The 288,358-nt window shown below is 40.1% G+C and overlaps 12 protein-coding genes, 1 long non-coding RNA gene and 2 other non-coding genes across 50 annotated transcripts; 5 read left to right on the top strand and 10 right to left on the bottom strand.

Annotated features, from left to right (window-relative positions):
- The first annotated feature begins 50,868 nt into the window (after positions 1 to 50,868).
- lim2.1 (lens intrinsic membrane protein 2.1) lies at positions 50,869 to 55,744 on the top strand. Its single transcript, XM_072446880.1, has 5 exons — positions 50,869 to 51,022; positions 51,884 to 52,065; positions 52,637 to 52,786; positions 53,157 to 53,291; positions 55,542 to 55,744. Exons 2-5 carry the CDS (start codon positions 51,891 to 51,893, stop codon positions 55,601 to 55,603), a joined length of 522 nt encoding a protein of 173 aa, XP_072302981.1. The 5' UTR covers positions 50,869 to 51,022; positions 51,884 to 51,890; the 3' UTR covers positions 55,604 to 55,744.
- A 2,959-nt stretch (positions 55,745 to 58,703) lies between these two features.
- Positions 58,704 to 60,545, top strand: bsx (brain-specific homeobox). Its single transcript, XM_072446879.1, has 3 exons — positions 58,704 to 59,043; positions 59,336 to 59,526; positions 60,140 to 60,545. Exons 1-3 carry the CDS (start codon positions 58,800 to 58,802, stop codon positions 60,389 to 60,391), a joined length of 687 nt encoding a protein of 228 aa, XP_072302980.1. The 5' UTR covers positions 58,704 to 58,799; the 3' UTR covers positions 60,392 to 60,545.
- Positions 60,546 to 62,859: 2,314 nt separating this feature from the next.
- Positions 62,860 to 76,640, bottom strand: jhy (junctional cadherin complex regulator). Its single transcript, XM_072445609.1, has 8 exons — positions 76,241 to 76,640; positions 73,383 to 73,959; positions 69,450 to 69,527; positions 68,331 to 68,722; positions 67,973 to 68,252; positions 64,262 to 64,347; positions 63,584 to 63,713; positions 62,860 to 63,069 (listed from the first exon to the last, which is right to left on the bottom strand). The coding sequence occupies exons 1-8, from the start codon at positions 76,597 to 76,599 to the stop codon at positions 62,860 to 62,862; spliced, it is 2,112 nt and encodes a 703-aa protein (XP_072301710.1). The 5' UTR covers positions 76,600 to 76,640.
- A 1,829-nt stretch (positions 76,641 to 78,469) lies between these two features.
- LOC140361171 (heat shock cognate 70 kDa protein) lies at positions 78,470 to 81,900 on the bottom strand. The gene is made up of 9 exons (XM_072446882.1): positions 81,755 to 81,900; positions 80,988 to 81,197; positions 80,668 to 80,873; positions 80,443 to 80,595; positions 79,808 to 80,363; positions 79,532 to 79,734; positions 79,138 to 79,336; positions 78,831 to 79,063; positions 78,470 to 78,760 (listed from the first exon to the last, which is right to left on the bottom strand). The coding sequence occupies exons 2-9, from the start codon at positions 81,190 to 81,192 to the stop codon at positions 78,563 to 78,565; spliced, it is 1,953 nt and encodes a 650-aa protein (XP_072302983.1). The 5' UTR covers positions 81,193 to 81,197; positions 81,755 to 81,900; the 3' UTR covers positions 78,470 to 78,562.
- On the bottom strand, positions 79,405 to 79,497 carry LOC140361287 (small nucleolar RNA SNORD14). The gene has a single exon (XR_011926966.1). It is a non-coding gene; the product is annotated as a small nucleolar RNA SNORD14 (small nucleolar RNA).
- A 267-nt stretch (positions 81,901 to 82,167) lies between the features above and the next one.
- Positions 82,168 to 87,863, bottom strand: LOC140360373 (uncharacterized). Its single transcript, XM_072445588.1, has 13 exons — positions 87,800 to 87,863; positions 86,026 to 86,139; positions 85,766 to 85,918; positions 85,571 to 85,693; positions 85,215 to 85,376; positions 84,779 to 84,892; positions 84,146 to 84,307; positions 83,984 to 84,034; positions 83,601 to 83,657; positions 83,456 to 83,512; positions 83,231 to 83,383; positions 83,057 to 83,137; positions 82,168 to 82,464 (listed from the first exon to the last, which is right to left on the bottom strand). The coding sequence occupies exons 1-13, from the start codon at positions 87,843 to 87,845 to the stop codon at positions 82,292 to 82,294; spliced, it is 1,446 nt and encodes a 481-aa protein (XP_072301689.1). The 5' UTR covers positions 87,846 to 87,863; the 3' UTR covers positions 82,168 to 82,291.
- A 3,966-nt stretch (positions 87,864 to 91,829) lies between these two features.
- On the top strand, positions 91,830 to 94,786 carry LOC140361172 (heat shock cognate 71 kDa protein). Its single transcript, XM_072446883.1, has 8 exons — positions 91,830 to 92,041; positions 92,160 to 92,365; positions 92,455 to 92,607; positions 92,687 to 93,242; positions 93,316 to 93,518; positions 93,714 to 93,912; positions 94,128 to 94,360; positions 94,443 to 94,786. Exons 1-8 carry the CDS (start codon positions 91,837 to 91,839, stop codon positions 94,638 to 94,640), a joined length of 1,953 nt encoding a protein of 650 aa, XP_072302984.1. The 5' UTR covers positions 91,830 to 91,836; the 3' UTR covers positions 94,641 to 94,786.
- On the top strand, positions 93,553 to 93,645 carry LOC140361286 (small nucleolar RNA SNORD14). Its single transcript, XR_011926965.1, has one exon. It is a non-coding gene; the product is annotated as a small nucleolar RNA SNORD14 (small nucleolar RNA).
- A 2,626-nt stretch (positions 94,787 to 97,412) lies between the features above and the next one.
- h2ax1 (H2A.X variant histone family member 1) lies at positions 97,413 to 98,174 on the bottom strand. The gene has a single exon (XM_072446878.1). The coding sequence runs from the start codon at positions 98,085 to 98,087 to the stop codon at positions 97,701 to 97,703; it is 387 nt and encodes a 128-aa protein (XP_072302979.1). The 5' UTR covers positions 98,088 to 98,174; the 3' UTR covers positions 97,413 to 97,700.
- A 4,667-nt stretch (positions 98,175 to 102,841) lies between these two features.
- LOC140360372 (zona pellucida-like domain-containing protein 1) lies at positions 102,842 to 106,522 on the top strand. Its single transcript, XM_072445587.1, has 11 exons — positions 102,842 to 102,899; positions 103,160 to 103,266; positions 103,557 to 103,783; positions 103,924 to 104,108; positions 104,483 to 104,555; positions 104,683 to 104,771; positions 104,841 to 104,921; positions 105,000 to 105,171; positions 105,298 to 105,397; positions 105,472 to 105,492; positions 106,009 to 106,522. The coding sequence occupies exons 1-11, from the start codon at positions 102,883 to 102,885 to the stop codon at positions 106,170 to 106,172; spliced, it is 1,236 nt and encodes a 411-aa protein (XP_072301688.1). The 5' UTR covers positions 102,842 to 102,882; the 3' UTR covers positions 106,173 to 106,522.
- A 371-nt stretch (positions 106,523 to 106,893) lies between these two features.
- Positions 106,894 to 117,831, bottom strand: hyou1 (hypoxia up-regulated 1). The gene is made up of 24 exons (XM_072446881.1): positions 117,659 to 117,831; positions 116,865 to 116,940; positions 116,654 to 116,747; positions 116,004 to 116,082; positions 115,764 to 115,918; positions 115,618 to 115,694; positions 115,350 to 115,531; positions 115,148 to 115,263; positions 113,384 to 113,570; positions 113,160 to 113,294; positions 113,004 to 113,086; positions 112,795 to 112,927; positions 112,529 to 112,713; positions 112,306 to 112,444; positions 112,168 to 112,225; positions 112,014 to 112,090; positions 111,760 to 111,921; positions 109,838 to 110,004; positions 109,670 to 109,757; positions 109,307 to 109,563; positions 109,150 to 109,234; positions 108,815 to 109,076; positions 108,638 to 108,736; positions 106,894 to 107,973 (listed from the first exon to the last, which is right to left on the bottom strand). Exons 2-24 carry the CDS (start codon positions 116,935 to 116,937, stop codon positions 107,921 to 107,923), a joined length of 2,946 nt encoding a protein of 981 aa, XP_072302982.1. The 5' UTR covers positions 116,938 to 116,940; positions 117,659 to 117,831; the 3' UTR covers positions 106,894 to 107,920.
- A 2,668-nt stretch (positions 117,832 to 120,499) lies between these two features.
- vps11 (VPS11 core subunit of CORVET and HOPS complexes) lies at positions 120,500 to 127,361 on the bottom strand. Its single transcript, XM_072446877.1, has 16 exons — positions 127,168 to 127,361; positions 125,962 to 126,110; positions 125,725 to 125,860; positions 124,893 to 125,056; positions 124,570 to 124,817; positions 124,300 to 124,516; positions 123,990 to 124,141; positions 123,728 to 123,914; positions 123,508 to 123,651; positions 122,614 to 122,811; positions 122,371 to 122,532; positions 122,169 to 122,302; positions 121,693 to 121,895; positions 121,434 to 121,605; positions 121,147 to 121,369; positions 120,500 to 120,939 (listed from the first exon to the last, which is right to left on the bottom strand). Exons 1-16 carry the CDS (start codon positions 127,307 to 127,309, stop codon positions 120,775 to 120,777), a joined length of 2,796 nt encoding a protein of 931 aa, XP_072302978.1. The 5' UTR covers positions 127,310 to 127,361; the 3' UTR covers positions 120,500 to 120,774.
- An 846-nt stretch (positions 127,362 to 128,207) lies between these two features.
- Positions 128,208 to 138,811, bottom strand: bbx (BBX high mobility group box domain containing). 8 transcript variants are annotated; one of them, XM_072446868.1, is made up of 16 exons: positions 138,684 to 138,811; positions 137,356 to 137,433; positions 136,424 to 136,595; positions 136,059 to 136,292; positions 135,233 to 135,434; positions 135,095 to 135,162; positions 134,875 to 134,949; positions 134,643 to 134,720; positions 134,505 to 134,564; positions 133,571 to 134,366; positions 133,360 to 133,492; positions 133,146 to 133,294; positions 132,888 to 132,977; positions 132,596 to 132,793; positions 131,898 to 132,090; positions 128,208 to 131,808 (listed from the first exon to the last, which is right to left on the bottom strand). In XM_072446868.1, the coding sequence occupies exons 3-16, from the start codon at positions 136,580 to 136,582 to the stop codon at positions 131,730 to 131,732; spliced, it is 2,514 nt and encodes an 837-aa protein (XP_072302969.1). In that variant the 5' UTR covers positions 136,583 to 136,595; positions 137,356 to 137,433; positions 138,684 to 138,811; the 3' UTR covers positions 128,208 to 131,729. The 8 variants fall into 8 exon arrangements, with proteins under 8 accessions (XP_072302969.1, XP_072302971.1, XP_072302972.1 ...); XM_072446870.1 differs by having other exon boundaries at positions 132,596 to 132,790; XM_072446871.1 differs by having other exon boundaries at positions 133,152 to 133,294.
- A 5,596-nt stretch (positions 138,812 to 144,407) lies between these two features.
- On the bottom strand, positions 144,408 to 286,024 carry dlg2 (discs, large homolog 2 (Drosophila)). Of its 29 annotated transcripts, XM_072446836.1 has the most exons (30): positions 285,100 to 286,024; positions 284,868 to 284,981; positions 284,089 to 284,220; positions 260,603 to 260,751; positions 254,108 to 254,176; positions 221,735 to 221,818; positions 220,731 to 220,895; positions 170,833 to 170,886; positions 169,745 to 169,795; positions 168,009 to 168,133; positions 164,436 to 164,605; positions 164,206 to 164,342; positions 163,402 to 163,546; positions 163,077 to 163,242; positions 160,325 to 160,381; positions 159,228 to 159,383; positions 156,638 to 156,794; positions 155,025 to 155,127; positions 154,250 to 154,294; positions 152,545 to 152,659; positions 151,635 to 151,811; positions 151,437 to 151,512; positions 150,547 to 150,643; positions 149,624 to 149,674; positions 149,166 to 149,267; positions 148,909 to 148,932; positions 148,466 to 148,638; positions 148,268 to 148,377; positions 147,826 to 147,917; positions 144,408 to 147,437 (listed from the first exon to the last, which is right to left on the bottom strand). In XM_072446836.1, the coding sequence occupies exons 2-30, from the start codon at positions 284,884 to 284,886 to the stop codon at positions 147,331 to 147,333; spliced, it is 3,108 nt and encodes a 1,035-aa protein (XP_072302937.1). In that variant the 5' UTR covers positions 284,887 to 284,981; positions 285,100 to 286,024; the 3' UTR covers positions 144,408 to 147,330. The 29 variants fall into 29 exon arrangements, with proteins under 29 accessions (XP_072302937.1, XP_072302936.1, XP_072302939.1 ...); XM_072446835.1 differs by having other exon boundaries at positions 284,868 to 286,024; XM_072446838.1 differs by having other exon boundaries at positions 163,101 to 163,242; positions 284,868 to 286,024.
- LOC140361163 (uncharacterized) lies at positions 205,217 to 206,879 on the bottom strand. Its single transcript, XR_011926954.1, has 3 exons — positions 206,806 to 206,879; positions 205,948 to 206,082; positions 205,217 to 205,654 (listed from the first exon to the last, which is right to left on the bottom strand). It is a non-coding gene; the product is annotated as an uncharacterized lncRNA (long non-coding RNA).
- Positions 286,025 to 288,358: the final 2,334 nt, after the last annotated feature.

The raw sequence follows: 288,358 nt of genomic DNA, 5'->3' as shown, positions 1-288,358 counted from the left end.
AGAAGAGTAAGCTTCTACACACTGTAGAAGAAGACGTCAGTAGTGGACAGAGGTAAATGTCCAAGGGACATGTCGTGTTTTCTGTATTTTAAGCTTCAATTTCAAAACACTGTGTGTTTTATTACAATCAGACTCATATTCACAGAGAACCTTAGAACCGGCCGCATTGAAATTAAACTTTCTTAACCCGACTTGACTGCAGAAAACCCATGGATCACTACCATGGAACATAGTCAAGCTTCGAAATAACGGGTCGGACATGGTCAATGACCGACGGAAAAATCAGTTTTGAAAGACTCAAAAATAAAGTCTCCGGACATACTGACTGACGCAAATTTTTCGGCGCGTGTGACCCCATTTTGATTTTTACAATGGCCCATTCATTCCGCAGCGTCAAAGCGTCCAGTTTACATTCAAAGTCTATGTGGACCCGTGTTTTTGCGGCGTGAATCCTGCGTTTTGAGCATCGGACACCGCTGACGGCGCTGGAGCGCAAAGCACTCGCTCAGTGCGGCTCGCAAAGTGGTGCCCTGGAACGCACAAGCTCAAAGGAGGAGAGGGAGGGAAAGAGAGAAGAGGAGACAGGTAGTTCCAGAGCGTAATCTTACCTGTAAATGCTTTTTTCTTCTTCACAAATCTGTTTGTTCTTGGCGTTAGCCAAACGAAAGTTTCAAGCCCCTTCCCCGAGCGTTACCGTGGAGCTTATCTCACTAATAAATTATATAATGCTTAAAAGAGCTACAATGAGGGGCCAATAAGCATATTTTTATATTATTTAATCAATTTGTGGCCATTTAATTTTTAAATGAACACGCTGTATTAAAGAGTAGGGAAGTTAATTGTTTAAAAAAGAAAATACAATATAAATGTTTCCTTACTTTTTTCTGATATTTCTCTTCATGATAATTGTGAATAAAATGAATATTTTGACATCCCTAATAACGAAACAAACAAAAGTTACCCAAAAGCTAATAAGACGAGGAAATATGATGAAGCGTATGTAGCACTTGTCTTCACTGTGACTGAGGTGGAGACGAAGAAAGACCACGTGTCTACAGTGTCTTACAATGTTGGCAGCGACAGCATGAAGCCAAATAAATTACACATCAATAATACACAGACTTGTGACTGATTCAGAATTAGCCATGACAGGTAACAAATGATTGGTACCTGTCATGTTGACAGGGATGTAAAAAATATTATTTCAAGGTTTGATAGTTCTGTGTAAATATCTCCTGTTACAACGTAACACTCACTGGCTAAGCACAAGCTCAGGAGCAGATGAACCAGATGTGAAGACACAGACACAGATAAAACAGCTCACACAGAGTCATCAAGGACAGAGGGGACAGTAGGGACAGTTGTGATGTGTTTTCTGTTTGTTAAGCTCCAAAATGCTGTGAGTTTTATTAAATCCAACTCATATTCACTGAGAAATTAGTCTAATTATGTCCGTTGTGCAGCGGGTTGAGGATGCGTCACGAAGCCCCCGGTTCAAAAGACAACTAGCGCATCACTACCGGGTTTATTTATGTGCATACATCTCATGTTACAACGTGGGCAACTGCGGCTTATTGACAGGTGCGGACCAAATATGTGCAATTTTTTTTCTTTGTAAATTTCTTTGACACAGCTTTTATTCAGGAGCGCTGTATAGCCCGATAAGTACAGTATGTTAAAAAACGTAAGATTTATGATGTAAGCAATACTCTGTAAGCAATGACTGTAGCAATACTCTTCTCACATATATGTTCTTATATTATCATAATTGAAACCAACCAAAAACAACACCATGGGTCCATTCAGAGCCACCACAGACAGCAGAGTTCTGACACATCTGGGAGTGAACTTTAGTTTGGTATGATCAGCTGTAGCCTCTGTTTGACCCTGGTGCACATCCTGCAAATCCTGAAATTGGCTACATTGATTCTGTGGGTCTCACTGAGCTGGAGGTGGCTGCTGTGAACTCACAGCTCCACTGGTGCTAACAAGCTCCAAAAGTCACAGCAGAAAGCAGCAGCATTGTACTCTCTCAGACAGAGGACAAGTATTGACAATAACTTTGGATCAGCAAATGTTAATCCCCTAATTGTTCTCTTGTAAATGGGTTATGCTAGATTTATTCTTAATACAATTTATACTTAATACTTAATACAGATATACTTAATCGGGTGACGTTCGAGACCAAGAAATCCAAAGTCATTAAATTGGATGAGTCCTGTCACACTAACCTCAGAGCAATGCAGGTGCAGGTCTGAGGGAGGAGCAGGGCAGCAGAAAGAATCCACAAGGATTAACTTTTTATAAGGCACTGCATCAGGTCTGGAGTGGGTTATAGGTAGGGTATCGATACTCCGAAATATCGTCACGGACTGGTCACAGTATAGATTTTTTATTTATTTTTTTGTAAGATTTTTGTGGCCCTTAGGCTTTACTAGACAAGAGAGGCCAGGGTGAAGTGGGAGATGAGAGAGAGGGGAGGACACGCAGCAAACAGCCAGAGTAGGGATCCGAACCCACGACACTACCACTCGACCACCGGGCAGCACACAGTATCATCAATACTTTTAAACAGCATTAATTCATTATTAATTGTCCAGGCGGCCATTTAGAAGCGAACTCTTAAAGAAGGGCGCGCTGTTACCGTCCTGCAGGAAAAGCAGAAGCTGCTCAATCTGCCGGAACACAAGCTAATGACTGACGTGCAAACGAGGTGGAATCGTTCTTTTGATCTGCTGTTTGTGCCGCGCTCCTCTCGGAGCTGTGGACCTGATCAGAAGCTCCTCTGTGCAGAAGATGCTGCTGCAGCATGTTCAGACCAGGCCAATTGTTTGGCAAGAAACATGCAATACTTTACTAGAATGTGTTCCATATATTTAGATCAGTTGGTTGGATGTATGAAGTTATTAGAGCATAATGGATTTATAAATAAGTGCTTTGTGGATAAATATGAAATTTCATACATTTTCTTATCCAGAACAAAAACATAAGACCCTTTTTTCAAAAACTTAGGGAATTGTATCGGAATATACATGTATCGGGAAACGTATCGTATCGTTAGGGTCTTAGTTATAGGTATTATCTATAACTGTTATGGGGTGAATCCATGTGAACCAGTACTCCTGTACTCAGATTTACCCCACAGTACTGTAGATGGTGTGACATGAAGTCACCTGCTCTAAATACAAGCCGAACCACAGTGTAAACCCAGCGTTGCATTCCTGTGCTACTTCATGCTTGCTTGCTATGGCGTCACAGCTAACTCCAGACAATTCTAGGCAAACTTTCACCAAATAAGATGAAATGTTGTAAAATGACGCAAATTCATGGAAAGCGTAATAGCTTTTTGATTATTACTTAACTGTGTCTGCTGCTCAAACTCTGATGCATTTAGTGTGTTGCTAAATGTCTCTTGGCTAAGGACTTTCCCAATAAGTCTTAACAGTGCATACTAAGAATAGTATTCTTCACTTAAGAATTAAAAGAAAAAGCCCAGCTAGAAGGTAGTGAAATTAGAAAATCAGAAAATAGACGAAGGTGCTCTAATGAGAAGTAAAGAGTGCGGCCTCCCTGTCATTACCTGACTGTGCTCTATTGCTCTGACCTGGAGTTCTTAATGATGTGCTGCCTTTAACTGAGGGAAAGGTCAAACATGTGCAGTCCAGGCCTTATAATAAACCTGTCTGAGAGCTCTTCAAGCACCAGGACAGTCTCCTCAGGCCAAGGGCACTCATCATTTTCATAATCGCTGAAACAAGTTCAAGAGCTGCAGGCGGTTTGGAGGGAGAAATTTGACACAATCTGTGCGTTAAATGGCAATGAAAAAATCTGTATTGCTTAAATTCAATAAATTAATATTGAAAGAAATTCTTCTTTGTACAAATTAAAATCAAATTAAAACATTATTATTTTATGTAGGTATCACTTTAAAATAAGGCGTTGATACAAAGCAAGAGTTAGGGTTATTGTTTGGGCTATTATGATCAGTTATTTTTTGTTAATTATAAGATAAGATATTCCTTTATTGTCCCACATGGGGAATTGTCATTGATGCAACGCAGGTAGATACAGAAGAAAAGAACAGATCACTTATAGGAAGTTTGAAAAACAATTATTACTTAACTTCTATAAATGCTCTATAGCAGACAAGGGCAAACTATGGCCCGTTTGTCTTTATAATCACTGAGCGCAAGTTAGAGAGGTTTCAATAAATATTTTAGTACCCCAGCCTTAATGCCCTAATATAAGGGCCGTATTCCTGTATTTTGGACAGGGTATTTTGAAATATGCCTTTTTGAGTGCAGGGACAGCCATTTTATTAATACATATTAATAAATATTACAGTGTTCTCGCTGAGGGGTTTTGGCCGGCGGGCCCCCGCCATGCTGAAAAGATACCGCCAGGGCGCATCGTGTTTTTTATTCAAGTAACATACAACTCTATCATATAGTTAAGAACGCTACAATCAATAACGTAGACGACTTCCATTCTGGTCCCAAATGTTTATTTGGCACCTGTTCACCAGATCACCGTCCGTGCTTGCTTCGTAGTGTAACTTTTCTGCTCGCGCCGTCCACGGCGCTCGATAATATGGGAAGCCAATATGATCACACTCCGCCATTTAGGAGCGCTGTCTGGCGTAAATTACGGCGCTCGTTTACAGCGCATGGCATAACGTCAGACGGCGCACAGCGTTAAAAGCGTCGCTTTATTTTGTAAAAGCATCAGAAAATAGGCCGCAATACGCCGCTCCTAAGTGGCGGAGTATGATCATATTGGCTTTCCATAACACATTGTTTAAGTACTTTTTATTAGTCCGGAGAATGCCGAAGCTCCTACTATTTCACCTAGTCGGCCCCCGTACAAGGGGTGTTTTCAAATCCTATCCAAAAGCCTGGCACTGGCTCCTGTGGCTCAGAGAATAGACTTTAAAGCAGCTCTGCTTGTGTACAAGTCTCCATGGCCTAGGACCAAAGTACATCTCGTACCATATGAACCATCTCGGTATCTGAGGACCTCAGGGACCGGCCTCCGGTGCAGAGCCAAGAGCAGACACGGAGAATCTGCATTCCAGTTCTATGGGGCAAAGGTCTGACATAGCCTTTCCGAGGTTCCAAGACAGAACTCCACCCCGACCGTATTTAAGTTTAGGCTATTTGGACATGCGTATGACTGAAATACTTTTATCTTTTAAATACCATGTCCATGTGTTTTTATTTATTTATTGCGTAAGTTTAAGATAAAAATTATCAACGCATTACAAGCTGGCCTCTCACTTCCGGGTCTCAGCACACAGTTGTGATAAGACGGGAGACATTCTCAGAAAAAGTCTGGCGACGAGTTATGGGCTTAAAAAACAGCAGAGAATATTCTTAGAGCCACGTCACCGATCGAGAAGATTTGGAGTGTTTTTGGCGCTTAGAGGGAGAGGACTTTCTAACTAGGATTCATCAAACTAGTGTGAATGAAGCGAAATGCTACTCCAGGTATGTTTTTGATGAGGGAACAATGTTAAAAGCTCCAAAAATATATGTATATATTTTGCGTATGAGTCTTTTAACACAGATCACTCGACACCAAACCTGAATTGTGCTCGAACTACAGCCAATTGTTTGAAATCAGGATTAAAATAAATCATATTTTTGAATATTTGGGATCTGAGAGGTGTATCTGGGCAATATGGCCAAAAGGTTTTATCTGATTTATACATTTTTGCACATTTCTGAACATAACTCCTAGCAGTATAACACACCTACCATTTATAAAGCCTGTATGCCTAGGGCTTAGTTTATTTTATTTCATTGTAAATTGGTTTGTTTGGCTATAAACCTTCCACTTTGCCATTTATGTAATTTAGCATTCATCTGTATTATTTTCATCTTAATTCAATAGTCGCTGTCTTTCTGCACATCCTTATATATAATAGGCCTAACTGTCGTCTCAATCCACTTTATTTCCTCCTCTGTCCACTGCACTCTGCACAATAATTATCCGCTCAGTCAGAAGAAAACTTGTTTCATAGCATAAAGTTTTTTAAAGTTTGCGTGGGTCCACCACTCACAGACAGCGCAGCGTTACCATGGATACTAACACAGAAGGGCTAGGCTGAGCAGGGCTGCTGGTTTCTGTCCTCAGAGGAGAAGCAAACTGTTATAGCGGAGAAAACTTGATTTAAAATGATTTAAAGTGCCACTTGCTGTACAATATTCTACACTACACCTCTGTAGCTAGTATATATAGTAGCTTCCCTCAACATACTCTCACGGTGATGTAGTTAGCTCTAATCAACCTATTTATGTCACTCAAACTTACTTATCCGTATGACTTATTACTGATGTACTGTACAGCACATTTGTTATTTTGTTTCTGTAACTTGACAGGGCATCAGGATATATTTTTAATAATAGTAAAGTATTTTCAAGTATACTTTTCCCACTGGGCTAGAAGCAAACACTTTCATTTGCCTGACAATCTAACCCTAAAAACATACTTTGCACATTAGAATTTAATTTAATTAAGTATATACAAATGTATTTAAGTTTTTAGTCTTTTTTGTTTTGTTTTTATCTGGATACGAACATAACACACATTAAAATAAAATAATACATGGGCACATGACTAAATTATAAACTTTTTTTAATGAATGTATAGTTTGTTAAACTTTTGAACTAAAGACAACCTCTTCACTGTTCATTGGCTCATCTTTGTCCTCCAAAATGCCATGTTCACTGAAGCCTAGAAGTGAAGAAGATTTAACGAGCAGACTATACACCAAGTTGTATACAGCAAATTAGTCATTATAATTGGAACATTCTGTTGCTATAGCACTTGGCCAGACAGATTTTAATTGCGGACAAGCTTTGAAGTCCAGTCCAGTCAAACCTTCCACATCAATAGCTCTTTTCTCTCAGCAATTCCCAAAGACAAAGCACAGCACAGTTCACCGCCAGTATTTACTCTCACTGCACATGCAACAACAGATGTTCCTCTAACTTTTCTCTGCTCTTTGGTAGGACGACATGGAAGTGAGATCATTTTGGGTAATTAATAATTCAACTTTTGAATTCAAGCTGCTCAGTCTGGGGTGTCTGCTCATGCAATAACAACGCCTCATTACCACTGTTTATGTAAAGCTGGAGCAATACTTGTGTTCGACGGTGAAACTACATTCTCCGTTTTACAATAAGAGCATGTTGTATGTCTAGTTTACAGCCATGTCTCCCATGCTTGATGCAGGTATTGGTGACTGAGAAGTATCTGATTTATTTAGAAGTATAGAATACATTTGCGCTTTCAAAAATCAATACTTTGTGTTTACAACAGTATTGACTCAATCCCTGCGGCGTGAGATTAGGTATAACTGTGCTGCCCGGTGGTCCAGTGGTTAAGGCATCACACGTACGCCAGGCTCCAAGTGCAGCCGGTGTCATCTCTCATCCCCATTTCACGCTTAAACTTTCCTGTCTAATAAAGCCTTCGGGATCAAAAAATCTAAATAAAATGAATAGATAAAGATTTGGAATAACTGTAGTATAATTGCTTCACGTAAAGTCTGTGTTATCCTCTTTCAAGCCCGAGTCAGTCACATGTTCACCCAGACCTGAACCGTTCGAGCTTCTGTGGAGCTAATCGAGCTCCATGTGAGTCATGGGAATTAAAGGGTTTTATTTTGAATTTATCCATTATTAGCACAATTAACTATTACATTAGGCTGCAAACATTTCTGTGCCAAACCTAAACCATTCTAAGCTGTATTTAATATGTTTTCCAGCTGTGTGGATCATACAATCACTATAAACCAGCCGTTATGTGTGATACACGCATGAATTCAATTAGTCTGATTTAATACAACTGTCAAAGCAGAGAGACACAAGAAAGTCACACATTCAATCAGTATGCACCTGTCACACTGACCTTGACACTTCACAAGCTTCTCCATGACAACAGGGGACACATTAATATTGCAATCATCAGCTACAAAGACCATTAAAACCATCATGTTGCTGGACAAGATGTCAGCTCGAACCATGAGCGCAGCTATGGGTGCGCATCACAGGGTTTTGGTGACGTTGACGGTCCCACACATCGCCTCAAAGTCACTACTGACTTGCACAACAAACGGGGTGAAGGTGGTGCTGGCACAGACTGAGGAGCAGAAGGCTGAAGTCATTATCATTTTGGACAAGGGCTTCGTTCACCCCTTGTGAGCTGACGCAGGCCCACAGCAATCTCTGCCTGCGGTTCATCTCCTGGAGCTGGAGCGACCAATGCTGAAGCATTTCTTTGAGTGGACTGCCATCTTCAGGTGCTCTGCCACCTGCTGCAGCCGCAGAGAGCAGCAGCAGCAGAGGAAAACTATAGTAGCTCTCGGATTATTATGTGCTCTGGTCTTATCTCAACATGCACTGTATATTCGGAAACGCCTCATCTAAATAATAGAGAACTGAGATCTACACGCAGTCCTGATTAAAGACACCCTTTCATGTAAAATAAGTATAGAATCTATAATCCACTGGAACATGACATAACTGTGGTTAGCATATTGATGTGGCATAGATGTTTCCCTTTCTAATGTAAGCTCTCATGCATTTTGCATTTCCAATTCACAAATAAAATCCTGTTTGCAGGCTTTACATGAATATATGTCACGATCAGGGTCACAAAGTGAGGCTACAGTACGCGTTAGGACTCTGGATAAGAGGGAAACCATTGCATTTAGAGGAGTACTTCACATCAGAAAGTCAAGCTCAAGACCAGAAACAAGGGAGAGAGTGACTTTATACCTAAACAAATACAACACAGTGTAAAACGTGTATACAATGGGCATTTTGTTAGTTCTTATTGAACTCTTTAAAGTGAAACTTACTTGTGTGTAAAATGCAGGCTGGTACAGGGCAAAGACATAAAATACCCAAATCCCTGGTCTTCCCAATTATCCTGCACTCACGATGTTCCTTACAGTAACGACTGAACGTGCTTTTGTGGTAGTTTACCGCCTCCCTGTGGCTGGTTAGTACTGTGATATTGACATTAGAGTACACAAGGTCAGCAACACCTGACACCAGATCCTTAAGATGTCTCTGCAGAATGCGTGGTTGGACTTGGCCGATCTCTGCACAAAGTTCATGAGGATAAAGCAGTAACACTTGGTCAACTTAGTGGCAGCAGAGATGTTCCTGCGCATAAAGGCACAGCAGGTGCTTTGGGAGCCCGCACTGGGACCCCGCTCACCACTGGCAAACTGCACCTAATCCTTTCACTCACACCTTTATGAACACATTTATATCACTTGGTTCTACTCGTAAACTTTCAAACTAAACGACAAAAAAGCTGAGGAAATACAACATGTTCCTGATTCCAAACTGCGCTGGTACTTAAGGAGTCTGGTCACTGGCGCAGCTGAAGTGCACGCTCTTTTTAACCCACGTCAGTTCCAAATGCTGCTGTCAGATGTGGACAACAGGAGCCGGACGTGCAAAAGTGTCTTGCTCTCGGGCAAAACAAAGTAAACAGCCAGTGAAGCCCGAACAAGTGCGCGCGGAGTCAGAGCCATCGTTTACCTTGCTCCATCAGCAGGACGCTCATCCCGATCAGCAGAGCCCAGTACACGGGGTTGTTCATCCTTTTCTGTCTCTTGTTCCTCTTCTGTCGGCTGGAATTGTAGAAAATGGCTTGTGACTCTTTGAAAATCCCGGAAGGTGTTTTTCTTCAAGTCTCCACCGGTCGGCTCTGACTGTAAAGCATCCGCCAACACACGCTCCACAAAGTCCTTTCCTTCAGCTGAGAGGTTATTGGCAGCGCGGTGGCGTCAAGCGCGCGGGCGGAGCAGCGGCCACTTCCGGGAAAGGTTTCAGCAATAAGAGAGAACGAGCTGTCATCGGAAGGAATAGAATGTAAAAAACTCCGGGCTTTTAGTTTGAAGGGAAGCCCGTTTCCATTTCCTCACGTGCGCTGTCCGATTATAGTCAACAAGCTCTCACTCTCTCAGAGCACCTTTTATGTGCTGCGGCGTATGACGAACATGTCACCCACATATATGTCGTGTTTTCTCAATGTTTGCCACATCTGTGGTATTTCGGGGTTATAAGTACAGTTTGTAGTTGATTTCCACATTTTAAAAGAGTTTCAGCATTGTTCATAATCAGTGACTTTTTGCATAATGTTGTTACTTCCCTCATTATTGCAATGATAAAGTCTCTATTCAAATAATAATTATCCAAAGCTCATAGTGAAATTGTTAGTGCTGTATTGGAGAGCCTTCTTATTTTGTGGAATCGCTTTTATCCATTAAATGAGACTTCACTATTTCCAAGAGTTAGTCCAGAGTTCTCCAAACTATGGCCCATGAGCCACATAACAAACTAATTATTATAACTATAATTATAATTATTAACCTAATTAAAGATATGGTGGCTCAGTCAACTGCTCGGTGGTCCTCCACTTCAAATGTGTCGATATGCCAAAGTTTGGACACCCTGGGTCAGAGTGTTGATGATTTCGGTGGCTCACAGAAGGAAAGCGACTGAATGCAGTGTTCTTGGTCACATTTCTCACAAATGCTTTTTTACAGCGATGACTTTATGCCACAAAACAACGTCACAATTTGAAACTTTATGACATACTATTCAATTATAAGTTAGAACACTCAATCAATTTCATGAGACTAGAAGTCCAATTCAACAATATTTTTCAAACAAGTTTGATTTCAAATGGCGTCTTCGTTTGAGCTCGAGCCCATGTGGGACAGTGATTGGACCAATCACAGAGCAGCATTGTGGTTCGGGCAGAAGCCAATTGTGAAGTCCACATAACGATGTACTTAAGCTTACTTTTACTGTAATATTTTGTTTTGGGGAAATGTGCCGCTCTGTGAATTTGTAAAGTGAAAATGTCTGTTTTTTGCCTGCTTTAAAGGTGAATGCAAAGTTCAAGGCCCGCTTAGAGCACATATTATTTTCAAAAACAGAATCTAATACATTTTTGACATGAGCATGATTCACATTCAAATACATAGAAAGCATGCAGTCGACATATTTGAGCGTTTATCATCAACGCATTCCTGGCTTCAGAAAGATGTAACTGTGCTTGCAAATGCACTTCTGAAAACCTGGCATTTGTCACGGTCAGTCAGCACAGGCAGGAAATATAAGCCTATTCAGTAAGTTCTACTGTCGACCTGTATCAAGTGTATAAACATGTACATTCAGGTTTGAAATGCTTTCCCATGAACATAACATTCTGTGCTGTGGTTGTGCAGGACGGGTGCTGTGTGTTAAGTATTTGCCAGAACATGCTCAACAGCAGATAGATACTGTGTAGAAATATGATTATTTATTTATTTAAGAAAAATATTAAAATGTTAACGAGAGTTTAAACAGCTGTAAATATCAGTGCTAAACACGCATCAATCTGGCTTCTTCCAGGTTGTATTATCACATAACGTAAAAGCTGGTCTGGCATATTTGTCCAAGTGAAATGCTTCTGTAATTACACATCTTACAGTGAGACTTGTTTTGTGTTTAAGGTCAGCAGCATTTGATCATATTGTGTTCAAGTGCACAGTGGAGGATGTGCAGTGGCACACAGTTCAACTCTTTATCTGATCTTCTAAAGCTTTACAGGAAGTTCAATACACTTTACATTTGCAACTCCAGGACAGAAACTCATAAAAGCATTAACTAGTTTTAAGTTTAACTATAAAGACCATCACTTCGTGAATTGAAAAACACTTATGATTTTCCTGCGTGTTGAATATGAAAAAGTGAATAAAAGGCTGAATATAAGTCTTGTGAAGACACTATGCATGTCTGAAACAGAGTTCAAGTATGATTTAATCATGTATTATAATAACATTGCTAAAAGTCCTGCCAAACTCCCAGTTCCAAATTCTTTAAAAACAAATATGTTAAATGTTGCTTATTTATTAAAACAATTAAGTTTTAACATGGTTAATAATTAAAAAAAAAAGTCAACTTTATGAGCATGTCCCTTAATAATGATATAAAACACAAAATGAGGTCATATTTTGTATAGCCCATGCCAGCTGCATCTGAAAGCCAACACTTCCCAGACTCTCATCATAACAGATTTAACTCCTGACTCACGGCCTTGGCGATGGCTGTAGATATTAATAGTTAGTGGTTATTAAACAATTCCTTCAGGGTATTTTGTACATGGACTGACCCATCTGGTCTGGAGGTCTTTAAAGTTTTGACACGAATGAGCTGGTGTAACTTTCTTAAGGACGAACATCTGCCATTTAACACACTTGACATAGAAGCGTTTAACTCCCTTTACCTTCAAAGCGCTTTACATCAGGAAGCGCTCACCCTTTCACCCAGACATGCATAGAGCCGTGTGCGCTGAGCTACTGTCACCCACTCAGGGCGCTTCTTTCTCAGACATCCCTGTTTGAACATCTTAACAGCTTCGTCAAGGCTCCTTGAGGTCACTCGGGGCACTTCCATAGAGACTGAACCGCACCATGAAGATGCTCGTGAGCCCACACAAAGCATTTAGTACAAGTGTAGATATACAGGAATGATTTAGTTTGACATCTGCACTCTGTTTGCTGCAGGTGGGTAGGTGTTCTTTTTTTTTTTATCAAAGTGAAGTACATGTCTTAAGAGTCTCCAAAGAGATAAATAACTTCAAAGATCTTTTCATGAAATACGCTGGAGGGATTCTCAACATGAGGACATCAGATGTTGTGGCTACAATTACTCCAGTTGCAGAATGAGGTCGATTAAATGTAGGCTTCTTTAATAAGTACTTTCTATGTTCTGAGGTTCATCCAGCCAGTGTTAACAACTAGTTCTGGCTCAGGAATTCAATATAGTGCAGCAGCATGCGTGTATTTCCCAATAAGAGTCAACAGACAAATGTGGCTTCAGCAAAAGTCAGATAAAACCAAATGTGTTCTTTTTAATTGCAAAAGTCTGTGAGCTCTGTAATTAGTAATTAGTCATACCCTGCAAATTCATTCCTCACCAAATCCTGAAATTTTGCCAAAAAAAGCAAACGGCATTAATTTGAACAGCAAAAGCCAATCCCTAAACACAGGCATACATAGTGAAAGCCCAGTCTAAGCTCATTGACATTCTGACGGCGCAGAGCTAATGAGAAAGTTGCTGCCGAGAGAACACAGTGAGCTTGTGGTTAATACAAAAGAATTAATGTGGCTTTATGAACATAGACATAGTCATTGTGCCTTTAGGAAATACACTGCGACTGTGATTCTTTGTAATAGTAGCCATTAAACATATTTCAACAAACTGAGCACAAAACATAATCGACATCACCTGTCTCTGTACTTTTTGACAGTTTTTTAAGTTGATGTTAAGTATGAATTGCAGTATATAAAGTGATTTCCGAGCCGTCTTTTCAGCAGCTCAGAATATATTGTTTGTCGTGTACCGTTTTGTTCACTTATACAACCCTTAAAAGGTGCTGTACTTGATCTTTACTGTCATAAAAACTTAATTACAGATCTAGTTCTTTTTGGTAAGAGTTCACATGTATTACTCACATTTCGAGCTAGTTATTCAAGCACTTTTCATAACTATGAACTACTACAACTATCATGTTAACAGTGCACTTCCTCCTTTGCGGAGAATAAAACACTTTTTAATAAGATGCAGATCCAATTGACAAATTTTCACTCAAATAGATGCTTTTACAAAATATCTGTACTGAGGCAAAACAGATTTTACTTTATTACCTGGGTAGAAAAAAAGATAACGCCCCTTTAAGTACAATTTACCATTTACATTTTATTTGAATTGTTAAAAATCTGCTCATTCTTTACTATAATGTAAATATATTGAGAGTTACTTCTATGTTTGCGGTGGTTTGAGTGGTTAAAGCAGCAGAAATCGACAATTTGCTGAATGTCCTCCCTGTTCTCACCCCCATTACACGCTACATTGTCCTGTCTAATAAAGCTCATGGACTCTGGCTTCTGCAGACTTTTAATGGATGTGTGAAATGTCAGTAGTAAGAGCGTTATACCCTTTGGGAGATCAATGATATCTCTCCTATGCAATTTTCAGAATCATTATATGCAGATCATATCATGTTGTTTTTTTACTCCTGTCAATACAAAATTGTCATCTCATCTGTGTTTGTGTCAAGTATGCTGCAGGTTACGTAATGATTGCATGAACGAGGAATGACAAGAAAATAACATGTCCCAAGTTCTCTTTGTGTGGAAGTGTCTAAGTTGACGTGTTCACTCTGAGCAAATAAGGCCGGTCTGAAAGTGTCTCCATTGTCATAAATGTGCCGCCTGTTTAAAGCCTGCCAAAGCCACGAGGCAGTCGGAGGCAGACTTGAAAAAATGTCTTACAAGAATTTACAATGACACCGGTTGTGACTGTAAAATAACTTAATTACAACATAAACTGTTCACCTTGCTAAGCAGAAAATAAGTAACCAAAGCAAACATAATAACCACATGCACAGAACTGCACTGAAGTCTCCCTCAGACGCTGCAGGTGAAGAAGAAGCACTGGAACATTCAAATTAAACTATGAACACAAACCAATGTCATCAAATACACATGGTCTTATGAATAACTTTTAATTAGACAATTTAGACAAATAAACTATATCTATATGTTTAGAATGAACTGTGTGTTGTGTGATAAGTAACTGAAGATAACTAAACAAAGACTCAATAAACCCAGGATAGTTTAGCTGTGTAGCATATGAAAAAAATAATAATATGAAAAATGAAAAGAAAAAGCGGCAAACAAACTAATGGGAAAAAGTAAATGTGCAGACCCACTTTGTCACTCAGCGGTAATAATTATGTCGAGCTAGTGCACATTAGCATCAGCTGTTTCCTGCTAATCAATGCAAGGCACTCGCGTCAAGAGCTAAAATATATTGTCAAACCATAATGCATCTAACATCAGTCAAACCCAGTGCATTACACAACGAGGTGTTAAATAAGACGTGAAATAAGAGCAGAGAAATACCTCATCCACGATCATCAGGGACGATAAGGACACGCCCAGATCTGTAAATCATAGGGTGAAATGTGCTGCTGTGCCAGTTTAATCTGCTCGGATAAAAGTTCATTTATTTATTTATCTATTTATTTATTTATTCAAAACATATAATATTAGTGACATACAGTTACACAAATAATGAATGAAAAGGAGCCAAAAGAATAGCAATCTGACTATTATCTGTCTCTTTTTCAACTTGTACTTCACACTGTAATTTTAAAACACATTACAATAAACATTTGCTATAAAATAACATACAAAAATACATTGAAAACAAATTTCCCCTTTCTCTCAATAACCTATTTTTCTTTTTTTAGTCACTTATTATGATATTATGTGTCATGTCTTTCGTAAATGCAATGTTTGTTCTTGATTATTTAATTACTTTGTCAAGATCGTTCCATAAACTCCTTTCACAGAAACGCTTTGTTCTTTTACTTTGGTTCTGAATCTGGGCCTTTTGAAAATGTCTGTTACTTTTAGAAAATCCTTGACCGTTTACAGGTATATTTTTGTAATTTGCTTTATACATTAATTTGAGAATACTTAGGTCAGCAATATTAGTGCTTTAAGTTGAACAAATAATGCGTTTGATGGATCTCTATAACGACTGTAAATGACATTCTCAGGGCCCTTATCTGTCAAATAAATATTGGTTGGACCCCCATATTTCTACAAAGTAGGTCAAATATGGGACAATTATTGAGTTGTTTAACTTTAATAATGCTGTGCTATTTATTGAAAACTGTACTTCATGCAATGGATATTTTTCCTTTTGTGTATTTTATGTTAGATCTCCAACTCAGCTCTTCATTAATATAACTTTTTTTGTTTATCATTGAACAAAATAAAATGTAAATATAACTTCTCTCTGTGTACACTGCACAACTGTAGTGGAGCTACAAACGTCCAATATGCAGAGGTTTATGAGATTTCTGTGACAGTTCCCAAAGGTCCATAGTAACAGGATCGCCATGCAGTCAAACGTTTTCCAACAGTGGGATACGCTCCTCTGATACAGCTCAGATTTCTGTGTAGACTTAATATAATAATCCAAATACTGCTCGTGTTCATAGACTGTATGTCCTCGAATTAGCTCTGTCAGCTCTAACTCTAACATCTGGAATTCTCTTTTTACCATTTTCCTTTCACAATATGCACTATATATCAATATTGTGTATTTCTTAGGGATCATATGTTTGTATTCTGTGTCCTTAAGAAAGAGAGAAATTGTGTGTTTTTGTGGTTGTCTTCTCTTGATGTGGATGTTTTCTGACCTTTACTGCTGCAATGAAACAATGCATTTTAATCCATTTCCTAAACACTGGCAAAAATAGAAAAATAAATGATACCCTGATCCTAACAGTATCCATATATGTATCTGTAGTCCGGCTGTTACATCTTTACCATAAAACTAGTGCCCTTTGTATTGTAAAAGGAGGATGCTGCCTCAAAGTCATGCTCATTTAAAGAATAACAACAAAGGAAAAAAAATAATCAATATTAGCTTTGTTTGAGGACAAGTATTGTGGGTAAAAAGTGGGCTAAACATTTAGAAAATTGGTGCCATGATGAAAATGATGGTATTAATTGGGTTATTGCATTCCCTGTACACACTTCCACTAGCTGTGTGCTGCTGTCTATCAACACTCCCTTTGAGAGTCCACCAAATACATTATTGATGCCCCATTAGAACCACTTTGCTTTGAAAAACACATCAGCATGGAAGGACAAATGCTCAAAAACCAGAACCAATGGCCCCAACTGCTGTGAATATCGGCAGTGCTACAACAGTCGATCCCTGTGTGTGTCTATAAAGATGCCTGAATCAATGCTCAAAAGCACCGACCAATCTAAGGCCAAGAAGGACAGTTTTTCCAAAGATAAAATCACTAGGGAATAAATAATTGACTTTGAGAATCCTGCATAACCTCACATAAAGTCCGACCTGATCATTACAAGTGGGGATGATCACTCAAGAACAATATGAGCCTCGTGTAACAGCCGAGACTAGCACAGCAGATAATCTCAGTCAATGGACCAATTAATCACCTGCGACTTTCTTCGTTGTGTGCAATGTCAGACTCTTTTTGGCACGGCACACATTCCACTGCTGTCTGAACAACTATATCTCCATTTGTGTTGCATATTGTTCCCCGTGGCTTTCTCCAATCTGGTTCACAGTTCTCCAGAGAATGTTCTGGGTGTTTGGTGGGCTTTGTCAAAAAACCTCCAGAGCACTTTTTATGACAGCAAACATTAGATAAAAGGGGGGAAATACAGTCAAATAGTCCCAACAAAATCGAGCAACAAACGATAATAAAACAATAATAAAATACTAATCCAGACTGTTAAAGGAAGACCATTTGATAAAAGTGAGTTTCAAGAAGTGACGTAAATGGTGATGTCGATGGTGAAAGCCTCGTCTCCTCAGGCAGGATGTTCTCTCTTCATCTGGAGCCTCCACAGTGACTGGAAACTAAAAAATCATTATTATGCCGGTCATGCCACCACTTTTAGATCAGCCGAGATACACGTACGTTACAATGTTAATGTTACGATATTTCTGATGCGTTTACCATCTGATGTCTGGAAAGCAATGTTTTTGATTGATTTGTTTAAATATGTGTAATGCAGATTCATACTTTGACCAGTGGATTAATTTCCAAACAATCTCGTAACATGTAATCAATGCTGTGTATGGCCTTTAGATGGTCGAGACCAGTTAACACTTATTACCGGTGCTAAAACACTTGTGAGTAATTGATGAACTTGTTTTAGCCTATAGCATGTAGTATTTCAATTAAACAGGGACAAGTAGCACAAAGCAGACAGCAGTACACTGTCCAACTGCCCAGAGCAGGCCAAGCTTTTGTGATGCAGGCTCCACAAGTGAAATGTGTCAAGCTGTGTGTTCAATCAGCCAATGCTTATTTAACACTTGGCTCGCTCTTTCAGTCACAGTGGCCTTCAGCACTATGTATTAGGCTGAACAACTTTGGACAAATATCTAATTGCAAAGTGTTTGTCATAAGAATAATACAAGAATAACATTATGTCAGGGCCTAACTTGTGGAGCTTTTACAGCGTTTGCAGACAGGATATGAAGTTGTTTGCAGAAGAAGTTTTGTTACTTTAAGGCAAGGCAAGTTTATTTGTAGAGCACATTTCATACACAAGGCAATTCAAAGTGCTTCACACAGCAGGAAAAAATGCATTAAACTCACAAAGAAATTGCAGAAACAGAAATATAATAAAATTAACTTTAATTAGATAAAAATAATTAAAAACACAGAGAGTAACGTGTTTTCGGAGTCCTACTCCTTTTTAAAGGACAGATGTTTTGAGCTTGAGCTTTTAACCATGTTATATCATGTTTTCCTCATCAAAACAAAGCGGCAGTTGTATTTGGCGTCATTCACACTCTGATGAATTCTGTTTAGTTCGTCCTCTCACGTGGAGGCTCAGAAAACACTTGTTTCTAAATTTCCCATTTTTGTGATGTCATAACCCGACTGTACTGAAGTCCACTGTTCAGGCCCCATTGTTGTCATGTGAGATGATTGTTTTGTGCGAGGGTGGAGTTTGGTGTGGCTGGTGGCACGCTTTAAAAGCTTCAAAATCTTTAAAAGCTTTAAAATCTTTAAAAGCTTTAAAATCTTTAAAAGCTTTAAAATCTTTAAAAGCTTTAAAAGCTGTAAAAGCTTCAAAAGCTTTAAAAGCTTTTACACATGACTTGCATGGCCCTGTCCACGCCCTGCGCTCCCTTCTCCTCTTTTACTTATTTTCAAAACTTATCTTAAAACACTGCTTATACGCACATTATTCTGATCACACATAAACCCCTGACGTTTGACAACATCACTGAGATGTCTAGAGAACCGGGCATGTTAGCTTTAGCCTCTGAGCCAGGTCATGACATCCACAAATCAGACTCATTCTGAGCATTTCTGAACATTAAGATGTCAGTGAAAAGCATTTACTTCTTTATGATAATTCCCTCTGCTGCCAGTTGATGGAGTGTATATGTTTTCAATGTATACATTATTTGGTGTTCCAAAAGGTAAAATGCCCAAACAAAAGTACTCAAGAACATATTTGAAGGCAAATACAAATATTTCACCTTGGTCAAGTGAGAAAACAAGTAAAATGCTAATCATGTGCTTAACAATTACAATAGGATTGCACAGGAAAAAAGCACAGCACAGTAAAAAGTCTTGCTTCTCAGACCAGCTACTTTCAGATGGAATAAAAACATTGTCCAGAAGAAAACCTTTAAGTTACATTTTTTGACAGCAAAAACAAATAATGCACAATATGTGTGGTTTCAGTTTGATTGTGATAAATCTTGCAGCTCTTCATGCATATTTCATCCTCTGCTCCTGCACTGTGTCTCACCTGTCACCGACCACACGGAGACAGATATGAGGCTCTATGCTCCAACAACTGAAAAATAAAGTTGCCCCCACATTTCTTATGATTCATAGGCCACCAAGAAAGAAAATTGCCCTGTATTGCTTTATTTGCTTGCATGCTTGAAAATAGAACCCAGTATGGTGGATATCTCCAATCCCTCCAACAGCAGATGCAAGGATTTTTTTTAACTTTTCCTCATTCTGGTGCTGAAATCTAGCAAGAGAAAGAAGAGCCAGGACATTTCCAGCAGACTGACTTTTCTTGTGAATTGCAAAAGACGACTGCCAGAGGCTCCACTGGAGACATGGAGGGAAACGTATGTAATCATGTGTATGTCATCATTGACGTGTATTTCTATTCCACACCTACCATCTTGTGTTGCCGTACTCTGCAAGAACATTTCTTTCAATTATTTGGTCGCACGATTTGCAATAGACAGGAACAGGAAGCGAAAAAGAGTATTTATATACCAGAGATTGATAAAAGTTTGTACTATTTGAGAGCTGAAGTTTGGGATTGCAGCGCGATTATCCTGAGATGGAAGCTTGGGCTGGAGAAGAGAACAAAGGAAGCCCACGGCCTGCTAATGAAGCTCGCGGTTGTGCCTGATGGGCTGACAGCTGCTGCGGCCGCTCACTGGAACCATCCCAGTCAGAGCCAATCTTCCTCATGCTAAATGATGCCTCCGCCAGAGAAAGGCAGATGAATGGCCTGACTTTTTCTGACATTTATTTGCGCTGCTGTTCAGCATGATAATCAGAGCGGGCCATCTTATGGGCTTACCATCAAATCAGTAAGGTCACGTAAGGAGAAGTTTCATTCATCACGTCATTCAGTGCGTCCGTTTCCTGTCTAACTAGCTGTGGGTGAATAAGTGTTGATGAAAGCCCTTATGTCTAGACCTTAAAAGGGATGTGATTGCAGGGGACGGCAAATTAACTGCAGATGTAAGTCTATGATAGGGCACATACTGCAGGTAATAATATCCTAAAAAGTGCCAGGCAGAGCTGTTAGCAATCATTTTACAGCCGCCATGTGGTGCTTAAAGAGCCAAAAAGATTCCGGCGATGTTGCTAAAAGGTTTTAACCATGCTTATGAAACACCTTCACCTTATTCCAGAAGCCCATATACATAGGGCCGCTGACCTCGAGACAAAATAAGTTCTGCACAGACTAAAAAGTATTTTCAGGCCGCCCAGGGAATCGGTGCATTGTTGACTTGTTGGTCACATCAACATTGGACTTTTTACACAAATCGATCTACTTTATTGCATATTTTAGTGGCAAGACTTGTCCCTCGTTCTCCATTTAAACGTGGGAAAAGAGGGAAAAGTGGGCGGGGCGGAGACTAAAGCTGCAACAGACAGTTATTTTCTAACCCTAACCCACATTTTTTTTTATTTAATTAGTCCATTAGTCATTATATCATGAAATAATAATAACATTTCTTGACATTTTTGCTTGATTTCACTCCGATGAATCTGAAGTAAAGGGGTATATATATATTTAGAAACAAACACTAAATATACATGTTTCCTGTGTCATTTTGATGCACTGTAAACCAGATTTCAACCAGTCAATCGGCAGAAAAAATGTTTTGCCCACAATAATGAGCAAAAGTATATTTTCAGGCAATACATGAATAATTTTGCTTTCACGCTGGCAAAGCTATAAAGGGGATAATTGAACTCCAGTCTCCTCTTGTCCAGTACAGATTGAAAAGCGACGATTTGACAGACACTGGAAAACGGGAGGATAATTGGAAGGATCTAAACATTGGATAGAAATAAGACGCTCAGATGATTAACTATACTCTGAATACTGTAATTAACGGCTTTCTGAGAACTGTTTAGACCGAGAGAACAGGAACGACGGAGGTCTAATTAAAACCGATGGCGCCGCGTGATGGACAAGTGAGTTTTCAAACCTCGGTGAATCTATGTGAAGTCGTAAAAGAAAAGCAGTCAATTTGAAAAGTTGCTCCGAAATCCTAAACTTCTCAACTACCACCACTTATACTGTATAAATAATTAAGTTGTCCCAGTAAGTCACATTCAGCAGCTCTCAATGAAGCCATTAACTGAGGCTTTTGTGTTCGGAGCATCAGAGCACAGCATTACCATAGTCAGTCCTGTGGAATCCTAATGCGGGCGGCACAATCAGATCCACATGCGTTGAATAAAAAAAGAGCCATTACGGCAAACTCCATCGGCACGAGGAATGGAGAGAAGGCTTAGGTAAATGAACTGGTAACCTTTATGTTACTATGCAGGGAAATACAAAGACTACACGATCCATTAGGTACAGTCCATTCAGTGGGACACTTTAGTTCGGTAAAGTGGGACCAAAATGTACTCCAACTGAATCTCTATTATGTTTTATTATGTGGGAAGTGAACAGCAATTAGGTGCTAAATACTACTAATCAAGTTAGTCCTCCTCTACCCCACTGTCTACACTTCTACCCCCTGTTATATCCCCATCATTTTCTTTGTACTTCTTCTGTCTTGTTTATTTTATCTGTTCTGTTTTCGGACTGTGTATATTACTTTTTGTATAATGTCAAAGCGTCTTTATAAGCGCTATATAAATAAAAGGTATTATTAGGCCCGAGCGCCACAAGCTGGCGAGAGGCCTATTAATCTCGTAAGGCCGTGCGAAGCACGGCTGCGAAAGTGCGCACGTAGTGCGCACGAAATCGAGCGCGAAGCGCTCGCCCACTTCCAAACACTCACTAACGCACTCCTCCACTCATGCACGCCCCGTGCATACTAATTAGTTGTAGGAAAATGGAACATTACCGTTGTAAACGGGCGAAGCCCGTGCAAAAGTTCGCACTAAACGAGCACTTTACATTGGGATGACGACGAAGCGGTCGTCATCCCCATATAAAGCACTCATTTGCGCTAAGTAGCTCACGAATACGTTCCCCATCTCTTGCATGTTCCGTGCATATAAGCATGTAATGCAAAAATTGAACATTATTACTGTATAGAGGGCCAAAAACACAAAGTGGGCGGAGCCCACTCAAAATTATCGAAAGTACCCGTCAGTGACCAGGGACCCACACCATGAGGTAGGAAAGCGCGAGCGCTTTCCGAAAATGTATAGTTTATGATATTTGAAAAATGGGAAACATTGTTTTCGCATCGGAATATTATTCTTTCTTTCTTTCTTTCTTTCTTTCTTTCTTCTTCTCGGGACCAACCCCCCTATTTTTCACCCAGTGAACATTGACGAAAAGTCACAAAAATTTGCACACCTCTAAAAATCGTGCCTCTCTACATTCTGGCTATTTCCCTTTTCTAAAATAAAAAAATTGGCGCGTCAGCGCCACCAAATGTACCAAAAATGCATTGAGAGATGGGAAATGACCCAAAAAAAATCTGATCGTAGAATCATGAAATTTGGCGCAGAGGTAGATGGTGACAAGAGAAGTAAAAAATATTATTACGGCAATGCCGTCCGCCCAACCAAATGTCGGCCATATTGCTTCAAAAATGGCTAAACATGACTTCGGAGTTTTTCCAAACGTCGTACTTTTACGAACTCCTCCCAGGGCGTTGGCCCTAAAAAGCTGAAATTTGGTGAAAATGCTACTGAGGAGTGGGACATCAAAAGTTATCCAAATTACATTGATACCTCTCACGGTCTCTGAGCGGCGAAGCCGCAAACTGTAGCTAGAATTTCAGAAATCTCCCATATTTAAAATTTCTGCCGTTTGCGCAGATAAAGTCCGAATTGCGTCAAATTAGAATCAGTTGTTAAACTCTTTGCCCTAAACCTACTTGAAGTGAAATAAATTCATTTGGCGCCACAGCGCCCCCTACAGATTTTATATGGAGGTTAAATGTTTAGTTTTGCGAAATTATATGAAATTTGACACACAACTCAATTTTAGCATCCCCATCAAAAAAGTCAATGACTCATGTCATAATTGTTATGGCGTTGCCGTAACGATGACCGAAACCTTTCATGTTTACACTTTAGACTTTCACAAACTCCTCCCAGGGCGTCAGCCCTATTAACCTGAAATTTGGTGAGACTCATCTTCAAGACCATCAAAAGTTATCCACATTTTCATTCAAAGAGTCACGGTGTCTGTGCGGCAAAGCCGCACATTTTGCCAAGAATTCAAAATAAAATAGCTTTTTGATGGTAAAACAAAGGGGAGAAGATGTGACAGCGTCACAGATTCAGCAGTAGGCGTAATAAAAGGACAATTGGGGCTCCTCTTGCGGCGTGGCGGCGGCGTGGCGGCGGCGTGGCGGCGGCGTGGCGAGGGCCGATCATTGCCGCTTGCGGCTATATTTATTTATTATTATTATTAAGTTAGTGTAGGTCATGGTTCCCTCATTAAAAACGTACCTGGACTTGTATTTTTGCTCCATTCACGCTTGTTTTGTCTCCCTTTGAGCCTAAAAAAACACCTTCCAAATTTCCAAGATTTGTGTTGTCAAAGGTAGAGATCCTGAGACATCACCAAAGTCGTTCCGAGCGTGTCTGCCATCAATGCGCATTGACAACAACAAATGCTTACGTTACGTGTCAGGGCAAGCTAGCTTTTGTTTAATTCCCCATTGTGTATCCCTTTGTAGGAATAATGTGGGATTTTCTATGTATACTTTAGGTTCCAAAACATAAAATGCCAAAGTAAAGGTACTCAACAACGTGTTAAATGGCCAAGAACAATACAAACAATGAAGAATATGTGTCGTTTAAAGAGTAATCTACTGCACTTTTTCTTCATTCTACTAAAAAAGTTAATGCCTGATCTGCCTGATTTGGATGAACTCTGAATTATTGTCACTAAACTATCAAATAAGGCTCGGTAAGCTACTTTGTTCTACGCTCACGTTTAAAGTTTCACCATTTGACTAGACACAAAGTACTTGACAAATTGTTTTCACTTTGATTCGAACAGCAGAAGCATGCGTGAGCTCCATCTGCTCCATCTGCCTGTAAATAGGTCCACTCTGGAAAGGGTCTTGATTAAATTACGTAGCCACAGACAGAAGCAGTGGGACCACACTAACTGCCGCACAGACTGATTTGTATAGTGTGTGATGAAGGTGAAGGACGAGCAGCCACATCTCCATCATACAGACAGAGATAACAGTCTATTTCAATCTATAGCGTGCACAAGACAATTGAGCGACTCGACTTCCCAAAAGAGAAGACGCTGTTCAAGGACAGGAGTGTTTTGAGCAATTCCTATGGCAATCTAGAGTTTCTGACTAGGCAAGGCAAGGCAAGGCAAGTTTATTTGTAGAGCACATTTCATACACAAGGCAATTCAAAGTGCTTCACAGCAGGAAAAATGCATTCAAATCACAAAGAAATTACAGAAACAGAAATACAATAAAATTAACTAAATTAAAAATTATCAATCCAACTGATTTTCTAAACTAATAAAATCACAAACAAAAGAGAAGAGTGCAAAGAAAAAATCCTTTCAGTCATATGCGCAGCTAAACAAAACTGTTTTTAGCTTAGATTTGAACATTGTCAGAGTAGAAGCCTGTCTCATATCTTCAGGAAGACTGTTCCAGATTTTAGCTGCATAAAACTGAAACGCAGATTCCCCATGTTTTGTCCTGACTCTGGGCACCAGCAGGAGGCCGGTCCCTGAGGTCCTCAGAGTCCGAGATGGTTCATATGGCACTAACATATCCAAGATGTACTTTGGTGCTAGGCCATGGAGAGACTTGTACACAAGCAGAGCTGCTTTAAAGTCTATTCTCTGAGCCACAGGAGCCAGTGCAGAGACCTGAGAACAGGACTAATGTGATCATACTTCCTGGTTCTAGTCAGGACCCGAGCAGCAGCGTTCTGGATGTACTGCAGCTGTTTTACAACTCGTTTGGAGAGACCAGTGAGCAGGCCGTTACAGTAGTCTAATCTACTGGAGACAAACGCGTGGATAAGTCTCTCTAAATCTGGTTTTGACAGTATATTTTTGATTTTGGCAATGTTTTTTAGATGGTAAAAAGCTGCTGATGTTATTGATTTGACGTGGCTATTAAAGTTCAAGTCTGAGTCCATTATTACCCCCAGATTTCTAATTTGGTTTGTAGGTTTTAGAGCGAGACTCTGGAGGTGACCGCTAACACTTTCTCTTTGTTTCTGTGGGCCAAAAACGATTATTTCAGTCTTGTCTGAGTTCAGCTGGAGAAAGTTGTTTTGCATCCACAAACTGATCTGTTGGATGCAGTGACAGAGTGAATCTACTGGTCCATATTCACCTGCCGATAGTGAAACATAGATCTGAGTGTCGTCTGCATAATTGTGATAGGACACATTTTCACTGCGTATCAACTGACCCAACGGCAGCATGTAGAGGTTGAACAGAAGGGGACCCAGGACTGACCCTTGGGGCACTCCACAGGTCAGGGTCATGTGGTCTGAGACACAGCTACCAATTTCAACAAAGTACTTCCTGTCTTCCAGATAGGACCTTAACCAGTTTAGGGCAGTGCCAGTGATGCCCACCCAGTCCTCTAGTCTCTGTAAGAGGATCCCATGATCGACAGTGTCAAAAGCAGCACTCAGATCTAACAGAATTAAGACTGAGGCTTTGCCCGTGTCAGTGTTCAGGCGGATGTCATTTGTCACCTTGACAAGAGCAGTCTCAGTGCTGTGATGAGGTCTAAAACCTGACTGAAAAACATCAAATGAGTTGTTTATTAAGAGGAAATCTGTGAGCTGTTGGTAAACAACCTTTTCAAGGACTTTGCCCAAAAATGGCAGATTAGAGATGGGCCGGTAATGACTCAGTACTGCGGCATCAAGACTGCTCTTCTTTAGGAGAGGCTTTATGACCGCAGTTTTCAAAGACATTGGGAATGTTCCAGATTGAAGCGACATGTTAACTATGTGAGTGAATGGTGCTAACAAACTGTTCAGCACAGACTTTAGAAATCTGGTGGGTAACACATCAAGGCAGCATGTAGATGAACTCAGACTGGTGATGATCTCATGGACAGTTTTGTCAGTTACTGGTGCAAAGTGAGTTAGCTCTAAGTGTCTTGGTGGTTTTAGGGTAATTTTTTGCATTGTGGGATTTATAGCATTTTTAATGCCCTGAACTTTGTCATTAAAGAATAATGCAAACTCATTACACTTGGATGTGGAAATGAGTTCTAACGGCAGCTGAGCTGGAGGGTTTGTTAATCTGTTTACTGTGGCAAACAGGACACGCGAGTTGTTACTGCAGCTTCCAATTATTTCAGAAAAATATCTTTCCCTAGTTCTACATAAGATTAGGTTGTACATATTCAGCTTTTCTTTGTAAATCTCTTTTTGAACCTGGAGCTTTGACTTGCGCCATTTCCGTTCGGCCCTGCGGCACTCCCTTTTCTGTGCCCTGACCGAATCATCATTTCTCCACGGCGCCTTCTGCTTATTTTTAACCATTTTAGCCTTTATAGGGGCGATGGTGTCCAGAACATTCAAAACACTAGATGTAACAGAGTTCAACAAATCATTTACATTAGAACATGAGACATTTTCAAAGTGTATCATTTCCATAAACAGTGCACCTGTGCCATCACTTATGTGTCTCCTCTGAACAACTGCAGGACCAACCGGAGGTTTGGGAGAAACAGACAGGTCAAAGAAGACACAGAAATGATCAGACAGAGCAACATCGATCACATTAACATTTGAAATATTTACCCCCTTTGTAATTATGAGATCTAGAGTGTGTCCTTTGCTGTGGGTGGGGCCTCTCACATGCTGAGTAAGACTGAAGGTTTGAAGGACAGCATCAAGCTCTTTAGCGTTTCTGTCACAAACATTATCAACATGCACAATGAAATCACCTGTAATGACCAAACCATCAAAGTCTGTGCATATGACTGAAAGCATCTCAGTAAAATCATCAATAAAACTTTGGCAGTGCTGGGGAGGCTTGTATAAAACAATGAAGAGAATGGATGGAGACCGTTTTAGCTCCATTTTAAAGGATACATACTCAAATGATGAAAACACCCCAAAAGACAACCTGCGGGTAATTATTTCATCTCTAAAGACAGCACAGACTCCACCCCCTTTTTTGTTTTCTCGTGTTTCAGATTCAAACTTAAAGTTGGGTGGAGCAGATTCTATCAGAACTACATTTCCTGTGTTTTTGTCAAGCCATGTTTCAGTTAAAAACATAAAATCAAGATTATAAGAAGAAATACAATTATTAATTAAGAGAGATTTGTTACATAAGGATCTGACATTTAGCACAGCAAGTTTCAGACTAGTTTCAGTGGGACTGGGCTTTATCTTTTCACAGGGAATATGAATCACATTTCTCAGATTGGGCCTGACTCGCATTTTGTTTTTCCATCTGTGTGATGATGTGACTACAGAAATAGCACTGGGGGGGCTCTTTTTACATAGGGCCCCGGGTTGGTTTGATTTTTAATGTGACAATAAGTTCCGGCAATGCTGAGACCCAGTGCATCCTAGCTATGGGAGATACCAGGTAAAAGGCGAGGTTGGATGGGTGGTGGGGCTTTTGTAGCCAAGGAAAGTTTGGGACCAGGTGAGAGGCGAGGGGGGATGGGTGGTGGGGCTTTTGTTGGTGTAGTCGGCATAGCCCTTGCTATATTGGGCGTGAGTGGAGCCATCTTAATGCCTGATTTGATCAGACTTTCAAAATGGCTGGGAAGGCCCATGGGTGAGAGTGGAGATGAGAAGGAGAATGATGAATCTTTAGTGGGAGTAGATGTTGCAGGGGGAACCCAGGGCTGGTGTGAAGGCAGGGATGTTGTTGGGCTTGTCACAGATGGGTCCAAAGCCTTTGAAGATTGTTCCTTTGCTGGAGGCGGTGGAGGTGAATGTGGAGCAGCTGGAGCTGAATCCTTTGCTGGTGGTGGTGGAGCAGCTGCTGATGAATCCTTTGGTGGAGGCTGAGGTTGTGGTGCTTTCGATGTTGAAACATTGGCTCGGTCTCTGGCTGAGGGAGCAGGAATTCTTCTCTCATTCCTCTCTTCTCTAACTATCTGCTCAGGACCCTGTCCAGGCCTAGTCCAATGCCTCAGAGCGTGGAGCAGGTTCTCTGTCAGCACCCTCACTCCACCTCTGCATAGGTGGGGGCCATTTCTCTTAAACAGGTCCTCTCGTTTCCAGAATAGATAGAAGTTCTCAATGTAGTGTAGTCCTCTCGGGGAGCACTCTTTGGACAGCCATGTATTCAGCTGAAGAAGCCGGCTAAACTTGTTTATCCTCTTGTCGATGTTTGGAAGAGGTCCACTTATGAAAGTTTTGATTTCCATTTTATCAAGCACGTCGAATAACTTCAAGAAGTCTTTTTTCAAAACTTCAGTCTGTTCCCGCCGCATGTCCACTGCACCCACGTGCACAATCAGCTGTTTAGCTCCTCCATGCTTAGCCATAATATTTGGAAGGAGTGACGTTAACTCAGAAACAGTGGCGCTTGGAAAAGAATGTGTTTATCTTTTCATGCGTCATGTGACTTATCGCGCCGTCCCCAACTAAAACAATCTGCGTGACCTTGGCAGATCCTCCTCGCTGTATTTTGGCCACGTCATCTTTCCTTTTTTCATTTAATTCCATCTCTGAAAGTGGTAAAAATCTGTTGGTGAGCTGTATTTTAGGTGACTTCACGTTATCTTTGTATCGTTTGTTCCAAGAAACAGCCTGGTCTTTCTGGTTTTTAGACAGTTTTGGAAACGACACAGAGTCACTGCGGTTTAGGTTGAAAGTAGCATTTTTTCTTGTAAAAAGTGTGCTCTTCTTACCATCGGTTGACACAGGAATGGTATCGTGAAGAACTTTTTCAGATTCCAAAACAAATATCCGTGTTTTCAGCTCATTAATTTCTTGTTGATATTTCCGATAGCGTTCACAGTCTTTCTCACTTCTTCTCCCGGACATGTCGCTGGCGTCAGATATGTCGTTAAAACTGGAAAAATGTTCTTAAAATCCTTGGTTTACTTGAAAAAGTCTAAAGCAAAAATGTTTGGAAGACAAAAACTGATTAAAAAGCAAAATAAATAAGGAAAGCAGCGATAGCAAGCGGAGCGAGCGTGTACACTCTTCGGAAGCAGGAAGCAGAACTGATAAACAAGTGAGTCAAAAGGTGATTTACTTTACAGCACACATCTGCAATCAGACGCCACATGAACATTCTCAATTAGTTTGGATGACGACATTTTTAAAAACTTTTGTTAAGTCCTTTCACGTCTTCTTGAAAAAACACTTTTAGCCTTTGTCTTTCTTCCGTCTCAAGATGGTTTGGACAGTCCAAATTGTTGACATCTTGATGAACAGCCAGCAAGACAAAAGCGGATTTTTGAATTCAGGAACCACACAATTTGAGAAATGTGATTTCTCTCGCCATTAACGTACTGTAAAAGAGTTCCAAGAGCGCATATGTTTTCTTATAGATTGAATGCTTGTCTGAATTTGAGCTAATGAAGCAGCGATGATATAAAGAGTAAAGTACCTTTCGTCTGGAACGACTGCTCTAATATGTAAATATCTCCTTCTGTCCAGAGACCAGCTTATCTTTTGCCCTTGTACTGAGAATAATGAGAAGAATTACAATAATGGCACCGGTTAATGTGAATTACAAAGCAGTGCTTATCATGTGCAATATTTTTTTGTCACAAACAATATTGGGCTATGAGCATAGAAAACGTGAAATACTTATTTTGAAGTCACAAAGAGTAAAAGTAATGATTATATCACACATTCTCATGACAAAAATATACAAATAAACTGCAACTGAAATGGAGGCTGTCTGTTGTCAAAGCAACACAACAAATGGCCTTTACTGTACCATAAGTGTAGAATCGAAGCAGCTGTTTGGGCTAATGAACTGTCATTTTAAAGTCTGCTCATTCTGAGCAATTGTTTATTGAACCCACAGTCGAGGCAGCAGACAGCAGGTTTTCAGTATTCTGAAACCATCATGTATTCCTGACGTGAATGTACTCGAGCAGGTTGTTCATCGGAAATAAAACTCAAGTGTGAGGACAAGTTCACCCTGAGCTGAAGATGGACGAGTCTGAGATGTTGAGAATTGGTGCTAGATCAGGCTCCATCATTGGCTTTACTCTCTTACCGCAGGATGGATTCTTTATTAGGTTGTATTGATTGAACTGGTAAAGTTTTCATTTAAAGCTAGAGTCAGTTTGTACAAGCCTGACTTTAAGCAATAAACTGAAGTCAAATCTATGTTACACATCCTCACACATGGACACATTTGGTTACATCCACTTGCTCGCGATTTTCAGATGCCACTTTATAGTAACTTCACTTAATTGGCCAAAGCATTGACAAAACTTTATTCCCCTCCTTGAACCACCACCTTGGTGGTGGTGGTTTCAATGCCTGAATGATCGTAGGAGCAGTGTTTTCGGGGCCCCTATGCCCCTAGAAGTATCACCCAAGGCCAACAGGTCCTAGGTGAAGGGTCAGACCGAGAGCGGTTCTGAAACAACTATGCCAGTTCCTTTGCCCAGATTGGCGTTACCGGGGCCCCACCCTGGAGCCAGACCTGGGGTTGGCTCTCAAGCATCTGGTGTCTTTTCCCATGAGGCCCGGCCGGACACAGCAACATGGGGCTGTCCTCCCGTGGACCTGCCACCTGAGGGAGGATAAGGTAAGGGGCCAGTGCAGAGAGCAGCAGTCAAAGGGCGGGGACCTTTGGGTAATGACCAAAAGGACAAGAACGCTGATACAAGCGGTCGAAATGAGTTTCCTACACAGGGTGGCTGGGCGCTCCCTTAGAGATAGGATGAGGAGCTTGGTCACACGGGAGGAGCTCGGAGTAGAGCTGCTGCTCCTCCACGTCTAGAGGAGCCAGTTGAGGTGGCTCAGGCAGCTGTTCCGGATGCCTCCTGGACACCTCCCTCATTATGTCTCTCGGCTGGCCTGGGAACGCCTCGGGATCCCCCCGCACGAGTTGGAGGAAGTGTCTGGGGAGAGGGAAGTCTGAGAGTCCCTACTTCGAATGCTGCCCCTGCGACCTGGCCCCCGATTCATTAATATATATATATTTTTTTTGTTTTGTATAAATAACAACTCAGCCTTAGTAACTACTTAATTAAAGGTTTGGAGAGAGGTATTAATCATTCTTAATAAAAAAAATGTTGTAAGTTTTTCTTCATGCTTTATTAAGGCTATTAAAAGTACAATTATTATATAAAAGTCTTACTGATTTTCATCATGGTAGAATGTCTAAAATGTAGATTAGCACTTCAAACACAGACTTCAGACTCTTGAGTGAAGTGCTGGTTCAGATGATGAGGAACACTTTCTACTGAACGTCCTTGGAGACGCACTGAGCCGTGGGGATTACAGAGACACAGCAGTTTACTCATCTATCAGCAAACTGCTCCATTACTCAGGTATGTTTGACTTAATCCATGACTTTATGACGTATTTTCCGGACTATAAATCGCACCAGCCAAAAAATACATAATAGAGAAGAAATAATATCACATATAAGTTGCTCCGGAGTAAAAGTATATAAGTATAAATTATATATATATATATACTAAAAACTATGAAAAAGTTTGTGGTCTTTCGTTTGCCGTTAAATGTATTTATTTCATTTGATTTTCCGTTTCCTGCATTCTCGTCCGAACTAGGTTTTACCTGTTTGTTTGTTTTTTGAATAGTTTGCCTGAGTCGCAACATGATTAAGGCACACTTTTTGCAAAATAAACACAATATTCACCATAGTTTATTACTGAATTTGTGTGTGCAAGCAAGAAAAAATGCCTAAAAGGAACCCCATCCAGCCCAAGTATCCTACACCTTTATGCTTGGAGGAGCCGCTTTAAAATAACAGCCCCATGCACGTAGAATAGATAATATTACCCTGGGTTATGAGTATGTATATTCTCTATGATGGAGTAGCTCACTGAGTCTGATGACATATTTCAGACAAGGCACATTTTGGAGCATATTGCCATTATTGCACAAAAGTGGAAAGCGTTCCTTGACTTTGGCGCCCTCTGCTGTGCTGTTCCTGAACGTCAGTTGAATTAGAATTGTTTTCAGACAGCAAAATGTCAGCACATCTTCAGCTGTGTATTTATCAGCGTTATTTTTTCTGGAGTTGTGTGACCAGAAACAAAGCTACCTTGAGTGTTTGTAGTCACACAAACAGCACAGTGATTAGCATAGGGATGTATCTAAAGGCTCACTTCTCTCTCTTAACCCGGCCTTTCTTCTGCAAATGTGATTATGTGACTGTTATTTACTGGCAGCAAGTGGCAGTGAGGGTGGAACAGTTGTGCATAATATACATTAGCCTAAGCGTCTCCGGGGTATTTCTAATGCACTTAGAAGCAGCGCAGAGTTAACGGGGGCTTTGAGGTAGGCATTACAGAGAATAATGACTCGTAAATGACTCAATTAGTAAACAGTATATCAAATGAAAGCAGGCTGGGCCACAGGGCGAGATGAGCTAAAAGCTTTCGAACAATACAATGAACACCTCAGATGATAGAGGGACGTTGTGAATCCTCAATGTGTCTCAATTGTTGCAGTTTAGTGCATCCGAAGATGGGATTTTATTTATTATTTGTATATCTTCTTCTCTCATCTTCCATCGAGCTGGGCAATTAATAGAAAGATTGACAGATCGAGATCGAGTCACGTTAAATTGGCAATTATTTGGAGGTTTTGAATTGAGAGTTCACAGTCGATCCTGTGTCAGTAAAACATGTGGTTTTGAGCAGAGGTCAGACTTTGGAGGAAGAAATTTGAGTGTTTGTGTTAAATGGCACAGATCTGTGTAGTTAGATGAGGGACAGTTCTATGGCCCATTACAGGGCTGTTGGGGTAAACTAAGAAGAGTGAATCTCACAGTGTAAACAAGCAGAAACAGGACAGACTATTATCAGGAGGTTCCACTCTGTGAGCAGGATCTACACAGAGTAAGATAAGTATCCGAGTTCTCTAACTAGATCCGCAGATTAAGAATGACTCTTGGATGAGAGTCAAAACGTTTTTCTAAAGTGTCCAGATGACGACAGGATTATAATACAATTGTCGTTTTGGAGATTTTCAAAAATGTTATTAAAGATGCACTATGTAACTTTCTCAATCGGGTCCACCACCTACTTGCCTGCTTGGAGATATTATTGCTTTGCTCGTATTGTTCCACAATATGGTATAAAAGGTATTTATCATGCCTATACTGTGAGAGCAAAGTCCTCGTGTTTTTCACTCCTTATGCCAGGCTCTCTGGGGCCGGCCTCGGCTCCGTGAGATACGTAGATTACTGGGTTTGACAATTTGCTTCCTGCTGTCGTCCTATTTCACGCTTCACTGTGTGTTTCTCAATTCTCAGGATCCTTTCTCCAAAGACCACTTGTAGCACCAGAGTCAGCTCCTCTGAAGCAGAGCCGAATGTCCTGGGACAGACTCTGGAGGGAGCGAGTGTGTCACGTGAGCAGACCAAATGTGATCAAATGTGTTTTTAATTTAAAAAAAACAATGCTTTTATCAATGGAAAGAAGTCAGAAGTGTCCATGTGATTCAACCTATTAAATTGTGTAAAATAAAGGATTTGTGAAAAATGTGCCATTCACTTGTTTCGGTTGGGAACAATTTTATATAAAAGCGACAACTAACTGGGCTTGCTGCCATTTTTATTTGCAACATGTGGCCTGATTTGAAATATAATTAATCTGGTTGATGTCACCTGCAATTATTAACTATTTAGTTACTTGATTTACTTACTTAAAGTTTTGTTTTTGTATTAAAACATATTACATATACCACTTAGATAAAGTTAACAAAGTGCAGTGCATTGTGGGTCAATCACACTGAAGTGGCCAAGAATCCACAGGTGCATCCTAAATGTGAAACTTCAGAAGTCATGGATCCTGGCAACCGGAAACACAACACTGTCCTGTCTAATAAACCTCATTCTACTGGGGGCATGCTGACCCCTAGTGGTAACAGAGCATATGGCAATGGACATGTGGCATTTTTCTTTTTTTTTTTACATTCAATGAAAAAAGCCTTGATAGTCTAACTGAATATTTTCATTTGACATTATAAGAGCATGCAATAATTTGCAAGTTGAATGGCTCACTCTGTGCTTGAAGTGAAGGGACATAGAAGGGCCATGGTTTCTGCTGCTGCATTATAAGAGATAAAACATGCATTTACTCATCTGAAGGATTATGATGTAGTTACCTGTTCTTGCTCAGGGACTGACACTCATCAGATAAACTTACTTCAGTTATAGAAAAATGTGTTGGCATTAATAACATTTCATTTTACAGGGGAACAAAGCAAAATCACTGGCTTTTAACTGTTAAAAGGCATAAGACTGTCCAACATTAAGTCATCTCTGTGTCTTTTTCCACATATAAGGTCAGCTTTCTCACAGTTATTCAAATGTGAACTTTGAACTGTATTAGTGTAGTTTTTGTATTATTGATGCTTAAAATGTTGGTTTGGCTGGGTGCAATATGCCGTAATATAGTCTGCAGAAAATCCCACAAAATTATACAATTAACAAATATTGTAAGAAATGTATCAAACATAAGAATGTCTTTGCAGAGTGCTATAAATCCACTGAGTTCAAGTAAGTAATAATGGTTATGATGATACAGAATAAAATAGATAATGAATTGTATTAGTCCTAATTCCAGTTGTTGTATATCTGTTATTCTTGCCACGATTACAGTGCATCCGGAAAGGATTCAAAATTCTGGGAAGAATTTTGGGGCAAATGATTAACTTGATCAATTTTGAAATAGGACTGTAACATCACAAAATGTAGAAAAAGTGAATACTTTCCTGATGCTCAGTACGTGTAATGCGTTGAAGAACCAAGAATAAAACTGCCTGCATTAAACCTAAGATACCACTAGAGGGCACTATAGCCAAAGCGTTGAAAACGTCTTGGCTGTTTAATTGTTTTGGCCACGTTTTGGGGGCAGCTATTTCACAATATACATGTAATTTATGTTTGGTTGGATATTTTTGAAGTTGCTCCAAAAATGTAATACACTCTAAATAATTATACCCAGATAGAAAATCTCCTGCTTTTACCTGTAGATCAGATTACATTTTATGTGAGCAAAACAAGCAAATGTGTTTTAAACACTGAGTGCACCTTGCTCAGTAATGCCTCTTTGAATTTGGACTGAAAAAATCTAACCAGGTCAAGTAGTTCTCTCATATATTCATTATATTCAGTATTATGTGTATCTCCCAAAACCCATTCACAAGTGCAACAATGTCCTCTAATCTGGCATCATCTCATTCGCAATAAACAATGCACCAACGTGTCTAATTATCTGAAGCTGCTGCAGTTCATTGTGAGTCCATTGTCAGTTTGACCATGACTCCCGTTGTACCACAGGGCCAAGCAACAATAGCAGTAGTTTTACATTTTTTATTGACATACCACTTGATTGAAAGCATCTAAAATCTGGAGAGGGCTTTTTGTCTGAGAGGGAGTGAATTGTCTGCATATCACTATCACTTTATTACAGGGTTTATTGTCAAAGTACCATAGCAACCAGTATCCAGGGAAAGAGCCAGAAACAATTGATGCAAAAAGAGGCTGCGTTGGGCTCAGTTGTGCCGGGGAGCAGACAGGGTCATGGTGGTGGAAGTGGGTTTGGTACAGTTTTGGTGTTGAGCTCCAGGTGCATTAAGGTGGTCTAAGAGAGCACTTTACAGACTGAAGAATGCTGAGAGGGGCTGCCAAGAAGTGGCATTTTAGGCCATTGTACACTACACTGCGAGTAATAGTGCTTTCTTCAATAAGGTAGATGACATTAAAATTAATTGTGCCCACCTAGACCCATATGGTCTTGTCTGGGGATATTTAAAGTGGAGAGTCAGACACGCGGTTAGTGGTGCTGATATAACCTAAGGCCAGTGAAATAACTTTTTTTAGTAAGTTAATGTAATGGTGACAAATTCTATAAAAAGTTTTCCAATCTAATCTCACTCTTTTCCTTACTCCAACACTAATGATGATGTTACAACTTTTGTTTTAAACTGAGTTGAGTTACACTTGAATATTCTGTGGTCTGTTGTTTCTTTGATGAATTACACACATTTTAGTGAGTTTCTATATACGAAAACACCTCACAATTAAAAGTTGGTTGTCACACATAACAGGAGGCCCAGGCTTACACAGCACAGTCCATGGAGAAGCCTCTTCAGGCTGGACCTGACAGCTCTTCTTATCCCCATGTGACAGTGTGCTGCTGTATTGACTCCCCTCTAACGCGTAATTCCATTAATCAGTCCAATTTCCCCATGGGCAGTGGTTTATTTCCGTCATCAAATGCCTGATGAAATCTTTAGACGCTGCGTATTAGGGAACAATCCCTACAAATAGCTGATAGTGTTAACCAGTCACAAGCTGCGCCGAGGCATCGCTCAGCTCTAATTTGAAAGGGACTGAGGTGATAATGCGATGTGTCATCCTTTTGTGGGCGTGCATTAATGGAGCCAGCCAAGATGGCAATTGATGGCAAATCAACTTCTTCCAGCAGGAAGAGAGCAGAGGAAGGAGGGGCCATGGAGCAGGAGAGACACAACATTGACTGGCAAACTGCAGAGCCACAGCGGCCTTTTATCCATTACTCCTCCTGATGGGCAGGCTTTAATGCATCTCCGCCCGAGATGGCATGTGCATTTGAGTCGCCCTCTGTCCTGTGTCTCCGGCTGAGCTCCTGCTAATAAGAGCGCTTAAGGGTTTGACGTGCACTACACTGACTGAATTCATACATCCTTGTCTTCTTCATTTGCTTCTCTTAGAGGAGAACTCTCAGAAGTCTGCATTATGCTTTATGTTCTGATCATACACATTTGAAATCTCAAAAACGAAATGTCACTCAAGGAACAGTGAAATGTGTTGAGGTCAGAACTGCACATAAACAGCTGTTACTATTGTTACGAAATGAGTCCAATGTGCTTCAAACTACCTTTTGATCAAACATAATTTTGGAAAAAGTGTGTAATTATGTGTAGCTTTTTAGCAGGATAATATACAGAAATCATGACTCTTTTGGATAAGTTATCACAATAATGTGTTTAGCCATGACATTTGACAGGTGATAAAATACATATGAATAACATTTCAGTTTATAAAACAAAATGCATGTTTTTTTTAAAATACATAAAATATATTTACATACATTACAAAAAATATACCATACATTGAAGTTGAAACAAAATATTTCAAATTATTGTCGATTAGAAAATGCTCAGCTTTCATCTAGAAAACTCTTTTATTTTTTAAACAATTGCTGGTAGTACGCTGAACATGGACTACAATAAACTGACTACTTCAGACTTCTGACTTATGTATATTGTTGGCTCTATAAGATGATGGAGAAACAGTGAGTGTGTTTCTCACTCCCCAGAGCTCCACATGAGGCTGTTTCCCAAAAACCCTCAGTGTTGAATCTGGAGCAGCCGCTACCTGCTGATTAGACCCTCAGTCCACTGTTAACAATGAAGATCATTATTTAAATAGGACCTTAAAAGGTTTTTGATAGAGAGAAGTGCATAAGGAAAAACAAAATATGTATGTGCAGCTGTGTTTATAAAAATGCAAACACTAGACAACAACAACAACAACCATTTTTAGAATGATATTACTATGACAATGTAGCAGAATGGCTGTACTCTCTGTTCTAATCAGCTGCTTGGATAGGGTGAGGAGCTCAGTCACCCAGGCGCAGCTCAGAGTAGAGCCGCTGCTCCTCCACACAGAGGAGTCAGCTGAGGTGTCCCGGGTGCCTCCACGGGTGCCTCCACCACCTGTGGAGGTGTTCCAGGCCTGTCTTTCGAAGAGGAAGTCCTGCTTGAGAAGGACCTGGGAACCAAAGGAGAAGTTTGTGCATTTACATGTGTGTGTGCGACTTCAGAGAGCACAAGTTAAAAGGTCTATAAAACACTGACACCAGATGAAAAGCAAATTGTTAGTTCATATTCCAAGATTTAATTCCTAATGTGAAGTTGTGTTTTATACCGACATGATTGTGACATATACGGTAACCATTAATCAAGCATCATTGAGTGAAGTGTATACGTTGTGCGTTTATGTAGATATGGTTCAAACAGTATATATTTCACTGTTGCCGGGCAATGTGTTTTACATAAAGGCTTGTCATCAAGAACAAATGAAGTCTGTTCTCATCTGTGATTAGAATGTGACAGGTCCAATCACACCAAACTGGAATGAGAATTTCTACATTAATACATACACGGCTTCTTATCAACAAAGACACGCACTTCATCCAGCCACCCAATGTACACCAGCACCTTATTTCCCTACAAGAGGTGTCCTTATAATAACCAATTGTTTCTCTATCACAACAAGCCCAGGGAATGAAGGAATCTATGAGCAACGCTCTGCGCCTTTCATCAAGAAGCACCACTATTCTATAGGCTTTTGAAAATAAACAATACAAGTAATATGCACAGGTCTTGCCCTTAATTTGTCCATACATTCTTTTGCATTTACACAAAAGAAAGTGCTGGGGGAGGTGGGAGATCGTCCTTGGAAGAATGGCAACAGCTGTTCATTTGGTGGCGCCGGCACCTTTTGTTGACCCCATTTCCGTCTGCGCGCTGGCTGAGACAGTGGAGAAATTAGTTGTATTATCTGCTCGGGTCTAGCTGTGATTCTGCCCACATTCTGTCCATTACAGTGGCCCCTCTGTCTGATTAGCTCCCGACACACTTGCTAACATGCCAAATCACTGCTTCGCCACCGCACCAAGAGCTTTTCTATGTCAGCCTGTCCCTCCCAGGTGGACGGAAAATGACAAAACATGAAAAAAAACAAGGCATGGATTACAAATGTGGCTGCTTAAATGCACAGCGACAAATGAAGGCAGTTCCAGGTATTTTCAGAGGAACAAAATAAGGCTTAATTTGTCACAACATCTGAAAGCAAAAAAACATTTTAACATATTGTTCTATACAGAATGTGAAATCGCAGGGTTTATTTTTCCAAGATGGTAGTGTGCTCTAACAACAAATGATCATATAATTACAATTTTGAAACATCTGTTCTTTTAAGACACAACAGCCAAGAAAAATTAAGGCAGTAGTTTTGAACTTTTTGTTATTGCTGCATGCAACAAGTGGCTTTGTTAGGCATGCAAAATAAATATTTGTTGCTAAAGGTTTTTTTAGAAATTCAAAGATAACTCGAAATGATGTGTTTAAATGTTATGTTTTCAGCAAATAACATGTTCAGAAGAACATCAACCAGCTTTCTTCTCTGGAACTGTCCGTGGTGCTGATCCTGGATGCATTCAACATGCATTCCTTATTTCTACATGATCTAACATGAGTATTCCACTTCACTCTGCGCTTAGCTTACAGTGCCGATCAATATGCTCTATGGGATCTTTGAGTTAGCACTGTACAATTGATCTGAATTAGAGTTGGTGGCAGATGTTAATAGGGGTGTTTCTCGTGTAGTTTGTATCACACTGAGAGCTCACTTTTTACTTCAAAGTTAATACAACTCCATCAGTCAATCAATGAATATGTTTGTAAAGGCTTTTCAATTCATGATCATGGATATCCCAGCATTGCTCCGTGTTTTTATCGATATTAAGATTCACTCAAGTCAGGGGATTCGGTTCTAAAATGTTTTAATTGCTATTAAGTTAGAACCATCATCTCAACTTTACAGTGCATATTACACACCTTTCATTATTTGTTTTTATTTTCAATTCCGATTTTAGTAAGTTTCCCCCCCGTTTATTATTTCACTTCCTGTTTGGTCATGGGCAGAAGCTGACATAAGGTAATGCCATAAATGTTACCAAACAGTCAAGGGTCAAAACTAATTCACACAGTAAGTATAATACGACAAATAAAAATACATGACACCAACCTCATTTTTTTTTTAAATGTTTGAACTATCAGGAAAAATGTGTTTGTAAATTCTCCTACAGTTTGAATAGAATGTTGTAGCCGCGTGACGACCATAGACATACATGGCCATTGCAGCACCAACACTTGGGTAGTCAGTAATGACAGGGACTGGCTCCAAAATTCTAAAGACTTCCCTGACTAAATTGATTGCAAGTGATCAATAGAATTTGGTTCAAATGCTGTGTCTCGGTGATGACATTATATTTTAAGAACTCCGTGCACTCAAGTGCATACAAATTATTGGGGCAGTTGCAATATATTATACGTGTACTTATTTATTGCATAGTGTCCTTTTGATCCATCTTACATTTAGTATGTGATTTATCTGAGGACCACTGTGTGGCGGCTTTTTTAAATTCCGTTGTGCAGCTTGTGTAATGACAATAAAAGGTTGCACTCCCCCACAAACTGTCCCCACTTTGTTCTACCATTTGTTGAAAGAGTACTGAATATGTTTTATAGTTAGTTTGGCAGTTTTACAACACATTGTGTGCTCTGCTGAGAAGGTGATCGGCTGCAGACTTCCATCTCTGCAGGACCTGTACGAGGCCACGGTCCATTCGGACCAGAACCTTCCGTCACAAGAACAGTTTCTTTCCCTCTGCTGTTGGACTCAGGAACCCTAACACCTGTTGCTTGAAAATCATGTCCATTTGCACTGCAAGTTTTTGCACTCTATCTGACTAAACTGTAAATTGCGGGGATATATTCAGTCAAAGTATTGGTATACGTTTATTTTATCTTATTTAGCCAACCATTTTTTTATTCATGCCTTATTATTACAAAATATAAATATTTACATTTTGCTATTATATTGTTGTTTCATGTTGCACCTTATCACTGAAGAAAGTTCCTAGTTTGTGAATCTTGTTCTTATTCACTGACAATGGCATTAAACTCAGTTCTGATTCTGATTCAGATACTAAAGTAAAAATACAGTTACATGACTAACAAGTACACAACTACAAGTACACATTTAAAAAATCTACTTAAAAAAGAACAATTACCCCCAAAAAATAACCCCTTCTTAATAACAGTAACGTGAGTATTTGTAATTAGTTACTCTTCAGCCGTGTCCAGCACCAGTATTCTTGCTGCAGAATGATCATTAAGAGTGCTGTGAAGAAAATCCTTGCAGATAGTCCAAATCTCGTGTAGAACTGCGCCTTTCACTTTGCCATACCCCCCATCCTTTTTTATTGACTTTATGCACACGAGACATTTTAACAGAAATACCCTTTTTTAATATTCAGCGGCGACACAACAGCAGCCTAAGTCCCATCGATCTGGGCTGAATTAAAAGTACCTGATGCAGGACGTCTGTAATCCACAGGCTCTTTTAGGAGTCACCTGGTCGGACAAATGGGCCCTTTTAGAGGAATATAATGTGTTCTTAAATTATTTTATTGATGGGAGGGGCAGGGCCACTCCAGGTACCCATACAAACTGACTTAACATGCTGTGAAAGGGTCAATTTGGCCTCCATTTTCCATTTCTTCGTTATCTGCATTTAGATTCACGCTGAGGGGCACGGCGTGAGGTGGGACAGCCTTTGAGGAGTGACGGTGAATTTCGGCATTTGTTCCCATTTAAGAGGTTTCTGCAGCGCTCTGGAAATTTGCTAACAGTTAGTGTGTGCTTTGTTCTGCTGGGGCTATATTATGATTCTTCAACTCCGTATTTCACAATTTTGACATCAATTATACATTTGTAAACACACATTTTCATCACTGATTATTTAGCTTTTCTGCAGCCTATGTAATACATAAATAAATATCTACTTTTATAATAATACTTTCTATTTCATTTCTTCTTTTTTTTCTTAAAATTGAACTTGCCTTAATGTCTGTCATTTGTTTTGCATTTCTGACACAGATTACACATTATTATCCAAAAAAGCTCTGTTGACAATTAAAGAAAAAAACCTTTTATTATTTTCATTTGAGGCGTTTAAACATAAACCTCGTTTCAGCTTAAAGCAAGGCTAAAAGGCAGTTTAACACATGACACAAAGCTTTTCTCCTCACATTTGTCTAATGAATCCACTCGAAGGAGAACGCTCACTCTAGGCACCCGCCAGATTGACATTTTGTCTTTCATAAGCCACTGATTCCACCTGGTAAAGTAACTGATTAGCGCTGAATAGGGCAGAAAAGGTGTGGAACACTTTTCAAATCAGGCCTAGCTCTGGAAAAAGCCGGGGCTGCTAATTGCGCTGCTGTTTGTCTGACCTCTGCTTAAGTGCATGAAAGCCTTCTGCCAAATAACGGATGAAGCTGCACTTTTCAGGAAGATTTTAAAGGTCCGCGTGGGCACTCTGCCTAATAAAGCCATTTGTAAATGATTCCTCTATTTGAATCCATTAGGAGAGACATTTTGTCATAGGATTCTGAGTCAATAAGCGTGTAATTAGGATGTCCCGAGAAGGCAGCGGCTGCTGGAGGGGATAATTAATGAGATTGCCTTATGAACTGCTTAATTACTGACTGTTGGCCTCTTCAATTGTCCCCACAAGTGTTGTATTTGTTCCCCAGTTGCAATTATGCCCTGATTGACACAGGTGGAAAACATGTAAAGAGACATCCAATGGTATTAAGAGGCTATTTACATTTCAAACAGTTATGGCAGTAAAACATGTTATTACAATGGCATTGAATATTTTGGATCCTTGAGCACATTGAAATGTTTTATATCTTAAAGTTAAATAAGGAGTGCTAGACAAAGTGTGATGCTTTTACGTAACACATGAGCAAATGTTGTGCTCATTGTGGCGCAGTGGTTAAGTGTGTTGCACATGTGTGGATTCAGCATTGTGGGTTTTGATTCCTGGCCTTGACCATTTGCCAAATTATTCAACCATCCTGTCAAACAAAAATCTAAATATATATGTTTTGAAGGTAATACTGTGGTCTCAGTTTCTGTGACAAAAGCATCTCCTGACACAGAGGGTGTTGGTTGTTTGTTGTCCCTTACAGCTGTGAGCATTAGGCCCTTCTAACCTAATACCCCCTCTCTGTTACTACTTGAAGTCCATATTATTTAGTCAAAATGACCTCTTAAGAAAAAGAGCCTATAATTGAGTAATATGTGACACAGTGGATCCTTTTACAAAACATAGCAATTCCAGGCTTTACCAAAATGCTGTCATTATGTGCTATTACAGACACAATGACAACCTGCGTGACCTAATACTATTTTCTGTGTGACGTCTTTCTTTCGCCTATTAAAGTAAAAGAGTTTCTGAACAATGAAGTTTACATTCTGTACGTTTTTCATTCCCTTCCAAAGCAGTCAACAAACATTAACTTGACATTAAAATGTGATTTCACTTCCGTTTCAGTTTGTTATTCTCAAACAGTTTAATGGTGGGACCAAATGTCAATCTTTTCCATGCCCTTTATGAGGAAATTTACATTAACAACAGTTTTTGCGACCATTTTATAGAATGAGAAACAACAAAAGAAGATAATGTGCGCCTTTATACGGGCCACTTTTGACAATACAATGACTTAATTATAAACAAACGATTATATCCATGTCAATCGCAAATGAGACCTTGTAGATCTTGTAACTGTGCCTGGTTGTGGGGTTAAAGGGGGTTAATGTGTGAGAGTCGGAGGGACGGACCACTCCCAGCTTTGCACATGCTCATGAGTGTGTCAATGTGTGTGTGTGTGTGTGTGTGTGTCCATGTGCGTGTGTGTGCGCTGCGGGGGGCTTAAGCTTGTCCATAGCCACACACTCTATTCTATGTGTTCAAAAGGGAAAGGGGGGTGCCTGGCCTCCCCTCTCTACACCCCTCTGTCCCACACAACCAGGCTGTGTGTCCACTGACCCATTATGACCCATCCGCTCTGTTTGTAACAAAAGTGTGAGCGGGGAGGCGTGAGATCACACACGTCTCAATGAACGGGCTGAGTGCTCTTGTTCATGTATACCCATCGGGCCAGAGCCGGAGCTGGAGTGGCCACAGTCCTGACACTCGGACCATCAGATTAACTCATTGTTTTGACAGCGCACTCGCTCCAGCTATGTAATTAGTTCAATACCTGTTGTGTTTCCCACTCAAAGCTGCGTTGATTAGATGATTGATTATCTATGTGCAGACTCTGCTGCTGCTCAGCCTGGACACTTGTGCAGATCACACCCAGGCAGTTAGAGCTGTAATGGAGGAGCAATGGCAACAGCAATTGTCTCGTATAGATTATTGATGAGGAATTAGATTCAAGGACTTACTCTTGTTTAAGAGTCTTTTGATACTGCACCATTTGTCAAGGTTTTTTCTGCATTTTTATTTGCATGAGTGACAAAAGATATAAACAGTGTTGGGAACAATACTTTGAGAATGTTTATACTAAAAGGGCTGCATTAAAATGTATTTTGTACCATATTTCATTATCTAGTCACTCCAGAGTCCTGTATTCTGACCATTACTTTTACATTGAGTTACATTATATTAATAAAAGAAGATTTAAAAAAGAAAGAACAAAACATTGGATTATTTTTTATGTTTTTTGCACGGTTTGTTATGCATTTATTTATCACTGATTAAAAAACCAACATCACAAGAGCAGTTTTTCTCACTAATTCAGTGAAGTTTGAAACCAAAATTTCATGATCAAATACCACAGTGTATTTGTTTTATTTTAAGTAACTAAATTCTGAATACCACCAAATGAAAGTGTAACTGTCCTGGTAAACATTTACTCAAAATCAGTATTCATAATATGTATTTTCAGTACGTGTATTTAGTTACTTCACACTGAATACACTGTAAACATGTTACCATAAAGTAATTAAAAACAGATTCAGAATTATTGTTTTGCAAATAAGACTACAGTGTGTGATGTTGAAAATGTTTGTATTATTTTGGATGGAATCTCCATAGACTGTATTTGTCCCTATGGGGATTATAAACAGAGAAGAGGGACGCCTTTCTCTGTTCCCATTCAAGCCAGCACCATATTACACACACCTCAGATAACTTCCTGGATTTAAACCTAATTTGATGCTAAGTAGATTCTAGACACAAATCAGTCAGAATACATTTTATAAGAATGAATACCAGGATTTCCCCACCAGCTTTGTACAATTAAACTGTCTTGGGAAACGCAAATGAAAATCACACTTTTTCTTAGAATCATATCTTGTGCCCGTGAGGTCTGAACAAGGGTTTAGTCATTCACAGCTTATTCCTGAACCGTGCTGTGAGGGGCAGGAAATGCAGACCTCCAGGGGGGGTGTTCTGCTTCAATGGGCCGCTTTGCTCCTCCAGGCCCAGTATCCCTGTGGATTAAATAGCTTACACTGGTCTGGTATCCTTTGCCAACAGGGGCACCATTTCAACATATCTTCCCATCGCCTTTGCAGATGAGGCAGCACTATACCCCTTTCTTGCTCACTTGGAAGAACTCAATTAGCAACATGCTCTTCCCAACTGGGGGTTTGGCGCCCTGCTTGTTTCCCCTGCCCCGAAGATCAAGCCGAAGTAAGTGCAGGACAGTGAGGGCAAGGGGGAGGGGCCAGAGCCAGCATCTGCCCCATACAGATTTGCTTAATTGGGTTTGACTCCTACAATTACAAGCTAATAATGGGCCTTTCAACTCAACCACGTTGAAGTGAAAGGCAGTTGCTGGGCACACCGGCGCGCTGTCAGATGGTGTGTAGCCAGGAGAGAGGGACACAGGGAAGGGAGGGGTACAGAGGATATGGGGGGATTGCCAATGGACTTTGGTTAAGCAGTGGTTATTGAGTCTTTGATAGGACTCCGGGAGGCCAGGGCAGCAACAATGACAGAATTAATGGGCAAGGCACGATGAGAATGTCAGCTCTGCAGGGGGCTGCAGTGGCCTTTGAGCTGGCTCCTGACGCCTGTGTGATTGTTGCTCTCCACTACACTGCAACGCTGAAAAAGCCTTGACCTGTTTGTTGGTGGATCTGCTCTTATAAGGTTTAGCTTCCGGCCATTGTGGTTTAAAGTAGCAATAAGCGAATGAGTGAGTAAAGAGAAGAGGTCATGATCAAGTGCGCAGAATTGTCCTCATATGCATGTAGCGGCGAGGCTGTTCCAGAGGTACATGGACAAACACCAAAGGGCAATCAGTGAATCGTAAATCAAAGACGTTCATTACAATGAGCAGTCTTTTAGAGAGGTATGCACTGTACACTTGTCTTATAGACCCATAGCTTCATTGTGAATGTCATTCCATTTTTTTATCTTAAAATTTAAAGTCACAGCCATGATGTTTGTTTGCTGGTTACCATGTGACCTCTCCAGATCACCCAAACTGTGTCATATCTCAGCAAATGTTTTTTATCCGTTAAATGTGGAAGCAACCAAGCACTCTTAATAATGAACAATGCTGTGCGTATTGGGGAGGGTAAATGTAAAGATGAGGCCTGCTGCTTGTAGCTTAGTATAATCGGTGTTTCTTTCATGCAAGTGTTTCTATGTTAAATTCTTTTTTTTTTTTCTGCATTTGTTTTATATGTAGAGCTCCTTGTTAAATATTTGAATTGTATATAGATCTAACCAGAATGTGGGTTTAAAATCACAAGCTCATGTCCAGGTTTCTACTGAAAGTTATCAACATTATTTACAGTTGTATGAACGTTTTAGGCATTTAAAATGAGAAGTCATTCATCAACTCAAATCATTGTAGTGCAAAGTGTGCCGTGTAGGATGTGTGTGGTCTATTGAGTTCATAATACTAAACCTCACAGTGTGGTACATGTCAAACTACAAATGTTCAGCGGCAGGTTTTCTTTGATTTATTTGTTCTGACTTGGAATATTGTTACAAATCAATCAAGTCCAGCATAGAAATCTGCTGAGGACTTGCAAGCTCACAGAAAGTTTGCTCTGTGTCCGAGCTTTATGGACTTTAAAGAAGGCTGCTGTCAGTCATGATTAGATATAACGACAGGCCCATTTTGACACTTCAGAATCAAGTCTCGGCAAATAGCGGTGGAAAGAGGAGCCATATGCTACAAGATGGCTTTTCCCTGACATAATTTGAGGCTGCAAATTACAAAACAGAGGCCCAAATAATGTTTAAAGTCAAGTTTGGTGAGGGAGAAAATGGAAAAATTTAGGCCTGTGTGCCACTCTAATGGATATCCTTGTGGCTGCGAAAAAATGGGCCTCAATAATGTGTCCTTAATGTGTGTTTCAGGGAACGTATCAGGAGAGATGTCCCCTGCCATTTCTGCAAGCAATCACTTAATGGGATGGGCAAATCTCAACAAAATGGATGTACTGACCTATTTGTGGTTCTGACAGATGGAATGAGTCTGTGCTCTTAGAGACAGAAAATAGACAAAAAGGCGAGAAGGCGAGGAAAAGAGCAAGCTCCAAACAACAGCAGATCAAAACAAGCCTTTCAGTTCTGAGCGAGCTGCAGCGAGCTGCTGGTTCTGTTTGTGAGCGCTAAGTGCAGACGCTGACAGGAATTTCAATTATTTCATTAGGGAGGGAAAATGAAAAGACATAAGTGTTGTGATTTCAGCAGTCTTTCATAGATCAATCTAATGTGTGCTCACATTGGAAATCAACCAAGATGGAAGAGGGGCAAGTGAAGGAGCGTCTTCCTAAATCACGCAATTAAAATGGCAAATTAGTTTCTTGATATATTCATTTAAGTGGTTAAGTGGAAAGGTTTCTCTCCCCATCCTCGCAGCTGTCTCCTGGGTGGGTGTAGAGAGGCAGCGCCTCCACATGCTCTTATGATTAGGAGCCGTTCATTTGCCCAGAAATGCTGAAAGCACTTGCAGCACAAATTAGCCATTTGAAGGCTTGAAAATTCAATTCTGAGGAGTTGATTTAAGCATTTAGGCAAAGCGTGGCTGGAACGTAAAGATTTAGAAGCATTTTGCCCGCTGATGTCAATAACTTTCAGAGGCCATTATAGGTTTTCTGTGTCCTTGTGTCTTGTGCACTGCGCAGCAGGGAAACACTGGCTCATTCTCCTCACCTTTGCACTGTCTACTTACTCTGTATACAGGCCTTTGTATGGGGCTCATCAATGTATTTTACAAGAGATCATCTGTGCTCTTATATAAACTAGGTGACAGAATGATGCAGGCTGTGTGCTCCAGTGTGGGGGCTTGTTTCTGCTCCTATTTATGCTTTATGAAATATTCAAAGAAGTTCATCATGATTCATTTGTACCAGATGTCATTACGTGTATTTTTTCTTTCAAACCCATTCATGATGTTTGTTTAAAACACATTGTACTCTTTTCAACGTACTGGCACACCTACTCATTGCAAACATGTGGCTATGGGCATTTCTGAACAGTAATTACTTACTGTGCCAAACTGTTCTGTAAGGGACACCATCAGCTCCTTACCCAGCTCTGAACATGGACTTTTCAAAACAAAATTGATATGTGAAAAGCCAGATGGATCCTAGAGAAGGTAGATTTGCACTTCTGTCACATAGGCATATTGTCCACTTTGATGGTGCATGGGAAGATATCAAATGCCCTCCTGGCTGCCACACTCCAGATGGAAGAAAATAGGCTGTGGTCTATAAAAATGAAGTTACGTGTAAGTACAGCACTCAAATCTGGGGGAGAAAAAATGCTTTTCCTGGGGCATTTTGTTGTTGTCAATTGGTCTGAGCAACTTGCTGTAATGCAGGTAATGGAGCTACTCTTCTCCTTTCATCTTGGCCGTGGGTGTGCATGTGTGTGCGTGTTTGTGTGTGAGTGTGTATGTGTGTGTGTGTCAACAGCAGAAGGAGAGCCGACTGGAAGTGGCAAAGAGGCAAAACAGCGGGGGACAAAGCCGGGTGATGGTCCCAGTGAGGGGCGCAGCGAGTGGGGCTGATGGGCTGTGTGGACATGCACTGGTCCATTTACCTGCCACTTCTGACTCCAGGTGACCCACATGCACGTGGAGGGGACATGTCAGAAAGAGGACTGATGCCCACCAATGGAGCAGCTAATGTCTTATAAAGGAATTCAGTACTATTCTTTGCATTTCCCTGACTGCCTCGACACAACCTTGTAAAAAGAAAAAGCATGGCATGCTCCATCAGTTAGTCGATTATCGGAATCAAACATTATTCCAGAAACAATGACAGGTGCTGGATGAAGCTAATGCTTATCAGGCCTCATAGTCAAAGTACCAATATACTGATCCATTCATTATTTATAAAAAGCAATAGGTTAATAAAAAAGGAAACAATAACAAGTGCAAAGTACAATGTAGCCACAAACTAAGGCTCTTTTCTCAAACATTCTCTTCTCCTGTACTATACTCTTCCACTCTATCAGTCCGTAAGTTCAAATGTATAACTCTCTACAGACACATACATTCTGAGGGTCCTTCTCCCTTGCCATTAACGTTTCAATCGTCATCCAAAATGTCCACATAAACCTAACAAGATGATTTCATTCAAGTACATATGCTGCTGATGATACTGCTATGAATTGACAAACGTAACTTTTAAACTACAACTCAATTAGTTATTAATTAATCTATATATAAATGGTAATATGCCCCCTTAGAGATGAGTGAGGAGCTTGGTCACATGGGAGGAGCTCGGAGTAGAGCTGCTGCGGTACCTGGACTCCTCCCTGGGGAGGTGTTCTGGACTGGGAGCGGGCCTATGTCTCTCTGTGTCCTGGGAATATCTAGGCCTCCCTGCTCAGGCTGATGCCTCTGCGACCTGGCCCTGCATAAGCACAAGACGTTGACTGATGGATGTTCTATCTTGCATTTAATGAAATGTAGGTATTTTTATGCTCAAAAAATATCTTGGAAAAACATAAGGATGTGGATCCTCAACCAGAAATGTTAAATAATCTTAATTAATAAATTTTATTTTGATGAATGAATGAGCATGTTAAGTAAATGCACAACGTTTAGAATTACATAATGTGTATGTGTACTTCATGGAATACTGGAATGGACGGATTAAAAATACACCATACTACATGTATGTATCCACAGATCAGTGATATCATCCCACTTCTCTCTTAGTGCCAGAGGATGTTGCTGCCTAATATTTCCAAACACATAACACATCCACATTCAAATGCGAAATCATCTTTCCCATTGGTCCCAATTCTGATGAAGACTCAGCCATGCTTGACTTTAGGCTGTATCTTCATTGACAGGGCTAGTCTCGCTGTTTTGGAAGTTGTATGAAGAATAAAGAAAAGTAGAAACTATGGACACTAAAACATTATGTAAATTGGGAATAAGAATAGGGAATTTAGAGATTTTACTTTTTGTAAATTAAAAAACATATATACATATAAGTCAACCTATAGAAAAGATTGTGAGAGTTATGTTAGCATAGATTTTTGAACAATGAGACAAAGGTGATCCGGGAAGCTGCGTACCCTACTTTCCACTAAAGCCTGTTCAGCCCTCTACTTTCAATCAAAACCATGCAGTCATCACTCTCACTTCAGCTTGCCAAGCTCGGCTCATTTCTGTTTTTTCAGCAGATTCCCAAATGACAAAAGTGCTGTGCTGTGATTGGCCAGTAACGGGATGGGCCTTTTGTCCCATGACTGTTTGTTGTAGCACCTCTTTCGTCTTATTCACTCCAACCGCGCTAGTGCTATTAGCCCTCTGGGAAACTGCCTGTCTTGGCATATTCGGATCTACTTGTATTTTGTAACCAGTTTTCATAAATCATCTCCACAGAGGGGTTAAGTGAGGTAAGATTATTTTGTGTATTACATGTTGCTGTTTGTTGTTTTGATCAGCTACTGCTATGACTCGCTTGTGAAATTGAAACTTTGGATTTCTTCTCTCAACTTTTAGTGTCAAGTTGCCGCTGTCACTACAAGAACCACAGAGAAAATAGTAGTACAGATGAGAAATTACATTGTATATGACATTGTGAAACAAAACCTGCAGACAAAACCTCCAGAGAAAGTGCTGACTTGATAAATGCAATAATTGAAGTATAACTCAAAACTAATCCAGTGGGAGCTGAAGGATTTTGAATTGACTGCACAGGAAATAGAATTGTCCTCATCTCTTCGGCTTTCTTTAGATGTTTTAATTTAAACTTGAATTTTTGAAGATCTTCTGCAAACAACAAATCTTTCCGCTTTATATTGTATGAGATATAATGTTTTGTATGCGGGCAGATCAAAAGTGTTTTGCTGTAGGAGAGGATGCTTGGGCCAAAATATCATCCCAAGATAGTACTTCACCAAATATACAAAGCTCTCAGAGAGGCGTCCTGTTCAGGGTTCAGACATATCTATCTATCATCTGAAAAATAACATATGAGACAACTCTCCATGAGGAAGATGTGATGGCTGCAGGATATTGCATCCAGGTGGAACAATGAGCAATAGATGTATCAAGTATCAAAGACAACAAGGGGCGCGACTGATCTCTCCGGAACAAAGTGGAGTGTGCGCACACCTCTGACCTCACGGTTCAATCCACCACCAATAATATGTTCATTACGCCGCAATTACTGACACTTAGATGCTCTCTGACGGAGTGCACTGGGGAGATGAGAGGCGGCTGGGCTCGTGCTAACTGACCTGTGCTGTGTCCAGGTGCAGGATGTACAGCTTCATGGGCGGAGGGCTGTTCTGCGCTGGTGTGGGGAACATCCTTCTCATCGTTTCCACGGCAACCGATTACTGGATGCAGTACCGGCAGTCCAGCAACTACATGCACCAGGGGCTTTGGCGCTACTGCACACCGGGCAAATGTTTCCCGCACAGCGACAGCATTGGTCAGTAAAAGCAACTGAAGGAGGGACAGTGTGGCTGTGGGTTTCACTACATGCGTGTAAAAAGAGTTCAAATCTAACAACTGCATGAATTAAAAATGTCACATATTCAAAAAACATGTTTGAGGTAGAGTAATTTGGGAGATCTAGCATATACAGATAAAAGTTAAAATTTGAATATATTATTAATTGAATGTAATTGTTTAATTTGTATGGAAAGTCCCGTGTCTCAAGAAGCTAACCTGTAAAGGATTGACAAAAAATATAATTAAAAGATGCAACTACTTTTATTACTAATACTAATAATAATCATCATTTTGTTGTATGACGTGTGCGATGTTCAAGCTCCATGTTGCATAAGAATCTAGGGGGAATGTAAAAGCATCCTGCAACTCATTTGCACTTACACAATTAGTACGATCTCCTAATAGGCTGTTTTTCATTCCAAAAGATACCCCAGTATATTTGTGGGCCTCTTGTTTTCACATGTCAGGACAGTCACCTGCGTGGCCTTTAACCCTGCCCCCCTTAACCCACCGCTGTGACCCCTGTTGACCCCTGTCGTTCTCCACAGCCCACTTAGACGCCACACGCGCCCTTATGATTCTTTCTCTGCTGGCCTGCTTCATCGGCATCATCATCGGCATCATGGCCTTCATCCATTACTCCTCCTTCGACCGCTTCGATAAGACCTTCGCTGCAGGCATTTTGTTTTTCATCTCATGTAAGTTGTCTTGCCTGAAGGTTGCCATTCTCTGCTTTTTGAACTCACATTTTTATCAACAGTGGATGGTTATAGACACCAAAGACTAAGGCTGAAGTCATTTGGACTCTTCCATTATCTCCGCAATTTTACAACAAAGACAACATGGCCTTTTAACAATCAAAGGGATTTCACTTGTCATTGTGGCTCTTTCTCGCCAAGCTTTTGTTTTGAAAGAGTGGCAGAACATTTTATATCATAGCCTTGTTTGTCACTGACAGCACACAATTTTAGATTATGGCACTTTGGTGGATAGATGTAGTGCAAATAATAAACGCAATCACATTTATGAAAGATATTGTAAATCAGACTGTGTGCTTTTGTTTCGCAGGCTTTTTCGTGTTTCTGGCTATGGCTGTGTACACTGGTGTGACTATTAACTACTATGGGAAGCGCTATGGAAACTGGAGGTTCTCCTGGTCCTATATCATCGGCTGGGTGTCCATGGTCCTCACCTTCTTTTCAGGTACAACATGTAGCCCAAACTAACACCGAACACAGAATAACCTGAAACAGAATAACATGAAATAAAAAGATGTACCTGTGTATGTACCTGTATTCCTTTTACTTTGCATAAAATAATCATGAAAAATAAGCTATGGTTCTGTTTTACTAGTAACACACTGGAAAATATAATATACCAATCGTAAATAAAATATTAAGTGAATAAGTGCTTGAATTAAGTGGTATTTATCTTGATCTAAGTTTATTTTGATTGTCTTTCAATTAGATTTGCCAATGGAACATTTAAAAAATAAACGACAAAAGGCAAATAAAAACATTTCGGGCTTAAAACTAATGCCATGGATACAATGAATGGATAGTTTTAGCAGCAGGAAAGAAGAAGAAGGCCATTATGAAAACAAGGATGACTCAAACTGTACCAACAATCAAGGAAAAGACCCACATTACAACCAACATTCAGTCATTTGGAACAGAATTACATTTGGGCTTCATTTGAAAATGAACAAATTGAAAAGGCAAAATGGGGCGACTATGCTGGACTATGTACTGGTAATATGTTTGAATACTCTCTCTCCCTCTGTCATGTTTCTGTTCCGTGTTCCTTTCATGTTTCAAAAATATATTCAAATTAAGATAAATATTACTTAATCCAGGCACTTACATTAAGATTATCATCATTTCTTTCTGTACAGCAGAATAAGTTGAAAGAATATCAATAGCAGTATATTTTAAACACTATCAAATATAAAGAACAAAAGAAGAGATTTGTGTGAATTACAAGGTGGATTTATTTTACCAATCCACAGGTAAAAATATCTGTCCCTGACAGTCTTTCTCTAACGGTTAAACACGTCCTTTTAAAGACCAGAGAGAGGGAGTGCCTTGTCTGTCACTGAGACTAGTTTAAATCTGTTGAAAACAGAGAAAAAATACACAGGGTTGACTGGATTAGCATCATCCATACAGTACATGGTCATTGTAGTAATTAAAGCTGTAGTTACATGACATTTCCACAACAACCTACTTTGTAATACTAGAAAGGTCTGACGTTTTCAGAAACAGGAAGAGCATGTAAAATGTATCCCTAATTATCACAAACGTTAACCGCATCGCTAACATCTGTGTAGATGGAGGAAGGCAGACCATTTAAACCATTAAATGCCATCATATCTATAGGGTAATAGCTTTGTATGCTGTGAATGTCAGTCTGTGGACAATACCATGGTTTACCTTAGTAATACAAAACTGTCAAAGCTTCCCTCGGGTTAACCCTTTGCCTCAGCCGTCTAATCAATGACATGACATTATGAGTGAGTGATGCTTTTAGTACGTGTCCATCTCTGGATCCTCATCCCGCTGTGAGTACCTGCCTATCCACGGGGGCCCTACTGTACTCAATATCAAACGGCTTTAGTGGGAAATCACTGCTAGACCCCCCGTTTGACTGGCTTTACACACGAAAAGTAATACAATTATGTTTATTCTGTGCTTCTCTTAAACAGCATGCGGCCTATACAGCGGCATTTAGTGTTTTATCCTGTCCGCTATCAAGGAGAGACTTGTCTGTTAGCAGGACAACTCCAAAGTACAGCAGCAATTTGGTGAAATGTGTGGAATGAGGAGGAAATGGCCAAAGGTTGAAGCTATTTGACTTTGCAGATTCACAAAATTGCCTGGTGTTTGCCCATGTTTTTGTCTATTGGGCAGTGTGATTAGATTACAGGCACTTCTGGGGCCTTGGAAAAATAACCATTCTGAGTGTCCCCTTTGCAGTTATTGTAGAATGTTGTTTGACATTGTTGGTGGATGTATAGTACATATTGAACAGTATAAAAGGACCAAAGAAAAACAGTGATGCACCACTTTCTACTGAATTTGGACATGTTTTATTTTGCAAATTGGCTGGTTTTTAGAACCAAAAAGAAAACAACAGAAACATAGTAGCTTCATGACAGTGTTTCTAATCTAAATCACAGTTCAATTTAAGAATTCTGCTTAAAAATTATATTATTTCATGAACATTTAAACTTTAATATAAAAATACAGTTCTTTATTTGTGATATGATGATGAGCTTCCAACAGTGGTTTACGTTGGAAACATTCAATCTTAATGTTTTAACAAAAGATGATGAAAATTGTGATTATACTATAGACCTAGTTATATATATATAACATGTTTGTTCTCTGGAGGATGTTCCTGAAACGTCTGTTAAGCTCTAAACAAATGTTTTTGTATGTGATTGATCCACAGGAATATTCTATATGTGTGCCTATCGGATGCATGAATGTCCCAGGAGCGGAAACTCTCATTAGACAAGTTAGAGCATCATCCACAAACAAGTCATGGATTCAGCTGTTCACATCCAGGCCCATTTCTATCTCCTGGAGCCAGAGTCCTGCTCTGAACCAGAGTGATCCGAGCTTAAATGTAAGCAATAAAAAGAATGAAAAACTTTGACTTGTTATTTTTTCAACTGAAATGAACTTTATCATATTTTCGTGACTATATATCTTAAACTCTATCTATTGGTCAATAGGCTGTCACTTACGATTATGGCAGTAGTCAACAGTCAGTGATTCTTTTTTATTTTTTTATTACGGCAGTCGACTATAGTCATATGATTATTCCCATTGTACATTGAGACTTTTTAATTATAGGCTTACATTATAAACCAAATTGGAATATGGTGACTGAAGGCTTCAAGAGGGAGACTATTTATGAATAAAGTATATTACTGATGAAAATTTATATCTATCGCCCTTTTACAAAACCTTCCCTAAGTGGGCTGTGCATAGTGCAAATAAAAAAATATGTTTTGTTTTTGTTGCAAGCAATGCTTTCAGGTTGATACGTTTGTGAACTGAATAAATACCAATTCTTTATTCAAGACAACATAAGGTTTTAGATAAATACATTTTTTTTTGATAACCAAGCCCAATTGCTGGGTTTCAAATGACATCACAACCTTCCAGGGGCCAATGATGTTTAATACAAATGGGGAGCAGCTAAAATGGGTAACATGCTGTTGTCTAGTCACTAATAGAAACCATCTTGTAAAGCATTTGTGAATTTACCCTTTAGATATTTCATGGCACAATATTATCAATAGAGAAATCTGCAAACAACCTATAGGCTTGTTCAACAAACACTTTCAGCAGTTAATCTAATCAAACCAGTTACCATGAAATTAAACGGGAAAACAATGAGCACTTACAGCAATCGTGTTTTAACGAATTAATAAACTGTCTCGGAGCTGGTGCCACTGGCCAGAACCAAATGCGGCGATTTAACGCTATGACGCACAGCTTCCCCCGGTGCATTTGAGTTAATGAAATGGCTCCATAAAGCTGCTTAACGTCGCCACAAGAACGAACCCTTAAGACGATTTCATCACCATTTGTTTCATTTACTTTCTGATTTGTCCTCTTAAAGCGCCTTGTTATCCCGGCGCGCTCTGTAAAGGGATTGACCAGGTGCAGCGGGCGCACCTCCATCTGCCAAGTCCTAAAAAGCCCCCTTTCTGTTCCAGCGCACCTCCAAACGCCAAGGTAACAGCTCTCTAATCTGGATCGATCACTCAATGCCTGCCGTAATCTACCATCAAATAAGAATTAGTGCCAAAGTGGTTCCCAGAATGTATTATGTTTAAAAAAACGGAAAAAACGTGTATATACAGTATACATATATATTTTGCATGACGCATATATGACTATTAATCAGAGCTAATTTGTTCTGGAATAAAAAAAAACTGCATGTCCTGGCCCAAGGATTGCAACTTCGGCTCTAACATCTCCCTTAATTGCCTAATAGCATTGCAGCGTGAATTCTGCCTGCATTAAGACACTTTAGCATTAAGCGCTTGATTGGAAATGTGATGACAACACCATATCAACAAATTACAGCGCAGCGCTTTCTTTCGCAAATGGCCACAGGAGCGCCACTTGTACTCTCCCAGATTTGAATACCCACAATTACAGCCAATTTGGGTGGAATTACATGACAGACCTGCAGCGGCCTGATTCTCCTGTGGCGCGTACTACAAGGCGGTGAAATCTGCAGCGCCGGGAAACAGAGCTCGAGTTATCCAAGTGATTTGCACGAGCAATTAAAAAGTCATTTCAATTTTCAAGGCGTCAGGCAATCTAAAGTTTTGAGTCAAACCGTGGTAAATATATTGGGGGATTTGATCTGCTTTAAGTATCGTGGATGTTTTTGAACTTATATCCGCTCGTATGGTTTTGTCAGTACTTTACGCGTGTGAGTTTGGGAGTGAGGAAACAGACACTCGAGCTTTAAATGTAGAAATAGAACAATAGCGGTGTAATAACACGTGACCCTCTAAAATATTCAGAATGTTCAAAATTGGGATGGAAGTAAGTGGAAGCAAAATTAAGTTGTAACACATTTTCCATGATTGATCGAGTTTTTAGAACAAAAAATAAGCCACAATTTTAAATTTTCTGGTAAGAACTGTAAGTTAGTTTGTTTTCTATTGAAATAATAGAACATAAATGCCTTTTGTTTTCTAGCCTTAATTGCATTCAAGTTAATGTACTTTACATGTGCAAATAAAATGAATGACCCCATAAAATGAGACACTATTATGGGGTTTACGTTTCTTTAAGTATTTGTCAACCCCCAAAAACCTGGGAAGTATTTGTCGTCTTCTACTACATGAACATGGATAATGTATATACAATTGTATTTGGCTATAAACTGGGCTCTGCATCATGAGTGGTTTTCATTTGCCAAAACCATCTGGATTTTTCATTTTTTTTAATATTTTATAGTTTCTCCATTTAAATCACAGTATGTTCCACTTCACTTTTGCATTCCGCAAATGTAGAATGTTTTTTGTTTATAAACCTGTAAAGATCTACAGGTTGCTACATATTATTATATCTACATATTATTGTCTATATTGCCAACTTTTAAAAACTGTGTATCAGAGCCTACAGATTGTGCATTTAAATGGGGCAACAACAAAAAAAAATATATATATATATATATATTTATTTATTTATTTATTTATTTATTTATTTATTTTCTAAAAAGTACATGATAAACAAAAACAAACAAAGGAACCGCATGGATGTATATTTTTTAATGATAATTCTAGCCTAAAACCAAAGACGCATTGGTTTTCACAATGACGAAGCCTCATCAAAACTCTAAATTTCAGGATGGGATCTTCAATAGAAATAAAGCAACATTCCCGTCCATCGCCGTTTATTTGCAACATGTTTTATTCCCCATTCGCCCCTCTCAGCCAATAGGAGAACGGAAACAGCCTTTCACAACTCCTTCGTGCCCTGTGCGCTCTCTAATTGGCTGAATCCTAAATCAATTTTCCCAATCCTCTTGTCCACCCGAATAAATACTTGTTGGTAACGCACCCTCCCACTTCTGTAGTGTCATCCACTGATCAAACACGGCACAAGGGTTAAACTCAGACAGGACTACACGCGCTCATGCAAGTATAGGCTGAACAGAAACACGTTTTTAAAAATGAGCCTAAACTACGCTTCGGTGGTGCCTACGCAGAGGTCCACGTCGTTTTTTATAGAGGACATTTTATTGCACAAACCAAAGCCGCTGCGAGAGGTGATCCCTTCTCCGTTTTGTAGCTCGCTGGCTTCCCGCATGCCCATCCTGGAGTACGGGTACCCGCTCATGCCAACGCCGATCCTGGCACCGCATCCGCACCATCCTCTGCACAAGCCCGAGCACCATCAGTACTTCTTCACTTCTGGTGAGTGACGTGGGGCGAAATGGAGTTAAACAACGTGATGCAAAAAAAATGTATGGCACAATGTTTATGTTGTTGGCATTTTTTGTTAGAATGGTGGGGCATTTTGGTGCTAAAACATGTCAAGATTGTGTTTATTTAATTTTTTTCATGGGCATTTAGATATATTTTCCGTGTCTTGAAATAAAAATTAAAACACCTAGACATTTTTACATTGTTTTTTATTTATTTATACTATTTTCTTTCGTTCATTTTTGTTCGTATTGCGCATTCATTTTGTGGCTTTATATCTCAGGGATGCAGATGCCGGCCTTGTTCCAGCATCACGCAGAGCTGCCCGGGAAGCATTGCAGGCGCAGGAAGGCCCGGACCGTCTTCTCCGACTCCCAGTTGTCCGGCCTGGAGAAGAGGTTCGAGATCCAGCGGTATCTGTCCACACCGGAGCGAGTGGAGCTGGCCACGGCGCTCAGCCTGTCAGAGACGCAGGTGAGCGCACTGCAGAGCGGAATACTCATGTTTAAAAAGCATGGTGGAGTAAAGTCAGAGTTAAATTGACTCAGGTCAGTATTATTATAATGTGGGGAAATGTGTTGACCTAAACATCCCAAAATGTGCGTAAAACGTGCACAAAAAGGGACAATTTTAGACATTGTTTTGGCATGTTTTCACTCCCTGTAAATCCATACGAATGTGACTTTATCTAATTGGATGTTTGATAACTAAGCCTAGTTATTTTGAGTTTTAAAGTATATTTCGTTTTTAAGTATAGAAATGTAGGCTAAAAACAGTAATCCAAACACTTTTTTCTTTTTCTTCTAAATTCTTCATTCATTTTCTACCGCCCGTTATGGGTCGTGGGTGACTGAAGCTTATCCCAGTGACTTTGGGCCTTAGGTGGGGGACACCCTGGACAGGGGCCAGCACATTAACACAGAGACGCACAGACAACCATTCACTCTGACATTCTTTCACTAGAGACAATTTACAATTGCCAATTTACCTGACAGACGCTTTTTTTGTTTAAATTTGTGGTCAAACGCGCGAGCTTTGTTCTTAGTGTGGGCCTGCGCTTATTGCATGTTATTGCCTCTGTTACAAGGTGAAGACGTGGTTCCAGAACCGGCGCATGAAGCACAAGAAACAGCTGAGAAAGGCCCAGGACGAGCGGAAAGGACCCGGGGACGTGGATAGATCTGCAGAAAACTCAAGCGAGGGCGAACTGAACGACAAGAGCAGCGAAGAGCTCAAACACACGCTAGAGCCGGACTCGTACCTGCTGGACGAGCACGAGGAGGAGGACGACGACGTGGACATTGAGGATGACATTTGCTCTCCGGAACATCTACTATAGTAGGCTGTTGTTCCTCCTCCACCTGTAACAGACTTACGCACGGTACATGGGACTTTAAACATTCCTCTGTAAATATTGGAAAATCACAAACACTGCCTATATTTATTAAAATGTTGTAAACAATAATTCAAATTGCTCTTGAAATAGCCTAAGCATTTTTTAAACATATTTTAGATCACTAAATTGTATTATTATGATTATGTTATCATTATTATTATTATTATTATTATATTATTATTATTATTATTATTATTATTATTATTATTATTGTTGTTATCATTATTGTTAATAACATATTATTATTATTACATTTGTATACAAATCACGACTGTTGGCTTTGTAATATAAATGCATGTGCCCCATTATTTGCACTTTTACACAGTCTCATGTTACTTGATTTCAGTTTTATGTTAATTCTAATTGTCTATACCGCGACAGACTATAATCATCTTTTCATAATCTGATCATGCTCTGAGCTGTAAATACAATATATAAATATAGTACAGTATTACAAATGTTTGATTACACTTCTATATTTATTTTGCAAGTTCCACTCAGTTAGACTTTATGCGCAATGGCACAAGCTTCTTTTTTCTCCTCCACTGAGTTAAAAAGGCAGTCACGTCTAGTAGCTGCAGTAACAAGTGCATTAGGAGCAGTGTGCGCGTGCAGCCAGGCGCAGAGCCGTGAATGGGACGCGGCGCGCGCGCTGCTGGCGTCCTGCCCGGACTGGAGCCCGCTGTGCGCTGAGCCAACACCGGAGCAACACAAGCCCGACAATGACAGCGCGGAATCCCCGTCAGCTGCGCACTATCCGGCGCGGGACTAAACCTGGGGCTGTTTGCAACACTCTTCTCCAGTGCCATGCTGTGTGTGCTGAGCCACCACGTCCCTGTTGTTAAGGAGACGGCGCGTAAATAAGCAAAAAACATGCTGGTTATTTTCTAATTTTATGACAACAAGTGGCTCAACATGATTGATTCAAAAATAATGAACAAACAGATATTCACAATTGTAGTTATTTTATTTACAAATTCCAAATGATTTAACAACAAATTGTATTATAAGAAAATATTTAAAGGTAATAATAATAATAATAATTCCTGCATTAAACTTTACAAAGTATAAGAATAGAGTCAGAATATAACGTTTCTCTGAACATTAAATGTGTGCCGCAAACTAATAATATCCCCTAATTTATTATGATGGCTTCGTAGAACAAATAAAATAAATACTTAATAGCTCAGGCCCTTTTAAATTCCTCACTCATTTGCACAACAACGCGCCCTCCTGTTTCTTCACTTTGTATTGCGCTCCTGTCTTTTGAAAAGCAATTTATCTCATCTTCAAAATGCGATGCTGATTAGAAGGGAGTGCATGGGGGGAGGGAGGGGGGAAACGTTTGGAGCAGACCATGCAGAAGGTGATCAATTAAAAGATTAAGCGTTTTGCAACACATGGACGCATCTGCATTTGGGCCTAATAGCAGGGCCATCAGCTCATTTTCAGGAAGCCTGCCGCCTACTGAAAGCGTCCTTCTCACATCAAAGCGTCCCTGTCTGTCTGCCTTCGCTTCCCAATGGGCAAAAAGGGATGCTAATTTGTCCCCTTCATGTACAGCCCTGAAAGACCCCTTCAATTAACTGGATTTCAATGGCAAAAACAAGTAGGTGGGAGCAGAGAGAGAGATGCAAAGAGACCGAGTCTGGACAGGCAGAGCGCCTCATTAAATCAGAAAGGGCTCCGTCATTTGTTTCCAATGGCGCATCTGAGGACTTAACACTAAAAACATACAGCTTCAAAGAATCCATGATGGGTTAAATAGAGACTATAATCTAATTAAAATATTGTACAGAGATAAATAGTGCTTTGATAATGATCTGAGGGTTCTATTAGTGAAATGAGCGGCTCGAGAGCATTTTGTGTCAGGGTGGAGTTACCACTTAAAGCGCGGACACATTAAGTAGGACAGGACAGACACATCAGGTGGCCTTCACAGTGTAATTTCCCATCTGAGTACGAGTTCTCTGTCAATAAAACATCCAAATACACAACTCCAATGTCCATTTACAACAAAGACCGAGGAGCAGATACAACAGTCTATACAAATGGCATTAGAAAGAGCCTTCAACAATGTAATGAATATTTGCCTCACATTATTTTTGCAATATTGTCAGCAGTAAATTATATTCATGGTAGAAAAACAATAGGTGAACGGTTCAAGAAGTCAGATTAACAACAGAGAAGACTTTTGCAAAGCGTACAATGTAAGTGCTTTGTGATAAAGATTGGACATTATTCAGTGTGTGGCTTCTCTAACTATTCATTGCACATCCATAAATTAAGTTTTCCACACAAACCGAGCCACACTTGTGAATTAGGTCAGTGTTTTCGGCCTGTGAAATATTGTGATTTCATTTTCACTTGCAAAGACACGTCATGGGATGTACAAAAACGACACCTTTTTGTCAGAGCGCATGTAACATTGCCATGGCCTGTTTCTCTGCTTCGTGTCTCTTCCTGAGGCGTTCCAGAGCGGTCAGCTGGGAAAGGTCCAGTCCCTCCACACGGGGAGCGCGCTCAGTGACGTCTTCAGTCTGATTCACCTCTCGTTTGTCTCTCATTTTGGACTGGACTGGTACAAGGGGTTTGGCAATGGTTTTAGCGTACTCCAAAGCCTGCAAAACACACAATGAATGCTGAATGAATCGCACCATGCGTCATTGGCATACTGCAGTTTTTTTTTAAAGTCATTATGCTATCGATATATTGAGGTCAGTGAGAGTTTAAGTAGTACCCAAGACATCTTATTTATCAAGCAGTTAATTAGTTTCTCTTATTTCCTTATTTATAGTCTGGAAGTAATGGCACAAACGTTTATTGTCATATTTACAATTTCATAGCAAACTAGTTTCTTAAAGTAAAATAAGAAAATGAGGTATTTGCTCTGTCAATTTAGATCAGATGTTCACGATTTTATGAAAAATAAGGGGCTACGTATGTCCAGAATTCAAATAAATCTGATGTATTAGCAAGAATGCATATATAGAGACGTTAAGTAAAGTAAGTAAGTAAAATGCGACAGGTATTCTTTTGTGGCTGTACGTCTTTGACAAATCCACTGCCACTTGCTGATTGTTCTTGCTTAACAACATCTATTATTGTGTTACTTGCAATCTTGTGAACACACACCTTTATTCTGGGAACTTTCTTGTCGTTGGTGTCCGGATCCTTGGCTGGGAGACAGGGAATCCTACTTGTCTTTTTGTTCTGCTCGCGGATCACATTTGAATACAGCTTCTGTCGTCTCATTTTCTCAGCATGTTGATGGTAACAGAGGGAGGGAGGCATGGAAAGAAGAGACAGAAGCCGATTATGAAAGGGGTTTTAATTAACCGAGCCATTTCTCCCTTAAGGCCCTTGCTTATTGTGCGCACGCCCGGCACAACCTCTCAAGTGAGCGCAACAAAAACCAAACACAGCCATCAATTCAAGGGGTTTTCAACATTAACACATATCATTCGCTAATAGGCTTGGCCCTGAAGATGCACAGGGCTCAATTTACTGCAAATTGGCCAAACATGCTCACTTTTTACAAACTGCAGATTAACAAAAGATATATCAAAGCACAAAGAGCACTTAACTTCTTAGGGGGGGCTCTCATTTGCTTTGTAAATGTAATTTTATCTGTGTCGCAGCATGGGAGCCTTTAAATTGTGAACTCAGACAAATGAAAGAGGGTCAGCGCTACACAACACGACACAGTGTTTTAGAAGGTCAGTAAAGCATCCGATTCCATGGCCTAAATATTGTAACATTGGCTAAATTGCATAATGTTATCGATTGTGATGTTACAGATGATTCCTTACTATTTTCTCCACAGCAGAGTAGTCTGGTCCGAGGCCTTGAAGAGTGACATCAGGCTTCAACTGTCTGTAATCTTTCAAGCTGTAGGCCTATAAAGAGGAAATACAAAGACTGTAGTTTGCAGACGTGGGTGAAACTGTATTCGTTAACATAATTCTAACCAGAGTTCATGTTTTTTTTAATTCCAAATGATTCAAAATATTAAGTAGGTTTAGTTTAAACAGCTCCTAAAACTGTTCTGCCCTACAAAGTCAATATGCACTAGCTGCACTCTCTGTTCACTGCAAACATTGGATATGTTGCTTGAAATGACCTAAATTTAGAATATTAATACAATTTAGTTGTTTTGACCAGAAGAGATTTAATGGCTTATGTGATGTAGACTAGTTACAAGAGTTTGAAAAAAAGCCTTGAAATAAGAAAATAATTTGACCCATGAAGTAACTAAATATGTTTAACCCATTGGCAAACTATTTGGTTTGGTATGAAATATGAAGAATTATAATAAGTCAGAAACACTTTTAAACAAGTAAAATCATCTAGGTCCATCCATGCAGCACTTTTTAGTTTTTGTAACTATTTATTTTTTAAACATAAAACAACAAAAACAGACATAAAACAAACTAATATGCTGAATTCAAGTAATTTTAAACTTATATACTGGTACAGTATTAAACAGTGTTAAACTGAGAATATATGGCTTTAAAGTCCTTCATTGGCAAAGGTGCACTAATGATTGTGTATTTATGAACTATTATTTAGCAAATAACAACGTCAGAAACGATCAGACTTTTTCTCCACGTGTCCTTAAAATACGGTCAATAATTTTTAAAGCCAAAACCATTAAGTATTTTAAGAGTGTTAAATTATGATTCTTTTTAACGTTTCAAGTAACATAACACATTTAGCAGTATCTGTGAGTTGTGCAAAACTCTCAGTAAAACAACAGAAAAGTGCAGTATCTGTGTCAGTTAGAACATCTCGAGCTGTAGTTACTGCGCTTTCCCTTTGTATCAACGAAGAACTTGTACCGTAGTTATCATTTTAACTTGAAGATTTCTTGATATTGGTACAGAGTCAAGCCAGAGTTGTGCCATACAACGTTATCAAAAATAATTCATTGACAATAAGTCATTTGAAGCAGGGTTTTGGTTTTACCTCAATTTAGATAAAATACTTAGTTACTGCGTTTTTACTTACAACTTACTGTTGTAGAGAGAATGTACAAAACGCTTGTTTTACTATGTTTTGTCATCTTTCTTGCTGATCTGACTCATAAGAGGGGAACATTTCTGATATTATAGGGTTGAACAGGGTTGAATAGGGTTAGGCTGACCTCAAAGAGCTCTTGACATGAACATTTCACAAAAGGAAAATAATAATTTAAAGAGAGCGCTGAAGACCTGCTGGTTAATGGGTATAGTATACTGTAGTATACATTGTACAGTTAATGAACTCTGAGCAATAAAACAATAAATAGAGGGTAAAATTAGCATAAAGGATACAGTATGTGCTATCAATAAACTGACTGATGTATATGGACTAAAAGACAAAAGAGAATTGATTGATTTTCTTACAGTCATTCACCATGAGCTCTAAAAAATATTTGATTTCGTTGGTGATAATGTGAACACAGGCTGACCCAGGCCAAAATAAGCAACTTACTGCAGAATGCGCCGGTATTGTTTGGTAAAGCAGGATTTGATTGATCCTAAGTTGTTCTCAGAATTAGTGCTTGGACGTAGACGCAACAACAGGGCACCTTTTCTTTTCAAGCCTACGAGTTATCTGCTCTGAGGCCAGCGCGGTGAGCCGACCTTTCAAAGCCGGTCTGTAATCTGGTCAGACATGATGCTGACATGGTGGGAGAGATGGAAGCTAGAGTGGGGGCCTGGTGGGCTCTACAGGAGGACTATGTGAAGGCTCCAGTGGACACAGAGACCTAAGCACATAATCACGGCTTCCGGTTTTCCGCCATTGTTCTGTTAAATCGATCTTCATGTGGCTTACATAGAGAAACATGAAAGCAATTAGTCTCTGTGGTTACACTACATTCACATATACTGTAGCATTCGACACTCGCGCTTCAGTGCTCAAATGCATTGTGGGGCATATCGTATGGACAGAGCCTTTAGCACGTGATCACCACTAACTATCATCACACAGTTGCACTTAGTTGCTTATCATGAGACCAAGCAAACTTCAGGGTAAGAAATTTGGATTGGATTTTGAAAGTTGTCGGCTGTTTCTGGATGCCGGTCTCATTTTTAAAGTTCTAAACGATCTTGCCGCTCCCCCTTAAAGGATTTTATGAGTAAAAAAAGGACTGAGTTGTGGTGGTGTCTATCAGAGGCACAAAATGAAACTGACACGTGCTCAACCTTCAAAACTGTTGGGTTGGAAACAAACTGTAATGTCTTGTAATGTTAAGTTGTGTGAATGTTTTAGTGTGTGTGTGTTTTTTTTTACTTGCCTCAAGACAACGGATGAAATGTAGCTACTGTGCTAACTAAGAAAACATTTATGTTGAAGCTGTTAATGACACATTAATATGCACTGTTTATTTTACCATTATTATTAGTATTATCTAACAATCTGACAACAATGGCTCTGGCGGCAAGCAGAAGCTTCTCCCAGGTCTTCTTCAGGTTAATGATGTATACACCGTCACTTTTCATTTTATTTTATCTTTATTTTTCCCCTCCATTGCTTATTAGGAAATGAGAGGTTTTGTTTATAGGAGTTTTTGTTTATAAGAGTTTTGTTTATATGAGTTCTTCTATTAAGTGTTTTTTAAACTTCCTATAAGTTATCTGTCCTTTTCCTCTGTATCTACCTGCGTTGCAACAATTACATTTCCCCATGTGTGGACAATAAAGGAATATCTTATCTTATCTTAATTCAAATAAATAAAATAAAATACAAATTTACATTCTGTACACAAAATCTTACACATAGTGCAGGTTAAGGTCTCACATCAGTTGTAGAAAGGTTAAAAACGAGCCCATTAAAGCTACAAAAAGCTGCATCTGTGTGTGTCACTTCTCATGTCCAGTCGCTTTACAATTGAACAGAAAGTTGGCAAAACCTCAAAGATGTAAAAACACAATGTACACATTGTGACCACACCTGCGCTGTTGACGCTAACAAGCCAGTGATGAAGGTAAGAAACAACAGCAGGGAAATAAACGAATGCAAATTGCCATCTTTAGTGAGGCCGTTCTGCACATACTCTTGTCTAATCACCTTATCTCTAAACACATCTTCACGTGGCTTTTCAGAGGCCCCAGCTCTGCGCTCCATAGAGTCATCTTATACCAATTAAGTGTATCTTAGTGGAGCGAGACAATTAGGCTGATGTTTTGTGCCCTTAGCCACTAGAACACTCCCCGTGGATTAAGCAGGCCTGTATGGAGACAGCTCAAGGGATTATTTGGGACTTCAAAGGGGCATTTATTTGTGTAACCTCTTGTATGTAAGGATTAATGCGGTATCCCATTCAATTTAGGAATTCACGTGGCACTTTTGTGTGGGGAAACTGCATAATGTGTTTTTCCAACTAACATTTACAAATTGTTAAAAGACTATTGTGCACGTTGAACCCTGCAGAAACAATTTAAAATTCATGAGGATTAGAGAAAACATTTTAGGAGTAATATCCACAATACATTCTGGTTAAAGTGTACAATGCAAAGAGGACAAACGGTCACCAACCTTATAAGCAGGCCTTGTTCTCAAGAGCTTCTTTCTCTCCATCTGCACGAGGTAACCATCAGATACTCTTCTTTGGCCAGCCTGTGTGGGACTTAACTCAGCTTCCCGCTCTGATCCCGGCTGGCCTATAGGGGGCAGCACTTTGTAGGAAGTGGACCTTTGGGGTGTGCTGGAGGGTGTATCTGAGAGCTGAGGTACAATCTGAGCAGTTTGGACTTCAGTAAGACTTTCCCTCTGGTCTACTTCCTCAAAGAGTAACTGTTTTTTCAATGTGGCCAGTCTGAAATCACCAAGAACAGAACTTATTATCAGTTACTTCATTTCAGGAGTCTTTAATGACTCTAGATGAGTGCTTTACCGTTGCCACTGTCCAGGGATGTTCTCCGGGTCCCCTTGGTTTAAGTCTGTATGAAGACCATCCTGATAAACCACGGTGGGATTTTGTTGACGTGTTTGTTGTGTACGTGATGTCCCATGACAGGAGACTTTGATGATGGACTTGTGTCGTTGCTGTGTGGTTAACAGAGAAAGATGTGTTGCAGTGTTCAGGTTGATGTTGAGGTGGATGGCAGGAGACAGAGGCTGGGATGAACTTGGGTTGTTGAGGCTTTTTACAGCTGCCTTTGTTAAATGGGAGCTCAGACTGTCTCCTGGCTCGGCTTTGACCCCTGGGGCAAGGGGCTGCTTCGGTTCAGCTGGATTTAAGTCTTCTTTCCGCTCAGCTTTCTTTCCCTTTTTTATCTGACTGACCTGAGGTTAGAGAACAATTAGGCGGATTATAATCTGCTTCTAAAATAACAATTCTAGCAAGTATTATCCCACTGCTTACACAATTTAGAATTTCCATTTATTGTGCTGTTACCTTGAAAAATCAATTGTGCATGCCATACTGCACACACAAACACCCGCACACATATACTTTTAGAAAAGGTTGCATTTCTAATCTATAATAGCCGGATGATACACCATTTTTGTGATGCTTTAATAGTAATGTAATGTCAAAACAAAGGCTTATTAGTATTTTGATATTTTGCTACATTTCAATTGTACGTAATTGGACAAACAGAAACCAATATTTATGCTATATTAGTAGCTCATACGTGATTAACAAGTTTTCAGAGCACAGACACAAGAATGAACTGTAAGTGAAGCCCAAATCTTTCTCTGGACCAGCAGACCCATCGTCGCCTCTGCATCATCGTACCAAATTATGTGTCAGGAGCTGTGCGAGTGCGCATGCAATGCTGCTGATTTAGCACACATGCTCGGCCCATTCCACAGGGGACATTTACACGACTCTGTGTGGAAGCGTTACGGCGGCTGTTCAAGTGCTTTATACAATAATGTCTTTCTATCGTTGGCTTCCCTCATGTTTTTGTCTTTTATGCCACCCACTGTTGCAACACTTTGATAGAATTAACAGGTCTTTAATACAAACTCAAGCTTTTTATTGAACTCTATTGATTTTGGAACTTACCTGTACCTGCTGTGTGTTTTGCAGCTGAATTTTGCTTTGAATTTCTGAGCTGAGGGTTTCTTTTGGAGCTTGCTGAGCCTATAAAAATAGAAATGTAATTAAAAAAATAAAACACATGCATGCAACACATTTCAAAAACCACCTCCACATATTTTTTCATATTTCAGTATGACAAGTATGTGTCGTATTTCTTTCTACAAACATATTTCACATTGTCGGCTGCAACTCCAGTGGTTTCTAATGCACCAGTTTACAGCAATGAAATACATTGTGTTAATGCTCTAATGAAAATCATTTAGTCAACTTCAAGACCCCCTTCGGTGGAAGAGGACCATCTGAGTGGATCAATGATATTGACTAAATGGAGACTTTTCACTGAATGCCACTAATACTGTGAGCGTGTATGGGTGAAGGTCAGGAATGAGTGTATCCAATTGTTACAAATCTATCAATAAACTGGTTCATAATAGGCGACATACACGTGCATTATTCTCAGGATTCTCAAGTGTCAGGACATTTTTGAAAATGTGTTTTAGACCCTATAGCGGTATGACGATTGTCTAAGTCAGTGTTAACAACAATGAGACACAAGCTGCGAGATCAAGGGCCAGTGTCCGAGTCTGTGATAAGCAGACATCAGCCTTTCACCTCCACCCAATAGCCCACACCGTCGCCCTTTATCACCCATTATAAAAATCCCAATCAGTTGGAGCAAATGATCAAGCCAGATATTGCATTTCAAGCATGATAAGCAGTGTAATATCTTCCCTGGCAAATTGGGGGGCCCGTAATTGCTTCTCAGCAACCATATCACAACAAAGTCTGGCAATTGTGGCTCGCTGTATTACCTCCTGTACCCAGGAAACATCTGCTTTTCCCAGTGAAGACTTCAAAGGGGCTACGGATTCTTGAATTGCATTTAGCTGCTATTGTGGCCAGCCCAGGTAATCTTGATTAGGTGTTTAGACTGAGGCAGGGTATACAGTGGAAGAGAGCTCCCCAGAAGCTTTGGTCTAAAGCTATTAAAAGATTGTACATTATGTTCTCCCTAGCTTTGAAGTGAGGGCCATGCGAGAGAAGAAGGGACTCGGAGGGGCTGAGTGCAATAGCGCAAGATTGATCTGCTACTTCTGTCTTTATCAAAGGAAGACCAAGCCAATCATCGCGACCGCTGCTCTGCGACTTGGCCCAGCTAAACATTTGCTGTATTAAGAAGTTATGTACATTTAATAACAAGTCTAATTACCACAACAAGTCGCTTTCACTTGGCTTCTCTCTTCAAAAGCCCAACATTAGGGAAGGGTAAAAGGGCTCTAACAACTTGATTGTCTGGAGCCCTGCTGATTGAGGAAAAGGATACAATTTATATCTTTGAAAAGGAGATGGATAAGGAGGCAAAACAGGGGCCATCATGACTATAAGGGTTGTCTTTGACTTGGAGAATTTCAGTTTATCCAACCTTGCCTCTGTAAGAAGCTATGACGTGTGTGTTTTATACATAATGCATAATTAGTGAAATAAGAAATGTTACACTTGTGCACAAACAGTAAACATTAAATAAGAATTGTATTGGGGCAATGTTCATAGAATCAATAGGTCACATCAATTCAGTTTAGTTTAAATTCTCATCTTCTCCTATACAACAAACAAATGTTCTGCATACCCCTACATTTTTCTCTAAAACGTTTTTTGTTTGTTTGTGTTTGTTTTTTAGACCATTTTCGCAGCACATGGTAAAGTGCACATTGCAGATTTGTGTCCTTTTCATACTCTCTGTCCCCCATTATGTGTGACACGCCTTCGAGGATACAAGGCAATGGAAAACTAATAAGTGGTCCCAGAAGCAAAATGGGGAAAAAAAACACAATGGCTGAGAGAAGAAACATTGCACAAAGATAACAGCTCTTGACTATGTAAATGGCAATGATACGAGAAATTGTAGCACGCTGGGGCTCAGATGGGTGAACAAGCTAGGAGGTATTATAGCAGCCAACAGCCTGGTGGGCCAACAAATGGGGAATGGGGACCTTTACAACCAATTATGCCACTGTGCCAGGTGCAGGGATATCTGAGAGCCTTTTGGTAACCATGCGTCTCTGATGTTCTTGTTGTACACATCAACTCATAATAAGCGATGCACTGCCAGACATGGCCTTTTCAGATGGTGGAGGAGAAGCAGATGAAAATAGCTAGCCTCCTCAACAAAATTAAATTTCCAGCTTTGGTCAGAAGATACATCATTGAATATTCTTTTTGTAGCTCTGATGATGACAATAAACCACAGAAACATGCCAGATGCCTGATCGGCACAAATAAAAATAAAAAAGGATAACATTTTGCTTGTGTATATAACAGCAGACTGTGCATGTCATGGTGGGACAACCACAAAATATAATATGACATTCAATTTGAAATTCAAACTAAAAAAAAAAAATGTATTGAGATTACAAATCTCTTTTCCAAGGGAGTCCTGGCCAAGAGTCAAATTTTATATTATATTGGTTCTGGAATGGCTTATCAAATCATCAACATTTCAACACAATTCACTCTGTCATAAAAACATCTCTGACTCCGGCGCACTTTCAGTTACAGTAAAATTCAGCGTAGTCAAACATATTCAGAAAATATTCAAAGATACTACAAATATCTCACAGCATTACTAAACACGAAATGCAACTTCACGTCACCCTACATTTCTAACACTAGAGCAGCTCCTGGTGTCTGCTTCTGTTACTGCAACATCTAAATACATGAAAAGTAGAGTGAAGTTGAACTGCAAGTGTTGAATCAAAGACCCGTTTCTAAAAGGTTCTGCATGTAAATCCACCTCCGCTGCAGGCTCCATCAGAGTGCACCTCCACTGACATGTCCCTCACTATTGTTTATTATTTTACAGGATCAAATACTATTCTATCTCTTGTTCAATCACATATAGCAGTAAATAGATTCATATAGGCTGGTGAAGATTAGGAACACTAAACTAAATCTTTTTAGGTTTGGAAATGGTTTTGAGCTAGTTGTTAGTTCCTCCAGTATTTGACCAAGTCTGTGCAATAATGTTAACATCTTTAGTAGGGCTGGGACAATATATGGCTTTGTAATATATCATATCATGGTTTTGATTTGCCAAACACTAGATTATTTGTAAAACTAACTTTCACAGGATTTTATATCATATTATCATATTCTATCAATATGTGTTAGCTGACAAAGTGCTGATTGATTCAAAAAAGCGAGAAATCTTATATTACATTTAGTTACTAACTTCTAGAAACTTGACTTGTGCATTCTATTTAAATTAATTCAGGGCAAATCATTGCAGTTCCTTATAATAGTGAACAATAATGCAAATCAACATTGTTTTTGTTTTTGATTTATATGGATTAAGTCTTTCAATACTTGTTAAAATCAAATTGCAATATAGCTGAATTGCAATACATATTGGATCAGGCCTTATGTATCGTGATCGCATTGTGACAAAAGCATATTGTGTATAGAAACATTACGTAAATAAGAAATTATAAGAAATGGCCCTCTTAGTTGCCGTTTGTTTACTAAACTCATGTAAGGTGCATCTTGGTGGAGCCTGTGGCAGAATTGCATGTGAGCGGAGATCTAATAATATTATACATTTGATTTGCACAGGCTCTTTACAGGACACTATTCACGCCACAGTCGGTGGTGGTAAACTACTACTGCCCTGGGATTGATAGAAGCAAGGCTGCCAATTCGTTCCCCTCCCACCACCACAAATCCCTCACACTCACATGATTACAAGGTGGATGACGTGTCTTGCCCAAGGACGTAACAACAGTTTGCACTAGACTAGAGCCACTGTTGCTCCACTGTATCACCAGCGCTCTCCGACCCAAGTACTAGCCAGGCCCAACCATAAGAGGGGGCATTGATACACATACTTGTAGTAATACATACCTTCACTCTGTTTTGGGGAACCCTTAGTGCATGTGCTCTTGCATAGGACCCATATTTTGTGGTGTTACGTCCCAATGTCATCTTATTCCGTTCCACAATATCCTCCAGTGTTTTTCGTCCTAATACCATTTTGTCCATTTGTTGTCCGTGTCTTACTTCAGTGAGGTTTAGAGTATGTGAAATATGCTCCTCTGGTAATTCTGATGTAGCATTATTATTTGCGTTTTCAGAGATATAGTTTCCCTTGGATGGTCTAAGCTGCCAGGTGTTGCACTGAGGAGGTGGAAGTGTAGATATTGCATTATTCCATCCAAATTGTGGATGCAGAAGATATGGCTGATCATTGCTGAGGTTTTGAGGCGTCATCTCCAGTCGCTGACTTGTGCTGGTTATCAACTTGTATCCTTCTTTTTTAAGCCCTTCTTTTCGGTTTGTGCAAGGTTTCTCTTCCGTGACTCGAAAAGCTTCGTCAACAGAGATAAGTGGACCCTCCTGGGACCATCCAATTCCCTTTGAGATCATCTTTGGGCTGGCACCATAGTGCAGGTGTGAATAGGCATCATCTGGGAACACCTGGCTTCAATGAAAAAAATAGACAACTGCAATTAGGTCATTCAACTCAAAGTGTTCACCGTTTAACTTAATCAAGGCAAATGGGACATATCAAATCCAAATCCACACATAGGTATAATTACATAATTAGTCAAATTACATTTAATTGTTAGTAAACATCCTCATTAATGAGATTTCCATTTCTAAAGGAAACTGTAAACGCATCTTGACACAATATTCTCCTGTGCCGGGAGGTCAACGGGAGCAAGAGGCATGAGAGCATGATTACAACGATGAGGCCTTTAAACAAAGGGAATTGTGCCGTATCATAGACTTTTAAAATTGAAACAGATGAGTGGGATTACGAGGCTGTAGTTACAGATAATTTTCGTATTTTCACCTCAGAGCTTACTAATGAGAGTGTGTTCGAGAGCTACTAGCGGGGGAATGGTTCACAAACGGCAATTTTCAGCTTATGAAATGGCCCGAAAATTGCAGGCTAAAATGCTCTTTCTGATGGTGATGAAAAGATCTCATTAAATAAATAGCAGAGAGCCTCTTTGTTGTGCTTACACAGGAGGACGAGGGGAGCCTAATTCTACTGCCGCTGATGTTGTGTGTTGGGGGAGGGTTGCCTAGGTGTAGGGCCCTTCACTTCTTATGAGGCCAAAAGGGTAAGGGATGTCTCACTAATGACTTACATTCAAACAAGTTGTAGAATGCATTACAGGCTACATGCAGCTGGGCACTGCCAATACAACAGACTCTTTTATTTCTTGCCCGAGATACAAATACAAAGGATAGAAAAACAGTGTTATATTGTGCCAGTGAATGAGTACATGAGAAATACTCTTACAGTCTTTGCTCAAACATCCGTTAGCAATATTTCAAGTTGGATATCTGTAAATTATGGTGCAAAAGGATGAATGGAGCATCCTAAATAGGAATCTTTCACTTGAATGAAGAATGCCCAATGGGTTTGTAAACTATGCAATGACAGCCATTGTGTGAAAGGGCTTACCCGCTTTGAGGAGGCAGTAGAGAGGACTATGAGAACATGATGATGGGAATAGGATTGAGTCCACTGTCTGGCTTTATGAAATAGAGCCTTTTGTGAGAATATGTCATGGTCATTTTCTCATGAAACAATGTACTTTAGAGGCAGACCGACACTTGGTGGGCATCAATTTACACGGGTTAATGACAGGAAAATGGAAAATTTCCCCTCTCTATTTTGAAGGGAAATGACTATCCGTGTCTGAAGGAAGCGAGAGGAAACAACTAAAAGGGTGCAAATAAACAGATGTGACAGAGTTCTCTCCATAGATACCCACCTTTCCCTCCTCAAAAGAGCCTTCACGAGGGACACTTATTGTGAGTTACCTGAGCCAAAACAAAATCTAATTTCCCGTCCATAAAAGCTGACATTTTGAAGAAGGTGAATTTGAACATTACAATAGAACTTCCTTTCAAGTTTTTCCTTTTATTTAGGCCGTGGTATTTGTTCACCTGCTAAACGAGTTTTGGCCATTTCATGTTAAACAGAAAATAGAAAACAGAATGAACTTTTACAAAACACAGCAGCCATTTAAAGGCCTGAATCTAAATGTTTACTTGAAGCTACCATGTTGAAGGTTTATTTTACTCCACGTATAATAATAATAATCTTAAATACGTTTTATATAGCACTTTTCAACAAACTCAAAGAAGCCGACCCATAATATGCCTAAACATTACGATTGCTTATTTCAGTGGTTCTCAATCTGGTCGGGGTTTGCTAAATAATAAATAAAGAGGCGTCCTGTAGATTCTTATTTTTGGCCTCCCACATTATTGTTTCAAGGCCTATGTCCTTAAAATAAAATAAAGTATTAGAAATAAGTCACCTTTGTCATTTTGCGGGAGCCTATTCATGTGTTTGGGTGTTGCAAATGTAAATTATTGTTATTATGGGGCTGAGAAAAGGTTGAGAACCACTGGCTTATTTAATATGCTTTTAGTTGTTACAATGGCCAGACATAAACACAAGCATAAAAATCATTATTTTAGCCTGTATCTAATAAAATTATTCATACATTTGGTTATCCATCTGAAGCCTACATGGTGACCAAAAACTGTTAAGAATGTCCAGTCTGTCACTGCCATCTGCTGGACTAACAGTGTAGTGAGTGAGCTTAGAAAAGTGATTAAACAACGGTAAATTAATAATAGCTAATCTAATCCAATCCAACCCAACATTACATACATTTAAATGTGAATATGACTTCACATGAAGTAAAATGTGACATTTGAATAACTCAACCTACCTGTTTGCATGTCCCTCATTTCCTTGATACTCCGAATCTTGACCCTGTGGCAGGATAGGGCTTTTTATGACATGTTGGGAATTGGACATTTGTAAACTGTCAAAAACCCACAGATCTTCATCATCATCATCTGAATCTTCATCTGTCTTGTGTGAGGTGTTAACGTTCTTGTTCAAACACACAGTTTTTCCTTGAGAGCTGTTGCTTATATTCAATTGCAGCTGCTGTTGATAGACCCTTTCCTGGGCCAGACTCTCGGTGTCTGATTCTGCACAGTCCCACTCAAAACTTTGGCCCGTAGGCTGTTGATGAGGTGCTTTTGTCAAGCATAGCTGGATGTTCCTTTGCCTTTTATCCATGCTGGCATTGGACTATAGCAGGATTTTTCCTGCATCTGTAACTGCTGGAAAAGCAACACACAAGATCACATTAAACTTGAACTTAAGAAGAGATGTATCCATCTTTGGATGAAATCTCATTGTGAAAATAAATCTCAGTTGGTAAAAATCGAGGTATGAAGACAGTTACTTTTTAGTCCACGTTGGTACCCTTTAAAGTGAAAAGATTGAAGGAAATTAATAATAAACCAGATTTTTTTGATAGTGTCGTATTAACTTTGATATCTTAAAACTACCCAACAAATAAACAATAACTAGTAGTAGTAATTGTATGAAACAAAAGACAGATTTCAATCAAACTAGTATGATCACATCTTTGTACCAATGTTCTAGAGCCAAATAGGGAAATCCTCCAATTAAATTAAATTAAATGTTCTCTCAAATGTTTTAAGATAATTTGGGAGGCACTGAAACTAATGTTAAAGTCCTAAAATTAACATTTAAGTGAAACAAATTTAGCAATGGGAGATTTTACAGATTAAAAGTGTGATAGTAAATATTTAACAAATCATGAAATTATGATTATAAAAGAAAAATGTAAAGTACAAAATTATGTACACAACAATAACAACAGTTTCTCAATTCCAACAGATTCACGATAAGACACCGTCACTGATGCCAGCGACTCTCTCTTTAGAGCTGAAAAAAGCTTAAATGAAGATTATAGAAGTTCCACCTCCGAGCTACGTGAGCTAACAATGATTAGCGCTGTCGTAATGTGCTGCTTTCTCCTGACATTTCTGAGTCTCTTAACGTTATTAAGATCATTAAAAGTGGGGGGAAAGCTGCACATGTTGTTAGGCTAGCTTTTGGAGTATGGGTCGAGCGTTATGAAAGCATAATTAATATTCCATTAGAATTTCCCATAGACTGCATATAAACGCATTTCAAGATGTAGTTATTACTATCGATTGATTTGGCTACTTATCAAAACTATAGACACGTTAACAAAAACAGAACCACAGAAAAAAGGAGGATGTGAAACCTACCTTCCGATTCCCAACAATGTAACCATAGAAACTAAGAACGCAGATGTGGCGTTTGCGTGCACCTCGGAGACTTCGCTATTATCACTATCATAATAAATACATTAAGGGCACTCAAATTCCAGGAACTACTAAGTCTTTCCCAATAACGTACATGCATAATGCTGGTAGATGGCCATTTCATTGATTTGTATACTTTGTCTTTGCTTTTGTTGATAGTGTGTTGGACAATGTTTAAAGTTCCTCGAGGAATCTTTCATATTCAGTTTCAATAGAACTTCTCATGCATTTAAACATCCCTTTGCACAGGACTGTTTTTAAACAGATATTAAAAGTTGGAAACTTGTATATTTTCTCTGGGTCAAAAGATTAGTTTTTCAAGGCATTCATCGCGCTTTACTAAGTGAAGTGACTCTTGCCTGACCCCTGGTATTAGTGTCCCACATTAGGACTGACGAGATCTGACATTGGAGAACAAACTGACACCTCAAGACTTCTACCACAATTGCATTTTTTTGAGTTCAAGTGGTCAGTCCCAATTTCACTAAACGGAGTCTTTAGTCTCTTCACTGACCTATGCAATAGATTTATTGCATCATAAAAGCTACACTTCAACCTATACTGTGTGGAGAGGCCACAGGAGGCATCTTAAAATGACACAGCTGTGAATCACTTTTTTGTATATGGAGTCATCATATTTGATCGGTTCTTAAACACTAAACTTGACAGCATAAGAAAACATAATCAAGTTTAAGGGTCAAATGTTTTATTGCTAAAGCAGTAAATTACATCAAGTGAAACAACTTAAGTGCAAATACAAGTTTTGAACAATAAAAGATCCCTGAACCCTTAAAAATACGCTCTTAAAACTGCACTTGAGCCTTAAGAGGGTTAATGTCTTAGGCAGAGTGGAGGTAGTAGCAGAACCATTGGAATGTTTAGTCGACCTCCTCGATGGTTGGGCCAGAGGAGCCACCTCCTGGAGCAGCACCACCAGCTCCAGGGAAACCTCCAGGCATGCCCTCTGGCATCCCACCCGGCATGCCACCAGCACTCTGGTACAACTTTGTGACAATAGGGTTGCACACCTTCTCCAACTCCTTCTGCTGATGTTCATATTCATCCCTCTCAGCAGTCTGTTGGAGGGGGAAAACAATTAAAGAAAGTCCACAGTGCAAAACGTGAAATAGTGACGTTGTTCTTTACCTGGTTCTTGTCCAGCCAGCTGATGACCTCATTACACTTGTCCATAATCTTCTGTTTGTCTTCTTCACTGATCTTGCCGGCCAGTTTCTCATCCTCCACAGTAGATTTCATATTGAATGCATAAGATTCCAGTGCATTCTTTGAAGACACCTTGTCACGTTGAACGTCATCTTCTTGCTTGTATTGCTCAGCCTCCTGCACCATGCGCTCGATGTCTTCCTTGCTTAGACGACCTGTTGAAAACAAAACACTTTAGACACAGCCTCGTCTACGCTGTAGGGTTGATCTTAGTTAAATAGAAACGTACCCTTGTCGTTGGTGATTGTGATTTTATTCTCCTTTCCAGTGCTCTTGTCCGCCGCAGAGACGTTCATGATGCCGTTGGCGTCAATGTCAAACGTCACCTCGATCTGGGGGACGCCTCTGGGAGCAGGTGGGATGCCCGTCAGCTCAAACTTGCCCAACAGATTGTTGTCCTTTGTCATGGCACGCTCACCTTCGTAAACCTGTTGAACAGAATTCAAATAGGTCATGAAATTTGCTAAAATTCTACTTCCGTCATGTGCAGAGCTGTTCGCTCAGACATCCAAGGAAGGTCGTGGCCATCTTTGGTCTTTCAACCTCTGGTGGAAACTACGAATGGCTGGAATAAACGTCATCACAGCGAGACTAAAATACTGGATCTTTCAGGGAGGCCTCACCTGAATGAGCACTCCGGGCTGGTTGTCAGAGTACGTGGTAAACGTCTGGGTCTGCTTGGTAGGAATGGTGGTGTTACGCTTGATCAATACGGTCATGACGCCACCGGCGGTCTCAATACCTAGAGACAGAGGGGTGACATCCAGGAGCAGAAGGTCCTGGACGTTCTCGGACTTGTCCCCACAGAGGATGGCAGCCTGGACAGCTACAAACACAAAGATCACATTAAGTCACTCCCAGGTTAGTCAGTCACAGAATGGAGTCATCTTTAAACTTACCTGCTCCATAAGCTACAGCTTCATCTGGGTTGATGCTTTTGTTGAGTTCCTTCCCGTTGAAGAAGTCCTGAAGCAGTTTCTGGATCTTGGGGATACGAGTAGAGCCTCCGACCAACACAATGTCGTGGATCGCCGCCTTGTCCATCTTGGCGTCACGGAGGGACTTCTCCACTGGGTCCAGGGTTCCGCGGAAGAGGTCAGCGTTGAGCTCCTCGAAACGGGCCCTTGTGATGGAGGTGTAGAAGTCCACGCCTTCGTAGAGGGAGTCGATTTCAATACTGGCTTGGGTGCTGGAAGACAGGGTGCGCTTTGCCCTCTCGCAGGCCGTGCGCAGACGACGCACTGCCCTCTTGTTGTCGCTGATGTCCTTCTTGTACTTGCGCTTGAATTCAGCAATAAAGTGGTTAACCATGCGGTTGTCAAAATCTTCCCCACCGAGGTGAGTGTCACCAGCAGTGGACTTGACCTCAAAAATGCCATCTTCAATGGTTAAGATGGACACATCGAAAGTGCCACCGCCAAGGTCGAAGATGAGCACGTTTCTCTCAGCGCCCACCTAAAAGTTCAGCATGAGTATTTTTAAATACATTCCTCTCATGTAGAACTACAACAGTTAATCCAAAGAGAAAACCCACCTTCTTGTCCAGGCCATAAGCTATAGCTGCAGCAGTTGGCTCATTGATGATACGAAGGACATTAAGGCCTGAGATGGTGCCAGAGTCCTTTGTTGCCTGACGCTGGGAGTCATTGAAGTAGGCAGGTACAGTGATTACAGCATTAGAGACATTCTGAAAAGGAAGACAACGTGTCAGTGACAATATCTGCCGAAGTTCCACAACTTTAACCATTAGACTATTTACTTTTCCGAGGTAGGCTTCAGCAATCTCCTTCATCTTAGTCAGCACCATTGACGAGACCTCCTCTGGGTAGAAGGACTTTGATTCACCCTTGTACTCAACTTGAACCTTCGGGCGAGTGTTGTCGTTTATGACATTAAATGGCCAGTGCTTCATGTCGGATTGTACTACAGCGTCATCAAATCTGCGGCCAATTAGACGTTTGGCATCTGCAAAGCAATGTTTACTTAATACAAATATATCATTGTAAACCATCTTTGGAATATAAACCTCTGGTGGAAACTACAAATGGCAGGTCTAAACTTCAGGTCAACGATTCTTACCGAAGACTGTGTTTGTGGGGTTCATGGCAACCTGGTTCTTGGCTGCGTCTCCGATCAGCCTCTCCGAGTCGGTGAAGGCCACATAGCTGGGTGTGGTCCTGTTGCCCTGGTCGTTGGCAATAATTTCCACTTTGCCATGCTGGAAGACTCCCACACAGGAGTATGTGGTCCCTAGATCAATGCCAACTGCTGGTCCCTTTGACATGGTTCCTAAAACAAAAAAATAAAGAGATTTTGTAGCATTTCAATTGACTACTATAGTATGCAGCATATTAGAAAACAGCAATTTGTCCCCTTCTGTAAGCAGCAACCATACACACAATGCGGTTACGAAAATCAGAAGTGAAACAGTCCAACTAGCGTGTATATTTATACATTCATTAGAAGGGGAACAAGGAAGAAGTTAATGTTGAACAATCGCTTCGCAGCGCACATGCGCAGCTGAGGTTGATTGTTCGAGAACATTCCGCAGCCTCAGAACGCCCCTCCCCCATCTTCTGTTAGCTAACCACATGTACTGCGGCTTAGCATCTTGGATGTATCATCATTGTGAGCGACCGATGAGCATGTGAAATACACTTTAGATATCATTCATCACCAAGCCTTAACCGGTACATAAGCTAGTAACCTAAATATACGGAGAAAGAGCGACTAGGCCCTGCAATCAAGTTTTTTTTTTACGGTTTAATCGAGTTTAACCGTAATATTGAAATAAATGCAAACGTTACGGTAAAAAGCTATAAGAATAAAATTCGATAAATACTGACCCAATATTTGTATTACAGAAGATAAATTTGATGTTGAATCTTGGTGCAGAGGGGACGATGTTGTGTCCTTGCCGGTTTGTGAAGGGAAAGGAAGGATAGAGGGGCGCCGATTGTTGTATATATAACCGGCAAAGTGACCAATCAGATTCCAGCTCACATGCTCCTTTGCGCTTCTCGGCCAATGGTGGCGCTGTTCATTGGTGATGTCCTGATCGTAGGAAACACTTCCTGTTTGATTGTGTTGAAATTTCATAATCACTCATAGCATGGTTTACAGCCCGCAGCTGCTCAGCACTCTTGTTCATATCATCTGTTTTGTAATTGTTGTATTGACGGTAAAATTAGACGGATAGACTACAAACCCAGGCATGTGTTATAGGGGAATATCATTTTATTAAGTTCAACTCATACAATTTATCGGACAAAGAATAGCCTTCTATATACATTACAGAAATATACATATAGTATATACAATACACTGTACAGTTTTACACAAATGTATGTTTTCCATTCAAGAAGGAACAGACTACTTGTGTTTTACAGCTCTGTTTCCTTGACATTAGGTGTTGTTGTAGCCTGTGGAGGAAGTTGGGTTGGAGAGTTCTGTTCATTGGTCACATTCTCTGGAGGTGTCATGGGAGCTGGGTTAGTCACAGTGATGACAGTTGGCTCTTGGATGACGTACTGTGTGAGTCCTGTATTGAAGAATCCTGATGGACAAAGTAAGAAACCAAAAGTAAGGCTATTGCTCAACCAGTGACTCATTTTAAATATGTTCACTCCCTGAAACCTGTGTTACTTGGTGGGTGGGTGTATGGGCTATTCCATTATGTTTCATAAACTAAATTTGTTTTAAACTTTTTATATAGCCTAATGAAGATCACAGTACATAGATTTTCTTCTGGAGGTTTGTAAATAATTTTGCTCTTGCTTTCTCAATAATAGATGTCCTACTCCTTAGGACAGCCACTTCTTGAATAGGAACCTAAGGCAACACAACACAAAGATATTCCTCACATCTACCCAGAAGGCTTCAAGGATGGGATTTAAGAGTGCCTTTTCACCTTTACAGAATAGGTTGCTTTTCATCATTTTAAAACTCAAATATACACAGGGCTATAATCACACTATACAATTTTCACAGCAACAGATGTTACTGACAGCTGACAGTGACCTAGGGCTTCAATCAATGCCACGTGACACTGAGCCATTTACAAAGGTAACTTTCATATTACGTATTTTATTTCCCTTACCATGTGTAACATAATTATTTACCTTAATGACTGACTATAGGTTACTCACCTCTTCTCCTTTGGGTAATTTTGTTCTCTTGGCTTGATTTTGATTTACTGCTAGACTCAGATGTGTCTATGTCGTCATTCTCTGTTGAAATTAAACAAATATAACTTTTCCAGTCATAACGTTTCTGTTGTAGGCTATTACTTATTACTCAATGCTATATAAAAGTTTTCTTACCCCGTTTCCAAATGATATGTGCTTTCCTCAGTTTGATGCCAATGAATACAACGACCACCAACAGTCCAAGTATAAGGCAAGTTATCAGGAAGACAAGTAGAGATGGATTTTCTTCATTCCCTTTTTGCCTTTCCACATCATCATTGCCACTTTCTGCCAAAATATATAGTAAATGTTAGTCCGCAGTCACTTGTTTTACAACACAGTTTAAGAGCAGTAGTCTACCTGTGTTGTTGTTCTTTGTTTCATTGAAGGAAATGTTTAAACCAGCGGATGTCAACCCTTCAAAAAAAAAAAGGTCAGATATAATTATGGAAATCTTTGACTGTAGTGCTCAACGTATACCGCTAGATGTCGACAAAGAACTTACAATTGCCTGTGGTATTCAATATTCTTCTTTCAGTGGTTGAATCTACTGTTGAGGCTTCTAACAAAGAAAAAAAATCAATTAAGACTGTCACTTGAATCTATTTGTAAATATGAGAAAAATGTAAAGTAATGAAATAAAAAACAACCATGTATCTTATTAGTTAGTAATTGCACTTATTGTAGATTACTAGAGTTGGTAAGATAGGCAAAACAGAAGCCTTGGGGCATCAATGCTTTCAGAAACACATCACACAGGAAGCCCTTCATGTGGTGTTATGTAGGCTATAATGATGCATGCTGGTGGCCTGACACTGTTTATTCATGCCCATATATGGATCATAAGGTAATTTTTAACTGTTTACAAAATGTGTACAGTATATTTACCACTGTTGAATTGAGAGGTGTCTATAGGGAACCCTGTGGTTTTGTCATCATCTACAAGAACAATAAAAATGGTCATTCCAAAAGCCTCAATGCACATCAATTCATAGCATTGGTCATTCATAAGTAAATGTGTTAAGTTAAAGATGTAAAGTGCATGTTTACCTGTACTAAACTGTGGAACAGTTGTAGAAAACTCTGTCGTGAAAGCCTCTTTTTCTGTTGTGGAGAATTGGTCAGAAGTTAGTTCTCCTGTCGTGGGCAGAGTTTTTTGTTTCATTGTTGCCTCTGGTAAGTTGGTCGGAATTTTAGTTGAAGTTTTCATTCCTGTCAAACCCACATAAAATTCCACTTTATTTTCATTGTTAATGTGTGTGCAGAAAACCAAAGTGAAAGTTGAATTTTGAGACTCAATAGGGAACCTTTTAGTTTCTTTAGCCTCTAAGTACAATAAAAAGGTGTCATTTTAGGCTGAAACAATTCCACAAAGCAATTAATTGAAGAGAAGTTTAACATATTATCAACACTTATTCATACAGGTTGTGACTGAAGTATGCTTTATGTAATTAATATGGTCACGATATTAACTTTTCAAACTAGGTTATAACTGATGATAAAAGCTTCAAACTTGATTTTACAATTACAACCCTACAATGAAAACACATCATCTTCTTTTGTATTTGATTTGTATTAGTTACAGTATTACTGTAGACATTTTATGACCATATGTAATATAAAAATTGTGTTCTGAATGAAACTTATGCCATCAGTCACGTATTGTAGGTTTAGTATTCTCACCTGAAGTAAACTGTGGTGCGGCTGTAGAAAATTCTGTAGTAAGAGACACTTTTTCTGTTGTGGGGAATTGGTCAGTTGTAGTTGTGGTTGTGGTTTCAGGACGATTTTTTCCGTCTGTACAAAAACACACAAAATTCCACATTGTTGACGTTATGATGTGGAAAATCAAAGTGAAAGTACACACATATTTTTGACCATGCAGTCAAACGTGGTTCACACGTCTGTTTTGAGGAAACAGGAGTATTTACAACACAGAAAAGAGGAAGTAGTCTAATATCAGGGATTTTTAGTTATTTTTAGAGTTTCTTCATTAATTAACACATGTCATGAAGAAAGTCCAACAATCACATTTAAAGTTTTGTCTGTTTTGTTAATATTCCCAAAATGTCTGCATTAATCTTCATAAAATATTTAATATTTTCAGTGTTGTACTTACTATTTGATGGTCTAATTATGACAAAGTCCATCAACGGTCGGAGTGAGAGCAAAGCTGGATGGCGGACAATGCATTTTACAACGATGGCCTTTTTAGCTGGCTTAATATATAACCTGGCAGTAGTTACATATTTTTTGTCTTCTTGGTTGTTTTGCTCAAGACCTGTGAAGAAAATATTTGTTGTATTTATTTTATTTGGATTTATTCATAAATTGTTATTTGGTATGAACTTGAAATATTTACAAGAACTAGTTTTCATATATATACATATATATCATTAAAAGAGGACCATAAAGAAAAATGAATCTTGCTTTTTCTTTCAGGTGACTTTACAACCTGGCTATTCTAAAGCTTACCGCTGTGAAATTCAGGTCCATTCTTGATCCGCCAGGAGATCTCTGGAGGAGGATAGTTCCCTTCAGCTGCACACTTGATGACAGTCTCTTTGTTATGGGTTGTAACGGTCATCCGGGGCCGGTCTATAATAAGAAACACCATGAGTAATGACGACAACTTACGTGATCATTGGACATCAGTCTAATCACACTGACCTAACACTGTGACCTCCAGGGTCTTCTCCACAGTGTGATGAAGGAAATGGGAGCAGGTGTATCTACCTCCATCACTGAACGTAACTTCAGAAACACGGATACTGTACTCGGACTCGGACAGCTTAAGGAGGCTGAAGCGTCCGTTTCTATGAACTGTCAAAAGATATAAATAACATTAAAATGGATTATTGGGACTTTGATGAACACAAAATAAACTGCATCTGTTTCACCTGAAATCATGTTGTAGAACATAATATTACCATCAGGATTCTTCCACTCCACGGGATGTTTGTGTCCTTCGTTTTTGATTGAGCAGTTTAGGTCGAGCGTACCGCCTTTCATTACTGTGATCTTCTCCAAAATAGCAAGAGATACTGAAGAAAAGAGAAATACAAAATTCACTTTTAAAAGGTTAAAATACTGCAGCTGATGTGTTGCCATTTTGCACATCATATTTTATATTGACAGGGTTCGGCAAAATAAGTGTTCAACTTCAGCCTAAACTCTTTCGGCCTTTAAAATGCTCCCGTTTAATTTGGACTATAACTAAAACAATTTATTTTTATTTTAAGTGTATAAGTTAGCCTTTAAACCAGGAAAAGAATGCTGATGAATTGGGAGCTGCCAAATTAAAATAAATACACATTATATACGCTGCTTCTTCTTCTTCTTCTCCTCCTCTGAATAAGTAACTTTTGTGGTGGAAGGTCAAAGCGATAACATCTACATGGAGAAAGCAGATGGTCCACCTGAAAAGTTACATAGTGCCCCTTTAACTGTTGTATGATTGGGACCAAGGTTGATTGACCACTCAAATAGAAGGTGACGTTACAAAATTAAACCTCTTCATTCCTACCACTATAAACAAATGGAATATGTATATATCATGTGAGAGGAAAATGAAAGCAGCAGCCCCCTCTCATACAGAGTGTGTGACAGGAAACTGTGCGGTCAAATCATATATCGCCCTGACAGAAACAAATGAGGGCGAAACTGAACTGAACTGAACTGGTCTTCTCTTTCCTCTGGGGGAAACACATGTGGAGGCTTGTTCACACCACACACACGGGGGAAAAGCATCCTCCGCTGAACTTTACAGCGTGTGAAATGAAATGACAACGAGTGTAACAACAATACTAAAATAGTATTTGTATGTGATGAATAAAAGAAAATAAGGGCTTTGTGGAGCGTCTAATTATGTTTTATGAATTTATCATAATGTTATATAGAACTATAGGCAAAAATTATTCAAATGTAATTATCACAATATTAACCATTGTGATAACCCTTTAGATTAATAATGATTTAGATTATTTACAATTATAAATAGTAATAATTGAAAGATACATAGCCCTAAATAAAGCACAAAGTTTGAATACATTTTTGAATCAATACACAATTTTAAAGTGTTACTCCTGAGTCGTAATGAATGATTGTAATGTTAGAATTTATTCAGTATTCAGGCAGTAGCTCAGTGGTGACAGCATTCACCCATCACCCACTTCAGCCATAGGTCTTCAAACAGTTCACCTTGCCCCGTATGACTGTGATGTGTTGGTGGTGGTTAGAGTAAACAACGGCGCAACTGAAATGGTCACATTTATATAGCGCTTTTCTACTGTCAAGGCACTCGAAGCGCTTTACATCAAGGAACCCATTCACACACACAATCACACACCAGTGTTCGCAGACACTGGGGGCGAGAGGGGTTAGGTGTCTTGCCCAAGGACACAACGGCAGTATTCACCTGAGGCAGCTGCGGTCATCGGATCAGAAGACAAGCACTCTACCACTGAGCTACTAATGAGCAAATTAGCAGCCTCACCTCCATCAGTCTACCCCAGGGCAGCTATGGCTAGCTCGCAACCACTAAGTGAGGAGTGAATAAATAATGACTACACGTTCAAATGGCTTTTAAAGCTTGTAAACCGCAGTGCACAAGTGTAAAGATGTATTATTATTTTAACAGTTTCTGAATTGTATTGTAATATTTTTTTAAATGATAGTATTCATGTGTTCATAAATCACACTCACCATGTACGTGTAGAATCAAGACACAGAGCTGCCACTTCCCTTCCATCTCGTTGGCGCACAAACAAACTTGAGCAGTGCATTTCCTCATCTCTTCACTTTTAACTGTGCGCCTCGTGGTGGAGGGGCACTTCCATGACATCACGGCCATGTGGATTCCACAAAGTGTCTCGCTCACCTGACTCCTACATCATGGGGTTAAAAGGTCATTTTTTAACTTAGTCTGATTGTTTAATTGGATGTAAAATAAATAAGTATAAGTAAAAATAAGAAGATTCTCCATGGAGGATTTTGTAAGAAAATCTTGTATGGCTTTAGGTATTAAATTGAAGCATTAGGCTAGTTTTGTTTTTTTAGTTTTGTCTTTATTTGTCAGGGACCATGTACAAAATAATTAATCTTCAAGAGAAAAGATGATCTGCACCAGATTTAGCTACTGCTACTTTCCATCTACAGTCCCTGGGCAGGTGAATACATCACAATAATAAAAGTACACATTTCATTACAATTACAACACATTGCACTTCATTATTAACATTAGCTCAGTAAAATAGACTATAAAACAAATTAATTTCTAAGAGTTATAGAATCAATTTAGACAAAAATACAGCTAAAATCTAAGTTGGCTGATGTTGGCAACGTTGATTATCCAGGATGTGCTTTTTCAAGTTTCGAGTGAAGTTATGAATATCTACAGACAATTTCAGACTATCTGGGAGTTGATTCCACTGTTTGATAATTAAAAAAGAAAGAGGATATTTTCTGGATGGTGCAATTTCTGCTGCCGTGGAGCGTGTCGATCGAAGGATTTTGAATGGAGTTCTTAGATTTGTAAATAAAATAAAATTGTCAAAACTAAGCATTGTGTATTTGCTAAGGATGTTGCAATGGTGACAATGAAGAATTATTTTTGGTCAAATGCCTTTAATGCTTGGATATAGAGATCTGAGAGATTTGAGCACAGTCTCATTGGCCTGAGACCAACAGGATAAACAGTAAGTCATGTGTGGGATAATCATAGCATTGAAATAAGTGAAAGCAGCTTCTACTGTCAAACTGTTTCTCATGTGTCTTAAAGATGAGATATTATATTTGATTGAGTTGCATACTTTTTTATATGCTTTTTAAAAGACAAAGTCTGATCCAAATAATTGTCTCAGTGACAATGATAATCTTTGTTCCATTGATATAGATGTTAGCTATATCTTTAATGTTGCTTGTTTTTGTAAAAAAAAATACCAACTGTATTTTTAATATTGAGTGTTAGGCATGAGGATTGAAGCCAATTACTGATTTTATCTATAGAAGCAGTCAATTTGATGACCACTTGCTGCATATCCCTTCCATGCGCATAGATGACAGCATCATCCACGTACATGAGGATATCTACATCTCTGCACACATCCGGGAGGTCACTGATGTAAATACTGAACAGGAAGGGTCCCAAAATTGACCCTTGTGGGACACCTGTTGTGCAGGACTAGAGTTGCACTATTGGACTATATTTAGAAGAAATGGTAATATGATCGGTTGTTGGGTTTAAAATCCAGTTGTTGTTTGATTATAACCTGAGAATACATAGCCAGGGCACGCTGTGGCATGACCTTCACTTCATGCCAAAGAATAAGTGAAATACTTTGTCAATGTTTGTTCACGCCTTGAAAAAACCTCTTGTTACTTGCAGTCATTATTATGAAGCCTGACATTGCTGTATTCAGATTAGATCAGCAACTTTAAAGCAGATCTCTGGTCTACTTTAGATATAAGAGAGTGACAGCAGTTCTAAAGGCTGCCGTGGTCACTGGAAACACAATAGAAAAATAAAAGATCAGTATGTTTGTGGGTATTTGGATTTTCTTTTCAGAATTCAGTATTTAACAAACATTTCAACGATTTTTGAAACCAAATATTCGCTTTATCAGGAGGTCCCACCCACAGGATAAGTATCTGAGTTCCCAGACTCGATTTGCAGATTGGGTCCAGATGATACAACTGAATCTTTTTCTACAATTATTTGATTCTGGTTGAAAAAACGTAATACTAGGCTTTTTTATGTTGAAGTAAAAAAATGTTTAATATCAAAAACAAATGTTATTTACTTACATATAGTATGTAAACTAAGCACAAACATTCAGACATGTTTTACATTTCTGAATTCTTTTATGTTCAAGGGATAGAAAGAAAGGAACCTCTTTTCCGCCAGTGGAAAAAGAAAGTAAAAGTACATGCTGCCTGGTGGTCCAGCGGTTTAGGTGCAGCACACAGGTTCCATGTGCAGCCGGCCACAGTATCGTGAGTTTAGTTTAGTCTTTATTTGTCAGGGACCATGTATAAAATCAAGAATCAACATTAAAAGCTTGACACAATGGCAACTTTTAGAATTTAAAGTCAACAGAGGTGAAAAGCTGTTATGAATACTATGACAAACCACCTCAAATACATGGATATTACATAGACCAGACACAGACACAAAGTACACAGGGTGAAGCTCTCTCTGTGCTCTTTGTCCCCGCTGCTCGGACTCTGGACTTTCTATGTGTCAGAGACTTGTTTATGGATCCATGACAAACCGGTCCTTATCATTTATTAATGTTGCACACACTGAAACTTTAACTGTGTGGGGACCAATCTAATTTTGCCAAGTTCATCATGTCTCGCGCTGAGTGAGACATTCTTAGCCTGGGCTGCTTAACTCTTCTCTGGGGAGGCGCTGTGAAGTCTGTCCCACACCCAAGTCTGGACGGACCACTACACTGCAGCTCACACCACCTTCTTCCACTGCTCCTGTGACCACTTTTAGAAAAAATCTTCTTCATTCTACTTCTTCTCCCGCAACTAAAACTCCTTCTTGCTACTACGACCTCTCTCTCTGTCTGGCTCCAGGGTAGAAAAGCCTCTTCTTGGGCCTGGCACAGAGTTATTATTATAGTGTTCAGAAGTATAGAGACAATGCAGCTTTGGGGATTTCCAATACACAGAGGATGCTTTGACTGAAACAGATTCCAGAACAATTAAAATCAAATAACTGTGGGTTTTTAAGGCCCGAAGTCACTGGAACTGTGGGTTTTTGCTTATCTTGTATCTTGAGGAAAACTCTACATTCAAGTTGTTTTCGAATAACTATATTTTCTAATTTAACATTAAAAGCAAAACAATACTGAATTCTGAACACAAAATCCAAATACCCATAAATACACTGACCAAACCTGACAAACACCATGACTCTTTCATTTCCGTGCCTTACCCAACTGATGGAAAGCACTAGAAGTTCCTGACGTCATCCAGGAAGACTGCAGTGCTCTCAGCCAATCACGTAAGGGCATTTGGACAGGCCGGGTTCAGAATGTGCTGGAAAAGCCTAACGCCCGCCCACTCTGAAAGCTGATTGGCTGACGCGCCCTGGCATTTCGCGTGTCTCTACAAAGCCTTTGCGACGTGAGTCAAGAGTCCACATTTTGTTCTGAGGTAAAAGGACGACGCGTTGCCGCTTTGACGTCGAGGAACAGCGACGTTTATCAGGTATGAATCTTATCATTAACACAATTTTAAACTATAGTTGCCTCGGCATTGTGAAAACCCATTGCGCGTAGCCTTGTTTCCATGCACCAATTTTGATAGAGGTTTCTAGAAGTCTGTGACGGGAAATTGATGTCCTGCTCGACGAATATTGTCAAACCGGTTTTGGGATTTGTGATTACTGTTTATTATCTCCAACATTACGCAGTGAGTAGTGATCTGGTATGAGCGGGATGCGGCCTGCTTCCGCCTGATCATGTGGGAAGATTCCTCCATAAGCAGGAGAGTGGTTGAAGAGTGGTTCAAAATCACAAAAGACACTCGTTTTTAGCTAGCATTTGGTGTTAATTGTGTATTTTTAGTAACGTGTTATTGCCTTTTTGTCGTGAGAGACGACACACACACACACACACACAAACCATTGTATGATATTAACTGGTGAACTAATAGGAATGTTAATGTTTGACAAGTGTGTACGCGCGTGACTTCGACGTGACTTCTGATCTTTTCCATTCAGAGAAGCCATGTCGAAGGGACCAGCAGTTGGCATTGATCTGGGGACCACCTACTCCTGTGTGGGTATCTTCCAGCATGGCAAAGTGGAAATTATTGCCAACGACCAGGGCAACAGGACCACACCCAGCTATGTGGCCTTCACCGACTCGGAGAGGCTGATCGGAGACGCAGCCAAGAACCAGGTTGCCATGAATCCGACTAACACCGTATTTGGTAAGGATTACACACGGGGAAACTGATAGTCCACATGAATTATACATGCTTTTGTTTGTGGCAGATAGAAGATGCTAGCTCCTTTTTTAATAATACACTTCTTGCTACAATTTTCCAGATGCTAAACGTTTGATTGGCAGACGTTTTGAAGACTCCGTTGTGCAATCGGATATGAAGCACTGGCCTTTTACAGTCATGAGTGATGGCGGACGTCCCAAAATGCAGGTGGAGTACAAGGGGGAAACAAAAAGCTTCTACCCAGAGGAAATCTCTTCCATGGTGCTGATCAAGATGAAAGAGATTGCCGAAGCATATCTTGGAAAAGTAAGTTGCGACACAATAGAGTTTCATCACACAATAGTCCTGCTTAATAATTCTATTGGATGAATGGCTAATGACAATTTATTTTCTAGACTGTGTCAAATGCGGTGATTACTGTACCTGCCTACTTCAATGACTCCCAGCGTCAGGCAACAAAAGATGCCGGCACCATCTCAGGCCTTAATGTCCTTCGTATCATCAATGAGCCAACTGCTGCAGCTATAGCTTATGGCCTGGACAAGAAGGTGGGTTTTCTCTTTGGATTAACTGTTGTAGTTCTACATGAGATTAATGTATTTAAAAATACTCGTGCTAAACTTTTAGGTGGGCGCTGAGAGAAACGTGCTCATCTTCGACCTTGGCGGTGGCACTTTCGATGTGTCCATCTTAACCATTGAAGATGGCATTTTTGAGGTCAAGTCCACTGCTGGTGACACTCACCTCGGTGGGGAAGATTTTGACAACCGCATGGTCAACCACTTTATTGCTGAATTCAAGCGCAAGTACAAGAAGGACATCAGCGACAACAAGAGGGCAGTGCGTCGTCTGCGCACGGCCTGCGAGAGGGCAAAGCGCACCCTGTCTTCCAGCACCCAAGCCAGTATTGAAATCGACTCCCTCTACGAAGGCGTGGACTTCTACACCTCCATCACAAGGGCCCGTTTCGAGGAGCTCAACGCTGACCTCTTCCGCGGAACCCTGGACCCAGTGGAGAAGTCCCTCCGTGACGCCAAGATGGACAAGGCGACGATCCACGACATTGTGTTGGTCGGAGGCTCTACTCGTATCCCCAAGATCCAGAAACTGCTCCAGGACTTCTTCAACGGGAAGGAACTCAACAAAAGCATCAACCCAGATGAAGCTGTAGCTTATGGAGCAGGTAAGTTTAAAGATGACTCCATTCTGTGACTGACTAACCTGGGAGTGACTTAATGTGATCTTTGTGTTTGTAGCTGTCCAGGCTGCCATCCTCTGTGGGGACAAGTCCGAGAACGTCCAGGACCTTCTGCTCCTGGATGTCACCCCTCTGTCTCTAGGTATTGAGACCGCCGGTGGCGTCATGACCGTATTGATCAAGCGTAACACCACCATTCCTACCAAGCAGACCCAGACGTTTACCACGTACTCTGACAACCAGCCCGGAGTGCTCATTCAGGTGAGGCCTCCCTGAAAGATCCAGTATTTTAGTCTCGCTGTGATGACGTTTATTCCAGCCATTCGTAGTTTCCACCAGAGGTTGAAAGACCAAAGATGGCCACGACCTTCCTTGGATGTCTGAGCGAACAGCTCTGCACATGACGGAAGTAGAATTTTAGCAAATTTCATGACCTATTTGAATTCTGTTCAACAGGTTTACGAAGGTGAGCGTGCCATGACAAAGGACAACAATCTGTTGGGCAAGTTTGAGCTGACGGGCATCCCACCTGCTCCCAGAGGCGTCCCCCAGATCGAGGTGACGTTTGACATTGACGCCAACGGCATCATGAACGTCTCTGCGGTGGACAAGAGCACTGGAAAGGAGAATAAAATCACAATCACCAACGACAAGGGTACGTTTCTATTTGACTAAGATTAACCCTACAGCGAAGATAAGAATCCTTTATTGTCCACACATGGGGAAATTTCATTGTTTCAACGCAGGTAGATGCAGAGGAAAAGAACTGATAACTTGTAGGAAGTTTGAAAAACACTCAATAGAAGATCTCTTATAAACAAACTCTTATAGATGGGGCTGTCTAAAGTTGTTTTTTTTTTTTTCCAACAGGTCGTCTAAGCAAGGAAGACATCGAGCGCATGGTGCAGGAGGCTGAGAAATACAAGGCAGAAGATGACGTTCAACGTGACAAGGTGTCTTCAAAGAATGCACTGGAATCATATGCATTCAATATGAAATCTACTGTGGAGGATGAGAAACTGGCCGGCAAGATCAGTGAAGAAGACAAACAGAAGATTCTGGACAAGTGTAATGAGGTCATCAGCTGGCTGGACAAGAACCAGGTAAGGACTACATCAGTATATAAATCATTTCTCAGTCGAAAAGAAGTTTAGACAAATTGTCTAAATTTTTTTTCTTCCCTAGACTGCAGAAAAAGAGGAATATGAGCATCAACAGAAGGAGCTGGAGAAGGTCTGCAATCCTATCATCACTCAGCTTTACCAGAGTGCTGGGGGGATGCCGGGGGGCATGCCAGGTGGCATGCCAGGGGGCTTCCCTGGGGCTGGTAGCGCTCCCGCAGGCGGGGGAAATGCTGGGCCCACCATTGAAGAAGTGGATTAAGTCATTCTGTTCTGCACTGTCTGTCCTGTTCTAAAATAAGCATGACCGTTCGCATAGACTTGCAGTCCATATGAGGTAAAGGTTATATTTGCTTGCATGATAACTACTGGTGGAACACAAATGTATTAAACCAAGCACTTTGTTCAGTTTGCTTTAAAATCCATTTCATTCCATGGTTTGATCAATGTTCTATTAAGCAAAAACTCCCTGGCATGACTTTGTTTGGACCATGTTGTAGTGTGTTTGTTATATGTAATATGCTGTATATATTATGATAATAAAACAAACCATATTTTTATTTGTATATGATCATGTGTAAATATAATCTTTAACTTTGGAGTGCCATGTGACAGTAGTTTACAAAGTAAATATCCATCAGAACTCACAGGTTTCAAGGTGTTGTCACACACTGAAGCTTTCCCAGAGCAGCTCTGAAGCAGGCAGAGATTAAAGTGGCATACTATAGGGTGATAAATAAATGTGGTTACAAATATCATTTAACTTGGTGTCATGAAAAGTGTAATGTTTTAACCTCGTTATGTATAATTATTTGACTCGTAGTTTCGTGTTTTGTTCAAGCATAAAAGTAGAGTCATGAAAATAGACTGGCAGTTGAAGTGGCCAATGAGGACACAGCAGCCTCGTGCAGACCTGGTTCAGACCAATGGGCTTAAACCGGAAACAGTCATTGATCGGATCTGCGCACTTTGTGTTTATCTCGAACGCTCTTAAATTTTAGGTCGTTTAAGCAGCCGAACTCTGCAGCTGGAGTGTCTGCGAGGGCAGGAGATGGAGCCGAGGGGCAGAGAAACGGCTTGGAATAAACTTAAACCCTTTTTGAAGTGTGCAATTGAATCAAAGTAAACAAAACTTTGTAAATGCGGTGTTCCTCACACAACACGGATTGACGCGCACATAACAGCGCAAAAAATCCCTCACAATAAGATTACAATAAACTTTAAGCTTAGTCTTGATCTATTGTGAAAATTATGTTCAGCATATCGTGAAGTGTCTGTATTGTATAACAGCCTGGGCCTTTTTTGTTACTTTTAGACCATTTTGTAATGACATAAAAGACAGACATAGACAGATGAAAGGCGGGACTGTGCAGAACTGCAGGACGTTACGTTTCAGTTTGAAACAGATCGGGTCTAAATGCTAATCAGCTGTCAATGAGCAGTCTCCTAGCGTCACACAGCACTACATTTCCCATCATGCATTTGGACTATGTAGTCCATGAAAGTTGCTTTTCCCGCCTTGCAAGCGCGCGATATTAAGGGCCGCCTTTAGCCGCCTTGCTCTGCACAGATCTGATCCACGCACATGGGCGGTGCATTCAGGGTCCGCCTAAAGCTGGGAGATTGTAAACTTTCTGTACATGGCAAACTGCCACTGCAATGAAACGATCTGTTCCCAAATACCAATGATAAATCAGACCATCATAATAATTTCGAGATGGCATAAATAACATTGCCGAAATACTGCTTACCTTTTTATCACTTGTTTTCGTCGTGGTCCTCCAGCTCCTGGTGTCGAACTCTTTTTAAAGCGGCACAGCGCCACCTGGTGTTTGGATAATACACGCGCTGGTAGTTGTTTATGATATGACGCTGTCTAACTGGAGCCTTACTTAATTGCAATTTTGCAATTTAAACCTCCTCCTCTAGAAACATAGTGATGTGAACGCTCAAAGATTATACTGTGATATATTTTCAAGTCCCCTGGGTTACCAAGCCACAGAGAGACATGGGAACATGCACCCCAACTGAGGCATCCGGAACGTCCTCTTGATGTGGAGGAGCAGCGGCGCTACTCCGAGTTCCTCACCCTATCTCTAAGGGAGCGTCCAGCCACAAATCAACATCAATTTGATGTTGATCGAGAAGTGCTTCCAATGCCAATTCAACCTTTTGTCAACAATGCTGACTCAACCAAAACACTGAACACAAAATCAATGTTTAATCAATGCCCTTTTGATACCATACCTTTCTCAAATGTAACCATAAATGTAGACTAAATATTAAACTATTACAAAGGGTAAAGTCAGGTAAATTAGCCATCTGGTAAAATGAACCACGTAAAGTTGGAGCCCTCTTACTTTTTAATTACTCACCCTCAGTTTATGCAAAGGCTCTCAATTGATTGCCTATTCTGTATTAACAAAAGTCTAAACATGATTAATATGTTTAATATTGTGGGAGGGGCCAAGCTTCAAATGCTGACGAAAAGTGACATAAGTCATAAGACAGTTCTTACTTGAATTTTAAGGTTGATAACTCAATTGGAAATGAATGTACAGCTACAGAAATTAGAACACATGTAAGTTAGTCTTCTGACAAACTGGGCCATGCCATTCAGCTAAAATGAGCCACCATCATGGGGCTCAGTGTCTTCCCAGTGTCTCAGGAGGTCCCCTGCACTGTTGTAGTACAGGAAGCTGAACATGTGGCTCATTTTACCTGAAAATGGCTCTTCTCCAAAATGCTTGCTCTGGTTTCAAAAGACAGTTGTATTTTAATACCTCATCCCTATCAGTGTGACAATAATATCAGAGATGAGGCTTCTTACAGTGATTGTTCCAAGTGATTAACTAAAAAGTGCCTTCATTTACCTGACATCACCCAATCAAAATGTAATAATACGTTACTAAAATGCTTTATGTTGCATCCAAATCCACACAGAAGAGCAGAATAGTCATTATAAATCATTGCTCTCTTTGTGCCTCTCGGTTGCTGGGATGAAACACACAAAATGCCAAACACGTCGCTGCTCACTGGTCCTGCATTGGTATATTTATTGAAACTACAATACACAAAAACACGGTAACAACACGTAGCAGCAACTCGAAACAACAACAACAACAACCCCTCAATCCCCACATTTTGGTCCAGAATCCATCATGAATAATTTTGCTTTTGCGAAGAGAAGACCCGACTCCATCTTCCGAGCTGCCGAACGAACGCTCCCAATAAACGGGATCCACGAACACTGTTCCAAATCGTAAACGGTTTTGTCCGTGAATTGAACACTGTGGATACGATCAAGAGAGTCCGCTCTGCTCTACTTGCTCTTGGCCGGTTTCTCGGTCTTCTTGGGCAGCAGGACCGCCTGGATGTTGGGCAGAACGCCTCCTTGGGCGATGGTCACACCCCCGAGCAGTTTGTTCAGCTCCTCGTCGTTACGCACGGCCAGCTGCAGGTGACGCGGGATGATCCTGGTCTTCTTGTTGTCCCTGGCCGCGTTCCCTGCCAGTTCCAGGATCTCCGCGGTCAGATACTCCAGAACCGCGGCCAGATACACCGGGGCTCCGGCGCCAACGCGCTCCGCGTAGTTGCCTTTGCGCAGCAACCTGTGCACCCGGCCCACGGGGAACTGTAGCCCGGCTCTGGACGAGCGAGACTTCGCCTTGGCCCGGGCTTTGCCTCCGGTTTTCCCTCGGCCAGACATGTCTGCGGGAGCGGCGAATAAACACAATAAATACAATGCAAAGCGCGCTCAGATCGGTTCAGTCAAATGTGAGATTTACGTAATGAGAAGAAAGGCTATTACGCTCGCAGGCGGCTCTGATTGGTGCGCTGAGGGTGGGAAGAGAGGAGCCAATGGGATCGCGTGTTTTACAGCCGCGGATTCCAGTCCTCCAATCGCGCACAAGGAACGGCACACTTTAATTTGCACGGTCTCGCTTTATATTACGAGTGTTTGTCGTCTCAGCAGGTACAGCCTGTATTTGCTCTGTGGAGGTAAACAGAGATATCACAATGGAAAATGGAAGCACAGATAACAGCGTGGTTATCTTAAAAACAATCCCTGCTTAATATCATCTTTGAAAAGTGTTAGATCCATTTTTCTGTGTAATAAGCAGCGCTGAAGATTAGGCCACTATTGGAAAACAGCATCATGTTTGTGCTGATGTTGTAAAACAGGGTTCACAAACTTTTAAACAGTCAGTGGTCGGGACCTCCAAAATACTGACGCTTGTAATATTTGACCTGCTTTTTCAAAAAGTGTACAGTTTTCCATTAAAAATAGACTACAGTGTGATAAGTTTAAAATAACCCTTTTCGCTATGTTCTAGTTCTCCAGCGTGTTCCACCCATCTGCTGTGGTCTATAGAAGAATGTAAGAACATACATCTGAACATCGTGACCTTTTAATCCAGACTAAAGTAGATCAGGTCAGTAATCCATCCATCCATCCATCCATTTTCTACCGCTTGTTCCCTTTCGGGGTCGCGGGTGACTGGAGCCTATCCCAGTGACTTCGGGCCTTAGGCGGGGTACACCCTGGACAGTGGCCAACTTGTCGCAGGTCAGTAATCATGTCAGATTATTTCAGGTTTTACTAGTTATGGGCAATACAAGTGATTATTGATTCAATAACAAGCAATACAAGTCTCACTATAACTATCTGATACCAATACATGCATTTTGTATTATAATGCATTGATAAATAAGGAATTTAACCTTGGCTATCATTGTTTTCTCTCCACTCCAGCTTGAATGAATATTTAAAATAATGAAAGAAAAAAAAAAAAAAAAGAGAAAAACATTTTTTTAAATTCCTGAATGAAAATGGATACTTTTCAATAACATGATTACATGATGAGTGTGGCAGCAGTTTGATAAGATAATCCTTTATTGTCCCACATGGGGAAATTTCATTGGTGCAACGCAGGTAGATACAGAGGTAGATACAGAAGAACAGATCACTTATAGGAAGTCTGAAAAACACTTTCAGTAGAAGATCTCCTATAAATAAAAACTCCCATAGACAAATAAATAAATAAATACATAAATACCATTGCATGTGATCACGACAGTAATTGCACATGAATATGTATCACGACGGCACATAGATTGCACATGAATTGCACATGAATTCCAACAGCAATTGCACATATGACAGAATTGCACATGGTTAGGTCAGTATTGCGAGTGTTCAGTACTAACAGTTTTTGTTATAAAGTCTGACAGCAGCAGGAAGGAAAGACCTACGGAACCTTTCCTTCACACATCGAGGGTGGATCAGTCTCTCACTGAAGCTGCTCTCCAGAGCGGACAGAGTGTCCTGCAGGGGGTGACACTCATGGTCCAGCATAGATGTGAATCTAGCCAGGACCCTCCTGTCCCCCACCTCCTGCACCGAGTCCAGAGCACAGCCCAGGACGGAGCTGGACTTCTTGATGACTCTGTCCAGCCTCTTCCTCTCTCTCTCTGTGATGCTGCTGCTCCAGCAGGCCACACCGTACAGGAGCTGATGCCACCACAGAGTCGTAGAAGGTCTTCAGGAGTGGCCCTGTCACTCCAAAAGACCTGAGTCTCCTCAGGAGGTAGAGCCGACTCTGGCTCTTCCTGTACAGTGCGTCCGTGTTATGAGTCCAGTCCAGTTTGTGGTTCAGATGAACACCCAGGTACTTGTATGAGTCCACTCTCTCAATGTCCCGTCCCTGGATGTTCACTGGTGAGGGGGCAGTGGGGTGGCGTCTGCGGAAATCCACCACCATCTCCTTGGTCTTCCCCGCGTTGATGAGGAGGTGGTTCCGCTGACACCAGTCCATAAAGTCCTGCCCCAGTCCCCTGTACTCCGCGTCATCGTCGTCCGTGATGAGTCCGATGATGGCAGAGTCGTCAGAGAACTTCTGCAGGACACAGCTGTCCGTGTCGTGTCTGAAGTCTGCAGTGTAAAGGGTGAAGAGAAAGGGCGCGAGGACAGTGCCCTGGGGCGCCCCCACACTGCAGGTCCGAGTGTCAGACACACAGTTCCGGGCTCTCACAAACTGGGGTCGGTCTGTGAGGTAGTCCAGGATCCACTCTGCCAGGTCATACTCCACACCAGCCGTCTCCAGCTTGTCCCTCAGGAGCAGCGGCTGGATGGTGTTGAAGGCGCTGGAAAGATCGAAGAACAGAATCCTCACAGAGCTGCCAGGCTTTTCCAGGTGAGAGAGAGAGCGGTGCAGCAGGGAGATGACAGCTTCCTCCACTCCGATGCCAGGCCGATATGCAAACTGCAGCGGGTCCATGGCTGAGTTCACGGTGGAGCGGAGGTGGTCCAGGACTAGCCGCTCCAGTGTCTTCATCAGGTGGGACGTGAGAGCCACTGGCCTGAAGCTGTTGAGGTCTTTGGGGCGCGGTATATATATATATAGTATATATATATATATATAATTTCAAACGGGAAAGGACCTTCCATTCCAATCCCACTTGTAACTCCTCAATATGCCAGTCAAAGCAGACTTCTCACAGTCTCAGCTTCTCCTCTTTGTTCTGCTCTGGTCTCCGGGTTCCTAGAGGAGACTAAGAAGATGTAAGGTTCAGGTGACGCAGCTGGTGTGGGACGTTTTGTTCATCAGGGTGTGTCTAACTCTTGGAGTCTGAGATGCTGAACGGGAGACCTAGTTTCTCCACAAAAGATGCTTGCCCCCGGCGTAAAAGTGGAGATGAGACAGAGAAGTAATTTGTACCAACAACACCGGCCACCTTTAAGATGCTCTTACGCAGAACTGCCACACACGCAGATGTCACACAATACACACAGTCCTTTTTTTTTTCTCTTTCAAAATCAGCTTTAAATTACCAATATGCCTGAAGTATTGTTGCTGCTGTTTGAGCTCACTATGCCCAGAACTACATTGTGAATCTCTGTAGTTGTTTTTAAAAAAGCTTTATTTAATGAGGGCAGGATAAATTAAAATACACTGACGGAAGAGAGCTGGAGGAAGCTAAGGTGCCCTGCCCTCATGAAAAAGACATATACCAGTCACTTGGATAGAAAAAATATTATATGTTTTAATATTTTTTCTATCCAAGTGACTGATATGTCTTTTATGTCTAAATTAATTCATGTTTGTCTCCTCTATGTAAAGTGTTTTTATGTATCTTGAAAAGTGCTTTACAAGTGTCAGCAGTATTGTTTTGATTATTTTGATTATTATTATTTTGATTATTATTAATCATAATAATAATAATAAATGCAATTATTTCCCTTGCATATATCGGTCTTAAAACTTAAAGGGTTTTTTAAAGATAACTGGTCCATCGGGTGCTTGAGGGTTCATGGGAGTTTGCCCAACCAGTCCACATGTGCTTTGTGGATCTGGAGAAGGCTTTCGACCGTGTCCCTCGGGGTGTCCTTTGGGGGGTGCTCCGGGAGTATTGCTCAGGGCCCTTTGTTCAGGGCCCTTTGCTCAGGGCTGTCCGGTCCCTGTATGACCAGAGCAGGAGCTGTGTTGGCATTGCTGGCAGTAAGTCAGACCTGTTTTCCCAGTGCATGTTGGACTCCGCCAGGGCTGCCCTTTGTCACTGTTTCTGTTCATAGTTTTTATGGACAGAATTTCTAGGCGCAGTCAGGGGTCGGAGGGTGTCTGGTTTGGGGACCACAGGATCTCATCTCTGCTGTTTGCAGACGATGTTGTCCTGATGGCTCCATCAAACCCGGACCTGCAACATGCACTGGGACGGTTTTGCCGCCCGAGTGTGAAGCAACTGGGATGAGAATCAGATTTTTTTGGCCCGCAAGCTTTATTGGACGGGACAGCTGAGTGTAATGGGTATGAGAGAGAAGGGAGGACATGCAGTAAATTGTCAAAGCTGAGATTTGGACTCACAACACACAACAAATGTGTGCTGCCGCCTTAACCACCGAGCAGGACAGCCCAAGCCTTTTATGGCATAAAACATAAAATCTCCAAGACAAGCAGGTAATTCCACCAAACATTGGTATTTGAATAAGTGAAAGACAAGTTTATGTCATACTGTGGAACATTGTAGGTGAAGCAAAAACATTTTCTATCAGGTGATGGAGTTGCACTGTGCACCTTTAAACAGAAGTAATAGGGTTGACTTTCTATGTCTGGGTGGGCAGGCCATCAATCCTCATAACTTGTAAAATGTTTGTCTTTTCCAAAAACACATCACGCTCATAATTGAGACTCAAATGAGAAAAAGAACAAGCAAAAGGAACAACTTTTTTTCTCATTGAAATGTCCACATCTTCTTTACTGTAATTATAATCATGGGAAGGTAACTATGGCTCACATGGACCACACAGACCTTTGTTGAGGGTCTGACAGACGATCTGACTGTGGTCCATACACAGACAGCCTCTTTAAGCTCCAGCTCCGCTCACAAGCCTGAGGTAAACCTTTTTTGGACGCAAACCAGGTCAGTATAAAAGAGAGGACAGACTGAAGCTAAGAGCACAGAAGGGCAGGCCACCAGGGAACAGCAGCAGGTCAACCAGCACCATGGCCAGCTACACGAGGTAAGTTAAATATCATTATTGTGTTTATTGTTTGCATTTGATTATGAAGCTGCCAGATGTAATTTTAAAACATGAATAAGCCTCATTCAAGAAACATATCTTATTTTAATTACAAATAATGTTAAGATAAATAATACTTAATTGTTTACGTTGCAAACTTTAATACAGTTAATATTTTCTGTCATCTCAAATATACTGCGACAAAATATATGGAAATATTAAGTATTTATATATTAATGTATGTTTTCTCTGCATTTTAGAACAGTCAAAATGATGTGGCGGATTATATTTTTATACCAATTTACCAGATCAATTCTTGCCCAAACAAATCCCATATGCTTTGGAGATTCATCTTTCAGAGCTCCAGGTCAGTAATATCAGATGTATTCATTGTTAAATCTTCTCATCCTTCTCACCCACTCCCACTTTTTTAACACCCTTGCACTATAATGGAAGTTACATGAGAAGATGCCCTATGTGTGTCTTTTACACCTTCAGAGTCCTATAGGCTGTGTGTGCGTCGTGTCTTTTACACAATGACAATATCAAAATGCTAAAATGTCACAGTTGTTTTTATATCAATGTTTTTATTTTCATTTCATCAGCTATCATTAGTTTATATTCGAGAAGTTGATACATATTTCATCCCATCTTCAGCTAACAGCGACATTGACGTTTCCTGTGGCTCAGAAAGAGTGGGTCTGTCCATTCTCATTTGCCCCATTCAATTTAACGGATACAATGAGTCTTTGATGTCCCTCAACTCCTTCCACTCAAACCCTAAGTGTAAAGGCGAAGTAGACTGGAGCACCACTCCACCAGTTCTCAGATTCAACGTCAACATCACCGAGGAGTCCATCTCTGAGTGTGGCAGCAGTTTGACAGTAAGTGATGAGAATAAACAGCGCTAAGATTGTATCACATGTAATTTAACCGCATGGCAAAGTCTGCATGTCAGTAATAAATAGTTGCCTTGTCATCAAAAACAGATTTATGTGAACGTTTTAAAATGCTGTTTTCAAAGATCTCTTACGAAGAGGGGACAGGGGCATTTGAAGACTTCTCCACAGTGCAGTTCGTCAACATCTCAGGTTCAATCTGTTCCAATGATCCCAGCAATGGAGCCATCACATATCACCAGGAGGTCATGTACAAGTTCTCCTGCCGCTATCCGCTGCAGTACCTGGTCAATAACACTGAGATGAATGTGTAAGTTATGATATATATATATAGTTGTGATGTGATTTTTATTCATCCTAAACTAAATGTATGGTGATTATGTCTGTAAATATGCAACTGACATCACAGAGGGTGTGGAAAAAGTGGTCTTGAATCATGTTTCTGATTGCATTAAAGAAAGGCCTCTGAAAAGTGTATATGTTAGAGCTGATCAGGTGTCAATGTTAGTAGTGCAGCCACTGTCTTGTAAGGTGTGTATTACTCTTAGTTATAGTCTGACAATGGCTAGAATCTCACCTCTCTGTCTTCTTTATGTATCACATGTAGAATGACCTGCTTGTGGACAACATGGGTTTTCCCCACCTTCAATTTAGAATCATCAAAACCAATTTTCTTCCAAACAGGGAAGGGGTCACACTGGCAGTTAAAGACACAAATGGGAGTTTCATCAGCACATTAAGCATGCAACTGTACCAGGTAAGAGACATTCTAAATTCTAAATGCGCTATTAGTATTTGTTGTGTATTGTCCAAAACAATGTGACTAAAATGTCATACATTTTCAAAATAAATGTTCATTTAAAACTCTCTTTGTTGGTTCTAAGGACACATCATACAATTCAACATTATCAATGCCTTTAGAACTAAAAACTAGAATTTTTGTTGAAGTGAAAGCATCCAATCTGACAAACAGGTAAATGCTTTTAAAACGATACCTTTCTGTATATTACATGTTTTGAGACTGATCCAATGCCACTTACAGATTCCATGTACTTCTTGATCGATGCTATACCACAGCATCACCTTTCTTCTCCACAACTACATATTACGACCTCTTTGTCGGGTGAGTCGTCCACGTTTAGTAATGCGAGGCTGTAATACAATTCTGTCAACAATCTCTGAAGTCATGGCCCTCTTCCAGGTGTAACCGGGACGGTCAGACCGTGATGGGCACCAATGGAGAGCAGCAGGTGGCCCGCTTCTCCTTTGAAGCCTTTCGTTTCCTTAAAGACCATAACTTGACCATCTCCACCTACTACGTGCACTGTGCCACCAGGTTGTGTGTGGACAGCATCTGCCCCTCTCTCGTGCAGGTCAGGATACGTTTATTCTTTTAAACGTAATCTTGCAGCACAAATAATAAGACCACTCACTTCTTGGTGCTTTGATAAAATGATATATCGTAGAATTCCAAACCACTAACAAGTTTTGACTTTCAGAGCTGCACATCGAAGAGGAGGCGTAGGGCGGGTGAGGCCGACTCAGTGAGCACTGTAGCCACAGTTACGTCCAGACCCATCATCATCCACATAGACAATGGTAAGAATGTCAATATCAACTGTGATCTATTTAAACAAACCATATACTTATATACTATGTCTTCTCGTCCACAGGCTATCTGCTCACACCTGAGGGTAAGCACACAACAAATATCAGTATGGATAAGTAGGATTTGAAGGCATGTTAGTTTGCCTTTCGACCATCGCTTTTGTCTAATGTGCATTTCGAAACTGAAAATAGCTACTTGCATGTGTATAAATACAGCATAATAATGACAGCCACACATGTCATACTCTACTTTGTTAATAGTAAACAACATAAAGCGTCATTGATAGCATTTGTTTACATCTAAAGTATATGTCATAAATAACACTAACAATTAAACCGGACTTTATTATCTTGGGAACCAGGTAAAGGATGAGGTCACCCATTGTGGAGCGTGTCTTAAATTACCTCCCTGCTTTTGGTTTCTTATGCTCCAAAAAAAAGTGTAACAGCTGGAGGCAGAATAGGCTAGAATTACACAGCGAGGTGTTGGTAAGAACAATGAGGGGTCTCGCCATTAAATGTGGCCTTTGCATGCGAACATCTGTGAAAGAACTTTGTGTAGTTCATGATTAGAGATCATTTTATTCTGATTTTGTTTGTAGGTTTCGCGGTAGGTCAATCGGACAAAACTGTGGTGGCAGTATCAATCATCGCGGGCATCATCGGAGCCGTCTGTGTCACTTTAGTAGCTTTTATCGTCTACAACAATTATTATGCCAAAAAGATGCCTGGACTGGGGAAGGCGATAATGTACCCACAAGACTGACAGGAGGAACAGATGATGAACAGTGATGATGAGGCTCTGGAGAAACAGCCAAGATGCAATAGTGTCATTAAGCCCCAACTTATCCAAACTGCAAAATAAACCTTGTATATATATTTCAAAAACCTCACAGGATGGTCCAACGAACACACTTGTACAGAGCTATTTGAGAGAGTTGATTTTCAGTTTCCTGAAGTATTGCATGCTGTTTAATGTATAAATGTTTAAAAATAATCATATTGTTGAAAATAGAAAACTATGCCTTTTTAAAATATATCCTAGTACTGTACATTGATGTATGTATACCTGACAACACATTTTACCTCCTGTATTTCATCAGCTGCTGTTGATTTAAACAAGCATGACTCGAGGTGGCACACTGCTGTTAGCCTCATTCAACTTGTTTAGGTTCAGGGATTCGTCAACACTGATGTCACAAAGGGAAGGAATGTATTGAGGTTTTAAACTGCCTCTAAGTAGGATTTTTGCATATGTATTTCACATGAACTGTATAACGAATCAGAAATAAAGGTTTTTACATTAATGTCCAAATGCAACCGTATAAACTAGTTATTCTTGGTTCAAAGCATGAATTTAAATGTGAAGAAAGTAGAGCTGCATTTTGGTTCTGAGATCTGGTTGTGGAGGAACAACTCACTGGGACTAATGGAGCGTAGCACTGAACACAGAAAATAAAAATAAAGAGGTCAAACTAAACTTTAAAAAAAGACATACGTTTTATTAACAGTTTAGAAACAACAATATTTTCATCTTTCATTCCAGACATTTATTTAGCAACCCACTTTCTGGTATCCAAACACTGAAGACCATGATGAACCTAAATTCTGATGTAAATGAGCCAACTGCTTGAGGTAAAAATAGAACATTCAAGTGCACCTTCCTCGACATTTAGCAGCTGGTGAAGCTTTAAAATGCGCAATTGTCTGCCATTAAACAAAACATATTCAAGCACTTGTGTACGGCCATCAGTAAATCTGTTTGTCGTCCAGAGAAAGCACGTTGTTCATGTGAAAAGACCGGAAGCCACCATTTACGGTGCGTTCACACTTGATTTGAATCCAATAGTGTGCTAATGCAGACTCGATTTAGTCCTGTTCTAGTCATGGTTTAGGCCCAATTTTGAAGTGGTGTGTCAAGTATGAACGCACCCTCAATTTCAGAGTTACATACGTACATACAGGACTACACTTTATTTCCCACAAATAAATTCTAAAATAGTTTGTTTTGTTTTTCCTTTTTCTTTTGGGTGTTCTTTTAAAAAGGTTGAGTTACAAAATAAGGTATTCTTAGAAGATCACAAAAAACAAAACTGTTGTCTTGTCCCAGAATTAAAAATAGGTTGTAGTTTTCTCATTTATAACAAACATCAACATTTCCAAGGGGAATTAAAGAAAACAGGACTTCAAGATTCTTAAAGAACAGAGCCCTTTTAATGTCCTTAAAGTTGCAGTTGCTGGCATAATAGATAAATTAAGAATCCAGTGTCCATAAGTTATCATGTATCTTAGCATCAACAATGATGCAATGTTTTTATTTGTTTGACTAGTGTGCTTGTTTGCTCACTATATTTATGTCAGACATGATTCAAATAATGAGTGGTGTCCAACCTTTTTCAAAAGTTCATTTACTAAAAAAAACAAGAAACAAAAACATAACGGAAAGTGGGAGGAGCATCAACACTTACACACCCTCAATAAATAGTGACATTTCTTCTTTTGTTATACCAGCTGTTATAATTCATCATCTACGTGGTTGTTTTTAGTGTGGACCGTTTCTGGTGTTTCTGAAAAAGGAGAACAAAAGACATTTAAAGCAGGAATCACAAGCATAGTTCAAACATATTACACACTGCTCTCAGAATTAACTTTTAATCAGCCTGGTTTTGACCTGTGCAGTATAAAACAGTAAAACTAAAAAAAAAAAAACATATGAATATGGAAGATACAAATAAATATATGAAAAGTTAACAATTAAAGTCCCACAGTAAAGCCGAATAAATCATGGTTGTTGACTAAGCTTATGGTTTCAGTTGCTATAACTACATGACCAAACTTAAGCATAATGTCCAAAGAAAAACAAGCAGACACAAAATGAATAAAATCCTCAGACACGTGAGTTTTGTCACCACTTTAATTACATTTAAATATTTAATCTCATGTTAAATACAAAAACAAAGTATTTATTACAAAAGAAACATATATTAATCAGACTACATATTATTGGGCTCAAATATGACCATAATGATGTTGATTTAGTGCTGTGTTCATGTTCACTCAAGTGCCCTGACATCATTGTGATGCATTTAGAGCTGTTGCCTGCACAGACCTCTAATCTGGTCCTGTTCAGTATTTCTTTGTCCATTCTTTTGCCTCTAGTTATATTCAAATAGTGTGGAGGGCCGGACTAAAGCTCCCCTGCATCATCTGAATGGAGAGTAGCAGACCGACCTGTTTCCTCTGCAGGCTGGGATTGGCCGTCTGATTCACTTTGTGCAGAGTCGTCCTTAGTGGGTGGGGCTTCGCCTGGCTGTACTTCCTCTGGGCTTTCTGCATTTGAATAAACAAATGGTGTCAATAAAGATTGGGTGTGTCCATGTGCAGCAGCAGTGACCGCACTGTGCTCACCTGTAGCTTTGTCTGAGCTCTCGTCAGAGGGAGGAATAACAGTCTCTTCTGCTGTGCTGTTGGTCTTACTGCTTTTCTCAGAGCTTGTGCTGTTTTTCGCCTTCGGCTTAGATTTGGGCTTTGCAAACTTTGCCTTGTTCAACAAGTAGTTGACCTCCCTGTCCAGCAGAGCCAGTTTGGTTTCAATCTCTTTAGACAACAGGACTGGCCGTTCTTTGGGAGAGCGCTTCTCCTGCTCTCCCACAGTTTCATTCTTCCAGGTCTGAAAGAGGAACACAAACTCTTACCGCACCGTCACACGCATGCATCATGTACGCGCTGATGAGAACACCTACAGTCGTTTCATTTATGACTTTTTCCAACAAATTCAACTCGACTTCAGTAAATATTTGGTCATCCTCAGGAATCAATCTGGCACTCCTGTTCATATACATAAAAAAAAAATGGTCAAAAGCAATTATATTTGACTAAGATCTTACCCTAGACTCTCACCTCAGGAAAAAGGCTGATGTATTGAGCATGCCTTCCAGAGAAGCCAGGCGTTCAGGCCACTTCCGCCGCTCTTCCACCCTAAAGAACATGTCCTTGCAGAGGCCCCGGAGCGCTGACAGCTTCCCTCGCAGCTCTTTGGTGGTTGCAGAGTATCCGTCCTCATCCATCCACTCAGAGGCCTCCTTCAGCTTGGCCAAGATCTGTTCCTTCTCCTCCTCTGACACCACCAGCTGGTAATCGTCTTGGTACATCTTGTCCTGAACAAACAGCATTTAGCATTAACAGCAGAACACATATTGGGCATCTTATTTGTTGCAAATATAGCAATATTATTAAATACGCAAATATGGTTCCAGTACAAACCTGTGTCTCAAAAATAAAAGCTTCAAGATTATTAAGAGTCTTCTCTCTTTCCTGTTTGGCCAAGTCTCTATCTGTCAATTCCTGAAGTCTAATTGTTAAAAAAGACATTTAATGTACATAATTCAAATGAAAGCAAACGCACATTTAAAATGGAAGAGGAGGCCTTACTTCTTTTGGGAGGAGGCGACATCATCATCAATGGGAGGCACAATATCATGGATGACCAATTCTACAGCAATTTCATCAGAAATTTTACTCTTTTTCTGTGGTTTAGCTTTCTTATCCGCTTCTTTGTCAGTGTTTACGTTTTCTGACTTCTCAGCATCTTTTTCTTCCTGAAGTGACACAAAATAGTTATTAATATTATTTGCATTATAGGCATTATGTTTACTATACTAATGCATATTGAAGTACTATTATTTAATGTGAATAGATATTCTCTGCCGGTCCAGGGAGAACAACAATCCATAAACATTTGAGAAGACAAGAGACAATGAGTTGGACACAGAAAGTACAGCTACATACACAGAAACAGACAATCTGGTATGAAGGAGAACTCTTTAGATACATTTAATTTAGTCTTCAAGTCTTTGATTGTAACACAAGTCTTTGATTGTAACACAAGTCTTTGATTGTAACACAAGTCTTTGATTGTAACACAAGTCTTTGATTGTAACACAAGTCTTTGATTGTAACACAAGTCTTTGATTGTAACACAAGTCTTTGATTGTAACACAAGTCTTTGATTGTAACACAAGTCTTTGATTGTAACACAAGTATTTGATTGTAACACAAGTATTTGATTGTAACACAAGTCTTTAGAGTCAGGCAGCATATGGCAGCCGTTACTGAGAAAGGCCATTGTCCCAAAGTGGAGTGATGTGAGAGGCATGTGGCCCTTTTCCAGAATCCATTTGATCTGCGAGTTTTGGAGTAACTTCTAAGTTGACAAAACCAAACCAATGCAAACTGAGTAACTTTAGGTTCTTGTGTTACTTGAAGCTAGATAAACTTTTTGTTGACTGTCGTGAAACTTGAGTGACAGGCAGAGACTGGAACTGCTCAGCCTCTACTTAACGTTGTCGTTTTAAGTGCATGCACTTTCATCTTTCAGTTACTTTTCAACAGCACCACCAAGGAACATGCCATATGCATTACGTTTTTAGATGCCTTTAAACGTTTTGTCTCCATGTGGATGTGGTTTAAAACACCAATTTGCAATGTAGAAGTTACTCAAATCAGAATTATGATGCATTCTTTCAACAGAATTAATGCATATATAAATGACATTCAAAATGTATAAATGTGTGTACATGTAGTGTTAATATCAAAATGTTTAAATTATTTGTACATTGTGTATTTGTATGATTTGAGGTCCTGATCCAAAGATTTGAGTAAGAGTGTGTTCCAGATGATAGGACCATGTTGGTTTTTCTAACTCCAGATCTTTTACTGGTCCAGAGCAGAGCCTGTTACTGTGGTGATTTACACTGAGCTGCCAACTGCAGTAGCTCGTGCTCGTCTACTGATCCGAAGCTCGGCGCTTTGAATCCCGGATCCACTGGCCAACAGGTCTGCAGTGCCATCGCAGCTGCTTCTGGAGAATACTGAGAAGACACTTAACCTGCCCTCACGTACAACTGTGTGAAAGGGTTCCTTGATGTAAAGTGCTTTGAGTGCCTTGAATGTAGAAAGGTGACTATTTTTACCATTTCTTTTCAATGACAGAAAATCCAAAACTGAAACTAGACTGGCTTCTCTCAACAGGCCTCTGATGGGAGTCTGCAGAGGCTTTTCTTGTGAATCGTACGGAGTTTGTAGCACAAGGACTCACAAAATCCTTCAAAAAGCCAAGAGCTAAGCCATTTAGAATTTTGAACACCAGACTGATTGGAAAAGACCAGGATGTTACATGATGTGATGGTGCATTCTTAATGGAAACAATGTCAGAGGTGGCGGTTTTGCATTGGTTTGAGAAAAGAACATAGCATTTGTTTCGCTAATGTTTAGTCAAAGATTGTGCCGCTCGAGCCGTTCAGCCACATCTCTGATTGCTTTGGAAAGTGTTTCCGCAGTGTATGCATGTGTACCGTGGCTTCAGTCTTGCTGCCGGCCTCCTCAGTGTTCTCCTTTTCAGAATCACCCTTCTCCGACTGGTCTTGGTTGTCTTTATCTCCTTCGTCTTTCTGTTCATCGTTGCTTTCCTGGTCTTTGTCATCTTTCCCAGATTCAGGGGGAACTTCCTCTTCATCCTTTTTTTTAAAACACAATATGCATTAAAATCTCATTTCACAACAATATGCATCTTACAATCCTAACGTAAAGTAAATAAAGGAAAGATAACCTGGACAGGTTCTGTTATGTTGGGAGCAGGCTCTGAAGATCCCCCGCCAAACAAGGTGGAGATTGTATTTCCCAGTTCTGTGTAAGAAAAGAGCTTCTTACTAATGTGGTGTAGGTAACATTATTATATTAAATCATTAAAAAGTGTAACGTACTTGTTAATGTGGATTCTTCCTCCTTCTCCTCCACAATGGTTTCAAACACAGACTCAACCTGAACAAAAATAACCAGCTTAAGTATTACAGGAACAAGTACAGGTGATTAGCTTTAAATTGACTAAAACACCAACTAACCCGATCCAGCAAAAGAAGTCCACTTTCGTCCATGTTGAAGTGGGCCTTGATTCCTTTGGCTTCAGCGTCTGAATGCTTTTGGAAACTGCTCCCGACTCCAGACAGTTTGACAGTGGTCAGGTTTCGAGACCCAAACACACTGCAAGACAGTAACAATACAAATATTGACTGTTGCATCTGGGTAGACCAGAGGGAAAATATTCCTTTAAAGTAAATAACATACCCAAGATCTTCTTGAGTTAGAAAGCTGAGGTCCCCATAGTTGACCTCAAAAGTGAAGTCATCAGTGTAGCGGTTGAATGTAATGACCTTGCGCTGAGGATAAGGCGCCATCCTTTGGAACAGAATACGCCTGTTGTGTTTTACAGTCCTCTCACCATCTTCGTCAGTTTCACGACTGAACTCCACCTGTGTACCACAAACTGACTTTAATACAAAGAATTATTCAACACAGAGACAGATCACAAGATTTAAAAGTTGTTTTCAAACCTGAATGGGGAACACTGCTGCATCTCTGACAAGGAAGGGTTTCACTTTGAAGGCTTTACTTAGAGCAGCAGCCTGGTACACGGCACCCATGGCTGCTGCCTCATCAGCATTGATGTTTTTCCCAAGCTCTTCTCTGTTAAATGAAGCATACAAATGACATACTATATGGAATACTTGTTTGTATACTTCTCTCTGTGCTTGACACTTACTTTCCCACAGCTTTGAGCAACACTTCCTGAACTTTTGGCACACGAGTTGCACCCCCGACCAAGATCACCTGTTCAATTTCATCCTGTGTAAAACAGTGGCATTAGTGAAACATAAAGAGGCAGTTCATCGTTCCTATTGTTACATAGAGTCTGTACCATTGACATCTCTGCACTAGTGAGAGCATCCTGCACTGGTTTGGGCACTCTCTCAAACAGATCTGCACATAGGGTCTCGAACTCACTGCGGGTCACTTTGGCTTTGAAATCAATGTCATCCATCAAGCCCTCAACCTGTGGAACATGCTCACATTTTAGATCAATTATAATCCATCTAAAACAAATAAAATGTAATCAACACACAGCATAAACACTAGACAAACCTGAGCCATGAAGTCCACATTGGCACTGAGCACTGTTTTGAGTCTTTGAGCTTCTTTGAGCAGCTTGGCCATGGCTCTGTGGTTCTCTCTCACATCTTTCTTGCTCTTCTTCTGTTCATTGAACAGTTTGGCCAAATGGTCACGCAGCCGCAGGTCCATCTCAAAACCTCCCAGGTCACGGTCAAAACTGCACTCACACAACAGGGTAGAACATTAATCAACTTCTTTTTTTTAGAAAATGACTCATTACATTTGTTGTATGGAACATCTTAATTCATATGGTGAATCATACAGTCACACACATAATAGCCCACATTTATCATATGGGCAGGTTTGAATGTAAAAATGTACAACACTGGAGGATTCACAGAGTTGTACACATTCAGAGTAGGTTGGGATCATGTGACGTCAAAGCAGTTTAGAATACCTGTAGTTTTACTGATCTTGAGGACAGGTCAGTCTATTGTAGAATTTTCTTTTTAACTGCCAAAATGCAGATGCTTTGTCAGAAAGTATGATTAAGATCTCCCAGATATTGTTTAGGTCAATAAGCCCTATAATTGAACAAAGTTCAATGTCTTGTGCAATTTATTTTCTCATTTTTTTTCATAATAGCTTTAAAAGTCATGCCATTATTAAACCTCAAAGACGTAGTGAATGCTCAGAAGCTAAGACGTAGTGAATGTCTCAGAAGCTAAGTGGGGCAGGATCTGGGAGACTAAAAGGTGCTGCAGTGATGCAGTCGTGGCCCTAGTGCACAATGTCAATGTGTAAATGTAGTGTGGCGGTCATAGCCAGCCATAGTGCTGACTGGTACCCTCGCGATTATCAGTCTGCCGCAGGGCAGTTGTGGCTTACCACCACTGAGTGTGCAGTGAATAAATAATGCACTGTAAAGCACTTTCAGTGTCAAGCAAGACTTGATTTAAATTAATTTATCATTGGATGATTTATACAAATCCCCCTCACCATCACAGACTCCCCTATCACCACTGTGGACTCCCTTCGCTTCCTCGGCACCACCATCACCCGGGACTTCAAGTGGGGGCTCACCATCAGCTCCCTCATCAAGAAGGCCCAGCAGAGGATTTATGAACACTGCCTAAGCACCTTGCACTCATTGCACTGTTCACTTCTATTGCACTACTTAACTTTATATTTTATTTAGAGTGAACATATCATGCCGTTTCTGCTTAAAGTGTTCAATGTTTGTTGTCTGTGTTGCACCGAACCACCAGGACAAGTTCCTATGTTTGTAAATTTTTGTTCATCGACAAATGGCAATAAACCTTTTTCTGATTCTGATTGAGTGAATTCTTAAATTATGCAAGCCATATTTGACTCTATAGACATTGCCATTATCATCATTTTATTATTCATTGTTTTATGTTGCACCTTAATGCCGAAACAAGTTATGTTTGCGAACTGGAATCAATGACAATGGCAATAAAGTTTATAGAATCAGTCCCCAATGAACAATAATATTAAACATTTGCAGATCAAAGGTTTGGAGAATTCTTTCCATCTGAATTCCTAAATAACTGAAATAAGAATAAGAATAACAAAAATAAAACTGAATACTAAAATGTTCAATCAAATGTATTCTGACATTATAGTGTGATAATGGATTTACCAGTAGTGACACAGCAGTGGGTTGGGTTGTTCCACAGATCTTACTTTGCCAATGGTATCTCTATGATGTTTTGCATACATGCTGTGCATGTGCCACTCAGCCATGAAACAAAACAAGGCTTTTTAACTTACCCAACTCCACGGATCTGCAGCTGAGGCTGAATCCCAGAATCTTTAGTTTTCACCGTCTGATAAGTGACAATGGTCGCGGTTGTGCTTCCAGAGCCCATGTCATAGAACATCATATTCTGTAGGATATTTGTCATGGGATAAGGTCAAAAGTCATTACTTATTATTATAACGGGGCAAACCATTTGCATAGACTGAAAGTTACCTTAGCATTGCTATCAATATCCTTCCTCCTGAAAACGCCATAGTTGAGGGCCACAGCTGTGTTGTCGTTAATGAGCTGCAGGACCTTTAGACCAGCCATCTGTGCAGCCAGCAGCACGGCCCTGCGCTCAGCCTGGTTAAAGAAGGCTGGGACGGTGATCACAACATCTTTGATGGGTTGTTCTGTGTAATTTATCAAGACAAAAATTATTAGCCAAACTCTCCTAATTTTTTTTAAATATTAGAATTTCTTAAATAGTCAAATTAACCAGCATAATCCTGTGCCAAAACCCGTGAATAATTGAGCATCATCCCAAGCAATTCTTCTGGTGAATACTGCATCTCCCTGAAACCGAAATGAGATTAAGAAAAATGTACTCAAAAACGGACAGAAACATGTGATGCGCAAGCTTACTCTGAATATTTAAAGTAAACTGTGCCACGCTGAGGATCCTCTTGCAGCTGGTGCTCAGGGAAACGTTTCTGGTAAAGCGCTACGTGTGGGTTTCCAAGCTTTTTACCAAGCAGTAATTGAAGGTATCTGTAGACTGTTTTGGGATTTTTTACAGTCTGAAACAGAGAATTCAAATAAAAAAATGAAAACAAACAAAGAACAATGTAACATTCATTTTTGAAATATAAGAAGAGGCCATACCATTCCTAATGCATTGTCACCAAAAAGTCTTTCATTTTCCTTTAGGCACACAACAGCCGGGGTTTTCCTCCTCGACTCTCTGAAGAAAAACAACATGGACATAGGGAAAATGAAATTTTGGTTGATGTTTGCTTCAAGTCGTTTCATTTCTCCTTAAGTGCATAAAATGAGAGTTTTGTCCATCATTACAAATGACTCATAATGGCAGAGGCCTTGATTTGGCAGATTACTGGAGACTAAAATTGGAAAAACCAGTAGAACATCTTCACAACTCAATTACATTAACGCTAACAATTAAATCCTTAACATGTATACTCAAGCAAACTGCCACAGAGACTGCTCCTCCACTTGACATGCAATTATTTCAAGTTCTAGATAGTAATCCACTTGTGAGCTTAATAATTGTCAGATAAATGGGCCAAGAAGGTGTGAAAAGTAATTGTATTACCGTAGGTTATTTTTATAGGTATATGTGGCCGTACTACCACAATGCCTGATATGTCTTATCTCAGACGCTAAGCAGGTTTAGGCACACAATGTAAAGTGATTCGGGCATTTTGAAAGGCACAATATAAATCCAAAGCATTCATATTTTTGCTAGGCTCTATAGATTTGTAACATGTGGCACATTTGGACACATCAATACTCACTTGTTGAGGACAATCTCCATGGGCACACCAGGCTTAACTATCGCCGTTTTCATCCATTCACTGCCCAGGTCGACAGACATTACAGCCACAGTAGCTACAAGATCAAATCATTATTAATAAAAATCTTCAATAGAATAAAAACAAAATTACAGACTACATTTGTTTTCCTTCAGTGCTTCTAATATTGATTCATTAAGACCTGCATAGTTACCTGCATCATGAGGCAACAGTGCCAGAACAAGGCAAAGGAGGGAGAAGACTGGCAGCATCCGCGCTCCCATCATGAGCTAAGAAAGAATTCACAAAAGTCATTAAGACTAGAAGATACACAGAATTGCAACTATTTCCTTTCTAGGGCAGGTCAGATTTTGATCAAACAGGGTACAATATACAATCGAACAGCTTTCCTCATTGTATTTTGTTTAGATTTCATGTCTGCACAGATTGGCTTCAAACATTGGTCCATGCAACAAGAAGGCTCTTTGCACAGAGGACAGAACACACCTCAAGGATATGAACCAAATTTACGCTTCATATTTGAATCCACCCACAAAGGTGCAGCAAACACGTGGCCTTGGAATCATTCCGCAGCTTGTTATGAATGGACCATATGTTTGAAAAACATACATGATATTTTCAATGACACAAGACGATTTAGTGTGGTTTCTCCACAGCAGTCTTCACATGGAACAAGGCACCGACACATGGACGCACCGATTCCAAAATGTTCTTTAGAGACTTTCAGTGACAGGAAGAGATAGATGGCTAGTAGTTAGTAGCAAAGTTGCTGATGCTGAGGGGGATTTATTATTCGTTTAATGAACCTTTAACATGCGGTTTCAACAGTGTACATAGGTTGAACATTATATTATTAAGGCAGCCAAGACGAAGTTTAAAATAAAAATCAGATGAGGAAGTGGATGATAATATAACACACATTGACAGCTACAGTAGCTAGCTCACTCACATCAATGGGAATGACACGCTGCAGTGCTGTAAACTTACCTATCTCCTACTGACAACTCAATGGGCTCCACTTTCTTCAGTCTGCTTTTAAAGACTTTTGCACCCTTGCCGTTGTTCGGGAGCTTTCCAAACACCACGTTTGGTAGTTTATAGTTCCTTTTCTCGCCGGCTTTCTGCTGTGTGTCGGGCCCAGGACGCGGCGTCAGCTCATTGGATCCAGTCAAGCCTCCGCTCATGCAGGAGCTAAGTCAAGCTAACTGTGTGTAAAGAAACTGTTTCCGGTCAGCGTGGAGCCGCAAACTACACAAGTGAAGTCAAAACTACAAATAATGAAAGAAATGTGCATGTATTGAATAAAACACAATAGCTGATTAGTATAACATTACATTTTTGCAAAAAATGCTCTGTTTTTTTACTGTTGTTGCAGCAAATTGACAGATTATGCTTTTATTTTAAAACAGAAGTCTACTACTTCCGTGATCTTTCACACGCATACTTCACGTTTTTGAGGGAAACAGCACGAGCCTAAGCGCTCCACGCACTGCCCTGTGATTGGTCCACGTGATGTGCCAGACACCGGCAAACGTCTTCTAGCTGCACCTCATTGGTCCACGTCCAAAAGTGGGCGTTAAACAGAGAGGACAGTTCCAGGTGTGCATGTGACGGGCCCAATAAAGAATAAAGAATAACGATTAAAGAATAAAAGAATAAAGTTTATAGAATACAGTCTAAAGAATAACGTAGGTTGGAAGACGTTCTGGACGGCGTGGAGGAGCAGCCTTTTCTGCCTGCACGTGCCCGGAAACGTAAAAAGTCCCTTAGCTCGTCCGAGGGTTCTGGGAATGAGCAGCAGGATGAGGCTGAAGCTATTGATGTCCGGGGTGAGAGCAGAGACTGTAAGGTGATCATAAAGCTTGCACAGGATAGTGCATCCTTTAAGGAGTGGAATTCAGTGGCATTGTCAAAGAGCCTAACTGTAGCTGTGGGAGTGATCAAGAGTGCGAGTGTCCTTAGAGATGGCTCGCTGCTGGTCGTGTGCAAGGACGCGGCTCAGCAACGGAAGGCGATTGGAACTAAACGTCTGGGTGGAAAGGACATTCTTGTGTCTGATGCTGAAAGAAACACGGTCAGAGGAGTTATCGTAGGTGTCCCTACGGCGACGTCTGTGGATGAAGTTAAGGAGAATTTGACTGGAGTTATGGTGGTGGCCGCTAGGCGTTTGAAGGTGACCCGGTTTGGGGAAAGATGTGACAGCTTGTCGGTAATGGTAACACTTGAAGGGAGGTGCCTGCCTAGTAAGGTGTTCATTGGGTACATGTGCTATAGCGTCAGGCCATATGTTCCGCCGCCCCTGCGTTGCTTTAAGTGCCAGCGCTTTGGGCATATTGCAGCGGTCTGTAGAGGGAGGCAAAGGTGTGGTAAATGTGCAGGAGACCACGAGTATGGGAAGTGTGACGTGGGTGCAAAACTGAAGTGCTGTAACTGTGGGGAAGAACATAGCTCTGCCTACGGGGGATGCAGGTTTAGCAAAAGAGCTGCTGAGGTGCAGAAAATAAAGGTCTCTCAAGGTATATCCTATGCAGATGCAGTCAAGAAAGTTTCAAGTAACGAGTTTAGAATAAATACAGAGAGAGGAGCCAGCGCTGCTCCCAGCCAGGGCGAAATGAGAAAGGCCAGCGTGGCTCCCAAGAAGTGTGAAGGTTTCAAGAGTGGAGGTCCCAAGTGTGCAGGTTCCAGAATTAATGAGAATACCCTGGTTGTGGATAGAGAGGATTTTGTACTCTTTATGGTGGATGTTGTAAACTGTGCTGCTCAGACTCAAAGCAGAACTGAAAGGATCAGGATCATTGCTAAAGCTGCAGGGAGATTCCTTGGAACAAAGGAGCTTGATTGGGCAGATATAGAAAACAGGCTAAAGGCGCTAAATGGGAGTCGGAGTGATGGGGGTCTGCTTGTGGGGAGTCAGAGTGATCAGAGTGACGAGATGGGGGTGGGGGTGGTCTCCTGTCCTCGCCCAGTCTCGTAGACGCACGGCTACCAAGCAGCGACATCAGTGGAAATATTAAAGCCTATAGAATGAAGCCTAAAGAATAAAGCTGTACGGTGGAAGCACCGAACGTCAAAGAAGGAGAGGAAGATGAAGAAGAGTCTCCCTGGAATAAAGCCGGTCGGTCTCTGAAACAACAACAACTATTCTAGTCACAAAGACATATCATGACCTCATGGGCTTTGTAACACCAAAGCAATGGAAGGAGTACTTTTACGGACTACGACAGAGTCTGAGGACAACAACAACAACAACAACTACGACAAAGTCTGAGGAATAAAGTCTGGCGGTAATGCAACACTTGGATGCCAACCGCCATAAAACAACAACAACAACAACAACATAACGTAGGTTGCAGTAATGTAACACTACCAATCCTCATGAAGCGCAGAAGATGATGCTGAGCTAGCCTGCGCAGGCAGAGTAAGCAAAATTATACTCAAGTTTGCGTGATGTTACTTCTAAATAATATTAAATTGATTTACTCAAGAATACATTTGTGAAATGATTTAAGTTTTAAAAAATATTTTATTTGTAATTTGAAGTAAAGGTTATTGAAAGGCCCAAAACATAACATTAAATAATGTACAAAATATGGCATGTTCAAAGGGAAGACAATTCAAATTTGAAAAAAAATAAAGATAAAATCAGATTCTGGAGGAGCGGTGTAAGAAACACACATTTTCACATAATTTAATATCGTTGACGTAAAACTTAGGGTAACCGAAACTTTAACTCAAGTAAAAAATATTGCTCAAGTGAGAGTAAAAGTGTGGTGTCAGAAAACATCCATCATCAGTGTGATTTCTTGTGGATAGAAAGCAGCACAAGTGTTTGCTTGAGACTATTGTACATTTATTGAAATTATTTGTTCCACAAATAAGCAACATAATAAAATAAGAAATAAAAAAACAATCTACCCTCCTACACGTAAACATTCTGTAAGCCTATTTTACAAATAATATTTAAGGTCCACCTAATGTGCATTTATTCACAATCTGTCATCATTCATATAAGCAGCCAATTAAATGGGACTCTCGGGCAGTTTGGGTCAATATAATGATGATCACAAATATAATATATGTATTTGGACCAGAGCAATAGTTTTCTAGTTGTTCCTCTTGGTGTGAATCAGAAGATCTCTTTGTAGGTCCGCTTCAAGACTCCCCACACTTTTACTGCCCGGTGGGTCAGTGACCAGTGTGAGCTTGTTGAAGACACCTCGACTAAAGTAGTCAGCCACCACGGAGAAACCATCATTAGAGGCACGCAGCTAGAATGGAGAAAAGAGACATTTGTTAGTGAAATGTGATGAGGATGAAATGTTATTTTGTCTTTATGTATAATTGCTTTTCTCCAAAACTGTATATGCAAGCAGATACAGAAGGCACATCTGCGCCTCCATGTTTTTACTTTGGTGATGTGTCCACCAGAGGGCGCAGTCACATCTGATTTCACTCGCACTTACGCTGTGGCTTACCTGATTATTAAAGTGGTCATGGAGGTCTCGTTTCTGGTCTTGAGCTCGCAGCATATCCATGACTTTGCGATTCTCTGGAGTGCAGGTTGGACACTCAGCATCACTCTCTGCATAGCTTTCAAAGCAGTGCTGGTGGAAAGAGTGGCCGCACAGGAAATGAACCGATGGAAGCTCCAGGGGGCTGTTACACATGTTGCACTTGGTCTTCTGAAAGATCTTGGCACTATTGAAATTGAAAAATGTTTTAATGTCACATAATTATTGTCAAACAACTCATTTCCCCCCACCTTGTTTTAAGCTCTTCTATTTCTGCACGAAGGTGAGCCGTTTCCTCACGGTATTGACGGATTTTGAGCTCATCATTTTCGATCTGTTGGCTTTCCCTCTGAAGCTTGGTGATGAGGTAATCCTTGATGACTGACAGTGTGGCAGTAGAGTTGTGTGCCAATGTCTGTACCACTGCAACCACACAGGGAAAATATATCCACTATTGGCCAACTCACGTGACAAGGATGTGTGATAATGAGTAAAAGAATATAATCTAACCCAGTAAAGGGGGCATCAGGTTGTTCTGGTCAATGTGCTGAAGCACTTCACTTATGTAGGCCTTACAGTCTTCTTCTTTTCGGGCAAAGTATCCAAGGGCTTGCTCCCACAGACAACAGTCCTGGTCCCCAAAGCGTTTACAAGCCTCTACGACCTTCCCATACTCTTCATTCTGCATGTGGTAGTGCATGATTTGCTGGTACCTTCATCCAAACACAGTGGGTCAGTTCATCATTGACATTTTTTTAATAATAGTAATTTTGGCTTTAATTAAGAAAGGAAATTATTCATGATTTGCCGTAAACATGACTTTGAATTATCTGAACATTAGGATTATTAGAAAATTATTACAACGTAGGCTTTAAATATGTAACTTTTACAAATGTTAAATAATAATTTATTTATTTGTTTGCTGTTTTTTTCAACAGTGGCCAAGTGTAATGAATAACTAAACTATAATTGGAGAAGTTACTCACAATTTGCCCTTTTCATAAAGATATAGAACGCCTTCCTTAAAGTTGTGCATTTGACAAAGGACTAATGCCTTGTCAAACACGGTGTGGTCGCTCCTCAACAGTGACAGTGCCTCTCCCTGCAGGACATTCTTTCTCTGAAACAGTCAGAAACAGTCAACATTTGGCATTATTTAGAAATGTCCTGTCAGCTCATAATCTGAACCTCAGGGTCTTTTTCGTGGGCCCAGTCCTGAAGCCGGAGCTCAAGTAAAGTGTCATAAACTCCTTGAGAAGAACGAGGCTCCACCTTTATCATGTGTTCAAGGAAGGCTTTTAATTCACGGGGGTTATTGGCAAAAATCGGAATGAACTCTTCAGAATTAGCCTAAAAAACACCAAAACAAGTTCAGAAAAAGAAAAACGGATTGCTACAGGAGTCATATTAGTTAAATGAGGGTAAACAGACCTTATAAACACGACTTCTGTCCAGACTGATGGTGTCTGAGGCCTCTCCACTGGGCTGGTAATTGGTACATAAGCCTTTCAGAAGCTGCGTGGTCCCTTCAGGAACATGGTGCATCAAGGTCTTGCCGTAACGCTTCATGTTGCTCTCGGCTTGATCAAACGGCAGACGCCCAATGTAACGCAGTCCTTCTTGGTAGTTCTAGAAGAGGAAGAGGAAGAAGAAGATAAGGAGGAAGAGGAAGAGGAGGAGAGGAAGAAGAAGAGGAGGAGGAGGAAGAAGAAGAAGAGGAGGAGGAGGAAGAAGAAGAGGAGGAGGAGGAAGAAGAAGAGGAGGAGGAAGAAGAGGTGGAAGAGGAGGAGGAAAAAGAAGAGGAGGAGGAAGAAGAAGAGGTGGAAGAAGAAGAGGGAAGAAGAAGAGGAGGAAGAAGAAGAGGGAAGAAGAAGAGGAGGAGGAAGAGGAGGAAGAAGAAGAGGGGGAGGAGGAAGAAGAAGAGGGAAGAAGAGGTGGAAGAGGAGGAGGAGGAGAAGAGGAAGAGGAGGAAGAAGAGGAAGAGGTGGAAGAGGAAGAGGTGGAAGAGGTGGAAGAGGAGGAAGAGGTGGAAGAAGAAGAAGAAGAAGAAGAAGAAGAAGAAGAAGAAGAAGAAGAAGAAGAAGAAGAAGAAGGAGGAGGAGGAGGAGGAGGAGGAGGAGGAGGAGGAGGAGGAGGAGAAGAAGAAGAAGAAGAAGAAGAAGAAGAAGAAGAAGAAGAAGAAGAAGAAGAAGAAGAAGAAGAAGAAGGAGGAGGAGGAGGAGGAGGAGGAGGAGGAGGAGGAGGAGGAGGAGGAGGAGGAGGAGGAGGAGGTCTACGGTTTACTCTCTTTTCTATTGGTACACATGTTAGAAATTCTCTCAGTACCTTCAGGTCTTCTAGCTGGATTTTTAGATACCACTCATGATGCTTATGTTTCTCAGCCAGGAAAACGGCATGGCTGTGATAACTGGCTTGACGCAGAACCTTAATGGCGATCTCGACGTCAAAGTGGACCTCGCTTTCACTGGTCTGCGGTGGGAAAAGTGAAGTCGTTTTTTTGTTCTTGGTTGTTGATGATGCAATACAGTGATCTTAAATCCAGTACCTTAATGAATTCCTCCAGTTTAGAGCTGTCCTTCAGCTTTGTGTAGCAGTTGAGCAGCAGAGTGGTGTGATCAGCGTTGGCGAGAGACTGTCTGTGCAGCGCTTGTAAATACGCGGTTAAATTGTGTATCCTCTGTGCGTCGAGGAACTTCCTGATGACATAGGAGGGCTCCAATTTCCCAATGGTTCTGGGAAAAGAACGAAGACAACAGTGAAAAGTGACTGGCGTGACAGTGGAAAGCCTCTGGCGTTCTTGCACTTACCGAATGTACTGTTGAATAGCGCCGTCGTGATCGCCCTTGAGGTACAGGTGATCTCCATACTGTCTGAAAATCTCTGACAAGCCATCGCTATCCAAGTGCTGACTTTTTGCAAGGTTTATAGCCATTACAAAGAGATTTTTCTTAAACAGCATCTAAAAAGAAATGATTCTTTTTGTAGTTAACATCAGAAAATATTGCAGCAGGAGTGTCAACTGTTTTATTTATGCAACTTCTACATCTATTCCATCATGGGCCGGTAATCAACTCAAACATTACCATACATCTTCAGTGTTCTCGTGTCCAGACTGACCTCTAGTTTAGTTTGCGTGTCCTTCTCTTGAAGCACAAACATCTTCCCGTCTCTGGTCAGGATGTAGAAAGAGCCCCACTCTGCCACAACGTCGATCACATCGTCGAAAGAGGCACTGTAGGCGATGAACTTGTTGTCCAGGTCATAAATAGTCAGTATCTGTTTCTCTGAAGGGGAGTTTTCTCCAAATCCCGACCTGCTGAATGAAAAAGAATGGCTGGATTTACTATAGGCGCTCCTCCTTAGAATAGACGGTTACTCTTTGCTCACTTGTTAGGGGACTTGGAGTCTCTGATAAGTAGGAACAAGTATCCCCGGTGCCAATGGGCCAAAAGCTTGTGTCCGTCGAAGGCGAAGCAGGGTCCTCGCTCGTCTGGCTGGTACAAGTACACACAGTCGTCCCCAGCAACGATAAACTGTGAGTCTTGGGAGGGGTCTGCAAGAGACGAGCAGCGAAGGCCACATCCATGCGTGTCCAGTTCTAGTTTAGGGTATTCCTTGTTGGACAATGTGTAGCACTGAAACAAAGAAGAGGAAAACAATTCACACAACCTGAAATGTGTATGTTTATTCTTCAGTTTTAAATGACTTACATAGACTTTCTCCAGAGTGACAACAAAGAGGTGGGTGACTTTAGCCACTTGACGGAAAGCCAGGCCTGTGACTGGGCTTCCTCCCTCGTGTAGAGTCAGGGTTTTACTGTGACGGTCCCTGGTGATGTCTCCTTTTGTCAAAACCACGCTGCCATCTGTGAAACCTGTTAGCAAAGGGAACGTTTCAGACAATATGGATTCACGATTTAAATAAGCTATGAATATTTGTTTTGTTTTTTTAGAAAAATCTGTTCCTCATTGGTTTGATCTGCCATATCCACAGTTTAGACCCGGTTTAGTTATAATTTAGTCCGATTTTGGACGTGTCGGGGCTCGGAAAGTCAAATATTATCTTAGGTGGTGCTCGGTGTGAAAAGTTTGAGAACCATAGACCAGTGACATTCAAGGCTCATTTAGTTTGAGCAACAATCCATGGTTTTCAGATGATGAAACATACATTGGATAATTGGTTTTAAATAATAAATGGCAACAATCTTATCTTTTGAATGAGGAAAAGCCCTCTGTATGTTGCTTAGGAGGGGCAGGCGGCTATGAAACTTTATGGGAGATTTACAATTTTAGGAAAAAATAACCTTATCACAAATTTACCAGAATAATCTCAACAGTCATGTGTTTGTTTCTGAATCCATTGTGAAAAGTAGCAGTTTTTGTTTCATGTGGAAAGTCCCAGTAAATACAGAGATACCAGAACAACAAATCTGATCATAGACTTGTGTCCTGACCTCCAGCTCAACTATGGTATGTTATAAACTCACATGAACACAACCTGAATGTACATATAAACATAGTTATAATGTAAATAATCACTTACCAATGGCCATAAAGTTGAGATTCTCATGCACACCGAGGCAGGACACTTCTGTTGGTTTATTTCCAGGTATTGCAGGAAATATTCTTGTACAAAGTGGATTTCCGCTGTCTCTCTTGTCCAGGTTCCACACTTTTACCTTAAATTATATAAATACTGTAGTTAATTTGTTTTTATTTTATATTGAGTAATCAAACTATCAAAAGGCTTTTTATTTTTTGATTAAATGTGCTCACTTACAAGAGGGTTTATTCCATGCTCATCCTGCCCCACTGACACCAGGATGCTGTGCTGTTTGAGCTGATACACGTGTGTAACTCGCAGCTTGTACGCCTGAAAGGAAGTTAACTGTAGAGAGCGAGACAAGAGCCAGATCATCCCATCCATATGTAACAACGTGCGGCTAAGGACCATTTTATTCAAGATGAGTGACAGTGGCATGGTTGATGTCACACAGCAGTCCAACAAAGGTAAGTTGCCATTTGTGGGGAAAAGTTTAAACATCTGTAGAAAATGACAGGAAGTGACATTGCACTAGGGCCACTCAGTCCATCCATTCCAAGTTCATGCATAATTTACACAAAATAAACAACTTTTTGGATCCTCTAAACATTAATTCAACAAAATAAGGGTGCTATAATTCATTTTAATTCGTCAAATAAAGCAAATTGTGACATTAGCCGAGTTTTGGCCCAGTGTGTGCTGGGTAATTTCCTAGTGTGAAACAAGATTCCTTATTCCTTAAAATAATGTATTTTCTGGGCCAAAATTGGTATAATACTGAGATGAATAAATATATTTGTATGTATATTTTAACTGCATTTAATTCAATGAGTAGTCCAAGCCGTCATAGGCACTTTAAGGTTTTATAGATGCACACGGTAATCTGTATAGATCCCAAAGACTGGGATTAACGTCAACATATCAATGAAAAATCAAGGTTTTGGTAAATGATACGTGACATCAGCCTGGTTAAAGACATTTGCAGTTGTAGTTTACATTATCTGTTTAGTTAAAAGAAGATTACGACAGAAATGTAGCACTTTGTACTAGTTTTACTTTACCACAACTAATATGTGGAATCAGCACCTGTGTCCTTAACAAAGATTGAATGTAATTAATAAAGATAATTTTAGTGAAGCCCAAATACAATTGAGACTTGAGAAAATTGCATCTATCCTTTGTGACAGAAAAGCAAACGAACTGACCTCTGCACTGGAAATTCAACATTGTTTCTTAGTTTTTGTAACAACAAATACTTAAAATAATTAGCATTTTGCTCTGATGTGACATTGATTTATGAGCTACTTCATTTTGCAGCATTTTGAACATTCTAGTGACATAACATTTTAAAAACTTGCAGTGAAACAAAAGTGAATCGAGAGGTTTTGGAGCTTTACATTTAGGTCAGAACTAGCATAACAATGGCTAACAGCTGAAGGATATCTGCCAAAACAACATGGCCCCGGCCGGAGTCACAGGCTGAGATTCCGGACGGAAGCGCGAAATTCATCCCATTTTCCGCAGGGTCTTTGACAGTGTCTTTGTCAAAAAAGACAAATTTCCTCCACTGTAAAAACGCTGCCATTTTAATCGCAGTGAATGTCGAGGTCTTGTCGCGGTCATGTGACTTCAAATCACGTGACTGTAGTCCAGCTCCGGGCTTGTTGCGCACTCTCGCCAGCAGAGGGAGCGCTAGAGTTTAATTGATTATGGATCTGTTTATACTTCCTTATGTGGTAAATGTTCATTTGGAGAACAGTTGTAGCTGTAACTAGGGCAAACTCGATTCAAATAGTACAGACTAGAGGAAAAATACACACATTTCTATTTTACTCAGATGGACCAAATTCCTTAAAAATTACACAATGCAACTTAACTGAACCCGGGTTGCATGCATATTGAGGACATAAGTACAAATTTAGCTTATTTTCAGGATGGACAGGCCATGGAAGCTCAGATTCAGGATCAGAGCAGGTGAGCTTTAGTGACTATTCAGATCAGAGTGAGTGTACATACTGGTTTAACCACACTCCGATTTAGGCTTTGGGACAGGCAACAAAAAATTGACTTATGTGAGGCTCAACTCTGCTTTCTGGTTGTAATAATAATGACAGGTTAATTTGGTCTTCACGTTTTAATGAGTATAAGACAAGGTATGAGGACACTAAAATACAGGTCTGAGTTTGACTGTAAGAATCTCTAACTTGACTGGATAATTGTCATGTTTATGTTAAATTAAAATTATACTCTTCCCCTTTAAACATTTCAATTTCTTTTGATCCATCAATACACACTGTATGTGCAGTTATAAGGCATACAGAAAACCATTTGTAATTTAACAATTGCAAAAATGCAAGTCTATTGCAAAAATGCAAGTCTAATGTTGTCGAATGCAAATTTCAGGTTTTGTAGGTAAAATGTGTACGCCCATATTCTAATGTATGACATTCAAATAAAAAAATAATCAACACACTCTTAGGCTATTGATTATTGATGTTATTTTAATAGGTGTTCAACAAGTTATATTTGCGCCAGCAGTTAAGTGTAAAAGAAATAACAGTTGCATCAGCAAACAGTGTTATGACACAATAATTGTGGGATGGGAAAGGCAAGGTGGGACGGCTAAGGGATCCCTCATTAAGCAGGGGTTCCAGTAAGGCAAGGCTGCTATAAACAACAAACATATCTGCCATTTGTGATTCTCATTAACATTAATACAATTAAGCACAAGTTGTACAAACTTACAGAGGAAAACAACTCCATGATCTACATTCCAGTAAAGGGAAGATAATCTTATACATGTTTGTATAAATGGGTGCATAATCAATTTATATTAGTGATTCAACTACTTCTATAAAATGAACAGTAATAAATAAATTGAAACTCAAGCATTCAAATAGTTCAAATTAGTCTGACTGCAGGAGTGCCCATTATAAACTGTCCTGTAACCTCAACATATGTTCAAAAACAAGAAAACAAAGCAAACCCGATGGATCAACTGACCCATCGCTACAGTAAAATCTCTCTGATTTCAGTCAAATTATCACACATCATAGGAAGTCCTTTACTCCACAATGCAGTGCTGCAGCCATCTTCTCGTGAGAACTGTCTGTAACGAACTACGTATGCACCTAAGGAACAGTATACCATCATAGCATACATACAGTACAATCAAGACTCATTAGAAAAATACAGGTACAAAATGATTACATTCAAGAAGACAGTTCTAGCACAAAAGGATACAATAGTCGTTTAGGTAACTATCTAGGAATTTATTTATAGACGCATTTCTATAGAAAAAAGTATGGGATTTGGAAAATTAGTTAAGCTATATGGCTGTTTTGTAGATGTGTGACTCTTGGAAAAGAATTAAGCATATAAGCATCATAATTACTGTGCATAACACTCTTGTATTGGGTAAAAATTTTATATCTCTTTCAAGATTGTGATTTTGGTTTGGGTCATAAGGTGCAAGTATTAAAATAGGCTTTGAGCAGTGCCCTTTTGTTGCACATCATTCCAACTGTGGCTTCAAACACCCATTAGTTATACAGGATGAATTGTGCTGATATTGTTACCTGAAGATTAACACACCAAAAAAACTAAGTGCAGCCGTCATGACAGGTCTCTTAAATTTTTAATAAACATGGTTTATGTTTGACTATAACTTATCCTTTTCTTTGGCAAATGTCAATAAACGTAACTTGTAATAAGCAAATATAGAGATGGGGAAGACATTGTCTTTGTCTTGCAAAGGTTTACACCGATTTAAACCAGTGGAAGAACGGTTTCTGCTTTAAAAATAATTGTAATGTAACTTTCTCTTTTGTCAAGAAAATATAAATATAGCATTTTATAATATAAGGACTTAGAGCATACTGTGGTTCCCTTTAACTTAAGTGGAATCGTTGATCGTTACATCAAATTCTTCTTAAAGATTGAAAGAGAGACATTTCCCCCAAAAAGGTCAATTCATGTATGACATGAGCCGCACTATTGTTGCACAAACTAGCAGCACAATCTCCAAAAAATAAAAAATAATAATATTTTTTCTAAAAAGTATTTCACATTTACCAATGTCTTTGAGAAAATGCTTCATTTCATGACAGCAGTTTGAATAGAGTACGTGCTTTTTAAATATATCTGTCCAGCGTGAAATGCAGAGTCACCGATGAGTCAATAATGTAGACACAATGAATTTGGTCTCTGTGCCTATTGCTTCGCAGGTAGTAGCTTCCGTGCATTTATATTCTGAGAGCTTCATCTCTTTTCACAACATTAACCTTGGAAATTCAGCTAAGTAGTATGGATGTACTGGAAAGAAAAAGGATAAAAACCTCCAGAAATGATTCATTGTGCCCATGTTATGAAAGACAAGCTTATCAACAGAGAACCCAGTGAGTGAGGAGGTGGCATTGTTGCAAATGCTATTCTCAACTGCTCTAGGCACTCAACAGTGTTGTTAAAAATACACCTTCAGTCCATCTGCTGTCACTCACTGCCTCTCCCACATCAGAAACACAGGTATGGTCAAAAGAAACAGAAATGGAATGATTAGCTAAATGAAGCAAAGCACAAAAATCACTCGCTTTACACAAATACCTCTCCTTTACTGACAGTGAAAAGGAATATTCTGAGCAGAATACAATATTAGCTGGCAATAAAATCTCAAAAGGCCAATATATGAAAGGAATTCAAGAGTGGATATTGTCGAATGTCTTTTCTCCAATAGTTCAGAGGTCATCCATGACAACTGGCTTTAAGAATTATTGATTTATACGGATATAAAAGCTCTAGTCATTGACTCCAGTTAAAAACTAAATTATGATTCTTAGATGTGCTTAGAAATCTGCATACAGTGTGACAGGAGACATTAATTACTCAAAGAGAAGCTCAAACTTAAACTACAAATTAGTGCAGTGGTTACCTAACCGTTATTAGTAAACACCTATCATTAATAATCACTCACAAGTTATGAAGAAGAACCAAACTATATGCTACGCAAACTGCAATAAGATCCAGTAGTAACAAAACTGTATTTCACTACTTCAGGTTTGTACTGACTTTAGAATGGTGATGGCATTCAGCGACGAGCCGGTTGAGGGCTTTGTGGTGAGAAAAAGGGCTAAAGGTTAAGGCTATATTCAAGACATTTTAAACAGCTTCCTCATATCAAGAGCAGCTTTAAGCGATCAGCTCATACACCTGACAGGCAGAACTACTAAAGGAGTAACAAGACAGAGAGCCTAAGCGAAAGTCAACCTCAGCAAGGATGCAAGGGTAAGCACAAGTCTACTCTTACACATTCAGTCTAACATATTGTGGCTACTAGAAACTCTGTAACAGTAGCATCAACATTTACTCTTCTCAAACATTATTTTAACCATAATTTATGGGCACAAAACAGGTGAACCAAAGAGAAAAACTAAGCAAATGTCACGAGTGGAAGTGAGTCAATCATGATCTTTTACCCTGGTTAAACAATTTTGGGTTGAGCTGGAGGATCGGAAGGGTGCAAGCAAATAAATAAAGAGGTATTCTACCAGAGGTGGCTTCTCAGTAGGTGTGTGAGGTAACAAGGTGACAGAAAGCCAAGATTTCTAAAAACAACTATTTGGAGAAGTAATGCTTACCTACAATACTAGCTTTTAACTGCATAACCATAAAATGATCCCAGAAAACCACCTCTAAAAGGAGTCATGCACTGAGAGAAACAGCTTGGTTCTTCCACAGGCGCTAACAGAGCATCTAAAAGGGTGAGAGGAATACAAAAGACATCCTCCCTCCTACCACAGAGGGCTTTGGGGAAACACTGAGATAGTGACGAGCAGGGGAGAGAAGCAGCTCTTGCTCCATGGAGAACCCTAGCTCAAGCTAAATAACCACAAGAGGGGAAGGTTAGGCATCTTGATCCAGTCTCCCTACTGTGTGGGCATTCAGCTACCAAAGGGTAATGCTCAACTACCAGTGTTCATGTTGTGTGTCTCAGCAGAGCAGCCGCAGTTTCACTGATCAGCACAGGAGATGAGGACTGGAGCCTGAGCCAGCTCCTTCTTCTGACTGTCAGCCAAGCTCCTCTGGCCTCTGTAACCACACACATACACCATGTGCGTATTTACTCAATAGTCTTCAAAAAAATAAATGTTAGAAATAAAGCCATATATCCCGCTTACCTATGAGCATTTTCCATAGCGGCCACCTCAGCGAGGGCTGTTAAACTAAAGAAGGCGGGAAGATCCTGTGGTATGGCGCTCCTCTCGGCCTCCTCTTCTGTGGGACTGCTGTAGCACCCTTTTTCATTGCATAAATTCTGTGGGGGTAATGGCTTCTTATCCTGTTCCTGGATGAGGTCCCTAAATTTGTCACCTGCAAAACATTTACTTTTTTAAGTGCGACCCTTGAGCGGTGAAAACACATCTTTAAATCTATCCAATTGTCTTTCATATAACACTTGGAAGTGTGGCAAGTAAGGGCAATAAACCTGATGAAGCATCATAAGTTTGGCAAATTAAGTAAAAGTAGAGATACAGTCCTCTTAATCACTCAGTGCTGCAGCACTGTTAACTTCTGCTTTCTGGAAATTGACTTTTTAGGCTTTGTGATTGGACGGACTAAATCAAACGATACATTGGGTCGAGCTCGTCCGTGACATCAGCAGCATCATTCACAGCAAATAGAGCAAAACCAAAGTCCAAAAGCAGAATGCAAAGCACATCAGCTTTATACCTCAAATCAGATTTTAAAATTACACTATTGGTATAAATAACCAATATAATCCTTACTATTGACATAAAAGACTAGATAATGTTCCAGGTCTTTGCTTGAGGCCTCGATGACATTACATGCAAGTTTAAGTGCCATAAACCCTCACCTTCAACAGGAGACACACTGCCATCAGCTGTGCGCACCAAGTGAGTGATCTTGGTCTTCCGAGCTTTCCTCTTCTGGCTTCCTACGAGCATCTCCATGCTGGCACTGCCCTGGGCGTCTGGGCACATGATGGCAGTTGGGGCACAAGATTTGGCTTTTGATGCAGAGTCTAGCAAGGTGAGGTCACTCTGAACCACTACTGCAGAAAAGTAAAATGCCATAGTTTAACAATGTGTTTTACAAGAATATGACTATTTTCTAATCACGTTTACAACATGCACCACCCAGTTCACCTCTTTCAACTGGAACTGGCTTGTCCTTTTTGAGTTTATGCTTCCTAACAATCTTGTGGAATGAAGTCTTTTTCAGAGATGGAAATGGTCCTGATATAGCAAAAGAAAATAAGGGAAATGGAAATGCAATCTTATGACATTCATGCACTTGGCTGAAGCGTACCACAGACAAGTATGAAAATGTGGAGGCACTTTGCACATTATGGGTGAATGGTGATACATTAATGATAGTGAGTCATATTAAGCATTTCTTGTCACCTTTACCAGCTTTCGGGGTCTCATCTTGGACACCGCTATCGGCCCTTTTCCTCTTTGCAACAGCTGTGCCCTTTTTGTCAAATATTATGGGACTGTACTGAGGCAGGCTGTTGAACTTCTTCTCAAATTCTTCCTCCAGTTTTCCCAGACTATAGAGAAGAATGTATAAATATCAATCCATCAAGTGTTGGTCCTCAAACGCCACAATACTAACCCGGGGGAAGAGTCATCTTTGGACTTGGACTTCTTCAGCTTTTTGGGGTTATTAGATCCCATCTGAGCGACTGTCCAGCTGTCTTCAGTCCAGTTTGCATCATTATCAGAAGTACGTAAGGCACCTCTTTTACCTTCACACGAGCATAAACAAGCATTGATAAACACCGTACTGTCACAATGTAATATGTAAATGTATGTTGTTCCGTTACCTCGGTCAATGTTAGCTCTCAAAGATGTCAGCATCCCCTCCGAAACCAGTGTTTTGTACAAGGCGCCTTTGCAGCTCCTCTCAGACTTCCTGGATCCCCGGCTTTCGGAGGTGGACTCTTCTTCATTCAGGTGGTCTTTGCTTTTGTCCTCGTCCTTCGATGTGAGGAAGGACTGCTCCGCTTCACCCATGCTGTCCAGAATCTCTGTCCTCTCAATGATTGTGTCTGGTGCCTCCGTTTTCAGACCGGAGTCAAACTTTTCGCCCTCCATTTCCTGGCCTGAGTTGTCTTCATCGCACTGTGCACTGTCGTCATCCTTAACCTCCGTCTGCTCCATGGAAGCCTTCACTTTGGGCTTGGCCTTTTTGGGCAAAGCATGGATCCCACAATTAAGGCTGCTTTGGATCCTTTTCTTGTCCGGCTCCTGCAGCGATCCTTTAGCAACTATTTCAATAGTGGTGGAAATCAGGTCGGCAACTGTTTTCTGATGGTTTTCCATTTTCACGACTTTAGCGAGAGTCGCCGCTTCCTCTGCATCTTTTGACTCTTCTTTCCTCTTGGGTTTCTTTTTGACGCGGGGGCTGAGGCTGAGCAGGGGGGTGGGATCACTGGAGGTAGAAGTCATAGTGGGAGGTGAGGAGACAGGGGATGTGTGTGTGGATGGAGGGTTGTCGTCAGGGTTCTCTTCCTTGACTTCAGCTTTGACTGCAGTTTGCTGCGAGGAAGGCCTGGAGCAGCTTTCCTCGGGCTGAGCAACCTCAGAGTCCATCTTCTGTGCTTCAGATGCTAAACACATCTTTTCATACGATTGAGGAACACAAAAGTCATCATTTACCATTGTTTAACACATATACTTTGAACAAATATTTGCAATGTTATGTAGAAGGTAAAAATAACAATGTTACAGTATATTAACGATGTATTAAAATGATACCTCTGCGAGCTGGAAGAGCGCAGACTGCCTGCATGGTTTTACTTCTGGTGCCACAGACGACTGAATGAGAATGTAACAGATCTGTTATATTGTATCTTGTGTGCACGCTTATCACGGTGTAAATGGAGAAAAACATACCTCTGCTGGAGGGGAAGGAGCGGGCTTAACCCTGGTTTTAGCATCAGGCACTCTTTTCACAATTGTTTCAGGCAATATCTACAAGTACAACAACATCAGTACGAATGTGCTTTTATATTTTCTACAAATATTCATTGGTATAACTTTAATGATTAAACTAAATGATTCACAGTGCCAACAAGTGACATCTGCACAAACATTTGTGTTTCATTAAGTAAATACAAAAACAAACCTCTGTTTGATTTTCTGGGATGGGGTCTCTTTCAGTGACTGTTCCATGTAAACTTGGTTTGGTGCTTGAAGGGACCTGGGGGCAGAAGTAGTGACGTGAGATTTAAAAATGACATCTCATTATATTATATTGCCTTGTGTTGTAAATGAAGTGTGTTACATTTGCTCCTTAGGGCCATCTTCTGGAAAAGAAGAGCATTACAAATGACAAGGCAGCTTACCTCTCTGTTTGTGAGGGCGTGTTCACCAGCCAAAAGCAGCATACTGAGGCCTCCCATCTTTGTAGGATCTGATGTAGAAGAGAGCGTGTCACACTTGTACATGCTCTGATATACTGTGTGTGATAGTGGTGTACAAACCTGCCATGGCAAAGTTTAACTGTGGCAAGCTGTCAGGTTTCGGCACTTTCTTGGCAGTGGAGTCTTTACATGGCCCTGAGATGAAGGGCCACACTTTTTTGCGTGCATTGCTCACTGGCTGACAGGTGGGGCTTTTCACTGGTTTGCTTGTGGTGGGGCACCATTTGTATCCAGGGTTTGCCTTCATGAAAGCATCTTTGTACTGAAATAAACCAATTAAAAATACATTTGTGACATCAAATGGTTTAGAGAGGTCTGTTTTATAGATAGTCAATTCATTAACATACAATAATTTGTTTAAAAAAAAATAAAAAAAATATGTGGCCTAAATATGCAGAGCATACTCTGCATATTTAGGCCACTCTTATAAGAGCTCAAACCCGACCATTTGACATCATTTGGGTGACTGTTTTTAGTCTTTTATTTTCGATTAACACAGCTTTGTGCCGTTGTGGCTTGGCTTAAACGTGCCAGTAAAGGAGCCAGACTCTCTTTCTCACATCTAGTGCATGGGCACAATCAGGCCTGCCCCTGTCGGTTTGTCACATGGGTTAAATACAGAGCTGGCTCATTGATGACCACACGACACCTGCATTAACACCTACAAAATCATTATTGGCGTTAATTAACACGGAATGTGGCGTTAATAAGCCCAGCCCCAAAACCATGAACATTATTTAAAGATGAAATGGCAAGAAAAAGGTCTAAATAATGCTCAACCTTAAATAGAATATATATTATAGAAAATAAATGTATTAAAAATCTCTGTGGGGAGAGAAAAGCACAATGACAATAGAAATGGGGAGGAGGTGGATGAAGTGCGTACCTCCTTGGCCATGTCAGTGTACTTCTGTTTCTCCTTGGGATCCAGCACTGCCCACCAGTCAGCCAGGATTTTAGTGGCCCCTCGGTTATCCAGGCGCGGGTGCTCCTGGCGCACCAGAGAGCGATGGCGCTTGCAGAAAAGGAGGAAGGCATTCATGGGCCGGCGCGCTCTCTGCTCAGTGGGATCATCGTCCACTTCTGCTGGGTTTCCACACTGCACCTGTGAGCCCTGGTCCTGAGCACACACCAGAAGAAAACCATCACGAACATACGCTCCGTTTGGATTATTTCACTTATATGTTGAGACATTTCTCTGCATAATGTGAGGCGTTTGTAGTAGATTATATAAAAGATCAGAACATGTACCTTCTCCTGCTCCTCTTCATCATCATCCTCCTCCTCCTCTGAGAAGTCCAGGGCCTTTTTGGAAAGAAGCGGGTGCCACTGCAGACATTTGCGCTTGGGACGTTTCCCTACTATCTCTCCAGCAACTGGTGGTTCCTTTCCAGTTCCTCCGCCCTTCATGGTACTACCGCACCTACAGCCCCATCATAGTTCACCGTGAGGTTAGGATTGGGCCATTTCATCTTTGCAGCAACATTTAACAAGTTACTGAACTAGCGTTTGTTAATATTATTCTTGTCTGTTTTATGAAAGGTTCACTGAAATGGATGGAATAGCACTTGGCAATTATGAGACACAAGTGACCAGTGTCCCTTCTCTTCAAAGTTGTTTTGTGAGAAAAAATGCAAACCATTACTTTTATACTTAAACTATCACGTGTGTTCTGTCAATAAAATAAATGTATTTTAGTTTCCTGAAACGGTTGCAGTCATGTTGTAGAATTGCATGATGCTCTGGTGGAGGTTTGGGGCTTTTACAACTCTATGGGAGATTTAGATTGACTGAAAATCCACAAATGTTGGACCCTATCATTATTTTTGATCAGATCTTGTCCTCAATATAACCAGTACATTTAAAATGACAGTTAATTTGTGCTGACTGTGGAGTTGATTTTTTGTGGAGGATATGAGATGTTATTACAAAGATATTAACCACAAACTATTTTAGACAGCTTTAGACAGTAAAGAGCTTCCACAGAGGGAAGTCTACACTCAATATATAAAAACAACTATAGGCAATCTAAAATGTCGTGATGTCATGTGAACTCCACCCACAGATCAGCACAATCTGGGAAAAGGGACAACTATGAGTGAATGGACTGACACTGCTTACACTAGCACCGAGATGAAGAGTGTGTCATATTATGAGAGTCAGGTGGAAAACGGGATACTTACAGAGGAAATAATATGGAAATGCTGTTATGAGTGATGAAGATGAATCTGCCACAGCCCTTGTCATGCAATGACGATGACCTACAAAATACAAAATACTCTGGTCATGCGTTATATATATTTGCACTTCTTCAGTTTTCTCCTCAAACACGAGCTGCAGGACAAAGCGAGGCAACACAACTTTGGCCTGGCGCAAAAACACGAGAGCTCGTTCGATTCAAACTATTGCGGGACATTTTGTTTCATCCGACGGCGATCACTGGCGTCCCCGCCGCCGTCCGCCCTGTAGCCCGCAGGAAGCATGTAGGCCAAACCCTGCGACCACCGGGTGCATTTCACACGACACTGTGCAGCCGGTGCTCGGGCGCGCTGGCCGGAGCTGCGCACAGGCTCCAGTCTCTCAGGTAAAAGTGCTGATGCTCGTGTCCAGAGCCGAGCGGCCGTGTCTGCTCTTCCCCACGCGAGAACCGTGTGAAATGAGGGGCTCTCCCCGTGTAAATGGTGGGACTGGTGACAGCCCGCGTCCTCACCTCTAAGCGCAGTCTCATCTTCGTGCAAGATGTCGATGTGAGCTCTGACAAGACAGACAAGCCGAAAGCGAGTCCATCTTGCTCCGGATTGGAGGAGAAACGCCAAGTACAGTACAGCACTGAGGGCATTTCTGTGACTGAACTCTCCTCTGGCACTGCCGCCTGAACATCTCTGTGATTAATGAAACCTGAGTTGTTCTGTCCAGCTCCATGGATCTGTGAGCAGAGCTGGGCTCAGCAGCAGCTCCACTTCCTCCACTATTACTGGGAATAAAGTAGCTAGTTACGTTAGCTGCTAGCGCTGCAGCCTGCTAACTGGACGTGTCACTGTTATTGCACTGGTTCCTCAAACTGAACAGCTTTCTTTAACATCTGGGACTGGGAGTTAAAGCTTGTATTTTCAACAAAAGACTTGATCACGCGTGTTGAACAGTTTTTCTGTCACGCAGGTTCGTGGCTGAGTGTGAGGAGCGTTTGATGCGGAGGAAGAGGGGCAAGTCAGCAGCTCTGAACAGTTGCTTCGCCATTCATTTTGTAATTTCAGATCGAAGTGAAGAATAACAGAGCAACATGTCCACTACGGGAGGACAATCCTCACAGATACACGGCATTTCGATGCAATGTCGAGACAAACTACGACACATGCAAAGCAACGCCAGCAGGCGGACATCATGTCCAGAGCAGCGATAATAACATTTTTTCAGTGACTGAGAGACAGAGATCTAAAGAACCACATACATCGGGAAATCAATAAAACTACAAGTTTTCTGTCACGAGCGGTTGGTTAATGTCTGGACGTACCTCAAAAGCCCAGCACAAGACACGGCAGAGCCCTCTCATCATCGGTGCCGAGCACAGTTTTAACTTATTGACACATCATAACACACTTCTGCACTGGCTGCACTCAGCGGCGTCAAGCGCGCGGCTGTAGGCACGAGCGCACCGGAAGTCACTGCTGTCCTCACGTTGATCCACCAGGAGACACGTCCAGGAGAACTGCGTAACTGTTGTTTGTGATGGTGGGCAGTCAATAAGAAGCCGAATAAACATCGGCATAACAAATGATGCTTCTTGTATAATCATAAAAACGTAGACGTAACTAAGCTGTATCTAATCTTTAATCAGCTCCTTTTGGATCAGAGGCAAAGTGACATAAGTGTTTGAGTCCCACAGGAACACTACTGCTGCGCACACACCGGGGCTGAGCTATTCACGTTTTAAACTATGATTTCTATTCAATTGCAATAATGTTGTAATCGAAAACACAATTTATTACCTTTGGTTGAGCTACAATGTGGTGTCATTCTGTCAAAACCTGGAGCAAAGGCACTTCTAATCAACAAAAGGCTTTAAGTGTCATAAAACATGACATGATAAAATAGATCAGGTCTATGCTTCCTCTCCAGGTTGATTCTAACAGTATAGTAGTCATCTTTGAAGTACGATAATCATGATTTCAGTTATAAGCAAAATGATTACAACGTACAACGGGACAAATCACAAACAGAATCATTACAAAAAAATATATTATCATGAAACAAAAAAACATTTCAGTAAGTTTCCTGCGAGTTGGAGCTTTCTACTTGTAGAATATGATCATAACTATTTAACACTAGATACGTCTCCAACATTCATTTCATCTCAACTTTGTTCTCTTAATTTTAAGTGTGTCGATGCACCACTTCTTACTGCACAAATAGCGTGAATTATGTGATTTCAATTAGGATTTCAATAATAACGTGGAGGCTGATGGTTTCTCACATCCTTGTTTTATGTGCTTTACAGACACTTTTTTCAGGAGTGCTCATTATCACTACAGTACTAAAATACCTAAACCCTGCAGAGGTGGTACAGGCAGTCCACTTCCTCCACGATGGCACCTCTTTTCGGCATTTTCCATTGGTCCCTTCTCCGCTCTACTTGGCTCAGGCACGATTCAGACCCGGTACTTTTAGGACGGCAGCGTCATGTCACTCACAACGTGCCATGGCCAGTGGGTTTGCTCTAAATATTGTCCTTTCTCTTTCCACTCAGAGTAAGTCTAAGTGACAAAAACTTTATCTTGACTCATATTCAGTTATTTAAACGGTTGTGTTACTTGCGCCGCTACTTCAAATATGAATACGCTTTTCTCCTTTTTGTGACTATTCTTTGAAAATACCAGATTTTGAGCATTATTTATAGTGTTGTCCTTACAATTACATCACCTTCAAATCATAAATCATGTTACATCAAGACAGTTACTCTTATAATTACTCTTACTTGTGTAATAGATTCCCCAAATACCTTTTCACTCTAGCTTGAGTCAATTTTTGGACTACTACATTGTACTCTTACTTGAGTACTACTATTTTGAAGCGTTAATCTTACAATTTGTGGCTATTTAATTTTACCCACCTCTGACTAACAGACCCTCTATGCAAAGAGTAGGACTGGAGCTAGGGCTTATTGTTTTGTCCATGTATTGATCAATGGTGACTTAGCCCACCAAAAGTTCTATTACTCAAGTATTTATATGATCGACAGCAGGAAAGAGAACGTATAGAGTGAGTTAGCTGGAGTTTTGGGAGTATTCTTCTTTTTTGAAGTGGAAATGTACAGTTTCTTTTGACAAAGTTGTTGCATGGTCAGATCATAGAGATACTGAACAGTTTTGCCACGCCTCATCCATTTTAGACAACTAAATGGTATATATGATGATGTAATTAGACAACAGGGAAGCCTTTAGATGACCAATCATTTCTTTAGTCGATTCATGAGTTCTCCCAAAGCCGTACAAAAACAATCAAAACAACCACCAGACAACTGAGTGTGTCAGAGAGCAAAATCTATCAGAAACAGACTTTTTATTTGCCATAAAACATCTTCACTCCGGGACATATCACAGATGAGAGCAGCTTCACTCTGAGCACTCGTGACAGGCGGGTAAAGGTCTGGAGAAACATGACGCTGCCCTAACATCATTCCACATGTGGCGTTTGGTGATGGTCAGGAGAGGCATGTCCAAGGAGAGAAAAGTGAGAGAAAGAGGGAGTAATGACACCTCCGGGACCTTATATTTGGACCTTCTGGTGCTGCCAGGGGCTCAGTGATGCTCAGTGATGCTCAGTGATGCTCAGTGATGCTCTGTCCAGATCTGTGAGAAGAGACCTTGTAGCATCATCCCGTGTCCCTCTGGTCTAGCAGGATGTGTCGGCGATGGCACTGTAAAGCCTGCAAACCACTGACTGAGCACCATTTATAGTGGTTGTCGTGACATTTCATCAGAATGGTCCAGCCATACTGTGTTTTGATTTGAGGATCTTTGTGTAAACAGCTCTTTGTAAGGTGCATGGTTTATTCATATAAATCTTTCATATCAGTCAGGTACTTTTTATAGAACAGCAAGCTTTTATCATCATTTCATTCTCTAATCTATGAGGCTGTTTATTGACTATAACACGGTAACAATGTGCTGAGAAAGCCTGCAAGTTCCCGAATTTGTGGTGAAACAAAATCGACTCGAAAAAAAGGTCTCTTCGTTTTTATTTTCTAAACCGGAAGTGCTTCGCGTCGCCGCGCGCCGCTTGACGGCGCCATCTACTTTAACCCGAATGATGAACGTTATCGAGGGGGCACAATCAAAACTTCTTCCACAACACACAACAACGAGCACAACAGGTCCCGACTCCCGCGGAAACACAAACTTGTTCAGTCATCCATTGTGCGCAAAATGACTTTCGCTTTCCTTGCGGTGGGAGAACAGTCTGTGGCGCCGCTGTCCCTCCCCTCCCCCGGTTTGCAAAGTGCTCACAGCCACACGCTCCGGAGCATTGGCCTTTTTACAGTCTCCTGCTCCCGCTGCAAACTTCCACATCTCTCTCACCGCCGCGTCCGTCCGACAAACGCGACGCGGGCACGGGACAGAAACGCGCCGAGTGTGACACAAATCCAACAACTCGCAACTACGCGTCCACTCACTGTTTCCCCCTTTCAATTCAGCCACTACTTTATTAAAAGCTTCCTGGATGTTTGACCGCGGCGAGCCCGGATCAAAATGTGACTTAACTTCCCCGCGGGAGTCGCACGACACTCACCTGGACGCGCGGGGCCGGTAGTCTCCCGGTTCGCCTCCGTTTTCTGCGATGAATGTAGAAAATATCAACAGTTTCTGCAGCATACTGTACACGGCGAGAACACCCGCCCCCCCGTCATGCATCCGCGGCGGTGGTTGGTCGGCGGCGTTGACTGTCGGCCGAGTCGTCCAATGAGAAGCGAGGTTATGCTACAGCGTTGTGAGATTAGTGTATGTCTTTAAATTGAACGCTCAGAAACACGTGTGGTAAAAATTAGGTCTTTTTACGAAGGTGATCGATCTACGGGAAGCGCAATGTGACATTTCAACGTCTGTTAAATCTACTAAAGAATGTCAGTCGTTATATGTTCTCTTTAGGTGAAAGGGAAGGACGGGGCTCTTCATGTGGATGAGCTAAATGTGTCTAACATTCAAATAGACCTTTATTAGTGTCGTACTGACCAATTTAAGTCTGTAGTTTTGCTTTTAGGCTGAATTAGCCTAAAGGCTGCTTAAAGCTTGAGTGTTTTGAGCCTGTATTGATTGTATCACTTTAATCAACGCATCAATCAATTGGCAAACAATGCATACAACGCAGCAACGTTACTTTCAATCAGGTAGATGCTGTAACTGAGACTAATAGGGCAAATTAGTGAGGGCAAAAAGAGGATTTATGGTGTGGGTGGTTGGATTCAACACGTTTGTGAGCCATCGAGATTATATTGCCTCCTTTAAAATACTAAAGCAGATACTGAAATCACGTCAACAGCAGGTTAAGTGTAACTAAAGTTTGCCCATTACATGTTATCACTTCAAATAGAAGACGATCAGGGCATTAGGAGACAAAGGCAATTAAGCAGCAGAGATGATGAAGACAAGCACCACCCTGATTGTAACCAGATCAGTGTAGTTTACAGAAGAACTGGTGAGAAAAGGTTTATGAATTTATATAATGCATAAACACTATGAATATCTGGTAAATATGTGGATCCCTGGGCCTTTAGCACCCACTCTGCAGATGAGTTATTGTTTATTTAGCCTGACAACAAAACATTTTATTATACAAATTTAAAAAAATGTTGAAATTACCACTTCCTCTCTTCCATTTGTGTAGGGTCAGATAATATATAGGCCTACTTAATTATTGTAAAACTGCAGGCAAACAATTTTGTTTTCTATTCACTGTCAAAGGAAATATTAAAATGTTCTCCATTTCTAAGTTCTTTCTTTAAAGTTGAACAAAAGGTTATGATTACTATAAAGGACAAAATGACTAATGTGTAACTGGTTTGTATGAGTAATAAGTTCCTCTGTAGCTATACCAAATACAAATACATCATTGTAAATGTGATGCTTTATTACATCGCGTGTCACAAGGTCAACTTTAAAAAGAACTTTGGTCAAGGAATTTAAACAAAGTACTTTGTGAGAATTAAATAAGTAAGTTGGGTCATAATATTTCATTTGATAAACTATTCTCAATTTGTAACAGTGAAATGAAGGCATTTTTTAAAACTAAATCCCCTCTACAACAAGTAGACAGAGAAATGTCAGAGCACACTGGGGCTGTCACCTTTAAGTCAGTGTGAAGGGCCCATTGAGCTGTCTTCACCTGGACGTCAGTCTGTAGAGGCTGAGGGGGCGGACAGCACTCACTCCTGACCACAGGAACTCAACATACAGTGGCCCACACTCTTGATTGAATCTTTGGAGTTCTGATGTTTGTGATCCCAGTAGTGATTCATTTTGGACCACATAAACAATCTTACTGACCCAATGTTATAGAGACACAAAGACAGTATGAGCATGTGGTACAGATATATTTCTTATACAAATATGAGGGATTTGCACCGAGGAAACGAATAAATCTAAATAGTGCACTCAATTAAAAATAGAAACATTGATTCCAGACAGACACAGGTTGACCAGAGACTGCCCACTCACTACATATGACAAGGATTACCACAGAAAAAAACATAGAAAGCAAAAGTGTTTACATTTTTAGATACGAAATTAAGAAGCTAATGAGTTAGAAGCACAATTATCTTCTTTAATATGGCTGTCTGCCCCAGTGCCTGGCGATTGGGGACTTTTAAACTTACCATGTCTCAACCATGTCTCACACGTCCTGCTGAGCCAGATGAGGAGCTCCAAACCCTCCCTCAAAGACAGTCTAATATCAGGGTCCCACATGAGCTCACCTCCACTACAGATGATCTAACTGAAGTCCCACTCTCAGTTGACTGCCTTTGGAGCCCCCTGCTGGAGATAGAGGGAAAGTCTGGGGTGATGCAAGTGAAATCTGCCTAGATGCTCTTGCGACCCTGCAGCAGATAAGCAGTAACCCTAATGATTAGAAATACATTTACGGATGGATTAAAGTTTTTTTGTTTTGATACTCGTTTTTTTTTTTTTTTTTCAGTGAACAAGACATCTACAGTGATGCGGGGAAAAAACAGAAGGACTCAAGCTTTTACAACAGTGATTTATTTGAGTTTAAAATAGACATATGTCTAGTTGAATGATTCAGATCGGCAGACTGATCATGTCTTTTAACACAGCCAAGTAACTGAATGCTTCAGTTGTGTCGAGTATTGCACATCCACAGGTAACAGAAGACTTTTGCAACATGCATAGGTCAGAAGTCCTTTATATCTCCACAGAAAATGGCTATACTGGCCTGTAATGTCCTAGTGTTAATATGATTACAATAAATTTGAAAGTGTTTCGGGATTAGCACAATAGTCAAGCCAGTCCATGACAAATTGTCTTTACATGTAATTGTATTGCTGGCCAATCACACTTTGGAAAACAGGGGTCAATACATATTCCCATTTGTTGAAAAGATGTTGCCTCACAAATGCTTCCCATCAAGGTAAAGTTACAAAATAGAAAATCTCTCTTTAGTAATGGTTCTTTACAGCATCATACATCATCAGTAAAATGTTGCAACAGCCTTAACATAACAACAAGGAGCTTAAACCGGGACCAGCCATTGTTAACTGAAGTTTAGGAGCTAAGGGGATGTACGTAATATGTCCTACTCTTAAAAAGGAAAAGTACATTAAGAAGCCTCCATCTGATATACAGTAAACCTATTTGGTTAAGGCAAGTGGTGACCAATACGGTATTTAGCATTTGCAAAAGAATGACAGTAGATATTTTTGAAACACGTCGCAAAGAATGTAAGCAGTGTTGACCAGTCCTGAAAAATGTGCACTCATGTTTGCTGCTTTTAGCCACAACCATTACAAGATTCATATATTACCACATCCACATTTCCACACTTAAAGGTGATGTGTTTAAGCGCAGTATGTGGCCCACCGCTCTCAGATTGCTCTTCACACATGTCATTTAACACAATAAATTGTTTCTCTATTTGCTTATAAAGTGGTATCATACAGTGTGTATTATATTTACCAAAATTATGAATAAGTGCACTTTGAAAAATCCCATTGATTAGAGAAACATAATATATTATCTTATATTCAATACTGAACAGGTGAACATGCTAAACAGAATGAGGAAATTATTAATGCATTAGTCATTCCAAGTGCTTTTAAGGATTTTTATACCATTTTACAACACTTTTTGTACAAAGCAAGGTTTCGTATGCCCTTTCAGTCAAGGCAAGCCACTGGTGAGTAAACCATACATTGAAGGGGTTTAGATATTTCAGTGAAATATGATGATCTATATCCTCTCAAATAATAATGATAATTATATATTATATTATTAAATCAAATCCCTTTTTATGTAGCAACTATAAGCATACAATTCAGATAACTGTTGTCCTTGGTTTTCAAAGGAAACACATTTTTAATTTTGGATTCTAATCTTAAGTATTGTGCCAAGCCAACCAAAACCTTTTTAAATAAAATAATTATTTAGATCCACAAGAGTTAACCTTCCCTGATTCCAGTTGGATAGACAAACATATCAGAATTCACAAGAGACGACCCGATACAAACACAGCAGAGATTTGCTAGAATCTGGAATAATGCTATTTAAACTGAAACATTACAAGTGAATCTGACCAGATTATATGTTAACATAAATGTATGCAAAGTTCAAAACTATCTTTGGCTAAATGTTGTTTTTTAAACCTAAAACTATTTGTTTTAATTCATCTCAAAGGCGCTTTATGTAACCTTTCTGGTAGAGGGTCTGCCACCTGCTTGTCTCAACGAAGAGGTTATTGTTTTACCTGGAATATTCCACAGTATGGCATTAAACTTCTCTATCTCTGAGGACACAAGCAGGTGACACATCCAGTCCAAGTTAAAAGCCAGATCTGTGGCTAAGCGGCCCGGCTCACAGTAACAATGCAGGTTTTTGAAGGTATTTTTGAGTTTAATGCCATACTGTGGAATATTCAAGCATCCATGGAGACGAGCAGGTAGCAGACCCCCTCCCCAGAGACGTTACAGAGTGCACCTTTAACCTGATATCACCAAGGAAACAGACAAACAGATCTGAAAATATTCTTATTTTGGTTTGTTTTATCATTTTTCAGTTTCAGTTTTCTGCTATTTAGATTTGTACAAATAGTGAGAAAGTGCTACTTAGGCTATGTTTCAAAGTGTATTCTTCTGTGTAAAAGACAAAGTTTCCCTATAAAAATTGAATATCTACACCTACAACTTCAAATCAAGACAGTGCATCCGATGAGACTCACAACATACTTCACTCAAATCATAGATGCTCTGTAATTGTTTGAATCAAAGTTCACATTTAGAAAATAAATAAGTTTGTGCTTTTGAGCCTTTTAGCTGATGTAGCAAAATAAAACATTACATCTTTATTACCTGCTGCTTTTTACCAGCCGGACTCTCCCTTTCCTTAATAAATTGTCTTTGCAACAGCTAGATGACCCAATTCTCCTAAGTTACAAGTAAAAACATATCTTTTAAGCATAAATTAAGTATATTCTTCACACATACACATCCCAATAAATACAGAAACAGGGAGAAAAGATGATGTAAACAGATAATAAAATAACGAGCAGTGTTCAGGAGAAGCACAAACGTGAAACGTAAATGTTTTTAACCTGTCACTGTGCAGAGTTCACGTGTCAGCTCCTCCGGTTTATACAGCTGGAGCAAACGTGTGACAAATCTCCATTGAGCTCAAAATAAAAAGCAACAGATATTCAAACAAATGCACAGAGACCTAAAATCCTAAAACACTTTGTGGTGTACATTCAGGAACATTCATGTTGCATGTGAAAAAAACATCGACAACAAAGCAATAATAACAACAACAAAAAAGAGCGAGAGAAAAAAAGAAATAAACAGAAGAAATGTGTATGAAGCGTATCTGTTTCCACACAGTTATCATATGTTACAGCTTATTACTAGGCTCTAGCAGTCCAGTGGTCCTGGCACGGTGCAGTTATAGCTTCTCCTTGGACGGGATCCAGATATAGGGTCCTGCGTGTTCCTCTATGACCTGTTTACATTGGTTATAAATTTCTTCTAAGGTGTCGCCTTGAACCAGCGCTGTAAAGAAGAGGAAGAGGTTGTTTGAAAAAATATTGTACGGTTGAGAGCAAAGCTGTCAAACGATGATCACTGTAGCTCATTGAGACTTTTCAAATACACTATCAACCAAATACAGTTAGAAATATGGAGACATATCAGATCAGTATCACTATTCACTGTAATAAATCGAGATAGCCTCCATTAATAACAGGTCAGCAGAATTAAAACCTTTCCTCTGGTCTCCTCTGTTTTCCTTCTGCTTTAATATGAACCCTCCTTCTGTTGTGCGGTGTAAAGGCCGGGCGTCGGATCAGTGGGAGTGTTTAATCAATGGCCGTGGCAGATGCCGTGTGTGCTCATATGTGGCTGAACACAGCAGTGGCACGTGGCTTTGATTAAAAAATACCTGTGAAGAATTCTCCAAACTCCTGCTCCAACTTCAACGCTCTGTCAAATGTCTTCTTGGCTTGTTCCTCAGTCAGTCTTTTATTCATGTCCCTTTGAAAAACAAGGTGTCAACTGTTATTGTAAAGTCTTGACACGCCTGTGGGTCTACACAAAATGCACCAGAAGTGATTTGATTTAATACTAGATTTCATTGAAAAAAGCAATATGAAAATAAATATTTCCCAGACTACATGTTTTTCAATATATGCACTCCTTAATTTTCTGGTTGATACATAGAGAGACAAGTTTAATGCCAAGTTGTGGAACATTCCAGGCAAGTGCCAACAAGGGAGACAAGATACCCTCAACCCTCAACCAGAAAAGTTACATTGTGCACCTTTAAGCAAACCCGAAAGCATTAAAACTTAAAAAAGTGTGACTTTAAAGAAATACATTCTTACATTAATGAATCAACAGATCTGGGTTTTATGAAGATGGCGACAGGATACAGTTGTGCTACTTGTAGACGCTTTATGGCATTTCCAGACACATCAAGAATACAGTGTTTACCCTGAAACAGAAAGTTGAAACAGAAAGTATTATTGCACACACGCACGTCTGCGGCAGTAAACGACTCGTGATACTGGGCAGTGGCTCACCCTCTCGGCCACATATCGGACGGACTGGACACTGGTTCCGTACAGATTGTCGTTGTACTGTCCCGCCTCGATGAACTTGTGCTCTTGAATGTCCTTCTCCATTTGCTCTCGGGACATGACAAAGTGGTAGTCGCGTGCGTCCACTTCATAGTCCCGCCTTGGTCGAGTCGTATCTGTGAATGGTCCAAATGAGTTCATTAAAACGGCAGTGACAAACAAAACCATTGACTAAACTATAGATGATCTAAGCCAATATGGAAACAAAACTGAATCAGGAATAAGAAGTAAATGTATTAATAAAGAACCACAACTAAAATGATGTCCGAACAGACGCTAAACAATGGGACAAACTAGATCTGAAGCATGATGTTGATGTTATTGAGCCACAACATACAGGTTTACAAAGTGTCTAAAATATTTGAGTTATAGGTATTTCAACTCACCTTGTTGCCCTGAACTGTTAGCAGCTATACATGGTTTTAAAGGTAAAGATGGGCACATTAAAGCATGCAAAAAATATATAAAGAAGACAAATAAAACAAACTTGAACAAGCAATTTGAAGGTTTAAATTTGAAGGACAAAACACAGACGGTTGATACTTCATTACGACATAAGTAACGTACATAACAGACTAGTAATTACTGTTACACAAAGGACGATCACATCAAGGTGCACATTTGAACCAATGAGAATACTTACGTGGCACACAGGAACCAAACTTTTCTGGGAACTCAGAGATCAGATCGTCATTGATTCGGTCCTTCATTGGTCCCAGGATGATCACAGGTCGGGCATAACTAACTGAAATCATATATAAAGATAATTTTGTTTGCCGATACAAATAAATAGTGTACACAAATATTACGTATCACAAAAAGGATATCATTGTTAATGTCAGGTGAAAGGACAAACTTATCATTTGATCATTAATAAACCTAATTGGTGTAAGACCTATGAAACAAATTATTCATTCATTTTCTACAATTTATTCAACTTTAGGCTCCCCCAGAAACATTGTGAGTTGCGAGGAGCAGGGTAGTTAGCAGTTAGTCTCTCGATAAAGACAAACCAACTCAGAATCTTTCATCGTCAACATTCAAAATAACAACAATTCTATAGTTTAGGAGGTAGAAAGGTAAAGAAACAGAATAACTTACTTTCTTGCCTCATGACTGGTTCGTATGAGAGAATGACATCCTCTTGACTCCCTACATGACATCATTGACAAAATCAAGCATTAGTGCCCAATGAGTAATGATCACATGACATGAAGTTCATGCACCTGTCAGATCACATGCAGGGCAGTACAATACAGGTTATTATTGTATTCTTATTGATACTTATTCTATCTTTGTCAAATCAAATCAAAACATGATTAAGTAATGCTATCTTTAGAATGTATTCATTGTGTGTATTTTGTGTTAAAAAAAACGTACTGGTTAAAAACAACATTACGACTAGTATGAGCATAAGTTAGGTTTTACTTTTTAATATTATAAAACACTAAACATATTTAGACACAGCAAAACAAAAAACAAGACTGATTGGAAATGCAGCATGCAGCATTGCAGGCAAGAACAAATAAACCAACTAAAAATGCAAAGACGAGACGTTCTTTTTCCGGAAGAAACAAAAGAACAAGAATCATTCCTTGACCAACTTACTGAACGTCTTTGTCCCATACCCATCATCACCTAATCCCAGGATGTCCTATTGGTCCACAGAGGAAAAGAAAGGCACAGACGCAACAGAGGCAGAAGTAAGAGACTGTTAGAAAGGAGATGTGGATAGTGTGCCATCGGAGTGTCTTGATGCTGAGCGGCCACCAGGGGGAGCCAGTCTCAGGATGTTGAAACCTGGTGTACTATATGACCATAAGGCAATGCATCACACAGACTGAACAGCTTCAGTTTGGCTTCCCTCCTGTTCACTGCTCAGCATCGTACACTCACTGATGATGGCCGTGGTCCCAGAAAAGGAAGAGGGAAACAAAAGACGATCGGAAATGTAAGGAAAGTCCAGTGAAAGTGCCCTACTCTGCCCTGTGCATGTGCGGTGTCTGGGTCTGCAGCTTACTTACTGTCAGAATCACTTCCATCCTGATCACTCTCCTTGTTCTTGTAGAAGGGGAACTTTCGTGTAAAGATGAAATTCTTTTTACGTTTGTCATTGAATGACTGTGAAGGGAGAGAAAGCATGGAGCAAACGGGTGTATCTGAATGCTGTCACGGTCATGCAGACAAAACAACCACTCGCACACTGCAGGACATCAAGGAGTCTTCAAAAGTCAATGGAACTAGGGAACTGCTTGGTTTTCTGTTCGTATTCTGCACATATATCAATACAGTGTCATTGTAGCTATTAAAGGGTTTTAATTGTTTTGAAAACTTGCATTTGAAAAATTTAAAATGTAGATTCAGCACAAGGCTGAGGAATTACATGATCACAAAAATAATCTGCATACTGCCTTAGAAACGTGATGGCTATTGAATAATTCCCCTTCTTGATGTCCAACAGTTGCAACATTGGCAGAAAATGTAAAAGCAAAGTGACAGTAAGTTATCATGCAGTAAGTTCATGCAGATTCATGCAGAGACTGAAAAAGGAGAGGCCTGAATTTAATGGATTTAAATAAACATTAGAAGAATTGTGATTGGAAATGTATGGCCACTATCTGAAACAACAAAATGAAATGCTGGTACTGCTAAACTGATTGAAGCTATAGCATGCATTGTTGATTGAAAATACATGACTGCTCGAAAAGGCGTTGTATGAGAGTCAAATAAATGATGTGATGGTTTGACTGATACACTCGACTCAGCTAATATCCATCAAAAGTCACTAAGTTGATCTGAGTTACACTACCAGGCATCTAATACTGTTTTTTGTGTAAACTGTACAGCCCATACCATATAATTAATCAATGTGCTAATTTAAGTGGCACTTTCTGACTCTCATAAAGTCACTTACCCCTTTCGAATCAAATGAACCTGGCTTGGCATTGAATTTCACAGTCTTTAGTCGTGCCCGCTCTTTCCTCTCCACCCTGCCAAGCAAAGAGCACACCATCAACCTCAGGAATGACACTTAAAGACCTGGAGCAACGCGAGTGGTTTTTCATGTATTAAACTGTACTTTAAGTCGCGTGTGCCTGTGTCCTAAACTCACCGCCTCTTGCTCGGGATGACACCCATCTCCTCGCTGTCGCCGTGTGGAGTGACTCGCCGGGCCTGCCACCACTCGTCGTCAGAGGCGTTGATAACGTGCAGGATGTCTCCGTACCTGAAGCTGAGTCCCTGACTGGGGAGTCCACTGTCTTTTGACTTCTCATAGTCAAATAAGGCCCTGTGGATGGAGTAAAAGTAGCACCATTAAACATACTGCACAGAATAATACGTATTTACTTTCAACAACTATTTTGGTTGAATTGGAACAAAACCAGGGCTGGGCAGCTAATCAGATTTCAATTTGGGATTTAGTTTTTTTGTTTAGTTTTAAATGCTATTGTTGTACAAATATGTTAAGATTTAAGTTTGGAAATTAATATTGAAAGACATTTTTATTTATTTTCAATCAGACAAATTAATCAAAACTATTTTTCTTTTTTCCCCCGTCATGTTGCTTAGTCCCAAATAAAACTATTTAAGGACATCTAGTTTTCAATATCAACCTTAAGCTATTAAATTAAAGTAATGTAAAGGCTAAGTACATGTAAATGAACAAAGCAATAGTAAAAACACAAGAAAATATTAATAGAAAATCCAGTAGATTCAAACAAAATTGAATAAGGAATGTTTTTTACAGACATTTTCATACAAAACCAGATATTAAAACTACTTTAAATGGACAAAAACTTGGCAAATCAGGTAGTGTTGTGATTATTGTATGGGTTAATATAAAGGATGTTATTAAAAGCTTCAATCCTGACTCACACATCTAATAAGTGCTTGTAAATTAGAATAACAGAACCCCAATTCTAACTTTAGACATAATTAGAATCACACGAGGAGTAAATTTACATCTAGACTGAATTTAGCTTGAACACTGGGAACTAGGTTGAAATCCAAAATGGCCCGACCTCACATAGAGCGATCTCTTCTGATTGGTTCTGAGGGATCCTGACCCAGAGCTCATACTGTGGTTCATCATCTGTTCCCGCAGGTCATGGATTTTGGCCTCGAAACGCCCATACTCTGCAAGACAAGATTAGCATGGATCAACATGGGCAGCCTGGTCTGAAGTGGGGCTCCAATGCATGCTGGGAAGCAGGGACAAACAACAACAGTGATAACTCCCTGTTAGGAAAAGGAAATATACTCTTTTTGTTTTACTTTTTACCTATCTTAGAATGAGGCATAACAAAAATGACAATAGGTAGGCCTTCTGTCCCCTACTCATTATAGAACAAGTTACAATACTGTCAAATATGATAAAACAATTCCATTCACAATATTAAAATACAAGGAGAATTTATTATGAGGTCACAATAATAATATAATCATTTTGAATTTGATGGCAACAGCTATAGTCAAAAGAATATCCAATTTTATTACAAGACAGCTAGTCAGTTAATGACAGATTATATTGCATATCACCCGATATGCTGGTTGTGTTTTATTGTGAATAATAATCATGTGAAACTTTTCTAGAATAATAAATACTTTGAACTGAATTTTTATTCAGAATTTGTGTTTTAGATTTGAATCCAATGTCTTCATTTACATTGTATTCCTGACCCAGCAGAGTTACCATGCGCTGATGTTTATGACCATAACGAATGGCTCTTGGCAAAGTAAGAGGATGTCAGGATGTGCGAGCCCATCACAGCGCTGACAAGTCTGCTTTCCCTGACAGTGCACCGACTCTGAGCATGGGGAGGCTGAATACTAACATAATGACTTCTGCCATGACACCTGCAAGGGCTCGCTGTACACTGTAGCAGCACAGAGTAGCATATATAAGCATAACATTGCAAAAAACTCCTACAGTTGCAAAGATGAAGATAGATCATTGTTGGTCTTACTCTTGCAAAAATATGTGTCCCTTAATCAGTCCACAAAATAAAATACAGTGCACATGAACAGATAATACAAATAATCAATAACTACATGAAATTCCATTATATGCAAAGGCCCAGTATACATACCTGCCTGCATGTTGAATTCCAGCTATGACAAGTCGTCTTTGGCCCCTATCTCACTGTATGCTCAACTAAGGCTGTGTGTTTGCTATGTACAGTCTAATAGTGTGACGGTGCAGAAGAGCAGGAAACACCTCTCTCTCCCCTGTGGCTGGACATAAGACACACACCACAGGGGCGGAGCCTACAGCAAAGCAATGGACTAAACAGAACATAGGGTTTATACAGTACAATATTACCATTTCTGTATGTAGATACAGTATATTGCATGGTACTTATTTCACTAATAAATACCATGTGAGGGAAATAAATAAGCATTTCAATTCTGCCTATTTTGGGTATATTTGATCATGTTTTCTTTTGAAATACCAATTGATAGTGTTGACAGCCAACTGAAAATATCATGCTTTTTAGACAGAACATAAGAGAAGACACAGTTGGGGGCACGGCCTGGGCAGGGATAAACTCAGGCAGGTGTGGTCAGTGCAGGTGCAGGCTGGGACAGGTGCAGGTCATGTACAAGGGTCGGAACCTTTGGTGACGGGGACATGACACTGTTTGTGACAGCATTCACTCAGAGGCTTTCAGTGCCCTGCTGTGAATGACCTAATGCTCAGAGCAGCCACAGGTGCCAGGCACAAACCTGGAGCAGGAGATGCAGCGCGTCTCGGAGAGCAAAGAGCAAGTTCTGATGGCGAGAAGAGAGAGCAGTTAGTCCCAGGGCACGGCCCACTAAGTCTGCTACACGTCAGTCACATGGAAATGAGGCAATCAGTTGGACAAGTGTGACCGAGCCACTAATGAAGAGGATACTGAGTCATGCCCAAACTTAGAGCAAGGCTTTGATGTCCCAGAGTTGAGCTCGCCAACACAAAGTGCCTCTTTTAAATCCAGTCACAAACATCTGAGACACATCACCATTATATATGAAGATAACACAGTGAGGGTGTGCACAAAATGCAAACAAACTACCTCCAGTTTATGCTCCATGCTATGCATTATTTTAAGGTGACCCTGAACAGACCGTGAACTGGGTGGATGGTGACTCGGATTAAGTGAGTGGACATTCTGAAGTTGGCACCTCTTTCACACTGAGATCACTGACCGTGACTCAAGTGTGCCCAGCCCTCAGCATCTACTGCCTGTGTTGACCCTAATGAGAGGAGGCATGCTACCAGTCAAAGCTGTCTCATCCCCTCCATGTTCACAGCACCACACTGTCACACACTTTAAGTTTCGGGTCACGTCTACTTTTTGAGTGTGGGTCTCTGCTGGAACATTACATGCAACTGTTACACTAGCTATTGGTTGAACTTCAGTGAATGATCAATTATTGTTCAATTGCTCAATCCAGGGGGTCACTCTTTAGTACAAGAAGGTAGCAGTCCGAGTTTGTCTGCTTGTGGATGCGGACTCACCTTCTGGTCTGTACTGGGCGATGATGGTGACCACCTGTCCCGCTCCTTTGAGAGCTGCTGCAGCCTGCTCATGAGTGGCTCCTCGCAAGTCAATGCCGTTTACCTGGAAAGCAAGACACAACTCCAATTATACACCAGTAAGAAAAGATATAAAATAAATTAAACTGTTGAAATTATAATAATTCATTCATATAAGTAAATATTGTTATTCTTTTAAAGATAATAATCAATATTGTATTGTCAAAAGTCTCAAAATAGTATTGTGGATATTCATAATCCTTTGCTTGAATGCATTGCTTTATTGCAGCAACAGCTAAAAAAAACAGAGGAAACTACAAAGACCATGATCCTTTGCTCCATTTCAGTGCCGAAATGAATTTATGATATTTTGCACTTTTATATTTTAATATTTATATAGATATATATTCATATCTCAATAAATATATCTGTGTGTAAATGTATATATCCAAATATCATGTGTATTTGTATATTGATACATCCCTTCTTGTTAGGGGGCCTGGTTAGCACAGAGATGGATTTTCAGTACAACATGTTTTTAAATTGTATCACTTTGTCATAGTGATGGCATAGATACAAAGCATTTATACATATTTATTCATAATTAAACATGTTTCATAATCATTTACATGGGTTAGGATTAGGGTTAGTGCCACCTTAACATTTGTGAAGAATCCTATTGTTAACTGCCAAAATAATGAAAAAGGGAATCCTGTGTTTGCACATCTGTGTAGCGTTCCTCATGAGAATGTTTAATTTCACCACTCCAGTTGGCACGCTTCTTTTTTAACCATTTAGTTGGATTGTTCTGGAGAGGACAACAGAGCAGTGGCAGCCAACCGAACAGCCCCAAGTGTAAGAGCACAAAGCTCATGTCGGATGTGAACAGTGAAATGTATCAGCGTGTATGCTCAATAGGTCGGAAGAGGCAGAGAGAGTTATTCTTAGCCTTGAAAACCAGGCCAGTGCGGGAACGCCGACTGTCCACTTTCATCAAGGTAGACACTGGTGCTGATGGGTTTCAAACGATGTGCCAGTCAGTGCCATGTTGATTTAAGTAAGTGTAAAATATACAACAGCCAATGAAACAGAACCATGTAATTTTGTTGTGTGGCCTGAGAGTGGGAGGCAAACTATAACTATTATCTATAATGAGGCAGGACAGTCATTTCCTGTCAGCTAATGCCCACTGTACACGGTTAATGTTTGCTCAGACAGGATTAAGCACCCAACACTTCATTATGTTTAGAAAATATACATGCATCACTGAGGCTTTATCAAGTTTAATTATGACAAATAAATGAAAATGAATAATAGTGGCAAAATAGAGGCAATATTGTATAGAGCTAACAATATTCATAATCAAAAATGTACATAGTATAAGTTGTGCCCTGTCTATGTTAAAATAAATCACTTTATGTTGCCTTTTGAATCAGTTGAATTAGCAAGTGAAAGCAGCAATTCCATCTTACAAATAAGTGCCATCTTCACAACTAATGATTTTCTCAACAAATTAATCGTTTTCAATTGATCAAACAGCAGTTAACATTTGAAGCTACTGAAGCTGATTGTGGTTGTGACTTATCTGGACTTACTGATAAGATCTGGTCTCCTCGCCGTAGCTCTCCGCTCAGGTCAGCCGGTCCTCCGGCCAGAATGAATGACACAAAGATGCCCTCTCCGTCCTCACCACCCACGATGTTGAAGCCCAGGCCTGTGGAGCCTTTGTGCAGCACCACCTTCCGGGGCTCTCTGTACAGACAGTTCAGATAGTACATGAGCTCGGGGGTGTCAGCGTGCTGCAGCATGGTCCGCAAAGGACAGTGGAGACAGAGGTGGACAAGAAACGGGCAGGACTTCGACACAAGTCTGACTGAATTCGGCTCAGGAAACTCAGCTCTAACACTGAGCAGCTCCAGAGGGAGACGGTGCTCTACTTTAGCATCACTGTCCCAATTCAGTTCTGACAAGAGAGGAACACACTGCTTCTACACACTGTGTTTGCTCATTACGGTTTCTTATCATAGGCATTCAAACTGTAAAGTCAAATTTTATTATAAATAAACTCAACAAAAAAAATATAGAATTATCAAGTAGACATGCAAAACAAGTTAACTAGTCTGACTTAGAGGCCACATTACCAACAAGGAACCACCGGCCGCGCGATTCAAACGGTTTCATCGTTTGTACCACACTGCCATCTACTGGAGAATATAAGATATTCCTTTATTGTTCACACATGGGGAAATTTTGTTGTTGCAACGCAGGTAGATACAGAGGAAAAGAACAGATAACATATAGGAAGTCTTAAAAAACACTCTTAATAGAAGAACTCTTATAAACAAAACTCTTATAAACAAAACTCATATAGACAGAACCTCTCATTTCTTAAGGAATGGAAGGGAAAAATAAAGATAAAAAAAAATAAAACAGCAAGCGTAAGACAAAATAATACTAATAATAATGGTAAAATAAACACTCTTATTAACTCTTAAAGTGCATGTGCAGTCTTGAGTAAGTACTTTTAGCCCTCAAGGCTAAAGTGACATATCTTAAAATATACATATACACAATGGCTTTAGAGAAAGCTGCTTAGGGCAAACAGGACACATATCATAGCAAATAAAATAGATCATAACTCCTTGCATTCAGTAGTTTTTATTTTATGCAAACTGCTCCTGTTTACTTCCTCTTCCAGTAAATGTACCACTAGTCATGAACCACAGCAATCAAACTGAACACTAACTGAACACTACACATACCTCAATATAATACATTATGTGCAGCCTAATAGTTTGATAACAAAAGCTTAACACTATAAACATGTCTCACTTAAAACGATGACATCCATTGGGCAATATTACAAAGTACTAGTAGAATATTAAAAGACAGATTTCTACTTGGTTGGGATGTGCTGTAAGAGCCTGCCTAGTTTGAGCACTACGGCTCTTTCCACTGCTGAATAACTCAAGAAGCAATCTCCAAGCTGCCAGTGGTCCCTCCTTATTTCTCGACCCCGGCTGCACCTCTTCTGCCCAAAGTCCCACTGATGTGATTCACTGAGTATTGGGTCAAGGTTGGGAAATATGCACTTATACCTCATTTTTACTCGCACCGGGTGGAGAATAAAAAAATCACCAGAGGATGATTTAAGCAGCGGAGGTTACAGCGCTGCCAAGCAAAAAGTCACGTACCTCCATAAAGAGGAAATAAAACTGGACCTTTTCTAATGGATTCATTTATCTGCTCCTCCCTTCAACTCATTATACCTTCATACATAATTCAGTAAGACGAGTTCAGTTTGAGTTGTTACTATTATTGTGAGAAGAAACATCACAAATTAACATCATCATTGACATCATGACCAAACAACAGTGACATTCATTAGTTCAAATAGTCTGATGCATCTCCATTTCTCTAGTGTGGGACCAGCTTTATGAAAGCTTCTGAGTGATAAAGTAATGTTATGACATAAACAGCCAGATAAGAACACCACCTATACTTACTACTACTAATACTAAGTTGAAATTAGATAACTCAATTTAGCTGCACAAATGTCTAAATATGAGTAATTATTACACAAATTATAGTGTGACTAGAATAATCTCAATTATCGATAAACTGGACTATCTTAACATCCCTAATTGAAATACAGTATATATGTCTCAAAAGAAAACACAGTTAAGCATTGAATGAGCCTCATGTTCATTTATAAGAGGGAAATGACAAATATTTCTATTATTGACGGGCACATAAAAGGGTATAAAGAGTTTAAAAATGGTCCACCTTAGTAGCATGCAACAATAATACATGGCTTTCTCAAAAACCCATGTCAGGGGCATGCAAGGAAGAGAGAAAAAACTCATTTGTATGCTAAAGAATAAAATCAAATGGGTTTAATTTTTGAACACATTTGTCATTTCTAACTTCAGTCTCAATTCTTCAACCTAAACTTTGATAGCAATGAAGAAATGTGTTTGTGAATGATAAGCCTAGACCTGAATGAGTGAGGAAATGTGGAAATACAGCACAAAATGAGATGAGCGCCAAGCTGCCCGCGACTCGGAGAGAGAAGCAGACAAAATGCAGAGAAAGGGAACGTGTTCTCAAAGACGTGAGAGGAACATGCATATTCACGGCACACAATGGGGCAGAGGACACAGAGAAGGTGAGGGTGTGGAGTACCTGGTGAAGTCCAAGTCAGGGAACAGGCTTAAGTGATAGGTGGGGAGGGGGACGGAGTGGAGGAGGCTTTTGTCACACTCCACTGGGTAATAGTGTCGGGGGGAAGGTGCTTTGTCACATAGTTTGTTCACAGTGCTGTAAACGGGCTCAGGAGGCCTACAGTGGAGCGAGAGACAAGAGCAGAGGTTAGTGGCCGGACACACGGGGACGAGACGCACTGGGGTGTGAGAGAAATGAGACACGGTGGACAGCTGGAGAGCAATGATAGACACACAGCACGGGGACGGAAAAATGGAGGGAGATAAGCCGTTTCACATGGACGAATGGCGATTATAAGAAGAATTGATCTTAAATTGTGCGAGCAGACAATTTAAGTTTTGAGGGCTGTTTGAGGGCTTTATAAGGACTTGTGTACTTTCTGTTTACATTTACATCATTCATCACAAGTAATCCTGCTAGATATACGAGTCACAGTGCCAACAATGCGTTGACAGCTTCTGTAATACATTTTTAAAAATATCACTGGGTTTGATTTTTTTGTGGTTACTGTGCGACGAGTAGGGTCATGAAAAACTAGATACTCCTCATTTGAACAATCGATACTGGAAAAAAAATCACATTAATTGAACAAAATCTAACTCTAATAACTACTTTTATATTGTCTTGTAAACTAGGCTACATTTTATTAATACAAAATTGTGTTTTTAGTCATAACTGTGGTAGTGAGTATCAAGATCTGTAGAAACAAGTTTGAAATATATTGTAAGTATTGTGACAGTACTAGTATGATTAAATTCATCATAGTTTTTCTCATGTTAATGTATTTCACATTATCTCACAAGACAATGGAAAGTACCACAGGCCACACCAAAGAAAGACAATAATTAGTAATGAAAATATCACAAAGAACAATGGTACAATAAAATAATGTGAAGATAAATGTTAAAAGACACTAAACTACAGAGAAAAAATGTTTAATGCCACAACTCAGGCATGCAAAAAGGCTCACGCACAAAAGCATTAGGTCTGATTCTATTCAAAACGCATGCAGGCAAACAATATGGCACGTGCAACAACAAAAGAAAAGAAAAGCTCACCTTAACTGGAAGTGGGAATCAAACCTGTGACTGTCTCCGTCATCTAATGAGGAATTTCTAGGAGGATGGACAGAGCAAGTTTACACAACCGACTCACTTGATTAAAACTCTAAAAACTCTTAAAACTGTATTTATTATTTGTGTTGTTTACAAGCGTGCAGAGACATTTGACTGACAACTGCACACAACAGGAAACAGATAGGTCAGGGATTCAGAGTCATCAACGTCCCTGGCACGAACTATCAAAGTGCGTTAGCTCAAACGGCTAATTGCGCTAATTCAGATTGTGGGCTAAACACTGAACATTCATCCTGGAGGACTTGAGTGCGCTAACTGGAGCATGTAATACAGTGAGCACATTTAGTCTATGCTTAACAATGTGGTTTACTACTACAGATATGGGTATACTATGAAGATTTTTTTTTTTACATAACAGCACAATATTTCTGACAATTTCACAATCTGGCCCGTCATGATTGTACTTCAGCGCTGCCCCTTCCACCCCCTGTCAGGAAAAACACTTGAAGCGAGCGGCTACAATAACAACACGCACACTAAATTACACACTATGGCCATTTTTGACAGTCAAGAGTATTTTTAGGAGATCGAGTGTACCCATTAAGTCTTAAATAAAGAGCTTGGGTGAATTTTTTATGTGGGTTTCTTCTCTGTCACATCTTGACTTTAACGAATAAATTAGCTGTCCTTCAAGCTCGGCTGAACCACTGATCATGTTCAGAAATATAAACTCAACATGCCTTTAGATGGAAAATAGGGAGGGTTGCCTCAAGGCAATAATGAAATATAGTAGAAAGTGGACAATATTTACGAAATCTTTATATGTTTTCAATTCTTTCAAGATAATTTGATTGTATTTTTGCAAGAAATTTGCAAAAACGTGCCTGTAAATATTTTGGTTGAGATTCAAGTGAATGGACCGTGAAATTAACCACAAAAGTGAAGACAGTTTATGCTCTTATTAATCTAATCAACTGTTTGACAGTTGTCCTATTCAAGAAAATCTTTTCAATATTATAAAAGGTATTTAATTATTACAATATCTTCTCTATTCTATCTGAAAACAATAACAGCCCAGGGAGAATTATTACATAGCGACGCATAGATCAGAAATTTAAATGCTGTCTTGTACAGAATAGAAGAGATTAGTCAGGAATATGGGCAAATGGAGCTAAGAAGACTATTGTAGCAGTGATTGCACGTTTAATATCCAGCTTTGGGAATGATGGACTTTGTGAGTTGCGGACGGCGTAGAGGTCTGGGCAGTTGGCTTGGTTTCTTCTGCTGAATCATTCATACAGACTCGAGCAGAAACGAGCCAGCCAGTCAGTCCGTATCAGAGCCAAACGCACCGACCTTGGAAAGACCCGCCGGTGCCGTTAAGATTCAGGGAGGGGACTGCACAGCTGGCCTGTAGCCATGCTGATAAATCCTCTTTTTATCCTCTAAACTTAGAAAAACAGTTATAGCAATTTATTGATACTGTAAAAAGTTCCTTAAATGTGTGTTTTATGAAGCTTTCAGAATCAGCATCATCCATCAACAGTGGACGGATGTCAAAACTTAATTGAGTTAAATGTTAATTGACTCGCTGTATGGAATGATTATAGAAGTAGACAGACCGTGGTTAGCCCACAGTCCTTATGAATGACATCAAGCACCTGATCTTAGCAGGTCTGTTAAATATCTCAAGAAATGATCACATTTGTCACCAAAATAATGGCTATAATGATAAAATGTAACTCTAACCCTAACAGACTAATGCTAACTAAAGAATAGGCGAGGTGACAAACACAAGCTCATGTCAGAGTACTGTTCATTAGGACAGCATGGTAATCTCTGAGGTTATTAGGGACACACCTTGGCCAAGAGCAGATAATAAACCTCTTAACTCCAAAGAGAATGGGAGGACTAATCCTTCACTCAACAAAGCTTTAGACAGGGCTCCTCTGGTTACTCTCTAAAATGAGCTTTTGTTATCGCCCTCCAGCAGTCTGCCTCCATCACACAGTTTGTTTGGCAAATTCTGTGTGACAACCAAAATGTTTGTTTTAGCATGCAACGATGACCTAATCTATGACAGCCATAATGCATTGGGGATTTCATAAATCTCTACTTTATAAAGTACTTCTGCGAGTGAATCATAATGCACAAATAACCAAGAAACAGGGCTGTGGTTGGAAGTGTTTGAGAATAAGGGCTATAGGAACTGCCTCTGGTTTCATCTCACAGCTGCCATGGTGGCAAATTACAAAACAAAAAATGTCACAAAATTGAAAAGACATCCAGAGGGTTATTAGGCAACCGATAAAACATGTCCATGCTTTTATAAACCAAGAGAATACATGATGTGGCAGATTAGGTTGTTTCTTACAATAAAACCAGAAGTACTGACGCCACTACAGTGTGTACTTTTTTAATTTATTCTTTGGACTGAAAGTATCTCTTAACTTTTCACCCTAATCATTGGCTGTATATGATTGAGAAGCATAATAATGGGGTGCACTAAAAAGTATAACTTTCTTAAAGTGCCAAACAAGACAAAATACAAATACAACAATACAAAGTTTGACAAAGGATACAAAGAAAATGTCATGCTTTTAAACTACGATCTTAGATATGGATAATATACATATTTTTAATCTTTGTATCAGCATGAACTACAGGGGGACACAGGAGGAGAGGGGGACACGTCTACCTGTTGTTCTAGTAGTCTGGCAAGAAGGGTAATTACCGTAAGAAGGAAAAACCATCCAACCTGTTTATATCCTCTTCCCCAAGTAAGTGCTTAGGGAGGGGGGAGTAACTCCCAGGGGAGATTGGGGGGAGGCCAGACTTGTACTCCAGAGTGCCACTGTTGATGGGGGACGAGATATGATTTTCCATGGCTGGAGAGAACGCTGAGAAGAAAAAATGGCATACTTTACACAACTTTATAAACATGCTGGATTGTATTTTATGCAAATGAAAAAATAAAAAAGGAGCATATAAAAGTGACATATACAAAGGTGGATTGGTTAAACTGTCATAAGATAATACTCAAAAAGACATGTACTCACAGTGAGTGATATCAGGAGGCCCATAGGGATCTGATAGGTAGACATTGGTGGGTTTTCCCACCTTCAAATACACCACATCCGACGTGTTTTTCAAAATGGCGACTGCCTCTTCATGAGAAACTTCCTCTAGACTGTAGTTGTTCACCTGCAGATGACAGTTCTGCCTTTAGTTCAGTCTGTTCTCCTGGAGACTGTTTTGTGCTTCTTTAAATTCAGTCTGTGTGCTTCTCCCGTGTATGAGGCTGGACTAAGACAGATGGTGTTCGGATGAGATCACAACACTTGGAAGGTAATTTAATTAGGCATAAAGTTAACTAGGGCGCCATCCTCTGGAGAAACATGGAAGTAACACTATTTCTGCAACAAGAAAATTCTTCAACCCATTCTTAAATAATGTCATAGTCATGATAATTAAACTTCATCGGTTAATTACTCTGATTGAAGACACAGGGAGAAAAAATGTCCACTACATGCACACGGGGCCAAGCCTGGTTCCTGAACTCAGCATTAAAGTGCTATAAGCGAAGGAAAGCAACAAACAAAACAAATTTGTTTTTATCCTGAGGTGCACTTGAGGTGCTGACCGCATGTACGCACAGTCTGCAGCTAATGGAAAGTGCACTTGAAATAAAATGAAATGTTTCAAACTATTCTATTTAGCTGAATTTAAAGTTTGTCTGAGTATTGTTGCCTGTAAACAGTGGATACATACATTATTTATTTCATAATTTTAGTCAATACTTTATGACATATACAGTATGCTAGTCACACTTAAAAGTATTTTATAAACACAGTGTTACTGACCATTAATAACCGGTCTCCAACTTGTAGCCGCCCATCTTTCTGTGCTGCTCCACCATCAATAATCTTTGTGACATATATGCTGTTATCTCCAGGTATGTGCTGGTTCCCGACCCCACCTGCAATACTGAACCCAAGCCCTGTGTGGGGAACACAAACTGCTGAGTTACAATTCTACTGTTATTCCTATTCACAAATGTGGTATGACTGAATTGAACAACTTGGTATGACACCTTTTGGTCCTTTGATAAGTTTAATTTCTAGGATGGTCTCGAGCATTGGCCTGCGTCGCCGCACATACAGCCGGACGATGGAGCCTGCGACCTTCAGGGCTTCTACTGCTTTGCTGTGGGAAACTTCAGACACGTCGGCATCGTTTACCCGCAGGATGCAGTCATTTACTCTGGAAGAGGAAGACAGGAGATGAGCTATGATGAGAATAATTGCTCGCAATTAAGTGTAGCGCTGCGCACAGTTGATATAAATCCGTCTTTTTTCGTCAGATAATGTTAGACAAAAATAACACATCTCTATATAAATTTCATATTAAATCTTTTTATTAAACACAATGTATTGGAAGTTTTTTTAAGTACTCCTTACTACTGCAAACTCAATTCGATGTAGTCCAAGTTACAAGTCAGCTCTATGAAGAGACGACCCCACTCATATTTGTTGTTTTTTAGCAATAAAATCACCTGTAATTGAATAAGAATATAAATATGTTTGATGAACATTACATGGAACATTACAGGCAAAGAGAAACAGGCCCCACACCAGAAATGTTCCAAGTTCCAAAAGCACCTAAAGCTATTTGAAAAATGTAAAATGATTTGCCTGTTTTGGCCTTGGTTTAATGTTTGTTAAGCATCTGTTTTGACACAGTATGACAAGTAAATAAAATGACTGAGTTCATCATGACGCAGCTCTAAACAGAGCTGCTCTTAACCATTCTTCTACTTTGCAGGTCAGCACCAGAGCACTCACTTTGTTGCATGAGTGTTTCATTATGTTCAAAACCACAGAGTAAGTGTAGTAGCAGTGAGTTTCACAGCCTTGTCTTACAGAATGTTATTTTTAGATTCCCTGTGGACATCTGCATATTTACTGTGTAGTCACTGGCAGCAGACCATGTTTATATACAGTGGTGACCTGTGTATCACGAGATAAGCATTTAGCATGTTCTGAAAACAAGCTTCAACATCTGTGGGTAGATCATGCATGTGTGTAAAAATCTGCGCTGGCGAGCAGCTCAGTTTGAATCCCCCCAAGGAGAAGACCAAAACATCGGTGGCCTGGCTCTGAAGGACACTGCTCTCCTGGGGGGCACACAGGAACCAGCTGAGACCCACACACTCATACAAGCAGCACAGTATTTCATAGGAAGCAGAGCGAGAAAATCTGTGTGTGACATCACAACACTCATCAGTAGCATCGAGAAGACTTTTACCAACAATTGTTCTTTTATAGCCTGGACAGCGATGTAGTGTTTATTTTTCATAATTCTGTACAAAGAGTTGTCTATTTGACATATGAAAGTAATTGAATAATCATAGGCTAATATGCACTGATATGCAACAAGACAATGTCATAACAATAATTGTTTTAAAATAAGGAATGAGCCATTCCCACAGATTTGGAGATCTATTTTGAATAATTGCTCTCAATTAGCTTTATCTTTCAGAAATGTGAAGTGGAATTCAAAACATCTCATTCGTGTTGGCTTTCATAAACATTCAACTTTGTTAGGATTCCAGACAAAACTATTTTGCAGCAGATTTTTTAACAATTGCACAGAATTAAATTTACTGTAAGGATATATAGAACATCAAGTCTCTGAACTCTTGTGAGTTTTACTAAATTATTCTTGATTGATTCACAGCTCAAGCGGCTTCAGTGCCATGCAAAGACAGATTTCAATATTGTTTAAGCCGAGGCGTTAAATCACCTGTGATTGGGACCAGACCTTGAAAAGAATTAAGATCACTAAACTAGACCAAGCACAACTGAGAATTCATGTTTAGCATTTGGCATAAAAAACATAAGATATGATGTTTCTAAAAGGTCTTTAACTTTTTAACCCGCAGCTCTGGAAAAAAACACTTCAGGCAATGGTTACTTGTGTAGAGTAGGTGCATTAAGTATGCTTAGCACCTTGCTACTGTCCAACGCAGCGACAGGAAGGACATTTGCCTTCCATAATGTTAAGAGTGAGTAAATCCCCATCACGTCTGCTCCCCAGCACAGATTAGACCTCCTCCATCCATAATGCATTAGCCTCGCTGCCCACCTTGGACTGGGTGACCATCAATTAAGTTAAGTGTGTGTTTATGCCCGCTTCACTTCTCCTGCAGTCTATGGGAGATTGACGTGGTGCATGCATTACGTTCCCTTCCAGCTTCTACGATCTGACAGTAATGCTCCAGCACTACAGCCTGAAAGGAAAACAAGGGCTGGCCGGCTACCAAAACTAGCATTATCCATCACAGAGGCATAAAAGGGTTAGCACGCCAAAGGCTAATGATATTATGAAAAACAAAAAAATGTGGACCTGAAATCCTTTTACTTAACAAGGCAGCAGGGCATTCAGCTTCTGATTTGAATTCATTAACCACTCTCCTGTCAATTATAAATGGCTTGTCTAAAATTCCTTTACTACTTCATCACAGTCCCAAATCTATCGATAAACTTTGCGCACAAAACATTACATTATAGAGCTTGTGATTTTCTCACTTATTATATATGATGTATTCAAGACTTCTTTCACTTTTGGTTCAAATTTATGTTTTACAAATTTAAGATAAATTTGTAAAACAGCGTGTCCTGGGAAGACCCAGGACATGCTGGAGAGACTATGTCTCTCGGCTGGCCTGGGAACGCCTCGGGATCCCCCCGGAGGAGTTAGAGGAAGTGTCTGGGGAGAAGGAAGTCTGGGAGTCCCTGCTCAGACTGCTGCCCCCGCGACCCGGCCCCGGATAAAGCGGCAGAAGATGGATGGATGGATGGAAGATAAAAACAAACATTTTCTCTCAAAGACAAGTTAAATGTTTATAACTGCTTGAATCCTGAACCTGACACAGTAAGCAGTGTTTTCCCTTGAGAAATCCCTTCGCTTGCACTGAATGATAAACGAGCCCAGGTTCTGTCCTTGTTCCTTTGATAAACTGCAGGAGGTAAGGATGTGACGGCTGTATCCACACGTCTCTGTTCCTTTAACAAGGCTGTTACAGGCTGAGGCTCGCATTAAGCTGGGAGCGAGCAGCTATCAGGGCATCAGCACTCAATAAGCTCCAATTCTGTAGAGGGCATCTGGGCTGTTAAACCGGGGGGTTATAATTAAAGACGAATCTTGAAATATTGTAAATAGAAATGTTATGGTAACAAATTTAAGTGTTTAAACTAGTGAAAATAAAGTTTAAATGTTTTAAATGCTGCCTCTTAACCAGGTCGCAAATAAGAATTGGTTCTCAATCAACCTACCTTGATAAATGAAGGTTAAAATACAAAAATAATAGTAATTTTATATTCATCTCTGCTGATGTGCTAGCAAATGAACCCAGTTTCACTATTAAAGATTTTAAAAATAGTCGCTATGACAATGTTAAGGTGTTACGTTTGGGAAAAAAATTTGACGCTCCAATTAATAGGTATTGAGAAAGTGAGATCTTAGGTCTGGGATTTGTTTTGACTAAAATGACAAGTATATCTAAATCTACCTCGTATACCTAAGCCGGTAGTGTGACTGATCTGTGAAATAAATGCATGACATTCTGTTGAAGTTTCGCTGAAAACTTGGCACAAAAACCAACCTGAGCCGTCCGTCCTCAGCTGCCGCTCCTCCGGGGATGATCTTGGTGATGAAGATGCCCGGGTCATCACCAATGTGTGGGTTATCTGTCCCTCCGGCGATGCTGAAGCCAAGTCCTGAGTTCCCCTGCGACAGTTAGGAGTAATTCAGTGAGGGCAGACAGAAGACAGGCAGCACTTAAAATGTATGCACAAATGACACCACATCACCAGAATACAAGCAGAGCAGAGACAGCTGTCACCAGTGGCCAGTTATAGAAGCTCAGAGAAGAATTATGATGTGAAAAGGACTAGTTATTACATGATTGATAACTGCAAACACATGAACTGCCCAATGTCATGATTTAACATTTAGACATTCATTTTTAGGGACCGTTTTGACGTAAGCAATTATATCATGTATTCTTATGTATTCCTCCGCTTGCAATTACCAAAGTGCACTGTACAATGGAGGCTCATCTAACCTTCTGAATTCGTATTTTGCTTTTAAAAACTTGTTCAGGTTTATGGTCTGCCATTGCCCTTTTAAGGTCTGTGCAAACACAAACCCGTCTATTCTCTCTCTCCGAATGAAATCTGGGCTCTGATGAAGTTGTTAGCTGATGGGAACGGCAGCTACGCCTGATTACAAAGTCTAGCAAGCTTCCCTGTGGCTCTTTACTGCCTGGAACAGCGGACTGAAAATTACACTTGTCTCCCGGGTCAGTGAGGAGACGACACAGGTCTGTCTGTGCTTTGGGGCTGCACACAATGGCTGTGGTCATCTTTTAACAGGGTATTATGAATTCAGAGCTGCAGGAGAATAGGTGCATGCTGTTGAATGTTAAAACATGTTGTACACGGTTACAAATGTTTCTTGTGTGCTGACCTCTGCTTTGATCAGTTTGTCTCTGCACTAGTGATATCACATTTAGTGTTACGAGTATTGTGAAAAGAAACATCACTATTTAACGGTTATTCACAATTAAAAACACTATGACCAAACAACAGTGAAATCTTAAATTTTGTCTCATTCAAATTGCCCAAAAGATCACTTTTCATCTGTACTTTGTGACCATCTTTAGTCAAACTTTGTGAATGACAAATTAAAGTTACGTATGTGACAAACAACAGCTATAAACACTTTTATTTTTGCATTCAAACTAATGCAGATTATTATTTTTGAAAAAGATATATAACTAACTAGAATAATTAGATGCCAAGGCTAATAATGAATTATGAGTTAATAAGGGTTGCATTTCATTCCTACCTTTTGTGCATCTAATTAATCGAATAATACACTTCAATACACAAAACCTAAGGCTACCGACTTAAATGCAGAAATACTGTAGATCCATCCAGGTAGGGCTGTGCAATAAATCAAGCTTTAATTGAACTGTCTGTCAATCCTGTGGCAGTAAAAGCATGTCGTTCGGAGAGGAAGTCAGACTGTGGAGGAATAAATTGAATTTTTCTGTGTTAAATGACTAAAAGTGTGTAAATACTTGTACCCAACCCCAGATGGAGGTGAATATAGAAGGGCACACATTCAGTTAAGATGAAACTCCACCCTTCTCCATGTTAGGTAAGATGTAATAACGCACACACGTCCTCTAATCCTCTCTCGGGGCAGTGAGGTACTTGCAGCTCCCACTATCGCAGCTTTGCATTATATGTTAGGGCTCCCGGTGGGGGGTCGTCCTGACATGCAAGTTCTCACACGTTATAAACACGCAGTTGTTAAATCAGCAATACTCACCCTCTCAAGAGTGATTTCCTCAAATTCATATTCAATTTCAGTCCCGTTGACCTGAAGGAAAACAAACAGAACAGCAAGTCAGCACATTTTTAGCACATGCCTGTAGCCTTCAACCCCTGGGCAAGCCATTCAATCTAAACTGATGAAGCGTATTATTAGCAAATCTTCTTAAATAGAGCCCTTTGAATGTGGTATGTTAATTTTAATCAACATTTGAGCAAAGCGAAGTGAAGTTGAGAGAGCCCGTGCTTTCCTCTGCCTGACTGAGAAGTTTAATTAGCAGCAAGCCCTTTTGCAATTTTATATTCATACAGAAATAGCACATGTATATGCAAACTCCCAGGTGGGCTCAACTGTGAGTGGCACATGAAATAACAGGACCATGGCAAAAGACATTATGTTATTTTATATGAAGAGCAATAAACATTGGGGATACTAAAGTGTACTCTATTCACCGCAGTTTCACTTTATCGCCTGACAAAAGCTGAAAATGGATGCATGTTAATATGAACAATGTGCCAAAGGGTTTGTGAGAGCAGGGGACTATAGTTAGAAAGATTTAAATATATAATTCCTCCTATGAAAGTCTGTTGCCTGATAATATGTACCAATTGTTAGTAAAAACAAATGAAAGCATATTTTCTTTTTTGTTGTAGTAACATTTCTCTCTTTGCTGCAAAATTGATTTCACAGCAATTTTTCACTCCCAGATAGAAACATACACTCTGCAAAACTGCCTGTCCTAATATTTACACATGTCAGAAGTCAGTGCCTGCATTATGTGAACCGTGCCAACAATGTGCAACATCTCACAGGGAGAAACAGTCTCTTCTCGCCTCGTTTCCATTTCAACAAAAAAAAAAGCTCCACAGCCACCGCCGCATTTGTTTGTTATGATGAGAAATGCCACGAACACCGCTTGCGTCAGAGATCTTTGGAAATTTGCAGTTTTTTATTCATGACAAACATCAATTATTCAAAACCTCAACCTCATTTGTTTTACAGAGATTAGTTGTGCAAATATTGGACCTATCTTTATGGGATTAAATGTGTAAATTGTCTAATACAAGAGAATACACTGGACTTACATAAGGTACTGACTCCAATGTGTCTGTGTTGACGATTATTGGAGCGGGACTGGCCTGTAAAACACACAAACAAAAGAGGGGTTAGGTTTAACTTTTAAGCATCACAGAGGGAGCTGCCAAGGCCCGTCCTACTTTCTATAAAAGGATCCAGGGGACAAGCTTGTGAATTTCTGTATCATCAACAATTTATTAGTCTTCCATTTGCTGGATGGGACTATAAAGCACTCTGTCTCCGACACAGCACTCTAATACTGCTAATATAGGCGTACGGCTTTAGATTGGAGTGGGGAATGAGAAGTGGAGTATAAATGAGTGAGGGGAATAGATTTGTAGCATCCAGAAACGCACTTTACACACCTGAGACACAAGGTGGCGTCTCTTGGGGAAACTAGAGATTTAAATATTACACTGTAAGAACGCATCCTTAAAACAAACGGACACAAACCAATATTTTTTGGCCCGTGACTGGGACAGGAACTCAATGGCTTGTTTGCAACAAAATACACTTGACACCAAAGGTAGCACGATAGCAACACAGTCCGAACAAACTTAATTTGCAACACATTTTTGCCAAGAAGATACAGATCGCCTACAAGTACAAACTGGTAATTTATCAAGTATTTCTTTCTCTTACTTTATTAAAAGACCAAATAATCTGATAACTCCAGAATCTGATCTGATTTTAATTTTATAATCTTACTTCAAATCAGACTGAAACCAGATTTGAGAACTTGACAATGACAACTGATGACTACAACATTATTATTGCAATTTTTGCCTCCGGAGTGTTCGTAATACATAGCGCATAAATTGTGTGGTATGGAATGAAAGCTGTGACCCACACTGAAGTTAAGGGGCCTGGAGACTCGAGCAGATGGCTGAAGGCAACACTCTGGAGACAAGAGGCCTGTGATGTGGTCAGAGCAGGAGCAATACAACAGTTTATCAGCCATACAGTTTAATCTGTAATAATAAAACGGCCTGAGAACATCAAAGACAACAGCAACACATTTGGAAAATCCTTTGAAATGTGGCTTTTGATTCTTTGCTGAGAATAGGAATCACACATGGGGGCAAAAAGAGAGGATCAAGCACGTGTAAACAGTTCGGATGAAACAAGTGTAATGCATAATGAGTATTACATCATCAGCAAATGAGAAAAAGGTTACCTAATCCTATCAAGGTAGCTTTCCACTTCAGAAGATACATCTTGCTGGCATAAGGTTTATAAGGTGTGAAAAATGTTGTACACTAATTGCATACAGAGTACTTGTTAGCGTTTGACAGAAGTCTTGTTATAAAATGCTCACCAATTTATCCTCTGACCCTAAATGACTAATATAAGCTAAGCAAAGCTAAGCAAAGCAAAGCAAAGCAAAGCAAAGCAAAGCAAAGCAAAGCAAAGCAAAGCAAAGCAAAGCAAAGCAAAGCCAACCTTCTGTCATCATTCAATTAAAGTTAGGAAACTTTCAGTAGTGCCTGCCGGAGTGGAAAGTCTAAAGTAAATAAACTAGCAAGACATGAAAGCAGAAATTCTTAACCGCACTAAACTACATTTGGTTATTTTGGTTGTTTTAAAATGTAAGAAAATAAATACAAAGTGAACAAACAGGATTTAATACAATTTATTTTAGGGCAAGTCAAAATAATACTTGGTTAAAAATTAGGACTGAAAGTCTTTTGAAAGATTTGTTACATGTGAAAACCTAGCTTAAAAAAATAAATAAAATGAGCTTGTGGTCTTGTGAGTGCACTTTGGGTCAGATCATTTACAGTTGTTATATATTTTCCCACACCACTGTTGATTCATTGATGTACAGGGCATGGCTTTAGTCGACCAAGCATTGATTTATTCGACTACAGCCCTAGTTTACAAGTGGAGGGCCTTTTGTGATTTGTTGATGTTCTCACAAAGTGTATCAAAAAGGATATTGTGTTGCAGGTTGGCCTGTTGAGTTGATCATATGGTAACAGTGAGAGAAATGTTGCTGCTGACGGTTACTGCTGGTGCAGAGAGGCTGAGAGGATGTGCTCAGTCATCAGTCCAGTGACAGCACATCGGGGTGAGACTCAACCTGTCCTCTTCAGTCTCCATCACACGCAACACAGGCCAGACTAGTACAGGACTCTGCAGGTAACACGGGGCTACTGCAAATGAGCTCACACACTTCCACTGGCGTAGACAAGTTTATAGTCTGCTGTCATTCAGAGTAATGAAGAGAAGGACTTGTTTTGCTGAACCAGTACGATACGACAATAAGATGTCGTCTGGTGTTGCTACATCGAGGCAAGATGGCTGCTAACAAATCATGAATTTACAACTTCTTGTACTGGACTAACGTTTGGTTCAACCCGCTTTGTGGTGAAATGTGCTTTGCTCTTTGGAATGTGCGTAATATACCTATACAGTAGAGCTGACAAAAATGAGTATCATTATATTTTTGTATCCCAATAATGATATTTAGACAATATAACAAAAAATAGTGTCAATCTAAGAGTAATGTGTTAAAACATGTCTTTAAACCCATTAAGTTGAGGTTTGTTGATCAGACAAAAGAATCAGCTCTTTTGGTAAAATGGTTTACTGTAAAGAATACACTCAGTATTCAAAATTTGCATATCTTCAAAACAACATAAATAACAATCTGATCTAAATGTTGATATATTGCTGTGCACTACATATACTTGGCATTATAACATAACTTAAATTAGCAATACTCTTCTACTGGAATGAGGTGGGGAAAAGGATCCAAGAATGACTGTTCCTCATTCTTTGAAAACAAATGATGGGAATACATTTGAATGATTTAATGGCAGCAATTTAACTTTTGCACATCTCAGCACTCATAAAATGGAGCATAATTTGCGCAATTCATAAAAGTTAAAAAAGAATCAAAGTAACAAAGTCTGCTTCATCAGGGCCAAATGCCACAATGATTCAGATTAAGGGACAGCGCTGTTTGAGAAGAATTATCCATGCAAAGCAAAAGGTTAATTACCAAAAAACACCCTAATCACCCAAGTCAATGAATAATGCAGGATGTCAATCAGTAAAAATATTCAATCAAAATGTCACTGTGCCATCCAAGTGCGCCTGGGATAATGTTTCAGCAGTTTTTAAAAGTCGTACTAAATTATCCTTCTGGCTTAATGAAGACACTATAGTCATTCAGTTTGAGTGAAGAAAGCAATTCATTGGCCAAAGGGAACAACACGGAGAGATGATTGAAAACGTCTTCCCCGTCTGCCCCCACTGCTTCAGTTCAGAGTAAATATGTAAAAACAGTCGGCCAATAATTAATGAATATAAATCAATAGTTAATAGTGGCTGTTTGTTGTGTTTGCTTTCGCCATTGTGCTTCAGGCTCTGTATGGTGATTAGATTTAGTCCGCCAAATTATGGATCTAGTTCAAAGGTTCGTTAACTCAATAGTAAATACTCCAGTCCAATAATAAGTAATTTAGAGGCATCAACTCAATTACATGGACACTCTATAAGTAGTGCATGTATGTATTACAATATACCACTACAAACAAATGAAAATGATAAAACTCGGCTTGATATTGATGTAAACTGTTTGAGTGAAGACCAGTGTGAACCGTCACACAGGGAAGTGACAAAGTGAGTCAGGAGGGCTTGACGAGCCTGCATGATTACCACTCTCCACTCTCATCACAGAGAAGCACTGCGACTACTGAAAAGAAGTCTGTTTGTGACAAGAATCAAGAGTGAGAATAACACTCGGCAGAGGATTGTCACAAATGAATTTACTATCATGGTGCATAGTGAAAGATTCAACTTAATTTACTGAACGACATAAACGTGTCCTTTTACAGTTGATTTATTTCCATTTCCATTTAATTGAATGAACCTATGAGTTACTTTAAAGACTCACTTTACAATTTTTCTAAAGCTTTGCTTGGTCCTACACAAATCAATTTCAAATCCACTACAGGGTCCTCTGCAATGCAGTGTTCTCCTGATACGACTTTTCTACTCCCTAAAGTCTCAGTGTTTATCACGTGTAGAGAACAGAGAAAAGAGTTGTTTGTATAGCTCGAGATGAGAACGTTTATTATATTTGTCTATTGTAAGAAAGAAGGGTCTGAACTTATCTCTGGAGTTGTCTTGGACCCTGCTCTGTAGAAAACCAAATATTCAGATCATATTCTAAGTCCCTGATTCAAGCGCTGATGTAACTGATGAACAGGCTCATACTGTACTGTGTACGAGCGTTTGTCTGCAGCCCCACAGTGTGCACACAAGCCCCCCGAGATGTAATGGCCACTCAACTGAGCACATAAATGGAATGCTTAGCTGCGCTTAGGCTCATTCCTCTTCTTATGCATGCTCCCCTCATAGACACGTGACATGCCTCCAAAAGCACATGAAACCAGTGGTCCAGCAGCAAAGCTGAGCTCATTTTGTGCGATGCTCCGGGCAGTTCAAAACCATACAAGCGATAATATCACCATATCAAATGCTGCTTTATACAGTGGAAACTATTCAGCTCAGAACAAACGCTATCTGCTTATAGACTTAACACTGTAGTCATTTAATAATATTCAAAAATGATCGAAGCATAACTATATTCAAAAGTGTATGAACAATAATTGAAAATGATCTAGTTAATTAAATTAGCCACTAGCAACTGCATTGTGTGAATAAGATCAACAAAAATAAGAAATAAGCTGATTTTGTTTTGTTTTTGCCACTTCATCACAAAACCAGTATTATTAGTGAAGTTTCTATTAGGTTAATTTAAGAACTTCAGTAAACCTTGCACTAAAGTAAGTTTGAGTTTGTACAAATCATTTGCAATGTTTCACTTACGGTATATGTGTAATAATATATGTCATATAACAATCAGTCAAATGTTATACATATAAATAATGTTGTAGTTAAATTAAAGTAGTACTTCGGTGAAAAGGAGTGACGAGGGAGTTTGTTTTCACACTCAGGGGTTGCACACAGTATGGCACGCTTGAAAAGAGTGTGATGCATATTTTTCAGCCATGCTTGACCTATGAGCATCATAACACTTTGCTTGTGCGTCGGTGTGCACAACTTGAAATGAAACATCAACAACTTCATACCGTTTTATGGGATAAATACAGTCAGTCCTACCAGCTCACCTGCTGTTAAGTTTCCCAACCATCACCACAAACTTACTAGAGACTTGACAGAGTTGCCTGTACTTTCTGAGTGGATTCTCAGACTTCTGCTGAGTTTTGCTCAATAATTTAGGGGGCCACTATGCATGTGGCTCAAGAAAACAGGAGAATGTATGAATAATTCATCCGTCCAATCTCGTGTAAAAATAGTCAACAACACGGTAAAATGTGAAGATAGAAGGACAAGGCAAGATGGATGTTTTTGTGGTTGAAACTGCTGGATTTCTATGAATGTTCAGTACCATTCAAAGCTAATCAAGATGGACTCAACATAAGGAAAAGACAAAACGAGTCCTATATTTTCCCAAGCCACTTATAGAAATACAGTACTTGCAAAAATAGCTACTGTTTATTTATTCACCGTATTCTTTATTAAACTATGAAAATCCTACTGAGATTTTGAATGTTTCAGTGGCGTCCTGGCCGCATACAGAACCTATTAAGAGCTGGGCAATTAATTTAAAGAATGAGAGATCTAAATTCAATGATCTAATCGTCAAGGATATGGTTGTTTGTTTTTTCTAGCTGAGAAGTCCACAGCGAGTACAAAAAAAATTATGTTTTATTAAATGGCACAGAATAAAAGCCTTTATAGTTAAAGGTGCCATAACATGCTTTTTTTTACGTTTCGTAGTCTATCCTAAGTGTATAATTGATAATAATAAGGGTTGTGCAACACCCTTAACATAATAGCTAAGAAATATCACCCAGACCTTGGACCCCCTCACCAACCCGGAAATGCAGACGGCTTGGTTTGATATTCGCCCCCACCCTTGCGAAGAGCGATCTGGCTCCCCCGCCCAACCCGTGACGTAGTCTCAGAGCGCATGTGTGCCCCGCCCACCCGTGACGTAGCCCCACAGCTGTCTGCTCAGCGTTGCGCCGCTCCTGCCGCGCGACTGAGTGAGAAACGATAGAACTTCAGATCAACACTACTTTGAGCCTAAATAAATCTGGTGTTTATTCTACAGCGTGCGCAGATATGTCTATAGATCTATATATATATATATATATATATATATATATATATATATACATATATATAGAAAAACTCCGGAATGGGCTTGTAGGGAGACAGCAGCGCGGAGCCGGGGGGAAGGGGGCGGGAGGCAGCAGGCGGGAAGCGGGAGGGGAGGGGGGTGGAGAGGGGGGATGGTGACGCGTGCCTGCCCTTATGACGCGGTCTTGCCCCACCGCCGGTCAGTTTGGAGGTTCGAGGAAAGGAGATAGTCTGTAATATAGCTAAACACTGCGGGAATCAATCAAAAAAACACATATGTACTGGGTACATATATGAAGCACAAATAGCAATGTAAGAAGGTTAAAAGCTCTGAAAAGTCGATTTTGCATGTTATGGGACCTTTAAGTTTCAGAATATTATTACAAAAAAGCCATTTGTAAAAGACCAAATCAAATTTAATCAAAACAGAGATGTATCCCGATGGGGAGAAAAACTCTGAGGCTGAATAGGCTAAATAAATATTTCCGTCAAAAGATCGTTTGATTTCTTTTGAAAAGCAGTGCGTGAATAAATATGTAAATCAAGAGTTGAGCATACAGGGATATACTGCTTTCCCACAGTAAAATCAATGACCATCTTGTCCCATCTTCATTAGCCCCCTGCTGTGAGTCTAATTCTCCATATTATAAAAGATAGCTCATATCTCCAGAGCAGGTTAACACAGTGCACTATCTCTGGGCCTGGCTGCTGCCGCCGCTGCATGATGGATGGCCTCCCATTACTTCCCAGTGGCCTTGCCTTAGGTAATTCAGCTTGTGTTATAATTGCACAAGTAATGCACATCCCATGAGTTAAACTATAATTAGACTTGGCTTATGCATTACACGATGGCGCAAATGCTCAAAGTTTGTCCAATTGTCATCAGGTAATGTTTTTGCCTTTACATTGTACATCACAAATCGTTACACATAAGCTGTTTACGGATGATATGACTAAATAATCACCTCATTAATTAAACCCTTAAAAACTTAAAATTGACCAAGATTTAAAACATATGTCAAACACTGTCAAATATGAGCAACCATTTGTTAAGAAAAGCTATGACCGATTTGCAGCGAGTAAGAATTTTATACCACGGAACCATACTTTCCTTAGCACTACAGGATATCACTGTCTCCTCAAGAAATGCTTTGTGAAGTGAAAATTCAGTCGGTTCATTCATCCTTGAAATCAATTCCATCAGAGACCGCCTTATCCAGTAATCCCATGTCGTTTTCACTGCAGTGTGAGCACGGTGTATAAAGCAAATAAAAACAACATCTTAAACTATGTCTTCCTCATGTTGCCACTGTCCTCCTCACGAGCGTACAGTATATGACACAGCCTCGCACCACAGTCCCTGACCTCCATTAGAACAGACATGCTACTAACTGGAACTCAATATCTTCTATACGCATCTCTTATTTTGATGGCTCAATCTTTCCTGCTTTGCGTCTTTATGTAAGGAAAAGTTGAGTCAAACAAAGTGCCACAGCCATTAGTACTATTAATATGTAAAATGCATTACACAGGCACAAAACTGCAAAATTTCTAACCAGGCTCTGCATTTCTGCCAGGCTCGAATTCATAATACAAACCTCGGAGTCCCAATTGTGACAGATAAGATAAACAGTGGCAAAAACAACTTTAAATAGATTTTTTTGTTATCGAATGAAGAGGAATACACAGCAGTGGAGCAGAGTAAAATCACACAAGCCTCCATCTTCATGCTTTCTTTTAACCTTATTGCCCACAATAAGTACATTCATGTATTCACGGGTTCAGAGGGATGAAAATCTGGAAGAGTTGCATTAGAAATATTGTCAACGCAAAACAAAGTATAATATATATTTTTAAATGGTCAAATGTCTTCAAATGTCACTTATAAACAGACGTTGAAAAACAAGAATAGATTAAGTCTGTGCTAATTGGAAACTCCAGGGTCCAGGAGTAAAATGGGGACTTTGTAAGGATGACAGATGTCCTGTGTAATCATGTGAAATGCGTATCTCAGTTCATTAAAAAATCATGTGAAGAGTTTTAGCCTTATTAGAAAGAAATGGCATGATTTATAGGTTGTGGATCCTAAAATCAATGATCTTTAAAGAAACCGGATGGCAATATAAAGTGTTATCAGCATCTTGTTAAAAACTGTCCGATCAGCAGCAAAAAAAAATATTATTGCAATTATTGATCAGCAGCAAAAAAAAATATTATTGCAACTTTGATTGCAGTGACAATTTACTCACGCTGCACAAGACAAGTCACTATCAGACAGATTCAATTGAACAATCACCATAAAAAGAGAGGCATGATAATGGTCATAATATGTAATTGTATGCTTTTCTCTACAACTTTCCACATCACACGGGAACATGCTGCCAAGAAGCTTTTCACTATGATTCACAATCATGTTGCAATAAATATTAAAGATATTGAAATATTCTCCAACACACACATACAGTTTATGGGCCTTAGAAATAATCTCTAGTATCTATGCCCATTGTATCCCATTAGCACAGCTGAACTCTACGCGCGCAGACTTTTACCTGATAGGGCTCATGCCAGTTGTTATGGCAGCCACACTCTGAAGGCCAGAGGTTGCAGCTCCCCCCTTTGGCCCTCACTGATGCAAAGTGACTGGGACTCCTATGGGACAGGCTGTCCGAGTGATGCCAGGCGCCCGGGCGACCCCCCCTCCTGGGCAGGGTGGCACCTCCTGGTACTGATGCGTAATGGTAGCGCTGGCCGGGCTGTTGGTGGTGGTGGTGATGCTGATGCTGCTGCTGCTGCTGCTGACGGTGGTAGTGGTGTTGAAGAGTGCCAGGAAGCTGTGAGTGCCAGCTATAGGAGCCCGGCACCTCTCTGTCCTCTCTGCCATCCAGCTCCGAGAAGCAACTGTGCTGTTTGCTCAGGTAGGCGGTCATGCTGCCGACACGCTACGCTAACCTCCACTTACTTCACCACTTTGCTTATTCCTCTGGTTCCTCTCCCTTCACTGGTACAGTCAAACAAAACACGCTCCCTGGCTGATGAACGAGCCGCTCGCGGAATGAATGATAAATGAAGTGGTTGGCTGCTGGAACAGTGCTGGCTACTGAGGGGGGAGTGAGCGAATGGATAAACAGGGAAGAGAGGGAGGAGAGGGGGACAGAGTGAGAGAGTGAGTAAGAGGAGGTAGGAGGAGAGCTGAGAGAAATGACGAAAAGAGAGAAAGATGAATACAAGGCAATAATGGGATGGAGGGAGGCAGATAAGAACAGCAGGAGATGGAGAGAGCGGGAGAGTTGTTGGGAGTGTTGGCTGCCAGCCCTGTGTCAATAAATGAGTCAACTGACAGCATCCGCACCTCCAGGCAGGCAATTGATGGTCTCTGCTGCTGGGAATATCGCTGCTTGAACTACAAATACTAGGGTTTTCTGCAGAAGAGGCAGTTGTGTTCCGAAAGGTCAAAATAAGGCTATATTCACTGAGAATTGTGCAGACACAGATAAATATCAAATCAGGTCGGCGAAAGTGCAGGGAATTTAAGTCTGGTCTTGAATTAAACGTTGTTAAATTAATTATTTATGTCTAAAATCAGAATGAAATAAAAAATATTAATTTTGTAGTTATGGGAAAGATGCCACTTTTAATCATTATGTTTCATGTTAAGTACATGTATGGATATTTGTATTTCATCCACACAAATCCCTTGCAGACTATGGGTTCTATACATGCATTAAGAATACCTATCCATGCTCAACTTCTACATTAGATACAAGTTGACTTCTTCTATTCTTTTCCTCTTTTTTTAAAATACTAATTTTGTTACAAATGTATTTTTTACCGCTTGTTCCCTTTCGGATGGATGTATTTTTTAAGGATTTTATTTGACAGAACAGTACATAAAGTAAAAATGGGGATGAGAAAAGGGAAAAGAATTCTGGAAATTGTCAGAGCCAGAATAGAAGTTCCAATGCTGCTGCCAGCTGCATACGTGCTATTCACTCGGCCATCGAGCTGCATAGCATTAGTTTTATCAAGTACAAAAGAATTATACCCTAAAATTGTCCTATATTGGAATAACGTTTCTTACAGGGGAAGTTTCTGTCTTCAATCCCTCCTGAATCAAGTATTTCATATTCTGGGGAAACACCTTCACAACTAATCTCACAAGCCACTGATCCTGGGATTGAACATTCCCAAACCTTCAAGAGCCAATCTCACAGCTGATGAGCATGGAGGTGAATGCTGCTGTGGAGGGCTCTTCAAATTCTGTGAGATCAGAAAGTGAGTTTCTTGGTCCCACCTCCCCCTCGGCCTCAGTCACATGGAATCAGGGTCATGTGGCTTTAGGTTGCAAGCAAATGATGCCAGGACATCCGGCCTCTTTAGCATCCACATGTGCTGCGAAACAAGCTGCATGCCTGAGGATCGGCCTGCAAAATGCATAGAAGGTGCACCGCTGACAGTTCCTCTGCATTAATACTCACAAAAAAAAAGTAAAAAAACAACAACAAAATACCTGATAATCATCTCATATTACACTAATAAAACTATAGAACTTGTAACCATAAAATGATCAGTTCAGAAGATCAATCTAATTTAGAGGGTTCTGAAATGAAAATTAACAAACAATCAGTAGTAGATATTAACATTTGTTCATGTCTTTTAGAACCCTATGAAATTACCAAGGCCTCTGGAACAACACTGCACTAATGTAACAATATTTTGGGTCACAAAAAATATCCCCAGCGCTGTTTCTATAAATTCAGTTTATAAAATAAAAAAAAAGATTCTTGTGAATTTTTTTTTTTTATATACAAAATGATTCACCAACATTACTTTGCAAAATTGCCTATCCAGTACTGAACCAGAATAGAAGAGTACCAACCAGGACTAACCAGTAACACCAGTATTTTAATTTTATTTTTATATTTGGGAGATGTGCTCTGGGCTGGACATATTGATGCTAATAAAGCATAATTCTACCCCTCGCAGTGCGCCAATGAAAAGCCCTGTATTTTTCTAAGCACATAAGCTATCACATGATGTGTTGCATGAAGCTAGTCTAGTGTTTGCGTGGGTGTTATCAACCACAAAACAGTCAGTGATGGAGAATAATAGCTCATCAGAAAACAGCGTTAGCCCCGTAGGAGAGGGCTGTGTGGGCAGATCATGGCTGGATGGATGGACAATCACTTTAAAAGATTACAAACATGAACCTTTTGGGCCAGCTGCCATTTCTGACATGCGCCTCTTGCTTAAGGATGCTGTACTCTGAAGAAGGCAGAGTTAACTCTGTACAACAAAACCTGGTCAAAGAGGCTACGTTGTGTCACAATGTTAAAATGTACCTATATTTTCTAAATGCAAAGCTGAACGAGAGGATAGAAAATACTAGAGGTGGGTTGAAATAATTGATTTTCCGATTTTTAATCGATTCGCATATTAATGACCGATTATCGATTCGTACGTCCAAAGATCGTTTTTTTTAATTTATTTTTAAATTTAAATTTTTTTAATTATTATTATTATTTTTTTAATTAAAATTCTTTTCTACATTTCCCTCAGTGAACTTCAATCTACCTTCGAGAAAGGTAATTCAGGACTCCTGAATTATCTTTCTTGAAGGTAGATTGACCCTTAACCTTTTCATCAGTCTTCCAGCCATCAGCAACTACCAATGCTTGTAAGATTTGCTGCTTGATATTGATATAATACTAGTTTTAATATGTTGCTTCTCTACACAGTCATGAAGAGAAGGAAACGGTTCAAATACATTTTTCATTTTCCTTGAACCGACACCTTAACGTGGTGGAGGGGTTTGAGTGCCCGAATGATCCCGGTAGCTATGTTGTCGGGGGCTTCATGCCCCTGGTAGGGTCTCCCAAGGCAAACAGGTCCAAGGTGACGGGTCAGACAAAGATCGGTTCAGAAGCCCCCTATGATGACAACACGAACAAGGCAGTTTACGTCGCCCGGATCGGCGTCACCGGGGCCCCATCCTGGAGCCAGGCCTGGGATGGGTGCTCCATGGCGAGCGCCTGGTGGCCGGGTCTTACCCCACGGGGCCCGGCCGGGCACAGCCCGAAAGAGCGACGTGGGGCCGCCCTCCCGTGGGCCCACCACCTGCAGGAGGATCCATAAGGGGCCGGTGCAGAGAGATCTGGGCGGCAGTCCACGGCAGGGGCCTCGGCGACCAGATCTCCAGACACAGAGACTAACTCTGGGGACATGGAATGTCACCTCGCTGGGGGGGAAAGAGCCTGAGCTTGTGCGGGAGGTTGAGCGATACCGACTAGATATAGTCGGCCTCACCTCCACGCACAGTTTGGGCTCTGGAACCCATCTCCTCGAGAGGGGCTGGACAAGGGTGTTCATCAGTGCACATGGCACCAGGACACCCTAGGCCGGAGGTCAATGATCGACTTGTTGTCGTGTCATCAGACCTCCGGCCGCGTGTCTTGGACACTCGGGTGAAGAGAGGGGCAGAGTTGTCAACCGATCACCACCTGGTGGTGAGTTGGATCCGCTGGCGGAGGAGGAAGCCGGACAGACTTGGCAGACCCAAGCGCATTGTGAGGGTCTGTTGGGAACGTCTAGTGGAGCCCTCTGTCAGTAGGGTATTCAACTCGCACCTCCGGGAGAGCTTCTCCCATGTCCCGGGGGAGGCTGGGGACATTGAGTCCGAGTGGACCATGTTCTCCGCCTCCATTGTTGATGCGGCTGCTCGGAGCTGTGGTCGCAAGGTCTCCGGTGCCTGTCGTGGCGGCAACCCCCGAACCCGGTGGTGGACACCGGAAGTAAGGGATGCCGTCAGACTGAAGAAGGAGGCCTATCAGGCCACTCTGGCTTGTAGGTCTCCGGAGGTCATCGAGGGGTATCGGCAGGCCAAGCGAGCCGCGGCTCGTGCTGTCGCAGAGGCAAAAACCCAGGCCTGGGAGGAGTTCGGGGAGGCCATGGAGGAGGACTATCGGTCGGCACCAAAGAAATTCTGGCAAACCGTCCGGCGCCTCAGGAGGGGGAAGCAGTGTCTCACCAACACCGTTTACGGTGCGGGTGGAGGCCTGCTGACCTCGACTGGGGATGTCGTCGGACGGTGGAAGGAATACTTTGAGGATCTCCTTAATCCCTCAGTCACGTCTTCCGAAGAGGAAGTAGAGACCGGGGACTCGGAGGCTGGCTCATCCATCACCCAAGCTGAAGTCACTGAGGTTGTTCGCAAACTCCTCGGTGGCAGGGCTCCGGGGGTGGATGAGATCCGCCCTGAGTACCTAAAGTATCTGGATGTTGTAGGACTGTCTTGGTTGACACGTCTCTGCAACATCGCGTGGCGTTCGGGGACCGTGCCTCTGGACTGGCAGACCGGGGTGGTGGTCCCTCTGTTCAAGAAGGGGGACCGGAGGGTGTGTTCCAACTACAGAGGGATCACACTCCTCAGCCTCCCAGGTAAGGTCTATTCCAAGGTACTGGAGAGGAGAATCCGACCGATAGTCGAACCTCGGATTCAGGAGGAGCAGAGTGGTTTTCGTCCCGGTCGTGGAACACTGGACCAGCTCTATACCCTCCATCGGGTGCTCGAGGGTTCATGGGAGTTTGCTCAACCAGTCCACATGTGCTTTGTGGATCTGGAGAAGGCTTTCAACCGTGTCCCTCGGGGTGTCCTTTGGGGGGTGCTCCGGGAGTACGGGGTCCGGGGCCCTTTGCTCAGGGCTGTCCGGTCCCTGTATGACCGGAGCAGGAGCTGTGTTCGCATTGCCGGCAGTAAGTCAGACCTGTTCCCAGTGCATGTTGGACTCCGCCAGGGCTGCCCTTTGTCACCGGTTCTGTTCATAATTTTTATGGACAGAATTTCTAGGCGCAGTTGGGGGTCGGAGGGTGTCCGGTTTGGGGACCACAGGATCTCATCTCTGCTGTTTGCAGACGATGTTGTCCTGATGGCTCCATCAAACCCGGACCTGCAACATGCACTGGGACGGTTTGCAGCCGAGTGTGAAGCGGCTGGGATGAGAATCAGCACCTCCAAATCCGAGGCCATGGTTCTCGACCGGAAAAAGGTGGCTTGACCTCTCCAGGTGGGTGGGGTGTCCTTGCCCCAAGTGGAGGAGTTCAAGTATCTCGGGGTCTTGTTCACGAGTGAGGGAAGGATGGAGCGTGAGATCGACAGGCGGATCGGTGCAGCGGCTGCAGTGATGCAGTCGCTGCATCGGACTGTTGTGGTGAAGAGGGAGCTGAGCCGAAAGGCAAAGCTCTCTATTTACCGGTCGGTCTACGTTCCTACCCTCACCTATGGTCATGAGCTTTGGGTAGGGACCGAAAGAACAAGATAGCGGATACAAGCGGTCGAAATGAGTTTCCTCCGCCGTGTGGCTGGGCGCTCCCTTAGAAATAAGGTGAGGAGCTCGGCCACACGGGGGGAGCTCGGAGTAGAGCCGCTGCTCCTCCACGTCGAGAGGAGCCAGCTGAGGTGGCTCGGGTATCTGTTCCGGATGCCTCCTGGGCGCCTCCCTCGGGAGGTGTTTCAGGCATGTCCCACCGGGAAGAGGCCCCGGGGAAGACCCAGGACACGCTGGAGAGACTATGTCTCTTGGCTGGCCTGGGAACGCCTCGGGATCCCCCCAGAGGAGTTAGAGGAAGTGTCTGGGGAGAAGGAAGTCTGGGAGTCCCTGCTCAGACTGCTGCCCCCGCGACCCGGCCCCGGATAAAGCGGTAGAAGATGGATGGATGGATGGATTTTTAATAACATTAACCCCCGGATCGAATCGAAATCGGAGCGAATCGGATGGAATCTGAGAAATTGGAAAAAAACGATTGTGAAACGTAAAAATCGGAATCAAATCGATTCTTGAAATTTGAATCGAAACCCAGCTCTAGAAAATACGTGGTTCACAAACACCCGATCTTGAAGATAGACTTCTGTATAAAACAATTTTGTTCTACAGAACCAACCATTGCAAATTGCAATGCAAAATCAAAAATAAAATAATGCACACAAAAAAGTATCCAATGTAAAACACACACATTTGAAAGTGTCCTTCAGTATATAATGATTCAGGTGAATAATACTTCTTATTGTAGGTCTTTGGTTCATTGGCTTGTCCAGCTTGTCCCCAGTTTTTATAACATCATAATTATAGTTTTACATTACAACTGCTTATGGTCTCTCACTGAAAACCAATTATTATTTCTGCTGACTCAGGCTGCTTCTTTCACTACTTAGAAAATATACACTTGAGCTCATATCTCACTTGGCATGCTTTCACACACGGTGGGAGAGGGGGCCGAGACTAGGAACCGGTCACTGCTGTTGAAGGTAATGGTATGCACAGAGCCATGCACAGAGCATTGCACAGAGCCATGCACAGAGCCATGCGCAGAGCCTTGCGCACGGCCTTGCGCAGAGCCATGCGCAGAGCCTTGCGCAGAGCCATGCGCAGAGCCATGCGCAGAGCCTTGCGCAGAGCCTTGCGCAGAGCCATGCGCAGAGCCTTGCGCAGAGCCTTGCGCAGAGCCATGCGCAGAGCATTGCGCAGAGCCATGCACAGAGCCTTGCACAGAGCCTTGCAGTAACACTGCATTATCTACAACACTCTACTGCTCCTACCGCCACATGGAGCCACTTACAGGGATTTATGCTGAATACATTCAGTTTGGGAATAAAATAAGTAGTATTCTCAAATGAACATTTTTCATGTGCGCTTTTTATTATCTTACGACACTTTGTTTATATACTCATATTTTTTTTTTATAATTTTGAACTAAACTGAGCTATCACTACATATCTATAAGCTTGATTTTTTTCTTGTTATAGAAGATATTTTAAGGACATTTGACCCTTCAAAGCATAGAGTATTTTGTAAGGATTTATTCATTGCTATGTCAAGTGTTCTAATTATTCATTACTCTTTTTATGGATATTCTGCCTTTTAATACAATGCACTTGCTGTTGGTTGCAGCTCTTGTTGACATTCACGCTTCTATATTCATCAAGTTGAGTTATTACAGGCGTTGCAGCCCAAACACCATCTGTGCCTTTACAATACCAGTAACATTTTAACAATAATAGTTGAGAGCAATTCCAGTTGAATTAAAGTCAAGTATATTCATGCCATTGTCAGTCAGCTCAGGAAGGTTATTTGACCCTGACTCAAACTGGGGATGAGCCAATCAAATGGTGACAGGCCATTTAGAGTGAGGAGACTCTCGATGGAGCAGCTCTCAGCCACATCAGCTCTTGTCGCTATGGAACGCAGTCTGCTCTTGAACAATATAGAAAGGTGGATCTGGATGAAAGGACAATTAACTCTGACTTTGGGCTTCATGACATTGAGAGCGCATGGTGCATATCTCAAGAAAATCAGGAGGGAAGGCATATACACATGCTGTGTGAACACAAAAGCCAAAGGAAAGCCACTATGTTAATATTAATGTGCTTAAATATAAATATGTGCGCATCTTATAGCTAAATAAATATGTCTCTCATCTCAGTCAATAATGGAAGAGATGATGAAGCGATGCTGTGCTTTATGTAATGTCTCCAATTTACCACATGGGGGCACTTACTGTTCAGTTTCAATCTGAAGGTCTCACTAACCACACTAAACAACTCATCTGAAGAATAAGCTGCAGTCGACCTTTTAGAAGAAATAAGGAAACATTATTAACTATAAACAAACTATTAACAAATATCGGAGTTCTCGACCTAAATTCTCTTATTGACAATGACTCTTGGATGAGAGTCGAAACGTCTAATTTTTCTAACTGAGTCCAGATGACTACAACTGAAGCTTTTTCTACAATTATTAACTATAAAGTCAGTAATAGTAGTTCAAAAGTGTAAATGTCAGAACAACATAAATTATTATTTATTATTATTTATTCTTCTTAAATCAGCTCTTCAAGACATTGTCCAAAGAGCTCAAGAGTGTTATTATTTTAGAAGTACAGAGGTAAGGATAAGGTTTTAACAAATGTAGGTGTTCAATTGTGGCGTATTATTGAGGGAGAAATTCTGAATCTGCCATTAATTGTATTTTTCAGTAGTTATCAATTCCACCTAGGAAATATGTTAATTAACATAAATACTGTATAATATATAAATAAAACATTTAAAATATAGAGAATATAAAAGCAAAAAGCTAATATTCTGTGTACCCTGGAAATCTTGCTTCATACTGACACTAGTTAAAATCTTGGAAAAAACAAATATGGTTATCTGGTCTTACAGCAGCCAAACGACTACTCCCTTGAAGATGGATAGAGCCACACTCTGTCAACATGCAAAAATGACTTTTCAGGTAAGTAAGTAAAATTATTACATATCAGCATATATGTTGTATACATAGATAACATAAATGTATGTATGTATGTATGTATGTATGCACAGTTTGGGCTCCGGAACCCATCTCCTCTTCTCTGGTGTGGGCTTGCTTATAGCACCTCATCTCAGCCGCCACGTGTTGGAGTTCACCCTGGTGGACGAGAGGGTGGCGTCCCTACGCCTTTGGGTGGGGGACAGGTCTGTTGTGTCGCCCTATGGGCCAAACAGCAGTGCAGAGTACCCGGCCTTCTTGGAGTCATTGGGAGGGGTACTGGACAGTACACCGACCGGGGACTCCATTGTTCTACTGGGGGACTTCAATGCCCACGTGGGCAATGACAGTGACACCTGGAGAGGGGTGATCGGGAAGAACGGCTTCCCTGAACTGAACCCGAGCGGTGTTCAGTTATTGGACTTCTGTGCTAGCCACGGATTGTCCATAACGAACACCATGTTCAAGCACAAGGGTGTCCATCAGTGCACATGGCACCAGGATGCCCTAGGCCGGAGGTCAATGATCGACTTTGTTGTTGTGTCATCTGACCTCCGGCTCTTCCTATCATTGTGAAGCAGAATTCACCAAGCGTTGGATTGTTCACCCACTAATAGGGAACGTGAGCTGGGTTTAGACCGTCGTGAGACAGGTTAGTTTTACCCTACTGATGATGTGTGTTGCAATAGTAATCCAATGATAGGAAGATTGACACAATGCTGTCATGGCTTCCGGCCGGACAGACCCAAGCGCATTGTGAGGGTCTGTTGGGAACGTCTTGTGGAGCCCTCTGTCAGTAGGGTATTCAACTCGCACCTCCGGGAGAGCTTCTCCCATGTCCCGGGGGAGGCTGGGGACATTGAGTCCGAGTGGACCATGTTCTCCGCCTCCATTGTCGATGCGGCTGCTCGGAGCTGTGGTCGCAAGGTCTCCGGTGCCTGTCGTGGCGGCAACCCCCGAACCCGGTGGTGGACACCGGAAGTAAGGGATGTTGTCAGGCTGAAGAAGGAGGCCTATCAGGCCACTCTGGCTTGTAGGTCTCCTGAGGTCATTGACACGTATCGGCAGGCCAAGCGGGCCGCAGATTGTGCTGTCGCAGAGGCAAAAACCCGGGGCTGGGAGGAGTTCGGGGAGGCCATGGAGGAGGACTATTGGTCTGACAAACTGTCCGGCACCTCAGGAGGGGGAAGCAGTGCTTCACCAACACCGTTTATGGTGCGGGTGGAGACCTGCTGTCGTTGGACGGTGGAAGGAATACTTTGAGGATCTCCTTAATCCCACCGCCACGTCTTCCTAGTTATTTTCTTACTCCACTCCTTTAGTCAAGACACATTCACTGTCTATCGAGTTTGTGCAGCTTTAAGAAAGAATTGATTTGTACATTTCAAAAACTCTCTGTACTAAACACAGGCAAAGTCAAAAGTAACTCTGGGATGGACAGGCCATCTGGAGCGGCGGGCATTTTCCCCCTGATGGCGCGGTCAACCTGAGTCAGACAGAAAAGACAAAGAAACTGCCCTGTTTGATCTTGCATTAGCCCAAATACAAACATGCAGGTACGTGTGTGTCATAATCTTGTATCCCAGATAGCAGCTTGACTTTGGAAGATTGTGTCTTTGATTTGGCCTGGTCTTGACGACAGACTGACTAGGACATGTACGCTGGATGAGTCAAGTCAATAATATTACAAATCACTGGAAAAAGCACAGGCGAACAGGTGCATAAACAATACCACAATACTAAGAGCAAATATGGTACAAAACTGTACAAAAGCTACAAAAGCAGAGAAAACATTGATATTGCATTATCTGCGGAATACAAGCAGTCATTTTCACCTTGTTAAATAGGGGGATGTAATTTGAGAGGATTTAATAAGCTATTAAAAAGACTAGCAATGAAGTGTGAAGAACTTAAAAGCATGATCCACACAACAAGCACAGGTGGGTACTCTATCCCTCACACAAAAGAGTGCGGCGATTCCCCAGTCCAGGAGTAGATGCAGAATCTAATAATGGCAAAAAACAAAAATAATCATATCTTGCATAACTGGACATTTGTGACCCACTGACCCTGCAACTGCTTCCTGTCCAGCCATGCACACTGCTACATAGAATTTCATTCCTAAACAAATATGCAGCCTCTAAGCTTTAGATTTGTGGGCAAACACTCAAGCCAATGAGCCACTGTCCAAGTTTGTAAACAGCAATCTTACTAAAGTGCTTCAAAAATATTCAGCTGTTCTGTCTAATAAAGCCTAAGGGCTACTAAAAAAAAACAAAAAAAAACAATTGTCAGGTGGGACAAAAAAATATCACCTCACAAGAAGGTAGACAGAAAACTCGCTTACTGCAGTCACAACAAGTCAAAGGATCACCACTAACCTTAGCTAACTGCTACATCTGCTTCCTTATTTATTTGGCTTTTAAAGATTTTTACAGTTTTAACAACCTATCTGATGAGCCCGCAACATGTCTGGGAGAAGAAGGGAAACACACTAACGCTGTTGGAAATATCAACAAGAAATTCATGAGCTACAAGCACGGATATTCGCTTTAGAATCTGAAAAAGGACTCCACGCTGCATTTTGGAACAAAGTCGGTGCAAAGCCTAAACCAGGTCTGCAACCCATGTGACTCCCTGTGGTGTATTTAACATGTATTTTGTTTTAGTTCCTTTGTTTTTTAAAATTAGATTCAAAATTTCAAGATTATGGTGATCTTGTGACATCTAGAAAGTGAAAAATGATGACGCTCTTATGTGTCACACCCGTGTGCGCCACTCGATAGTGCTTGAACTTTTCGAGCCCCAGAAAGGCCAACTTTGGAGAAGTGTCTGAAGAAAACAGAACATTCAATACTATTATTAAATTAATTATTCAATTCAATTCAATTGATTGCATTTTAATAAATGCAACACAGTTTAGTTTATACATAGCATAGAGGAAAAAACTAAAACCTGTTGTATGCAATGTTATTTCATTTAAAATGTCAGAAGGGTTTTGTGGCCCTCTGTTTCCTTTACTGTGAAAAATAGGTCCAAATGGGTTTTTGAGTGGTAAAGGTGGCTGACCCCTGGCCTAAACGACACAAAAATAATGTAAACTCAACTAAAATACAACTTACAAACATATTTTTACCACTTTCAGGGACTGAAGTAAAAGAACAAAGAGAAAATTGGAGTCATGACGTGAGCAAAAGGCAGCAGACAGAGAAAGAATCTGTGTCAAATAACACGGTCATACCAGAGATGCTCCTGGTTGGAGATGGAGCGATCAGTAGTGTGAAGCATAGAAGAATGTAAATCTGTTTCTTCCTCTGAGATAAAATTACTCCTTCTGAATATTTAAACAGCTGATTGTGCACTTTGGTGCAGTGGACATACAACGGGAACAGGTTGAAGTTTTGAAAAGAGACTTCTTTAAGGTATTTGAGGTGTTTGGTTAAGTGGAAATAAAGGCATTTATGCCTTTATTTCCACTTAACCATTATTAAGTGGTCCTCTTTCAAACATAGATGGGGCAAAAGTTTAACTGGCTGCTGCAGCTGAACACATGGCTGTCCAAAGAGTTTGCACCAAGAGGATTGCACTACATTGAGATGTTCTATCTGTTCTGGAAGGACCTGAAATGGCTCACAACTATGCAGAGGTAGAGTAAGGGTGCTGACAAAGAACTCTGAGGCATTGGACTGGGCCTGGCCAGGGTCCTGAGCAAATAGTTAGAAAAGAGAGGAATGAAAAAATTCCTGCTCCATTAGCCAGAGATCGAGCCAGTGTTTCAGCATCAACAGCACCACCACAACCAGAGCCTCTCCTGCTGCTCCTCAATCAACTCCACTGCCTCCAGCAAAGGACTCATCAGTAGCAGCACCACAACAATCTTTACCGCCTCTGGCAAAGGATTCGGGCCCAACATCAATTCCTTTTCTAGCAAGGTCCTTATCAAAGTCCTTGGACCCGTCTGTGACAGGCCCGGCAGCCCGACCCCCCCGCACGCAGACCAGCCCTGGCTCCGCCTTGCAACGTCTACTCCACTACTGAATCCTCACTCTCCTTCTCATCTCCACTCTCACCCAGGGGCCTTCGCAGCCATCTTGAAAGTCTGATCAAATCAGGCTTTAAGATGGTTCCACTCACGCCTAATATATCAAGTTCAAGAGTTCTGATATCAACAATGATGAACTCTTCCCCCTTAAAAACTGTCTCACATGAGTTTTAACTCTCCTGCTACAACAAAAGAGCCCCCCACCTATCCCCCCTTTTCACCTGGTCCATAACAATAAGCCATGAACTATCCAAAAATAAATCACTGTGCTCAATTAAATCACTTCAGCAAGTAATAATAATAACCTCCAAAATGTACACTTTCAATGTCAAACAAAACACAGAAAATGCCATATTGTGTGAAAACATTTCATAAATGTCCTTAAATGATTTTATTGAAGTGGTTCTTTGTACCATAGACAGGTTTAGGTTAGCATAGCCACACTGTACCTTCCTAACACTTGACTTAATTCTGACATATGACATAAAACTTGTGAATTTAATGTTTAACAACCTCTTAGTAAAAGAATAGACAGAACACATGAGTTGAGCTGCTTTACTTCACAATGAGGGTTGATTCTTCCTCTGCAGCCTTTAATCTTTAACGACACTGCCCAATGTACGCCCTCTACTGGTCAATGAAATGTTTTTTCTTAAAACTCAAAAGATATTATGATACCACAAAAATAGTTCATAATTACATCAAAAACAAGTACTAAAATATAAAAAATAACAATGTAGTACTAAAGCATTTTCAAGCCTCTAAATTTCCGTTTAGAACTGCAGCGCTGGAGTAAACAGCGTCTTACGTAGGTGGAGTTGCTTATGTAACTGACATACTCAAAGCACGTAGTCTAGTCAATTACGCTAGGAATGTTGCGAGTTTGATTGAAGAGCCAACACCCACCAGGTAACATGGTATCGTTGTTTTCGATTACTGGCCCCATCATGTCCACAATTGATGTATTTTAATACTTTTTTTTGTTTACCATAAGTGCAAGCCTGTTGCATATCTATTAGGCTTTTTATATATTTGTAACTAAAAACTAATTAAATGTATCCTCCATACCACCTTTAATTCTGTTAGACCTGAGTGCTGCCTATGACACTGTCGATCCTACTGGCCCATTTGATTAAAGTCCTATCTGAAATTGGTAACTGTGTCTCAGACCACATGCCCCTGACCTGTGGGGTGCCCCAAGGGTCAGTCCTGGGACCCCTTCTGTTCAACCTCTACATGCTGCCGTTAGGTCAGCTGATACACAGTGAATATGTGTCCTATCACAATTATCCAGACCACACTCAAATCTACGTTTCCCTGACGGCAGGTGAATATGGACCAGTGGATTCACTCTGTCACTGCATCCAACATATCAGTGTGTGGATGCAGAACAACTTTCTCCAGCTGAACTCAGACAAGACAAGAAAGCTTCGTCTTTGGCTCACATAAGCAAAAAGAAAGTGTTAACAGTCAACTCCAGAGTCTCGCTCTAAAACCTTCAAATCAAGTTACAGAATCTGGGGGTAATAATGGACTCAGACTTGAACTTTAACAGCCACATCAAATCAATAACATCAGCAGCTTTTTACCATCTAAAAAACATGCGTTTGTCTCTAGTAGATTAGATTACTGTAACGGCCTGTTCACTGGCCTCTCCAAACGAGCTGTAAAACAGCTGCAGTACATCCAGAACGCTGCTGCTCGGGTCCTGACTAGAACCAGGAAGTACCATCACATTAGTCCTGTTCTCAGGTCTCTGCACTGGCTCCTGTGGCTCAGAGAAGAGACTTTAAAGCAGCTCTGCTTGTGTACAAGTCTCTATGTGGCCTAGCATCAAAGTACATCTCGGACATGTTAGTGCCATATGAACTATCTCAGACTCTGAGGACCTCAGGGACTGGCCTCCTACTGGTGCCAGAGTCAGGACAAAACATGGACCGCCTCCTGCTGGTGCCCAATCAGGATTAAACATGGACCGGCCTCTTGCTGGTGCCCAGTCAGGACTAAACATGGACCGGCCGCCTGCTGGTGCCAGAGTCGGGACAAAACATGGACCGGCCTCCTGCTGGTGCCCAGAGTCAGGAATAAAGATGGACCAAACATGGACCGGCCTCTTGCTGGTGCCCAGAGTCAGGACTAAACATGGACCAGCCTCCTGCTGGTGCCCAGTCAGGACTAAACATGGACCGGCCTCCTGCTGGGGCCAGAGTCAGGACTAAACATGGACCGGCCTCCTGCTGGTGCCAGAGTCAGGGCTAAACATGGACCGGCCTCCTGCTGGTGCCAGAGTCAGGACTAAAAATGGACCGGCCTCCTGCTGGTGCCAGAGTCAGGACTAAACATGGACCGGCCTCCTGCGGGTGCCAGAGTCAGGACTAAACATGGACCGGCCTCCTGCTGGTGCCAGAGTCAGGGCTAAACATGGACCGGCCTCCTGCTGGTGCCCAGAGTCAGGACTAAACATGGACCGGCCTCCTGCTGGTGCCCAGAGTCAGGACTAAACATGGACCGGCCTCCTGCTGGTGCCAGAGTCAGGACTAAACATGGACCGGCCTCCTGCTGGTGCCAGAGTCAGGACTAAACATGGACCGGCCTCCTGCTGGTGCCAGAGTCAGGACTAAACATGGACCGGCCTCCTGCTGGTGCCCAGAGTCAGGACTAAACATGGACCGGCCTCCTGCTGGTGCCCAGAGTCAGGACTAAACATGGACCGGCCTCCTGCTGGTGCCAGAGTCAGGACTAAACATGGACCGGCCTCCTGCTGGTGCCAGAGTCAGGACTAAACATGGACCGGCCTCCTGCTGGTGCCAGAGTCAGGACTAAACATGGACCGGCCTCCTGCTGGTGCCCAGAGTCAGGACTAAACATGGGGAATCTGCGTTTCAGTTTTATGCAGCTAAAATCTGGAGAAGTCTTCCTGTAGATGTGAGACATGACTCTACTCTGACATTGTTCAAATCTAAGCTCAAATCAATTTTGTTTAGCTGTGCACATGACTGAAAGGATTTTATTTGCACTCTTTCATTCTCTTTTATGTCTTTAATGGTTTTGTGATTTTAATGATTTTTTTTCTGTTGTGTGAACCACTTTAAATTTCCTGGTGAACGAATTGTGCTCTACAAGTAAACTTGCTTTGCCCAATGGCATGTTTGGAAAATGTCAAGAGGATAAAAATGTATACAGTAATTTGCCTTGTCAGGTGAATTGTTTATCTCAAACCTACTTGTAACATGCACACCTCAATCATGTGATGTGGAGACAAATCCAAAGTTATTTTCCATTTTGAGATGAGCATCATTTGGAATTAATTAAAAAACATATTCAAAACTAAAATTAACATTAAAGTGGGGTGACACATTCATTTAAAAAAAAGGTTTATGAGGTTTTAAAAGACGAGCAACAGAATGCAGAGTATAAACAGCTAATAACAGTTGATGTAACAGAAATAAGGGGCCTGCTTTTTCCATTAACTAAAGCAAGGAGAAGATTTAACCGGAGTCATCCTGTTAATGAACTGCATAAATCTGAGTAACCTGCCATGGATGGAGAGCTGCGTTTCTAATTAAATCCGTGTATGAGAAATGAACAGGATGTAAACACAAAGGCCAGAGAATACACCCTATAATAAAAAAGCTGTCTAGCCAAATTATACAGTATATTATTTTGATCGTAACATTCAACAAGAGCTCTTCTGACCTGCTGTCATTTGTACTTTGGATTACTTTGGATTATTTACTCAGTGATAATCTATATGGTAAAAATGTTTTGATTGGTTAGTAATAGCCTTCATCTGATATAGCATCCTGTATATGTTGTAAGTCAATTATGTACTTTTGGGTTCTGCCCTGGTGGTTTGTGTTCTTAAAGTAATCCTGAGCTAATACCTAATTTACAAGCTTTGAGAAATTATACTTGTTTTAGCATTTTACAGATGACAACCCAAGAATGTAATCCTAATTAATCCAAGGCAAAGGCTGGAGTTATAGCAAATAGATTTGCGCAAAATTAAAGTGCAAAGATTGGGTTTTTATAAACTCACTGATGGCTCCCAGACATGCTCTGTGGTTCATGATTGGAAATTGGATTAAACGCTCCCATTATTAACTCTACTTAGTGTTGACCTCGCCATTAAGTGACATGCTTTCACCTGTAAATTGTCCTCTGAGCTCTGCCTCCACTTCAGCTTGTCGGTCAGTGTCTGTTTCCACTTGTACACACTGACCACGGAGGGCCACTTCACTTGGCTCTTCAGGCTGCTCAGGTCCGGGGCCCAGTTCTTCAGAAGCTCCATAGACAGGCGCTTCTTCAGGGACCCATGTCGCTCACTCCGGGGAGGTGCCAGCAGGTTTGGGACACTGCCTCCATGAAGAGGAGGACTGAGTGAAGAGCTGCTGGTCAGACTCTCCCAGCGCCGTGTCAGAGCAAGGGTCATAGTTCGACTTTAGTCGCTTTGAATGCTCACCTGAGTAAAAGACTAAAAGACTTAAAAAGAGCTAATTGAATAAAATTTTCTCAGTAAAATTAAATTGCACAAATCCATTGAGGCTGTATGACTGCTCCCACTGTAATCCAAAGCCACCTTTTATCCAGGAGAAACAAAAAGTGTATATGTACTTGTCCCATTCCACAGTGCAAACTTTACACAGGGGGATGTTAGAACACAGTGTGGAGGGACAGATGGGTGATTTAGCTCTAGGGGGTGTAAGCCAGTAGAAACACTTGCATCACATACTCAATATATCCGATTGGGTGAGAGCAACAGCACCGGGCCACAGACGTGAATCCGATTGGATTAGGCAGAGGACAGCACTGTGTGCTGGAACCACTGATATAAATCACATGGAGGCATAATTAATGCCTCAGGGAAGTGAACTCTGTCAGGAAGCCAAAACTAGATTAGAGCCAGATCAATGGAGCACTTCAGGAAAGAGGTGGAGCTACAATGGCCCATCCACACACCCACCACTAACATGCAATAATGAGTGAAAACTAGATTTAACAGAACAGAGCAAAGTAAATCTGGCATATTGAAGTATATTGAAATTGAATACAGCCACTTTAACCTTTTGTGTTGGTGATAGCAGGACACAGCAGCACTTTGATCTGCTCTGTCTGAGCCTCTCACACTTTGTGTTGTCTGTCTCCTTCACTGGCTCATTTGTCACTGACCCAGGTGTCTCTCTTACAGTCCTTAACCATCTCTGCCGCACAGCTACAAGGGACCCTGGAGAGGACGACCGCATACCGGCACACCTCACGCCCTGGACTACATTGCCTAAGAGTGTGGGCTAATGGCAGGATTAGCCACTTATAACAACAGATGCACACACAATCAAATAGAGACTTTAGAAATCTGTAGTAGAAAATCACAGATTATCAGAAACAGAAGGTAAAGCCTATGTCACATGCTTTTAGGCACTTGACACTGGCCCTGGAAACCCGACATTGTGATCATGCTATTGGAGTGCACATCTATTATAGAGAAGAGCCTGTTCCCCCGCAGAAAATGGCTGGTTTGCCATAGGGACACAGTCAGATTCTACCACAAGAGATGGGTGAGGGAATGAACCTAGCAACACAACTCCACTCACATACTACTCTCCTGTGTTTGCAATAGAAAAGGTTATGTTAATACTGTTTTTGTTACAAACCAAAACTAATGCTAAATATGGCAATGTAGTGGTCAATCATCACTCAAACGTTAGCATGGCAGTGAGATTCATAATCAATGGTAGCAAGTAAAACATATTGAGTATGGACTGAGTTCAGAGGAGGCCAATAAACAATTTGAGCCACAGTTGAGGTGGACACAGGGGAAACAAAGACAGCTTCACTAATCACTTGAGCAAACAGACGTCATTCAGGTGCTGCTCCAACAGATGCCTGGTGCATTCATCTCAAACCTCAGTTCTGCGTCATAAGAACATGAGTGTACACAACTCTTAAATGAGTGATTCAAATTCACAGATGATGCAGTCAGATTCTTCCGAATGATCATCACAAATTATAACCGTTTCCCTAAAATGATTTATTTGTTTATTGGAGTTCTCGAGAAAGCTAGTGAGTGATGACTCCACTAATGGGTGACTTCGAGGACTTCCGTTTTGTGGCAGTAATTCAGATATCAGGGTGAGCAGACAGTGAGCTCGAGGGTCCCTGTGATACTCGTTATTAAGGTGTTTGAAATGAGCTGGAGTTTGCTGTGGCCAGCTGTACAGGCTGATTCATTTGTGCTCTTTGGAGACCAGGCCGCTGTTTGAAGTGGAAAGCCAGGTAGCACTGAATACCTCTTGCACATCAGACTACTATCAACTGTGTGAACATATACATATATTTATATATGTTATTCATTTAAAAAACAAAACAGAAACTCTGAAATCAAAAAGTTAATTTGAATACATAATTATTACATTAGTGTTAGCCAGAGGTTTTTCCGCTGTTTTTTAGTTTCCTATTCCTCTCTTCCACTGTTAATCTTTCAGAACTTACATTGTACATGGCTCATAAGAAAACAAAAACGTCAATCACAAAAATGAGCAGAAAGCTTTCATGTCCTGCACTTTTTACCGATGACTCACTGTCCAGCTCAAACCAAAGCACTGCTCTTTCCCCTCACCATGATACACCCTCAATACATCTTTTAGCTATAGAAAGAAAGAATTATCAACTGGTTTCTCCATTTTAAAAGCAGACTGATGACCGACAGAGGAGTAGACTATATAGATGCATTAACTCATTAAATTAGTGGGCCTGAAAGGAAATCCTACAACACAATATATTCAGTCGAGCTTGGATTCATTAAATTACAGCTTTGCTTGTTTCTTATTTGTAGGGGGAAAAAATCCTTCATTTTTTGTCGAGAGATGACACATGGATCAATTTAGATTGTGTCAAATCACTGAAGGGAGCACTTTACAAATACCTTGTATTATACTACAGGTCATGTATCTGATTTAATAATACAAAAAGGCAAAGTCAATGAAAGAAATAAATCTAAAACCACTTGTCCAAAAAAGGTTGTAAATGTAAATTACTGTTACAACATGAGGGGGGTCGAGAGTCTATACTCTATAAAAATAACTTCTCTACAGCTCTTTTTCTTGTGTTCATTATAAAACAAAAAATATATAATAAAAACAAAACCCTCAGTTTCACAATGCGTAGACCTTTTTCCAATAAATGCTGGGGTTAGCCAATAAAAGTGTGCTATTTGAAAATATCCCAGCGATCCAATTAGTTGCTTTCCAGCAGTGCACAAGAGGTGCAGGTTCCATACATGAGCAAATTTGACTTGTTTCCATAATGCTGTGTATACATGTCATTCATATCAACTAATGGTCTGTAATCATATGTGTTTTGAGTTATTGCATTTGGGAATAACAGCAACTATTTCACATTGGAAACTGTCTATGTACATCTTGTACATTGTCAAATACATGTATATTTGGGAGTGCATGGTTGCAGAGCGTTTAAAGCTCTCGCCTCCCTATAAGGTGTTACTATGGGTTCTCTCCGGGTTTTCCAGCTTACTCCCACTGTCCAAAGACATGCATTAGGTAAATTGGCAAATGTAAATTGGACCTACTGAATGAATGTGAGAGTGAATGTTTGTCTGTGTGTCTATGACTCTGTGTTAACCCTGCAATGAACCCCTGTCCAGGTCTAACCTAAGGCCCAAAGTCACTGAGACAGGCTCCAGCGGATAGGCTCCGCGACCCCTAACAGGAACAAGCGGTAGAAACTGAATCAATGTATATTTGGGCTTGCTCTAGCTGGAGCAACAACATTTCTATTGTGGTAGTGTACACATTTTTCATACAAACAATGTTGATAGCAGACAAGTTTCATCCAGTTGTTTTCATGGTGAAATAATGCACTCCACTTCACGGTGTGTATGCAAACTCTGAGTTAGCTTATAGCAGAGTGTCGCTCTGGCAATGCCAAGCGCTGGTTACAAGAAGCTCACTGATCTTGATTCTCACCGGCAAGAACAATTACACAAAAACACCACTCCAATTATAAAAAATAAGTCCAGTACTATTCCTATTAGAAGTATGTTGTAATTAACAACATGAACACATTTTTATGCCAACAGCAGAAAGATTGTACTATATATGAAATTGATTAGTAAATAAGTAGTGTTTTAATTATTGTGTTTAAAGTAATAGTAGATTTGAAAATGATGCTTAAATCTAACAGTAGCAAATCTGTGGTCACCTTACATCAGCTTCACACATAATGCCCATTACTGTGCCCTTCACCATGGCCTTTAGGTGCTGTGCTCCTCCACTCATTCATCTTCAGCTTATGCCTTTCACACAAGCATGTTTGTTGCTATAGCAGCCTTCTGCTTTCTGTTCAAGTCAGCATGGCCTTGGCACACACTGCAGGGGTCCTCAGATTACGTACATAGAAAGAGTATAATCAGTAGGACTGATGCCGCAATTAAGGATGGGCCAGTCCTTGTACAACCACATGTGGGATGACCAAGAGGGCAAGGACTGCTTGGCCCTGGAAGGATGCTTTGTCCTGGGTTTGAGGAAAGTACTTCAACAAGTATCTATAAGAAGAATGCCACTTTACGGACTCAGCCATCTTCATATGGGATTAAAATTGAATAACTCTATATTGAAACATTTGCTTGAACAACAATGAGCTTATTAAAAAAAAAAAATTGCTTGGAAAATGTGTTCTGTGCCCATTCCAAATTAGGACGGATGAACACTTGACATTCCTGGTGCTTGAACTGACAATAGTCCTACCTTTAGGAAATGTTCACTGGAAAAAAAAGTGTTATAAAGCTCTTTTCCCACATCTAAACAGCAATTATAATAGGTGCCAAGCTCCCTGTTCTCCTCTACAGAAATCCCTCAGATATCAGATGACTCCTGGGGGAGCTTTGGCAGTGTCTGAAGTTGGTCGCACGGATGGCTGATGAGAAGATGTTGGTGAGGGGAAACCGCTGCTGATGGATTGAGATAACTGAGACAGGCAAACGCGAGCCCTGGGTACCATAATGAGAGCTGCTCTGTCCCTCTGCGTAGGCAGGGTCAAAACACAAAATTTGGCTTTCCCAGCAGTGGCTTTTGTGTCCCTCAATGCTCATTCTCATCATCTGTAATGAGGCAGAAAGGATGCAATTGAGCAAAGTCAACAAATTAAGCCCTAGTGTTGGACCCGTAATACTAACATCACCAATGCTATTTATCAACAGGTGAATCTAACTGGAACTACTCACCATACAATCACTTCCATAAAGCACTTAAATTGCCTCTTTTAATTAAAATAAACTTGACTCCACATTTAAAAAAGACCGTACTATCAAACACCTCAGACATAGTTTTTCTCAAACAATTTTCACAGCAGATATTTTACCTTGTCGTCTTTGAGCATTTTGGCTTTCCGGCTGTTCTGCACGAGTCGCCTTCCTAGCTTCTTGGCATACCAAATTGAGGCAAACATAGCGACAGGTAAAATGATAACCTCTCGGTGCGTCTCCGATGACAGCGCAAATGGTTCTAGCCTCTGCCCATCTGGACCGACTGCTCCTTATCAGCCGACTGTAGTGCAGAGAGAGAGCAGAGGAGGTAGGGAGGGTGAGCCGGGGAGGGAGAGAGTCTCGGGGAGAGCGCGAGTGATGGGGACGGAGGAGAGGGAGGTTGCTGTGGAGCGGAGGAGGAGGAGGAGGAGGGGGCCGGCCTGTTCCACGTGGAAAGAGCATCTTCAGCACCAATTGCAACCTGCTAGAAGCGGGCTGGCAGATCCTACAGGTGGGGGTGGATGGGAGTGGGTGGGAGGTGCTGTATTCTCTACCTACGCCAAAAGCCACTCATCATTCTACAAAAGCAAGGTATACAATGACACTGTTGTTTGATAGGTCTTCTGTTGTAAAGAATGATTCAACTTGCTTACGTTGCATTCTAACTGGGGGGTTTCGCTTTTTCCCAAAAGGCCCTTGAGTCATGGGAGCTCATTTATTAGTCCAGTTTTAACTATCATATTACTTGTTAACTCTGTCAACCGCGATAAGACGGTGATTTTCAAATTGGCTATTAAAACTGTCCTCATATGCCACACAGTACCCTCAGTCAGGAATATGCACCATTTTTACTCATTAGTTTAGTCATAGTTCAATTCAGGTATCGCATTAAATTAAAGAAATTAAACCAAAGATCTTAGCATAGCTTTGACTAGTATGAAAGAAAAAAGAAAGATTAGTTATGTATTTAATTATGAAGATTTTTGTGTTTGACATGACCAATCAAAAATTCTGAAAATAATACAAATTTAAACTAAATGTCAATGTTTTAGGAGCACATACTGACGACATTATGAAGCAAACATTTGTATAAATATTTTTTCGATAACTTGAATGCCTTAGTATGTAACATTTAAGGCATAGCAACAGTAATTCATAAAGATAATCAGATGATAGATCCTCCACCAGAAAAATACCTTTAAACCTTAAACAAGAAGTCATCCCATTTTTTCCAGACGAGAAAATCTATATGAACATGTCGGCAAGTAATCACGGTGAAAAGCAATGACAAGCTTCTTTTCATGGCCAGGAAGATGGATCATCAAATGTGTCTGTTAGTGAGAATGAGGAGTTATCAATGTGTTTCATTAGCGGGGCAGGTACTGACATTACAACTCATAATGAGCCATATTAGCGCCATGCATCACCTTTACACTTTCTCCAATCTGTTTCATTATAAGACATTGTACATTGGGGCTTACGTTGAATGCTCTTTAATCAATTGGTGCATCTAAATAACAGTGAGTAAGCCCGCGTCAGCTGACAGAAGGATTCCGGACCATCCTCCTAATAACATGTTGTCCATCCATCACTTAAAGACTCCCAGGCTAATGGGCAGAAAAAATTACACAACTGTGCCCCATAATAGTAGACTATAGGTTCTGTGTATGACGTGGCACTGAGTCGACGCTTGGCTTGGCTTGTACTGGGCTGCACTCTGCCAAGAATTACCACAGATGGTCATATATGATTATCAACGACACAAACGCAACACATGGACAAAGATGTTACTTATGTACTCAAAATACAATGTATTAGTAACATTTGATGAGATATGTGGCACTAGTGACACATTTCAATGTTTCCAGGTACCAGTATTTGAGCGATACATAGTTTCCAGTACCTGTTGCTGTATTAATCATAACATAGAATGATAAAACAGGACTACAAGAGGCAACGACAACTGCACAATTATGGCTGCATTTTTTTTTTTTTTTTTTTTTTTTTCACAATAAAAATGTTCACTCAACATTTAGCTTTTCAGATGTTGTTGATTAAGTTGAATTTTAAGTGTTCTCCCTATATGTCTCCTCATTGAATGGTATTGCTAATCAGGGCATTTGAGTCAATATTAAAATTACGTTGTTAAATCTGACCTTTACTTGATAAAACTTTCCTGTTGATTATATCACCGCTTGATTATTCAAAATATGACTTAATCCTCCAACACCATTATTATTCATGTGAACTTCCTCAGATAGAATGATGCCAAAGTTAACATTAGACTAATTTGATTATTGCCATTCATTCATTCATGAGATTGACCATCCACTCATCAGCGCCAATAGTATCTGTGACAGTGAAAACCATAATTATGTGGTTGCCATGGCACCTGTCTGTGGGTGGGACGCACAGGTTTAGGCAGACTCTGCACCTGTGCGGTTTGTATTTCATAGGGAGATAATAGAGAATCATGTTGTGAATTACATCAGTTTTTAAAGTGTATAGTTTGCTGAATTGTAAAAAAAACAAAATGTATTTGAAAAATAAATAAATAATTGCTATATAAAACATTTTTTACTTTTACTTCAGTTGAAAGTTAACAGTAAATAACCTACTCACAATTGCTGTTATTTAACAGCTTGGCGTTTCATTTGAGTGTATTTTCCAAGCCCCCGGAAGCCAAGATGGCCACCATTGAAGCCTATGGAGCTGCTCATTGGCGCATGGTTCCAAAAAAGTTTTTTAGTTCCGCATTACTTCCTGAACACTGGAATATCTCCTCCCACTTTTGTGACGTCATCGCCGTGAGGCTTTGGCGTCGGGAGCGCGCACGTCACAGCAGCGTGAAAGACTAAGAGTCAACACGGACTTTTGGAATAATTCGGCTTGAAATAGTCTGTTTACGTAACGTATAATGATGGATTGTTATATCCATCTATAAATATACATGTATCATGTTGTAAAGCTCTGATATTTAAGAGAATTATAAAGAAGTGTTAAGATAAAAAGTCCGGTTTAATGACAATAAATTATTTAGAGGTGTAATAATGTCCTCATCATTTTCTGTAGTTTTTGATTTGGGTATTAATTTTGTTATTAACTTTTCAGTTATTTATTTACATAATATAATTTGGCCAATATGCATTTTTTTAATCAGATGAGAAGAAATATAAAATATAATCATCGATTCTGTTACATAATTGAGTTAAGCAGTATTTAGTTATATTCAGTTTCCTTTTGTGTCGTTTTTGTATCATGTCAATCTTTAATAAATACAAAAACACATTTGTTTATTAATGTATTTAATAAGAATAATGAACATGAATGAACTTGTTCAATAAATGCAAATCTGATTATAACTACAAATGATAAATTGATTTTAGCCAGTTTTAGTTGAGTTTTAAAGCTCCAATGAGTTTTAAAGCTACAATGTGGGAGTCCCTTATTAAGGAGTTTTGGAGTCTGTACTGTTCATTATTATCATCATCATTAATAGAATCAGAAAATGTATTGCCATTGTCAAAGAACAGAATTCACAAACAGTGGAACTTGCTTTGGTGATTCAGTGCAACATAAAAATATTAACAATGATAAAACAACCTGTATAAGTCAAATAGAACATACTGAATAAGATAAGATATTCCTTTATTGTCCACACATGAGGAAATTTTGTTGTTGCAACACAGTAGATACAGAGGAAAAGGACAGATAACTTATAGGAAGTTTAAAAAACACTCTTAATAGATTGATCTTAATAGAAGAACTCTTATAAACAAAAACTCCTATAGACAGAACCTCTCATACCTTAATAAGGAATGGAGGGGGGAAATAAAGATAAAGATAAAATAAAAACAGCTACCGTAAGACAAAATAATACTAATAATAATGGTAAAATAAACACTATTTTTACATCAGTTATATGCACATGAATGTGACATTATTGCATTAAATACTGAATATATCTCAGTATTTAACAAGACTTTGTTTCCATGGCTACGCAGTCTTCTGTACTTCAATAAACTCCTCCGTTCAGCTCCATCGTATGACTGAGAGACAAAAGGAACATGTCACAGCTTTAGATTATACAAGTCACATAACATACACTTCATATGTTTTAGATTATACAAGTCATATAACATACACTTCATATGTATTAGATTTATACAAGTCACAGAACATACACTTCATATGTTTGTCCTGAAGCTGCTTCACAGACACATGTGACACAGGAGTGTCTCTTTTGAAGAACAATTATCATTTAGTTTTTTTTGGTCATAACAAAACAGACATTTTATAAATTCAAAGTACTGATTCGAGGCACAAGTTATTATCAAAATACCTTTTGCTTTGGAGTCGTCAGGAGTTTACTTGAGATGACTCTGTGTCTGCAGTGACCTGTAGTGACCTGTAGTGACCTGCAGTGACCTGTAGAGCTCTGGTCAGCACAGACAGACTAAACTCACTGGTCAGCACTCTGAAGATGAGAAAGATACTCATTAGAACATTGATATATTATGCATATTTAACGGAGTTAAATGGAATATGTTATTGACAGATTTACATTTCGCTCTGTAACACAAAAGTTTCTCTTTTCACATTAATTTTTAAAGCTAGAACCAAAAGTAATTTACTTATGCATAAGTTTAAACCTTAGAAGTTAGAACATAACTGACATGTTTGCTAAATCTCTACATATTCCATGGAAGTAAATCCATGACATTCCTATAGAAAACAAGCGTGTGCTTTGCTGTTTAAACACAGCACACGTCATTATTAAATGGGTAATAAAACCTTAAATGTCGTCTCAGCCCCTGTAAGTACAGCACTGTCACTTTTACATACGTTTACATTTATATATGTAAGATATGACCCATTATAGCAGGTTATATTAGAATTATTTGTAGTTTTTGATTGCACATCATACAAACATCACTTTATTTCCCTTCTTTCTCCAGTTTTCCTTGATCTGTGCATAACCTCTTGTCTCTTAGAACATTTAGTAAGAGAAATAATTAGTTATTTATTTGCAGAAGCACGAGCCATCACGACGTGTTGTTGCATCTTTGTGTAGCTAAACTTTAGCTTACGTTAGCTCGTGTTAACTTGTGTTAACTCGTGTTAACTGTGTAATCGTTGATTTACACTAAACATGGAACGATGTGTGAAACGTGAGGAATGACAAACAAACACAACTTACGTGTATCGTGGTCTCGTCTCGTCACATGTTCTTCTGCTTGTGTTTAGTTTCCGTCACATGTTCTCCTGAGGCTCGTTCATGAGGGTTACGTGCGCGCTCGGTGCGCGTACACTGTTCACCGGAAGGTTAAAAATGTATTTTTTAAGTATTTTAGAAACAGTTAAAGGGTGAAATTCCTTATATTTTATTTTTAGACTAAAAACAATTTAGCATGTTTGGTAATTTTAGAGGCCGAACTCCTGAAATGGTCCGACCAAAAGGCTGCATTCTGCGAAGTGGCCACTACTCAATTTGGAGCCAGAGGCAGAGGGGGCGTACCCTATCCAGATAATATAATACATCCATGGTATTTTCATGTTTTTAGACTCCATTTTAGATGCTTTGCTTGCTGTACTTAAAAAGGTTGTAAAATGCAATACAAATAAAGTTTGATTGAATGATGAGAGCATGCATGGCATCTATGTAAATTTATAACAATAGCATTGCTGCTGTGTATAATACACACACTTCAGCAGCACAGCAGCCGTTTTAGGTGATGAGCTGAGTGTGAATTGGCTTTGGTTAGAGAAGACATAGGTCTTCATCGAGGGACGACACAGAAACATGTTTGAATATGAAGATCCGCCACTGGTGAAACTTGCATTTTCACAAAACCTTTAATTAATAAATTTAATTTAATTAATTAATATCACATATCACTTTTTCAGGCGAACACCACGGCTGTGAACCAATAGTACAGCTTAGATTTTAATAGAGAACCAATCAGCGAGCAGAACCGCACAACAAATCCTGATCACAGTGGAAGATGGTTAACATTTATTTCCAATTGTTTTTCAAACAACAAAGCTGTATATTTTGTGCTGTGTCAATGTGATACTACTGCGTATATGTTTCATATTCATATCTCAAAACATCACGCTATGGTGGAAATAGTTTTACAGGGTGCATCCACACAGACTTAAAAATAGTTACTTTAAAACTTAAACCAGCTCTCTTTTGTGGACCGTTTTAGTATTAATTTAGTCATTATGTTTGTACAGTTTCTGTGAGAGAGGCTGCCTAGTTGCTTATCAGGCTCAGAAAATAAGCATAACCCTGAGTTGTATAACTTAGTTAATTTTTTAAGGTGTTTCTTGCAGAGAACAATGTGCAAATGCACTGTATGAGTCCCAAAAAGATGATCTCATAAGTGTAATGTTGATGTTTTTTGTTATCCAGTTTCATATCGGGCCCAAGGATCGAAATTCAGGTAGGTGAGGTTTGTGCTGTCAAGAGAATATTTCCAGACGCTATTGGCTGATAGCAGTGAACACACATGGTGATAGCTGTGAGAAGTACATGGCAACAAAAGTATTTAGATTCCCTGTTAAATGCAAATCATGTCAGCAGAAAACAGGGTCTTTCTTCCATGGAGATCTATCAACTGCATGAAAAAGGCCCACCACTTATCTCTACCATACCCACATTAACATTATAGTAAGGTCAGTTTCTGGATATTATTTTAGCATAGCATCTCGCCTTACCATTCCGAGGTTGGTTCTTAGGCACATGGGCTTGTCAAGGTTGGTTAGTCTGAGGCCGACCCCGTTTCTCACCAACTGTGGCTGAGTGTGATCGGTTGTCAGGCGGTACAGGAGGAGGCCTTGGCCATCTGGAGAGAAGGGCCCCGATGTCCCCAGGGTCAGCTCCTGTCCTGTACGTGCCAATGCTATGTGTGAGTACAAGTGTGGAGGTTTGGATGGCTAGAGTACTCAGTGGGAATTAGGCTGATCTCGTCAAGCCACCCTTGGCCTTGGTAAGGAGGTCAGTGGTCTGGATTTGCATTCGCAGCACGAAACATGAGACAATCTTGCAGGATAACCATGGGCCATACTGGTGGGATATAAAGGCAACGGGGTTTGTGTGCAAGTGGTGCAAAAATTGAACATTGAGTAATTTTTGCAGGCAGACTGGGAAAGAAAGCAAATAAAGCATGGCAAATTGTGAGCCATTCAAAATGATTGCAGAGTCATTTACTACAGAAGTGCATTACGTGAGCTGGAATGGTTGGTGCTACACCTGTTCAGATGGCAAAGGTTAACATTCAAGTCAGCATTCTTATCACAATAGCAATTTTTTCTGCTGACTTCAAGATTATTTTGGTACATACAGTACATGCCAATCAGAGCTGTTGAAAAGCATCATCAGAATTTACAAATTAAACTCTTTCTGGGATATATATAATATATAGAGTTGCATAAGGAGCAGCAAATTGTCTACAAGGTATGTGAAAACAGATATTTTCTGGGCTCTTACGCGTCGTACAACTCTGAGTAAGATAATGATGAGAAAAACTTATAATGTGACTAGAAGTTTTTAAAGTTTATTTAGCATATAAATGTCTCCTTTAATAGTAGAATCTATTTCAAAGGTACTCATCTGGACACTGTTTTAATAATGATGTTAAGTTTTTATTACTGTACTATTGATTTTAATTTGACCCGTTAGCTACCAAACCATAACCTGCAAAACCAAGTGGAAAGCCGAAATGTCTTTTTTTTTTTTTAGCACAAGAGATTGGCAGAGAGGAATTGAGATTGAAAGTTAACGCAAAATAAGGTAGAATCCAAAAACAAAACAAATAACAAAACATGACTCACCGAAGCATCAACAATTTATCATTGTTTAAGCCATGAACATGAAATTGTATTCAGAAGCACACTGTAGCGGTTTGTGCAGTAAAGTTCTTCAACAAAAGTGCAATTTGGTGAAAGAGTGAAAGAGGGGATAGAAGTTCTGAGTCAGTACATTTTTATGTGCATTTAAAACACATAACATAACATATGGGCCTGGGTAAGTGGTACAGTTGACTGCTGACAGAACTGGACATATTCCTGAGTGATGCCAAATCACGAACTGCACTTTAAACTCTCCACACCTCCATTGAACGAATTAATACAATTAAAATGAAATACAAATCCTGGAGGGTCAAGCAGAGAAGACTGCACAATCCCAAAAACTTAATTTGGACAGTCTGCTTTTACAGTCCGTGTCGCACACTCTTGGAATCTGGTCCCCACAGAACATAATGTGAAACACAAAGGCATCAACATGTCATTGGGTCATTGGGAAAATTAGCCTGTATGGTTAACTGGCACATTTATATGGTGGACAAACACATATTAATTAATGTGCTCTGTCTCATATGAAATAAAATAAAAAAAAACAAAATTATTGCGTAAATTGTTATGGAATTCTGTCTACTTTATTGTATGTTGGCAGCCATCTCCAAAATGGAAATACAATTATTATCAATACAAACTATAGTTACATTAGTAGGAATAGATAGTAAATCTTTTGATCATCTTCTCATACAGTAACACATTTACAACGTAAAATGACAAATGGCAAACTTACACACCATTTATTATTCATAGCAAACCCAGTTCAGAATTTTTTGCTATGGCTGTATTTAAATTTAAAGCACATTTGCCGTTCACCTGCTCTCTCCATAATTCACGGTTTTATTCTTGCAATCAACAGTGTACTTAAGTGACGACAAGCATGAATAATTAATGAGGGCCTAAGCATCTGTCCAGTGACTCATCAAAGAAACACGAGATAACACAAGTGCCGCTACTGCATATGATCAGTACATGAATGGTAGTACTTTATATCGATTACTTGAATTTAAAAATAATCAAAAAATGCATGCACAGAATCTACGTATGTAACAGCGTGTCTTTGCCTGGTAATTCTGGCTGCATCTTCATCATGCTGTGATTCTGTATGGAGCACAATGGTTGTCAGGAGGAGGAAGTCTATGAGAAGCTGAATTTGTCACCTCTTTTATCTATAGTAACCTGCTGCTGAGCATAATATGACTTCAGAGCAGCCTGTCATGCTTCTATGCCACACACAAAAGATGCTCCTTTATACAAAGGTTAACTCACAATAGTACAACAGCTAGCTATTTAAAAGGTATGTGAGAAGTGAGGTGAACTAGCTTTATGTTTTCACTTCTGACAATTGTCTGGTTTATTCATTTACATTTTCTTCTGGCTGCAACATAGTGCTTTGTGGCATTCAGTGATGATCTATCTAACACCAAAAAACAGAACATTTCATTTTTGTTCATTGTAAGCACAATATAGGTTTGAACAGACGAATGTCGAGCAGTAGATCTTATTCTATTTCTATTTGTGAGAAATTAGGCAAAAAATGTGCACTGATGCGTCAAAGCAGGATTTCTCAAACAGACATTAATAACTCAAAACACAACTCCAAGAAAACTTGGTAATAATGATAATGATTATGTGTCCTTGTGTGTGAAATTGCAGTTTGAATGGTTGAAATTGGGCAGCTAATTTTAGAGAATATAATTTCTTCTGAAAACAACATAAAATGCTGTCTTCTCTGATTTTTATAAAAACTTCGCCCGCACCTTATTGTGAGCTGTGTGAAGTTAATGACGTTGTTGTTCTCTTAGTTTTGCAGTATGAGTCTTCTCTCAACGTTCAAAATCGCTCCGCCATATTTTATATTTGATCCCTGTCTGCATGGTGAGTAGGCCAACGAGGGAGGTATAGTGCCATTTTCAATAGGGCATCGACGTCAATGAAAATCTTGTCCGAGGCTAAAACCTTGTGACAAACTAGTACGTTATAACTTGTTTAAAGGGGATGATTCCCACTCAGAACAGGATTGTTATGAACAGCCTTGAGCTCCAGTCGTCCTCCATCTTCTGATTTGAGAGCCTTCATCCACGCAAGTACTAAAAGCAGTGTGTCTGTTTAATAGCTTTCCATTTCCCTCTCATCTGTATTTCTTTTCAAAATATTGTATCAACTGTTAAATACACAGATTATTATCTGAGTGTTGTGATTAGGCTTCATTTAGAGTCCAACTGAGGATCAGCAAAACTATTTTAAGAGTCGACCGGCTAAAGTGCAGAAAATGTACCTCTTACAGAAAGCCACTAAGAGCAAATCAATTCTGGAGGATCCCATACTGGGTTTGAGAGCAGAATCACAGGCATGGATGGCATGATGGTTTTGTGGGGTTATTCACGGAGTGTCATCATGACCAATCCAGCAGCCCATCATGAGAAGAGGTCTGCCACACCGGCTGACATTTAGGCTCTTTTTGTATTTGTGCACATCTTTACTGCAAAACAAGAAAAGCAAGACATTCACAGACGGATGTACAGTGCATTCTGCAGAGAGCCACAGAGCACATACACACAATTACAGAGCCATCTGTGAATGTGCGCTGGGGGAGTGTAACACCGTGTCAGCCATGTTTGCACTCATCTGATTGCAATGAAGAAGAAAATAAACGGCAGCATTTACATTTTAAAAGTTTTATACCAAAAATAGTTTAGAAGTCTAACTTTTACATGTGTAAAAGCACAACACGAAGTTTAGTACTCCAAGGAACAAAACAAATCCAATGAAATTGTTTTGGACAAGATTTGCAATTATATTTTAAATGTTCCAGTCACAGATAACAATGCCCATTTGGAACACACCCAGGGATATTGACAGCTGAGAAGACTAAAATATGGTTAAACTAATACAAGAATTACATGCATTTCAGAACATGTCTGAAGAGGTTGTTTTCGTATGTATTGTAGGATAAGGAGAGAACTAAAGAGGTAAAGGAAAACAATAACAGACTATGACAAGAGAAGCTCACTAATCGAAAATCATATTTCTACCTGAAGAGACTCAAATGAAGATGAAGGTATCCGTTGGGAGGTAACTAATTAAATACAACTAAGAATGATTTGATGACACTGTATTGATACATACATTAGCCCTTACGGCCCAGTAGGGAATGTGAATGTGAATATTAGCCCCAAAGTCTAGACTCTAGTGTTGAAAGAAAGAAAGAAAGAAAGAAAATGAGACTGCAAAATAGGGCTGAAACAAATGATCATTTTGTAATCGATTAGTCTAGCAATTATTCTTTCGATTAATTGTTTAGAATGTGACAGACCTGTGAATTAGATTTTACCTAGATAAAGCTGAACTTAAGCTGTTTTACGACGTCCTAGTGGAGATTATTTTACAGCCAAATGGGTTTTTTAATCCAAAAACAACATCTACATTTTGTAAATTTTTGGCATGTTTTATAGGGGTTAAGATAGGTGAAGGCTTCCAGGCTTAAACTTCACTATATCTTCAGCCAAGCCAATTTGTGAACACATAAATCTTACAATCAGAATTTAGTGTCATAAATAAATCATAAGATAAGGGGCCCACCAAAATGTTTTGTAAAAGTGCAATTTCATAAATGTAACAATTCATACTGAAAATTGTATTTGCTAATTGCACAGGTACAGGGGCAAAACACCCAGACATAATTTAAAAACTGTGACAGAAGCCATGATAACAATCAATTGGTCAGACGAAGATGAAGGGAATTTTATAGAATCTTTTGATGAGTGGAAGTCTAGACAGTTCCTCTGACCCAATTAAAGGGACTGAAAAGTGCTGGTTTATCAACTGCGTAATGAATATTCATGGTTTTTCTATGAGGGCGAGATTTTTTGTGCAACCTTTTCGATGATAATCCCTTCCTCCAAATCCTACCCATCTCAGCCATGCACGCCTTTTCATCAACTTAATGGAAAATGCCTCTTAATATTGCAGCAGGCTAAATGAAGCAGCAGCATTTCACAGAGCCAAAGGAAAGTGTATCATTAGACTGAGACGTGTGATGATGTAACTGTACTTTCAGCCATTGCCATTATGACCAAGACATTCAAAACATGGTCGAACTCCTTTTATTTTTAATCAATCTATCACGGTCTATGCCTCAATGAAATAAAACAATAAGAGGGCTAATTAAAAAAGTGGTAAGCACAATAGAACACTAGAGGCTGTATTTAGCCCCTGGACTTTGTGTTAACGCGGACCTTTTCCAGGGACGGTTACAGTTCGCTATTTTACTATCTTCACGACCCTAACGCTGGCGTAAAAAGTCTGGACTTGGCCGATGGAGGCTGGAGGGGGATGGTGCCAATGACTGATAACTGGCATTCAAAAGCACCACCTGTGGGAGATGTTTGCAGTCATGCCTCATATACAGGCAAAGAAAGAAGTAAACAATAACATTGTTTTATTTTTCGTTTTCTAATTTGTTCCCAAAATTTAAATCAAAAATCATAAGTAGAAGAAAATAACATTTTATTGATATGAAGCCTCGGGGTGGTGTTTCTTTATTTAATTCACATTAGTGAAATATTAGTTTTTGAGCAACACAGAGGTCACTTTCACCCACAGGGTGCCCGGACTAAATCCAAACTTAACAAAGACTAAACCTGGTCAAAGTGCACCGCAATCTGCGCACACATCTCTGCTCAACATGTGATCCATAAATAAGGGCAGGTAGCAACATAGCCACGGGAGCAGATGATCCCAAAGAACACCCCCAGACTGCTGCGATGACCCGCAATAGTCCCGGTGCCAGGCCTCTGAGCTCCCGGTGATGTGATGGTTGTCAACCAGCGTGGAGAGTTTACAGGCAGAGATATGTGCGTGGACTTCTTGTGCGTAACCGTGTGGCAGTTGCTCTGCCGTGAGCTAGAACAGAGTACACACTGTGGTCGGCTCCAGAGCCGAAAATCTGATCGAACAGTCTGTGTCAGACCCAATAACAGGTATCCACCGCCAGAGGTGGAGGTGTCCAGTGAAGTGCTTTAGGAGCCGAGTGTGTAACGGCACTGCAAGTGGGAGAAAAAATAACTATGTACATTTGGACAGTATTCAATATTCTACAACTTATCTTTTGTGTTATTTATGCTCATGAGGGTTGTTTAATTATGATTATCTTGTCCATTTGGGGATAATAACATGACTACAGGGCACTATTTTTGAAGTTTATTAGTTACAATTCTGACCATCCACACAATGCACCAGACCACGCCCTCAATTTTACTCCACCTCATTCACGCAAAATTCCACGCCCTGCGCTCTCATCCATTGCACAGACGCAATATGTCAGGAAATGAGCGCCGCAGCGCCCAAATGAACACAAAGACCATGGGCCAAATACGGCCCTTGGGGTCGAAGGCTAGTCTGAATACATTTGTTTTCAGTTGAATAGTTAGCTCAGTCAAAGTTTGTAGATGCGTTGAGAGAGAATTCCAGAGCTTGGGACCAGAAAGAGTGAGCAACCTGGACAACAAGAGATGTATATATACATTCAAGTATATATACATATACTGAGTTAAGTTAGTAGAAACAAGTTTTGGTGACATTAAAATGTGACTGTATCTGGCAGCGCCAGATTGATTTCAGAACATTATATTTCACTGTTTGCCAAAATGTGCAGTCATTTTGTTCCTTACAGAAAGTGAAGGATAGGTTTATTAATTAAAATGGTTTTGTTCCAGATTGAAGCCATTACAAAGATTAGCAAAATCCTCCCAAAGACCAGCACACGGAAATACTGTGCTCCGCCAGATCCATTAAGACTCCAAGATCACTGAAAGTGATGGAGCCATTTTCTTCCTGCTCATAAAAACAATGGACAAGATCAGGCATTTTCCTTCATTTTGGTTACAGCATGATGACTTCCACTGAGCTCAAAGCAAACATTTGAACAGGGCAGTTTCTTTTGCCCAGGTAGAAAACGAACAGGCTTAAAATCACACATGCTATATTGGCAGCTTTACTCTGTGATATAGATTTTGTACAAACAGTGGCATTTCAATGCTTTTCTAAAGAACCAATCCATGAAAGCAAACAAGAGATAGAAACACCATCTTCCTCTTAACAGTTGGATTCTATACATTCCTCGCACTGAAATGTCATTAAATTATCTGTAGAACCCTTCTGTGAAGAGAAACACATTTAGAGTGATGGAACCACAGCCTTGTAGTCACGACAATCCGTCCTTTCAAATAATCAGCCCTTTTCAAGGACACCAGGGGCTTGTCAATTTGCACTGCCTCGGCCCGGCAAACACGTTCACCTCCTAGAAAGCTCCTTTTACACTCCAGCGAGATTCTTCTGCTGAGGCAGAGCTTATAATGTCATTACCATAAAAAGCCTAAACACACAACTTAAGCATGATCAGAAATGTTAGCCATGTGCAGTGCAATTACTGTTCTTGCATACAAATAACACTTCTGGGATGCCTCCTGTTAAAAAGAGAAATTACTTTCAGCAGATAATAATAATAATAATAATAATAATGACAATAATAATAATTATTATTATTATTGTTAACTTATTAGCTTGTTTTAGTCAATTGCAGCACAAGCAACTCACATAATGTAATCAAGCAAACATTGTGAGAAACATAAAAAAAAAAAAACTACATTGACAAAGACTATTATATTGGGGGATATGAATTTTATCATTTTAGAAGTATGCATCACTTATAACACTTTGTCTTGTTGAGAGTAGCAATATGGTATAGTAATTAGCAGTCTCAGTCCCCCATTGTGTGGACAAAAAGAGTAGCTGAAATGATGTCAACATGAAGCTGATCAAGAAACATCTTTTCCACTAGATCGAACTTGGTCTTAAGACTTACTGACTGGTGTCCCCCCGACAGCTCTTCCCTAAAAACACACTAGCCTCTGTAACAGCGTCTCAACTCCTATTTATCACTCATAAATGTCAAAGCAGTCTGACTGGCAAGGAAGCATTGCCTGCTACCAAAATGCATGTGTTTTGAGAAACTCAAATTACCATGGAGAAGAGGCTGATGATCAATAAGATGACGCAGCGGCTAGAATCAATAATGTCTTCGGTCGAGTCAGACGCTCCAATCTGCACGGCTTGATCTGACTGGAGAGGGCGGGGTTACACTTCCTCCGGTCATAGACAAACCATAAGTCTTGCCTCCCTGCTGCCTTTACAATTACACCGGCTGTATTAAAGCTATTTTTCATTCAAAAGTCCCAGGGCTGAAGGGGAAACAAATTCTCGTCTCCTTGCCGCTGTAGTACTTACACACTTCTCTATTCGAGCATTAAGGTACAAGTTAGACCCTCCCCAGAACCACCAGGGAGCCAACCAACGAATAAATTACACCCACGCTGCGTCAATAGTAATCTAATTGGATGTATAGGTGTGCAAGAGTCGAGATCGTACAGTCAAAGGACACTATTCCTGTGTACTGAGATTCTATGTTGTATAACTGCAGGAAATGTCTCCGTGCAGAACAAAAGACACAGTAAGGGCATTCGCTTGCCAATGCTTTGTATTGCTATGGATGACCCTGTTTCACCTTGCCAAAGCTTTTCCAGTCAGTAATAAAACGACATCATAAATCTCCCACTATCTCATCTACTGTGCTTGAATAAATCTGTGTTATGGAGCATTTGATTAAATATGCAAGGGCCAGGGACGATGTAGACTGAAAAACTCACCCCCTTCCCCCTTTCGTTCGTCATAAAATAAATAAATAAAGATCAATTCTTTCACATGACACAGCAAAGTAAACCTCGGATTGGCCAAGTGTTTTGTGTAGTGAAAAAGTGGGCGGAAAACGGCTGTTTAATTACCAAAAAAGCTTTGTGTACGAGTATGCATCATTTAGACGCCCAAACTAAATAAGCTGCTTATAATGGGAAAGGACAGGCATTTGGCTAGCTAATTAATCTTCATATTCCTGGCCTTAATGAATATACACACCATATTTCTCTGCTTACTATTACAGCGACACGCCTCTTCTCCTTTGAATGCAGACAGTGCTAAAAGACGTCTTAGAATGCAACATTTGACATCACCTGATTTAATTTCAGGTGAAAAGCTGGCAGCAAGTAACCGACCTTGAGAATCCTTGTCACAATGAAAGCAACATATCCATTATGAAAAGAGAGCTTTGTTAAATAGAACTTGCTTATTACCAGGTGCTGTACTGTACTTCTAGAAGCACTAAAATCGAGAGTTACAAACATAGAAAGGAGCTACAACAGAAAGAGAAAGGTTTAAGGCACAGTGGCAGTGGGAAACAGTAAATAAAAAAAATAGATCATATCAAAATTATTGTTTTGTAGATATGCAGTATTTATTTGTATAGTTAATGATCCTACTTTGACTATTAAAATGACAGCAAAAAAAAAAGCTGAATAGAAACATCTATTGTAATCTTCCAAACAAAGGTATAAATTGATATTTCTACCGTTCTACAAGGTCAAAGCACATTTTGTGCGATACTTGAACCACAACAAACACATTTACAGACACATTTTAATGCAAATATACATATATATATATATATATATATATATACATACATACATGAAATAATAAAACTGTTCATTTTTGTCAATATCTTCGACCCCAACACAGTAGTGCATGCTGTGACGGGCACTCAACTACAAAACAAGCAGGAACTGTAAGTGCAGATTTAAGGGATAGTTCAGTATTTTTCAACCATGTATTGATGGTAGTCAAACCTGGAAGCTCTCAAATATACGAGTCAAAAATACATCAACTACAGGTCTGTTGAGGCTATGGGCCAGACTGGTCAGTTCATGTGCTAGGATTGGTTCTTAATGATGGAGGCTGCTCTGCTGGTGACCTGTCAGATTTCAGGAACAGAAAGCTAAATTGCATTGATTGGTTTAAACAAACCATTAAATGCAAATCTTATCCTGATGCCACAAAGACGTTGTTCTCTGTTCTTCAAACTAATATGCAGCTGAAGATAACAGACCCATCTCCAGAATGCCTGCTAAAAAGCACATGGGTTGGTAGATGTTTTTAAATAATGCTTACGGTACTTTGGAATAATTAAAAGTAATTTATTGTTCTCGGGAATATTTGGCATTTGAATGGGCAAACATAAGAACTGACTTATAGACAGTCTTTTCTATTATTGAACTATCCCTTTAAAAGTATTGGAATAACAGGGGCTGAAAGAATATGTGGTATAATAAATATTATCAAACTCCAACACAATACAGAAAACACTACAATCAGGTGGCATTGTCTCGCAAGCAAATGAGTCACAACACACATGGAGTTAATTTAACAAATTGTGGGGTCCCACAATCGCCTTTGAAATTAAATATCTATGGATGATGACAAAAATCCATGCAGCACCGGGGGACATCACGTTTTTGGGTCCCAGGACCCAGAAATAATAAAGAGTGGTGATTCAAAAAGGGGATAAAGCAGTAGAATACCCAGTAGTAGAATCAAATCAATAAAAATCAAATTAAACTTGCCAGGTAGTTTGCTGCAGTCACACCCGGGTATGCAAGATCAAAACGGGTGACCAGAGCAGGCTGCGGGTAAGAAACGAAAGACAAAATCACCAGCCAGCATAATTGGTCAAAAAGGAGAGCGATACATGTGAAAAAGTGATGCTTGGAATAGATGGCATTAGTGATGGTTACCCAGTCGAATGCAGAGAGATAGAAGAGAAATGTTGCAATGTTGGACTTGAGAGTGAATTATCCACTTTTTCAACTTAACCATCACACTCTAGCTGTGCATGTGCAAAGTGAATGCCAGGATTCATCATTCCAGCACTCATCAGGCACAACACACATGCAAGAAACACTTGCTCAAAACACTTAAAAACCCCACACAAACACTGCCAAAATCAGTGTTAACACTGCCTTACAGGTGTGTAATACTTTACAAATCTCTCCTGTGGGGAAAGCAACAGCTAAAAAGATGCCCTGGTAAAATATTATTGCATTGCAATCCCCTTTCTTCACTGCAGTAACAAACTAATTACAGTAATAATACAACTTAAATGGAACTAAAGGGAGGAACATTAGCTCAACACAGCGTTAAGGGGCGTAGTGGTCACCACATTACTGAACAACATTTATATAAGCAATATGTATATTCACTTTGAAACCCTGAGCAGATGTTTGGCAGTCCTCTGACGCTTTATTAGCACCTTTATAACAAAGATGACAGGTAGTCTGATGTCAGGGACAGCCACTCTAATTGCTCCTGGTTCACAACAGAGAGCCAGAGCAGCAGGCAAACTGAGCTCAAGTCTTTCAGTGCATAAAAAGCAGAAATAAAACAAATGAAGAGTAATAAAGAAAAGCAATAAAATTAGTTTCTTATGGCATTACATTTGTAACAGTCTGTTTAAATTAAAGTTAGATCTGTGATTGCAGCTGATAACCTAACAAAAACACAGAAAAGTATGGCATATTCCATACTTTTCTGTGTTTTTGCTGTATATGTAAATAGCTGGACAAGGGATGTCAAGATTATATAATAATCATGATTATTCATGAATATTAACCACAAAATCAGGCTGTTTATCTGCCAATATCATTACTTTTTCATTCAGAAAGTTAGAGTTCAGAAAGCTAGTGAGGTAATCTATTAAACTTGTGAATGAAAGCAAATCAACGATTGCACTGTAGTTTGGTCATAGTGCCAATAATCGTGAATATCCGTAAAATCGTAAAATAATCGTAACATTAACATTATTATATTGTGACATCCCTTATCTGGACAACATTTGAATTCATCCTACACGAAGATCCTTTCTCATGCAGAAAGTGCAATAACTGAATACATTTGACACTGGTAGTTCATACTTGAGAAAATAGAACGCTGCGGTTCCAATAGAAGCAGTACAATACTAACCACAACAGGCATGTGACTGGGTGACAACTGTCTGCATTTACAACATTGCCCTCTGCTGGCCACACTGTGAGAGCACATCTACTTTATTTCTGCTCAGCAAACGGTGATTGATAATAACATCGGAAAGGAGTGAACTATGTTTAAGTAGTAAGGGAAAGAATGACCAAAACCTTTCATAATTTGTTTTAATAATACAAGACAGTAGTGAATATCAGGCACAAATAATGCTTTTAATGATAAAACTATCACATATTCACTACCGGATAGTTGCGTTGCCTGTGGAGGTGTGGGTCTGGGAGGAGGTCACTGGTCAGATGAGGTTCTACTGCTCCAGCATGAGATCAGAGGCCTTACCTTGAGAGGGGAGATGTGTGAGTGGGACACATAGCCGTGCACATTCTCGATCTCCGACAGGTTCTTCTCCGACACGTGCACGAGTTCGGGTGCCCGCACCTCATTGGTAAGCCGCGGGAACCCCTGGTCAAGTGGTGGCGAGTCGTCCTCCTGATATTGGTACTGCTGGAAATACATAAGCATGGGACAGAGCAGGAATGAATAGAACATCCTGATTGGGATTTGGGGGAACAAAAGCTATGAATCAAAATGCAAATGAAATGTGGATGTATGGATCAGTGAGGAATTATTGATCTGCATTGAGAAACATGGACAATACTGAAAACAGAAGGGCAGATTATTTATCTTCATGTAATTGGCTGCACTTCCACTTTTATTAAGTTGTGTGGAAAAGCACATTCTGCAGGAAAAAAAATCTGTTACTGCGCCTGTCTATGCTGCAAAAAAAAAGTAATAAACCTCAGTAGTCTCATCTGTCAGTTTAATGGGTCTCAAAGTGATCCAGAATTAGGGTCCTACCAATCTCAGTCCTCATGAAGTTTATGATTAACATGATGCGACCCTACATTCATCATGCCTGTCCTACAACAAACGCTAACATAATACATTTTAAGTTTTAAGTGCAAGATAAATTATGATGTGCACTGAAAAGCTCAAATCTGGAACAGTCACAGAAGACCTCTTTACTTGTTTGATTTGATTCTATTGTGATTTTAATGCATCCGTTCTTGTTTTACAAAGTACTTTGAATTACTTTCTGTATGAATTGTGTTCTACAAATAAACTTGGCTTGTTTTGTCAATGTAAGAAGGACAATTACTTGCAAATGACTAAATAAACAGTCAATATTTACCTTTAGAAACAACTGCATAAATAGCTTACAATTGTCTGATTTCTGTTTTATCTGACTGATGAATGAGAATGCATGAGAGAGAAAGCAGATTGTTCTTTATTATCAGATGACAATAGCTTCAAAATCTTTGCGCCCTACTTCCATCTCTCACCCAGGGAGCGTTGGTCAAGGCTGGGGTCATGCATGGTGAGGGTGGGCTGTTGTTGTGGGGCCCGTGTACTGCTGGTGGCCTGTTCTGGAGAAAGCGACACGACCAAAGTTGACCCAGAATGCAACTGATATTACAAAAAAAATGTTCGACACTCAAGCACTCATCCAAGTCAAACAAGCAACTAATAAGCAAGCAGGAGGATTAGAAGCTTGAGATAGCACACGCGCCATACTATAGGGATACACAGATGTTGCCACAGATGTTAGGAATATCAAATGTAGCACACGCACACACAACCTGAGGGTAAAATATAAAACGAACGAGAGATAGCACAATGGCATTAAAATGTATTCAACGACCAGCAACAAAATGGTTTAAAAAAAAAATACTATAATGCGCCACAGTTTGAGAAACATTGCTGTACCATTTGGGTATTCATTAAATCTAACAAATATTTTTTTAATGACTTGATTATTTTATTTTAATGACCATTATTATTAGTAGTAGTATCTTATGCTAGCTGTTTTTATTTTATTTTATTCTATTTTTATCTTTATTTATTTTCCCCCTCCATTCCTTATTAGGAAATGAGGTTTTATCTATAGGAGTTTTTGTTTATAAGAGTTTTAATTTTTTTTAAACTTGCTGTAAGTTATCTGTCCTTTTCCTCTGTATCTACCTGCGTTGCAACAATGAAATTTCCCCATGTGTGGACAATAAAGGAATATCTTATCTTATTAGTTTTTAATATTGTAACAGGTCTGTAAATGAAAACTTGATTAAAGAAAAAAATGAAGCTAAACACATGCAGCTAGAGAAAAAATAAGTTTTTCTTTTCACGTGTGTACTTTATATATCTTCTCTCAGCATATGGCGTGTTTTGGAGTCGGAGTATTGTTCAGAAAAAGATGAATCGATTGCCGAATTGGTTGCCGATTGTGTCAATGATCGATTGACTTGTTTCAGCCAGACTTAACCGAGAATGCACAATATTGTGTTTTTTCTTGGGTGTCTACTTTTGTCATTGAAAAAACAACAACAATAAATTACTAATCACACAAAAAAATAACTAAATGCTAGAAAAGTTGGTTCATTTTTGTGTTGCCCTCTTGAACACTTTGGCCTGATGTGTGTCTCCTTTTTCCTCACTCAAAAATAAACTATGCCTTGATGCAAATGAAGTGTGGATATACTGTATAGTGCGGTGATGCTAACCAATTGCAACGCTCCAGTGCTCGCAGTTATATTTGATGGCACCTCAAGGCAACAATGTAAAGAGATGCATTTTAATGTTGGGGCAGGCATAAATCAGCTGGCCTATCTAAAAATAGCGTTCCGTAATTTTGCCACGCATGATTAAAATTATTTGTATTCTCCAAGGCAGCTACAAGCACAGTTGGTCGTTTTACTAATTATTAGTAAAACGACCAACTGCTCTCTTTATGCATACATTATTGCCATGTCATTACCATATCATTTGTAAATTGTGTAACTTGGCATAGCTTTCAAAATCACGCTATTCATATTTTATTTTGGGTTAATCGAAGGACAAGGTTGTTAGGAAGCCAACTGTCACCACGGAACGTCACACACACAAAATGAATTGCAGCATGTAATTAATTCTTCACGTTTTAAAATGAAAAAAAAAGGCAACCCTCCTTGTACCTCGTAATAAATTCATGTCAGTCCATTTTCGCAGAGCGGCAGGTTAAAGACGAAAGGAGCCGGAATAGAAACCTAACTCAAGGACAAAGCCTGCCGGTTTAAGACAACTGGATAAGAGTTTTCATTGGCTTGTTAACAACTCAATTATTGGCTGTCAATAATACAAATAAAATATGTATTGCAGTACTGTATTGCAGTATCTATTTACTAAAAAAGGTAGAGAAATTTAACATGCATACCGATGCTTTTCTAAATACCCACACAGATTATTTATTATGGATGAGTACTATTGCACAGTGGCAGTAAAACCTTGAATTGAGAAATTATCACTCTGAGCCAAAGTAATGCCTTGAGACACCTTTGTACCACTGCTATTTCAGGAGGCTATTAGGCCACAGGTAGGAGTTCCATTCAAACAGAAGAACAAGTTCTTCCCTGCTCGCTATAATTACTGCCATCCGGCAGGATTAATCAGCAGATGGGAAGATTAAGTGGTACAATGAGGATGTAGAGGCTGCAGAGAGAAAGATGAGATCTCCTTTCTTCATAAATGAATCTTTATCTCTCACCTCAACTATACACTTAGCACAGGACGATGGTTGTCTATTTGTTTTACAAAGGAAGTGGTTGGATTGTTATTGGCCACTCAGTTATATTCACTTTGTGCAAACTTCCTTTTAGGTTACACATGGACATGCTTCACGTTCACGTCACTAAGCAAGTCCATTGTTTTTTGTTTTGATTGTTTTATATATTTGTGAAAACTTAATTTTTAAACGACTAACTCGGGGACTTAGAATGAGTTCAGCCATTGGTTCAGGGGCATCGGTCAACTTCTCCTGACAAAAGAGAACACTGCAAATATATCTTAGCCTGGGCAACAGGGAGGAGTAAGCTTTGGCCTGTATCGGCACTTCACAAAACGCAGATGCCAGTTCCACTGGGGCTCTGCTACAGGCGAAGAAGGCAGGTGTCTGCAGATTTTCCTTTTGGCTCACTGTAGCAAAACTCATTTAAGAAGTCTCTCTAAATATAGAAACAACAAATCGACGCTGTCTGTAATTGTAAGTTTCTGCCACAAGTCAAACTGAAGTTAACAAATGCAGAAGTATATTTGAAGAAACAGCCCCAACCTTGGATTCATGAGTAACAATCAAAAGTTTTATACTTGTATCCTTGCAACAAAGTGTCCATTAGTGGTAGCACGTGGCACATTGTTGAAAAATGATTTGCTTTTATTTTGACACAAAAACGAGACAGCAACATAACATGTATAAGAGTGCGTAAATGAGATGTATTTGTCACAATTATTGCAGAAGTGTAGTGTAGAATGTAGAATCTTCTATGACTATCTCTGACTATCAAAAACATAAACACAATGTCGTCGTCGTCGTCGTCGTCGTCGTCGTCGTCGTCGTCGTCGTCCGTCGTCCGTCGGTTTTGTTAGGATAAATGTACTTTGAATGTTTGCCAAGTTCCAAAAGCCTTCTGCTGTGACTCCTTCTGTGTCAGGTGAAAACGCTGGCCCCATGTATACAAGACATCAGAGAGAGTAATTAAAAGAATAGCCGTGTAATGTCAAACAGGAGTCATGCATTGATTGTTGTTGGCATCAGTCTGTTCTATACCTCATCATCACACATACACAATGATTATCCTCTTCTGTCCTTGTACTAGTTCCTCACTGTGCATCAGATCACACTGGACATTCATACAAGCTGCACTGCAGTTTCTCTAATGTGGCGAGAGAGTTACAACGGACAGAGCTTGGCTGAAGTGAGTAGTTACAGTACAGCAGAGCTAGTCCAGGGCTTTTTGACCTCCAGCCTGAGAGAAGTCCAGTGACCTACAATTTATATGTGCGGAGAGCAACACTGGGCACAAAACACACAACACCTATGTGGCGGTTACAAAAAAACATTTAAGAATATTGTAACGCTCTGCAAGGGTATCATTTCAGTACTGGATTAAAAGAACAAGAGATTGTATATATCAACATTGTCGTAACAATATATCTTTTTTAATATTGGGTAAATTGTTTGCATTGAAAAACAGGCTGATATTTTTGTACTTCTGAAGTTGATACTTGAACCTCAACCACGACATTTCCAGGCACTTCAGAGAATTTGGCATTGGTCCGGAGGTTTTTCAAGATGGCCACTTAGCCTGGACAGCTCCGCCGGGCTGCAGCTGAATGTGAATTATCCATCTACATTACCTGTTCACCTGGGAACATTACCCATTTCTGCATGGGAACAGACATAAAGTGAGCTTGGACACTCTTTTTTTCTGAAGATGCCAGGTAAATTGCACATGAGGTCCAGCTCTTAGAGTCAGGCTAACAATATTACAGATAAGCCAACAGGCCGCTCCGCTTCATCTCTGACTGCCCACGGGTGGAGCTCCAACTCCAGTTCTGATTCAGGCGCTGCTCCGGAGGAGAGCAGGAGCAGGATGGACACAGTTATCATGGCGGCTCTGCGAGAGATTACTGATCCTAAATTCAAAGACTAACTAGATGGGTAACCAAGCCACAGCAGCCGAAAAGGAAAGAATCTCTGCCCAGCAGGTGAACGTGGTAAATTTAATGAGCCAGGTTAGCGTCATGATGGCTCAAATGGAGGAGCAGGAAAAGCTGAAAATCCCTCAGTTTAGAAAAAAAAAAAAAAAGTCAAATGAAATTGAGACTTATGCAGAGGATAAGGATAATAGTGAAATGTCCCCACCCATTCTTTGGGATACAGCTATAGCCACGTACACACCGCAGCGTCCAATTAGCGGCCGACACAGAAGTTTGACGCCTGTACATTTGAAGGCAGACGCCCAGGGCGCGCGTCCAAAAAATCAAGTCACTAGCAGAGGCGGGTCCGAGGCGCCCAGCGCACATGTGCAGTGGAGGGGATGTTGCGTTTCCCTGTGTCGCTGTGCGATGGAAGAACAGGAGGAGAAAGGGGCTTTGGTTGAAAATAAGTTATTTATTATAAGTCCAAAAACGGAGGCGATGGGCTCCGGGGCTTGTCTGGGACCTGCAGATACTTCACAGGTGAGCAGAGTTTAGGCAATATCATTATTTGCTCAAAGAGCTGCGTCTTGAGGATTTTTTGTTATCGTTGTAGGGTTTGTTTTGGGTCTTCTTCTGGGTAGTGCGTAGCACGTCACTGGAGCGTCATCTCTGATTGGCTGCTGCACCGCGTCTTCCGTAGAAATGTTGAGCTTTGTTCAACTTTTCTGCGTTGGACGCTTTGGACGCTCAAACGCCCCAAACAAGGCGCGTCTGATGCTCAAAACACAGGATTTGCACTGCAAAAACGCAGAACGCCCAAGACGCGCGTCCACATAGACTTTGAATGTAAACTGGACGCTTTGGACGCCTCGGTCTGAACGCCCGTTAAGGCAGTTTTTAGGGACAAGGTTATTGCTGTTGCCTCAGCAACTGTATTTGAACAAACTCAATATTAAACTACATTAAATTTGTGTTATTTTTAACAGATTTTTCATAAAATATTAATATTCAATTAACATTTTTACTTGATTGGATTTAAGAAAAAAATCAGTTCACAAAATTTCACTAGTGTATCTAGTGTAAAATAAAAGCTTTGGTAAAAACGCAAAATAAACATTAAAACATGAAGGAAACAAGAACGCTCAAATGCAACAGGAATTTAAAAAGATAGGAGGTGATATCAATAACCTGATCTTACGAGAAATATAATCACATAATAATACGTAAAAGCTTCACTAAATTGTTATCTTGGAAGCTTAGAAAACAACAGGCAGAGAGAAAACATTTTAAAATACGAGATCGGCAGAATAGTGTAATTTGAACCAAACAAGTCCAAATTCAAACATCATTTGAAGCCTTTTACAAAAAACTGTTCAAATCAAAACATACAAATTAAACAAAGATGTTAAAATCTAAAGCTAGTTGGCTCATGACAGCACCGACCTGAGATTTAATATTTGGATAGCAAAAGACATAAGAGTTTTTTAACAGATTGTAAAAGAAAATCAAATGAAAATCTTTGATATGTTGAAGGAATCCTTTGGCCTGGAGCAAGAGGAATTTATAGGTCTTTATAAAGGAGTTAAATAAAACAAAGCAACACCCATTATAACCCTCCTACTGAAAACATAACTCGGAACTTTCAAGGGGAAAATATCAAAATTATAATTATACTGTACTTTCCGCACAATAAGGCACACTTAAAATAAATTGAATTGAATTGGTTTGAAGAAGACTCGGGACACAAGACTCAGATACACGTCTACAAGCACTGTTACGGTATTCCGGAACTGGAAGTCCCAACAACATGTATGCAAAGCATTCTGGGAACAGTAGTCTACCGCTACACACGATGCTTGCGGCGCTCTGTCAAAATGTAAACTACATTATACATCAGTACAAACAGAGACACCTAAATAAAGGACCCCGAATTAAGTACCCTAAGATAGCTCCTGCCAAGAGACCATGGATCTATTATATTATCGCAAGAGACACGCTTACAACGCAAACTTTAAACTCTGGGCTAAAGTTTCAGTTCAAACTGTGGTCAGAATCCTCACCGAACTGCAGCGTGACTCGAGATTGATCCGGGGATGTGGGATGTACAGCATCCAGCACAACTGTTAAACTCAGACACTGAAGATGAAGAATTTGAGGGATTTGTGGACGAGGGATGAACTGAAAAAGTGAGTGTATTGTGTTGTATTTTACATGTTATAAGTGAGCTTGTCTGAGAGTTGTTGTGAATATGCTAACTTTTAGCGGTAGCGGAGTGTTTTGATGTTGAACAATGTCGATCTGAATGTGTTTAATAAAGCTCAATTGATTGACTTATCTGTCTGTTTTGTTTAGCTTAATGCGCTTCATAGTCCGTTGCGTTTTAAATATGAACAATTATCCATAATAGACCATTTATTGGCGGTGTGGTTTATAATCCAGAGCGCCTTTTCGTGGGCAAAATACGGTAATTATAATTATAATTTAAAGGCTTTAGCCTTACTTTCTTTCTTTGGATGCCACCCCTTCCTTATTTTCCTATTTCATGTTTTACTTATTTTTGTTTCTCTCTGGTCCTTCCCGGTTTAATTTTTCTTGTTTTATGGCTCAGCAAAAGAAACGAGTTCAATACTTTTTATTTCTTGTTTCGAAAGTACAGAGCAGTGAGTGGTAGGGTTGTGTTCAAAATATTGATACGGCGATATATCGTCACGGACTCCGTATCGATACGCATATTGATACTGAGTCACAGTATCGATATATTTTTTATTCAATAAAAATAAAAATAGATTTTTTTTTATTTTAGAATTTTGTGGCTTGTAGGCTTTAAACGAGGTGGAATAGTACTTTTGATCTGCTGTTTGTGCTGCGCTCCTCTGGGCCGAGGTGAGAAGGAGCTGTGGACCTGATCAGAAGCTGATCTGTGCAGAAGATGCTGCTGCAGCATGTTCAGACCAGGCCAAGTAGAATGGGTTCCATATTTCTATTTGGATGAGTTGGTTGGATGTATGAAGTTATTAGAGCATAATGGATTTATAAATTTATGAATGAAATGTACGATATGCATTTGTTTACAATTGTACTACAGAAGGTGCAGATTACATAAAAAGAGTGGAAGAAATCTGCTGAGCTAAGACCAGCGATGCGGTTTTGATGTTGGTCCATTTTATTGATGTGTCACGGATGACAAATGCAACTATGCGGCTAGAATATAAAGATGCATGTGCTGGTACATGGTAGGCTTTGCACGAGCATATGGACATATATACCACAGACTTGCGTTAACAGGAGCCTTTTCCAGGGGCGGTTTCAGGTCACCTTAACACTTAACGTATATATAAGATAAGATAGCCTTTATTTGTCCACAGAATGAGGAAATTTCGGAGTTGCAACGCATGTAGATACAGAAGTAAAAGAACAGATAACTTATAGGAAGCTTTAAAAAAAAAACACTTATAAATAAAACTCTTAAAGACAAAACCTCTCATATTCTTAATAAGGAATATACACATATATATTCATATATATACACACACATATGTGTGTGTGTGTGTGTGTGTGTGTGTGTGTGTGTATATATATATATATGTATATACATGCGCAATAGCTCTTTACTATTGTCAATTATTTTTCTTTAACACTAATACATGTAGGATTGGCAGCGTCATATAGCCATGGATGAATTGATTATTTTTGAGAAGAAAAGAAATAAATAATTCTAGTAATTTTTTTATATAATATAGGAATAAGAGTAAACTTACTAACTCCGACCGCTTTCTCAACATTTTTCCTTTAACTAAAGTCCAATATTTAAAATTGTATCTGGATTCACCAGGATTTATCAAATTAACGTATTGTTAAAATTGTTATAAATATTTATCGATCTCGCGTTTCAATTTGATTTTATTTGGTCTTTCCAAAAACAAAGTAAAAATGGCTTTTAGTAAAGATTTCATGAACATAAACTATACAGACTATTAATCTGTGGCATTTAACTAAAATAATATTCAAATGTCTTCAAATGCCTCAAAGTCTGACCTCTGCTCAAAACCACATGTTTTACTGAAAGAGGATCAGCTGTGGACCTCTCAATTAAAAAAAAACTGACGAACAAAATCATGTCTTCTTTAGTAGTGTGTGGATAAGGTTTTAAGTTTTAAATTCAGTGTACTTGTGTAAACTTATTTTATCTGCCAGGATAAAAAAGTGTGTTCAACTCCATCTGTATGTTGTTTCTGTAAAAAGCCAAACTGAGCAAATATTTTCCCATGCCAAGCAGTACAAAATTCAGCTCCAGGATGTTATTCAGCATTAGTGACTCTTCACAGCCTTTGTCTTCCCAGAAAAGCAAGTTTAATTAGACAATTCCACATTGCACGCTCATACTTTGTGTAGTAGGGAATAGTGCTTATTTTCAGCTAGCTAAATTTACACCATTTATTTTCTATGGCTGAACTTTGTGACATAAACACACCGCCTTTTAAACATAAGGCTTTAAAGTCCTATTGTATGCATTATTTTGGCTCGGGCTTCGAAGTCTAAAGAATGAAGAATGTAAACAAATATAGACAAAAGAATCAAATCTGGCGGTATTAATGTAACACTTGGATACCAACCTCCATAAAACACTACTACTAATACTACACCAAAGCCTTTGTATAGAGAACAACAACTTGGTTTTATCAGTCAAAAATGTTGAAAACAAAGCACACAGAAAAATAATGCAGTTTGTGCGAAGCTTGGCAACAATCGCCAAACAGGCTTAGCTGAATACTGGAGGCAATTTGAGCACTTCAACGGTTTAATAAATATTTACGGGGAAAAAAACACAAAGGCGCTTCATGTGATGTCATAAGGAGATGTTACAGACGGGCTACAATTATCAAGTTACTGAAACGTTTTCAAAGGAAACAAAACGCAAATTTAGGTACGTTTTGATGAGGAAACAACATCATCCCACGGTTACTTTGCATAATATTTGCCCTTTAACAGAATGGAGTGGACAGTTTGGTGTCACGTGTGCCTCTGCCATGCTCCACTGTGAGGATTCCTCTTTGCTGACGCTCACCACTGCCCCTTCCACAATATTCCAAATGAGATGGAAATGTGGGGTGGCATGGCCGTGGGCGCGTGCAGAGCCTGTGCAGATTTAGCGTGGCATCTCCGAGCGATTTGTGTGCACTGACCTCTTTCTGTGGCTTTATATACCTACAGTTAGACCCTTTTCACTCCATTCTCTTCCACAGCCCCAATTCCTGCAGACAGTATGGGGGAGAACTGAGCTATGGGGAATAGCTCCTCTGGCTCCCCTGTCATATAGATGTGGTCAATATGTGTTTGGGTTGAAAATGTTCTCAGCACCCAATCTGATGTTCATGTGGACTTTCTATGTCCTGCTTACACTGAATAAATATATCATTTTGAATTTCCACCTTACCTTTGACAACTAGTACTACTGACAAAATTCTATATTGTTATCATGTTGTTTTGGAAGGTTCCGTTTGGCCATGTCTGGCCATTGGCCAATTGCTAGTAAATGAGAACATATCACAAGAGAATAGTGGTTGACAGAGATGGGGGGGGGGGAATAATTCATACAATATTTATATATAACTATATTGTATTGCGTATTTAACTATTAGCAGTTAGCCAACATTTCTGTGTAAGAGAATGAAAATATATGTCAATTTGACACTGACAATGTCTTCCTTGGACAAAAATGAAGTTACCAATCACATCTAGCAAAGAACCAGAGGGAAATGAGGAGCTACAATGGACTTGCAATGGGCCTATTACATTCAAATAATTAATTCTGGCCTGTCACTGTGATAAATAAAGGGTGACAGTGCCGGCACACAGAAATATTATTGTGCTGTAAATATGCCCTCATTAAGCCCCAGTAAGCATTAGCACGGCTAGAAGGGTTTGACGGGGGAGAGAAGGAAAGAGTCGTCTTACAAGTAAGTAAAAAATAGCTGTCTATTTTTAAATTACTAATATAAATAGATATTTGTTTTAATACCCACAATAATGAGCAGCAAAAAAGAAAATATTTACAACAAGTGGCTGTTTCAGTCAAAAAAAAAACCTACCTTGCATCCAAACATCAGCGACAACGTCTTGTTGGTACAGGCAACTTTGCAATGGCACTCCACTGGGGTGCACTCTGGACTTTTCACTATTGGAGACATTCTCATTGAGTAAAAATATCGTATGTCTATTCAAAGCAACCTCAAAGCCGACCAGACAAATCTGCTGTAGCAAGGTCCAAGGAGTGGAGAGAGACCTCAGGGGATACACTCCAGTGGGATGATAGGAGAAGACTACAAAGCAGGTTGGCACTTCATGTGAGATAGCTTTAGCATACAGGCTTATGCTCAGTCACACAATCACAGTCACACTGTCCCCGTCTCCGTGAGCTATGCCCAGTGTCTCTCTCTCCCCTCATCTTCCTACTCTCACTCCACCATCAAGATCCCTCTGATACTATTAGTCACTGTACTTCCATCAAGTCTGGTCATACTAAAATAGCATAGATGTTCTCTATAGCATCACTTTTTCAATATGAACTCACTTTACATCCTTATAATATAGGCGTATATAAAGGTAGTAGCGTTAGCCTAATAGTGTACTTTAGTACTATAGTATTGTGTGCAGCAGATTGAGCCATTTGTGTATTTATGTTAAAGTGTGCCCCCACCTGGACAAAGTTACTCATTACAACATTCATTACAACGCAAAAGTTGATGTTGAAAATTATACTGCAGAATCATCCTCCTTAACACGTGAGCAGCAAGTCAGCAGCCTTTACAATTTTCACATAGATCATAAAAACATGTTTCATAATAATGTAACTTACAAATCAAACATTTATCAGTACAACTAGATATTTATATATACGACGATGAGTATTTTTTATTACCGACTAGTCACGATAAGCCAATTAATTGTTGCAGCCCTATCAAGTGTTTTAAGTATTAATTAAATATGTATAAAGGGTATGGTCTGATATGGATGGAGCGGATAGCGTTATCCCGTATTTGACATTTGCTGCTGTGGCCAATGACAGATATTTGGAGATACCGATATTTTTTCGATTTTTTTTAAATCCATAACAAAGCTCAGAAATCTATCTTAAGTTGAAAGTACATTTCACCACATTAAAAACAGACATAATACCTAATTGTCCTTCCATTTCCATTTTGACTCCCATCAATACCAAAAGTGGAACTGATACATTGCCCATCCATAATAACAAAATCATGTTAAATTGCTTACAAAGTTAATTTATTATCATTGTTATTCTTATGGTTATGATTATAATTATTAAGAAATAAATAGTTTGTCAACATTTTCAGATTCTTGAACCGTTAGCATCCCCATAGCTTCTCAAACAGAGCCAGTGTTGACCCGCAGCTGCGTGCAGTGGCTGGACGTCTGGCAGAGGGCCCAGGTGAAGGCGTGAGAGCCCCGCTGGAGTGCTGATGTGTGAAGAGGAGGTGAAAATGACTAAACCGCAGTGCTCCTTACAACCTCCATCCTGCAGCGAGAGACCACAGATGCTGCTGATAGTCTCACTGCCTAAAGACACTACAAAACATTGTGAACCACGTCAGCATGCAGCTGATACGGCTTACCAAGGATTTTTTTGGGTCATTATTGTAAAAGCTTGTTGTTAAAAAAACAAATTTTGCAAAGCTATAGAAGAACTGATTTTTAATGACATCACACTTGAGTAAAAAACAATTACCACAATGACAGAATTGTGAAAAGGACTTACTTTATATAATGAGACAAATGAAGAAAATAAAGGACAAGAAAATGTCCTCTCTGAACTTGAAGGTGTCATCATTAAGAAACAATAAATTGTCAAAAGGGAAATATATGTGAATACACGACAGCCTGATGAAAACTATCACGACCAGTAGATGAAATATACTGCACTTGGGAAAGACTTTTGGAAATAACTGCCTTTGACATTTGAATGTCCTAAACTTTAAGTTTAGTTAATTGTGCAAAACTGTTCTGATGTTCTCTGTGGTTTGTAGTTTACATTATTTCAAAATCAGTTTTTATTAAAATGTCTTTTTAATCTGAAGTACGAGCCTGAAATTAAGTTTTATGATAATAATGTTGAAAACAAAAAGATAACACACTTAGTTAAAACCCATTTTAAATCTCAAGAAATATAGAAAAGGTGGTTAAAAATAAACCACTAGATGGAACTATAAGACTGAGTGAAAATATGGTCTACTCCACTGATAAGTGACGGTTCTGATGTGGAGGTCAAACACAGATTAATTAATCAGAAAGCCTCTTTGATCCAACTGTATGGCACATATTACACACTGGAAATATAATATAAACTGCAACACCTTATAAATCCAACAACTCGAAATGCTAAAACAAAGCAATTGTTTGCATTGCATTCTAAGGTCTTGGGATCAAAGGTCAATATATTTTTGTGTGTGTTGTTGATTCCTGTATGGCTGTAACAGATGACTAGAGTTTACAGCTAAAATAATCCCCAATCTTTATCCTACAGTATTTGTAGAGTCACATGCTAGAGGAACAGATAATTAAATGTAAGTGTGTGAAAATGAAGATGGAACCATTCATATGTCCAATTGGCTTAAGGGCTACACTGAAAGAACAGCTGAAGTCTGTCGCATAAAAAAATATTTTGGATGTAAAAACCTAAATGAAATGCTGCCATCGCTGAGTCCATGACTCAGTCAGAGCGGCCATGAGATGTCTAAAACATAACAGTGTTTGATAGACAGTGTTTACACACAGCACATCCCCCTCACTGGGTTAATGGGCCAATCACAAATATGTTCATTCTAGAGCAATACAAACAGTGCCATACAAGAAAACACAGGCAAGGCAAAGTAAAGAATGAAATTAAATGAAATGCGTAAGCATTTGGATTGAAATTAACTCACAAAAATAAATTAAAATTTGGGCTGTGGGCTTAATCAAATTATCTGAACGCGATGCTCAGGAAGGGTATTTTAATTGACATTGTCTATCATCTAATCCTATGGCAGTAAAAGCAAGTGGTTTACAGAGGAGTTCAAGAAATTTCCCTTTTTTTTTCAGGCCAACTCACTGTGCAAACTGGTTTTCACTCTTTGAGTTCCAGCATTTATCTCATGTTTCTACGTTTCTAAAGTCCTACCTCTTAAATCCAAGACAACAAGTCCAAAAATAAGGGGCTTTCCCTTCTGAACAATCCCTGCATTCTGACAAGTGAAAAGACCAGCCAGTGAAAGACAGAGCGAGTGAGGAAACTGAAGCTGAATGGAAGAGAAGCCACTTAGGAGCTTACAATGGGAGAATGTAGGACAAACACAAGGGATAGTCAACAGGCAGCAGTCGTCTAAATCACACACAAGAAAATCCCAGCTAAGTAAAAGCAGCAAGTGGTTAGCCATAGATCCATTATGGAAGAAAAAACATTTACAAAGGACACAGTAGATATGGCTGCCTTCTTCATATACTTTTTGGAGTTGGGTCTGTTCTGTGCAAGTTACGGACAGTTAACAAAGAATGAATGATTACTTATTACACTACTCTGACAGTCTGAGCAACAACATGGTCTCTGAGCACACCTGATCATATATAGTTCACTATTAACAAAACTAAGTCGAGAAGGAATTCCACTCAAAATGACCAGAGGCAAGAAGAAGAATAACATTTCAACACGACAAGGGCTCAGGGATGAAAGAAGGAATAACGAACCAGAGACCTAAAAGCATAGCGTGTTTATCCCAGTACAAAAGCCACACTGTTACTGCAAGTTGCTGTCGAATCTATTCGCCAGATCCATAAATGCTATGCCATGTGACACCTGAACCCGCATCATCACATAGTGGCACAGAAAAAGTGGTGCAAGAATACAGAGCCAAAAGTCACGGTGGCTCACGAAAAGTGCTGAAAAGATGGCAGAAGCAAGAGAGAAATGACAAGGGACTTTGCTGCAGAGTCAAGGCTTCCTCCCAAGAAATAGCCCGAAGTAGCCGGCAATAAATGTACACATTCATTCACAGGCAAACTGTCTTACCTCTGCGCTTTCCTCCATCTCCTCCTGTATGTATGTGGATGTTAATCAGTGTCTCTGCTGGTTACGTCAGTTTCTAGCCAGATAAAGCTCTCTTCAAACTAGTGGCCACTCTTCAAGCAGCTCCTCATTGAGCTGGGTATGTGTGTGTGTGAGTGTGTGTAGGTGGGTGTGCGTGAATATGTGTGTGTGTGGATACACTGTGAGAGCGGGACAGCAATGAATTTCTTCCCCCTCGCTGCATCGGCAACTGCGGCAAACAAGTTCCCCGTCTCACCCCGCCCCAGAGAAGGGAGAGCAGAGGGAACCCTGGTGCGAATAGCTTTTGTGCTGCACGGACGACTATAGAGGGGACACATAGCACACCATAAGCCCAGTGCAGCATCAGTTCATTTCAGTAAAGATTAAAACAAATCATAAAATTATGGATTTTTATTATAGCAGATAAGTGTATATATATGCCAATGTCATATACGTATAAACTGAACCATTGAACATGTATCGGTAAACGGATGATCAAAACCCACACCAAAACTATTCCGTGTTTTATTTTGTTGCACCTTAAAAGTAATTGATTTGTATATGTATGGACAATTATTAAATACAATACATTTTTCTATTAAATTTGTCTATACAACCTGGGACAGTGCATGATAATGAACTTCTCAAAGCACTACAGCAGGTCACTGCTCATTTACTAGCCACACTTGTTGATACTTTTAAAATGGAGAGCTAATGATGGAAACAAAGTAGAAAATCTGGCCAGTGCAATCACTTCCTGTTGCTCATGTACAGCACTTTCACAGAGGCAAAGTGGGTAAAGTGTCTTGCTCAATGACGCAACAGTAGGTTATACACTGGTTGTAGTTGGGATTAAACCATTAAACCTTATTGTTATAGGGTATCAGATCTATCACCTGAGCCACTGTCTTATTACATCTTGTAAACCTGTTAGTTTTTAGGGTAAAACAAGTAATGAGTTCAGTAATAAGAAAACACACAGCAGTTAAAATGAGCTTAGCTCAATTGTTTAGCTGCAAAGTGAAGGCAACATTAAGGCAATTAGCCTTTAAGGAAGAAAAGGAACTTGTCAAGTTTGCTGCAGGTGATCATAGATGTAATAGTAGCCGCAGAAAGGGTCATCAGGAGAGACGCTAAGTCAGAGACTTTTCCCCTTTGGTCATTTTAACACTTTAAATGATGAAGTCTGGACAAATGGATCATCTTTTCTCAAGTAAGGTTCAGTACACACACTTTACTGTTCCAAACGTGATAGTTTGGCAAAATCTAAATGTAAAAACCCAATTATGATGACAAAATAATGATTTACAATAAATTATGGGTAGACAAATTGCCAGTAGTACACGTTAGCGGCCACTTGAGTGCGCCCATTTATTATAGTGAAACTTGTTGCAAATTTTTTTTTTTTTTACATTAAAAATCCAAACCAACTCCATTGTATAAAAGATAACATAGCGTCCAAAATCTGTGGAAAAGTAAAGGAAAAATGACTTTTAGTGGACATGAAAATGCATTGCTTCCAATGGCAGAATGCTTAAATGTCCTGCCCTGACATGGCCCCCCCCGACGACGGAGCGCGATCTAAAGGAACAGAATGAGAGTGAGGTATCTAGGATATCAATGGATGTATATGAACTAGGACTGAGCAACAGATCAAGTCATGTGAAATTGTCAATTACTTGGGAGGGTTTTTTGGATTGAGAGTCCACTGTCGATCCTACATCAGTAAAAAAACAGGTAAAACATGTGGTTTTGAGCAGATGTCAGACCTTGGAGGAAGAAATTGTACGGGTAATATAATTTATGTTAAATGGCACATATTAAAAGGCTGTTTAGTTTATGTACATAAAATCATTGCTAAAAGCCAGTTTGTTTTTGGAAAGACCAAGTTGAGCTTGATCAATATGACATTTTTTTTATTTTTTCCGCATATTGCCCAGTCCTAATATAAACACAATGGAGAATTTCTTGGATTATCTCCACACGGCTTCAAGCATTTCATAGTTCTCGATAAGGAAGACTGCCAAAATATTCAAGATTATTCAAACATAATAAGAAAACCTCCTTATAACATAGTGAAAAACTCTGCAACATAGTCATCAACAATAGTTTACACCAGCACTTCAAAATGGAGGGGAGTGTATAATTTCTGTAACGCGACTCAGTTGGTTTGAGAAAACTGTTTGGTAGAGCAATAAGTATGTAGATCATGGACTGAATCTGTTCAAGATTTGATCTCTGGTGCCAAGTCATTATAGCTCAACAACTTGGCAACAGTTGCTAAGCAGACAATGTTTTTCAACTTTCTGCTTGTGTGGGAAGACAATTATCTCCGGTTATTGGACTTTTTGCAATTTTCTTCTCATTGCCTTACTATGAAATGATTGATCCTGTTAGTAGGTTGAGTGGATTGACCAAAAATCATCACTACACATATAGTACACATACAGTACAGATACAGGTTATTACAAATTTGATCTATGAAAAGCAGATGTGTTTGAAACAAAATATGCTAAAGTTAGCGGAATAAAATCAGTGCCGTTATTGACACTTGATCTGGCAGAATAATATTCAGCAAAATAACTGGGCCAGACACAGTAACATAATCACTCAGTTCATTGTCATTACTTTCTTTATTATTGACCATTCTCTATTAACTATGGAATTAGCTGTATTACTGTATATCAACACATACATTTTATCATAATGTTTACATGACTTTTTTGTGCCGACTGTTTCACTTAAAACAATGGACGATTTTTCGGCGACTTGAGAACGCAGGCGGAAGTGCGCATGCACACTCCCCCCGTGCGGACTGATACAACACACACGTGCGTTTGTTTATTAGCGCGACGGATCGCATCTCTTGTCTCCCGTAGATTTCCGTCTCTTCAGAGACAGCTCGAACAGTCTTTCTCCATCCTAATTTTGTCCCGTACACTGAGGGAACTATATTATGATAGATCAATGAGCAATTAGACACGCGGAAACGTGCTGCTCTCCTGGGGACGAGCCGCACGCGGCTGCAGGTGAGCGGTAGGTGAGTTCTATGATTGATACGTGGAAACGAGGAAATGAGACTCAGATTTGGGCCAAAAAAAATCGTCCATTACGCCTTTAAAGGTGGGCTGCCCACCATGTCGTTGAAAGCACATTACCTGTAGCATACCGGTATACTTCATACTTCATCAAAAATACTCAAATATGTTCAGATATATTATGAGTTGTGAACAGTAGATGGAGACAGGGAATCAGAATGGGAACTATGCTCTTTTAATTAATCATGGCAAAAAAGCCATGATTATTCAACATTAATTTCAGGTTTCTAATCTAAAAGTTTTATATTTCAAAATGTCAAAAAAGATTTTCCTCTATAATACACTATATTTTGTATTCTCTATCTAGAAGCCTCCAGGTACCATATTTTAAACTTTATTTGGTCCAGAATGTGTTTGAAAAGTCTAGACTATTAAAATCATTGTTAGCGACAGCCGGAATTTCACTACAGTGCTATCAGTTTTTAAGCAGAGAAAGAAGGGATATTTAGTTGCTTGTGGAGGAAATTATAGTACTTCAAAAATTGCAGCCTTTGCGATTTGCTAATTGCGTGCGTCCATTAAAAATGCGATTTAGATTCAATTGAGATTAATGCAGCCCTAAAGAGTGGATTAAAATAAAGTGTTACCTTATTCAAGATTTGATTAAATGATTGAAACGAATGCAGGAAAGGCTCGATTACCATAACATCATGCAGTGGGGCAAAGCTTTTTGAGCTCTCAAGAGGGACATAGCTTATTAGCTGTGTGCATTGCCTTTCATCTGGCAACACATTAGGGAACAAAACCTTTTTACTTACCGTTTTGGTGAGTTCTCAAAGGCAGATACTATAGACACTTTATGGATCAGATACCAAACTACTCAAACTATGGTATTTTCCGGACTATAAGTCGCACCGGAGTATACGTTTTGGGGAAATTTATTTGATAAAATTCAAGATCAAGACACCTTCAGCTACATGACGCACAGACAACAAACTGTCGTAAGTGTCTGGTATATTTACCAAAGCATCAGTATTACCCCAAATCACTAAATCCATTGAATTCCTCCTCGGTGTCACTTCTAAACAACTCCGCAAACTCCAGAGGAAGAGGAAGTGCAGATTCTTCTTTTGTGTTGCTTAGAGCCTAGAGCGTCCTCTCGCGGTGGCCAGTGTGAAAATAACGAATCACATATAAGTCGCACACCGGCCAAAACTCTGAAAAAGGGTGCGACTAATAGTCCGGAAAATACGGTAAAAGTATTCATATTAGGTATATCACTATTCACATACATTTGAGTCAAGAGACGAGTCCTGTCCCCTTATTTAGGGATTGAATAACAAAATATTGTATCATATCAGCACATGACATGAGCCATGTCACAGTCCACTGGATCAATAAGCTCCAGTCCTAGCGGTATTCTTATCGGTACTGAGGAATCAGGCAAAGATACGTCACCAGCGCGTAAACTGTCAGCACTGCTTTGACTATGCGGCATGCAACTCCAGGTATGATTTTAATCAACTCAAAAATCATAACATGGCTCAAAAAGTCAGCCCTGCATAATAAAGGTTTAACGCTGTGTGAATAAGCTCATAACTTTAACCAGATGTCCCCATACAGTACTCAACACTGTCCAACAAATTGATAGCCATTTGTCTGAAGTTGTCATTTATTATACATTTGCTTAATTTTAAAAGCCAGAAAAAGATTCAGGTGCAAATGAGATCCACCAAACACACATGAGCCGACAATATGAGCTCTAACTTTCTATTACTACAACTTACTTACATAACAAAACAAAGACAACCGCAAAACACCACTTGTACACCATGTGCTCCAGTCAACACTCTGCGTTAACTTAACTCATCCAGCTACCACACAGTGCTAAGTGGACATACCTTCCCTGCATCTCTGACCTGAGGGAAAAGTAGCATGCAAAAAACATGGCAGTGGTGTAATAGTAACATGAAGGAAGCCGGCGGAAAACTAACTTCTCCAAGGATTACAAGCGATGCAAAAAGAGAGAAGCCACAAAATAAGAGCCAAGTGTTATCATCCCTGAGTCTTCTGGTGATAGCATGCTAAGGCAACAGGACTGTTTTTTATTCTGCAAGGAAATAGCAAGTCTGGGGAAAAAAGGGAAGAAAGCTTGATGCAAAGCTCCAAAGCAGCTCACAGTGAGGCAGGCAGGCAGGCGGGACTGAGATGACGAGATCGGGGGGGGAGAAGAGTTGCACGCCTCATACAGAAAAGAACAGGCAATACCGGTAAACACAGCCATGTATAATAATGGCTGGCAGTAAAAAGAAGACACATGTGTACAACTGTAGGCTAAATTTGTATTTCCGGCTTGTTACACATCATCTTGGATCGAATATTCTCTGCTTTCACCATACTGTTACATAACTAGCAGTACTCCACATTGTCACTCCCACAGTGCATTGCAGAGAGAATTGGCAGGGGCTCAGGACTCCGAATTGGCCTGCAAACAGCAAAAAGATAAAAGGCGTCTCATCTGTCCCATATTGTCATGGCTAAATTTAATTATTGTTTAAATGAATCCGAGCTGGATGTGACTGCTCATCTGCACACTGGAATGAATGCTCTTTGGCTGACAAAGACTTACGCTGCTGTATTATCAAGGTCTCAGTCAAATACACGCTAATGAGATTATTCAATCAATTAGGTCATGTCCAAGTAGCTTCAGTAAAGTGCTAATGAAACGGCCGGTCTTCAAATCTTAAATTCTTAACTAAAAGACAGTAGGAAGGGCTTACAGTATTACACACGGCTGTACGTACGTGGGAGGACGCACCACTTGGTAAACTCAATACAGCGGGAGGTATTAAAGATGTTGTATAGAATGTATTTTTGGTGCCAGCCTCCTTGTTACCGTGGTAACTGTCCATCGATTCTGCAGCATTACTTAACCAAGAAATGAACGGATACCCCCCAGCCCTTACGTTTTGGATTTGTCTTTTCTTCTGAGCAATGGGTTGAGCTGGGTAGGAAGAGGAGGTGGAGGAGGATGAGGGGGAAATGTAGGAGGAAATCTGGGGGCGGACGAGTTGGGAGGCAAGATCAAACCGCTCCGGACTGACTGGAGTTGACATGGTGCTGTCTATTAGAAATACTACACAATTCTTAAAGGTTTTCTAAGCTACTTATATAACTCTCTGGCTTTTTTTTATGTCAATGCATCTACTGGATAATGACGCTATGGGTAGAAGTTACAACACACACAGAGGGGTGAATATGTATGCACTGATAATAAAACCAAACCACACAAGTTTCAGTGAATGCTTTGTGTTAGTAAATTTGTTGCGATTATATTGAACCCTTGTCATGGATTAGAAAGGAGGTGTCACTTAAACAGTTCTTGGTCGTTTTCCATAGTGACCTCGTCATGTGAATTAATCCTTGGGTTGTGACTTTTGGTGCAGCAGTAATCTAAGAGCCTTAGAGTGCAGAAGTCACAGCCGTGCGTGTACTTAGTGCTGCACAAAGCTCAACTGGAGAAGAATCATTGGCATGGGCAGACTTTTATCGTAATGGTAAGTGACAAGAGGAGTTGACGGGGAAAGTTATCAACTCTGAGATATAAAATGTCTTTCTATGACATACCTGTAAATCCAAGATAATGACACTGTTATATTGATCCATAGTTTACAATCTCAAAGGGATCACTGATGCAACAGATTATTTTTATTTATAATATAATAATTTGTTTATTTAATATTGGGTCTATATTCAGAAAAACTACACATTTCTATTATTTTAGAACCAGCAAACATAACTTTCACTATAAGTATCAGTGGTTTCAGAATGATGAGAAATGTTTTTATTTTAACTTTATTTTAACAGGAAAGTCAATTGAGATAAAATCTCTTATTTGATGGAACCCTGGCCAAGAGGCAACTCAGCAGACAGTGAACAACAGTAAAACAGAAGACTTAAAGGTTGAATGGACGATTTTTGGCCCAAATCTGAGTCTTATTTCCTTGTGGCATGGACTGCCGATTAGTCCTGCCACGTATCAATCATAAAAGGATTATCTTATCTTATCTTATAAAACGCACCTACCGCTCACCTGCAGCCGCGTCAGGCTTGTCCCACGTTTCCGCGTGTCTAAGCGCATTGATCTATCACAATAGTTCCCTCAGTGTACGGGGCAAAATGAAGACAGAGAAAGACTTCTCGAGCTGACTCGAGGGAGACGCGCTAATAAACAAACGCACGTGTGTGTTGTATCAGTCCGCACGGGGGAGTGCGCATGCGCACTTCCGCCTGCGTTCTCAAATTGCCAAAAAATCGTCCATTGCGCAATTAAAAAATAAATTTGAAAATGTCTAAAAAAGTAAAATATCCCACACATTTCAACCAAACTCTTTCTAAGTAAAGACTTAAAAGAAATCAGGGGAATCAGTTGGCACCGGTAGATGCAAAAAGTTTTGATAGTTGTTAAACAGGAGCCGCTGTGAGGAGTGAGAGTTGTATCCACTGCTTGCTGGAGCCATGAGCTGACACATGTATGAGGGCAGTTTTACGGGTCGTTGCCATAGAAATTAACCATTTATATCTAAATTATATATCTTGTGAATGGGCGTGCATCCCCGAACAGCCCTGTGAGAACAGACTCAGGTCACTTCCACCACTGAGAAAGAGGAGCGGACAGAGCGAGAAGCCCACTGCGGCCCTGGTCACGCGGAGTGTACCGCAAGCACAGAGTGGATTCAGAGCCCGCCTTGTGTTAAAGTTAACTATATAAAGCTACGCTGCGCAAAAGCATTTAACCTCGTTTGGCCCCATCGCATCCAAACACTTGATCAGTGCGTGGTGTTACGCATCTGATTGAGCGTGGGTCAAAAAAGGTGCTTGTAGAACGTGGCAAGGAAAGGCAGTGTTTCTGGTGTAACAAGACAGACCCATGAAGAGGTGAATGAGCCTTGGACAGCTCGCTCTATCCACTTCTCTTCCTCTCCCAGTACCGCGGCTCAGCACTGGCTCACAAAGTAACTAGGATTGAGCTTTTGAAGGGGAAAGTGCAACACGGTTTCGCACAGTTGTGTCCTGTCCACATGAGTATGAGCCACGGAAAGGGTCAAAGTTTAGTCTAAGAGAGGCAGCGAGGATCATTCTCAAGGTGTTTATTTTGTGTATACGCAGAGTAAACAGCTGAAACAGTACAGCTTGTTGCCTGGAATGTTCCTCTTTCTACAGTTTAACTGATGTAATTCAATTATGTCAGCTAAAAGATTATTTGTACCATATGAGAAATAAGATACATGATATAAACAAGATTCCTGTCAAGATGAGAATATCGTGCAAAGGTCACAGGAGCTCACTTTCATCTGTGTATATGTCCATGGGCTTTTTTCTCCCAGTCTGCCCGGACTAAACTGAGATGAACCCAGGTCCAGAACCAGGAGGCGCCGAGCACAGCCTGGGCCACAGCCAGCACAGCACATCTCCTCTTATAAACATTGTCCTGTCCACTTGGGCCTGGCACCAGGACTAATGCAGGTCATCGTAGCAGTCTGGGAGGGTGCGGCTCAAGTGGCTCGGCTGCTGTTGTCCTCACTATAGACTACAAGTCAAGTTTATAAGCAGAGATGCACTTTCTTTGCCTGTATACGAGACATGCCTGTAAACATTTTCCACACAGGTGCTTTTGAATGCAACAGTTATCAAGTTATTGGCTCAAACACTATCACCATATATGGACTGGCATTATCCCACTCCAGCCTCCAGTGGCCAAGCACAGACTCTTTATGCTAGTGTTGAGCACGACCTGGCCAAGACTCTCTAAACAGCAAGTGGCAAAATATGGCCCTGAGCGGCAGAATAAAGCCCTGAGTGTCGTCTTATTGTTTTCTAAAACTGTGATCTACGTGTGTCAACTACTAACTATATATAGCATATGTCTTATTCAAATAGACATGTTGTCTTTAAATTGGAAAATGGAAAGTTTTAACAGGGCAAAGAATTATTTAAATCATTAATCCATATTTGTGTATATTGGTCATTTATACTGGCTATTCTTCTCACTTCCACACTGTATACACTAATAAGGGCTTGGTCTCAAATGTGTCACCATTTGTGAATAGATGCTTGTGTTTAGAAAGCTTGTTTATTTGGCTTCTTTAGCTGTGCCATAAGCAGTCTTTCTTAGCTTTTAGACTATGTTTATACAGCATCTGCCAACCTGCTAATAAAATGCTACCGTTACTGGAGCATTTACATTTAATTCCTGCAGGCACATTTACCGGACTTGTACACATTGAGGAGGAAAATACGTCCAGACAACGTCTCATCCTGAACAGTAATTTTGATTTATTAATGAAAATATTGCATTATACAGTCCATCTAATGAGTCTCAACCTTGACAATAACTTTGGCGAGTGTCTTACTTATCTCAATGAGCGGAATAGCGAAACAGTGTCATTAGACGTGTGACTGTTTGCCCTTCTCCAAAAGTCTGTCCTCTCACCCCTATAGAGAAGCAGTGCAGTTTCCTGGCAACACAGTCATCACAAATCTACCCAGCAGGTTGCGCTGTGGTGGGAGGAACTTTTATCTATATTGCATGAGACTAGATTCAGGGCATTTCCAGACTTTAACAAGCAATGTTAAATTGAGAAAAATTTAAAATCCTACAGAATTATTTAATAATCTTACAATTCTTTCTTTAGGGAATCAGCATCGTATTATAAAAAAGAAGATATTCTTAGCCTGAGCTTTCTAGAAGAAGCAGTGACAACACGCTGCTATTAAGGTGGGGGTGAACTGTTTAAACAGACAAGTAAAATGTAATTCATTTATTTGGATTTATTTATTGGATCCCCTTTAGTCTTTACAAAAGTAAAGACTTTTCCTTTTCCTGGCGTCCAAGGCATACATTTTACAATGAAAGCATTACATTTTGAATAGGTGTAGAAAGGTTCCCCTAAAGCAAAGTCTTGTTCCAGTACACTAGATCATAAAACATTTAACAAAAATATATTAAATACATCAGTCGACTTACATTAATACACAAGCATTATCTTCTACCATTTTGAATATGTCTCTTTAACATCCTCTTGAAACACAGTTTATTGACCTGAATCATTAAGAGGCTACAGGGAGCCTGCTCCACAACTCTGTACATAACAGTTCTTTTTAGAGCATTAGTCCTAGCTAGGCAGCGGGGGCCTAGGACTATTGGGGACAGGACCACAATGATGGTCTGTCTTTGGAAAACAATATATTATTTAAATTATTATTTTAGATATATCATTTTTTTGGCCATTCCAAAATCTTGCAGTTGCAGTTTATATAAGCACAAAAAGTGTTGGGAATTGGAAAACGACAGATGTCAAACTAGTGACTTAAAGGTGGTATGGACGATTTTTTTCAGCAAATTTTTTATCATATTTCCTCGTGGCGTGGATAAATCATTAGTCCTGCCACGTATCAATCATAAAACGCACCTATCGCTCACCTGCAGCCGCGTGCGGTTCGTCCCCACGTTTCCGCGTGCCTAAGCGCATGGATCTATCATAATATAGTTCCCTCAGTGTACGGGGCAAAATGAAGACGGAGAAAGACAGTTCGAGCTGACGCAGAAGTGGACAGAAATCTACGGGAGACGAGAGATGCGATGCGATCCGTTGCGCTAATAAACAAACGCACGTGTGTGTTGGATCAGTCCGCACGGCCTGCGTTCTCAAATCGCCGGAAAAAAAAATACAAAAACTCTTCCATGATTTTAAATGTTATTTCAGCCAATTTGATATTTTTAACTTAGAAAGATGCAGGGGCAGAGTCAATCTAGCATGTTGGGTGTAAATAATGTGTGATTCACGCCTGGAGGGAACTTTACCTATGGTTGCATAAATGGTGTAAAAGAATTATGCCCAGTGCAACTTCAAATACAGTTCTTGCACCTTGAAGTCCTCTGCTCAGCTTGTGACAAAAATATCCCTCTAAGACAACTCCATTTTTAGATCTCAGTTTGCCAAGTGCTTTCTGCGTTTAATTTGTGCTGAAACATAAAATTCACCATGTATTCTGTAAATCCCAATCAAACAGCGACAAGTACATAAAGGCAAATGAAGACTTCTTGTTCCACATTGTTTCTTGGCTTGTAATTGGTGAATCGATGTTATTGACTGGCCATAGAGTCAACTCATCAGGTTTCTAAAGAGAAGCTGATCCTTAATTAACTAGGCGGAGACTCGTGGTGGCTCTGAAACACTGCAGTGAGGTCAAGGGTGTTATGTGGACCTATAAAAGTTATTACAATCCACTGAAAGATGGTTATTAGTGGGATCAAAACAGCAAAAAAAAAATCCAAATCACTCAATAACACTGCAGGTACAATGCTTGGTATTGTGGGTTTGACAGGCAGACAACCGACAGGTAATGTAAGGTCAACTCTACTGTCCTCTGCATTTGACCCAGCCCTCAATGTCGCTGGGGAAACCGGTGACCAATCTCCAGATCTTGAGCTCAGCTTGGTCAGGATTTTACTCAGATAACACCAACCAAGGTGCTATTGGTTTAACCAGAAACAAAACCTCTTTGTTTACTATCAGTCCTTTAATGGGCAATAAGCCTCCTATTGTACCTGGCTCACTCTGTCACCTCTCTGTGTAACTGATTAGTATCCAAATGCCCTGGGAGTGAATCCCTGGAGAGGTAGACGACTCTATACCCGAGTTCCCGGTTTTGATTCGCAGATTGAGAATGACTCTTGGATGAGAGTTGTAATGTATCGTTTAGTCCAGATGACTACAACTGAAGCTATTTCAAATAGTTTTATCTAAATATAATAGGCGCTGATTTAGGCTACAAGGGGGTGCCATGTACCTTTGAGTAGGTTTCTTGATGTACATACATTATGTCTCTTAATTTGGCTACTAAGCAAAAGACTTGATACTCGGTACGGATTTCAACTATCAGGGTGTCCATGTTTTCACTATCCTATTGCACAGATACTGTTTGACGATACGCAGCTAAAACAGGTGTATCTACACTCACAGAGGACCGTCTACTTCCGGTGACTTTTGTTCACTTCCTCTCACACTGATTACAGCACAGTACTCATCATGCCTCCAAAGTATTACATAACATGGCTATGGAATGAAAACTGCATCTCATTCTGCAGTAGTGCACATTCATTATGGAAAACAGAATACTTAAGTGGAGCTGAATTGAAAATTCACCAGTGTCACAGCAGATCACTCGTGTATATGGCATAAGCAGTAAAAGCAGTAGGCATGTGCCTCTACTGAGCAAAAGAGGTAATAGTCACAAGTACAAAGGCAGTCAATGCAGCAGAATTAGTAGGAAAACTATTCTTGGCATATGTAGTGTGTGGGCTGAGGTAAAAACTTACATAAAGCATGTCCACAATGATGTCATACAAGCCTCAAGGCCCATCCCACAAAGCCATGGGCGACATGCAGCACTTTCAACCAAGGAAATACAGCAGAATTAGTTTGATTTGATTTCAGAATATAAAGAGCACAATAAAGAACACAATTGTAGCCATTTACCACTAGGTAAACTAAAAACATAATTCCCCTTTGAATGAAATACCATTACATAGATTCAATACCATCCAATTTATTCCTTGTTAATACCCGACACTCCATAATCACAATTATCACAAGGATCAAGATACTGATCATGTGCTACTGGCTTTCTGTCAAGAGAGAAGCTTGCTTTAGAACTACAGTTAAATCCTTGTCAAGTGACTTGTTCAAACATTCACAAAGCTCTTGAGCAGAATAAAGAACACCATAAACATCACCACCCCGGAAACAACTGTATAGTGCATTCCCCTCTGACAATTTGTATTTTTCCGCATAGATATAGAAAATGTTTCAAAGCACAAGAACTCAAATACAATTACAACTGTTTACCAAAACTGTGGTTTTGAAGTATATCTTTATAGCATGGACTGGAGCAGATGCTGACGCTCATGTGGCAATAGCTTTCATGCGAAAAAGCCCTAAATATTTCACTATGGCTTTCAGTAGCATCTTTGACCATGAGTCCTTGTGGCTGTGTGTTCTCCAACATGAAATCACTTACTTCAGATTGTCTGCATAAATTAAAAACTGAAAGTTTGAAGTTAGTTCATGGGGAGCCACAAGCAAAATCACTTTTTGCATGGATGTTAAATACTATTTACAAACCGCATCAAGTGTTAAGACTAGAGCTGTCAAAGTTAACATGTCAACTCATGCAATGAATCATAAAAATTTAACCATTAATCATGAATTGATGCTGTCACAACCCCAGGCTGTGACGTGATCTTTTGATTGTTTTGTGCATCAGTGGAGTTTGGTGCCCGGCCCTGGTAAGAGCTTGTGCCGGAGGCGCTCTTCGTTCTTCTCGTCTACTTCGCATCACACCACAATAATCTCACATACCCTGACCCTTCACCTACACAAACACTCTGACCACTGCTAATACTCCTGACCAATCCAGACGTTTACAGAACCAGTTTTAGGTTGTCTTGATTACTTGTAAAATCCATAGTCCTTGGGTGGACGAGTGCAGACCACTCGCCAACTGATATTTACAAGCGCTGAGTGATGGAGAGCAGTACGGCTTTGCTAAACCAAACCAAAGACGTTGCTGAGAACGTGCGATAGGCTAAATATTCCACCAAACCACACTGGAAGACTCCCGGCAGCTCTGTCACCATAACAGACAATTTCACCCTCAAGCAGTAATGAAGGGCCTTGAACCCCAACAAGACTGTTGTTTGGTCATGTAAATTGACTTGAATTATGTGACCATACAAATTTGATATGAAAAATACTTAGCCAATAAGGCTTTAAAATAGGCCAATTAATTTAGATTCGGGAAATAATTAAATTCTTAAAGAAAATGTGCAGAAATAATCTAAGAACCGAAATGTTACATTAAAAAAATTATGTTAATGTAAGCGCGCTGTGTTTGGTAATAACTGTGTGGTATCAATCGGATCCATCTTCACGGAGACAAGAAGGTGATGCATCCAGGCCAGTTACGATCTAGATCTGTGGAGACTAGGCAAATAAAACAAACACTAATAATATAAGCTGTGAAAAACACCTGCAACTGCATAAATGCTTCTGAATGAAGCAATGATATCTCAATTTGAAAAGTACAAAGTACACATTTATTGCAGAAAAAGATTATGTAACAATGACGTAATTTATGAAGAGTCATTTCATTCATATGTCTAGAGGTCTGGAGGCAGTAATTACTCATATTAGTTCCGTTTACTTGAGTAAAAAGTTCAAAGAAGCTGTTCTTTTAAGTTCCAATATTAATGATATAACAGTAAAAAACTATTTTATTTTTTAAAAAGGTCCTCATTTAGGTGAGCTGAACATAAGGATAGAGCTCTTTCAGGTGCTCACAGGGAGTGCAAGAGCTGCAGCAGAGCTGGCTGACAGAAGTTCAATTCAACTTCTGCTGTCATGTCTCTGCAAATAGCCAAGAAGCCTAAGGCTGCTCACACAATCACTGGATTTGGAGGGAAGCATGAATCATATATTCAGATCAAACTTGACAAATCAACCATCCGAATATATATCTGACCAGCACGGTTATGGACTAAATGAAAGAAGTAAAAATGATTTGGCTCAAATTCAAACCTGAAAGGCAATAATACAAACGCATGCACATGCCAAACCAAGCTTCTGTCCTCCTGCTCACTGCACACTCTGGTTTCCACGAAGCTCATTCTCTCAGTCTTACACTTGATTCTGTGGCTCTTACCTTAGTTGTTACAATGCAAAGACAGTCCATGTCACCCGGAGTTCTCAGCCTATGTAACAAACCATGTCACCTCTGGAGCAAACAAGAGGAATGATGAAGAAAAGAGATACCAATAAAGGAAGCAAAGCCCAAAGAAAAAGGTAAGCTTTGCAGAAAAATCAGCAGAGGAGGAGGAGAGCACTCACTCACACACACACTGGGGGAGAGGAACCACAGCGGACACGTTACTGCATGTGGACCCCCAGTGGGCTTTGGGATGCCTCCTCCACAGCGCTGAAGCCTCGCACTATTCCTAACGCCATCACCGCATCAGCCTGTACACACATGCAAACCTACTGTACGGTCTTTAAATGCTCATGGCTCTTCCCTCCCTCTCATCCATCCCCTGTCTCCTAGTCTCAGTTGCTCTCCTCCTCGCTTTCGCCTGTGTCTCAGAGCTGAACGGTAAAGCAGCGCTATGGGATGAGCGAGTGCGGAGGAAGAGAGTGAAGGACGACAGCGTCAGAGCAGCGGAATGAATTTGATTCCCAAGCTTTCCGTCTTAATGTCTATTAGCTGCTGTGGTCGACTGCTGAAACTTAATAATAACACTACTGACTTAAATTTAATTGGCAGAGCTGTCTTTACTGTGTGAGTGGGAACGAGTGGCAAACCGGGATTACCAGTGACTAGGGTGGAAATGAAGAACAACAATGCCTTGTTTTTATCATTATACGTTTATAGTATATATGAGCAAGAGTAGCATTTCATCTTATGTAATGGACAGAGTAACACACAACTTTGAAACAGTTAGAATAATCTTAAAAAAACAATCTCCCAGCAATACCTAAACAATAACAGCGATGCTCCAAAATTACTTATCAATAAAATATCAATGATAAATAAGACCCATACAGCTACAGCAATGTATCTGAATCTTTCACAGCATTCAACAAAAAGTGCTTGTGTTGTGGTTCACTTATGTGGCAATTCTGTCCTTTGGACTGTTTAGATGTATTTTTCTAGATAAAAGTAATTTCTATATATGAGGATATCAATGTCAAACATACTCTTATTAGTGCTGGACAATTGATATATATAGATATATATATATATATATATATATATATATATATATATATATATATATATATATATATATATATATATAGATATATCTTTAGTATATAATAATCTCAATTTAGAATCTGTGAGAGGACTGGGCGCTAGTGCACAGGTTTTTGTTTTTAATGGGACACAATTTGCTGCAAATGAATGCTGACTAATAGTGTATTTTAATGTGTTCTAATTTACAGTTAAGAAGAAGCTCGAAATTATTTGGGAATTACGATTATTCATTTTTTATCTTAAAATGCGAACACGAATATTTTTCTGGGACCACAGGGATCCCCAATCAAACTCCAATTACAAATATCTTGTCACGCGACACCCTTATTGCATTGAAAATTGAGAATACATGTTGTTCTTTATAATCCATGTGATAATTGAACATTACTTAATTCAGCAGTACCATGTATGTTGTGACATGCGCAGAGCTCGGCACAGGTGTTGAAGTCCGCTTGGTTCTATATCCAAAAATGGATAATCTCGCAAAGTTTCATGCATGTACTATAAAAGTGACAAAAATTGGTCCTTAACAGCTTCACTGAACAGAAAAAAATCCCTTTGGTTTGTGAAGCAATTACAATGCAAAAACAATGCTTTAAGAACACCTCTTCATGGTAAATGGTAAGAATTTATAATAGAACTAAAACAGAACCACAAAAATATAGAACAAAAGGGTACACTATATTATCTCCATCCTCACGCCACTTAACACATGCGATCATCTGATTCCACCACCATCACTACACAAACTCCCAATGAATGTACAGCAGATGCTACAGAAATGAGGAGGAATTATTTTGCAGCTTTTCCACAGTCATGTAATGACAGAGACTCAAAGCTGTTCGGAGACAAAACAAGTCTAACAGCCATAGGACATATACACGCTCATAATCTGAAAACATTTAGAGGTTGAAATCAGGTCAATACTTGACTCGGCTGTCTTTACGAGTTAAATACGAGAGACTGAATTTTATGAAGCATCTTGAGTTTAATCAATGGTCGCGTTAGGTCACCTACCTTTTGGCTGGAGTCATCCTCAGGTCTTTCATAGAATTGGACCTTAATTACAGCTTTCATTTGTGGAGAAAGCAGCGTCCATACACTCCCAACCTGGCGTGGCTGCCACTGACGACATGTGCCTAGCTAAGACTCGCACTGTCCACTGAGGCTAGATAATCTTTTCAGGTGGAGAGGCTCAGGCCACTTGGACTTATTGCATTAGCAAGAGGGAATACTTTAACCTCTGTTGTTCGGGCGGCAGCCTGTGTACATGAGTTCTACATGGGACAAATTTGGTCTTGAGTGTCTGCGTTTGTGTCTAACAGCCTTTTAGAAGGATTTACAACACAGGTTATAGCATGCTCTTTGTAAATTAAGGATGACCGGGCGGGCTGTAACCCAGACACCACAACATGGCCATCGCTGACATCTTAAAAGCTAAAGGTATCATTTAAGTCAATATGAACAAATTGTCCAAAAATAGTCTGGTCCAAGCCGTCCTCCATTTAAACAGAATGTACGAGGGTCTGGCTTGCCAGAAAAGCTCACGGATGTGAAGCAGTAGCAGGAATGGTGTATTACAAATGTATGCATAATCCAAATCTCACCGTGTCGCATACGTTCCTGAGGCTATATTTTATTTGTTTTAAAAGGCACACAGCGGGGTTACAACAGACATACTCCAACGAACACAAGCTGCTCTTGATTTGGAAAAAGTTCTAAAACTGTGAGTCAGCCGAGCAAGCCACCACACAAAAATATAATCAAGCATTAAATCAAATCCAAGGCATTTCCAATCACTTTCAATCAATTTCTCTACTTCTTGTAAGAAATAGAAGCAAAGCATTAGTAGCTATCAAAAACACCAAGACTTGTCATTTTGCGTTCTCAGTAGAAAGAAACAGCTTATGTCATCACAGTCTTGACCCCGGGGATGAAATGTTATTGGCGCTGCACTATTTATTCTGGTCCCAGGCTGTCAAAGCACGTATTGCCCATACAATCTCATTTAGTTTTGTGAGCTCATTGTTGTAGGGATTATGGAGGAGTGAGTGGCTTTCCAAGGAAGTGTTAAATTACTATGTACAGATGTGGGCCATACTGTGCACGGCGGTAGGACCATGCTGTGACTAATGATGGGATGGAGAGCAGTGTAGATATGGATGGATATGAAGTGGGATGTTCAGAGATGTTCTCACAACTAGAGTACTCACCTCAGCGGTCTTGGCACTGCTTACTGGGCGATCCATTCCACCGGGGTCTGAGCCACTCTGCTCCCTCTGCTGGAAACAATATATACGGACAGACATTAACTTCATTCACAAATGTATTTATTGTATTTCTTTCTTCGTTTATAGTATTGGAAATGCAACGGTAAAAATGCCACTTCAATTTTATTTCTATACCGTATTTTCCATAGTTTTGGCCAGGGTGCAACTTATACTCCAGAGCGACTTGTATGTGATATTATTCGTTAATTTTCACCTTGGCAACCGCATTTCACATGTTGATTATTTTCACACCGACAACCGCAAGAGGGCGCTCTAGCCTTTAAGAGACACAGAAGAAGAATCAGCACTTCCTCTACCTCCAGAGTTTGTGAAGTTGTTTAAAAGTGACAGAGGAAGAAGAATTCAATGGATTTAGTGATTTGGGGTAATACTGATGTTTTGGTAAACTTGTTAAAATGTTCTTTATGCTATAATTATCTGAATAATTGTTAATTTGTTACGTTAACGTACCAGACACTTACCACAGTTCGTTGTGTATGTAGCTGAAGGTGTTATGTTAGCATACGTGCACCTATTCATCTTGTTCTTTAATCTGTTATTATTTAAAATTGCATTTCAAGATGAAATGTCTGTTCTTGGATCTCTGGATTTTATAAAATACATTTCCCCCAAAAAATGCAACTTATATATGTTTTTTTCTTCTCTATTATGCCTTTTTTGGCTGGTGTGACTTATAGTCCGGAAAATAAGGTATCTGGGTATTTTTTGGAGTAACCTCATAATAGTGCGTAAATATCCCCTTATACCCTTTATATCAGCTCTTTTTGTAGCATCTTTTACTACAAACTATATCTTCAAAACAACAAAATGTCAATATACTGTACCCACATTTAAAATAGACATCTTAATTTGAAGGCATATTCGGTGAAGCACATACAACTTTCCTGATGTAGTGAAGTAAATGTGTAGTTATACTATTATAAGGTTTACACATTTCTTAGTGCATTGTGCAAAAAAATTATGTGTGCATAATTTGTCCTAAGCATACTTTCTGCCCTGATTTGGTAGGTATTTTGAACTCATTCTATATTTTATAGTTGTCATTATTTCAAAGATCAAACATGAAGTAGGTAACAGAGGTTAGCCGTGCAGTTATTAATAGTGTTACCTGAGTTAACACTGACGGCGTCATCATTAGCTTGTCAGTCTGTCTGTTACTTTCTAAAGTCTTTCATTAGCAGCTTGGATGGCGTAAGCCTCACAGCCAGAAATAAACCACTGGCACATCTATGGTACACCTATATAAGCTTGTATTTGACTATTTTAAAGTTACATATTATAAATAGTGCTGTATATCAATTAAAATTATGAATCAGATTAATCATAATTGGGAAATTTGATTAATTAATAATCACATTATTTAATTTGCATGCAGATTTGTATGTAATTATAGCCCCAACTATAAACCATGTGTATACAAGCTTAAAGGTGGAATGGGCGATTTTTTTTCAGCATTTTTTTTTATCATATTTCCTCGTGGCGTGGATAAATCATTTGTCCTGCCACGTATCAATCATAAAACGCACCTATCGCTCACCTGCAGCCGCGTGCGGTTCGTCCCCACGTTTCCGCGTGCCTAAGCGCATGGATCTATCATAATATAGTTCCCTCAGTGTACGGGGCAAAATGAAGACGGAGAAAGACAGTTCGAGCTGACGCAGAAGTGGACAGAAATCTACGGGAGACGAGAGATGCGATGCGCTCCGTTGCGCTAATAAACACGCACGTGTGTGTTGTATCAGTCCGCACGGGGGAGTGCGCATGCGCACTTCCGCCTGCGTTCTCAAATCGCCGAAAAATCGTCCATTGCGCCTTTAACAGTTTATTATTGGTCAGAAACTAATATAACAGGACGTTTATTCTATATATATGTCTGTATTTATTAGTACTTCCTATGATTTTAACTAGAGCTGGGTTTCGATTCAAATTTCAAGAATCGATTCGATTCCAATTTTTATGTTTCAAAATCGTTTTTTTTTTTTCGATTTCTCAGATCCCATCCGATTCGCTCCGATTTCGATCTGATTTCCGATTCGATCCGATTTCGATTCGATCCGGGGGTTAATGTTATTAAAAATGTATTTGAACCGTTTCCTTCAATTCATGACTGTGTAGAGAAGCAACATATTAAAACTAGTATTATATCAATATTAAGCAGCAAATCTTACAAGTATTGGTAGTTACTGATGGCTGGAAGACTGATGAAAAGGTTAAGGGTCAATCTACCTTCAAGGAAGATAATCCAGGAGTCCTGAATTATCTTTCTTGAAGGTAGATTGAAGTTCACTGAGGGAAATGTAGAAAATAATTTTAATTAAAAAAAAAAAAAAAAACGATCTTTGGACGTACGAATCGATAATCGGTCATTAATATGCTAATCGATTAAAAATCGGAAAATCGATTATTCCAACCCAGCTCTAATTTTAACGTACAGTATCAGTATATTTCTGCAGGAAAACAGGGAATTAAGAGAAGGTAAAAAGAAAAAGGGTTTTGAAATAGCAATTTTGTTTTTCTTTAAGAAACTGACTAATCAACCAACTAATCTTTATTTTAATGACTTTATACAAGCGATTCCGCACAATATTACTTACTCATGATAAATATTATAGTATCAATATTGATCATTTGCGGGAACGCATTAATATCAAAAATATATTCATTTTATTTTCCATCTCAACTTCATTTGCTCAATCTTTAGAGGTCAATGTCTCAGTAACAGCAGTGTACTTCTGACCTAACCCTGGGTCATTTTCTCTAATCCTTTCACTTATCCCTCTCAGTTTGATCAGCAAAGTGAACCCTGCTTGTTCAGAAGTTTTAAACCTGTGTATTCTGATTGGCTACAGTAAAAGAAATAAACAGGTACAAGGCTTCAAATGGTGTGGCTGCGTAAACTAATAGGATTACTAAAGGATTACTAAATAGGCTGGTCTTCTTCCAAGAAAAGTATCAATAGTAACAGTAGGTACAGATAATGATGATCTTAAGACCACTGCAGTCTTCCATACAGCACATGGGCTTGTTTTAGCCATGTATAAAGCTCTGAAGGTACCCAAAGGTAATGACCTACATATTGATGTTTATATAATACTGCTTTTTTCATCTGCCAGTCTAATGTGTCAGATCTGGGTCATGAGATATGCATATCAATATACCACAATGTGTGGCCAGAGACAAGCAAATACAGTTTATACAGCAATGCAACAATATTGCAAGAAACTACGAATTGGGCAAGATGAAGTGCAAAATGTCTGTTTTGACAATAGGATCCCAGAAGCATTGAACTAAGGTTGAATATTGGTCGAAATAATACATTGTTCTCATAAATATGCAAATAATTGAGAGCAGGCTTGACTCCATCTTAAAGTGCTTGAATCATGTTCACACCAGACATTACAGACACAGATAAAGCCCACCGGATCCGTTAGCTTCTAATTTGTGAGATGGCAGAACAGGAAAGACGCCTAATGTAGGCATCTACTTTTTTTAGTATTTCCTGGAAGCGGGGCTACATTTTTAGCTGTCATGCTTTTTTTCGGCCTTTCATGCCCCTCAACCATTCAGTCCCCTCTATTCATTCCCCTTAATTAGAATGTCACAGTGCAAGTATGTGCACATACATCAGCTCTATGTGCTCTGCACTCACACCAGACACACACAATCCAACACATTTTACAGGGGACAACCGCCACATCCAAAGACCACTATAAATATACTGTACCAGGCTATTGCACAGGCGGTGTACACCGCAGTATTAAACTTGAAGTTAACTTTTAAGTTGTGTGAAGCTTCATGATTCTTATGAAGCTTCGTGACTAAACTAAATCTCAGAGAGTTTCTGATAAACCCGAAAGAGGGAGACTGGTTTGTTTTTGAGGCTGGCCCTGAGGGGCTCCAATTACTGCATCACATCTCCACAAACCCTTTGAAACAGATCTTTCTAAGTACAAACCAGCAGACTCTGAAGCTTGGCTATTCTGTAATAAGCAGCCACCACAACATGCAATAAACTTGTTTCACAAAGTATTTTGCGTTTCTCTGTGCTGAAAACAATTGAATAGAATAATAACAGAAAGATTTTTTATAATAATAGAGAAGCTTGATGACAAAAATCTGTTTTGAGTAGGATTAGCTTAGTTAAAGTTAGGGTTAGGGTATGCATGAGCCAGCATATGTAAAGCCTAAAAAGCCTACTGACAATTGATAGAAATTTAGAAATGTCAATACTAAACTTGCTTAATATGAATAATAATCATAATTACTCAAACAAATATTTGCTCAAAGAGATCAGGCATCAAACAGATGAAATGAAGGTAGGTGGTGTAGCTCACAGAAATACACTGTAAACGTGCTCTACTTGTGGAGAGGTACTGTCCATGAGCAACACATGCCCGTGCAATAAACGAGTTCATGCCAATAATATTGATTATGCCATTTTTGTAATCCATTAGGGCAATACTCATAACTGCAATTGAAATTTTATAAATTTTACAGCCTTATACTTGGGCTGGGTATTAAGACCCTAGCGATACGATACGTATCCCAATACAGAGGTCATGGTACGATACGTATCCCGATACTTGTATATTTCGATACAATTCCCTCATTACAATACGTATCCCTATACATTTTTGAAAAAAGGGTCTTAAAACTTTACCAAATGGGTATTTTTTTAACTCTGGATAAGAAAATGTATGTCATTTCATGTTTATCCACAAAGCACTTATTAATAAATCCATTATGCTCTAATAACTTCATACATCCAACAAACTGATCCAAATAAAAATATATGGAACACATTCTAGTAAAGTATTGCATGTTTCTTGCCAAACAATTGGCCTGGTCTGAACATGCTGCAGCAGCATCTTCTGCACAGAGGAGCTTCTGATCAGGTCCACAGCTCCTTCTCACCTCTGCCCAGAGGAGCTTCTGATCAGGTCCACAGCTCCTTCTCACCTCTGCCCAGAGGAGCTTCTGATCAGGTCCACAGCTCCTTCTCACCGCGGCCGAGGAGCTTCTGATCAGGTCCACAGCTCCTTCTCACCTCGGCCCAGAGGAGCTTCTGATCAGGTCCACAGCTCCTTCTCACCTCTGCCCAGAGGAGCTTTTGATCAGGTCCACAGCTCCGAGAGGAGCGCGGCACAAACAGCAGATCAAAAGAACGATTCCACCTCGTTTGCACGTCAGTCATTAGCTTGTGTTCCGGCAGATTGAGCAGCTCCTGCTTTTCCTGCAGGACGGTAACAGCGCGCCCTTCTTTAAGAGTTCGCTTCTAAATGGCCGCCTGGACAATTCATCATAAATTAATGTTGTTTAAAAATATTGATACTGTGTGCTGCCCGGTGGTCGAGTGGTTAAGCCACAGCACACATACGCCAGTGTCGTGGGTTCGGGTCCCGAATCCGGCTGTTTGCTGCGTGTCTTCCCCTCTCTCTTATTCCCCACTTCACCCTGGCCTCTCCTGTCTTAACAAAGCTTACGGGCAACAAAAATCTTGAAAAAAATAAAACTAGTAAAAAAAATTAAAAATCGATACTCCGTGACGATATATCGCTGTATCGACTTTTTTGAACACAACCTTACTTATATTATTAGATCCAGAACCACCTCCTCGTTAACGTGGGGAAGACCAAGGAGATAGTGGTGGACTTCTGCAGACAGAAGGGTCCTGGCTAACCTCACATCTATGCTGATCCATCCTCGCTGTCTGAAGAGGTTCTGCAGGTCTTTCCTTCCTGCTGCCGTCAGACTGTACAGTGAACACTGCTAGCAGTGCTAGCCCCGTCCATGTGTCATCCACAAGTAGTAATGTGCAATTCTGTAACACAATGTGGTGCAACTCACTGATTTCAATTTATCTTCTATTTATTCTGTCCATTTGCTGCACTTTATAAACATTGTCATAGCCACTTACAGTATTAGTGTGTAGCTTTGTATTTTTGGGGTTAGGTTACTTAAATCTAACTTAACATTCAGTGTCGAGTTAGATTTAATTCATCTTGATTTTTTTATTGCAAGTTTCCATTCTTCTGCCATTCTTGAACTGTATAACACTGGAATGTCCCCAATGTGGGACAAATAAATGTTCTCTCTTAACTTATTCTCTGTTGATTCAGCTTATTGATCCAGTTCTAAGATAAACCTTCCAGATAAACAAAATAATAAATATGGCACTCTCTTGTCAGGAGCATTTGTATGAAGAAAAAATGTACGATAACCTAACGTCTATTGGGACAGTGTTTTAAATTGATTAATGTAACTACAAGTCTCTTTTTCTGACCCTGAACCTGACTGTGTTATTGTTCTCCCTTTTCTCTTGCAGCAGTGACAGTAGCTCCTCCTACGTCTCCTGTTTTCTGTTCAAAGAGTGCAAAGTTTTGTGAGCCGCAGTGAGACAGTGTGAAAAGAGCTCACCTCCAGTGGACAGGCAGAGTGTTGGGGCTCAGTGTCAAGCCCAGACACACTCCTCTCCCACTGCTCTGCCATGTGGTTGACCTCCTCCAGCTTCTCCTCACGGCTCTTCTGTGTGTTCAGCAGCGTCACCTCATAGAACTCTTGGATATCTGCAAAAACAGCCCACACAAATTCAATTCAGCCTCAGATTTACACAAACAAGACTACATTCGATCCTGGTTACCATTTGAAGTAAAATGTTGCTTATTTCCCACACATTTCCATATGAGGCATATCACTTTCAATAGGACAGCATTATCAGCAATGCAGTGCTCAGTTACTTTTCTTACTAATTTCTTTTGTTGAATTAACCATTGGCAGGTCTGAAAGGCTAAATGTTATAATTTACAAATAACCAAGTTAGCCAAAACAAATGTCATTCATTTTCACTAAACGTGCACACCAAAAGGCTGCAAGAATATGTCACAATATACTGTAAGACTTTAAATGCTTTCTTGTAAATATGCAATAATCAAACATGAATTGCCATGTTAAAAATGTTAGCATTCTACCATAGCCAAATATTGTTTTTAAGATTTGTCACAATGATTACATATGTCTGTGGTTATCCAGGTGGGATTCAGAGCTAAGAAGATAATACAACTATCATCATTTTCACTTGCCACTGTATGATACATAAATACCTGATAAACCTCATTATTCATTCAAAATAAACCTAGTGATGGTAAATACTTTCTGAAGGCATAACTGCCCCTGACTGAAAGAAGCCAGGCTGCCAATTTGTGCCATCAGCCTCTGCAACCACTTACAATTACACACACACCATATTCATACAACGTTCCAACCGCTCAAACCACCAGATAACATTGACCAGGCCCTACCAACATTTTGTAATGACGTCAGAAAAATCAGTTACAGTAAATGACACTGGAATCATTGTTATTGCAGAGTTCAGTATGAGTCACAGCCACATAACCTTCAGTGCTGTAGACACATCTATCTCTGCCTCATTACACCATCTTCCTCAACAATAGTGCATCCAAGATCTCAAGAGAGCTCTTTGTGGGTCATTTCTACACAAGAGCTATTGTTTTCAAAAACCCAGACACATTAATGTCAATGGGTGCCCAAAGTTCAACCAAAGAAACTAAGCCTTCAACAACTGCCACGCCAGTCTGATGCTGTAGTCCTGGCACATACAAGACACATTTACATTTAAATGGACCTTAATAAAAACAAGCTATTAGCATTCAGCACCAAACACTGGGTCATGTTTTTGTCCCCCATGCTACTCAGTTGATCCACAGTAGATAACAGAAAAAATAACCAACAAATGTTTTGGTTGTGTCATTGTCGATATTATCCATTATAACTAGAATCTGCAAGTACAAATCACTTACATTGATCTACACTGGCAGAGAAGTAATACATCAAAATTATGTTGTAAATATAACCATTACTACAATAACATACTTCACCATAGAAAAAAACTGTACTCTTGAAAACATTAAATATCACATTGCAATCTGTATAATTATATGCTATTCATACAGTCAAAAAAGCATATAAACAGTTATAGAGGACATGAGCAGCTTTACACCTAATAACTTACAGTGGTGCAGTTGGACCTCTCTGCTCTCTCCAGTCATGTTGCTGCGTGCTACACTCTGAGCATTGTGCTGTCACTGTACCAGATGCACGATGCGAACAGCAAGATTAATCCTCTGCCCGTTTCCTTCAATGCAGACAATGTCCTTCCACTCCACATGGCAGGTTTCTATTTCAACCAGCTCCTTTAGGAAAAAGTCCAGCAAACTCACTTGTATGACCTTGAACAACCCATCATGTCATATTAGGAATTAGGGGTTTGTCAAATATTGTCTGCCACTGAGAAGCTTTAGGAGGGCAGCTGCCAGTGCCACAGTATTTAAGTTTAGTTTTGTCTTTATTTGGAGGGACAATGTACAGAAACACAAAGCTTGTAAAAAAAAGATATATATACATACATATATATATACATACATATATATATATATATGTATGTATGTATGTATGTATGTATGTATGTATGTATGTATGTATGTATGTATGTATGTATGTATATATGTATGTATGTATATATATATATATATATGTTAATCAGATTATGGCTAAAAAGGTAGTTTACTACTGCAGTTTCTTCAGTTGTGCAGTCTGGATCACCCACAGGCGTTTGTACTAGAATGCTTCTCCCCTCACGTTTGTTTGTTTTTCATGTTTTATATCTAAAAAATAAAAAAGAGCAGAATTCATATTTGTTGTTTTATGTTTTGGCTGCCTTGTATGGCTGAAAAAAGTTAATTAATCAACTGAATTAACTCCAACACTGCACTCTCAGTTTTACTTGGTCAAAGCAAAAAAGCACCGCGGGCATCACTGCCTTGTTACTGATGTGTAAACTTTACTTTGCTGCTCCAAATCTCAAATCTCTGTGTGCTCCTGCCTTGACCTCTCGTAGATGTACATCAGACCAGCAAGTTATCTAACAGGATCAACTGTGCTGCTAAAATGTGTAATCATGTAATTATACTTCAACAGTTGAAGTATAGGATAATCTCTTGGCATTAACCACTAATCCAGAGGCATTATCAAAAACACAATGACCAAATCCCAATCTGGTGAGTGTTTTTCCCAGCAGTGTCACATGCATCGTGATGGCCCCGCCTGAACTTCGCTTTTCAATATAACATTGCTACTTTTCTTTATCCCCTTTCTCCTAGAGAGCCCTGGTTAATTCAAATCAGACAATTTACTAGTATTAAATCTGACATTAATTGATGTGTACTGTAATTCATTTTAAAACAGCACTTCACTGCATCCTGACCAAACACATAAGTGAACATATCCGTGTCCATCTGTGCTTGTTCTTGAACAGGGGTGGGCAAACTACGGCCCGCGGGCCACATCCGGCCCGCAGAGCCTTTCAATCCGGCCCGCCAAGCTTGTCCAAGTAATATTTAAAAAAAAAAAAAAATTCCCCCTTTTTTTGCCCTCAGGCATCTGTCTGCACTTGTATCCTTAATAAATATGACGTGAAAGTAAATTAAATAATAGATTCAATAGCCTATATTTGACAGAAAAGTGATGTTTTATTTGATATTGAATTTTTGGGATTTCTTTTTTTTCACACCAATGATTGCGGGCCGGCCCTCCGCTACTTGCCTGGATTCGAATATGGCCCTTGGAGGAAAATAATTGCCCACCCCTGTTCTAGAATAATGAAGTTGTTGATCGTGAACTTACACTGGTGCGGACAAACTGTACTGTTGAAAGTTTTGAGTGTAAAATGTACTTTTCTCTGTTTTAAGAAAAGAGCAAAACTTGACAAGAATGACAGAATCTTGAGAACAAAGACATTTTCTTCACATTAAGCAATTAAAGACAATTAAGGCTCCATGTGTTCCATTTGAAGGCTGTAACTGCTCTCACTGCCGACCTAAAGTAAATGTCTGCCATTATTGGTCTAAAACTACTTGGCCAAATACTACTTTCTGCTTTGAAGTACTCGACAGTGATGGCTGAGGCTTCGCCCCCTTTTAGGTTTCCGAGGCAACGTTAGCATCTTTAGCAACGGATGTAAGATGTTCATCCTTTTGAGCATACGGTTTGCATGCTACTTTACAGATAGCTTCTTTTCAATGCCTTGTGTACAGCCCTTGTACAGTGTCACAATGCAGCCTTGCGCTCTTGTATAAGAGGTGGGAGGAGTGGGCTGGGGTTTGCAGTGATGGCGCCTGTTTGGCTGTGTTTCATTGGGGAGCATTATTCCAGCTGCATCCTCTCCCTCCCCCACAGTGACTAAGGTGCCAGCTAATCCTTCCATCTTCCAACACATACACACACTACCAATTATTACTAATACATCTCTGCTCATTCTTCCGGCTCAGACTAGCCTCAAGGAAAACACCACACACAATGATGGCTGCACTTACAATGACAAGCTTTAATGCGACAATCCTGAAGAATAATACCAACACTAAAACACCATTTAAGACTATTTTAATAGACAAAGCAAAAACAAGAGAAAAGGGCGCCTGTTTGCCAAAGCCAGTTTTAGTACGGGCAAGGAGATTTTCAAGCAATAAAAATGACATTGAAAATAAAAAACACATCCCATGTTATAATACTTGTTATAGTATGTTATTGCTTTGTATTGCATTGGTTGTATACCAAGATTGGGCTGGGTAATTATTGACCAAAAAAATAAATAAAACATTCAATCTCAATTGTTTTGGAGTATCTTGACAACGATATTCAGACAATACTTTCACAATGTATCAAGAATGTGCAAGAAAATGTTCTTGGTTGAAGTTCAAATTAACCACAAAAGGGAAAAAAAAATCTAAGATAATGTTTTGATATATCTATTGCCTCTATGTGAGAGGTTGGGTCACAGACAGTTAACATTTTTGCCTTATCAAGAAAATGAATCAGTTTTGATGAACACATTTATCAATTGTTTTCAATATAATCACAGGGCACGTGGCATGGCACAGTTTTTGTGAGGTAGTAGTTCCATTATTAGACCCTTGACTATTACCAGCCTGAGAGCGTTCCGGTAAATATAGACAGCAGTGAGCGTTCTAGTTTAATATTTTATGTTGGAAAAAGGACTGAGAGGCTTCCAGCACGCACAATCCACCTTTAACATAGTTAAAACATAAAGGCACTGCAAACTACAAATATAGAATATTCAACCTGCAAACAGAACATAATCACTTGACAATGACAATTATAGCTGGATGATAAAGTGAAGTCAAATATTGGTCAGGCTGGGGGGGAAACACAACTGCACTATTACAAACTGCTCTGTGTGCTGAGCTTTCACCTTCTACTAACCTGTTTGCTGCATATTTCACACTATGATTTAAAAGTCCAGCTGGTACAGCTGGCAGCCCGGTGTAAACGCTCTCTTCTTTCTCACACTTATTGTGCTTTATCTCCTATATTTTGTAAATATAGTTAGTATATTTTTTCTATTTTACTGTACGATAGGGACACGCGCTGGAATAGTTTTTTTAATTCAACTGTTTTTGACTTTTTTCGGCTGGATTTGAGCGTTTTTCGTTGCGTTCGTTGTGTTGTTGTGACGTGAGCTAGCTCCGAGCGAGCCCACCAGCCCCCCCGCGCCCTCCGGCCGCGCTAAAGTACGGCGTGTCGTCGGTACACGTTTATGTACACGTTTATATGAAAGAGGAACTTCACGAACGATCGGGACACGCACTGGAATCGCTTTAAATTAACTTGTTTTGACTTTATTCGGCTGGATTGAGTGTTTTCGTCGTGTCGTTGCGATGTGTCTTGGCTCTGAGTCCCCCGGCTCCCCCGCCGTACCGCGTTTCCACAAAGGAGGAACTCATGAAACTGCGGACAACAGTCGTCTTACCCGGAGATCGTCACGTTATCCCGTCGCAATACTGACCTAACCTAATACTGATGTGCAATTCAGTCGTATGTGCAATTGCTGTTGGAATTCATGTGCAATTCATGTGTAATTACTGTCAAATTCATGTGCAATCTATGTGCTGTCGTGACACATATTCATGTGCAATTACTGTCGGGATCACATGCAATGGTATTTATTTATTTATTTGTCTATGGGAGTTTTTATTTATTTATTTATAGGAGATCTTCTACTGAAAGTGTTTTTCAGACTTCCTATAAGTGATCTGTTCTTCTGTATCTACCTCTGTATCTACCTGCGTTGCACCAATGAAATTTCCCCATGTGGGACAATAAAGGAATATCTTATCTTATCTTATCTTTTATTTGCATAAACCATGGAGACTGAAATATGGGGTGGGTGAATCACAGTGTTTACATTTAACAGACCATTTGAATTAATATTAGTAACTGTACAGATGTGCCGGTACTTTGTACACATGACCAACACAATAACTTTGGGTTGGATTTATTGATTTTTCAAAGTTTAACTAAATGCACAAGTTATAAAGTTAATTTATCCTTTCTAGACTGCTTTCTACATACTTGAGGTCAAATAGGACAACTTGGCTCATGGCGTTTCCATAGAAACTATAACAAGTTCTTGAACAACGTTGAAGTGTGCAAAACAGATTTACCTCCAAAACTCAAGAGGTGACACTGCATGGCTCCACACTCTATTCACTGCAGGAGTGAGAGCGCACTCCAATGTAGAATCATCTCAATCGAACAAGTACAAACTATTATTTCCTTACCATATGTCACATAGAGCAATAAATAATATGTAAAAAACAATACAAATGAAATATATAAGGGCCGTATTTTCTCTGCAGGTGAATTTTGACAGTACACAAGTAATTCATTGAAATAGTTATTTTAAAGGCGGTATGGACGATTTTTCGGCGATTTGCGAACGCAGGCGGAAGTGCGCATGCGCCCTCCCCCGTGCGGACCGATACAACACACACGTGCGTTTGTTTATTAGCGCAACGGAGCGCATCGCTCGTCTCCCGTAGATTTCTGTCCACTTCTGCGTCAGCTCGAACTGTCTTTCTCCGTCTTCATTTTGCCCCGTACACTGAGGGAACTATATTATGATAGATCCATGCGCTTAGGCACGCGGAAACGTGGGGACGAGCCTGACGCAGCTGCAGGTGAGCGGTAGGTGCGTTTTATGATTGATACGTGGCAGGACAAATGATTTATCTACGCCACGAGGAAATATGATAAAAAATTGCTGAAAAAAATCGTCCATACCACCTTTAATTATGATTCAAATAATGGTTATCATGATTTTAGCCATAATCAAACAAACCCAAAATATCTTCAACTTCCAAATATCCTTGGACTACAAACAATGTATGACTTTTCGGCATCTTTATTTTTACCTATAATTCTAACTAAATTAGGTTATAGATGATATAATCTGATCTAATCTGATTAAATTCAGCCCAATACAATAGCTCTAAAATATTGCCAGAGCTAATCAAAAGCTCCGGATTAAGATCAGCATCAGTTATGAAAAGAAAACATTCTAAAACTCCAAATTGAACTGAAGAAGCTACTCGGAAAAAGGTGTCTTTCCCTCTCCAGGTGGGTGGGGAGTCCTTGCCCCAAGTGGAGGAGTTCAAGTATCTCAGGGTCTTGTTTATGAGTGAGGGAAGGATGGAACATGAGATTGACAGGCGGATTGGTGCATCGTCTACAGCGATGCGGTCGCTGCATCGGACTGTTGTGGTGAAGGAGTCGAAAGGCAAAACTCTGGATTTACCGGTCGGTCAACATTCCTATTCCTCACCTATGGTCATGAGCTTTGGGTAATGACCGAAAGGATACAAGCGGTCGAAATGAGTTTCCTCCGCCGTATGGCTGGGCGCTCCCTTAGAGATCGGGTGAGGAACTCAGTCACACGGGCGGAGCTCAGAGTAGAGCCGCTGCTTCTCCACATAGAGGAGCCAGCTGAGGTGGCTCGGGCACCTGTTCCGGATGCCTCCTGGGCGCCTCCCTGGGGAGGTGTTTCGGGCAGGTCCCACCGGGAAGAGGCCCCGGGGAAGACCCAGGACACGCTGGAGGGACTATGTCTCTCGGTTGGCCTGGGAACGTCTCGGGATTCCCCTGGAGGAGTGTCTGGGAAAAGTGAAGTCTGGGAAAAGTGAAGTCTGGGAAAAGTGAAATCTGGGAGTTCCTGCTTGGACTGCTGTGGAAGAAGCGGAAGAAGGATGGATGGATCGAAGCTACTTGGATGAGTGGCGAAACTAGAGCTGGGTTGAAAAAATCGATTTTCCAATTTTTAATCGATTCGCATATTAATTACCGATTATCGATTCGTACATCCAAAGATCGATTTTTTTTTTTTTATTAAAAAAAAGGAAAAAAAGAAAAAAATTGAAAAATGCTCAACGTTTACATTTTATACTTCCAGTTTCAGTACTGGCAGTGTGTGAGCAGTTTTAAAATAAAAATGCTTTTGGTAGCAACCGCTTTTGGGTGAATTCTTAATTATTTTCAAGCATGATAATAATGCACTGGTTAGTGTCCCAGTAGGAATCCACTGTTGCAGAGGTAGTCACCTCAATGATGTCCTCCATTTATTGTCCTGAATTATCTTTCTTGAAGGTAGATTGACCCTTAACCTTTTCATCAGTCTTCCAGCCATCAGTAACTACCAATACTTGTAAGATTTGCTGCTTAATATTGATATAATACTAGTTTTAATATGTTGCTTCTCTACACAGTCATGAAGTGAAGGAAACGGTTCAAATATATTTTTCTTTTTTAATAACATTAACCCCCGGATCGAATCGAAATTGGATCGAATCGGAAATCAGATCGAAATCGGATGAAATCTGAGAAAATTTGAAGAAAAAAAAAAGATTTTGAAACGTAAAAATCGGAATCGAATCGATTCTTGAAATTTGAATCGAAACCCAGCTCTAGGCGAAACATCTTCACATTTAAAACTGCAGTTGATCTGATTGAGCTTGGTTATGAGGAAGCACTACAAAGCAATACAAAAACATAATACAAGATGCTAAATTGTATTGGTATTGGCATGTTCAAAAATAGAATATATAATAGAATATATAATAGAATCATAAACTGGGGGAAAATTGAGTGCCATATCTCGGTTTTCCTTGAGGTATACAAAACTAAATAAAAAACTTTAAACAGGAACTTTGGTCTGCAAGAATATCCTCTCAGTCAAAGCCTTTAGATCATGATATCCCGGTGCTCTCAGCCTTGAAATGAGGTCCACTGATCTACAGGGGGCCCATGGTGTCTGCAGTCCCACTTTATAGCCTGGCAAAGCACCCTGAGAACCATAAACAGCACCATAATTCTGCAGCAGCATGATGTTAATAAGAGGGAAAAGAGAACTTAGACAGACAGAGCGAGTGACAGTGGTGACAAAACACTTGCCCTAACAGCATATGATGTGATGGGACAGACTCACCAGGCAACAGCCACTGATTGTGTGAGACTAATGGGATCATTGTCTGAATCGATAACACTGTACCAGTACACTATTATTAGCACAGTGTGCACAGCAATGATGAATACTGCTATGTTATGACTATAATTTTCTCATCATTGTGTTAATTTGGGTCTTTTTGCATAAATCATTTCCCGAGTTGATTAAAATCACAGATAAATTATAACTTTTCCCACCAACACCATAGCTACAAATGCAAACAAATGTTTGTTATTATTTTATAACCACTTCACTGAAAAAACTAAAAAAAAAATTGTTCATGTTAGGTTTTGTGGAAGTGGAAAAAATATTATGATGATCATTATACATAGTAATTTTATTATGTAAATAGAGTATTTAAGATTGACAAATCAAAACGTCTGCTCCAAATGCAGTATTATAAAAGTAAATATTATGTACAGCTATGAAAAACATTGACCCTAAAGAAAATAACAAATACTCTCAGATTTGGTTCACAATGATCAGACAGGATCGTTAACAAACAACAAACACAGGATAACATAAGCGGTTCTTTACACATAATGAACTATATACAGAAACGACAAGACAAAGCCGTACTAATAAGTCTGGACTCTGAGAAAGCGTTTGACTCTGTTAGCTGGCACTACTTAAGGTGCTAACCAAATAAAAACAATGGATGATTTAATAATACAAATATTGGGGCACTCTACAATCGTCCAAAATCAAGAATCAAAATTAACTTTGTCACTTGACAGACTGATCTTGGAAAGAGGGGTGAGGCAGGGTTGTGCATGGTTCACTCTGTTGTTTGCCTTGTACTTGGAACCATGTACCCAATTCCGTCATATTCATGTGCAATTACTGTCGTGATTCATGTACAATTACTGTGCAATTCATGTGCAATTACTGTCGTGATCACATGCAATGGTATTTATTTATTTATTTTTATCTTTATTATTTTTCCCCTCCATCCCTTGTTAGGAAATGGGAGGTTTTGTCTATAGGAGTTTTTGTTTGTAAGAGATCTTCTATTGAGAGTGTTTTTCAAACTTCCTATAAGTTCTTTTCCTCTGTATCTACCTGCGTTGTATCAATGAAATTTCCCCATGTGTGGACAATAAAGGATTATCTTATCTTATCTTCTGTATAAAGATAACCTTTATTTGTCCCACAATGGGGAAATTTAAGCGTTGCAACACAGAGTAGGTACAGAAGTATAATAATAATAAACAACAGCTAACTTATAAAAACACTCTTATAGGAAAACTATTATAATCTTAATAACAATAATAATAACAAATATAGCCGCAAGCGGCAATGATCGGCCCTCGCCACGCCGCCGCCACGCCGCCGCCACACCGCCGCCACGCCGCAAGAGGAGGGGGCGCTAACGCGCCCCAATTGTCCTTTTATTACGCCTACTGCTGAATCTGTGACGCTGTCACATCTTCTCCCCTTTGTTTTACCATCAAAAAGCAATTTTATTTTGAATTCTTGGCAAAATGTGCGGCTTTGCCGCACAGACACCGTGACTCTTTGAATGAAAATGTGGATAACTTTTGATGGTCTTGAAGATGAGTCTCACCAAATTTCAGGTTAATAGGGCTGACGCCCTGGGAGGAGTTTGTGAAAGTCTAAAGTGTAAACATGTTCTGGCGATTTCCCCATTGGAATAACATGAAAGGTTTCGGTCATCGTTACGGCAACGCCATAACAATTATGACATGAGTCATTGACTTTTTTGATGGGGATGCTAAAATTGAGTTGTGTGTCAAATTTCATATAATTTCGCAAAACTAAACATTTAACCTCCATATAAAATCTGTAGGGGGCGCTGTGGCGCCAAATGAATTTATTTCACTTCAAGTAGGTTTAGGGCAAAGAGTTTAACAACTGATTCTAATTTGACGCAATTCGGACTTTATCTGCGCAAACGGCAGAAATTTTAAATATGGGAGATTTCTGAAATTCTAGCTACAGTTTGCGGCTTCGCCGCACAGAGACCGTGAGAGGTATCAATGTAATTTGGATAACTTTTGATGTCCCACTCCTCAGTAGCATTTTCACCAAATTTCAGCTTTTTAGGGCCAACGCCCTGGGAGGAGTTCGTAAAAGTACGACGTTTGGAAAAACTCCGAAGTCATGTTTAGCCATTTTTGAAGCAATATGGCCGACATTTGGTTGGGCGGACGGCGTTGCCGTAATAATATTTTTTACTTCTCTTGTCACCATCTACCTCTGCGCCAAATTTCATGATTCTACGATCAGATTTTTTTTGGGTCATTTCCCATCTCTCAATGCATTTTTGGTACATTTGGTGGCGCTGACGCGCCAATTTTTTTAATTTTAGAAAAGGGAAATAGCCAGAATGTAGAGAGGCACGATTTTTAGAGGCGTGCAAATTTTTGTGACTTTTCGTCAATGTTCACTGGGTGAAAAATAGGGGGGTTGGTCCCGAGAAGAAGAAGAAGAAGAAGAAAGAAAGAAAGAATAATATTCCGATGCGAAAACAATGTTTCCCATTTTTCAAATATCATAAACTATACATTTTCGGAAAGCGCTCGCGCTTTCCTACCTCATGGTGTGGGTCCCTGGTCACTGACGGGTACTTTCGATAATTTTGAGTGGGCTCCGCCCACTTTGTGTTTTTGGCCCTCTATACAGTAATAATGTTCAATTTTTGCCTTACATGCTTATATGCACGGAACATGCAAGAGATGGGGAACGTATTCGTGAGCTACTTAGCGCAAATGAGTGCTTTATATATATGTATGTAAAGTGCTCGTTTAGTGCGAACTTTTGCACGGGCTTCGCCCGTTTACAACGGTAATGTTCCATTTTCCTACAACTAATTAGTATGCACGGGGCGTGCATGAGTGGAGGAGTGCGTTAGTGAGTGTTTGGAAGTGGGCGAGCGCTTCGCGCTCGATTTTGTGCGCACTACGTGCGCACTTTCGCAGCCGTGCTTCGCACGGCCTTACGAGATTAATAGGCCTCTCGCCAGCTTGTGGCGCTCGGGCCTAATAATAGCACTCTTATTTACAGCTGTTATATGGACAGAGAATATTGCACCAGGATGATTGACATGACTATGTCTCAGATTGTTTAATGCATTAAACAATCTGAAACAATTTGTGGTGTTTCAATTGACGGGACACAACATAAAATTGCCTGCTATGCAGATGTCAGAATCAGAATAAGAATCAGAAAAAGTTTATTGCCATAGTCAATGAACAAAATTCACAAACATATGAACTTGTTTTGGTGATCTGGTGCAACATATAACAATGAACTTATAACCAAAAAAATATATAGGATCAAAAAGGGAATGCATTGAAGAAAAACAATTTAAATTTACTATAACATAAAAATAAAAATTGGGTGCACGGTGGATAAGGCGGTTAGCGCTCTTTCCTCCCAAGGAGGAGATCATGGGTTCGATCATGGGTTCAATGCGATCAACGTCACATGATCTCTCTGGGTGGAGTTTGCATGTCCTCCCCGTGTTACCATGGGTTCTCTCCGGGTTCTCTGGCTTCCTCCCACCGTCCAAAGACATGCATGTGTCAGGCAAAATTGGTAACTCTAAACTCTACTTGGCCCTAGTGAATGAATGTGAGTGAATGGTCGTCTGTAATGTCTATGTCTCTGTGTTGACCCTGCAACGAGTTGGCCACTGTCCAGGATGTACCCCGCCTAAGCCCGAAGTCACTGGGATAAGCTCCAGTCACCCGTGACCCCGAAAGGGAACAAGCGGTAGAAAATGAATGGATGGATAAAAATAGGCTTACCATGTACCTAAACTTTATAGTTAAATTTACAGATGCAGTGCAGAAAGTGAACAATGCAGTGAGTGATTGATTAAATTGTAATTAAAGTGGCAGATGTTCATGAGTCCAACGGCAGAGGGAAAGAAACTTCTTGTGGCGGGAGGTTCTGGTCCGTATGGTCTCGAACCTAGAGTAGAAGGTGCTGAATTTCCGGGGGTCTGTGGCATTGGGGGCTCTGGGCTTGTAGTTTGTGATACCCGGAGGCCACTCCACACAGAGGTGGGGTTATTGTCAGAGAACTGCAGCTTTAGACGTGCATTGTACTGTGATGTAGCTCTCGACACCTCCATGCTAAATCCATACTTTGCATCCTTGTAGCACTCTCTGTCATCAGTCCTGTGAGCTGCCTCCTTCTGTTGCCTTAACTGCCTCCGTTTTGGTGTGAACCAGGGTTTGTCATTATTGAAAAATGTATGACATGACAGTGTCTGTGTACTCATCCAAACTATCTGTGGCCTCCCAGTCTGTGATGCCCAAACACGCATGTAGCTCCTCGACTGCCTCATTGGTCCACCTCTTAGAAGTCCTCACTACAGGTTTGGAGAGTTTCAGGCTGTGTCTGTACATGGGAATCAGGTGAACCATGCCGTGATCTGAAGAGCCCTCAGCAGCTCGATCCATGGCGCGAAATGAGTTGCTGGCTGTGTAGGAGTGATCTAGCGTGTTCTGCTCCCTGGTCAGGACTTTAATAAACGGTCTGTACTTTGGTAGTTCATGGCTGAGATTCTCCTTGTTAAAATCACCCAGGATAATACACAAGGAGTCCGGGAAGGGTCGCTCCACACTGAAAATCTGGTCAGTGAGCGCGCGCTGTGCCACCTGCACGTTCACGCTTGGTGGAATGTAAACAATAGCCAGACTGAATGTTAATTATGCCATTATTATTTTTTCTCATTACACTACTTGTATTATTTCTACCTTCTTTTACTCTTAGGTTGTGTCCCCAGATGTTGTGTTTTGTGAGTCTGTAAAATGTAAAACTTGAAAAATGTTTTTTTTTTTATAATATATATATATATATATATATATATATATATATATATATATATATATATATAAAAAATTGCACTACAAGAATAATTTAAGTCGTAATTTTATGAAAAAAACTCATAGTCAGTATTACGAGATTAAAGTAATAATTTTACGAGATCAGTGACTAAACCCATAAACTCTGTGTATTGGACTAACATTTAAGACTGCACAGCGTCCTCTGGGAGCATGGAACTACATTTGTGTTCGTTTTTGGCTAATTTAAGCCATCACACTGTTGGGATACATGTGTCAAATGACGTACTCTGGTGTTGGGTGCATGTGTGTTGTCATGACCATGTGTATGCACTATATGTCCTTATTAGCCATAGTATCCTATCATTTCATAACAGCCTGGGCTACATGGGTGCGTTAGGCTGTGGTTGTGTTACTCAGGCTGTAGGAGCTGGACTGTATGGATGATGGTGTGTGCCTAAAACATCGCTTTTTAATAATAATAATAATAATAATAATAATAATAATAATAACTTTTATTTATGTAGCGCTTTTCAGTGACCCAAAGACGCTTTTTAGCAGTGCCAAACATCATACAATACAAGCGTTAAACAGGAGGGGCTGAGTAAAAGCGCAGACTGCAGACAGCTGTTTTGGTGTCTTGTATATTTACTACGTTTGTCCAAGGGATGCCAAAAAGATTAGAATCTGTGCGTAAAAGTTTTGCTTCCCAGTGCACACGGAAATATTAAAATCCACAATGAGCACGTAAGAACAGTGACTGTGCACCAAGTGCCCACGTAGAAAAATAACGCAATAGAGGAGCATGTGTGATTGTGAGAATATAACACCAAGGCTCCTCCTCCTGTCTGCGGGCGGGTGTGGCACGGAGTATGGCTAGTGTTTGAGCCTATGGGAACGCTGAGCTCGGCTGCCCTTTTAATCAGCACACATGTGGGGCATTGTTTTAAAGGCCAGGAAACACTTTAACATATTGCAGGCTTTTATGTAGTTCTAAGCTGTTTACTCATCCAAGACCATTCTTTTGCTTCCTGGCTGTGGTGACCAAAGTGAATTGCTCACGTAATTTTGAATCGGAACATTGACACCGGCCCCTAAATGTTTTAATGTTGACATTATATTTGGAAAATCTATAATTTGACAACAAATGTATATTGCATGTATATGTTAAATAATGACTCTATTCTTATTCAATAATTAGTTTATTCTCGTAAATGTAGGACTTTATTCTAGTTGTGCCCCGCAATTTTTTAATTTGGGTTGAATTTTATCCTCAGTCGTACACATGACACAACAGATGCAATCATATGTAATTAACATTAGACTGGTTTTCATGTTTTTCTAATTATTTGATTTGGTCAGACAATAACTGTGGTAATATATATATATATATATATATATATATATATATATATATATATATATATATATATATATATATATATATATATATATATATATATATATATATATATATATATATATATATATCAGTTTGATCAGTTTATGATTGAAAATTACAGGAAGTAGTACTAAATCAGTCAATCTGTCCAATAAAAAACAAATTCCATCCAAAATAAAATAAAATTAAAATAAAAGGTGTACATTTATATTTGTCAAACAATAGTTACTGTGTACATTAAGCAAGTTATGGCCCCGTTTACAGTATGGTATCCAGGAACTAAAATTATAAACTTCACCATAACCGTTAAATACAAAACTTTAGTGAATCAGTCTTTGCATTTGACTTGTACATCACTAAATTATCATCAGCAAAAAGAAAAACGTTATAGATTATGTTTAGCAGCAAGTAGATCTACATCTACACTTTGGCTTGAGCGTTATAATATCGTGGTTGTGCTACTGGGCTAAAGTAATGTAGAGTCCACTGCACCAAGGTCAGTGAGACAAGTGGGTGTGTTAATGACCTCACAAGTGTAGGAGGAATAACTTGAAGCATTATCACGCCTTGCGACAATCGTATAGAAAAAGCCTCTTACATAACTACCTTCAGACACTGCAACGCATTGAACAGGCATCTTGCACGCAACAATTCGAGCATAGCAAAGGTTAATGAAAATGACAGCAATTAAGGGATGGAAATCAAACAAATAAATGTGATCCAAATGATCTATGTCTGTCTTGTTAAGTGTTGCATCATTTTGCTCAAGACTGTACATCAATGGGTAGTGGCTCCCAGTTTTCATTACAAATGCAGTCAACATCAGCGGTTTCAGATGTAAACCATGTTCAACTCTTCAGTTATAGCTCCCTCTACTGGACATATCAGTATATGCACCCATCTTATTTGTCTATAGAGGAATTCATGTCACATTTCACTGGAGAAACGAAAATAATGGATTTGTTACATAAAAATGCTGAACAAACAAAACATTACTATAAACAGATCACATTATACATAGACAACAATGCACTGCTGATTTGAGTATTACACTTGCCCTAGCTGCTGAATAAAATAAATGCTTAAAAATAAGGTCTTTTAGCCACATTTGTTCTTTAAACTGACTGTTTTTATTATTGTTCAGTGAAGCGTCTTTGAGTGTCCTGAAAAGCAATAAATAAATTATGATTATTGTTATGATTAGTATTGTGATGATATGAATATGAATATTATCGTAATCATTACCATCAACATTATACTCATACATGTAAAGTCCCTAGAGTCCCTAGGTACTTGACAAGAGGACATGTGAATATTCGGTCCACAGGATGGCAGGCTTAGTACTATTCTCAGTTTCTCACACCAAACTATCAGTGGCAACAACACTTCAGCCACTTTTGCTTGGGAGTTGAAACATGAACTGATCTTTATGCCAAAAATATGTATCACATTTCAGAGAATAATCTTTATGTAAAAACTCTACAGGGGCGGGATTATTTTTATTATCCAGGCTTTTCTCCAGCCTGGATCACCTCCAGACGTCCAGTCACATGTTCTGTGTCACACGATTAAATATACAGCAATGATTTATTGAAATACATATCTGAACGCGTATATCTGCTTTGTTGGCTCATCCATCCGATCTGAAGCTTTACACAGCTCCGTAATCATTTAAGCACACATGAAACCTTTAAAACCATCAGTGATACTTCTGACCTCCCACGATCTTCAACACTCAAAATCACAAAATCGTGACATGTAGCACTCTCTTTCTGTAAACAATAGATACAAATGGATGAATTAGATGGCAGATATACAACACGTATGCTTGAGGTTCAGGTGTGTGGTGTGTCGCTACTAAAAGCTATCAATTAAAAGAATAACACCAGCCCATCATTATAATTACTACTTTATTACACTGAGGAGCGAGGTCTATAGTTAAGTAATTCTGAGATTCATTTTAACTGTACCACATTAAGACAATGTGATGTCCCACTGGAATCATCAGTGTGCCTAGGACAGTTTCAATTAACGTACAAAAGATTAAAATGGCGTCTCCCAAGAAAGGATCCCTGACTGTACAGCCGAGAAAAATGGTTTCATAAATGACTCGAGCATGCAGCTTTTCAATCACAAAAAAATGACAACAAAATACATACAATACTATGCAAATAATATCCTCTTGAGTAAGTAAATCTCGAGTAAATCTTCATAACTGTTGATAGCAATACTGACAAAAAATACAATTGTTTGGGGTAGTACACATCAACTGATTGCAACTGCTTAAAAATGAAAGACCAATTTTGTAGTTTATTGCAGATTATGACTTTAATCAAGCTGATTGGTAACCTTGTGGCTCTCTAGAAACAGGACATATACTAAAACCAATCAGATCGTCAAAAAGGATGCCTAGACACTAATCAATATTAAAGCTTTCTGTGAAACTAGATACTTCAAAAAAGTATCAATATTGAGAGAAAAAAGAGAACGACTGGACTTTTTCTGAATGGTTTTAAGAAGGTCTCGATTTATGTCAGAACTTAAAAAAGACCACATGGTGTTTTTATCATTTTCAAAAGGTATTAAGGTCAAACTTGAAATGTTATTATCAAGACAAAATAGATAGAGCTGCAAAATGAAGGGCAGAATGTAAATGAGTAGGCATCATATTTCATTGCTTAAGTAATGGGCAACTTTAAGAGTAACAAAACATATCAATATTAATAATTGACACTGACCAATTAAGAAAATTAGAAACAAAAATGTGAGACTCTGCAGCTGCAAAGTTTCTCCTCCGTTTCCCTTGTGAATCAGTCAATGCATTTCTGTATGGAAGTGTAAGCAGACCAGTGAGACCTTACTTTGCTGTTGGCTGATTGAGGAATAGTGGGATGATGAATGGGTTAATCCACGCATGGATCCACTCCACAGTGATGGGGGTTTAGCATGGGCGCCCACGCCACTGACCGATTAGACGGCACCTAATGCTTTGTAAGATGATTACATCTATTTCAGGAGACATTCATTCCATCACTGAGTTACAACAAGGTTTGATTACATTGCTTTGTCCTTCATCTTTTACAAAGGACTTGGTCAAATGTTTAGAGCTGATCTTTGTTCAATCTAAGAAGTGCACAAGAAGGGAACACAACAAGCACAACAGGGAAATCTGTTACAATAGAATGCCATGTCTGGCTGTAAAAGCTCTACCACACTATCACACTATCACTCTATACTCTAGACTTTATCAGGAGGACATTACAGGACACTTCATAACCATTTCACAATAGTGTCTTATGTTGTTGTCCGCGGTGTTGTGAGAGTAGAGACCCAATCCAAACGTGCTTCCAGGCAACATCTGTTGCAGGATATTATGTAAGCGTTTAAAGTAGACATAATCCAGACAATAAATTTGAAAAAAGACTTAATGGAGTTCATCCACTGTCACAAGAAAAAACATTATTTAGTACAGTTGGTTGTTTGCAAACAAACAGCTTTTAAATCCCAGGAGGATGGAGATTTTCAAATGGCTTACTTTTACATTTGAGACAATAGAATAATTGTTTGGGGATCGTAAAGATGGCATTAAAGTTTTTTTCTCCCTGGAAAGGAAAGAAGAGCTAGAATATGATAGAGACCCTGGGATTTAGGGCTGGGACAATACATAGTCACCGTACCATTTTGTCACTCGGTTATGATACGCATATCGCATTGGAAACCATGTATCACAATACCATACTTCAATAACGTTTTGTGGTTTACTGCTTTCAGTTATAGTGACATTACTTTTGTAGGACAGGAGAGTAACTGTCAACTACCTGCCTGTCAAACACTATGACATGAGCAAATACTATAAAACTGAATTTCATATGGTTTTGTTTTCCACACTAACATGTGTTTGCTGAGTAAGTTACAGACAAAGCTGGTGTTGATTAAAAAAGGGAAGCAACTACAACATTAGCCATTAATGTGCATTTGCACTTTTAACAATGCCAGACAGATATATAGTCAGTTAGTTTCTAACTTTTGGAAACTTGACTGGTGCACTCGATTTAAATTAATTTAGGGCAAAGTATTACAGTTCCGAATAATATTGAAAGACAATACTTAATGTACTATATTGCAATCAAAATCAACTTTTTTTAAATACTTTATTTAGCAATATATCATGTATAGTAATATATTGAAATTGCAATATATTATGCAGCTATGTATTGTATCATCCCAGCCCTACTTGAACAGCTGGAGGAAGTGTCTGGGCTGAGGCTCTCTATGACCTGGATAAGCAGAAGATGGATAGAGTTAGAAAAACATATATTAAATATTACAATCTAAAATATTTACAATCCCAAATGACTTCTTGCGAATTCAGTTATTCAGGCAAAAGTGACCAACACTGAACATGGCACACGGACAGTGCATCTGGAAAGTATTCACTTTTTCCAAAATGGATTAAATTCCTTATTCGTCTCAAAAATCTACAATATCTTTGTAAATTCATTAAAAATATATATATATATTTTTTTGGGGGTGCACGGTGGCAAAGGCGGTTAGCGCTCTTGCCTCCCAAGAAGGAGATCATGAGTTCGATTCCCGGACCAGACCAACGTCACATGATCTCTCTGGGTGGAGTCTGCATGTCCTCCCTGTGTTACCGTGGGCTCTCTCCGGGTTCTCCGGCTCCTCCCACCGTCCAAAGACATGCATGTGTTAGGTAAAAATTGGTAACTCTAAATTGGCCCTAGTGAATGAATGTGAGAGTGAACTGTCTGTAATGTCTATGTCTCTGTGTTGGCCACTGTCCAGGGTGTACCCCGCCTAAGGCCCGAAGTCACAGGGATAGGCTCCAGTCACCCGCGACCCCGAAAGGGAACAAGCGGTAGAAAATGGATGGATGGATAATAATATTTTTTTTAAAACACTTGTACATAAGTATTTACAGTTAATACTTTCAATACTTTGTTGAGCACCATTGGCACAAATTACAGCCTAAAGTCTTTTTCTAATGCTACAACATTCAGGACAACAGGACATGTCCGCAGATCTTTCAGCATGACCATCGGGTTCTTGGTCACTTCCCTGACTAAGGCCTTTCTCCCCTGATTGCTCAGTTTAGCCAGGCAGCTCTAGGAAGAGTCTTGGAGGTTCTAAACTTTTTTCATTTACAGATGACGGCTGCCACTGTGCTCATAGGAATCTCCAATGCTGCAGAAATGTTTCTGTACTCTTCCCCAGATCTGTGCCTTGATACAATCCTGTCTCAGAGATTTACAGACATTTCCTTGGACTTCATGGTTTGGTTTGTGCTCTGACATCACTGTTAATGTGGGACTTTATATAGACAGGTGTGTGCTTTTCCAAATCATGTCCAATCAACTGAATTTATGCCGGGTGTGTTTGTTTTTAATGCATTTGCAAATAATTGTAACCTTCACGTTGTCATTATGGGGTATCGTTTGTAGAATTTTGAGGCAAATAAGGAATATAATCCCTTTTGGAATAACGCTGTAGCAACAGCGTTATTCAACAAAATGTGGAAAAACTGTTCTTCATCTGCCTGGATGAACCACCCTCTCTTCGCCTGAGAGGTTTTGGCCCTGTCCGTCCGTGGGATTAGGATCTCTCCTTCACTGTGGTTCTCCCTGAGGTGTCTACTATTTCCCACAGGGTTTTGTAGTTTTTCCTTGACAAGAAGGAGGGGATGTTGGGGGATGTTGGGACATTATCTTATCTGCTAATTTCCCATGAACATAATTGAATCTGCTTTTCACTGTCACCCTTCGAGGCAACTGCTGTTGTGATTTTGGCATTACAAAAGTGAAGCACGGTGAATACATTCCGGATGCATTGTAAGATGCATATGTCTACTTCTTGGGCACCTATTGATTCAGAGTCATACTCAACCATTCTGGAAATAAGCAAATAAATGAGCAAAAACCTAAATTAAGTTTTTGTTCGAATAAAGACATACTCAGTTAATAAATACTCATTGATAAAGCGACAAAAGTTGGCGCGCCCTCAAAGCTTTCCTGTGATATTTATGATCCAACATGAACCTGACACAAACTGCACTTACAAGACAAGATGGTGAATTGGCATTCAAACATTTCTGTGGTTATACTTACACTAGAAATATTACATTTGACCTTAATGCTTAAATATATATATATATATATATATATATATATATATATATATATATATATATATATATATATATATATATATTTCTTTTATAGAGGGGCATATACGAAGAATACAATATACACTTATTCATCTGGGCTGCACAGTAGCAGAGTAGTTAGAGCTCTCGCCTGACCAGACCAACATCACATGATCTCTCTGGGCGGAGTCTGCATGTCCTCCCTGTGTTACCGTGGGTTCTCTCCAGGTTCTCTGGCTTCCTCCTACCGTCCAAACACATGCATGTGTTATGTAAATTTAACCTAGTGAATGAATGTCTATGTCTCTGTGTTAAATTTGAGATGATCTGGCCCCTGTCCAGGGTGCACCCATGATCCCCTACGGGAACAAGCGGTAGAAAATGAATGAAGGAATTTACTAATCTATACATGTAGAATGTAATTAAATGTTTTTTTTGGGGGCATTCAAAAATGTTAAAATGTCACTGGCAATTTAGAGTTGCTAATTTACCTAAAACATACATGTCTTAGGACGGGGGAGGAAGCCGGAGAATCCAGAGAGCACCAAGAATCAAACCCATGAGCTCCGGGAGACAAGAGCTCTAAACGCTCCTCCACTGTGCACCTCAGATTGCATACAGATTACTGATTCTCAAAGGATTACTCCTAACTCACTCAATGCCATCTCCTTGCTGCTGTTCATGAAAAAACCCTAACCCGATCAAATTATTTAATAAAATGTTGGTCAACAAAGACTTCATTGGCCAATTAACACACCAAACAACAATAGTTTTAAGATTTTTCTACCGCAATAAGACAAATGCTGTGAATACAGACACACCCATCTGCTCCTCCTGGGTTTCAATAAAACAACTGATTTTGCTTCTCAAATTTAAATAGTAAGTCAAGTAAGATGTGTCAAAGCATATAATAATTCTTTGTTCACCTTCCTCAGGCACAAATGAGTCGCATGTGTCCATACTGTGGCCTGAGCTCACAGTCCCCTCGCCTTGATCTGTCCAAGCTGCAGTATTTGCTGCATTGTCAGTGGTGGAGAAGCTGAGTGGTCAGTCTCCAGCTGAGTGACAGAGAATGCTCCTCAGTGATAGAGCCGAGCAGCCGCTGTTAGACTAATTTAATGTACTTCTGTCGATACAAGACCAGTGTGGCCGCGAGAGACAGGAGCATGTGCATTACTCTAATATCATTTCCCCACTAAAGAGTAATGTAAGGAAATACAATTTCAAAACTGTAATATGATACTGCTTCTTTTCCAAGTAACATTGGCTAGTTTTGAGCTCTTCAACGAAGACATACATATATATTTCTGCAAAACCACCACATACATAAGAACAGAAAGCAAAAATTCAAAAACAAATGGGTCAGACCATTCTGTTGGAAACGCCCTTTGAAATAGTTCAAATATTTATTAGTACAACTAATTCAAACAATGTGTAGCCGTAAGCACACATATAATGTAAGGTTCCGTAAATGAAGCAAGTTAAATTATGGAGGAGCTTGTCCACAAGCTGGAGTCAGACAAAGCCATTTTTTTGTCATTATTGATGCTGATGGACTTGTGTGATCTCGTGGCAAGTAGTGGTTTGGTAGATGACAGCAGAGCCTGACATTTTACACAATTAACAATGCATAATGTGCATTTCCAACTGTGCTAGCAACCAGGAAAGAACATTGTCAAGAGTCAAAAGCAGTGCAACCTTTATAGCAGAACCCAGTACAAAATCAGTAAATGGGATTATCATGGTTGCAATTAACAAATCACAAAGACTGCAATTATTTAAGTAAAATAATTTAATCTGAAAAAACGATATGACCTGTTTTATATATCAAACAATGTAGTTTAAACCTATTATTTTAGCAATTCATATTTCAGACTTCTCTCAAATGTTAATGCTCCTGGTGTTTAAAATGTGCACTTCGAATAGAATCCTACTATTAACACTAGAAAGTTAACATTAACCCAGACCACTCTTGTTGCTTTAACAATGAAGATATTGTTCAACCCCTGCTTGTGCTGTGTAAGGCACAATTTCATTAGAGTTGCAGTAATATAATAAAGATATCAATACAGTCATGCATACCTCTGTCCTCAGCAGACATACAGTAGATGGATGAATATGAGCGGAAACGCCCAGAGACAATGGACTTACCGAGAAGAGCTTCAAACAGGTTACTTTTGAAAATCCCCATCACTCTCTGAATGGCAGTTTTGAGCTGCTCTTCCTCTGGCTTTGACAGTTTAGTGCAGTACTCCTCCAGAAGCCCCAAGGCCCGTAGAGTGTCTGTCAAGGACAAGAGACACAATTATCTCTTGTTTAGTTACAGCATGAAAGAAGCCATTTAAATAAAGACCAATCACATTTCACTCTACATTACAAATGTGGTCAAGGTGACATTTCAAAGAGTGCTTTTAAACTAATGTACATAATAACTGGTTTAAGTCATTGTAGTATTAATTGTTTGCATTGTGAATCATGCAGAAGAATCCCTGGCTTTGGTGAGTTGAAATGAAAGCATTCCAGAAACTAGTTCAACTGAAACTACTAAGTAGTAACATGCAGATATGAGTCGTATAAATAATAGAACATTTTGCTAGTATTCTGCAGAGCTACCGCAGGTCACTGAATACCCTACAGCTTAAGAAAGTTGCACCAATTTATGAGATGGAAAGAGATGGCTTAAGATAGACATTAATCTGCTTTATGTGGTTTCTACGTCCATTCCTCTGCTGGAAATTCATAAACATGTATTAACGTAGTCCGGTGCTGATGTGGGGTGAGTGATGGGGCAAAACAACCAGTTGGAGTTCCGCTTTATCCAAAAATGTAGAGGTCATGGTGGCTGACTTGTGTAAACAGTCTGGACAATACACTGAGCATAGTAGAAGCTAGAAAGGCAAAGTATTGATTAACAGGGGAAATGCACTCACCTTTTTTTCTAACAGGCATGGTTGGCTCAGTGTAAACTTGACTCTCAGTAAGGCCTGCAGTTTAGAGTCTTCTTTTAGACCTCCCTTTCAGTGCATGATTTAAAAAGTTACTTCCTTTAAGTGCAAGAAAGGTTGTATTACCATAAACTGTATTCACAAGCGGGTCAATGTCACTGAGAAGTTTAAAACGGCCCCAAAAGTGCAGTTCAGTGCCTGACAGAAGGAAGCATACCTACAACAGACCTTGGCACAACATGCTCCAGTTTAAAATTACAATAAAGTCTCGAACTCATACATCTCTCAGGGCATTGTATCTTTGAACATCAACTCTATGATACTGAGCTTGTTGTTGAAAAACAGTTTCAGTCTACAGATGAGCAAAGGTTCCTCTTCGCGAAAGCATCCTTTGGCTGATGGTCTGGCAGAGGACAGAAGCGCCTTGTCATGACAGATCCAGAGAATCCTCAGCAGACACAGGGGAGAGTAGAAGTACCACTAGACTCCAGGACAGGGGGTCTTCATGTCAGGACACTAAAGCAGCAGTGTGAGGAGCAGCTCCGAGTCAGGGTCCTGTCTGAAGAACAGCTCCACATCATGTGTTCATCATGACAGTCCATACAGAAATAACAAGACTGGACAATGTCATCTACACGCGTCTAGTCACAAGAAAAAGCCCACTCTTTGGGGGAAATAAAAGCGGATGACACAGAATTACTTCAGAGTTTTGTCTGGAGGTTTGGACTTGAGCAGGTCAATCAATTTGCCCCCCATGAGGTGTCTTTGGGAATATTATTCAAATTACAAAAGCATCCCAAAGTCGTATGCTGCGGTTATTCCCAAGCACACGGATAAAAATGCATGTTGTCAACTAGTTAGCTAGCATTCAAGCTAAATCAGCAGCCAGCGGCGGCGCCAAATAAACGATGCTTCTTCTCCAGTGCGACGCCTGGTTGATGCAAAATACCTGCCTGCAACTGTGGGAGAAAACGCATGGCTTTCAAATGTCCCCATCTACTTCAAATGCCACGGGAGGCTGCACCTTCACTGGGGGAAAATGCTGAGCTCCGGCCACAATGTTGTGTACAATCTCGGCGCCGCCACATCTCGTTTCTCCTTAACCAGGTACAGTAGCGTTAGCCTCGTGAACTGACGGCATCAGCAGCAGTTTGAACGAGCGCAAGAAACCTGCACGCGGCACCAGCACTTCCGCCTGTCACTTTCACAATAAATATTTTTTCGCCTGCAGCTTTACTCTGGAAATATCCGCTTGAAAATAGATTGCGAGTTAAAACGTCGGATACGCCTACAATTAGATTAAATAAAATTGCTGAGACGCTGCTTTGATGCCTTGATAAATTGTGAGTTTGATCTGCGTTTTTACAAAGGAGATAAAAGGTTGATGTCTTGTGATCCCAGCAGCCAAAACTGCACCAGCGGAAGTCTTATGTTGAAAGGACGGCAGACGTGTTCAGAACGCACTGACGCAGCTGTTTAACTTCACAGCAAAGCCACCGCGCTCGGATGGTGCGCCCGCATCCTGACTGACAGGCTCCTGCAGCCAATCACATAATGCGATTTACATTGGCATCAGGGTGGATTAACCAATGTCAATATGCTTTAAGCTGCAAGTAGACCTATATGTTCAGTTTAGTGTTGTTTTCATTTGAAGGGACAATGCAAAGAGATAATAAAATCATAAATGACAGTGAGGCAGATTATAGCTAAATACAATACTAAAGCAGTCCCTATATATGACAAAAACAATAATAGACCTATATTGAAATATAAAATGATATAGGATTGTCCATCTGTTGTCTTCAGGGATCTATTCTGAATTATTTTGGCGTGTTTTTAATATTGTGGTGTGGTCTTCTAGCGGGGACACTTCTGGAATATCTCACATCTATAAAAATAAAAAAAATTAAAAAAAAAGGCTGTAAACAAAAGGGGGATGTTTGATGAAATTATGTATTTAATTAGTTTCAGAAGGAGACTGTGAGGGCAGTAATTTTAATTGGCCTTGGTTGGTGGAGAGGAGTTGTGTGGGGTCTTGTAGGAGCCAAACCCAGGAATGGAACAAGTCCAGAGCAGAGTTTGAAGTCTCTGAACCTACAAGACAAAAAATTTGAATGAATTGGTCAGAGTAGAGCCACTGCTCCTCCACATGGAGAGGAGGTTCGGGCATCTGTCCCGGATGCCTCCTGGGCGCCTCCCTCACTATGTCTCTCGGCTGGTCTGGGAACGCCTCGGGATCCCCCCGCACGAGTTGGAGGAAGTGTCTGGGGAGGGGGGAAGTCTGGGAGTCCCTACTTCGACTGCTGCCCCCGCGACCTGGCCCACGATAAGCGGAAGAAGATGAATGGATGGATGGTCACACAGTGTCACAAATGTGTGAATTGAAATATTTCTAGAAAGAATAATGATTGTTAATCTTGATGTATTGTACCAATGCCTGAATACATCCCTAACCCTAACTATTTTTATTTACTTAAAATGTCATGATGTGACACTTTTGTGATGTGATTATTGAATGGAAATGTTAAAGGAGCACAGAGGTAAGTACATAAATGTATCTTGAGGGTGATTTATTTCCTTATGGTATAAAAATCATTATTGAATATCAAGTTTTTTTCCCTAGTATTGAAATCAAGTTTCTGTCAAGTTTCTGTCATGGCTCAATCTCAATCCTGTTTGTTTTTTTTAGTACTCCACTAGTGTAACGGTTGTTAAATTACAGAATAAATTGTACATTAACAGGAAGAAGTAACACTATGGTTATTTTAAAATATGATATATATTTTAAATTAAGCGATGATGTAGTAGTCTTTAAAAAAAAAAAAAGCACAACACAACAGCAAGTATATTTTATAAAACTCAGATAGTACAGCCTGAGTTGGAGTGACCCGGGAGAGGCACACGTCCCACAGACAGTGTCCCACAGACAGTGTCCAGGGCCGGGAGAGAGAACTCCACACACAGCAAAGAAAAAACACATTTGAAATCAGAAAATGTTTATAATGCGGGTATGTAAAACTATTAGACCTAATCATAAAGAGCAATTTGAACTATCAAAAAACCAAGAAGCAAGAGAAGAAATGCAATTTGCAGGGTATCAGTGTTGAAGTAAAACCATATATTTGAATGTAATATTGACGTTAGACTAGGTGGGTATTTATTGTAAATACAGTGCAAAGATGAATAGGCTTAGAGAAGACATAAGGCATAGTTTTTATTTTATTGTATTCATAGTGACACTCCCTAAAACTATGCTAGTATTAACATAGTTCTCCCGTCCGTAGAAAAGGGGGAACATAGGTACCAGGAACATAGGTACCGGGGAACATAGGTACCAGGGTACCGGTTTTGGGCATATTCATGGAGTTCAATGTGTTTACTTATTTAATACTGATAGTTTTCTTAAGAAAAAGGTAGAAATAAATAGGCCTGTGTATTAAAGATTTCCATGAACCGGTAGCCTGTAAACTGTGTAA

Source organism: Eucyclogobius newberryi, unplaced genomic scaffold, assembly GCF_026437365.1.
Source record: "Eucyclogobius newberryi isolate DKJ021-1_F unplaced genomic scaffold, fEucNew1.0.hap1 SCAF_15, whole genome shotgun sequence".
In the NCBI taxonomy this organism is placed as follows: Eukaryota; Metazoa; Chordata; class Actinopteri; order Gobiiformes; family Gobiidae; genus Eucyclogobius; species Eucyclogobius newberryi.
Note: the sequence above shows the minus strand (reverse complement) of the source record. Positions and strands in the feature narration are given on the sequence as shown.

What these genes read in the sequence shown, in the direction of transcription:
- lim2.1 (XM_072446880.1), top strand. Translation starts at nt 51,891, where the DNA reads ATGTACAGCTTCATGGGCGGAGGGCTGTTCTGCGCTGGTGTGGGGAAC. An exon ending in CCCGCACAGCGACAGCATTG is followed by an intron (nt 52,066 to 52,636) that starts GTCAGTAAAAGC and finishes CGTTCTCCACAG; the next exon opens with CCCACTTAGACGCCACACGC. An exon ending in CATTTTGTTTTTCATCTCAT is followed by an intron (nt 52,787 to 53,156) that starts GTAAGTTGTCTT and finishes TTTGTTTCGCAG; the next exon opens with GCTTTTTCGTGTTTCTGGCT.
- bsx (XM_072446879.1), top strand. Translation starts at nt 58,800, where the DNA reads ATGAGCCTAAACTACGCTTCGGTGGTGCCTACGCAGAGGTCCACGTCG. An exon ending in TCAGTACTTCTTCACTTCTG is followed by an intron (nt 59,044 to 59,335) that starts GTGAGTGACGTG and finishes TTTATATCTCAG; the next exon opens with GGATGCAGATGCCGGCCTTG. An exon ending in TCAGCCTGTCAGAGACGCAG is followed by an intron (nt 59,527 to 60,139) that starts GTGAGCGCACTG and finishes CTCTGTTACAAG; the next exon opens with GTGAAGACGTGGTTCCAGAA.
- jhy (XM_072445609.1), bottom strand. Translation starts at nt 76,599, where the DNA reads ATGGATAAAAGGCAAAGGAACATCCAGCTATGCTTGACAAAAGCACCT. An exon ending in TTCCCCAAAACAGAGTGAAG is followed by an intron (nt 69,528 to 73,382) that starts GTATGTATTACT and finishes CTATTTTTATAG; the next exon opens with GCTCAGCAAGCTCCAAAAGA. An exon ending in GAACAAGGCCTGCTTATAAG is followed by an intron (nt 64,348 to 67,972) that starts GTTGGTGACCGT and finishes TCCTCTTTATAG; the next exon opens with GCCTACAGCTTGAAAGATTA.
- LOC140361171 (XM_072446882.1), bottom strand. Translation starts at nt 81,192, where the DNA reads ATGTCAAAGGGACCAGCAGTTGGCATTGATCTAGGGACCACATACTCC. An exon ending in CCCCACAAACACAGTCTTCG is followed by an intron (nt 80,874 to 80,987) that starts GTAAGAATCGTT and finishes ATTGCTTTGCAG; the next exon opens with ATGCCAAACGTCTAATTGGC. An exon ending in AGCTGTAGCTTATGGAGCAG is followed by an intron (nt 79,735 to 79,807) that starts GTAAGTTTAAAG and finishes TTGTGTTTGTAG; the next exon opens with CTGTCCAGGCTGCCATCCTC.
- LOC140360373 (XM_072445588.1), bottom strand. Translation starts at nt 87,845, where the DNA reads ATGGAAGGGAAGTGGCAGCTCTGTGTCTTGATTCTACACGTACATG. An exon ending in GGAGTGGAAGAATCCTGATG is followed by an intron (nt 85,919 to 86,025) that starts GTAATATTATGT and finishes ATCTTTTGACAG; the next exon opens with TTCATAGAAACGGACGCTTC. An exon ending in TGTTCCACAGTTTAGTACAG is followed by an intron (nt 84,035 to 84,145) that starts GTAAACATGCAC and finishes TTGTTCTTGTAG; the next exon opens with ATGATGACAAAACCACAGGG.
- LOC140361172 (XM_072446883.1), top strand. Translation starts at nt 91,837, where the DNA reads ATGTCGAAGGGACCAGCAGTTGGCATTGATCTGGGGACCACCTACTCC. An exon ending in CCGAAGCATATCTTGGAAAA is followed by an intron (nt 92,366 to 92,454) that starts GTAAGTTGCGAC and finishes TTTATTTTCTAG; the next exon opens with ACTGTGTCAAATGCGGTGAT. An exon ending in CACAATCACCAACGACAAGG is followed by an intron (nt 93,913 to 94,127) that starts GTACGTTTCTAT and finishes TTTTTCCAACAG; the next exon opens with GTCGTCTAAGCAAGGAAGAC.
- h2ax1 (XM_072446878.1), bottom strand. Translation starts at nt 98,087, where the DNA reads ATGTCTGGCCGAGGGAAAACCGGAGGCAAAGCCCGGGCCAAGGCGAAG.
- LOC140360372 (XM_072445587.1), top strand. An exon ending in TTCATCTTTCAGAGCTCCAG is followed by an intron (nt 103,267 to 103,556) that starts GTCAGTAATATC and finishes TCCCATCTTCAG; the next exon opens with CTAACAGCGACATTGACGTT. An exon ending in CATCATCCACATAGACAATG is followed by an intron (nt 105,398 to 105,471) that starts GTAAGAATGTCA and finishes TCTCGTCCACAG; the next exon opens with GCTATCTGCTCACACCTGAG.
- hyou1 (XM_072446881.1), bottom strand. Translation starts at nt 116,937, where the DNA reads ATGATGGGAGCGCGGATGCTGCCAGTCTTCTCCCTCCTTTGCCTTGTT. An exon ending in ATGTGGACTTCATGGCTCAG is followed by an intron (nt 113,295 to 113,383) that starts GTTTGTCTAGTG and finishes CATGTTCCACAG; the next exon opens with GTTGAGGGCTTGATGGATGA. An exon ending in TTGCTCAAAGCTGTGGGAAA is followed by an intron (nt 112,928 to 113,003) that starts GTAAGTGTCAAG and finishes TTCATTTAACAG; the next exon opens with AGAAGAGCTTGGGAAAAACA.
- vps11 (XM_072446877.1), bottom strand. Translation starts at nt 127,309, where the DNA reads ATGGCAGCGTTTTTACAGTGGAGGAAATTTGTCTTTTTTGACAAAGAC. An exon ending in CCTGATGCCCCCTTTACTGG is followed by an intron (nt 121,606 to 121,692) that starts GTTAGATTATAT and finishes GTGTGGTTGCAG; the next exon opens with TGGTACAGACATTGGCACAC. An exon ending in ATGACCACTTTAATAATCAG is followed by an intron (nt 120,940 to 121,146) that starts GTAAGCCACAGC and finishes TCTCCATTCTAG; the next exon opens with CTGCGTGCCTCTAATGATGG.
- bbx (XM_072446868.1), bottom strand. Translation starts at nt 136,582, where the DNA reads ATGAAGGGCGGAGGAACTGGAAAGGAACCACCAGTTGCTGGAGAGATA. An exon ending in ACACTGACATGGCCAAGGAG is followed by an intron (nt 135,435 to 136,058) that starts GTACGCACTTCA and finishes GGTTTATTTCAG; the next exon opens with TACAAAGATGCTTTCATGAA. An exon ending in CGCTCTTCCAGCTCGCAGAG is followed by an intron (nt 134,367 to 134,504) that starts GTATCATTTTAA and finishes TCGTATGAAAAG; the next exon opens with ATGTGTTTAGCATCTGAAGC.
- dlg2 (XM_072446835.1), bottom strand. An exon ending in CACACATCTCCCCTCTCAAG is followed by an intron (nt 170,887 to 220,730) that starts GTAAGGCCTCTG and finishes TGTGTTTTACAG; the next exon opens with GCCAGTCCCGCTCCAATAAT. An exon ending in GCTGAGGACGGACGGCTCAG is followed by an intron (nt 164,606 to 168,008) that starts GTTGGTTTTTGT and finishes TTCCTCTTCCAG; the next exon opens with AGTAAATGACTGCATCCTGC.